This window comes from Neolamprologus brichardi, chromosome 17, assembly GCF_056152115.1.
Source record: "Neolamprologus brichardi isolate AB-2024 chromosome 17, ASM5615211v1, whole genome shotgun sequence".
Lineage (NCBI taxonomy): Eukaryota > Metazoa > Chordata > Actinopteri > Cichliformes > Cichlidae > Neolamprologus > Neolamprologus brichardi.
In genome coordinates this window covers 30,221,020-30,444,123 of record NC_142120.1, presented here as the reverse complement: position 1 = coordinate 30,444,123, position 223,104 = coordinate 30,221,020, and the positions used below count along the sequence as shown (strand labels likewise).

General features: G+C 39.6%; 2 protein-coding genes across 4 annotated transcripts; both read left to right on the top strand.

Annotated features, from left to right (window-relative positions):
- Positions 1–12,856: 12,856 nt before the first annotated feature.
- LOC148097980 (uncharacterized) lies at positions 12,857–14,655 on the top strand. The gene is made up of 3 exons (XM_087830699.1): positions 12,857–13,265; positions 13,520–13,688; positions 13,800–14,655. The coding sequence occupies exons 1-3, from the start codon at positions 13,049–13,051 to the stop codon at positions 13,921–13,923; spliced, it is 510 nt and encodes a 169-aa protein (XP_087686825.1). The 5' UTR covers positions 12,857–13,048; the 3' UTR covers positions 13,924–14,655.
- Positions 14,656–24,680: 10,025 nt separating this feature from the next.
- Positions 24,681–139,610, top strand: LOC102776796 (contactin-associated protein-like 4). Of its 3 annotated transcripts, XM_087831096.1 has the most exons (24): positions 24,681–25,090; positions 50,432–50,542; positions 69,946–70,139; positions 74,155–74,302; positions 75,586–75,792; positions 86,548–86,723; positions 87,124–87,270; positions 91,347–91,614; positions 92,714–92,863; positions 96,886–97,057; positions 106,843–106,949; positions 110,567–110,686; positions 110,835–111,035; positions 111,594–111,756; positions 112,771–112,898; positions 113,526–113,696; positions 115,557–115,775; positions 124,028–124,267; positions 128,375–128,599; positions 131,499–131,632; positions 132,338–132,425; positions 137,121–137,336; positions 137,777–137,848; positions 138,726–139,610. In XM_087831096.1, the coding sequence occupies exons 1-24, from the start codon at positions 25,009–25,011 to the stop codon at positions 138,920–138,922; spliced, it is 3,936 nt and encodes a 1,311-aa protein (XP_087687222.1). In that variant the 5' UTR covers positions 24,681–25,008; the 3' UTR covers positions 138,923–139,610. The 3 variants fall into 3 exon arrangements, with proteins under 3 accessions (XP_087687222.1, XP_006797839.2, XP_006797840.2); XM_006797776.3 differs by lacking the exon at positions 24,681–25,090 and having other exon boundaries at positions 49,838–50,542; XM_006797777.3 differs by lacking the exons at positions 24,681–25,090; positions 87,124–87,270 and having other exon boundaries at positions 49,838–50,542.
- Positions 139,611–223,104: the final 83,494 nt, after the last annotated feature.

The following is a 223,104-nucleotide window of genomic DNA, read 5'->3' as shown; positions in this document are numbered from 1 at the left end:
TGTAACCCTGAACAGGAAAAAGTAATATTGGAAAATGAATGAATAATACAACTAAGCTTATGGTGAGGTTCTTTCAGAAACTCACAGCCGTGGAGACGACTGAATACTTTTCCAGGCAAATGACCTGCCAAAAGATTCCACGAGCAGATGCTGTGGATAAAAAGTTAGAGGAAGAGTGCATTGATCCCTTGGCCGGCTCCGTTTGGTTTGCAGAATAAATAAGAGCATGCGAGGAAAATTGGGACAGGGGACTGTGGGGTGGCTTTGAAATTGGTGGCAAATTACAGCATCGCATCGGGACATGTAGCTAGAAAAGCCACAGAGCCTGGTAAATCTTAGCCCTTCATCACTTAGCACTGCCAAATAATTTTACTGGAGCAGACTATAAGCACATATTGTTGCAGGAAAGCTTGCTGAGTACACATGCTCCTTTTTAGCATAAGCTGCATATAGTTACACCTGGGAGAGTCCAACACAGCCGCACACACTCTCTCATTGTTTGCCCCCCTGAGTCCAATTATGATGACAGGCACGGTCACCATTATAAGCACCCATATGAAATTTCATCATCTCATATCAGCTGAACTCAACCATAAAGGACACTGAAGGGAAATAACCACTTCTATCAATATTCAGACAGTGAATCAGCTGACATGTAACTGTTGAAAATTCTCCAGTTAAATGTCCTGTGTTCAAATATTCAGCCATGAATATTCCCCTCTCACTTATTCCATATTAAAAAATGTAAAATGTAAATGAGGCAGCTAAAGCTATGCTCAAACTAAAGGTGATAATGATAAGGAAAGGTGATGTAAACTGTATGCATCAGCAAAATGTCCCTGTTATATCCCCACCCCAACCAGGCCATTACATTTACTCATTACATTGATTTATATAAACCAGCAGACCAGTGCTGGACAAACTAAAGGCCACAGACGCTACTAGACGAATGGATATTTTCTTTCTTTCTCTGTCTGTCTTCGTCTTGCCTCCATTTCTCCAGATTCCTCTCTGCAGCGGACAAAAAAACTATCCAAATCTACCTGTTACAATGTGAACCTAATAATTGGTTGTGCCACCCTTGGCAGCAAGAACTGCGATCAAATGCACATCTCTGCAGAGGAGTTTTGGCCAAGTCTTCTTTGGAGAATTACTTAAATGAAATTATTTAAAAACCACACTGGAGGGTTTTCAAACATGGACGGCCTGTTTAAGGTCATGCCAAAGCATCTCAATCTGATTTAAGTATGGACTTTGATCAGACCACACCAAGAACTCATGAACTCTGACCTTTGACCTGGTTTTGTTGTTTCTGCTTCCTGTCTACTATCAAATGTTTAGAATTGCTAATGAGTCCTTTTATGATTTTACAGCTGTTGGCACCATCGATTGTTTCGTATTTGTCTCCATCTGGTATAGCTAATATTGAAATTAAACATAACCCAAATTCCCCAGAAATTGGAATGTAAAATTAAAATAAAAACAGAATCCAGTGATTTGCCAATCATACCATGAGATATGCTTCCTTTTGAACTGAATGCTGAGAACAAGCCGGACGGTTTCTTTCCTCTTCAGTTTGGAGGATGTCACATCCATATTTTCCAAAGAGAAGTTCATATATTGATTTGTCTGACCCTAAAACAGTTTTCTCCCTCTGTCTCAATTCATTTTAAATAAGCTTCAGCCCAGAGAAGACGGCAGTCCTCCTGTATCATGATCAGCTATGGTTTCTTCTTTGCACGATAGAGTTTTAACTTGCGCTTGTGGATGGCACAGTGAACTGTGTTAACAGACTGATTTGTAGAAATGTTCCTGAGCCCATGCAATGATTTCCACGACTGAATCATGTGTGTGTTTAATACAATGCAGTCTGAGGGCCAAAAGATCACAGGCTTCCAGTACTGAGTTTCTCCAGATTGTGTGAATCTTATGATGATGGCATGTAGATATCATCGATATCATATCCAAAGTCTTGCAATTTTATGTGGCAGAACATTATTCTGAAATTGTTCAATGATTTATAGAAGCAATTTTCTGCAGATTTGTGAATCTCTGTCAATTTTTACTTCTGAGAATCTCTTCCTCTTTTCATATGTAGTCACGTTAGTGCCCTGATGCCAGTTAACGTAATTAGTTGCAAAATATTTCTCCAGCTGTTTCTTTTTATTACCACTTACATTTCCAGCTTTTTATTGTCCCTATACAACTTTTTTGAGACATGTTGCTGCCATCAAAATTCAAAATGAGTTTAAACTCGAGCTTTTCTTTATTATATTGTGAATAAAATATGGGTTTATGAGATTAGCAAAACATTGCATTCTCTTTTTATTTATATATTACACAGTATGCCAACCTTTTATAACTGGGCTGGCAAGATAGAGCTGAACGCTACACTACTCCAAAGGTTAAGGTAATGCTTGATCAAGTCTCCCAAAGTCTGTACAAAATGACCTCCCATTGGCCACTCATATGCATACACAGCATTTAAAGATGTCCAGTAACTTGAAAGTTATCCTGTTCTTTATGATGCTAAACTCACGTTTTTACAACAGCTTTGGTGATGCAACATCTCAAAAAGACGCAGCAAAAGTTGACAGAAGATGACGATAAAATAATTTGTAAAATAACATTTCTGAACGTCACACCATCATTTAAGTAAACATACTTTTATCAGTTATCTGACTATAAATAACTCCGTTACATGTAGCTAAAATTAGTAATTCCCCAGTGCAGATGGATTAATGCTTAGGAAACAAAAGAGAAAAAAAAAAACACTTTAGCATTCTATGTATGGAGGAAGCGTTCGTCTTTTTCGTGTGTGGATGTGTATTTGTTTGCCTGTCACTGTGAGAAAGCCTAAATATGCCAGCGTGCATCTGTTTACATTTTAATGGGCAAAAAGATTTCAATATCAAAGTGAAGCGGATGTCTGGATAAATGAGGCAATTATTTTCACAGATTCCACTGAGACTCATTTGCATTATATGCTAACTAGGGCTAACAGCAGGTAAGAGGGGAATGAGCACCAAGAGTAGATGTTATCTGACACAGCAACTTAATTCTGTCCCCAAGATAGATTTGGAGAGGAGGACTATATTTAAACATTGTCAAGAAACACAAGATGTGTTCTGCTGGGAATAAATAGGAGGTTTAACATAACAGATGGCAAAAAAGGTGCAAACTCAAAGTTCCAGAAATCAGTACTATATATCAGCAATATATTCAATTTGCAATGATAAAAGCATTACTGGTATTACCAGACTTTCTGTGCTGTAGCAAATCTAAGCAGTGATGTCCAATAAACATCGTAATATTATATATCTATAATATTATGTTCACCATTCTTGCTATTTTCTCTTTTCTTTATATTTGATTTGAATCTTCTTTGTGTTTATTATTTCACTGTTTGATTTTGTCATTTGCTTTGCCGTGGAGCACTTTTAGAGGAAATGGGCTGAATAAATATGATTTTTTCCATCTTGCATCAGGACTGCTGCTCTTTGATCTTTGATGCAAACTCATAACTTTCTAGTTAGTGAACCCTTCAATCTTAATAATGTTCAACACAGGCCTAGGAATGTCTCCTCTTGAACACAGGGACATACCAGTTAGCAACAGTGGGTTTAAGTGTTTTTCAGTCAGCACCACAGTTAGGTTTCATAATATGAACTGCTTGTTCTTTCTGCATTTTAGCAGGGCTTGTTAATAAATCAAGGGAGCCTTCTCTTCTTTGCCTGTGCTTGTCGATGTTTGACTCTCCCCCACAGAGTAGACAGAAACACCAATCTGCAGTACAGAAACCTGCACAGAGTAGTTATTTTAGAACAGAACTGGCCTTTGTATGCCCCTGGGCCACATCTGGCCCTTCTGTTGTCCCTGACAGACCTCATTAGGTCAATAGAAAATTAGGATAGTTAGTCATATAGTTAGCTCCATTTCATCCACCAAAGATTCAAAAAAGAGCGCTTGATAGTTTTTTTTTTTTTTTTTTTTAACAGGAAACAGATATAAAAGTATGTAATGAAGTCAGAGGTAAAGCTGTGTGAGGTGCGTGTGAGGAGCAGATTGCTGTTTGACTGCAGTTTGATTAATTTAAGAATGAGCCCCTCTCTGGGCAAATTGTAACAAGATGGATCAAATGCACTGCTGGAAATCTGGACATTTCTGACTTCGTCTTTAATAAGAGGTGTTGAAGTGATAAGTGATGTTAAAGACACAACCCAGTTCCTCATCTTTGGACATGGGATACACATTTTTTTTTGAGATTATAATGGAAGGTAGGCAGCACGGTGGCATGGTGGTTAGCACTGTTGCCGCACAGCAAGAAGGTCCTGAGTTCAATTCCACCATCAGGCCGGGGTCTTTCTGTGTGGAGTTTGCATGTTCTCCCCGTGTTTGCGTGGGTTCCCTCCGGGTACTCCGGCTTTCTCCCACCGTCCAAAGACATGCAGCTTGTGGGGATAGGTTAATTGATTAATCCAAATTGCCACTAGGTGTGAATGTGCAAGTGAATGTGAGTGCGAATGGTTGTCTGTCCCTGTGTGTTAGCCCTGCGACAGACTGGCGACCTGTCCAGGGTGTACCCCGCCTCTCGGCCTATGACAGCTGGGATAGGCTCCAGCGCCCCCCGCGACCCTGAAAAGGATAAGCGGAAGCGAATGGATGGATGGATTATAATGGAAGGTGTGAATGTGCGAGTGAATGTGAGTGTGAATGGTTGTCTGTCCCTGTGTGTTGGCCCTGCGACAGACTGGCGACCTGTTCAGGGTGTACCCTGCCTCTCGCTCTATGACAGCTGGGATAGTCTCCAGCGCCCCCCGTGACCCTGAAAAGGATAAGCGGAAGTGGATGGATTATAATGGAGCTGGCAGCAATGCACTGTATGAAAGGGACTATAACAGGGAGTGATCTGTTCACAGAGGTAACCTTTCAGCACCAGCTTTGATAGGCTGGAGCTGAAATCAGACAAACTGGCAGATTTTACAACCAAATCTGGCAGGAAATAAAGTCCAAGTTTTGAACTGGATGCAAGATAAAGTGACTTAAATGAACCCAGAACTGAAATGAGTATTTTTGCATTGTGTTATACACCAAGAAGTGTTGTGTACCTCAATACTAAAATTGAAATACATTGTTGATGTTTTAACTAGGGGTGGGAATTTAACGCGTTAATTGCGATTAATTCATTACAAAAAAATATCGCGTTAAAATGTGTGCTACAGTTAGCGTCAGGTGATCTAACTTTCGAACTCCTGTGCTGAAAGACTACATACAGGATGCTTCCACACAGTGGAAGTCAACCCTGGATATGGTTTCTTGGTTACCAAAGAATCAAGAGGCTATTTTTCCTGCTTTAGACAAACAAAAGCACAAGCTACTCATTCCATCAGAGCTGGTAAAACTCCCAAAGCTGTCGGCTGTCTTTAAGCCATGCAGGCAAATAAAACATTTTTATTGTTACGGTTTCTTCAATAAGCTTTAGTTGACAGTAATTATGTAGATTAATAATTACTTTCTTGAACTGTCTACTACAGATTTGTGACTGAGCTTCTTGGAGGGGAGACATATGTTCAGTGGTTTTACCTGCTTTCTGACGCCTGCATCACATCATGGAGGTCTCCTATGATGAATGAAACTACGTGGTGAAATTTACAAAGGACCCATCCCAAAGTGTAGCTATATTCAACCATCAGCGGCTCAAGATAGCTACTGTGCTTGACTCATGCTTTATAGATTTAAAATGTCTTGCAAAGGGAAAGTGAAAAGAGGTTGGGACCAGCAACGACCTGAGTTTATACAGAGCAGATTCCACCATCAGTGAGACAGACTGCCCACTGCGGTGGTGGTCCAGTTGAGCAGGGACCCACCCACAGCTGTCTGTCCTGGCCCACAAGTATCTGATTAGTCCTGCTACGTCTGTCCCATGTGAGAGACTTTTCTCACTTGCAGGTCACATAGTAACAAAAGAAGCTGCCTTGAGCTCTGAAAATGTGAACAGGCTAGTTTGTCTAAGTAACTGGCTGAAAAAGACGGACAGTAAATAAGCATGGAGGTACTGTGAGTCCAATGGGTTTGTTATTTTTGGCACTAAAATGTTCAGCGATCACACTGTTTTAGCCTAATGACTTAAAGTACTTAAAATAGCACTTTAGTTTTTCAAGTCTGCTCAATTTTGGCCAGTAATATTATTTTGTTTCTCTGTTTTGAATTGAAATACAGATTTTACTTTTTTTTCACCAGAAATGAAAAGAGCTCAAGTTTACAATATTCATGAATATTCATTAAAAAAATAAAATAAAATTGTGATTTGGGCAAATTTTCTTGTGCAATCAAATGCGATTGATCGAGATTAATAAATTACAAAGCCTCTAATTAATTAGATAATTTTTTAAATTCGAGTCCTATCCCTAGTTTCAATCTGAAATGGCTAGCATCACCATAGCAAGAACACTGAAGTACTAAGAATTTGTTGCACTTGTAGAGCAACATGAAACTGAACATATTGACATAGGCTACCACGCAGCTGTCAGGTAAGCTTGGGCAAAGTGCTAAACAGAAGAATCTCAAACACTGAATTCGACTTCAATGTATTTTTCAAGCCCAAAACCAACTAGATTCCTCTCACTGAACAAGAAAAAAAATAACAGAAAAAAATGCAGATTAAATCTTTAAACAACAAATAAAAATATCAATAGCACTTAAACCCAAACAAAAATAAAAAAGCCTCTGAAATTGTCACAGTTTGCCAGGGCAAGCCGTGGAGATGTGGGAAAGGAGGACCAAAAATGCAGGACTCTGCATGTGGTGAACAATGCATTTATTTACAGTAAGGTAAATAATAATCCAACAATAAATCCTCGTGCACTCCCCTGACTCCTGTGCCGTGTCTTCTTCCCACAAGTCTGTGCCTCGTGCTCTCCGCTACCGTGTGTGCACTCCCCGGCTGTGTCCCATTTCAGGGTCTGCACGCTTGAAGTACGCGCACTACGCGTACTACGTACGGTGCGTACTATAAGTACGAGAAGTGCGGAAGTGAGAGGCTTGTGAAATGGGACGGTATATGCTTCGTCGCGCTGTTCAGGTTGCCTAGCAACCATGATACTAACCGGGAGACACGTTACATACAGCTTTGTTTGACAGAAATGAAGGAGAAAATTGTTTTGTTGGTCAATCATTTTTGTCATGACATCACTTTGATTAGTTGAGTATCTGAGGCTGAGACCACAGGACTGTAAAACATGATTCAAGGGCTTCATTTCTGTACTGAACAGTCATTTAAGATTAGCTAGTAAATAATAATTAGTTAATGTTGTTCATGAGACTAAAGTCATCTCACTATGGTAATGTAAATATAATATGGCCAATATTATAGTATTGTCAGATTATTATGATATATATATATATATATATATACATATATATATATACATATATATATATATATATATATATATATATATATATATATATATATATATATATATCACTGACTTTCAGCTTGTTGTGTTTGTGGATATATGACGGACTTTAATTATCCATAAAATCATCAGATTCTCTGTAAGATTAAGGTCGACTATATGTATATTTAGAAGTAGAGGCTTTAAAACCAAGTTAATGCTGAAAGTACAAACATCACTAGTGTCACATAACTTTGCCGACATGTGGCCAACAGCAATGTTTTAATGTTCTTCATTATTAAACATTCGCACATGAATAAGTGACGTCATATTCAGTACTTACTTTCGACAGTTCACTTTTCGGCCGCTCCCTTCTGCCGTATTTTGCGGCAAAATTATCCACACCCACCGCCGCGCTATGAATTGTGGGATATATGGGACCACGAAGCGTACACCGTGTCGCTACCCGATCCGTACCGGAAACCCGATCGGTACCCCGCATGCGCAAATCTTACGTCACTTCCTCTCTTTGCCAACATTGCGACATTCAATATATTTGAATGACACGGTTAGCGCCCAGTTAGCTCCTAGCATTTCTCAACAGCTCTGCCTCCTTTTCGACTACCGGGACATTTAAACTATGGATAATCCATATACAAACAAATTCATGCTTTTCTCCTCAACAGAGAGCGTTTCCCGATTGAACAACAGCGCCGTAAAATAAGAAGAATGGCGCCTAATTACAGACTTAATCTGGCTGCTGAATCTTCACGTGACACATTGCTAAGTCAATATTATTAAGTGTTTACTGACAATTGACAGTGATAGCGGACATCATCATCACTATTCCAGTCAATCCTCTCCACACAGATAAGCATAAACACACTCGACTATCACGAAATCAAATTTAACACACGTTTGTAATGACGCCAATTCAGTTTACAATAGGGTTCATTCGCTCGGTCAGCAGGTGGCAGTATCCTCGTACACTGGGGAGTAAACTGCCATTAAACGAACAGAAGAAGAAGAAAACATCTGCACATGCGCAGTACGGATCGGGTAGTGTCACTACCCGATCCGTACCGGAAACCTGATCGGTACCCCGCATGCGCGAAACGTGTCTACTTCCGGTCGTAGCGTTTTACGATAGTTATGGGTCAGAGTATCTGTTAAAATGTTAAGAATAATGAGTAAATCTTAAAATGTTTGCAATAATGAAGCATTTAAATACAATGTAGACAAAAATGAAAAATAAAAAGATAGTTACGAATCGGGACTCCCCGATCCTTACTGCGCATATGCAAAGTCGGACCGTACAAATCGGGTCTATCCGATCCATACCGCACATGTGCAGATGTTTACTTCTGTTTTTCTTCTTCTTTGCACATGCGCAGTAAGGATCGGGGAGTCCCGATCCGTAACTATCTTTTTATTTTTCGTTTTTGTCTAGATGCTTTGTTTGATACTCTGACCCATAACTATCGTAAAACGCTACGACCGGAAGTAGACACCTTTCGCGCATGCGGGGTACCGATCGGGTTTCCGGTACGGATCGGGTAGCGACACACCGGACCACGCTTGATATTTGGGGAAATCGACGGCGCATTTGGAGTATGCATTTCAAGTACACTTCGAATTGGGACAGCCGTCGTCGCGTGGCGGTGACGTAACCGCACTTAAAATGCGTACTTCAAGCGTGCAGACCCTGAAATGGGACACAGCACCCGTGTTTGCTGCTCTGTGGCCTTCCACGAACCTCCTGCCGTAAACAATAGAAACAGCTGTCAAGACACTCTACTGCTGCAGGCATACACTGGACTTGTCTATCTAAGAGCACTGGCATGGAGTCTCACACATTGATCCTGCGCCAAGGTGCATTCAGCCACACTGCTAAGTAGCTCCCCGACGAGTCAGGTGTGGCCAGCCTCCAGACGGGACACACCCACCAGGCCTGCCTGAAACCCAGTGCTCAGCTACACATATACACACACCCACTGACCTATACACACAAGCATGGAGAACACAACAACAGCAGCACACAAACATACATAATATAAAATGAGACCACAACAGCTCATCGACCCTGGGTTGCTCAGACCAGGGTCCCTGACAGAAATCTTACAAAAATGAACATTTGTTCACTGCTGGTTTGTGGATTTTTTCTTTCATTTTTTTCACATTTTCATTACTAGTAGCAGTTTATAAAGAAAAAAAATATTATTGAGCAGAATTGCGTTCACCTTATTGATGAGGCCATCCAGAACAGTCGCTGTTAGGTTTTGTAATGTTGATTGTCATTTATGCTTAGAAATATTTAACCATATATGCTTAGAGGTGTTTAATTAATTGTGTAGTGATAGGATGTGTGATCTTTAATAGGCTGCAAAGGCTTGGTGTGGATTCAGAGTGTTCTGGAATCCACACCTACATCCTGGGAGCATGGGAAGAGGTCGTACCTTGTTTTATTGTTTTATGGTAGGATAAACGTGGCTATATCTGTTTTAGGCTAAGTGCCTTTTGTTTAGATGGACTGCTGGACTTTCCAGACCAGTAGGTTTAGGGAAGTCATTTATGGGGTCACACTCTGACCCCACACACACACACACACACACACACACACACACACACACACACACACACACACACACACACCGCACAGGCAAGGTACTCTTTGTTTGTATATAGGCGTCGTATGTTAATGAACCTATGCATATTCATGTAACCTCAATAAAAGAGCAGTGTTACGGGGGAGCGGACGAGAGCAACTGGGGTCAAGCGAAGGAACGGCGTTTGTCCAGTTCTCTCCCGTGCACGAGAAACATGAAGAACTTTGCCTACTTCGTGTCTTGCTTTGCTGTGTAATTATATTGTCTTCAACGTTCCAGCGAATAGGTTTAAGCTACAAACCTATCAGTCGCAGCTTTTCATGACACCCCTTGGAAAAATTAAATTGCCCACCCCTACTTTAGACAGGACTCATGTGAATCAAACTTTACTATCAGTGTAAGCCTGTTTCCTGCTATCATTAGGACCAAGGTCTGCACTCAGCCTAAAGACAGGCATGCAGAAAGTTTTACTACTTTTTTCATATGTTTGGTTTCCTTTTTTTTTTTTTTAAAGCACATTTGAAATGAAATTTATGCAGAACATGGTCATTATGATTAAGCTCAGAAGTAACAATAGGTGTATCAATAATAATACATGTTTGTATTCAAAGAAGAATCACAGTAATATTCAAAAGAAAGAGCTGGCAAAGATGAGAAGATGCATTTTCACAATATGCGACAAATTACTTTTCTCGCACCTCCAGTGCAGCATGGTTTTACATTCTGCAAGGCAATTTCATCAGATCTCACAGATACGGTAACAAATAATCACAAGAAGAAATAGCATCAATCCAATTTTCAATTTTGCTTTTCACAGGAGGGGAGGCTGGTGATGGCAGCGATATGTTCCCATTCATGACACCACGTCCTATTAAGGGTGTGTGTGTGTGTGTCTCTTTGCATTTTCTGAAGTGTCTTTCTACTCCACAAGTCTTATGGAGGGGGAGGAAGACCAGTTTCTCAGATACCAAAGTTAATAAGTGTAGCTGCTAAGGAAAGATATCCAAAGAAGTCAGAAACAGAGAAAAATTCATTTGTCACCTACCTATCTCTCTATACACTGTAAAAAAGATCCGTATATTTAACAGTGAAAGACAGTAAAAATACGACAGGAAAAACCTGTTAACTACAAAACAGTTTAAAACTGTTGATTTGATGTGAAATTGCCGTAAATAAAGAAATGTGGAAAAACCGTAATATGTACATTTTTTCTCTGAAAAAAATACATAAACCTACTGTAAATCACTCTTGCATAGTTTTTTTAACGGAAGATTCCAATAAAGTTTAGAACAGGCAAACACAATTTTTTTTACATTTAGTTATTGAAAAAAATACAGGTTTTAATTGATGATTGTAAGCATGGTTGTGCTGGTAATGGATACATGCTGTAATATGACTTTGTGATTTTTGCATTAATTTCACATAATAATAATAATAATAATGGATTAGATAGCGGTTTTCAAGAAGCCCAAAGCACTTTACATTAAATCCATTCTTGATTCATAGCACATTTAATACAGCATATTCTTCCTCAAATTGTAATATAACAGGTACATATGTCCCAAGATCTTTATACTAGAAATGTATTAGGGCAATTTTTGGATGTAGTTTTTGTAAAGAAAATGGGATGTAGCTGTTAAATCTATATTCTGTTGAACTCAATAAACCATGAGTTTAAAATGTAAAAGCTAACAACAACTTGAGAGACCTACAGCTAATGATAGACATACTATATTATTGAGTAAATTCATATAATCCCAAAAGTGTTAAAATAATAATCTGTTGTCTGTTCTATTTATTCATAGTTAATTATCATATGAAGAAAAAAGATTTTAAAAGCACCTCCTCCCAAAACTAGGCATTTTCCCCTGACGTTTAGAGCGCCGTTTCACATCAAGGCGCCTGATTTCAAATGGGCCAATCAGCGCACTGCATCAGGCTCCACCACAGATAACGTCTGTACAGCTCCACACAAGTTTTGCTTTGGACTATGACAGCAGGCTATCTTCATTTTCGTGGACTTGTTTCTCATTTTTTTAATTTAACGTCTGCCACAGCTCGTCTTCAGTTACTACGGTAAGAAAATAATCCAACTTGGTTTATTTATCGACAGCATTGTGTTGCAGGCAGTGAAGGCGCAAATGATAAATTTACGTTAGCTTTAGCTCGTTTCTAGCATTAGCGTTAGCTACATTAGGCTGAAAAGAGCCTTGCAAAACCAGCAGTGCGCGTTTTGAGACGTGTTTTGGAGACGGGTGTATTAATGGAAACTGTCTAATTAGTATAGCAATATTTGAATGCTTTGTCTAAATGCGGCCTGGATTTTCCCGCCTTGTTTGACATCCGGCTGAAGCTTTAAGTTAGCTAGCCTCGCAGCTGTGTCATATCGACTATGTATTTTTGCAGCATATGTGGAGAATCGGTTCAGTGTGTTCTCTGTAAAATCTACATTTACCTCCCATATGTCTAGAAAACACAAACGTTTGGAAAATGTGATTTGTGGTTTAAACAAAGATACTCAGTCAGAGAGTCCATCTACAAGTGCCACCATACAGGAAGGTGCCAGTGTATCAGATATAGAAGACCCTGGTATGGATGGGTCTAATTTCAGTGACCTGTATCTCAGAAATGTATGTATGTTTTACATTAAACTACAGGGACAGCATCTTCTGCCAGCATCTACCATTCAAACCATTGTTGAAGAAATACAAAATATACATGAATTGGGACAGATGTATACATTGAATAGACTAAGGTCACTTCTAAAAGATATGTCAGTTTCAGATGAAGACATTATAAAAATCTGTGACACAGTAAAACAATCTGACTTGTTCTCAGCTTGTCGCACGGGGCCCCTGAGAACTGCTTATTCAAGAGTTCAGTGCTTTAAAGATGTGTTCAAGTATGTTGAACCCAGAAAAGTGTTTTTGGGCAGGGACGAGAACAGGATGGAGAGATTTGCCTATTATATTCCTCTGCTAAATATTTTGAAGGGTATGCTGGAATCAAGTTTTTGGCAAGGTCTCATATCAGTGGATCCTAATAATGTCAAGACCAGATGTTCTCAGGGACTGTTGTGATGGTAACGTGTTTGTGTCAAACAAATTTTTTCAGGAAAATCCACATTGCCTCAAGCTGGTTCTATACCAGGATGCATTTGAAGTAGTGAACCCACTTGGTTCTGCCAAAAAGAAGCACAAGGTTTTGGCTGTGTACTTCTCTCTACTCAACATCCCACTAAGAACCTTCATCATTGTTTGCGGTAAGCCGAAAGAGCAAAATTCAACTTTTTTTTTTCTGTTGTAACTGCCACGTTTTTGTACTCTTGGCTTGTTTAGTTTCATGTTCTGTTGCTACCACACTAATACACTGGATAACACAACCATATAAGTTCAACTAGTACCATAACTCATCCTATGATCCATGTAACAAGTATCTCTGTATTTGTATATATGACTGACATTAAAGCTCTTGTTATTAAAGTTTTTAAATTGTTGTTGTTGTTTTAATTCTCAGGTTCCTCCTGCTTCGCTGCTGAAACATTCATGTTGAGCATTGACAAGAAGATTGTCAACGACCGCATCACAACCTTCACCTCTGCTATCTGCCTAATGTTTGGCAGTTACTACTGCTTTAACATACACTACCCTGTAGAACTACGATCAACACTCGAGTTCCTTCAAGGGTAAAATTTATTTTATTATGGATTTATTTTTGTGCTTTTCAAACTTGGCCATTTGATATCCCACCTCAGGTTGTTAATTTCCTCAATCTCTCTTGCCCTTTTTTCATGAAGGTGTTTCTTTTCCATAAATCCTGAGAGAGGCACCAAGGTGGAATCCAAGAAGAAAAAAGTGCTCTCAGTCAATTCCAGAGTCCTCACTCTCATCTCAGACATTGCTGACCATGAGTGGATCTAGTCCTACCCCTCTTGTTTGAGACTAAGTGATAAAGGTATACTATGTTACATACTCTACAGATGTTCTGTTTTTGAAACAATTATTACATTTCTGATTGTGAGTGGGGAAGTTTTTAACAATGTGAAGTTTTACTAGACACAATTTGTAAAAGTACATGCTCTACTTTTGATTCACTGTTTTATATCTGAAAAATGTATCTGGTAAAAATGTGGTAAACCTGCGATTTTGTTTCTTGGATTTTAATTTTCCCAGTTTTAAAGATATTTGTATTCCAATAGTGTAAAAGTATGCTGCATGTACATTGCTGGCATTTTGTAGTTATCCAAAAATTTGCAGTTGAAGCAAGTTGAAGTTGTTTGTTACCTGATGCAGTTTTAAGATGTACATTTTCAGCTTTACGTCTCAGTTCTGTGTGCAAAATATGTGGGTGTAAACTTGTTCCTGTAATTTCTTCAATTCAGATTTTCTTTCAATTATAGAAAAAATGTTTAATTCTCTATATTTGTATTTGGATAATTTGAAAAGTCAAGATTCTATGTGTACTGACATTTATGTAGTGAGAACAGCACCAAAACACTTAAAGGTGTCTGAATTGTCTGCTAAAGGTAATGTGAAGTATAATGTGTGCTCAACTTACAGCACTGGTTTTGCACAGTTTGAACAGAACTTGTAAGAATTCTGTGATTCCTCACTGTTACTGTCATGGAGATAACTAGTAACTATTTGTGATTTGTTGAGTAAAAATGTAAAGATGTTAAATAAAATACTTTTTTGGAAATTTAAGGTGGACATTTTTGTGTTACATTTAGTTAATTTGAATAAAATCATGGTTTGTGTATTAAGCTTACAGAGTAGAACACTTAAAAGCACTCTAGTCTAAAAACGGTTACAGAATAAAATTGTATTTTATTATTTTTTGATAGTTAATTTTACAGGGAAAAAATGTTGTGTTTTCTGGCACAAACTTTATTTTATGTTATTTTCATGTTAATTCTAGGGAAAAACATTATTTTTTCTTCAAGTTAAAACATTTTCTTCTACAGTAAAATATTGACCCTAGCACTATTTTTAACCGTAAAATCAACAATAACAATACCTTCTTACCGTTAAAGAAGAAAATGTTTCACCCGTAATTTTACGGTAGATTTCTGGCAACCACAGCTGCCAGCGTTTTACCGTAAAATCTACAGATTTTTTTTACAGTGTAGGGTTTTAACACATTTATATCACAAGGTATAATACATGCCAGGTAAAATAAGTTGTGGATTTGTCAGCCAAATACAACAATGACCAAAAAAATGGATTTACTGAGCTGCCTGACTTTGCTGTTACTATCAAGTACAAGTCACATGGCGAGCTGTTCAACACTAGGAACTTCAACTGTGGTTTTACGATTAGTAAACCAAAGACTCCTCCTGAACTGTGAAGACCCCCGTCATGACCATCACTTTAACTGGGTACACAGGGTTAGGTATCTAGGTGAGGTCATATTCACAGACAGATGCAGCTACTGGGATATCAGCCACTGGTTTGCAGATTCCCATTCTGAAGCCTTGACATGAACGTTTTAGCTTTTTGCTAATACCATCTTGGCATTTTCAAACAGCTTTCTTAAAGTCTGTTTAGCCCCCTGGTGGCCATTAAAACAAACTTTCATGTTGACTTCACTTTTTCACACTCTGCTTTTCTATGGTCATATCAATATCATATTCCCATGGCTCCTAAAAAGTTTTAATCCGCTCACAGTCACCCAAAATTTCTGACTGAAGACTCCACCCTCGCTGCTGTGATTCCAAAGTATACTCCAGAGTGTGTGAGAACAATGTGCCATCATTCGATGTGGTCCAGGGAAGTGTAGGCAAATAAATAAATAAATTACAAATAACCTAAATACAAACTTTAACTTATAACTATTTTGGTTAGACTTGGCATTTAGCACTTATGGTCAGAGAAATCTTGTCATTTAGTTCAACATATGATATAGGTGACTGCAGTTTTAATTCTGCTGCCTGTGTCTTTGTTGTAATTCTGTATGGAGCAGTTTATTAATATCCCACTTCATTAATTGGTTCATTTATTTTTTAAAAAAAGAAAGAGCAAAAACAAAACGCAAGGTGTCTATGGGACAGGTTTTTTTTAATGGCGTTTCATGATGACGTTGCTCCTGTTTACAGTGTTGTTTTGGATGCCTTATTATTGTGCTGTTTGAAAACGGAAAATGTAAACAAGTGAGTGGCTTGTTTACATTGTGAATAATTCACGCATGTGCAAGTCTTATGTAACTTTGGTGTCTTATGTGGGAATTCCTTAGCCACAATTCTGGTGAATGTTGATTGGCTCAAAGGTTTGCTTGAACAGAAAGGAAGCAACTGTGGAATTTATCAAAAGAGAAAAACAGGTATGAAAAGGTATGACACAGAGTGTCACGATCCTGGGTCTTATGACCCAGCATTTTGAGTTTTAGTTCATTTTGATGTTTATAGTTTATGTTTAAGCTCATTAGATTTCTATGTTCATTTGCTTATTATATTCCCCTTGTGTCTTCAACCCTTGTGTTAAGTCTCCTTTATCCTTCATGTGTTTCATGTCTGTTTCTTATGTTGTCAAGTTCATGTAGTCATGTCAGTGTTTCATTGTTTTCTATTTTATTTTGAAAGAGGTCCTGTGTTTCGGTGCTCTGTTTTGCTCTTTCCCTGTGGGCGTCGTTATGTTCATGTTGTGTCTACTTTGCCTTTCTGTCCCATGTTTCAGCTCCCTATGTTCTGTCTCAGTTGCTGTTAAGTTTACATGTTTTGAGTTCAGTCAGTGTGTTTCCTTTTTTACTTTGAAGGTCCACGTCTCATGTGAGTGTTTCTAGTTTTGCTTCCCTTGTCTCGTCCAGCCTGATTACTCCCAGCTGTGCTCTCCTTCTGTGTCTCATTCCCTCGTTATCCCTCTGTGTATTTAAGCCCTGTGTTTCTCTTTGTCAGGGTCGTAGTCTCCCTCATGGCTGTGTTTCCCTGTGTGTCAGTTATCCATGTCCCAGTTTAGTTTAGTTATATTTCTCGTCCCATTCTGCAATAAAGCAGCTTTTTGAGTTTAATTCCGGTGTGGTGAGTCTTGCGTTTGGGTCCTTCTCCTGCCTGGACACAGCCGAAACATGACACAGAGAGGTTTCTGTTCACTTGTACATTATGACTTCTGTCTTCTCCTTGGCAAGGGCTAAGGTGAAAGCCATATAGGAGGACACCACACTGCCTATTGTTCCAAACATTTTTGACACCACCCCCACATGACAGTACAACTCTACAATATGTTGGTGTAGATGTGTAAAGCCTTGTGTTGAACCTATGAACTACCGGTGTGCTACCCCACTGGCAATGTCACCCAAGACAACTCATGTGACAACCTGAATTTGACTTCTATGTTCACTTCCTGAGCTCCCTGACCTCTGGAAGCCTGCTGCATTAGTCGACACTGTAAAGTTCTCCCTAAGACAGTGAAAATAAAGAGTTCAAGCCACTTCTTATTTATAGCATGCACCTACTGTGGACATGCACACCTTTCTTTATTTTTGTTTGTAAATAGCTGATATTACCATTACATAGTTCACTGATTCCTCTATGTGCTGCCTGATAGTTGCTCCATTTGTGTGTGCAGTTACGTGTGTGTAAACCACTGTCACTCCCCACTTACTCCTCCCTTTGGATTGATGTTACCTGCTGTTTCTCGCCGCAGTTCTTCTCCTCGTGTATCACTTCAGAGTCATTGTTCCTCACCATCCCTCCTTTACCGCGTAAGAACAGGTGCCTCCTTTCATTTCTGCTGCCAGCTATCATTTCTTACCCAGCATGCTTTGTTGAATATGATCATGCAGCAGCTTCATCAGTGCTGGCAGTGCACCGAATCAGTGGGGAAATGAACTGGGCGGCGTGCAGCTCATTCTGGCTCAGCTCTAAGGTCTTGTTAGTGTTCATTTGAGAGGTACAGTAGAGCAGGAAAATGGAGCCGTGCAGATGGATTTCTGCCAAAATAAGCCTCTTTACACCTGTATAATCATGCATATGCAAATGATATGGAAATCACTTTACTTTGCATGCATTATGCTTGCATCTTAGGTGGGGTGAAACTGTGATGGAATCCTTAATGCTTCAGAATGGAAAGTCCCCACATTTATACGTGTCATGTTAAAGAGTTGGTTTAGTCATATTCATACATATATTTTTTCCAAGTGTGACTAGATTTTTCAACAAAGCACCGCATAGGCATGAATCACCTAAAAGTTACTTAAAATACTTAAAGTAATCTACAAATAGGTGCTCCTGACAGGCAACCTCATTCAGTCTTCTCTGTTATGGTTCAGTCACACAAGTAGAACAGCAAAGACATTGTGACCAGGAAAAATCAGTGGTTACCGGTGATTGCAATGAATTATTTATTTATTTTTTTGTATTTGATGACTGATTGCAACCGGCTGGTTGCCCATAGACTAACCTCTGGACAACTGCTTTCTATCACACGGTTATTGCACAGATCACCTGGGGGAACTAGGGCTCGATTTGCAGTGACTGCAGTCCCTTTCAGACAAATTGGCAAAGGTATTCAAATAACTGCCGTGTAGCTTATAGATGCAGACAAATTGACAAAGGATTGCAGTCAGTTTGAGTCAGTCTACAGTGCATCGCTGTGCAACAAGGGACTTAACTCAGCTTGTTTCCAAGTGGTTGTATTCTGGTAATATTCTTCTATACAAAACAGGGAAGCTGAGCGACTACGGCATTTTGCAGTTAACCCTTTAAAGCCTTGACCACAAAATAATTCCCAGAAAATTCTAATTATGTGAAAATTGAGAGTTTATTGAACCAATTGACAAACTTTAAATTTGAGTCGTATTTGCTACAGCTGCCTTTTTTAAAAAATTGCATAAAAATGTATCGTGCAATGACTTTTTCAGGGGGGAAAAAAATCACACCGATGCTTCTGTTCTTCAGCAGCAGAGTTTTTGCAGCCACTGAATCATTGGTTACAAATATAATTATTCAAACCATAAATGCAAATGCATTTTTCAAGTCATCAATCGTTAGAGCACAATTCAAATTTTATTGAACAAACCTCCCAATGATAGCTGTGCTTTTGCACAAACAACCCCTCCCCCCCCTAAGAATCCATTGATCCAAATTATTATGCACAACAGAGTTTCAAAACATTTTACTGGTTGTAAAGAGCTGAAAATGATCATTTGTTGAAAGTGCAACATTAGGAAATCATATTTACTGAAAGCTATTTCAATCATAAACATCTTAACAGGTCAAGTTACATATTAACCCCTTCTAACCTTCACGATTCTTGCAACCATCCATCATGGATCTCAGATGCTCCATCAGTTCTCAGTAAGGTTATGCCCATAGCAGCCAATGCCACAGAGGTATTTTTGCAGCATCAAATGGTACATTGTCCGTCATGGTTCTGGTGCTTTGACTCTGTGTTTTGTGTTTGTGGACCTTTGAATCTTAGTTAATCATTATTGCAGTATTGCTAGAGTGACTTATGTTTCCTAGTTTCGCTTTCTTACCTTTTATGAGTTTTCCTGCTCATTGTGTTTAACTCTTGTGGTTCTAGGTTAGTTCCTTTAATGTTTCCCTTTCCCTGTGTTTTGTCTTCAGTGTCTCCCGTGCACGCTCCCTCTCTCATCTTGTCCCTCGCTCTGTCTGTCTCCCTCTCTTCCTCTGTGTCCCTCTTTCTCTGGCTCTAGCAGTCCCAGTGCCTTAGTTTTACCTATTATTTCCAGGTTACCATGTTTCTTAATTGATGTTCATGCCAAAGATTTATTTTAGCCAACTTTGGGAGTGTCAGCAATAAAGTTGCTGTTTAAGCTCAGATTTTTTCCCCCCTGCTTTAAGGTTCTACCCTGACAGTGTGATGCTTGAAGATAATTTTGCTACTGAGGGCACGGTTCTTCTTTTTGGACCGTGGAAGGAAGTGATCAGTGAGAAACTCTACATACTTGTGGTCATTTTCACACGTTCAGAGATCCTAAAGGGACCTACCAACTCTCTCCCCATGACTCTGCCACCTCCTTGCTGATGTCGCAGCCCTGTTGGGACATGGTGGCAATACACCAACCACCGCCTACTCCATCCATCAGGACCATCCATAGTTGGGTGGCAATCATCAGTTAACAAGACTGTTTGAAAATTACTCGTGGCAGCTTTAACTACCTGCTTGCTGCTTTGTAATGGCATTTTAGCAGTTGTTCTCTTAATCTGATTAATCTGTCTGGCAGAAACCTTCATCTCTATGTCTTAGTCTCCACAAACCCTTCTGTGCTCTGACTCAGCCACAAGTTTCTTCACAGTACGATAATCATGCTTAAGCTTTTGTATAATATCTAATTTTCTAATAAAGGCATTGCTCTATTTACCACATTTCTGCAGCAGAGATGCTTTTTTCCCCCATATTACTTGAAACCTGTGGCATGCTTAATGATGTGGAACATCCTTCTTAAGTAGTTTTTATCTTATTGGGCTCATCCTGTTCCAAACTAATTATGACAGCTGTCTGAGATTGATATCAGTGATCCACAGAGCCCCGAGACACAATACCACCGATGAGTTTAACTGAAAACAAAAAATTGAATGTTTATGACACTAAAATCTTATTTGCATAACAATTTGCTACGCAGTGTAAAGATTTATCAGCTTGGTCAGCTTCAGCATAACGGCATCTCGTCTAACACCAAGCATTCAGGCTGTGGTGGAGATGGAGGAGGAGAAGAGGACTCTTATTAGAGCATTTTGTCACTCAAAAAGTCTCAAAGCCAGCCAAGTTAGGAGCCACTCTGTAATATTTTTCAAAGTGTTGTTTGCTCTTTGGCTTCCTTGTCTTATGCTACTATGACTTTGACAAATGTGAAATGTAGCCTACATGATTCTTGAGAATGATCCCACAACACAGATATGGTTGATATGATTTGAATATACAAAGCCATCTGAACATAAGCAGATGTTTTGTTATGAAAACCCCATTGGTTTATAAATGACTTTAGATTATTAAATAATTATGAGATACTCTAATAGAATACTGCTCTGAGTGTTTAAAAATAGAGTGGGAGACAGAGCCTTCAGCTTTCAGACCCCTCTTCTGTGGAACCAGCTCCCGGTTTGGATTCAGAAGATAGACAAACTCTACTTTTAAGATTAGCCTTAAACTTTCCTTTTTAATAAAGCTTATAGTTAGTACTGGATCAAGTGACCCTGAATTCTCGGTTTGTTATCTGGCTTCCCACAATGCACTTCTTCTTTTCAGCCACTATGCGTTTATACACCACTCTGCAGTTTATCATTAGTTAATCTTCATATTTGTCTCTCTCCCAAAAAGTTGATTCTGTTCATCTGGGTGTAGCGTGTTCAGTGGGAGAAACTCATCCAAGTGACTTCTTTACTCTCAGCTGACTGTAGGTTTCTGTAACCTTATAAAGAGCACATTTACATAATGACTAAGAGTCAAACCTTAAATACTGATCCGTATGTGTTGGTTTACAGTACACATCCACTGTTAAATGTCTGACATTACTGACGGACATCTCACAGTCTGAGACGGCTAACCTGCCACTTTTCATATCCTCCCTGGTGAATTTGACGTGTCGGTCCACCGAGTTAATGTGATCCGTGAAATGTGGTACGTCCTGAGATTTGATTTTCACTCCGGTGTCATCCACATACCTGAACCTGAACTTTGTGGTGTTCCAGGGTAGGATAACACAGCCCTCTTTTCCACTTCTTCCATGTACAGGTTACAATGGGTGAAACTGGGCACACCCATGTTTCTGCCTGTAGTACTGACCCTTGTATGTGAAACATGTAGATGAAGACACAGTTAAAGAGCAAACACATTTGGTTGGTGCTGAGTGTGGTACTGTTGCTTAGGTTGAGGTCATCCTGTAATCTCTTATGAACTACCTCCAACGCTTTAGTAACTGGAATGTAAGTGAAGAGAGATGTAACATCGTACGAGACCATGGTTTTATCTGCCTCCATAATGACCTCTCACTTTCTCAACAAAATCCAAGGTGTTCTGGATATGGAGTTCAGTACCATACCATAGACAAGTACCCTTGTCTGCTGGAAGAATAATAGTGTTGTTGTCATTCCTAAGCAATATGAGTGCCTTAATTTCCTCCATGCTGATGTTGGATGCTGGGGGCTGTGCATTGCCGAGTCAGGCCGAAACTTTCATTTGCAGTTGCTCTGCTTCAATGTCTGCAAGGTTGTTCTTTCAAATTTCTGTTTCTGTGGCTGTGATCAGTTCCAAAAGCGGGACTTGTCTTGGTGTCACAGCAAAGTTCAACCTTTTTGAATCTGACAAAAAACTCACTGTTCATCCTTTTTTCTTCTGGCTGCTGAGGACACTCTCCATACTTTTCTGTGGTTTCTGATGAAAAGTAAGAAAGTCAAACTTCTTTTGTTGCCTGGTCTTTTCATGCTCTGACTCTCTTCCACAACCATCGCCTTCAAATAGTCGTGGCAGATCACCGACCCTTCCTGAGCATGGTTCTGCCGTAGATGTCTTCCTGTTAAAAGAGAGTTTTTCATTCCCATTTGTTGCCAGAGTGCTTGCTCATAGGTCATCTAATGTCAGGGTTTTTAACTTACAATATAAATTGCCTTGAGATGATTGTTGCTGTGATTAAATAAATTGAAGTGACTGAACCCTATCCCAGCTCGCCCTAAGACAACTGGGATAGGCTCCAGCCCACCCATGACCCTGAATTGGATCAGCGGAAGAGAACGGATGGATGGATGAAGTGAACTAAATTGAGTCAATAGCTATATTTAAAGAAAAACCTTCACAGCAAACAAACTGCAGCATCAGCATGCATCCACTGTTTGATGCCCAAAATATCATCCAGGAGGCCCGGAGATTTCGCCTGCCCTCCCCCACTTCCACACCCGCCCATGTGTTCCCTCTAAAATGCAAACAAAACCTAGAGCCATGTCTATTATTTGCATTTTGTTTGAAGGTGTCCAATCACATTCAAGGCTAAACTATTACTGCACCCACCAGTGACCTTCATGAGGAACAGCAGAAGCTCCACTGCAGTTTTCACAACTGTGAAGGTCAGCAGTAAATACTGGACATATTTGTGGACCTTTACAATGAGTTTGTACAAGACTTCATGCTACCTTGGGGATTAAATGTAGTTTTGATTGATTATTATTTTGAAATTCAAACTCTTACTCACTGAATATATACTGAAAAAGTACATGCATAATTACCAAGTGTATTGGTGCTGTGCCAGAGAATCAAGTTGGCATTTCACCTCTCTCCAGCACATCAAAATGACTGATGAGGTGTGTCAGGCTAGAATAATCATTAAATTAAATATGTACTGAGTTAGAGAGCATCTAAAAGGTGTCTGTTTGGCTCAAGTGCTTCACAGCCACGAATGTCTCTGGGTCAAAGCCAGCCTTCACTCTTTGGTGTCCTTCAATTTTTTCTCTTTTCAACTCAGCCTCATTTTCATATCTAGCCAGAACAGACCTGAGGAAAAATATATTACACAGTACTTCCCCAGGAAACCCAAGGACGACAACATATCCTCTACCAGATTTTATTTGGAATAGTTTGTACTTTCTCAGGTTACCGTGAACTTTCAGGGGAGTTGTGTACTTGTAACATTGACCTCTTATTGAGAGAAGGAACATATTCATTCTATTTTTAATGCGCTTATAAAAACAAATTTCAATCATTTCTAAAAGATGAATGTTTGTGTGCTTGTAACATTCTCCAAGTATTTCTTGGTTACTGGACTCGATACACACAAAAACACCTGAAATACTTGTGTATTAAATTTCCACGAATATTCGAGATGCTTGTATTTTCTCTGTGGAGATTTTATTTGTTGCTGTAGGAGACTGAGTCGGAGTGCCTGAGTGACCTACTGTAAACTCCCCAGATTGTTGTGAAAAAACAAAACAAAAAAACAAGAATGTAGTGATCGCTGTGCTGACTATCTGTGCATAAAGTGCATTATTCAGATATGGCTGTGAAGGCCCAGGGCCCCTCTTTGTTGCTTTTAATTATACAAAACCTCGTTGTATAAACTGATTTGCATAAAAGGAACATCAAAAAACGAGACAAAAATGATGCAGTGATGTGTAACATTAGAGAACAGAAAAGCTATTGAAGTGACCCTATTAATAAAACTGCTGCTTAAGCTTTGATGCAGGGACAATTTTGAAGAACCTTAAGTTAAAAAAATGTGCTTTAGAAGAACAAGTTCACCTTAAATCTGAGTTTTGGATCAGTAGCTTTGGGCGTAATTTTGTGATGTTCACATGTATGTAGCCTGATATAGAATCATGCTAATAATGTTTTTTTTTATAAAGTGGAAAATATTTGATGTCCAGCGTAAAGCAAAGACATTTGAATACATTTTGTTTTTAAAAGAAGAAAGAGCGATTTTTAAAAAATCGTTACAAACACACTAAAATTGACCACAAAGTGATCAAAACTGCAAATTTAAAAAATAGCAGTTTTGTTCGGGTGTCTCAGAGTGAGCTCAAAACTGCCTCATAGTCTCCTTATGAATTATCCTTTCCTTTCCTGCTTCTGTTCAAATAAACGTGACAGTTGTGTTGCTTTTACGGGGAAAGCTTCCTAAAGAGTTAAACATCAAGTGCGCTCACTGCGCCGTGGTGGTGGCACTAAACCAGTCCTGGGACTCCCAGAAGGAACTCTTAAGATTCTTTCATCTCAGTGAGGGAGGCAGTGCGTTGGACTCGGACCTGCGACAGTATCGTAAAAAGAAAGAAAGAAAAATAAGGAGCCCTTCCTCCTCACGGCTCCATTCTTTTGCCTCCATCACTTGGCGGAGGACAAGCGGCGTGTGAGCATCCTCTTCCTCCCTCCGCTGGGCACCGGTCTGCCTCTGTACACTGTGACAGCGAGGCTACTCGGTGCGGCGCAGCGCACCGGAGCGCAGCTGGAGGAGAGCAGAGGGGAGAAGCGAACAGGAGAGCAGAAGAGGGGGAGGAGGTGGAGGACGGACGGACTGCTACCCTCAGACAGGCGGGATTATACCCCACAGTATCCTGTCCCTTCAACATGCCTCGAGGGAATAAAAGACTTGCTGGGATTATCGCGCTGATCGCCTCGTTGCTGCTCGGCTCTTGTGGGACAGGTGCAGGTGAGCGGCTCCGCGCGCCTCTGGCGCTGTTTAGGAGAGATGTAGAGTGGGGTGTTTTCTTGAAAGTCATCCCTGTGGTTTACTATTCCACCTGGACTCACTCAGCTGTAATGAATGAGAATAATATGTTTTGTAAACACCCCCGCTAATTAACCTGCAAGCTGGCAAAAAAGAAAGAAAAAGTCTTCTTCGTCTTTGTTCTCATATATTCAGCAGATTGTTAATTCACAAAAAAAAAAACCCTGAAAAGGCTATTATGAATAACTATAATAACTCATAAAACACATTACAGTTTGTTTATTTGGATTTAATTTCTTGATTATTTTTTCGAGTCATTATGGTACAAATGATTTTAAAAGGAAGAAATATTTCGTGTCTGCCCCGCGAAAGCTTTAACTGATCTGACCTGTTTTTCCGGGTTTGGCAAGGAGAAGCTCAGCGCAGTAAATTTAGTGAATTAAACAGTTGGCTGGATCTAATCCGACCACCACGGGGGCTTGTTGTTGAAAGGGAGCGCATATCCTCTGGGGATTTACGGCTGTCAAGTTTTAAGAGATAGGGAATTCCAGTTGCCTTCTTATTTTATCATTTTTCAGCATTTGATGTTTTCTCATGAGAACGAGAGTGGGAGAGACTGTGGGCTCGTCCTGGAGAGGCAGGGAAGCTGTATAGGATCCTGGAGCTTCTTTAAGGTTCAGAAAAAGATCCTTAAAAAGTGATTTCATGGTGTGAGGAGATTTCTTTAAAAGAAACCACTGAACATGTCTGTATAACAGATATAGAATTTTTGTCTGCAACAAGTGTGCTACATCTCCTATTCACTGCTGCTGTTCAGTCCATGAGTGCATATGAGCTGTTAGTTTTTGATGGGAGGAATTTAGTGAATGGTTTCAGGACCTCCACAGTTGATGTGGTTCAGTAAGATGTCATGGCCCCATGCTTCCCACTGTAATGACTGTAGTCTACTTCCACGATACTGTAAATAAGGGCAATCTTGTATGTGACATCTCAGATTAAAAAACAAAACAAAAGGATCAGATGGTTTTGTGCACACAGCTGGCCAAATAATAATAATAAAAAAACAATCAGGAGGACGACTGTAAAGATGGGCATCCACAGGCATAGCACTTTCTCAGCTGCATTGATTGTTTGGATAGATAGTGGACGTATTTATATTACTGCCTGAAAATGACCTAAATTTGAATGAAAAGACAGTGTTGGTGCAGACCCACTTTGTTCAGGTTCATGAAGCCTAACAATCGCAAAGCCAGCAATTTCACTTTGCTTCATATAGTTGATCTACAGAGTAATGTGTATTAGTGGGAGTCTTTAACATCCGTCTAACAATCTGTTGTCTGTCCATATTATGCTTCCTAAGCAATGAGCAGGTGTCAGCTCAGCAAAGAACTGCCATCTCATTCATCATGTTTCCTACAAGGAGGATGGGATGCTTCTGTCCATTCTGTAATAGTCTCTATCTGTCAATATACCCACTTTGTCACACAAGCACGCACACACTGAGCCAATTTCTCGAACGTTTCCAAAATGACAATATAACATACCCACCTGACAAACTAAACGAACAGCTGTGTGATGGTGAGGAAGTGAACCGCTGAACTCGTCACTTTCCAGAACAGCTATGAGTCAGTTCATTTCCCGATGTGGACAGACAACATGTTACACAAACGAATTCTTTCGTTGGCGACCCAGTCCTTACCCTAACTAACTCCCATAGCTCAAACAAAGACTTTAGCCTTGGACACAACAAGATGTTTCAGGCAATGTGTGTACTTAAAGTCAAGGTATCTGTAATGACATGGAAGGTGCTGAGGTAGAAGGTTTTAGATGCTGTTTAATGACCAAATGAGTTTGATTGAAATCGTCTTTGCTATTTGTGTGTAGCATCAATTTAGGCAGAACAGGTGATCTTAGTGCCAGCACACATAAGCCGGTGGCTGAGCTGCTATTCATCTTTAAATCCAATTAGCATAAGTCATATCAGGCATGGTATTTATGCTGCTTTAGCCTGCATACAGCTGCTGCACATCTGCTTTGCAACCCACCTCCACCACAGCTGCTTCATTCCACGGTGCTTCTGACCTCATCAGCGCCATTATCTGATGGCTGCTCTGTTCTCTTTGAGCTCGCTTTGCATGTATGCACAGAGAAGGACAGAGAGGTCCCAGAAAGAGCAAATGTGAACAAATGGAAATCGCTGAAGATGAAAATAAAAATCTTTTGACTGCTGTAGTTCTGACTGAAATACGTTTTTCATCCACTCACTCACAATCACAAGACTAACCCGAAAGATGGTGATAACTAAAGCGAAATTACAGTACAATACAGAGTCACTTTAAGGTGAGAATAATGCAGACAAATCCAATAATTTTTCATACGTAAGTTGGAAAGTAGGCCAAGGAAAGTGTTTTGTGTCGTGATTGTCAACAGCCACAGTGGAAATTAAAAGTTTTACTTTCTTGCCCAGCACTCATCCTCTGCTAATCAATTCATGAAGAGGAGAATTTATTTTCAAGGCTCTCTTACCATTAAACTTACATTTCTAACTGGGGGTTTAATGACCATTTAAGAACATTATGCAACTGCCGCTGCTGCTAGTAACAAAACAGAGGTCACCTGCTGGATAAATATGTCATTTTAAACATTTGAGTAAATGACCAAGGCTATTATTTTTTCCCCAGCAAAGACTCTTCACCCCTTAGATCATTAGCATCATCAGCAGCACCACCATTATCATCTGTGAGAAACAATCTGGATCTCCTTCCTCCCACACACACCCTCACTGTTTGCTTTGTTTCATTTCACAATACAGGTAGACACATTTCTTTTTGCATTTTTCTTTAACTTGAAAGAAAACACAATTTTTCTTTATCTTCTTTTTGATTATTGCACCGACAGGGGCACCAAGGTAGCACAGGATGCGTTTCATCTCTCAGATGGCTGAGGGTAGATGTTTGATTATTTAAATAGCCGAGGCTGGGACGACGACGACTTTAAGGTGTTGTTATTTTCTAAGAGTGCTGGAAATTCATCTCCACCAGTCACAGCCAGACAGAGAATAAAAAAATATGCTGGGGGAGAAGTTGATTTAAATTTGTGGCTGGCTCCTCGCTTCATATGGGAACAGCCCTGTCTCATCAGAATTTATTACTTTTCAATGAGCTGGTGGTTTGCACAGAGTGAACTAAAACCACGGAATAAAATCAATTTGATGCGAATGTGTCTCTGCAAACCATCCCTGTCCTTTATGCTTCATGAGGTTTAGAGAGCCAGTATGTGGCAAAAGAGCAAAGTAGTTAAGTATAAATTGCCCTTATTTTTATGTCATGTATTTAGCAGATGTGGAGTCGTGAAGAGGTTCTGATTAAACCAAGGTTGCACAAAGGTGGCAGTACCTGGTGGTGTGAGCCTGGAGCTGTCAGTCATGAATCTAGATTTATTAACCCAGGGACAAGTAGTTAAGCCATAAAAGTGACAGAGAACTGCAGTCCATCCATCTGCCTTTGTAACCTCTGGGATTTTGTATTTGCCCAAGGCCAGCTCCCCAGCGGACGTCTGCCTGCCTAAAAACAGACCCATTCATCAAATGGGCCTGTCATTATATCAGATGACTTGTTATCGGTTCAAGAAGTGGCCACATTCTGCTGAGGTCACTACTCACTGTCACTCTCTGGAGCAGGAAAGCAGAAACTGTAGTCATCAGCTATTAGCAAAACCACACCGTGATTACCGTCACATGACTGCCTGTGAGAAATACTCGACTCTCTACAAGCAAATCTGCAGAAAAAGCTGCTAAATGGAAGATGTGATGAGATTCTTAACTGCTGTTTCAAATGAGTGTAGTCTGAACCTTTTGATCAAACATATTTTTGAAATTAAACAATAATAAATAATTCATTAAACATCCTTCTTTTTTTTTACTCCAGTTTTTTTTCCTTACAGTCCTTCTTTTATATTACCGCACTGACCAGGAAGTTTCAACCATGGTTGCTGGAAATAAACTTATGTTTTTGGTAGGTTTCAAGATTTCAAACCTACATTACATTTTAGCCACCTGGGGGCAGTGCAACCCCCATAGACTGTATATAAAAGATGGCTTTACCATCAAAGTCTGAAAACTGAAGCCACTGCAAAAGCACCTTAGAGCTGCACTCTGTCCTTGTAACAGTGGAGCTTTCAGTCTGTTACAGATGCTTCTCTGCTGCCCACCCACTAAGTGTTGTGCAGGGTGGTCAGGATAATCCATGATAACAGTTTTCTGACTGATTCTTCATAGAAGACTCTGGGAGAACAGCCCTAATATTGCTTGTCTATCAGCTCAGAAGGACCATAATAAAGATCAAGTTGGTTGCAACCAAGCCCATAAACTCATCAGGTGTTTTCTTAGTGACAAGAAAGGCCCCAAAGTATTCTTGCCTTGCTGTTGACAAGTCGCTACTATATTAGCACGCCGTGTACCTTGATTTGTCAGTCAGATCCACCACTCTGCTACATCCCTCACTTACATACAATAAACTATGAAAGTTACTGTTATTGTGTTCTTGTCTTTCACATGAACTTCATGTAATGCGAGTAGTTTTAACGACATAAAGACTTTCCCTGTGTCACCTCACCAGCTGAGCCACCCATTAACACTGACACGGAAGTATGATTGGGTTCCTTCAGTTAGCAGGTAGCTCAAGAGACACAGAAACTGTGCAAAAATATTGGGATGTTCTCTGCTGTTCTCTGGTAATATAAATCAAAGGTAAACATGTTAGGATTTAAACGGTGACTAATTGTCAAAAAACAATTCGTGATTAACAGATTTGTTGACCTGGAACTTCCCAGAGAGAGCATGAACATGTATTTGGCCACTTTCCAAATGTAAACAAAATTTCTCTGGCTTGTACCTCAGCTTTGGCCGTCCCGAGGAAGCGGTTTTAACCACTTAATGCCTAATGAAGTGCACTGCAGGGTTTTTCTGCTTTGTTTTGCCGAAACACTTGTTAGTGACAAGCTAAGAAACCAAAACAGGGACTTAAAAGGTGCTAAAATAGTCCTTAGAGCTGAAGGAAACAGCTTTACATAACTCCCTGTGGGTTTTGTCGGCATACGCAACACCTTTGACATAACCATCTAAGTCATTGCCATCTTAACAATATCGATTATTATTATATATCAATATATATATATATATTATAATATATATATTATATTATCAATATTTTAGTGGAATCAATGTTTATGTGCTTGCTTTGAGCCCAAGATCTTTCCTACTGCCCTGCACAGTTTTAAGGTTTCCCAACTGCTTTTGACAATCTCATGTGGAGAATAATGTGTTCTTCCATCTAAATTAAATACATGATATGGCTACAAAGTCATTTATTATTAAAGGAAGGGTCATGCGAGCTGACCCTGAGAAGAATACACTGTATTTCTGTTAACGTAATGGAGGAGAAGCTGAGGAGATTAGCATATGGTGGTAGAAGGCCCAAGAAATCAACAAGAAAGTGGAGGAGATTGGTTCACTGCCCTGCATGGACATTCGTTGCCTGCGCCCTTCGTCTTTAATCCATTCAGTGACACTCCCAGGTCCTTCTCTCATTTCATCCATCAGTGGGTTTTCTTGTGTGTGTGTGTGTCTGTGTGTGTGTGTGTGTGTGTGTGTGTGTGTGTATTCAGATTCATTTGTCTCTCCTCATCTCACCTTCACACAGCTGCTGCTCTGTGGTGCACAACAACACAAGTCCCAGCAATGAAGTCCTGTTCAGTCCTGCATCACAATCTCACTCTGTGGTATTACTGTAACAAAGGCTGGGGGTGGAGTAGCAGGGTGGTAGGTGAATAGTAACCTGCTTAACTGCTTGTATTATTGTATAAATCCACTTTGAACTGCCTCGAGAAAAACAAACTGAAGTTTTTGGTGAAAAACAAAAAACAAAATTTGACTGTTAATCATGTTACCCTGTGTGCAGTATCGCATGTATCGCATTCTCCTTTGTTCCTCTCTCAACCAGTTAAACAGGAAATCATCGTCACATCGAACCTAATCATAGTCGGTGACCTTCTCTGTTTTCAGTTTAATGAATATGTAAGAACCTCTTAAAATATACTGAATACCCCAACCGGCTGCGGTAGATGGCTGCTGCTCCCTCCTGGAAGTTTTCTTCCTGTTAAAAGGGAGTTTTTCCTTCCCACTGTTGCCAAGTGCTTGGTCACAGGGACATCATCTAATTGTTGAGGTTTTCTCTGTATTATTGTGGGGTCTTCCTTTACAATAGAAAGCACCTCAAGGTGCCTGTTGTTGTAATTAGAATTATTTAGATTTAGATTAGAGTGATTAGAAACTGAATTGAATTGAACTGGACTGAGTCATCAACTGAAATGATTCATTTGTTGTTCTCAGTAGTGCCTTTTTTGTTGCGTTTGTTTGCATTGCTTTGTAGTAGTGTTTACTCATAGTTACAGTAATGTGTGTTTTTATCAGCATGTTCTGTTCTGTTAAGTTTTGTTAAAACTGATGGAAGGCTGTGTGAAAAAAAAAAAAAAGAGAAAAAAAGATTGTGAAAGGAACCCTCAATGTCACTTTGTATGAGAAGCAATATTGTTATTGTGGGTTATTATTTATCAGACAGGCCTTGAGAAACAGAAAGGTTTTTCAGTTGCAGGATGTCATCCAAGGAAACTCTGCTTCTCACAGATCAATATATACAATAAAATATAAGTCAAAGGCAAGTCGATACAACATTTTAGTGTGAAACATTACAATAAAACGTTATTTAGAAATGATTGCCTGTCACACAAATTATTGTGCCTGAATATAGAAGAATTCACCCCTCGCTTCTGGAAGTTCACATTTTATATGTGATTTAACAACATTTTTTTTTCTTCTTTAGGCTCCTCCTATTTGGGGTCACCACAGCAGCCCATCTGCCTTCATTTTGCTATATCCTTAGCAGCCTCCTCTTTCATACCAACCTGTCACTACACTAGACTCCATGACATTCGTGAATTTATTTCCACATTTTTTTCTCATGTCGGGCAGCTACCCATCCAACATCCTTTCTATTCATCTTTCAATGCATATACACCTAACCTTGCCTCTCTAACTGTGTCTCCAAACCACTCAATCTCAGCTGTCCCACTGATGTACTCTTTTCTAATCTTGTCCGTCCAATGAAAATCTCAACATCTCCAGCTCTGCCTCCTGTTATTTTTTAGTGCCACTGTCCTGAAGCCATACATTATAGCAGGTATCACAACAGACTTGTAAACCTTCTCTTTCACTCTATCCTTCTGTCACGAATCACCCATAGCACTCTCTACCTCTCGTATCAATCAATCAATCAATCAAGGCTTTATTGGATAGGACCCCCCCCCCCCCCCAACCTTACACACACAACACAAACATCACATGGGGATACAGGTCGGAGATCGGTACCATTATAGAAAAAAACCCTGAAATATACACTACAATGGGAAAGTACAAGAGGAAAAAAACAGACCTCTACTCATGGTGGGCTCCTGGGAGGACACCATGAGAACAGGAAACAAAAAAACTCCTCTGCACAAAAAAGCACATAAATGTCCACAGCACAACATTATGGAACACGTGACAAGCCACAGGGTCGGGTGAGGAGTAATCCGAAGCAAACACAGCAGCCATCCTGCCCACCGCTACCATTCCAGCGCGGGCTCAGACCCGCCGTGTTCCCCAGGAGGGAACAAGCATAGAAGGCGTTTGGAAAGGGAGGGGGGATGAGTGTGTGCATGTCAGTGTATATGTATGTGTGTGCGTGTCCATAGTTCAGCTGAGACAGTGTCCTTCGCCCTGCTAGGCTAAGTAGACAGTCTTCCAGCCAACCCAGGTGGCCTTGCATGGCTTGTGCACTGTCCATTGCATTGGATGTATTTACACTAATCTACCTTTTATACCTCTACTCCTTGCATTGTCTCTGTCACCCCCCTCTCTCTGTCATTTTCACATGTGCATACTGTCATGCTTTTACTAAGCTTCTCCGGAGCATACCTCCACCTCTCCAGGTTCTTCTGTACCTGATCCCTGCTCTCACTACAGATCACAATGTCATCTGCAAACATCATAGTACACAGATACTCCTGCCTGAACACATCTGCCAGTCTGTCCATCACCACTGCAAATAAGAAAAGACAGGTCCCTGATGTAATCCCACTCCCACCTTGAACCTATCAGTCAGTCCTCCCCCACACCTCACCACTCTCTCAATCTCCTCATGTATATCCTGCACCATACTCAGATGTTTCTCCGCCACTCCTGTATTCCTCATGCAGTACCACAGTTCCTCTCTCAGCACTCTATCATATGCTTTCTCTAAATCCACAAATACACAGTTGACTTTCTCTGCACTTCTCCATCAACACTCTCAAAGTAAACACCACATTGGTGGTTCTTTTTTTCTCAGCGTGAAGCTGAGAGCCACTACTGCTGCTCACTGATTGTCACCTTAACCTAGCTTCAACAACTCTTTCCCATATCTTCATGGTGTGGCATATCAGGTTTATCCCTCTGTAATTACCACAGCTTTGCACACTCACCCCTGTGCTTGAAAATCAGTATCAGTACACTTCTTCTCCATTCCTCAAACATTCTCTCATTCTATATTCTGCTCACTTTTTCTTTTCTAACTTTCGAATACTTTCTTATACTTCCTCATTCCACCACCAAGTCTCCTTGTCCTCTTTTCTTTATCCAGGGGTTACACTGAACACCTTCTTGGTTTACCTCACCACGTAAGCTGAACTTCCGCAGTCATGTGGCTCTTCCTTACCACCCAGAGCCTGTCTCATTTCCTCCCTAAACTCTGTGCAACATTCTTTTTATTTCAGCTTCCATCTTATAATTCTTGGCTTTAAGTTAACTCGCTTTCTCTCCTTAGTTTCCAATGTCATCCTACACACTGTCCTCTAATAAAATGTAGTCCTCCTGTGTGTACCCCCCTCCATCCATTCAACCTCTCTCTTCTTAAAGTGATTGTTCACTATAGCCATTTCCATTCTTTTCACAAAATTCAGTACCATCAGTCCTTTTACACATCTTTCTTTAACACCATACCTACCCAACATGTCCTCATCTACGCCTGTTCCCTTCACCTACATGTCCATTTAAATCTTCTCCAATTCCTCTTATTTTTCTGACGTCCAACCTGTGGGGCATGCATACTGACAACATTCAATATCAGCACTTTCCAGCTTCAAGCTCATGATCTTTTCTGTTGATCTATTCATGATCTATTCTATTTCAGTTCCTGTCTATACCATGGTAAGATGCACCACTGATGCTCCTGGCTTTGGTTCCCTTCCATCTGATCTCCTGCACACACAATATACAGGGTGGGCCATTTATATGGAAACACCGTAATAACATGGGAATCGTTGGTGATATTAAAGTCCTGTTTGTGGCACATTAGTATATGTGAGGGGGCAAACTCCTCAAGATGGGTGGTGACCATGGTGGCCATTTAGAAGTTGGCCATCTTGGATACAACTTTTGTTTTTTCAATAGGAAGAGGGCCATGTGACACATCAAACTTATTGGTAATGTCATAAGAAAAACAATGGTGTGCTTGGTTTCAACGTAACTTTATTCTTTCATGAGTTATTTACAAGTTTCTGACCACTTATAAAATGTGTTCAATGTGCTGCCCATTGTGTTGGATTGTCAATGCAACCCTCTTCTCCCACTCTTCACACACTGATAGCAACACCGCAGGAGAAATCCCAGCACAGGCATCCAGTATCCATAGTTTCAGGTGCTGCACATCTCGTATTTTCACACCATAGACAATTGCCTTCAGATGACCCCAAAGGCGACCAATCCACTTTCCAGGAAACTGTTCATCTAGGAATGCTCGGACTTGGCACCCATAATGTGGTGGTGCACCATCTTGCTGGAAAAACTCAGGGAACGTGCCAGCTTCAGTGCATAAAGAGGGAAACACATCATCATGTAGCAATTTCAAATATCCAGTGGCCTTGAGGTTTCCATTGATGAAGAATGGACCCACTATCGTTGTACCCCATATACCACACCAAACCATCACTTTTGTTGTTCCAACAGTCTTGAAGGGATCCATCCAATGTGGGTTATTGTCAGACCAATAGCGGTGGTTTTGTTTGTTAACTTCACCATTCACATAAAAGTTTGCCTCGTCACAGAACAAGATCTTCTGCGTGAACTGAGGGTCCTGTTCCAATTTTTGTTTTGCCCATTCTGCAAATTTTGTGTGCCGATCTGGGTCATCCTCGCTGAGATGCTGCAGTAGCTGGAGTTTGTAAGGGTGCCATTTGTGAGTAGCTAATATCCGCCGAAGGGATGTTCGACTAATGCCACTCTCCAGTGACATGCAGCGATTGCTACGCTGTGGGCTCTTGCTACGCTGTGGGCTCTTGCTACGCTGTGGGCTCTTGCTACGCTGTGGGCTCTTGCTACGCTGTGGGCTCTTGCTACGCTGTGGGCTCTTGCTGAATGAAGCTAGGACAGCCACTGATGTTTCTTCATTGGTGACAGTTTTCTTGCGTCCACATTTTGGCAAATCCAACACTGAACCGAAACTTAGCAAGCAGTTTGCTAACTGTAGCATGGGAGATGGGTGGTCTCGTAGGGTGTCTTGCATTGAAATCTGCTGCAATGACCCAGTTACTGCGTTCACCAGATATCAATGCAATTTCGATCCGCTCCTCACGTGTTAACCTCTTCGACATGTCAATGGCTGTGAACAAAGAGAAACTTGTAAATAACGCATGGAAGAATAAAGTTACGTTGAAACCAAGCACACCATTGTTTTTCTTGTGACATTGCCAATAAGTTTGATGTGTCACATGGCCCTCTTCCTATTGAAAAAACAAAAGTTGTATCCAAGATGGCCGACTTCTAAATGGCCACCATGGCCACCACCCATATTGAGGAGTTTGCCCCCTCACATATACTAATGTGCCACAAACAGGACTTTAATATCACCAACCATTCCCATGTTATTACGGTGTATCCATATAACTGGCCCACCCTGTATATACCTTTCTCCATTATAACAGACACCTCTGTCGCCTTACTAGTAATAGACCGTGCATTTAAAGTCCCTACTCTCACCTCAGCAAGCCTGCCTTTCCTTCTTTCTTACTACCTCCTAACACACTTTTCCTTCTCATCTCTTTTATTTTTGTCCAACAGTAGGAGATTTTCTGCCGACACCCTGTTGGCCAACAGCACCAGAGGCGGTCATTGTTAACCCGGGCCCTTAACGATCCTGCACAGACATTCTTTATTATCTGCATGTTTGACTTGGTAAAGATTTTATGATGAATGCCCTTCTGATGCAACCCTCCCCATTTATCCAGGCTTGGGACTGACACTATGAATACGCTGGCTTGTGGCTCCCTATTGCTGGATTGTGTGTAATTTGACACTGATCAGTAAAAATGACTGGTTGAAGTAGATGAACTTTTTCAGTGAAAAATAACTTTTCTGTGGTCAAGATATGTACTCTCTCTGGAGGGTAAATGTCCTGCAAGAACTGAGAAAACAGAGGAACATGTCAAGTAGCTCTTACGCTCCTAGTGTGGACAGTGATTAGCAGTGCTGCCTTGCACCAAGAAGGTTTGACCACACCAGTTGTGGAGTTTGCATATTCTCCTTGAGTGGAGTTTTGGGAGTAAAAAATATAATCAAATCAAGTATACCATCAGTAAATGTCTCTATATTTGCAGTTAATGTCAATGGAGAAGTTCCAACCCAATCGAAGGGACTGTGTTCTCAACAAAATAATAAGTCTTGTACAGCAGTGCTTCCCAACCTTTTGAATCCACGGCACATATTTCACATTAGAAAAATCACACGGCACACCACCAAACAAAACATCACAAAAAACATAATAATTTTTCCCTGTGCACCAGGTACTGGCTCCGTTTGTCCCCAGTATACCATTTCTGCTTTCTTCTGTCTACTACTCTAGTAGTAGACAGAAGGCTAGGGCCTTCATCTAGAATTTTCTCCAGGGCCCAGGTCAAATTGATTACTTTTTCTTTTCAAATATTTATCTATTGCTATTACATGCTGCATTGTCTCACTCACAGCACGACTATTATATAAGTTCTTCTTCATCTTCTTCTGTTTTACTGGCAGTTGGCAACCCATTTAATTAGAGCAGGTAGTTGTACTGCCCTCTACTGGAAGAGAATGTAATTGTTCTGCACGTTACGCTGATTGCTTAGAGCAGCGGTCTCCAACCCCTGGGCCTTGGACCGGTACCGGTCCGTGAGTCATTTGGTACCGGGCCGCGAGAGTTGAGGCTCAGGTGTGAAATGTATGGTTTTCAGGGTTTTTATCGGTTTTCAGTAGGGATGCAACGATACCAATTTTTTCAAACCGATACGATACTGATACTTGGATCTGAGTACTTGCCGATACACACACACACACACAAATGCAATGAATTGGAAGACAGGTTTTATTATATTCCCTGCCGATAAAAAATAAAATCTTAATAAAAATGACCACAAAAAAATTTCAAGTGAAAAATAAGCACTTCTGTTAAATTATTGCAGAGTCTCCACATTGTAATTTTACAAAATATCACTGAACTATTGGCACTGTCTCGAGCTTTCAGAATAATAAATAAACACTTCAGTTTGGAATAAAATAAATACAAATTAGGTTTGCGAATAAATTAAACTTTTAAATTATTGCAGAGTGTCCATATTGTAAACAAACAAACAAAATAATTATTATAAAATAAATAATAAATAAAATAATAATTGTTCCCCTAGTGGCCAATCTAAAAAACTACAACAGAAATGACAAGCCACCCCCTGATTAATGAAATACAGTGGGGCAAAAAAGTATTTAGTCAGCCACCGATTGTGCAAGTTCCCCCACTTAAAATGATGACAGAGGTCAGTAATTTGCACCAGAGGTACACTTCAACTGTGAGAGACAGAATGTGAAAAAAAAATCCATGAATTCACATGGTAGGATTTGTAAAGAATTTATTCATAAATCAGGGTGGAAAATAAGTATTTGGTCACCTCAAACAAGGAAAATCCCTGGCTCTCACGGACCTGTAACGTCTTCTGTAAGAAGCTTTTCTGTCCCCCACTCGTTACCTGTATGAATGGCACCTGTTTGACCTCATCATCTGTATAAAAGACACCTGTCCACAGCCTCAACCAGTCAGACTCCAAACTCCGCCATGGCCAAGACCAAAGAGCTTTCGAAGGACACCAGGAAAAGAATTGTAGACCTGCACCAGACTGGGAAGAGTGAATCTACAATAGGCAAGCAGCTTGGTGTGAAAAAATCAACTGTGGGAGCAATCATCAGAAAATGGAAGACATACAAGACCACTGATAATCTCCCTCGATCTGGGGCTCCACGCAAGATCTCATCCCGTGGGGTCAAAATGATCATGAGAACGGTGAGCAAAGAACCACACGGGGGGACCTGGTGAATGACCTGCAGAGAGCTGGGACCAAAGTAACAAAGGTCACCATCAGTAACACACTACAACGGCAGGGAATCAAATCCCGCAGTGCCAGACGTGTTCCGCTGCTGAAGCCAGTGCATATCCAGGCCCGTCTGAAGTTTGCCAGAGAGCACATGGATGATACAGCAGAGGATTGGGAGAATGTCATGTGGTCAGATGAAACCAAAGTAGAACTTTTTGGTATAAACTCAACTCGTCGTGTTTGCAGGAAGAAGAATACTGAGTTGCATCCCAAGAACACCATACCTACTGTGAAGCATGGGGGTGGAAACATCATGCTATGGGGCTGTTTTTCTGCCAAGGGGACAGGACGACTGATCCGTGTTAAGGACAGAATGAATGGGGCCAAGTATCGTGAGATTTTGAGCCAAAACCTCCTTCCATCAGTGAGAACTTTGAAGATGAAACGAGGCTGGGTCTTCCAACATGACAATGATCCAAAACACACCGCCCGGGCAACAAAGGAGTGGCTCCGTAAGAAGCATTTGAAAGTCCTGGAGTGGCCTAGCCAGTCTCCAGACCTCAACCCCATAGAAAATCTGTGGCGGGAGTTGAAAGTCCGTGTTGCTCGGCGACAGCCCCAAAACATCACTGCTCTTGAGAAGATCTGCATGGAGGAATGGGCCAAAATACCAGCTACTGTGTGTGCAAACCTGGTAAAGACCTATAGTAAACGTTTGACCTCTGTTATTGCCAACAAAGGTTATGTTACAAAGTATTGAGTTGTATTTTTGTTATTGACCAAATACTTATTTTCCACCCTGATTTACGAATAAATTCTTTACAAATCCTACCATGTGAATTCATGGATTTTTTTTTCACATTCTGTCTCTCACAGTTGAAGTGTACCTCTGGTGCAAATTACTGACCTCTGTCATCATTTTAAGTGGGGAAACTTGCACAATCGGTGGCTGACTAAATACTTTTTTGCCCCACTGTAAGTTGGTATCGGTTCATGGTATCGGTTAACTTTTACGAGTATGAGTACACACACATTTTACAGTATCGGCCCCGATACCCGATACCAGTATCGGTATCGGTGCATGCCTAGTTTTCAGCATTATTTTGTTATCGTTTTTATCGTTAACTCGGTTTTCCTGGGTCTTTTCACATGTGTTATGAATAAATCTTCTTTTTTTCGGTACCGGTACTAGTTTTATTTTGTTGACACCTTAAAGGCCGGTCCGTGAAAATATTGTCGGGCATAAACTGGTCCGTGGCGCAAAAAAGGTTGGGGACTGCTGGCTTAGAGTACTAATCAGATTGAACCAGATTATCTTCCACGGCACACCTGATCATTGGGGAACACTGTTGTGCACAGTGTAATCATCTTCTAAGGCCATGACCATATGTATTAGGAAAGCTCTTCAGGTCCACTTTAAATTTCTTTTGTTTTTTCTTTGTCCAAGTTCCACCATTTTTTTGTGAAATTCAGCTCTGGATTTTGCAAAATCTTTCCGACAGAGAAATGAACAAACACCACAGCAAACAAACTTGTGTTGAGGCTCCATCTTGGCTCTCCATCTTGGCAGAGGAACAACAGTCATTCTAGCAGATGCCCAGTAATGATGTTCATTAAAGTGACAAAGCCTTCTTGTGGCCAAAGGGACTGTGACTCTTGTCCACTGATAACTTCAGAGGGAGTGGTGAATCATTGCCACTATAGTTTATAAAGGAAATGTTTACTGTCATTAAAATGTTACAAACAATAGTTGTTTTTAGATCTGTATGAGTTGTTGTAATACATCCAAATTGTCTTACAGTATTTGTGAAACTTCAGGTTTAGATAATGTACCTTTAAAAGGAAAAAAAGAAAGAAAAAACAATGCTTTGCAAAAATCTTTAGGACTAACTTCTTACCCAACCCTGAATGCTGGAGGCAAAAAGGAAAGGAGGAAGCAGATGATAATTTGTAAGTCTGTTTGTTTTTTTAATATCACTTAATATTCTCTCAGGGAGAATGTCTAGAAAGAAAAGTATGCCATTCAGTGTATTTGTCCCTATTTTGAAATGCAAAAATGATCCATTAATGATATTTTCATCACATACTCCACATGTCTCCTTCTGGGTCCATTAGTAAGTGTGATGTAACCAGCAGCAATTCTTCCAATCTACATAAGACTGACATATTTCATATTGAATGGTCTTAAGTTTTCCTGCTTACTACCAATGTGTTCATTCATTTTTTCAAAAAAAATTACTAGTTTTAGCATGTGCTGTAATGTGGTAAGGGTTAAAGCTTACAGATACATGTTTTAATTGTGGCCTTGTTGCAGTACAGTTCCTTTTGATGATATAATTTACTGATTGGGTCTGCCTCCCATGAATCCTCATATCTCATATCAATGCAGTTAACACAGCAATGCCAAACAGCAGTGATGTTTTCATGCCGTGTCAAAAAAGAGCGGTTAATTATGTTGCATGGGAAGGTGAATTTATGAGTGTTTTATAGCTTAATGTGATTTTCTAACTTCGGAGGGCTTCGATCATGAGTCAGCAGAATTACTGGCCTAGTGTGTTGCTAATAGACAGATGAAGGGCTGGTATGGAGGAACTAACGTTTCTCTCATTGTTAGCAGTCAGCCCTGCAGCACAGCATCTCACTTGAGCTGTCAGACTGTCAGGCTGTGGTCTGCAGCCAAAGAAGGCACAGGATTCATATCGTTCTCAGCCAAACTGCATTACCACGCAAACTTTTCCTTTGACTTTCATGGCCACGAAATAGTAATGATTATGGATGACTCAACAGAATAGTCTTATTTCACAACTTCTACAGGGAAAAGAGAGATAGGAAGACACAACAGGAGAAGTGAGCTTGCTCCAAAAGGCTTTAGGAAAAGATCAATTGTAGCTCAGTTCCGTTCAATGACAGCATAAGTTGTTCTGGTATCAGTTTAGTAACTGGAGTTTAGCTTAGCAGTTACCTCGACTGTGCCAAAGAACACAGAGGGGACTTAAAGAGGTATGCTTTGGTTTGTCTGGGCAAGTTCATGATTTTGTGGATTATTTGGGGCCATCTTTAGGAATGGCGACATGCTGACCTCTCATATCACATGTAGTGATTAACTGTGCAGAGACACATATTTAACTGAACCAACTAAAGTCCACTGAATTTAAATTTCCAAATGAACTGAATACATAAAATTACAACTAAGTATGATGTACAAAAATGAGTAGTAGTAGGTTGGTTGGCAAACAAGCTTTTGGGCCTCTCTGTGTGGAGTTTGCATCTTCTCCCCATATCTGTGTCGCCTTTCTCCAGATACTCTGGCCTTCACACTGTCTCAAGAACATTCATGTTAGGTTAACTGGTGATTCTAAACAGGCTGTGAGGAAAGAATGTGATTGCAAATGTGATTGTTTTTCTGTCTCCATGTCACTAGTCCAGGGTGTACACTGCCCTCCCCAACTGGAACATATAGTGGATAAGTGAAAGAGAATTTTTGGATGCATGCAAGGAAAGTTGCCACTTGCTTCATAATGCAATGCATATTTTTTGTCAGTAAATACTCTTTTGTAATTTGTTTTTTTTTTTCAACTCTCTCACACACATACACACACCTGCAGTCTCTGCACCAAATGGCTCTCCACAGTTTATTCTCAGCATCCAAAAACTCTCTAATTTTGCTCAAATTAAATGTGGTAAAAACGTAACTTCTTGAATGTGATATCCCGTGGATATGTCTGGTGCTTCAGCGGGAATGTCTTCACTGCATGTGTTCAACCATGCAACATACTCTGAACCACAGAAAGTCAGAGAAAAACACTGGGGGTTACCAGTTTAGGGTACATCCTCTGGGCACCATGAATGTCCACACAAAATCATGGCAGTATTTTCTAACAGTTTTTGTGGTATTTATGTCTAATCAACGTGGTGTATCCACAAATCGGCATTGCCACTTCTAGAACTGAAAGGTTTTTTTCTCTTTTCCAGGAGAAATACTTCTAACCACTTTTATAGTTGACACAACAACAATTCTCAACATTGCTGACATATTTTGTCAGTCACTGTGACACAGAGATGACAAGACCCAAAAAAAATGGTGCAGTGTGACAGTGCGAGGTCATACATGTGACATGTCACTCAGAAATTTCAGCCTGTCGCTATTCTGTGCAGGAGATAAATTAATGTTCCTGAGTCTGAAACTCTTCACCTGCTAACACTGCAGCCTCAGAGAAACATTTTAAATATCATGCATGGCTTGTTTCTTATTGCAAGCAACATATGCAGCTTTTCTAAGTGTCTGCCTGCTGCTTCTTTATTTCTTTCTACACATACATGTGGGACCAGACAGAATCTTTACTTGGACACCTTTTCATGTTTTAATCCTCTTTGCTCAGATTGTGTCTCTGAGCATGTCAGAAACCTAAAAGGGTACAGATTTGAACGCAATGCCTGTCTTCCTATGAGATATCCAATAACAAATGCAACAATATCTATGTAAAAGCAGCGTGGATTTATGTTCATGCATTACAGCCAAAACAAACAAAAACAAACCTTTTCTGGGGTAATTTTTGCAGGTATCACAAAAATTATTATTACAAATTATGTATAATTTCATTTTCTTTAATTTAGCACTTTGATTAACCTTTTTGTTTTGATCACACACAGTTTCAACAGTCAAACAAAATGCAGTGTAAGGAAGATTTCTGGTAAAAGCTCTTTAGCAAAAGACTATATTTCCCTCCCTCCTGAAGTATCATGACATGTAGGTAGAAAGGACCCAAATGCAGACGACATAAACAAAAAATTGACCTTTACTGAGATGAAGCAAATAACTCCAGGAGGAAATACAGAAGGTGTAAAAACAAAAACTTAATGAGGAAGGAAGAGATAACGGTATGATTCGGCAAAGAGAGGCTTTAACACGTGAAGGAATTGAGAGAAGCTGAAACTAATAATAATAAAAAAAAAAACAGATAAGGAAGTGAAAGTAAATACAAATCACAAGAGACGAATGATGATCAAAAATAAAGAAGGAAGCAAATAACTGGAAAGATTGAGTATAGAGAACTTGACATATGAGGGGGAACAAGGGCTCATAAAAAAACAGATTGTAAGCAAGATTCAAAAACTAATGAAAACTTTAAAGAAAGAATACAAGAAAATATTAAATAATCAAAACCTGCAACGAAGAAATAAGAGACACTAATAAATATAAAGACATTAAACCTAGAAGCATAATGAATTCCAATACACATAACAACAGCAACTAAGCACTAGAGCTAAATACTAAGGAAAATACAAAGATACAAAAAATAAAACAAACAAATAGTGAACATGTTCAAGAACTCAAAAGCTCTGGGTCAGACCCAGGACCACGACAGAAAGTATTTAACTTGATCTTTCTTATCTGTCATTTATTAAAACGTTAGATACCACTCAGTATTCAATCCGGTCGTTAAGTGATGACGTGACGAATCCTACTTCCGGGCCTAAAGTAGTCTGCGTTTAATATGGCTTTTGTGTTGTTAACATGTTTAATGTTATGTATTTTCTTCTATTTAATCTCAAAAAGCTCCTAAAACAGTCAGTGATCACTGTTGACCTCCCTCGGCTTTTATTACCGCTAATCATTTATTTAAGCTCAGTTTTTAAAACCTTAGGATGTAACTACAACCCAGCCCATGCAGCAGTATATGAATGACTAACCTGTGGATGGATTATCTCAGTTGTTCTCCTGGCTGAAGTTTGGTCCTTTTACAGCATCCTGCCATGCGATTACATTTGTTCCTGACCACCAAGAACACTCACGTTAACTTTTATCGAGTGGAAAAAAAGTTAGCTTGTTTATATTATGCTAACATAGCTGTGTCGCTAGCGGTCACGTAGCACATCATTTTAAACCAGCTAGCCAAACTTCAGTAACCCTACAAACGTCACTGCTGTTTAGTTTTCTGTCTTCATTTATGTTGGAAGTGATAACAGAGCTGTACGTTTTAATTTGTTTCCAAAACCCCGCAGTCAGGACATGCTATATTGTATTTAGATAGAAGCTAGCGAGCTAACTTCCTGCTAACTTGTAACTCCGTTAAATGTCATAAATTCCGTTTTCATGGATGCCTGGATGTTAAACTCAATTGTTACACCTGGTAGAGCAGAACGCTGATCATTTTATTAAAGATGAAAGACTTTAGACAGTTTTTCAACTCTCAGTAATGCCATAGTGATCGTTTGATATATGAACCTGCAGCGGAGTTTAGGCCCAGACATGGCTAGTGACGTCAGAGTTAACGACCGGATATCTTGAACTGAAGTGCTTTGGATGCCTAAAACTAACTAGATAGGGAGCTGTACTCTGGATGAAAACACTGGTCTCTGATATTATAGTTGTATGTTTTACATACTTACCATCCACTCCAACCACTTTGTTATTTCTGATACAGTTTATAAATGCCAGACTTCCTTATTATTCACAAGGTAATCCGGCACAAAATAGAAGAAAAAGAATATTTAATTAAAGTGTGCAAAATGATTTACTAATGTTTTTGACACTCAGTCTACTACTAATTGCACCAATATTTAGTGCAGAAAAAAGCATGTCTTAGTTTTTGCACTTCATATTGAAATGGACTGATTGTGCTTGTGTTTAGAAAGTGGTGCAATTAATCACACCTATTAGCGCTATTCAGGGGTTGCGCTCATACTTAGATATGTAAATCTGGCAAAAGTACTGCATATAAAGATGCCAATTGTTGCGACACACAGTGAGTAAAAGTTGCCAACACTCAGCTCTCTGGTATTAACATTAGCACATAAACTATGCACTGGGAGCTTCATGGCAAAGGAGCAGGGTCTGTAGGTGTTATGTGTTTGATTTGTGGGTTTGCTGAGAGAAACAGTGTTCTTGAAACAGACTTATTCCACTTCTTTGTGGAAATTTACTAAGTGACAAAAACATACACTTAAACAATTAACGCTCAGAATTCAGGGACTCAAAATAATAAAGACTTATTTCAAGCATAGCTTTAGTTTACTTGTAATAGTGTTATATTAGGTTTCCGGTACTACAGGCTCTATCAGTGTTTGCATTATTATTCCACAATCAAATCCAGTTAGTCCTTCTGTCAGTTTAGTCCTAAGTTCTAAGCAAATCTTGAAGCAGTTTTTTAGTCTAACAAAGTTAGTTAGTGGCTGGGATTTCAAAGCATCTTATATATGATTGCTATATCACGTTATATCATGTTTGCCTGTGTTAATCAGTACTTTTCCCCCCTCACAGCCACCTTTCAAATGTCACAGCAACTCTAAAGCAAATCAGACTTGCTTATTCAGAAATCTGATGATATTACAGCACTCATGCCCTTTCGGCCATCATCTATATCTTGTTTAGTATCTCTGTCTGCTTTAGACTAAGCTAGACGCAGGTGAAGCAGCATCAGAATGATATGAAATGTGTTAGGTTGCATAGGTTATATGTTGTTTCCATAAATGAACTGAAATGAAAATTTGCAAAGATTCACTGCTTAAAAAACAGCTGAAATCCCCAGTTATTGATGATGACTGTGCACATTTAGTGAAACAGAATCAGAATCCAGTCGCTCGGGCTTGAGTCCATGCTCACCCACTGTAGGTTGGCTCGAGCAAGTATCTGCTGAAGCAGGCACACACGAGACAACTGTACTGTTTCCTTGAAGCCTCTGGAGTGTCACATGTATGCTTTTTGCCACAGTGGATGATGACACGAGGTTATTAGGCCAAGTCTCACTGCCAACTCATCACATATGGATGCTTGCAGAGGACCCCTGGGTGCTGCATTTAAATGCACTGAGTAAGCATAATTTTAAGCAGCAGGGTTAATGTTGTGCAGCATAGTTTAACTCTAGGGAGTAAAAACTGTAGATTATTTAGCAAGTGAAAACAAACTCAAAATGCTAAGATTCCAAACAGGACACAAACTGCAGTCTTCTGACTGACAGACTTGTGATTTACTGCGCATCTATTCTTCCAAACTACCAGTCTACTGTTTATGATGGGATTATTGACGTTTGTTGTCCAAGAGTTAATGCTGCCACATGAACAGCACAGTTTTATCCATTTGCTAGATTAGATTAGATTAGATTAGATTAGATTAGATGAAACTTTATTTATCCCTCGGGTGGGTTTCTCCGGGAAATTCAGCTTTCAGTAGCACAGCACCGACAGAAGTTGCAGAATGTGAGCAGAAATATACCATATATACACACATACAAATATATAAATAAAGATACATATATAAATACAGAGTATACAATAGGGATAAATAGAATAAGTAGGAATAAGAATATACAAGGGAATTGCACATGTCAACTATTGTGAGTCTATTGCACCGTTGGATATTAACACAAAAATATTGCACAGTGAAAAAGGCACTATAGATTAGTTGTTCCCGCCCTCCTTTGTATCCCTGTTTCCCCTCCCTCTCCCCTCCAGCAAGGAATTAAACATAGCCATGACAGTAGTCGCACGCCTTTCTTTGTACCTTTATATTACTTTGTTTTGTTAAAATAACGACCTGCATAAGAAATAAGTTTGTAATATAATGGGTCATAAAATTAGTCTGCTTTGCTAACCTAATTGACTAAGATATTCATTGATTATTTTGCTAGCTATACCTAGGCTAAAACTTTAGTCTGCTAACAAGCTAAAGCTAGCTAGCTACGTGTAACTTAGCTACACTACGTAATTGCTGTTCAAAATGAGAAGTTAGAAAAAGCTCTTTAGCATAACTAGCAAAATCCACATCCATAAGGTGGGAAACAACAGCTTTTTTAAATTCTTTATTCAGTATTTAGTGGTGAGTCAAAACAAAAGTCTATTGCAGACACAAATTCTGGTATCTGTTAAGTTATTTATGGATATGTGGGAGAAAAAGGCAGTTGGAGAATGTGGCTTACTTGCAGGGGGGTATAAATATATGATAAATATGAAAATCAAACAAGTTGGGATTTATAATAAATCTTTTTTTAAAACATAGATATTAATATTTGCTTTAGGTGTGACAATGTTGTGCAAAGGTTTGTTGAGATTTGGCTCACTTGTTAAGGAGGACACATAAACAAGATTACGCGTAATATTAGTAAACTACGGAAAACATCCTGGCATTTTATACTGCATAGCTTATAATCTTATAGTGAGATTATACATTTCCTGAACACCTGTCATTCCCACTGTCATTTAAAACTGCACAGCTTAATTATCTGTTCTTGAATCTTCATTTTTCTGTAGGTGAGAAAATGAGGGTGAGTTTACTGTTTCCTATGTTATGAAGGGCTTACAAGTCACTGCTGTCCATATGGGATCTGCATCAGTGCATCACGGCTTCAAAGAAAATGCCTTTTCCTGTTTTCCGTAGTTGACTAATATTACTTTATTACTTTGTGCAACTGTATTTTTTTTAAAGTATTTCTGTTGTTTTAAAACATGGACTACTGAAAGAAATGACAGTTGTGATTATCCAATTTCTTGCACAGGGCTACCCAAAGTAAAGAATATTCTTCAGATTTCCGACAATAAATTCACCTGAGCTTGAATAGAAATAGAAACAAACTCTCAAGTACTTGCAGGGAAGAGCGGTTTTAGATGGAAAAGGCTTAGGTGGATATGACAGGCTATTCAAAATTGTCAACAGTCTCTGGTTTATAGTCTCAGGTAATGAAAATCCGTCTGTGCTTGAAATGAAGTACAATAATGTTGACAAAGTAATCTCAGAGGAAGCCTTGTTGTCATGGTCGGGAGACAGGACCAGGCATCTCTGAAGGGATTGTGAATAATTTAGGCTGAATCTTCTTGCTGTTGGAAATCCATTAAAAAATGTTAGATTACACAGTAGTCATAGAAATGAGTGAACATTTGTAATGATCTAATAGTCAGGTGTTCTGGGGAAACGGCTTCCCTGTGAATAAATTACATATTAGTCACAGCCTCTGTCTTATAAGTACTTTAGTCATGAGGAGAACAGCAGCCCTCAGTTCTTCACTAAAGGGTTCTTCAGCATGACATATTCTGACAGACAGAAATATTGAGTCTGGGTCCTCCACCGAAGGGTAATCCTGTTCACTAATGTTCTTGCACTTCAAAAAAACAACAGCTGTGAAGTAGCATTGGTAGATATACTCTACACCAATTTAAACACAGGGAGCCACAACATTAAAATCACTGCACTGGTATTGTTTATATTTCTGACATATTTTAAAATTTGTCCTGGACCACTGAATCATGGAAAGAGGATCTCTGGTTTCTTTTGGCATCTTGCCTTTGGCAGTGAATCCTTTGGGTCTTAAAGGTTATCAGTTTAGAAGCCCAAGCATTTTGTGGCTGATTTGTTGCTAGAACTCGCTAGACGCACTTGTAGTGTACGTACATCGGACAAAATGTCATGGATACCGCTTATAACTGATGATGAGAAACAGCATTTACGATGCTGTTCGTCATAAATGTATACGATCAATTACAAATAAAAGTATGTGTTACATATGTTGCAATAACAAGACTTTTTTCTGATATGGTTATATCTAGTATTTCTACTGAAATACCTGTTGGCATTAGTGCTGACTGAATTTTTTAAATAAATTTACATCACTAAGGTTCAGTATGCCAGCATTTGACCTTGTTCAGTAACAGAGAAATTATTTATTTTTTGTGTTCATTGATTCAATATTTAAGATTCATCCTAGCAGCGTCAGTATTAAAGCAGAAAGCCAATGAAATTCTATAGTTCATATGCACACTTCACTGCTGCAAGTTGTAGTAATTGTGTACACGTTGTGTAATTGTGATCAATGTATCAAAATCAGATTTTTCCCCCTTTATTACTTTAAACCCTGTATTAATAGTCTGGTAAAATTTGTCCAGTGTTTCTTTAATAAGCATAACACTCATTATATTACAGACTGAATGAATATACTCAAACATTTGTCAGTATTTTATATACACTTTATATTACTACTGCAGAATTTACATATTCTAATAAAGTCCCGTGGACAAACTCTTGTCATAGTGTAGATCCTCTGATCATCAAAACCATTCATAACATCAAAATAAGCCCTTCACTTTATGATATAGTTTTTGCATTGTATCAATGACTCAACTGCAGGTACACGAGTCACTAATTCATATAAAATTTGAACTTTGATGTATTGCTTGTCCTTGATTTCCATAAACATTAGAGTGTATGAGGCGTGTAAACGTCTCTCTATGAAACCAAGCTGTCTTTATTGCCTGAAATAGCATTTTAATATCTATATCTATCCCCCAACCTAGGATTACATCTGTTTTGGGTATCGGGCAATCTAAGTTTAACCTTTCAGGTGGGATGACACTATCATATAAGCAAAACACACTGAGATATTAGCCTATGAGACTGATTGAAATGGGCTAGTATAGATCACTTTTTCTAGTCTTACTGACCATACAAAGCATTCTACATTATGTGCCTCACTTACACAGCTCTAAACTCTTAATCTCTAATCTGTACTTTCCTTTAGGCTAACTGTTTTGGAAGAGTGGATAGGGTCCCCCCTCCCCCATTGACAGTTATGATAGATCTGATCATTTTGTTGAGGGGATGTGACACCTTACCAAAGCCAGTTCCTGGGAAAGTGAGATACATACAGACTTTAAGTGCAGAATCTTTCCCACTTCCAAACCCACAGCGGATTCAGGATGAACATTTAGCCTAAATGTCTTTGGACTGCAAGAGGAAACCAGAGCACCTAGACAACACTAACATAGGCAAAGGGAGAACATGCAAACTCCTCACAGAAAGTCCTTATGAATGTCCAGTGAAACAGAAAGTGAGTGTAAACACTGATCTCTGTCTTTTCTGCTGTGGCTGGATAACAGATGTTTGTGACAACCCACTGATGTCCAGTCTTCTGCCATCATCCTTCAGAAGCTCCTCCCAGCTGTCCAGTAGTCATGGGCCGGTCTTTGCTAAGGTCAACAGGAGAGAAGGTGAGTAGTTATTCATTGTTATTGATAAACTTAGACATTTCACCTTCTGCTGTTAGTACCCTGGTAATTGTCAAAAATGCTAACAGAGACGATCCACGCTGGTTAGCTGTGCACCACTGCAAGCCCAAGTGAAACTGTGACTTTATAACCCAGAATTCATTACTCAAACTTAATCCCACACAGCAGTAAAAGTTCAAACATAAAACTGAACTCATTGGGGAGTGCTCTCTTATTGTAAAGGCAATTATTTTGTTTTTGTTTTATTTGCTACCTTGTGAAGAAATCCATTTGGCTGACCTTACAGAGCACTCACAGTAAAATTCAATTATCCTCATGGTGTAGTCATCGTACAGCCCACAACTGTGGATGTCGCAGAAAGATAATAGGTACACACACTGTGGGCTTCATATGTATTTTGCTATACTGTGCTTCACACACCTTTTGCCCAGTTCTTGTAAGATGCTGTTTTTGCTGGTTGATCTTTTTTGTGTTGGCTAACAAGAATAAACAAAGAACTGTTTCCTCTTCTGTCAGATTCTCATTATGTTTTGTGCATGTGGAAGGCATCTGCATACACAGAAACCAGATTTTAGTACTCCAGCAAACATTATGACGTTTGAATTACTGTCTTGACTGGCCGACTGTCTTTTCTTGGTCTTGATTGGATTGAGGTCTTGCTCTTGGTTTAAAAAAATAGTTCCAAAATTAAATTGCCACCTGGTAATACTAGCTTGTGTATGTGGAGCAGATGTCATCTGGCTGTCTACACTTGGTTGGTAACCAAATAAGTTGACAGTCGGATGAGACATGCATTTCCTGTTATTATTGCATTTTTTTTTTGCTGTATATGGAAACAATGTCAACATATGTCTGTCTGCAGTGTAGCTTGTGACATCATACTGGGACTTTGCTATGCTATGCTATGCTACTATGCTTCTTGAATCTCATCTGACCCAGATTGTGTGACACACTGAATTTACCTTCCAAACCGCACACGTTTTTCATGTTTTTAACAACCCCCCCCCGCCCCCCCTCCACACACACACACACACACACACACACACACACACACCTACAAAAACTATAGTCATGAAGTATTCGCTTGTAAAGGATCAATCAGTGGATTTAGTTCCTTTATTTTTTATTTTTTGTTAAAAACTTCTCTCAGTAATAAAACTTTATAAAGGTCAAAGTGCTATTGATGTCATGGTGAGCTATGTGGCAGGCTAGGTCAGGACCCAAACGCCAGTTTCGGAGACAGAAAGCTTAACTAAAGGCGGCAGCATTATTGCTTGAAAATGCAAACTAAAAACAAAATACATGAATACTAAAGAAACAAAACAAACACAAACTAGAACTAGGAAACTCCTGACTGGTCATTAGTCACTGGGCAAGACTTGACATGACTGAAGAAAATGGAACTACACATGACACACAGCTAACGTAGAGAACGTGACAACAAACGGAAAGGTGGAAACACAGCAGGGACTAATCAGACATACCAAGACAAAGGCAAAGCAAAACTGAACACACTAACATAGGACATAAGACTGTCAAAGTGAAACGTGAAGCGTGCACAGAGACACAGACTTGACACTGAGACGCAACTGACTGGACACGAAACTTGGAACACATAGACACAGTGGCTGAAACTAAAAGCTGGAACCACAAATATAACGTGAGCAGAAAACAATCAAGAGAACCAAAACTATGAATAACAATGTCAATAGAAAATTGTACTTAGTAGTCAGTATAATCTTTTAATAATATAAGTTTGCATATGGTAGTGATAGGATGTGCGATTTTTAATAGTCTGCAAAAGCTTTGCGTGCATTCCAGAGTGCTCTGGCATTCACACCCACATCCTGGGAGCATGGGAAAGGTCGTACCTTGTCTTATTGTTTTACGGTAGGATAAACGTAGCTATGTCAGTTTTAGTCTAAGTGCCCTTTTTTACATATAGATGAACTGTTGGATTTTCCAGACCAGCAGGTTAAGGGAAGTCATTTATGGGGTCACACTCTGACACACACAAGCACACACACATACATATACACCTCTACATTCCAATGTAAGGAACAAACACCTACTGATGTATAAATAAAGACCAGGGCAGTCTCAGGGCTGCGAGTATTTGAGCCCTCGCTCTCAGTGCGAGCGCTCTGGTGACTGACCTTGCTAGCAAGAAAACCTCTCTGATTCTCTGCTGAAGAAGTGTTTTAGAATACATCTCTTGACAAACAATCATTAAGAAATATAAATTAAGCAACACAAAACATTGGGCCACTGGTCAGTGCTGTGACAATTGAGGCTGAACGTGGATGGCTGACCCCAAAGCACCTATGAGAGGCCACAAAGCAACTTTCGCAAACTTTCTTAGAAGAAAGTGTATAAATAATAATATTGGGTTAAGACTGAGATAGTTCTTTTTATTTAAAAAAAACGTTTCATTATGTACTGACCCCCCCAACCCCCATTCAGTTAAATATCTCCTTTATATTCGTCCTGTACATCCAACTCAAACATGGTGGATACACAAAATTGAAAAGTCAAAGAACAGTAAGTTTACTCTGTGCTTTTGTTTCCACTAGTGTTGGGTCGTTCGCGAACGAAATGGCTCTTAGAGCCGACTCTTTGAAGTGAACGACGCGAGCCGTGAGGTTTTGTTTTTTTTTCTTTCTCTCACCCTCTCTCTCGCTCTTTTTTCCGCTGAACTCCGCACGCGCGGCCTGTACTTTGCGCTGGGCAGAGGGGGGAGGGGCGTTAGTTACACTCGCAGCAGCACAGGAACAGAGCCAGAGAGAAAGAGAGTGAGGGACAACAACGTCACATTAGAAAGGTATAGTAATCATCCACTATTTTCAGTTGCAGATGATAAAGGATTCAGAAATCATGCAGGCCCATATGACAGAGAATGTGCATCTTCTTTTTGTTTTAATATTTTAATTTATATTTAATTGTGTTGTGGTTTGCAGTGTTTTGTGTTGTTTCACGTTAAATTTGTTTAAAAGGAAAAAGCTGAAAATTTAAATAGTTAAAAGTTTAAAATGTAAATAGTTGTTTTTTGTATTATATGATTTATTTATTACATTTTATGTGGAGTGAATAAATAAAGTATATTTATGGTGGCCCTTAGAGACAAAGCACGTACAAACTCCAAAACGCATAAAAACTCCAAAATGCGTAAAAACTCAGACGCACTTACAAACTCAGAAGCACGTACAAACTCCAAAACACGTACAAACTCAGAATCACGTACAAAAGACAACAGAAGTGCTCCAGGATGCTAGGGCGCAGTGTTGAGCTTTTGTTACCTAGTGGTTACACAAGCCAGGAAGTATCAACGACCGGATTTGGTGTGTGGTAGTAACAGGTAAATGAACATTTTTTTTAATTATTTGAATAAATATGAGTGCTTGTCTATAAATACACAAACAATACACACATGCTTTCAATTGTGTAATTTAAGTGATCTGGGTAGCTCTGTTTTGGAAGTTCAGTTAATGCTAGAAATGTGTTTTGGAGTTTGTACGTGCTTTGTCTCTAGGGGCCATATATATAAACATATATAAATAAAACCACTTTTTTTACATTAGTAATTCCTTTTCTGCATAATTTTATATTATTGTTAATGATTAAATAATTAAAGCAACAAAACAACCTGAAGAGCTGGTTTGGAGCCGAAAGAGCTGGCTCTTTTTAGTGAGCCGAGCCGAAAGAGCCGGATCTCTAAAAAGAGCCGGAAATCCCATCACTAGTTTCCACTGCTTACCTCAAGTTCTTTAAAAAAACAAACTAAAAATATAACAAAGGTCATTGATCTAATCTGTTTGATCATCAGTTCTTTAAATGTTGTTGGTAAAAAAAAAACAGGAACGGTTTCGTATTTCCTGCAACTATTCAGTCGCAAAGGGCTAAATATAAGATTTGTGTTAGCTCAACCTGCATGGTTATCATTCTTCTCTACCCTTTTCCCTTACAGCAATGACCTTTTCCATTGTTCACATTTGTGTTTGAAAGTATTAACAGTGAGGGGTTTGAGGTGCAGGCTATCCATAAAAAAGTTTTTACCTTGTGCAGCTTTACGCTTCATACATTTGGTCAGCTGTTGACATCAACCGTCAAGAAGGTTCAGGCCAATGAAATGGTAGGAACAGACTGAGAATTAAAAAACAACAACAACAAAAAAAACAGTACTCCTTGACCGACTCTCTGTCTTTTTACTGAGATGTGTTCAGTTCTGTGGGTGTCAGTGGTGCAGTCAGTGGTGCAGGAGAGTCTTTGCCTCCCTACAGGGCACTGAGCACAAAACATCAAAGGCAAGCCTAAGCTGGATTCACAGAGTGTGAGAAATACATTCGCGTTGGCTGTAGGGATATCGAAACAAAGAGAAGAAGATGACATTTATCAATTTATCATTTGTATTATAAATGACTGTAACATGTGAGATAGATAGATAGATAGATGATAGATGATAGATAGATGATAGATAGATAGATAGATAAAGAACAGTTACTGCTAACGATTTGTACTGTACAACACACTGAAATTATATTACACTAGTACATCAAAAGTCTCTACCGGGCCACCTGCTCGCAATAGGGACATAAAACTGGGTTGTGATTCACAGAGCACAGTAAAAATTCTAGAGAGATGTCTCTACTGGATGCTGATGCTGGACTTGCAAAGGGCTACCATGCCATGTTTGGAGCTTTACAAAGCCCACTTGCAGACTGCAGAACCAGTGGACAACATTGTCAGTGGGAGCGGGAGACTTCTTCATCTTTTACTCAGACTGTAAGAATAATTTGATCAAGCTGGAGAAAAATGGAAGATGAGCCACCAGAATGTTGTTTTCTAAATAAGGTTGTTTGTAAACGATGTACACACATGATCGATATTAGACTGAGACAGAGGAATTATTGTTTTCGTTTTTCCACTGAAACACTAAAGCCAGGCACTTATTGGACCACTTCCAACTGCCTAGTGTAACATGCACTGTGTCTGCTCAGTTTGTAATTTCATTCAGGGCAGGTTCAGGATATGTCTTGGGAGCTAGAAAATATCTGCAAAATACACAATTCATCTGCCACATTAAAACCACTGATAAGTAATGTGAATAACACGTATCAAAGCATTATTACAGAATAAAACAGAATAGGCCTTTATTGTTATTGTACATGTACAATACATTTATGGGACAATGAAATGCTACATTGTGCTGGAAAACCTGGGCTCCTGCCATTTATGTGCATGTTATTTAGACACCAACATTTACCTGGCACATTGTTGCACACCTGGCACATTGCAGAAACTCCTCAGGAATGACTTGTGGGACGTAATGAACCTAATGAATTGATCCAGCCTCCAGCCTCCCCACATCCTAGTCTGATCAGACATCCGCAGGATTCACAAGATGATCAACAAATAACGTTAAGGGATCCAAAGGCAACATCCTAGTGCGAAATACCACAATTACCATCTCAGGTCCCGTGTACTTTTAGTGGCAGAAGTAGAACTCTGTTTGAGGTATGATTACAAAGTGGTCGGAATAACTCATGAAAACTAAAACCCTTCAAAGTCAACTGTTAGGCATATCTGGACAACACTTGGTGAGGCTATTTTTAGATTAATAACAGGAAGTCCTGTTCTGATGGCGTCCACTTGTGTCTCTATGATGTGTCTCTGAATCTCCTTCATGTGTGTCAAAACAGCAACCTTTCAGCTTTTTTGGGTCTCTCCTACTGAGTATGCTCCCTTTTTTAACTTTAAAATAGAATTCACAATGCACAATGTTGTAAATTTCAAAAAAATACATGCATACATCCTGAAACTGCTAAGTTGAGCCCCAAGCTACAATCTTGAACATGGAAGTCTGTCTGACAGAGAAATCCACTGCTCATTGCACACATTTGAGATCTGTGGTGAAATGGTCAGAACAGGATTTGTAAAGATCCATCTGAAAGTGGCCCAGAGCTATACAACCCAAATGTAAATAGTTTTGTTTTTTACAAGCAGATTCCAGGAAGTTCTTGATCCCACCCTCATTTGTTGTTTAAAGGAACAACAAAAACAGCGTCCTGTTATTTACTCAGGATTCTACAACAGTGATTGTTGGTTTCCACTAGTTCCCTCTTGTTGGTGAACAGGGGCAATAAAAAGTGAAGAGCAAAGCACAGTGAAGTGTCCTGTCCATCACAAAGTAGTTAGAAGTCTACTAGAAGCCAAGCAGCCAGATTAGATGAAGGTGACAGAACTCCCACGTGCTTCCTTCGGCTCCTTTGGCTCTCATTCCCACCTCTTGAGTTGCATCGTGGCTGCTCAGCCCATATGGGGACTGGTGCTGGATGGGCTGCTCACACATGGTGCCCTGTTAATCCCACTCAAGGATCACAGTACTGCCTCCACTCCCAGTACTGTGCCTCACTGTATGCACTGTTTGGCTGAACATTGAACGTGGCCAATTCATTAGGCTGGGAAATGGCCCTGGCACTGAGAGTTGCTCCTTCTGATGAAGCTATAAAAAAAGGCTCTTGGGAGAAGCCAGAGAGAGGCTTTGACACAGAATTCAGCAGAGGCCCTCAAGCAGAAGGCTTTAATTTAAAGGCCAAGGAGCAACAGTCCTCAATATGTTGAGCAAGTTTGGTTTTTTTGCCATCAGTTATGCAAGAAAGACACTTTTGTAGGACTAGGTTGAACTACTTTACTGGAGGAGTGAGACTAGTGCAAGTGGTGCAGCAGCTTATCAGAGCCTAAGTAAAAACAAAGCTTATATTGACCCATGTGAGTTCAGACGCCTAAAGCAATACAGAGGCACAGAGTTGGGGATAACATTTTTGAAATCTCTGTTCATAAATGAGGAGCAGTGTGGTGCCATCTGTCCAGATTCAGCCTGTTATTTAATGAAGAAATATTTTCACACCGTTGATAGCACCTGATGGAAAGTGAATCCAAGGCAGAACGGGGTACAAGGTACACCTTTCAAATCCAAAATAATGAGGTCAGTCACGCTCAAATCTTCTGTACAGTGGCAGTTTGGTTCTTGAGGTACATAAAGGTTAATAAATGCCAGGACTCTTTGTACAAGCTGATCAGTGCCTTGCTGTTACTGCCTTTAGGCTTGACTTTTTCCACCTCGTCACACACACACACACACACACATACACTGTGTGTGATGTATGCCTGGTAACCTGCGATTCTTCTTGAGTTAGTTAACAGTCTCATCTTAGTGTCAATGCTGTTACAGGACTAAAGAAAAGCACAGGGGAAATTTCCCACAGGGGTGATCAAGCTGATGTTAAATGGGTGCACTCAGGTGTTCATATTACAGATACTGAGCTGAAATCTGCCTCCATATAAAGGGAATGACAATAGAGTTCTTTAGCCCCTCCCTCCTCTCTTTTTCAGTCAAATCCAGCAGTTCCTCTCTCTTGCTGCTCTTCTTTGTACAGTGTGGTCAGCTGTAATTATAATTTAAAGTCAGTCTCATTTAGACTGCCAAGAAAACATTAAGATAACTCCATTTCATCTTAAAGCCAAATGTTAATGGCTGCATTTAACATTTATAGGCAAATGTTAATGGCAGTATTTAACATCTAAACAGTTTCTGTTTTTCAGTGGTCCATACTGATAATTGCACATTAGAGTCACTGTAATTATGCTGAAACAGGCTTGGAACACTCCATCACTCCCCAGTAATCATTTTCTGGAAGTGCTCATTTAGAGTTCAAGGAGGGGTGCAACAATAGCAGGGGGGGGGGGGGGGGGGGGGGGGGATTAAATGTAGAATCAGATATTGATTTAAGTGTGATATGTTTATGTGTCACCTTTGCCACCCCAGGTGCCCACTTACTGCTTACTGTTAAACACCCTATCTAGTTAAATTCCACAGCTCCTCCATTCGGTTCCTTCTAATCTGAGGTAGTCAGCCTCCCCATAAATCGTATTATATGGATAAATATATATAAATATTGCCTCATTCCTTGACAAAATGCAGCTAAAGAGCCTCTAATCTTAGCATTCTGTCTACATTGCTTCTACATCCTTCAGTCAATTTACTGAAAATAGCCAGAGTAACTAATCCATGACAGCTAATTAAAAATCACATTTTTATGCTGTGACTAACCCCCAATTTACTGCTGATAATAAACTATCTGGGACCCATAAGTCTTCTTTAACTGTGTTCACTCACATGAAATATCATATATTTAATAACACCCTGTATATTATTAATGGATATGCATGGCCATGGTTCACACGGTTCAGATGGCAAGTATCCGTGGATGAAGACTCCTAATGGAGTTGTCAAGAAGGTTAATTTCTGATATACACTGCTCATTGTTAATGCTCACTTCTCAACATCTGCAATATGGATGTGAGAAGTGTCAGTACCATCACTGCCAAGCTCAGTAACTGAGGGTCGTGCTATTAATGGGAAATACGACAGTTTGAAATGAACACAAATTACATTTTAAGCTAAAAGCTTCACATGCTTAAACTTAATCAAAACTTAAACCGCTCAGCAGCAATGAAACCAGGTCGCACATGAAAAATCGTCTTACGAAATATTTATTTTTATACATTCAGCACTTTTGGGTTGATGTTACCATTTATTTCACCCAACTTAGCAAATGTTGGTCAATAATAAAGGTCTTTTAGCTCAAATTCATCCTCATCCACTAGAGAAAATGCCCAGCTCTAAATTCTCGAATATATTCAGTGGTATGGAAATGATCATAAGCCCTGCATAAGCCCTTCATGCAGAAAAAATAAATCAAGAGACTTAAATATGTTTTAAAAGTGTTTGATGCATCTTGAAGCAGAATAAAGGCAACCAAGCATCGTAAGTTCTAAGCACGGTCCTTTCGCAGGGAGTATTCACTTAAAAAATAATATTCACAGGTTCTTTTTCTGGGAATAAGGGTCCTATTTTCTCATTTTGAAGATGAATTAAGACCCCCTTAGGATTCTGTATAACTCAAAGATCAGCTTTGTTACAAATTTAAAAAAATCTAATTGGTTTTTATGATTTTAAGCTCTTTTCTTTGCTGCATTTGGACACTAAAAGTGGTTTTGCTATACCTGTATTAAAGGCTTTCATAAAAGATTCCAGTGACCTGCCCTCTGTATCTTTCAGGTGCTTCTTTTTTCTTTCTTTCTTTCTTTTTTTTTTTTAACTTCCAAGACTGTTTATTTGCTCTGGTGCCCGGTCAGTTTTATATATAGCTGCATATTATCTCCCAGGTTGTCAGAAATACACCTCAAGCTCTGTCTCAAATTTGACTCTCCCACTCAAATCTGTTTAAAAACCAGACACAGACACATTTACAGATCTTGGCCTGCTAATACTGCCATGCGTCTCTGCTTAGTTATCTGTGACTTATTGCATCTTTGAGACCCGCTGACTTTGGGTGACTTTTTTCCCTTGTTGTAATGGCTCATATCCTTTCCCCTCTGCCACAGACCTGCTTTTGTCTTCTTGTTCCAACCTCCTGTTGACATGAACAACTGTGCACCAGTGCTAACCAAACAGTACATTTATCTGGCAGACACATCTATTCCTCCTTGTAAAGCCACTGCCCTGACAAGCGTTGTGTCACCATCTATTTCCCAATAGACACTAACATGGTGGAGATAGCAATTAGAACAGAGAGGATAGAAATAGCGTGCAGGATGTTGAGTTCTTTTACTGTCTTATTAGCAGAGACAAAAGCTGAAGTTAATTCTGCAAGTGGAGATGGCTCTGTCTAGCACCAGGGGCACTGCTCCATTATTTGTTGCAACAAAAGCTGTGTCACCGGCTTGATTGGTCTGTCTGTGGTCAAGCCACAGACTGTGGTCATGAACATATAGTAACTGCAGCAGCAGCAGCAGCAGGTATTTCTCAGTTACATTCCTAGTGGCTACTGCTAGTTTGAAACTAGAGATTTACTAACACGAGCTTCACCGTTAAAAGATAATAAATAGCATAGATAATAAAGATTTTATAGGGACATGTAATTGGGTTGCAGAGAAAATTTATAGCTCTCCAATCAAAAGCAGTCAGCTATATAAACAGGACGTGACTGCAGTATCATTAAGTCTAAGTGACAAAATGAAAGTTTTAGGAGGAAAACTGTAGTGCCCATCCTTTGTAAATATGGTTGTGCCATCAGAGATCATTGCTAGCACTCAAATGCACATAAAAAGAAGCAGGTTCTGATACATAAGCTCACATATGCATAGTTAGTTTTTCTTACATAAATTTGCAAAACCAGGCAGGTAAACAATCGCAAGCAGAGGGAAAAGCCTCTAAAAACACCCCTTTGATGCTTTCCTTCTCTTCACATACAGGGTCTTAAATAATCAGACCCCATGTTATCTTAAAAACATCATAGTACCATATCACCCCAACGGAGCCCTTTGCTCTCGAACTGCTGGCTTACGTGTGGTCAAAGGAGCATAGGAGGCATAGCCTTCAGCCTTCGGACTTCACTCCTGAGGAACAAGCTCCCAGTTTTGATTTGGGAGACAGATACCCTCTCTACTTTTAGGATTAGGTGACCCTGAACTCCCTTCTCAGTTACACAGCAACAGACTTAGGGGGCTTCCCATGATGCACTTAGTGTTTCTTCTTCAATTCACCTCTTTTCACTCAGTACGTATTTATACACCACTCTGCATTTAATCACTAGCTATTATTAATCTCTGGCTCTCTTTTGTCCTGTCTCCCTCGCCTCACCCCCACCAGGTCACGGCAGATAGCTGCCCCTACCTGAGCCTGGTTCTGCTGGAAGGTTCTTCCTATTTAAAGGGAGCTTTTCCTTCCCACTGTCGCCAAGTACTACTTTATTGGCGGTTGTCTGATCATTGGAGTTTTCTATAATAATTTTATGGCAAACAAATGTGTGTAGATGTGTTGGACTATTTCTGTTTTACTTCTTTATCCATATGAACTAAAATATGATCATTTTGACAATGTTTCATGTTTACTAATCACAGAGTGAGATACTGTACATGCATGGGTTTAAAGAGTGTAAAGATTTTGTTTCTTTTTTTTTTAACGTAACAAGTGTTTTGCAGTGATATAGCTTGTTAATTCATATGAGGCTTTTATCAAGAATCTGTTCCACATTTCCGATAATCCCAGTCATGTGTGGTTTCTCAGTAGTTTTTTTTCTTATTTTGATCTAAATCAATCTTAGGCGCTAAGATGGTGTCCTTATTTGGTGTGACTCAATGACACTTGTGAAACATTTGCAGTTTCTGATGGGCACAAACTTGGTGCTGTGGGAACTGAACTTCTTAGCTGTGAGTTTCTGTTCCATCACCCACCCCTGCCCACCATGAAAAAGTCATAATCCATAGCTGACACCACGTGTCCTTGGCCTGTATCCTAGCTCTGAGCCAGGAGGAAGCCTCTAAAATAACACCCCCTTTGATGTTTTCATGCTAGCCCAAATAAAACCATGCCCGATTTACTGCAATGACACATATTAACTTATATGAAAGGATGTGCTTGTTTATGGAAGAGTAGAACTTGAATCCCACCTAAACACTAGGTACTCTCAGTAGATTATCACACTCCTAAGACAAATAGGTGGCTTTTCAAAATCTACCAGATGCAGATGAATACATTTTAATAATAAAACATTGTGCAATCAATACTACAATTTATCCAGTTTTTTATTGACCAACCATGAAGAAATCAAAACTGCACAGTCTCCCAGTCTCACCTCAAATCTCATTTCCAAGCAGACTGTTTGGCATTAACTTACTCCTAAATTCTCAAAGAGCATTGCACCTGGGTACTGTTGTTGGTACAGATTTAAAGGTGTCTGCTTTGTTTTTAAATTGTGCAATGAAAATAAAAGCTAATTTGCTTTGTGACAAAAATTAAAAACTCTTGCTTTAATTTGTGGTTCTTATATAATTCTCCTGTGCGTGCATGTTTTAATTGGAAATTTGCTAATTACAATTGTTTCTTATTTGGCCAGTGTTCTACAGTAAAATCTAAATGTCTTAAATCAATATTTTAATGTAAACAAGGCAAACCATAAACTCAAAGGAATTACTTGTAGCAACAAAGTACAGCTGCTCTACAGTGCTTTTCAATCATGTCAGGATACGAGAATTTTAATAGTTGGCACCAGTACCAATAAAATAACATAATTTTCAATACCCAAATGCAATAACAAAAAATAATTATCTCATGTTCTTAAATAAAAACTTCTTTATTAAACAGTTTGTTCTATCACTCTTGGCAGACCATTTATTTATTTTGTTGATGGGACCCAGACTGAAATGTTAGGATGGCTGGTGTAAGCTGTGTATTTGTTTAACATTAGCCACTACATTTTCTCCTGGAACATAGCTGATTTTGCAAATAAAATACTAGCAGGTATTTAAAGATTGCATAAAAGAGGATAATGCTGTTGAGATGTTGTTGGACGTGGAACTCAAACTCATTCACCTTGAATTCTTTGAACAAATCGAGCTGCTGCTGTTTTTTTAGGTGCTTTTCTTTATTTGAAGTCTTTCCTTGTCTGAAAACTATGATAGGATTATTTGCATGTCTGTTTGTTGGTGTCCTTCTTCCTTCCTTTTACACTGTGAAGCACTTTGTGCAGCATAGACTGTTGGTAATGTGCTATATAAATAAACGTGACCTTGACCTTCCTTCAGTATAGGTGTATGGTGCCTCCTTTCAGTACTGGAAGAAATGCAGCCTTGGTACGTACCATAGTCTGTATAAAACAGGCTATACAGAGAAAACAAACAGATATGCTGGACAGAAATAATTATGCTGCTGATCAAACAGGTGATATGTGAGAAACATGGTCATTAGTTTTTTTCCCCAAACACTTTATACCCAGTTCTTCCCTCTTTTATTTAGACCCCTTCGGCGCTCCTCTCTTCCAGGTGTTTCTTCCTCTCTTCCTAAGTCTCCCTCCTCTGCAGTCCTATAGATGTCAAATGATCTGCCTTCTTCTGTCACTCTGTCAGTCTCTTCCTTTCCTTTGTTTGTGTTTGTCACTTCTTCCCTCTCCACTCCAGCTGTAATGAGTAAAGGTCAGCCTGTCTGCTCTCTCCTCTTGCGCTGTCAGTGTCCATGTCTGTTACTGAGGTACTTATTAGCTCTGGCCTTTAGCTGCTGCCCTAACAAGCAGGAAGCACAGCAAGAGAAAAGAAGATGACCTCAGACACGGTTAATTCAAGTGAAGTCACAAGTTTGTCAGCCAGGAGACTGCTGCTTTGTTTCTCAAGCTTTGCTTTTTTCCCCCACATTTGCTTTTAGCCTTGGCTTTCACTCACTGCTTACTTTTTAGGCACCAAAAACAGATTAAATCTAGGAAAAAATCATTTCTTGGGTTACAGTATACCCGTTCTAAAGCACACATTGATAAATAATGATTACTCACATGGGTTAAACGTGACGCCAAGGTGTTCATTTGCATGGCTCTACCCATGAATGTGGTTTTTAAGTGCAAAAAAAGTTTATTTTTATCGATACCTGGATACCTCTATCTTGCTGAAAACCAAAATGGGAATGACATCACACCCGAGTTCCGAGCTATCTGGATTGCAGCATTAGTTGTGGTTATACCACAGAGTTTCCTGCAACTTTCTACCAGGAGATTTTATTGCATGCTTTTTATTCATGCTTCCATCTGCTGACAAGCTTTACTGAGATGCTGATTTCCTTTTCCAGCAGGACTTGGCATCTGCCCATAGTGCCAAAACTACTGCCAAATGGTTTGCTGACCATATTATTACTGTGCTGGCCAACAGCTCACCTGACCTGAACTCCACAGAGAATCGATGAGTGATTGTCAAAAAGAACCCACCCTAAAAATACAGAGAAGCTGAAAGCTGTTTTTAAAGCAACCCGGCCTTCAATAACACTTCTGCAGAACCACGCACTAATGAACTCCACGCCACACTGCAGTGGGAATTTGCGGTACTAAGTACTAACGGTATAAACGAGTTGCTTTTCAGAGGTTTTCAACGCAGAACAGATTTCTGTGTTGAATTTTTTTTCTCTTTTGGCTGATTTTAGGAAATATTATGTAAGCTATAATCACCTAAATTAAAACAATAAGGGCTTGAAATATTTCCCTTGTAATATATTTACCTTTTAAGTTGTGATGAATATACATGTTTGCCTTTTTTTTGCCTGTTCTGCAGCGTGCTATGTTGAACAATTCAAATGAAGTTCATGGCGGGTTGTGTTAACACAGTAAACTGATATAAGGAGGATTAATAATAGATGGGATAAAAACACACTGTGTCCACTTTGGCAGTTTGAAAGAGTTTGTAGTATTGATTTACATTGTCCTAATAGCAGCATGACATCACTTTGACAACACAATCTCAAGTGCTCTTCAGGGTGGCTGCGTTATTGTGTGTGTGTGTGTGTTTGTGTGTGTGTGTATGTGTGCACCCTCAGTAGGGGAGAAATCCCTCCATCTGCTCCTTGGGCACCATGGGTTTGCTTTGCCCTGACTCAGCACTTTTTATTGAGCTTACACACATGTAGACTCACAAACCCAGACACAGCCACTCACACACACACACACACACACATTACACTACAATGCACTACAACCTGGTTTGCCTCTTATCTGTAGTTATTTTTATTTAATTTAATAACTGTACAGTACTGTTTATAGTAACCATTGTCCATATGTAAATATGTAAGAAAAATTGTGTATGTTTCTGTTCTGTGTCCTGTGTACTGTTTGTTTGTATATGTGTCTTTCTGGCTGCTGTTACAACCAAATTTCCCCCTGTGGGATAATTAAAGGATTATTCTATTCTATTCTATTCTATTCTATTCTATTCTATTCTATTCTACAGACACATGCACACACACATACTCCATTGAGTCAGGGATACCAGCAGTATCCAAAGTAAAAAAAAAATCAGATTGCAGCTGGGTTAGTTATGGCAATGTCTCTGCAAAGGTTAGCAACTGCATCAAGGCACCACTCTTTGTGTCTGTGCCTTTCAGTCCTTTTCTGCCTTTGTTTCGCTTTCTGGCCCAGTTCACTTCTTCACTCCCTTTCTCCAACCTACTCATCCTCTGCGACACGTTCCTAAATTTCCCAAATACAAACCCACTTGATTAACTGCAGTATTTTATATGACACAGTTCAGACTCCTGCTGTGTGTTCCTGCCATCTTTCCTGTTTTGATCTACACCATTCTTTTTTCAAATCCAGATATTTTAATCTTTTCCCAAAACATTTCATTTGAAACATGAGCTTGAGGTGATTAGAGGTGATTGGATGCAACTAACTGTGCTTATAGAAAAACAAATCATGGAGGCTATCAGACTCAAACATCCCTGATGGAGTCTGGTGCATAAATATTCAGCAGCTTATTTCAGATAAGATATATTTTGTTTATGCCAGAAATTTTGAGAAATTACTGTGTTACAGCAGCCAAAACATTAAAACACATACTAGCTCAATAAAATGGAGTACCACAAAACAAATATGTTGTTTCTCCTTATATGCTCTTATATTCAGTATTCTAATCCAGATTCATTTAGATTTTTGCTTACTATGCATGACAGTGAGTCTTTCTTCTTTGATTAAGATGCCAAAGGATATTATAATCTGTGTGAGAATACTCCACGTTATTCTTTGTGGAACATTTAGTGAAATCAACTTTCACCTACTTTACTTTTGATTTCACTTCAATAACGAAGCTTGATAACAACACTAAACAGTGATACATTGTCAAATATACCACAACATTTTGTGATACTTAATTGGAGGGTGTATTGCTATCTCTACTTAAACAGGTTTATTGCGTTATATATTTGTATTTGATCAATTTACTTGGATATTAAAGGTCCTTAGTTTTGAAAAATCCACCTTGATTTTTGTTTGTAGCTAAAAAAAAAATCAAAACTGGCAGGCAAAAAAAAAAAAAAAAAGTCAACACTAGAAGAAATCCAAAAACGGATTTTCATAGCTGTACTTTTTGCACAAAGAGCTGAGTTCAAAGGCTTCAAACTGAACAGTCATTTCTGTTCAGTTCAATTCAGCTTTGTTTATATAGCACCAATTCACCTCAAAGTGCTTTATATTGTAAGATAAAGACCCTACAGTAATAGAGAGAAAACCCCAATAATCAAATGACTCCCTGTGAGTAAGCACGTTGTTGTCAGTGGGAAGGAAAAACTCCCTTTTAACAGGAAGAAACCTGCAGGAGAACCATCCATCTGCTGCAACAGGTTGGAGTGACAAAAGACGCTCTATTGAAGAGAGCCAGATTAAAAATAAGTAATGATTAAATGTTGAGTGGTGTGTAAACACAAAGAGTGTGAAGGAAGAAGAAACATTCAGTGCATCATGGGAAGCCCCCAGCAACCTAGGCCGTTTGTAGTGCAGACAGGAGGTTAATCTGATCCAATCCTGAATATATATATTATAAAATAGGAAAGTTTAATCCTAATTACAGTAGAATCCAAACTCGGAGCTTGTTCCATAGACGAAGTTCCTGAAAGATGAAGGCTCTCCCTCCCATACTCCTTTTAAATATCCTAGTAACCACAGGTAAGCCAGCAGTCCAATAGTAAAATGCTATGTTGGAGTGATATGCTACTATTAGGTCTTTAAGATTAGATGGCGCCTGACTGTTCAAAATTTTTTGATTCTAAATTTTAGAACATGGCTCAATAACCTTAGTTTTATCTGAATTCCCTTTGAAACAAGCAAACGTGCAGATCTAACTATAGACTATCAGCCTTCATTCTAATGAGGATTTCTAAATGAGTGCATTTAGGTGCAGTATTATGACTCTGTCCTTCCAGTTTGCTGCTACCTCCACACTTGCATCTTCTTAAAAAAAATGGTATAGCAGTGTCAGACATACCACAGTGCTGATGGAAGTACCTATTTTAGACTACAGCATGAACACAGTGTGTGTTAGTCCCATACATCCCTGAGTGTCCTCTCCAGCTGTTGCAACAGATGTCGCCCAGACAAAAATGGAGCACGTTACCCCTGGAAAATATGATAGTACTTTGCATGTCACTGGAGAACAGACAAAAGTTTCAGCTCAGTGATTTGTCTCATGTCAGAGAAGACATTTTATGTGAAGTTGAATCACATTCACTTTCTCTCATATTGTCACCTTGGTGAGCTCATAAAAACCAGAACAGATCCATTAAATGGCAGGACAAATCTTGACACTTAGTTGTGGAGATTCATAAATACCATTCTGGTGCTGCATCATCTAATCCATTTTTCTTCAAAGGGTTTGTGGCCCAGATATATCCCACTTAATGTCTTGAGGATTTATTAGTTATCATCATGAAACCAGGCAAATGTTGACATATTCTAGGGTTTTATGTCTGTGAGCATCTATGTGGACTTCAATCAAATCCAGAAAAGGGATGCACTATAATTGTACTGTGATTTGTAACATTTAAAGTTCAAAGCAGGGTCTCCTTATTATGAAGAAAATATTTACAAATGGAACATTAACTAATATACCTTAAGTCGATTAAAGGGAGCCAATGGCTTCTTAGCATCTTTGACCATCGTGACATTTTGTGACATAAAAAACCTGAAGATTTCATACTGAAGTGGCCAGTGTTGTAACGGAATACATGTACCGCCGTTACGTATTTAAAATACAAAATATAAGTAACTGTATTCCGTTACAGTTACCGTTTAAAAAGGTGGTATTTAGAATACAGTTACTTTGTTGAAATAAATGCATTACACGGCGGTACTTCCCTGTTTCATATTGTGGCGGGTCAGGACTGTTTGGGTTTTGTTTGACAGCTACGTTCTGTTGTTCCAGGTGGCAGCGTTAAGGTTGCCATGGTTACAGGGTGACGCTCTCTCTCTCTGTGTTTCCTGGGTGAGAGAGGCCTTTTTGTTGTTGCTGTGCTAAGCTAATAGGCAGAATGCTACAGGTATAGCTCTAAAGAATGTAGCATCATAGGCAGTGTAGTCCGTGCTGCAGGGAGAATGGACTGCCATACACGTTATGTGTCTGTGAGCGAGGGAGGGAGAAAAAGGAAAAGTATGAGCTGTCATCGAGCAAAAACGGGAGCTGGAAGCATGTAAATATAATAATGACCACTGCAGCCAAGAAGAGTGCCTGACGAGCCCAGTTGTAAGTAAGCTATTAAGACTCGACTGTACACCGTGTTCGTGTTTTCCTCCAAAAACAATAAGTTCCATTGGAGCAGCCTTTCGACGCCTCTCTCTGTCTCTCGCTAGCAAAGTTGACCCAGACAACAAAGTAAAGCTAGTTTTCAGCTACGAGCCCAACACAGAACCCGCAGTATCAGCCAGAGGTCCCTTTACTACGGTTCGGAGCCGCGGACCTTCAGTAACAGTAATAAATCACAGCAATAGTACATTCATGTAGTTGTAAACAGCATGATAATATATTAAGTAATCCAAAGTATTCAGAATACGTTACTCTCATTGAGTAACGTAACGGAATACGTTACAGAATACATTTTGGGGCATGTATTCTGTATTCTGTAATGGAATACATTTTAAAAGTAACCTTCCCAACACTGGAAGTGGCTGCCATGCTTGGATCCAGATACTTGAGCTGTTGAAGTATGCAGATTAGAAAACACCCATTTACCATTTTATAATCAATCTGAAGACTTAAGAAAATGTATTGTACAAACCAAGAAATGCTTTGAAAGACAAAAACAGAATAAAATGGTGTGTTAATTCTTAATTTAGATACATGAAGGCATCAACAGGCATTAGCGGATTATTGGTAATTTATGTTGCTGTCTTTGATTTCTTGTTCTTTAATGATTTCTCCAAATTGGCTGTTTGAACTGTTATTACTTCCTTGCCATTCTTTTCATTTTTACTCACTACTCACACTCATACAAATGTCTCAAGCAAGGTCAAAAGTCACACAGCTCAGAGTTAATGAACGCTTAGGGTGGTTATAGGCCGCAAACACAGAATAACAAGTGAAATGATTTTGACACCATTTACAGAGCCGTGCCTAACCAAACAGTCAAATAACACATGCTTGGATGGAGTATTAGTAATACCGTTTTGCAAATGTGATCCACAATACTAACTTATGCATGTGAACAGTGGTCAGCTGGTCAGATTAGTTAATCTCCACCTGACTGGTCAAACCTTACACCAATGACTTCTTATGCTAATGTTTTCACACACAAACACAGAGCATTTCTTTCACTGTCGACTGTATCTGCTTTTTGCCTGAACTTCATCTTGATCTTAAACCAGGTCTTCTTGTTAAAATGTAATATTTTACTTATGATAACCATAGTGCCTGCAGTGTGACTGTGTAAGAGTCGTGGTCCCACAACAAGAATAATACTCACACTAAGTTTACACTAACCGCGTATACACATTATTATAATCCACTCTTTGTTTTTGTCCCCTGTGCAGGAGCTGGAGGTTGGTCTCCTCTGGTCTCAGACCGATACCAGTGGTTGGAGGTGGACCTGGGGAGGAGAACCCAAATCACTGCTGTTGCCACGCAGGGCCGCTACGGCAGCTCTGATTGGCTCACGGCCTATCTGTTGATGTTCAGTGACACAGGACACAACTGGAGACAACACCGGCAGGAAGACAGCTTAGGGGTAACTGTCACGGTTGTTAAAGAGTGGACTCAGGCGCGGAGCTCAGAAATAATGACAGTGCATTTATTTACAGTGCAGCAAGGTGACAACAGTTCAAAATGTGCAACGATGGTGATAGTGCGTCCCTCCTTCCGTGTAAGCCCGTGCGTGGTAGTGAGTGCCCGTCTCTCCTCCAAGTGCTTCCTTTGTGTCCGTGAATCCTCCGTCAATCCCTGGGTGAACACACACACGACAGCAAAATGAGTACGAAGATCAGACAGTACTTCAATAACGTTAGCGACTCGAAAACACTACCAGGCTTAGTGCAATACTCCAGCGCTGTCTGTCGCTCAGCCACACCATTAAGTAGCCCTGCTGAAGATGGTCGTTGATGGGCAGCAGCTGGTGGATTGACTACAGGTGTGGCAGCTCTGGGCGACAGCACTTCCGGGTCGGAGGTAGCCTGTTGCTAGGTTACCTCCTAACACACAGCGGAGCCGGAGGGGAAGACAGGGCGATAGGAGAGACACACATACACACGCACACAAATATACACACACTGGCAGGTCGACCGGTCAGGGCGCCGTCAGATCCTGACAGTAACTCTTCTTCCGGTGGCAGGATTACATAGTAGTGTTGGGTGTGCAACATATTTGTGCAGTCACCTGATGGGAGTATGGATGTTCATGTCAATCCATCATCTTGTTGTAGAAAAGTACATATTTTTTAACTGATCGTGAAAAGATCATAGATATTTAACAAAAAGTGCACACAAAAAGAAACCCCCACATGTGTTATATAATACAGATTTTAACAGCTAAAAATACAGTTTGTCCAGGCAGTGACACTCTACAATACAGTTGACCTAACTGTCATAGACATTATTTAACATTATCTGTGGGGACTGGTACTGCCTACAGCAACATGGCGTGCTCACCAGGAGCCTTTCACTATTTATTAATAATACATGGAACAATGAAAGGAACTTGGGCAGGAGTCTGTTGACGGTGTGGGTCTGCTGTCAGACAGTTTAGCCTGTGCTGACAGGAGGTTGGTGCTGTTATGAGAAAGACCGCCTGGCGTAGAAAAACTCCCAGCTTTGATGCCTGAAAGATGTCCATCACCAGTCTGCAAGCAGGTCGCTAAATGGGCGCTTCCGAGCTCAGCCGCTTTCGATAAGTGTGGCGGCTCTTAAAATGTAAATGTGCAGAAGAAATTGGTGAGAAAGCTCGCTGAGAAAAGCACGCGGTGACTTAAGTACCTAGTGCTGCGGTTGCTTTACGTCTAAATATATTCCCCATTTCTTTTTCTCTCTTTAATTTTTTATTTTTCCAGCGTTGTTTCAATAAAAAAGAGAATACTAGACTGGGAGAATGACTGATCACCAATGAGCAAAGTACAGATGTCAGAATGACAGGCAGCCATGCAAGCCTCGGCTGACTGAACAACATTTGATATGTCACGCGTCTCCTCCCTTCTGTGTGGAAGAAAGTGCAGCTTTCACTACAGCAGCAACCCAAAGGAAACTTTTTTTTCCCCTCACATTTGACTGGGTACAACTTTTTCACTGTGAAGGATACAAACTCTCCAAAGCCCTTTAAGTCATCACTAAAGAACAAACTCCTTGTAGCTTAAAAACATGTTGATTTGACAGTCAGCATGAAAGGCGCTGAATCCGCATCAGCTTTTAGAGCACTTTTAAAGCTTCGTATATTAGTCAGGCTTGCTTAGCGTGTCTGCATCAGTCACAGCTTCTCACTGACTTGTGAGGTAAAGGTAGAAACAAAGTCTCTACTCAGGTTACTTTCATTTATTTGATGGTTAGAGTCACTAACTACTTCATGGATTAAAAATAGCATAAAATTAGATCCCATCATCAAGCAAGTTGCATGTGGAGTCTTACTTTATGATGCCACATGTTTCAAATGTTTTAAAGTGTGATTCAAAAGGAGACTGTGCCCATAGAAAACAAACAGAAAAATGACATTAATTAACCTTTTATCATTCACTCTTACTTTTTTGGATGTTTTCTTGAAGTCCCAATCTGACCATTTGCATTTCACCATTTTTCTTCAAACTTGAGTATGCACTAACTTGTTGTGGGCGGGTCTTCCATCCATGATCATGACCTATCCTTCCTCATCATTCTGCAACAAAGGAGTGGCTAAAGGAGAAGCACATTAAGCTCACGGAGTGGCCCAGCCAGTCTTCAGACTTCAGTCAGCTAGAAAATCTGCAGAGAGAGATGACATTTTCGGTGACATAAAAATCAAATTAGAACTTTCATGTAATGTGTTTTATTTCTAGATTTTTTCACTGATATTCTGTCTCTCTCCATTATGAAACTACCAAAGAAATAAGAGACTGTTCATTTCTTTAGAAGTAAGCAAACTTACAAGTTCAGCAAGTGATCAAAGAATTGTTACCCCCACTGTACAGTATATCTCTGGCTTCAACCCAGATACCAAAAAGAAATCTCAAATCCTAAAGAAAGCACATCATGTCAGAAGCATGACCAAGACAATACTTGTCATTAAATTCGACCTTTAAGGAGTTATGCACTATGAAGGCATCCCTCAGCATCCCCAGGATTTCCTGTGCCACAAACATGCTTCTGGGATGCGATCCAAACATTGTCGGAAAACCAGACCACCATAAGAGGTATATCTGATTTTGGCCCATAGGGTGGCAGGCACAAGAGTCAGTGTGTCATTTAGAAGTTTTTTTTAAAGCCCACTTATGATAATTTACCTCCCTGATAAAGTAAAGAGGAGCAAATGAGGTTAACAAAGCTGGCAACTCTCCTCAGAACTTCCTAAGGAGCAAAAGCCATTAGCATGGCAACAAGTATATTTCAGCAAACACCCCATTTAATTTAAAGTGAATAATCTAGCTTCACTGTGGGCAGCTATGCAGTGAAATGCCTATGTTGACTGAAATGTCACTTGAATAACGTGTCTGCCAACATTATTTTACTGCTGATTCCAAACGTTCTTTTCTTGTAGCTCCTTTTAACGAAGGACTTTATTGCATAATTCAGTATTTTTATATTGTCTTGGTCGTACCAACTACGCCAGGCACAGTTCCTCTGCGATTCCTTTGTCATGCCCTCTCATCCTCTTCTTCGACTCATTCTCTGGCCATTCCTCTCTCCTTGACTGAAGGCTTGTCAGAGGCTACTCATATTTCAAAAGATGCTCGGGCAAGTAAATGAGATGCTGCTCTCCTCAGCAGGAAACAGAGCCATTTGTTGAGCTTAACGCTCTGCTGCCCAGCCTGCTCAGCCCTTCAAAGCACTGAAGACGGCACTGAGATCACAATTATGCAGTGCCAGAGAAGCCAATTTCTCTCACGCAGTTACATCGGTACACCCTCAGCTGAGTCTCTCACACAAACACACAGGCAGCATCACACAAGCGCTCCAGATAGGACATAAGCAAAGGACATGCACACGAACACATGGACACCTACTCTATACCGTATATGCAGCTTGCTCTTCTTGTTTTCTTCTTACACATATTATTGCAGGTGTTTCGCTGTGTGTGTGAGTCCTGCTGGATTCCCACAGGCAGCTGATTGGGAAAAATAGAAGCCATTAGTCTTTTAAAGAGAGGCTTGCTACGGAGACAGAATAGGTCCAAGTTATTGATCACTGGACAGAGATGAGGGAGAGGGAGAGACATTATCATTACTTAGGACCAATGGCTTCGGTGAGTTCAGAGTTTGAAAATGAAGACGGTCTCAGGGCAGAGGAGGTTTGGGAGACTTTTTCTTTCCACTGACAAGGAGATTTGCAGCCCTTGAATATGGAAAACTTTCAATGTATAATGGTGCTATCTAGCTTTTAGTCACCATTATGAACACTTGATGAGAAGCATATCTATCTGCTTTCCTGATAGAGGCATCACCCTTTAGTGTTTGTTATTGCTATTACATCATTATTACATTATTACATTGTTGTTGCAGCAATCAGCTGACTGACTGTAAGAATGAAGAAAACGGTAACTGTAACAAACATGTAACTGTATTGTTGCAGGCTTTTCCAGGTAACAGTAATGCTGACACTGTGGTCCAGTACAAACTGGAGCAGCCGGTCATAGCTCGCTTTCTTCGTTTAATCCCACTGGACTGGAACCCCAGTGGGAGGATTGGCCTCAGACTGGAAATATATGGATGTCGATATAGTAAGTAACTGTGAATTAAGTGTTATGTTATAGCAATTATAAATATATCCAATGTTTATTTTATCATAGAATATTTTGACCTTAAGTGACATATAATTATGTTATCAACAGTTAGTTGGTCTTGATTGCCTGTCTTGAAGTCTTTAATGCCCGACTGGCTTCAACTCATTTTGAACGCTAAAAATGTAAATGTGTTGTGGCATTAAAAGTGTCTTCTTTTAAAATATTACAAATGGCAGTTTTGGCTTGTTATTGTATTACAAGTATTTTGCTAGCAGCTAGTTTTGTATCTTAGAATGTAAAGTCAAACTTTAGTCAATTAATTTAAATCTTGATTTGTTGGATTAAATCTACACAGATTATCTCTATCAAATTTGGATTATGGTGTTTAAATGTGGTGCGGAAAAATAAGAAATGGTCCCTGGAACACCTTGAAAGTTATATTAATCCTGCAGCATTATATACAGAACAAGATTGTTCATTGTTTTTTTAGAAAAATAGATTTAAAATACTCCCACACACATAGGCAGAAACATGACTTTGGTTTGATTTTGCTCTGGTGTGTGATGTGAGTTATACAAACCTTTTGCAGTCAATTTAGAAACCATTAGTTCTGAGAAAAATTAGCAGTGCTATTCAAACACTAAGCCATGCACTAGAATTATTGGGTGTTGTGTGTGAGATGTACAGACACCACATGGTTTTAATACAGAGTTCAATAAGAATTGAAACAATAGAAATGTACATGCAAAATGCCTTCAAGCAATCCAAGCATTTCAAGGCAGCAGCAGCAAGCTTTGCTTCTTTGTAATTGACTTAACTAAATGCCAGTCTTGTTACTTGGTGTTGTACCCTACCTATAATAAAGCTATGGTTTGTAAAACTGTACTTCTCTCTGAGTGACAACAGGGCTTAAATTCAACTAGTGAAGCCCACTGATCAATCGCCATCGCCTCTTTATTTTAAAATATACTAAAGAAGTTTCACAAATTGAGCATAGCATTGAACATAGCACCAAAAGGAATGGTCAACTCTGGGCTAAATCATATGGAAAAGTGATGTTAATGGGGTTAAATGTGCTTGCTGAGTAAATAATTTCACCAAGAGATCCAAATCTGTCTAGAAATATTCTTACAATTCTGTGAAATTCATGATGTTAGAAAAATGGTGGCAAAGACAGAGTTTGCACAGTTGTGTTAGTATTTGGTGCTAGTGTGTTATTTAAAATGAATGAAATGTAAAGAATAAAACTTTTCCCTCTCCCACTTAATTTTGTTCTGTAGCTTCTAGCGTGGCAAGCTTTGATGGGAGCAGAAGTAGCTTGGTCTACAGACTGAGTGTGAGGGCAAGCTGGACTGTGATGGAGACTATTTCTTTGAAGTTTAAAACCCTGAAGAATTCTGGGACACTGCTCCATGCAGAGGGACAGCGTGATCACAGCCTCACGCTGGTGCTCGAGAAAGGAAAGCTGCTACTCTACCACCTACAGGGTAGGACACCGGTCTCCCAGATCTACAGACATAAATTAATGCTTTGTTGTGTTTTCTTACATGATAAACATAACCCCAATAATGCTGAATCATTCTGCGAAATTGCAGTTAATAGTGATATTGCCTAATTGGTTGTGCAAGATAAATATATTCACTCTGTTTAAATCAGGTCTTTTATGCATGTGTAGCTTGTCATGCTGAGACACACATTGTTGGAAAAGTTTGACAATGGCACTGCCAGCAGAGATGTAAAACATACATTTTCCATCATTTGAACAGGCAGCGGTACCATCACATACACAGAAAGTCTGTGGTCCCAAAGGATTAGCACTAGCATTAGCTGCCAAGCTCTCTAACAAGCCTCCTGTGACAACATTAGTTTAAACCCCAGCACGAGTCCATCTGTTGGCCTTTTCCCCGAGTCTGTGTTGTCCATCTGTCACTGCTGAATGTTTGTAATTTACATACATATATGTGTGTGTATATATAGTGTGACCCCTCAGCTTCCCACTGGATGTACTGATGGTATAAATTTGACCTCTAACCTGTAAGGGTCCTATTAGTGTCCAGAAAGACATAGAGGAGGGTACGCTTTAGGGCAGCCCAACTGATTTAACAAATTGCTTGTTAAGATTTACCCTTTTGGGAAAAACCGTACCTGTCAGAGGGATTTTGTCTGCTGTGATGACGTGTGTTTTGATCTTAATAGTGTGCCTGATTGTCATGTTGTCATACTATATAATCAGGGACTATTTTGCACACCTCAAACAGTTTGCAAGCAACATATTCACACCAACTGAACATGGTAATGTTTTTGGAAGGACCAAATCAGCAGTGATCGACTTCCTGAGGACAATGACTGAAACTTCAGATGTTTGAATTGAATATTTTGGAAGTTCCTTGAGCCAACTGCACTGGCAAACTCTGCAGCTCCACTCATCTGTTCATTCATTTTTCTTTCATTGTTTAGTTCTGCGAGTAAATGTCAGCTAAACACGCAAACTGTACAGCGTAATTATGCACTCACTCAGGGTCCAGAGCTTCCAAAATCCCTTCTGTGTATAGCAAATTTAATATCTTGCATGTTTCATCCCTATAATGAAATGGAACAAGCTTGAGGTCACTCTTAACCCATCTGCTGGTTCACTTGCATGTTTGTCAGAAACAATTTTGGGAAATACCTCTGATTCAATTTTGATGAAACTCAGGGGAATTATGCTTCTTTCTACATATGCCTTTTAGCTCACTACAGTGCTTGTTTGTTTATCCATATGTCTTAAGCTAATTAGAAAAAGTGCCATATATCCAACTCTGAAAAAGTTGGGATGCTTTGTAAAATGTAAATGAAAACAGAATGCAGTCATTTGAAAATCTCAAAACCCATATTTTATTCACTGTAGAACATAAAAACCATATTAATTGCTTTCCGATAAATATTAGCTTATTTTGAATTTCATAGCAACTAATTAGAATAACTGGCAACTGATCAGTAACATGACTGTGCATAAAAAGAGCATCTTAGTAAGGCAGAGTTTCTCATAAGGTAAGATGGGCAGAGGATCACCAATCTGTAAATTGTGTATTTCACTCATCAACATAAAATTGACTATGAATATGTCATCATGTACAGTACATAACATCATAAAAATATTCAAAAAATCTCTGTGTGCAAAGGAAAGGACACAAAACCAATATTGGATGCATGTGATCTTTGGGGCTTATAGGGCACCATATTAAAAACAGGCATGATATTGTTATGGAAATCACTGCACAGCTTGGGAAGACTTCCAAAATTCATTGTCTCTGAACACTGGTTGCTGTGCTGTCCACGGGTACAGGTTAAAGCTTTATCATTCAAAGAAGAAGCCACTGCCTGAACAGTATCCAGAAAAGCCCCTAATCTCTCTGGGCCAAAGCTGATTTAAAATGCACACATGCTACTATCCCATCCAGACAATACCTTTTCAGGGAAAATCTTGCACATTTCAGCAGGATTCCTAAACCTCACACTGCATCTATTACAGCAACATGGCTTCATAATGGAAGTCTGGGAGCTAACCTGACCTGTAGTCCAGACCTTTCACGAACTGAAAACATCTGATACATCACAAAACAAACAAACGAACAAACAAAAAAAATGCCACGAAGAACATCCAGGACTTTTGAGCAGCTTGAACCCTCTATCAGACAAGATTAGGACAACATTCCTCTCACAGGAATCCAGCAGTCAGTCTCCTCCGTTTCCAGATGTTGTTAGAAGAACACGGCATCCTACACAGTGGTAGACATGGTCCTTTCCCAACTTTTTTAACATGTTCAAAATGAAGAAATACTTTTTTAAAAAGGATACATCTGATATATCTTATATTTAATCTATTGTGATTAAAATATGGGTTTGTGACATTTGCAAATAAATTTTTTATTTACATTTGTTTACACAGCGTCCCTACTGTTGTTATCTGGATTTGTACATTTGACCGTATCTGGCAGATACAGTCAATCACAATGTTGGTGATTGACTGTCAAGAAGGAACTCGTGTTTAGCTTTGTTCTTTTCTTGTCTTGTTTGTCTCACTGATTCTTAGCTATTCCCAGACTCTTCGCCTCTATCTAGTGGGGGGTCTCACTTTCTGGCCGTTTCTCTCCCAGCTTGACATCCTCATCTCTCTCTTTTAATCTATAATATATGATGGATGCTAGAAACATGTGTCAAGGATGAACACTGTGGAGCACAGTGGGTTAGCATAACATAACCCACTGCCTGTGTGGAAGCTAATGAAGGTAAAATGTGATGACCATGAAGCTACAGACACAGGACTCAAAAGCACAACTTAGAGAGATAGAATTAAAAGTAAAAAAATGAAATTAAATAAACACTCTTCACTTTAACAAAAACGTTTGGTAATCACTCAGCCGCTGACAGGGACCAGGCCATGGCAGTACAGGGAATCTGGGAAGTCAAATTCCCTAAAAATGTACACTGGGAACTAGAGGCTGGAGCACACAATACAGTCTGGCACAAAAAGAGAGGTACAGCCATATTAAATAAACTCTGGGAATTGCACAATGAGGCACAGATGACACTCATGATGGAGGAGATGACACAACACTGAAGTGCCTAAAGCACGTGTATTAAAATAAAATAGGAAACCATGATGAATGACAGGAAAATAGAAAACATGACCCAAGGTGCAAGGCGAGACATCGTGTGTGTGTATCTGGCGTAAACAAGGTTAAACCTGAGGTGCTGTTGGACTGCCAGCCTGTCGTATTATCACCATATGGCAAAGCTCTCATCAACCGTGCCATCTGGCTGCTGGAGTACTCTGCCGCTCTGCTCATCAGCCAGGCCTTCCTTTCAGTTACAGCTGAAATGAAAAGTGCAGCTTCCTGAGAATATATCACTTTCCCTCAGAAAGCCATATTTTGTGGTCCTAAATGAAGTTATATTTCAAAAGTGAAACTGCAGATTATTAATCATAGAAATCAGTTTTATGTGTTTATTTATTTATTTCTGTGATGTAAGATTGTGTGGTTATATTTATAACAGAGCAATAATTTGATCTAAAGTTAAACTTTCTTTGATGTAGAAATAAATGAACAAATAAATAAATAAAAAGCACCACTTAGTCACTGTACTTTTCATTAATCACAGTATTCTCTTATCCCAAAACAGGGGACATGCAGTATAGTTGAAATTTTGCAGACTAGTTGTTTGGTTGCTGAAAAACTGAGTGAGACTCGGTACCTGCTCTTTGTGTGGGTGAAAGGAGAATTCAAAGAAAGATTAGGTTAGAGCATTGATGAACTAATGGTAGCACACCCCAGAAGGTCAAGTAGGAGTATGATGCAACAGAGAGCATCCAGCTGTTAGAACTAATAATTGATCAAAACCTTCTTAGATGCACTATAAGCACCGAATTTCCCACAATTCCTGCCATGTTTTGATTTGTGGAAAACTGAATATTTTGACCATCACTATAAGCAAAGCTGAGTTTTCTCCATGCATATATTGCTTGAAGATTGTCCACCAGATTGGCTGTGATACGAAATATGTGCTCTATGGAAAAATATGTCCTCCAAACTGGTTGGCAAGTGGTTCCTTGGGTTGCTGACAGTTGCTGGTGAAATCAGATGCAAAGAGGTTGCTGTGCAAAAAAACATCCTTACAGTTGCTTTGGCCATTAACAGGTTGCCATGGATGCCTGTACTTTGCATGGAAGACACAGACTTGTCTGCAAACACTCTACCTTCAAAGTAAAAGTGTGCTTCAATGGCACAGCAATGGCTCAACTCAACTTTTACTTTGAAGGCTAACAATTTCAGTTTTCTAGCTGCGTTGCATTTTTCACAGTTTCACTGTAACTTGGAAAATACATGTCAACTAGTCAGTTTCTTTCATGCATACTACAAGTGACACGTAGCAGTCTGCCAGCAACCAAAGCCAGGTATTTGCAGGTAGGAAATATATGTTTTGCTTTAGTGCACAGTAGCTGCCAGGAGGGGGCACTGAGTGTCACTAGGCCTGAGAGATGGGGCTTTATTAAACTTACCCTACAGGGGCACATATTCAAAATGACAGACAAGTCAACATCATATGTTTAGTGATCATATGACAACAAAACCTGAATACAGTACATGCTGTACCATTCAGTTCACGTTTCACAATTGTCAGACTTCCTGCATCATCCATTTACTTAACCATAATTAAAAGCATTTCAAGAGAAGACATAATTCAACTGCATTTTAGTGTTATATTAATGTTTGAAAAAGGGACCTTTCATTTACTATACGCAACATTATTCTTCAGCATTTACCATTCACACACACACACACACACACACACACACACACACACACACACACACACACACACACACACACACACACACACACACCCACACACACACACACACACACACACACACACACAGGCTGAAAATCCCAGATTCCCACAGCTATTTTTCTAAGATTTTGTGAAAGCCTAAATTTGTTGTTTCCAACTCCAGGCCTCTCTCTGCTTCTTTACATCCCCTCACCCTAGTCTCACCCTCCCCTTTCTGCATTCTTGAAATAAAAAGCAGAATATTGTCCATTAGTTATGACTGGGTGGAAGCAGTTTATTTCCCTGGTGGTATTGTCTAGTATATGTCAGCTGGAAAGAGGCGTCATCTGCAAAACTGTCAGTCTGACATCAGCTCCCTGAGTGACGCCTGTCACATCCCTGCTAGACTCAGTCCGATAGTCAGCAAAGTGCTCAAAGAACTTGGCTGGGAACGACAGTAAACACAGGATTGCTGTTGTAACGGTACAGAGATTATATTGAGCTAAGTTGCGATTATCCTAAAAATCGTACTTTGCCTCAGTCACAGCACTGACACTGCACACTCTCTTTATTGCCCTACCTCTCTATCAGTCCCTACCCTATCGTTTTTTTTTGCTATAGAAAAAAATCTTCATGTTTATTTATCAAAGCCTTTTTCATATGTGATCCAAATTCTGCCTCTGCTAGTTCTTTTTTCAGATTGAATTATTTACCTTTAACAATTGCATGGTATTCATCTTTTGTCTTCTTCCTCCCTCTGAATCTCCAAGGAGCTTGGAGTCTACAGACAGTGTAATTTAGATCAATAGCTTGGAGCATCCACCCTGAGCCACAGCATGCTCCTCCTCAGTCAGCTGTTGGAAGACAAGAGAAGATCAAACTAACAGAGCGAATGGATAATAGCAGAAGGTTTAGATGCATTATCTAAACACTGAAGAATGTGAGAGACTCTCTGAAGCTCTTCACAGTTATCTCTCCCTTTTTCCGGCCTGATCCTGTCAGTCCCGGTCCGGCCTGATCCTGTCAGTCCCGGTCCTCCCTTTAACGGTGATTCATGTCACTTCACGAGAACAGCAAGCTGGCTGAGACAGAGCGGTGGCTGTGAACACTGTGAACTGGGTAAATGTACAGCTTATAAGGGTGCAAGTGTTTTCATTAATTAGTGAGCAACATCCATTAGCATAAGTACACGTCTGAATGGAAACACAAAGACAGGAATAACAGACAGACCAATAGACAGTGACCGAGGAGACAGACAGTCAAACAAACACATGCAGTGAGACACTTAGACCCTCTCTGTGTGCCTGTGGCTGTCCAAGCAGTTGGAATAAATTGACTGGCTCATTAAGATTTATGTCCGCTATCCAAAACCATCTCATTTCCTCTATGCTTTACATTTATCAAAATGTCAGTTTGCTGTAATGTAGCCTGCTGCTTCATAATTCACTTCAATTCTGAACTGCCATTGGAAAGCTGTAATACACAGCAGTAAATGCGCTGAGGGCTCCAGTGCCTTTTGGACAAATGGTGTTAAGTATCACTGACGAAATTAGGATGGCATCAGAGATCCATGCAGGGCAGGCTGCATGTTAAGTGAAAGGCTTTCTTGTCTCCGTATTCTCAGCAGTGAGGACATGCTGTGTTCACTGTCTGGTTTCTGGCATACTAAATGGAATATTTCAGGGTTTACAGTAGCACGACTTTGCCACAATCAGCATTTTGCTCATTGTACAGAGCAGCAAAAGCTACAACTAGATCTTCCCCCCCAGGGATCTGAACAGCGCCGCTGAAATGAGATGAATGTCTTTGGACAAAGTGTGCCAGTTGGCAGAGAAAATAGAAGACAATGAACTGCGGTGATTGCTGTTGCATTGGCTTACTCAATTCCACTTTGTCTACAGCGATTTACTCGTTTTGTATGCTGCCTCCCAAGAGTTCCAGAGGAGCCAGAAAATGGAAAGAAACCTCTCACTGCACTCCCCTGCTGTATGATAGGTTACTTACTACTGAATTTTTCGGTGCGGTAAAAATAAAGAATGTGTCTTTAAAAAAGAATTTAAAACAAATTAAAAAAAAAAACCCTCATTGTTCATTGTTTAAAGGCTAATGTAAAAATGTAAATGACTGCCGTCTTGTTTGCCTTTGAAGACACTGGGAAGTGAAAGAGATTTGTGGCAGAAAAAAAGGAGAACAAATGGAGGACTCTTTCTAAATATTAATTGACTGTGGATGGTAAATATTGTTATAACTTCTTGCCTTTCACACTTACTATAGGACTGATTGGGTTCATTTAAATTTATGGTAAGCTAAAATGAATGTTTCCAAAGAAGACATACTTTGTCTAGAGAGACAAAGTATGTCTCTGACAAAGAATTCAAAAAAGAATAGGAATAGCATCTTTGGGGTATAAATGCCAACCTATGCTATAATTATTTACTACTCTGTGTCTACAAGGGACTATCTAGCACTTTGATCTTGATGTTGTTGCTTTCATGTTTTCTGTTTAGTAGGTTTTTAAAAAAACAGTCAAATACATTTTATCATAGAGTTTTACCTTTAGACTGTACATTAAAATGGACATAGCCACTTTGACATCATCTATACGTTTGATACTTAATTGTCTCTGACAGCAAATGGGACGCCAATTTGTGCTATTGAAAAAGATACTGTATTTACTGGAAAACTGAAGTATTTTGGTAAAACATCTTGATGCATTCTCAATCATCCAGGTAAGTAAATCTCCAAAAGTTGATTCTGTTCATCTGGACGTAGTGTTTTCAGTGCGAGAAACGTTTTGTCACTCATGTTTCTCGCACTGAAAACACTACGTCCAGATGAACAGAATCATATTTTGGTTAAAATAACACAAATTGTCATTCAAAACAGCCACAGCCATTAGTTACATATAATATAACCATATTATATAACCCTAATATAAATAGGTGGGTAATAACTTATAAAAATGTATCCCATCTTGTTTTCAAAACAAGAGAAAAGAACAGACCCAAAACATGTTGTATCTTGATATAACCAAGGCCGTTTATGCAATAAATGGGCCTTTTAACATGGGAGTCTTAGGGAACTGTCTTCCTTTTGGAGCCAGCACCAACCTGCCGTTTGATGGATTGTATTTTTTTTTTTTTTTATAAAACTTTAAAACTTCAGAGTCATTAAGATAGCTTTTTAATTACTAAACTACTCAATTCACTTTGGATTTTTCATTAATAGCATAGAGGGTACTGCATCTGCAATTTTGTTGTGCAACCTTGTGTAGGATAATGATAATTAAATTAATCTTGATCTTTTTCAAAGCCATTGATCTGTGAAATGGTTTGACACCATTGGTAAGACTGTGTGTCCTACCATCCTCATACACAAAGATGCAAATACATGAAATAAACAAATCTGAAACCCACTCATAGTCAAATTCTTGCCATGGATGTCTTGCTCCTTTTCCTTCTGTATGGTATGAAATTCCTCGTTGTAACTGTGACTAAAACTAAGAATTGGTTTTGAGAATGTGTGTTAGCTTTGCAGTGAAGTTGTATTTTAAATGCTGGCACCACGTGACGATACAATCCTGAAATAATCATAACAGTATATCTTGTGATAAGACTTGTCACTGTCATCCTTCATAAGCAGATTTAGAGCTTGAGTGAAGAAGCATAATGGAATAGCAGACAGAAAATCATCTGGCAATATTGCCTTGGGGACCTGTCTAGGGCAGTAGGCTCCAGCATAGTAGAGTGTTCAGTGCCAAAACATCAGCTTAAACACAAGAACATTCAATATTTGTGCATTCAGTCAAGTTAAATTAGGCTGTTATTGTAGTGTTACATAGCTCTGTTCCTTTGGATTGATTAGTTAAGCCAATGGCATGTGAGAACCGCAGCATGTTACAGTTCTCTTAAATTGAACCTTCTTTCTCTCAGCTTCCTATTAAACTTGCAGGCAAGGAGAAGGGGAATAAGGGAATCAAGACTGACAGAGAGTGAGAAAGAGATTCATTAATGGAAGTGAAGTGTTTCTATTATTGTTTTCTCTTAAACTACTTGTTTATCCTCAGGGTAAGTACTGGATTCAAGAGGAAGACAGGCTTCTGTCGATGGAACTAGGCTAGCTATTTCCCATGTTCCTATCTCTGTGCTAAACTAAGCTAAGGTAGTTATGTCCTGATCAAAGCTCCATTGTTGAAGCCCCTGAAAAGTTGGTTTCAGACTGGAAGTAAGTTTGGATACTATTTAACATTAATCACAATCTCAGTTAAACGTAGCCACTTATTTGTTTAGCATTGAATACTCACTTAAATCTGTTTCATCGGGAATGTTTGTGTAATCACAAACTGTGTTATAAAAGATAGAGACACTGATCACTTATTGGTTTGTGAATTTTAATACTGTTTTCCTCGATTTGGCTATTTTAGTCAGTCCTGCATTTTTAGGAGGTAGGGATCACCATATTTGGAGAAGCTGGAACGTTTACTCATCAGCTAACATTAGCTAGCTTCATTAGCAAGGTGCCTCTTTAGGCTACAGTATGAGCAGAACACACAGGCGACTTAGTGCTAACGTATTAATAAAGCAATACTAACATAACCAAACTGAATTACAATACATTTAACCATAGCACTGTAACATGAGATAGCTAACAGCCGGTGTGTACTTTTAATCCACTTTTTGTTCGTATAAAAAATACCGATGAGATTTATTTACATACATTTATTTATTTTTTGCTTATTTCCATTGCAAAATTGAGCATTTTAGCACAGGAAATAAATAGGAGCAACTAGCTTTGAGAAACTAGCCTCAAATTGCCTTCAGACTACCTGCAGTTTTTGTGACTTCCATGTTAGATATCTTTCAGATTTTAATTTTAATTTGATTGATAGTAGTGGGAAAACTGTCGTTGGACCTTCATAGCTAGAGCACAATACTAAAGACAATTTAGGATAAGTCTAATATATTTGTGTAACATTGCCAATTCAGAAAAAAAATGAAGTCACTGATGCAAACTTTGAATGCAGCGTACTCCCTTGTTGAAACCTGAAACTGATACGCACAGTTTGATCTATTCAGCAAGTTGATCACTGACAGTTATTTTAGATTGGAGAAACTAGTTGGTTTATGATAGTTAGTTAGATAGATATGATAGTGGTTAAAAGCCTCAAACTTGGGGAGCAGGCTTCAGATTTTTTGTAAGGTCCCTCCCAGCCACCAATTTTCCAGCATTTACCAGCCTTTTGCGTAGCTCTACCTCAGACCCCTAAACACACAATGAGGAGTTGGAACTCTGTAATTTGAACTGTCTTTCTATCTTGAAGAAAACACCTTTCATAATTAATGACTTGGCTTATATCTCTCCTTTTGTTGTAGCTCATTCTGTCAGCAGAACCTCGTTTCCTAACCAACACATTGGAGGACCCAGAGATAAATCCACCTATCAGACCTGCTGGTGTTGGGTCTGTCATTAATTATGTCCTGGTATCATTTTGTAGCATCATCATTTCTCGTGCTCTGTCCTCCTCCCTCTCAGCATACAGAAATGTGCTCTATAATGAAAGAGGGTGACCTCAGTGACCTGCTTCCTGTTTTGAAACAGAGATTAAAAAATATCCCACTGATGCAGCAATCTTTCCGTGGTGCTTTTTGTTTTGATAGATTGAACACAATCCCTTCCTATAGGTGTTTTGCTGGGAAAAAGCACTGACTATTTTCTTCACAGAAGTTTGTCCTTGTTAAAAATGTTTTATGGATGTTCTTCTTCAAGTGCGTTGGAGGTAATAAACTTCAGGAAAAAAAAAATCAAAGATCCTCAGCAGGAGATGCATAATGGGATTTCTGCGTTGGCCGGGGACGTTGCTCTTCTCTGAAATGCACCATGGCACCGACATGACAACTTTTCTCCCGCTCCTCTCTCCCTCTGTGTTGCAGGTGTGAGTTCATCCTCTGGTGGTCAGCTTCTCGTTTCCCTGGGCAGTCTGCTTGATGACCAGCACTGGCACCATGTAAAGCTGGAGCGGCTCAGCACTCACCTAAACCTGACCGTAGATAAAAATACACAGCAGGTTCAAATACCGGCTGATCTCAGCCACTGGCACATTCACACGGTGAGAGGAAACACACACACACACATTCTGAAGCAAACGTGTCAAAAGCGCATCCACTCCTGCAGAAATATTCATTTGTTCAGCAGCGTGAGTGAGTTACTCGTTGAATAAATCAGACAGGACGTTCAAGTCATATTAGTTCTTCTATCTTCTAGTGAATGAAAAGGCAGAAGGTGGGCAGCTTTCTGTGCCAAACCAGCTTGAGAGGGTTATTCAAAGGGGCTATTCGGTGCATAATTTCGCTGTGTGAGTGTAGTGAGGCAATGAAGAGGTGTTTTTGAGCTTATTTTTCTGCGTTAAAAGGCAGCGTACTCTGTGAATGAACCTCTTACAGCAACCTTGATGTCATTCAGAGGGAGAATGTAATATTATTATAGCGTGTTTTGGAATTACTGTGCAGCTGACGGTGGCGGCTGTCCAGAGCCACGGACTGCAGAAACCCATCCTGTCCAACAGGAACTTTCATGGCTGCCTTGAGAACCTGCTGTACAGCGACATCAACCTGATAGACCTGGCCAAACACGGCAGTTCACAGGTCGCGATAGTGGTGAGTCATTATATTTCAGCATTTTATGAAGTTTACCACAAGCACTAAAAGTAATAGTGTGGTACAATTTTGCCTACTAATCGCTTGTCACTCATGATGCCAAACTAAAGCTGTAATGATATTAATTTAAGTGTTGCATGTTTATATTAATAATTCTGAGGACAGCTCTTTGTATACACGCAGTTTTAAAAAGTTTAGTAGAAAAAAAGCAAAAGTTTTTGTGGAGTCTAGGATTGAGAACGACTGCTATATGTCACCATTTAGTGTAGTAACTCCTTTCTTTTACACAAAGCTTTCATTGTTAAATATGTAAAAAAACAACAAAAAAACATGGCCTCATCTTAGTGTGCGTAAAGGAGAAAAGCTGAGTCCAAGTCCAAAGCCAGCTCAAAGACATCTGTTCCTTCAGTACAATATTCATTGTTGTGTTGGGGTTCACTTGCCGGTTCATCTTCATGCATCTCTGCTTGTGTAGGGTGTATGGCACATTCATCTGTCGTTTAGCTGCAAGTGCCTTGACTGCCTCCACAATCCATTTGTAATATCTGTAAAGTATTCTAAATATTTTATTTCAGCTTTTTGCAAGAACTGCAATGCTGAATCCTATATGACATTTCAAACCTACGAGAAAAGAAGAGATTTTTGAGCATACATTGAAATTACTTCATTTTTTTGTACTAAAAAAATGCATCTTCAGAAATCACTTCTTTTCTAGCAGGTTTGTAATTGCATTGCAGTTCTTGCAAAAACTTAACATTCAATATTAGTCCTGAGTCCAGTGACTCCACCATCTAGTCCAGTGGTTCCCAAATTTTTTTTGCTGGGCCCCCCTTGTTTTACAAGAAAAATGTTTGCGCCCCCCTTCTCGCGCGTGCACGCGCGCACGCGCGCACGCACACGCACTAACACATCCTCCAACCACACACACCCATATTTTGCTCCATTACGGTTTATTTCACACCTCAAACATTTAGTAAACAATTAAGCAAATACAAGTAATCTGCAATAAATTACAGGTAGTAAGAAAATAAACTACGAACTCTTTTACACTAGGTCCACACCTACACCGGTATTTTTGAAAACGCAGCTGTTTTGTCCACACCTAAATGGTGTTTTGAATCACCGAAAACTCAGATTTTTTAAACTCCTTTTTTGCGTTTAAGGCAATGTCAAAGGTATGTGCCTTTTTCACGTCACGCTGTGCGCACGTTATTTTTTACATGAAATGAATTGCAGAATGGCAGATAGAGACGAAATACTGTTAATCTGACTATCTGCAGGTTTTACACGCTTACATATACACGCAGTTACTGTCGCTCCATTTACAAAGGCAGAGGCATCACAGTGTGATTATTTTACGTGTAGTTTTTTTTTCATGTGTAATAATATTCAACATTGCTATCAATACATTTTTCAAAAAAATGCCTCTCTCTGGTTTAAAAACATAAACAACTGTGGGATACTGTTTGCCAGTGATTTAAACAGCCCAGCGATTGCTCCTGACGAAGGGAAAACCAATTCTGCAGGGAGACCTACCTTGGCACTTGTGCAGGTGAAGCCAAAGGGAAGATATGCTTCACCATATTTTCTAGTCTTTGGCTTAGAATGAAGTTGGTTTGGAAACATATTCAGCGATGCTTCATCTCCCGCTTTGAGTTTCTGTGGGCGCCCCATGCTAGCAGTGTCCAAGCGTTTTGTCCCCCCCCCCCCCCCCCCCCCCCCTTTTCATTCCACGCCCCCCCTGCAATGTTTCTGCGCCCCCCCTAGGGGGCGGGCCCCACACTTTGGGAAGGTCTGATCTAGTCGAAGCCTTTCTGTGTGGAGTTTGCACGTTCTCCACATGACACTGTCGATTCTCTCCAGATACTCTGGCTTCTTCCCACAGTCCAAAGACATGCATTTAGTGGGATTCGATTATTAGCGATAGTAAATTTCGCACAGGTGTGAATGTGAGTGTGAGTGGTTGTCCATCTTTCTGTGTTAGCCCTGCATCATATTGGTGACCTGTCCAGGGTGTACCCAGCCTTCCACCCTGTGGTGCCCGGGATAGGCTCTAGCCGTCTCCTATGACCCTGAGGATAAGCAAAAGTGAATGGATGGATGGATAATTATTGTTGTATTGTTTTACACTTTCTTCTTACTCTAAATTGTGTTTGGTGATATGATCCACTTTGTGTGTTATTTGTAAGAATGCGTTAACATCTATCATTATTGCATCTCTAGTGAATAATTTACTGGGCCATTGCATCGATTGAACTAATGTGCAGAAGTTAAATGTACTTCATTAATTCACATAATTCACTTATCAGCTACACATTAGCAGTCAGCACTGGTTAGCTATTGGAACGGCTGCTGTGCTTTGCATGTACTGTTTTTGCAGCTAGTAATGGTCTTTATGTGGATTTTATGTGCACGCTCCCTGCCATTCTATGTTTTCTATTGGTCATGCAAATGTCACACCATGTCACCAGCGAGTGCTCACCAACCAGGAAAATAATACATTTCAGAGCACAGCGGTGCCATTGAAGCGTTGTATGTGAAGGGCACTTTAGCAAGGTAATCGGGCAAATTTAAGAGTTTATGTTTGATTTGTTTTTGGGAGGGGATTCCTAAAGAAGTTTTAAAAAGTATTTTACAAAAGTCAGCCCCAACCCTATATCTAGGGTTTAATATGGATATGAGAGGTAGCATCACTGCAACAGAGGTTTTTTTTCCACCACTCTGATTGTTTATAGGTCAGTCTGGCTGATCCTATTTTCATCCACCAGTAGACTGCACCTCTAGGAAATTAGGAAAACAAATCCATGCACATCATCTCCACCTTGTTGAGCTGTTACAGAGCCAAAAATGTGGCATAGACATCTTCCACATATCGCTTTGGTCTTCCAATGCAATGTGTTATTCATAAAAGATTTATTCATCAGTTGTTTGTCCTATGTAAGACGTGGATGTGATCGTATATTGTCAGTGGTCGTGGTCATGTGACCTAACACAGGTGATTAAAGATGGGAAGGTATGCTTGAAACATCACAAAGAACTAAATGCATTAAATAAAGAAATTGGAGTTCTGCAGTTTGCCAATCGTTCATTTTTTTCCCTTTGAAAATCAAACATTAGCTGCAAGTTCAAAGCAACTTTCAGTTTATGTATTTGTAGCTTAAGAACAAGTGACATTTTTATAGTAAATAAAAAGTCTTCTGTAAAAAAAAAATCATTTAATAGAAAAATGGTGTTTTATTATAGTGATGATAGCATTTTCTAGTAAAGCTGTGTTATCCTTCTGTCAAGGCTGTCAATTTATTATGATAGTAATTAATTATTTAGCATTTATCATTCCTCTGTTAGAGTACTTCCGTGATGAAAGTTTGAACAAGCTGCGAACTTTTATTCCCTACGACAGACTTTTAGTGACTTTTCCCCCAGCCTTCCTCTTTGCCTTTTCTGCATTGTGGTAATTATTATGCTAATGGTCACTGTCACGATTACTATTGTTATCATCATTATTTTCATCATTTGCATCATCATCCTCCCTATTTTTACACCCATCATCATCATCATCATCAGCGTCATTAGCATCATCATAATCTCCTTCATTATCATCACCAGTGTCATCACATCTACATTCTGATGTTACAAAGCCCAAAGCAAAAGAGCTGCATGAGACAAGTGGCAGTTTAAAAAAAGAAGAAGAAGAAAACTTGAACCATACTAGCTTATACGCGGTAAATTCCATCATGGAATATTTGGACACACTGCTGTTTATAAACTATATTTCTCGTGTTGTATTATTTCAGTTTCCCAGTGTAATTAAGAGATTTGATTATGCGGCACAAATAGGAAGTGTGTGCAAAGCCTTTCTGACTCTGATGTTTCAGGTTTCCAAAGAAAGCCTTCAGCGTTTTAGCTGCTCAGCTGATATCAATATGGAAATACAGGTGTCCTTTTTCAGAGAGGTGCTGATGAGACCTCTGTGACACCCAGTCAAACCAAGTCAGCCTCTGCAGTCAATGAATATTCATGTTTTATCTCTTTCACAATCATTTCTTTCTATCTCTCTTCCCTCCTCCTGTTCTCAGGGCAATGTGACCTTTTCTTGTGCTGAGCCAGTTTCAGTGGCTGTGACGTTCACTGACTCCCACAGCTTCCTCCAGTTGCCTGGCCTTACATCATGGTCAACAGGGCTAGTGTCTGTGACGCTGCAGTTCAGGACGTGGAACAAGGGAGGTCTGCTCTTGACCTTTGGTCTCCCGCAGCAGGATGGTACAGTTTTCCTATACCTGAGCCAGGCGAGGCTTCGACTACAGATCAGTAAAGCAGGCAGATCCTCGCTGGATCTCAGCGCAGGTGGGTTCAGTCACGATCTGGATGTTTTTCTATTCATTTGCGCATACATTAGAGTATGCTTAATGGTCACTTCATTAGGTACATCAGTTCAACGACACAACTATCTAATCAGCTAATCACTAAGGATTGTAGCATGGTTGTTGGTGCAAGACCAGCAAAACATGCACGATTTTCCCACATCTCTAGAGTTTACAGAGAATCGTCTGAAAAAGATATCCAGTGAGCAGCACTTCTCTGGCAGAAAATGCTTTGTTAATGCCACAAGTCAGAGGAGAACTCTGTGGATAGACTGCTTCGAGCTGACAAGAGCAGTAACTCATATACCCACTCATTACAAATGGGCAACAGCAACAGAAGAACACACTGGCTGCTTTCCTGTGACCTAAAAACAGGAAACCGAGGTTACAATCAGCACAGACTCACCAAAATAGGACAGAGAAGTTAAAATATTTGCGAATCTGATGAGTTTCTGTTTTTGCTGTAACATTAAGAGGAAGGAACAGACTTTATGTAAACCACATGAAAGCATGGATCCATCCTGCCTTGTATCAGTGTTTCAGACTGCTGCTGCTCGTGCATTGGTTTGGGGGATATTTTCTTGGCAAATTTAAAGCAGCTTTAAACACCATGGTCTACTTGAGTTTTGTTGGCCATGACCACCCTTTACGACCACAGTCATTCTTGAACGAGACGGTGATTTCAGTATACTCAAATGGCCTCCACAGTCACCAGATCTCAATCCAATAAAGCACCTTGGATGTAGTGGAACTGAAGATTTGCATCATGGATATTTAGTTGACAAATCCTCAGCAACTCTGATGCTGTCATGTCAATATGGACCAAAATTTCTAGGGAAACTTTTGAACCTTTTTGAATTTGTGGCACGAAGACTTAAGTTCTGAGAAACAAAGGAGGTCCAACCCAGTGCAGGCAAAGTGTACCTAACAAAGTGGCCAACAAGTGTATGCAAGTAAAAAATGGAAATGGAGTAATTTATATTTTTCTTATACTTGAAATTAAAATCAAACCAAGGTCACATCCTGATTTGAACTCAACCACACCCTGTTCTGGATTTTGTATGTGTGCATTTGTGTCTCAGGCTCAGGTCTGAATGACGGTCAGTGGCATTATGTGGAGCTGAGCTTCAAACATGATCATCTAAGCATCACAGTGGACAAAGATGAAGGAGCCACCGCTCACATCAGCATCTCGGTTCCTCTCACCTCAGATAGTCAACTCTTCTTTGGTGGTAAGAATACCTGCATCATGTACTACTTTTATATAGAGAGATTTTGGGGGGGATTTTCAGCATTTCTAAAAGCTCTCTATGGTCAAAGTCAACAGATTATACATACTGTAAGCATGTGCAAGTGCTTTGCTGCCAGAGAAACTGCTGATATCGACAGACAGGGGTAGTTAAAATTCATGCAGGTACTCTGGTAATAATTATCATCTCCAGATCTCCTTTGGAGGTTTAGTGCCACCCAGAGAGGGACAAAGTCATAAAGCTGCTCGGTGGCTCTCAATCCCCACCCCCCTCTTCTTTCATCTGTCTTCTGGCTGCTCCACCCATCTTTCTTCTTTTTTTTCCTCCTTTTTTGTCCTTACTGTATCCACTATTTTCTCTCTGTCATTCTGTCTCTCCAAATCACCGGTGCTTTTATTTTAAAATTGAGGTTTTCTTCTTTTCATTTCCCTCCCTCCTGTTACTGTAGCACATGTATACTTTCTCTCTTCCACCCCTGCACATGTACACACATGGAGCTAAAGACAAACTTGTTAAGAGATCAGCTGCAAAATTACATCCACCTGCCTAATATTGTGCAGGTCACTTCCATGCCACCACAGCATATATCAGAGTGGACAAAAGCCCTCTGGGGGTGTGCATTAGATTGTTTTCAGCAGATCCTCTGGGTCTCGTGGGTTGCAGTGCAGGGCCTCTGTGGATTGGGTTGTGGTGCTGGGTGGTTGTATACAACAATATTTAGGTGATTGTGTCAAAGAAACATTTACATGAATGCCAGGGCCCAAGGTTTCCCAGCAAAACCTGCCCGTGGTTTGAATGATGTGTCTGATTGGTGTATCTGCAGTACACTAGCCTACTGCACAAACCTAGTAATGAGGGTTGCTTTGGACACCCCCTTTCCATTGACATTGTCAGTAACACTGCACCTTAAATAACCCTGTTTGTCATTCACAGGATGTAGATTAAATTGATTAATATTTCTATAATATAATGAATATGTATCACTGTAAGCAGCTGTAAAAATACATCACATTTTTGTTAATGTAAAGGATATCTTTTGAAATGTTTTTTTTTAAACTTTTTTTTTACATGCATTATCCTTTCACACACCTTTGCCTGCAGCATAAATGTTTATATACTGCTTATGAATGGTATCATATTAAAGAAGTGCTCCAGTTTTTCTAAGAGACAGCAGCCTTAGTATAATGAGCAAAGGATGGCAGTGAGTTGAGCTGTAGTTACATTCTTAACCTCATTTCAGGTGAAACTCAATTGTTATGACATTGTGATCAACACTAAACTTCCTGCTGCGTCATCTTGACTGCCATAAGCAAAACAGATCCAACAAAATCTTCTTCTGAGCTTCTAAAATTTAAAGTGACAACGACCAGTGACTCATCTTTCCCCCTTCATGTGGTAAGAAGTGCCAAACTGTGTGTCTGACTGACTGTAATTAGAGCAATGCAGAGCCGCGAGCAGCAATGCTGTGTTGGGTCACCGAATGCTGCCATCCAGGATCAACCTGAAGCATGAATCACTGATGGATAAAACATGGGGCTCATTCACAGGATTGGGCAGAGAGGATTTATCTGACAGCCACCTCTGGACTGCTTGTGCTGAGGGCTTAAATCAGAGTTCATACACAGAATCCAAAGTCTGTGCAAAGGCTCATCACAAAGAGCAAGATAAGGGAGTGGTAAGCAAAAACATTTTGAGGGTAACTGCCTAAGTAGATATTAGACCATGATGATATTGTGAGTTGCTTTTTCAAATGAATGAATAAGATAAACATGAACTGGGACAGTAGGTGGGGTGGAGGGCCTCTGTTGGTCAGCTACTCTTTTGTGCATGAGGTGATCAGAAAAAGAAAGCTTACTGAACCTTTGTGTTAGTGCAACCAGCAGGTCAAAATAGGTTGACAAAATATCTCAACATCTAAGTATTTGTGTTCTGAAAAGGCTGAATACTTTTGATTTTAGCTCTCCTGTAGGTTTTCTCTGCTGCATTGGGGTTTCAACAAATTTTGTAAAAACTTTGATTGCCTGGATATATAAATGTGTCACATTTCTATCTGTTCAACATTTGTGCTTTCATGTGAAAAACTGAAAGTACAAAATGTGCTCACAGGATGCTATGGAGTCTTCTGAAAAACTACGTATACCCTTATTGCTTCTATAGGAATTAAAATGGGAAGGGGCAACCAGGTGCTGCTAATCAGTTCAGCTGGTCATTAGCAAGTGTGAACTCTATCAGAGCAGAAGACCTGGCAGTTTGCTGATCTGTAGTACAACAGTATGGTGCCACAGCAACACAATCTTTCCAGGAAGATACTACAGACCTCAGTCAGCATGTCAAATGTTAAAGTTCACAACAGTTGAATTACGAAAAACCGAAAGTAAGTATAGCTTGTTTGGAAGGCTTGGAACAATGTCTGCAGGCAGGCAAGACCAAAATCAAGATGTTTGACCATAATGCACAGCAATATATTTGGTAAAAACCAAACACATTATATCAGCACAAACACCTCTGTCAGCCGGTGATCAGCTGATCGCCAGCTGATCACGGGGCCGGGTTTAAAAGGGAGACGCCACCCACCTGTTCGCCGCTCAGACATCGTTCTCCTCATGTCAGAAGCTCCAACTCTTTGCCGACGTCAGTGTCCTTCTGATTCAGCAACCGTGAGTGTTTTTCCTCTCGATTCTTTTTCTGTAACGCCAGTCCGAAGCCACGCTTCGTGCACTGACCGTTACTAGATTAACTGCGTGTCTGTTCCTACCCATCGCTAGCCTTCCCCGCGTTTGGGTCTAACCAGCACGCCACACAGGCACGCCGAATTACCGTGCGTAGTCCGCCCGTTCGTGACAACCTCATACTAATGGTTAAGCACAGTGGTGGAAGTTTGATGATCTGGGCTTATTTTGTAAAAACGGGACTTGGGCCCCTTGAAGTTACTGAGATGTCCATTAAGTTTGGCTGATCTGGGTTGTGCAACAGTACAATGACCAGCAGTTATACTGCTGAAGGTAGTTCTTAAAGCTCGTGAATCTTGACATGTACTCAGTTTATCACAGAGTAGAGGTCTGTAAAAAAACGTAATCACAAATATTTGAAACCCCTACCATTTCCAAACAATCTATTAGTCTTTATAAAACCTAAAGGTGCAGTCTTCAGAGGTGTGATCCTTCTACAACTTTGAAGAGTGTAAAATCACTTGAGAGTGTTTATTTAAGCTTATGAATGATGATGAATAATAAAATATAATATAAACGTTTTTAATAATATTCAGAAGGAGCTGCTTTTTAGATGACAGCTGCAGTTGCAGTGCCTGTTTGTCCCAGCTGACTTTGTTTGCATTCATTCTCAGCTAGTCCCTGTAGTTCACTGCTAGGTTTTGGCTCTCCACATTCTGTATTCTAAAAGAGTCAGGGGTACAAAGTCGACCTAACTACAGTCACGACCTATCACCCATTGAAAATCTTTTGGAGCATCATGACAAAAAAATACAGCAAAGGAAGCACTGAGCTCTTAAACAGCTGACAGCCCAACAGGAATGAGAAAATATTTTGCTTTTAAAACCACGGAGGTTAGTCTCCTCAGTTCTTGCTTACAGGGTATTGTTCAAAACAGAAGTGATGTAGTATGATGGAAAACAACATCCTGTTCCAAAACAAAAAAACAAGGGATATTAAAAACATACCCCAAACTGTTTCTTTGTTTCCACAATGTTAATGTTTGTTTTTGTGAGCTGGTTTTTATGAGACGTCTGTGGGTTTTTTCCGAATGTCTTATAACGTGCAATTTTTTTTAATCAAAAACGTGAATTAAGATTTTTTGGGGGGTGTATTTTTGCACCTAAATAAGATGTGAAGAGATAATTCTCAGGAAGGATGGAAATAAATATTGTTGAGAAAAACTTTGGAGAAAATCTATCTCTGAATTTTTTATGTTAAAAATAATAATCGAGATCATGTGGAATCATTTGGATAATTTCAAAGTCCAACCATTAGATGTTTTTCCCTTCTCAGGTTGTCCCACTGAGGAGAGCGCTCAAAAGTGCAAGAACCCCTTCAACACATTTCAAGGATGTATGCGTCTCTTGACTCTGGATGACCAAACTGTTGACCTGATCAAAGTGCAGCAAAGGCTGCTGGGAAACTACAGCCACTTGCAGATTGACATGTGTGGCATCATTGACAGGTAAGTTCTAAAAGTGCCACCTTTCAAATGTAAGTGTGGTGCCAGGCTGAATGTAGACATAGTGAAGTGATTTGTTAGTAATTACAACTGACATCAATACAAGAATAACACCTAATATTAATTATAACCAGTGTTGGGTAAGTTACTTTAAATTAGTAACTTAGTTACATTACTAGTTACTTCTATCAAAAGTAACTCAGTTACTAGGGAAAGTAACTTTGGTTTTACTCAGAATTCTCTTATTAATGTGTTGCTTCCCTAACTGCAATACCAGCAAGGATGGCAGTCTTCTAGCTTGCTTACATGTTAGCACTATCCTGCAACAAGTGCACTGTGCCACCTACCAACAGAAAAGAAAAAATAATGTGCATATTTCCACGAGAGAAATCCCACGCCTGGACCGTCGTTGACCGCTGCCATGATTCTAGCCTACGTCACAGTGTCACGTGCACTTTTTACGTCCAACACGGAAACTGCAGTCGTGGTGCTTTCGATTATACTCGGAACTCGGAAATTCTGCCTTCTGAGTAGGAAGATGTAGGCAACACCAGACTGCAGATGAGCTGCATACAGGGCTGGACTGGGACAAAAAATCGGTCCTTGGCATTTTGGCTAGAGACCGACCCACCATTATAGGAAAAACCATAAAGCCTTTGAATGAAAACAAACGCTGTTGTGACAGTGATGTATACTGTCTTGTTGATATATATGTATCTATCTAATAAACTTAACCCTACACCACCCTCCCTATTCTGGTATTCTAAACAGTACTTAGCCAAAACCCCAAAACTGCTTGCTTGAGTTAACCTCCTGAACTATCTACAACACATGAGAATAAGAAAGAAAAGTATTTCTTTGTGCCCCCCTTTTCTCTTTTTCCTGTTAATGCCCTACCTGCCCCCTGGCAAAACTTTGCTAGACTCTGCACAGTTACCAGCTGTCAGTCTAAAAAAGGATCCTGGTGTTATTTGTCTCTCAGAAACAGTTCATAACTTCCCTTCAACTCATTCATGTCACGTAAAAGGTAAACCTGTTTCTCCATCACCTGTCCAGCTCTGTTGATTCAGTAAGGACATCTCCTGGTTTCATCTTCATGTTTCCCTCTCTCCACATATCCAAACCGACATGATGACCAGCAGCTTTTACAGCTGTGGCTCCAGCAAACATCACCTACTACTAGAAAGTAATATTAAATAAATCAAGCTCAAAGGTGCTGCTGTTGTTTAACGTGAACTCCGCTGGTTTCCTCTTTCTGGCACAAAGTGGGCGATAAACAAGAGAGACAGGACTTGCAACAGAAAAGCCGGTCAGCTGATCATTGATCAGTTTCATGATTGAAGTAGCAACAGGAGAGGGAGGGGGAGAGAATGAGAGAAGAAGAGGCAGCTGTGCAGCGTAAGGACAGAATAAATCCAGCTTTGTGTATTTTTTTTTCATTGTAGCCAAAGTATGGGACAAACTGTAAACGCGTAATATTTTCTCTGAATACGGGACGATTACATTTTTTAGGGGACGGTTGGCAACTCTAATAACTAACCTTATGGATAAAATAAAGTTCACTATCAGTAACATCATAGCACCCCCCCCCCCAGCAGTATATAAACTCCATCATGCTAGCTTGTATGCAGTATGAGTTATTATAACTGACTGTAAAATGTTAGCACAATGAAAATAAACTGCACATAAACTTGGTTTATATCTGACCCACATAGACTGCAGGTCATAACTTCTTACCTGAAGTTCACCTGACACTCAGACCGGTGGCCGCCTCGCGTCTCTTCTCCTCCTGCCTCACCTTTCCCTCATCCACCTGCTGGCCTCCACCGCTTGCTAATGTTACTGAATCTGTGGAAGCTCCGCGATAGCCACCACCAAACAATTGAGTTATTTTTACACATCTGCCAGCATCTGGCAAATCCACCACCTTTCATTGTTTATACCGTTTTGGAGGGAAAAAAAAGAAAAGAAAAAACAAAAAAATCACCATTGGCTCACTGAGTCCAGCTATGGCTGAATATGTGTTTAGTAGTAATTTGTTTTTGTAGAGGGCTAGCAAAACAACCGTTTTCGAGGGCATTGCCATATTGGAATCCCGACTTCTCTGACGAGGCTAACCAGAAAGCCGTTTACTCGAGTGTGACATCATTCCCAGGTCCGTGTTCCGATTTCCAAGGTAAGTCAAATGCAACACATGAAGTAATGAATAATGACCCTATCTAAAACCCAGTAACGATTAACGCGTTCCTGATTTTGTCATAATAACTACCACTCGTTACCACAATAATAACGTAGTTACTGTAACGTGTTACTTAATAACGCGCTAGTTCCTACACTGATTATAGTAGTACTGGGTAATAATTAGAGATGCACCATGAACGTGGACAGTAATTTTCTGAATTTCAGTGTTCTCCACCCAGTGTATATATCCGTAGACACTATAATGATGATGGACTTGGCTACCATGAAATTACCCATTGGTTTCTGAAGCTCCTTGAGATGTTTACAAGATGTCAGAGGTCTGATTGTGAAATTTGTAATTGGCAAGTCGTTAGCCAGTGAGTGTGCAGCAGTTTCATACCACAGATAATCCTTTAGAAACATAATATGACAGTGTATTTTTAAGGAATAGACTCGTCCCTTTCATGTGTTTGCAGCAAATGCACAGCGGCAAATATCCACTAGCACAACCACTAACACACAGTTAGCATGTGAAACTGAAATGGGAGAACCACTAACTACTTATGCAGAGCTCTTTTCCTTTGCTGCTTAACAACCCTTTAGGAGAGCCTAAAGCCTTGTTTGCTGTGCAATTAGGGAATTAGTTGGCACTGAAAGGCAAATAATAACAGGCCACCTTGTGTAGGCGATTATCAGATTAAAAAAAAAGAATGCATTTAAGTTCTTACCATGTTTCCTTGGAGAAAACAGACTTTGAAAGTAAGAAAAAAGCAACACTATACAATAAGGAATTGGCAGTGGATTTTGTGTGTGCTCAGACTGAGCATGGTTGCCTTGCACCATGCCTGAATACAATTGTCCCTCCTCCCCTCTCCCCTGCTGGCCGCTTAATGATCTGGGTCCACGTACGCATCATTTTCTCTCAGCATCTCAACTCTTCTCTCTTTCTTTGCCACTGCTGGGGAGCCTATATGTGGATTGTAGGGGTAGTGGAGGAGTGGAAACAGCAGGTAGTGATCCAGCAGCACCAAGAGGTACTGGCATGTTGGAGGGAGAGATGGAAAATTTTGCATCTCCAAAAGACCAAATTTGATTTGAGTGAGGACTGTAACATGTGCATGATGCAGTGCAGCTCAAGCTAGCTTGTAGGTTACTCCTCACCTTTGTAAAGAATGAAAGAAAAAAACCGAAGGAAAGTGCTGTTTGTTCGATTGTCAGCCTTTGGAAAATTGCAAAAGTTGTTGCAGCCCTAAATTTTGCCACAGCAAAAGCGTGGGAGGAGGCGGTTTCAAACAAACACTTTGATTGAAGCATACTGACAACTTTAGGACGCAGATGCTTTCCAAGGCTATAAAGCTCCTGAGCTTACCACCACCACCTCGACCTTTGTCCACAGTGACTGTGAGTGTGTGTGTGAGTGCATGTTTTGAAGCCAAATAGATGAAGCTGTCAGAAGGCAGTAATTCTGACCTCTTTGCTTCTGCCAGGTAGCTGACAACTTAATAATACACCATGTCAAAGCACACACACATTTTCAAATAAAAAGAAACACAGGTCACTAAGAGGTCCACTCTTCGTCTTCTTGTGTCTGACTGTCTCTGTGTCTGTCTGTCTGTCTGTCTGACAAACACACCAGTTTGTCAGCGTGAGCAGAGACTCACAAACATAGAATTTGCTATGCAAAGTCACTGTGTGTGTGTGTGATGTGAAAGCATATCTAGGAGCAAGTGCAGAGCAGGCAAAAAGAGTGAAAATACATACCTTTCCCTTCTCTTGCTCATGCAATACAGCACGCTACAGCTATTTGAAGTCTTTGTTGGACATCCCAGTCGGGCTGTCCAGTAATAATTTTCAGATCAGGGAAGTTTCTGTGCCGTGTTACTTTAGCCAGAGGCAGTAATGGAAACCAGGGAGATTGGATGCGAGTCTTGTGATCCAAGCTGTGTTACAGCACACTGTCATTGCATACTATAACGTTTCAGATAAGCTACAAAGTCTTGACTGAGTTAATCCAGGACTCCTGTGATGTGGACTGCGGCTCGTGCAGTACGTGACCAAGTTGCATTGCAAATCGTCAAGCTAGGAGCCCCCTTGAGACGTGTTTGTAAAACTCTGGATTTTCACTGGGTTTGGTGATAAAATGCTATAGGACATCTCACCATTCGCCCCAATCTGAAGTCTCGTTGTCTGTCTTCCTGTCTGAAGCTGCAAACAACTCCCCGAATGTTGAGACAGTTGACAGAAAACTAATTTTTCTGGAAAGGTTTACTCTCTGTGAATGTAAGCAGTTCTTGCCAAGAAAAGTTTAGTTTGCTCAACTTAATGAGGATAAAGTTATGCTGTTGATTTGATTTGTATGGAAGGGCCACGAAAGTCCATCCAAAAATTATGGTAAAAGGATCTCACCAAGTCAATCAAGTTGGGGAAAAAAACTAATTGGAGATTGGAGACAGATGTTTCCCTCATAACAGTCTACAGTCACCGAATCTGTTGTTTATCATTTAAACAGTTAGAAATCAGTTCTTCACCAAGTTTGCTTTACCTCTTTATTCCCCCTTGTTTGTTTTCCAGATGTTGTTGATATCCAGTCCCTGTTTTCTCTGTTTTCTCCTCCGTCCCACTCGTTAGTTTCACTGTGTCCTTCCCACCTTCTCTGATTTTCTCTCCCACCATCCCATCCCGCCCCACCTCTCACTCTTTTTCTTTGATCTTTTCGGATGCGTTGCACGGCCGAGGAAGATTTTTACACTACAGTACCCAGGAACTTTCGAGTAGAACAAGACATTTTTGAAATGTGGGGTTACCATCAGGACATTTGGCAAGTAGTGTTAGGGGTTCAAGTCTAGTATTATGTCAGTGAGGGTTCTCACAAGTATACAGACACGTGCTTGTGTGTGTTGACAGCTGATTAAAACTGATTTAGGGGTTAAATGCTGTTGTAGAACTCCTTTTCACACACAAGATTAAACAAATGTAACACAGCTCCTAGTCATCATTTCATAGTTAAAAAGAAAGTCTTTATAAGAGTCAAGAGATTAGGTTTTACTGTACCAAATGTAATTTCTCTTGTATGTACAAAGTTGATGTTGTTTGCTACTGGCAACTGTAACATTGGTACACATCATTCATCTCATTAATAACTACATACAAAGTTCCAAAAATATATAAATAATCCATTATTGCTGCCGGGGTGTTTAACAGCAGTAATGGAGTGATGGATGCAGCATTGTCTGTGTTTTAAATGGCTGCACTGAAAGGAGGTGAAGGGTGTGTTTTTCTCTTTCCTGATGCTGTTTTCCTCTTATGCAGTGAGGAGTTTGGTTGTTGTTTGACTCCCATGCTCTCCGTGGCCTTTGTGTGAGGCAGCCTTTTACTTCACTGACAGGCTGCCAAAACATGCTGAAATTCCACAGTGTAGAAAAGTCTGCTATTGTGTGGTAGATGAGAAGCACACTCTGGGCAATGAAAGAAAGAAAAAACTAAAGTCCACCATGCAGTACCATGGACACTTGAGCACACTTTTACTTCACAGACTTTCCACATTAGACCCCTGCTTTCTGTGTGAACCTCCAAGTACCCCAAGTTGACTTGTTAAACAGTGTATTCATGGGTAAGCGTTGTGGAGACGGAGTGTATTGTGTTATTTTTCGCCTGCTTGGTGTGATGAGTTAGAAATAACTGGAAACCACCTTTTTATGGGAAAAAAAAAATCCTGCTTAAAAAAATTAAAAGTTAAAGTGGGCTTGAGCAATAGTTGACCAGGCTGACTGAAGTTCTTTAAAGGTCTTTTGTTAAATATTGGCTGCTTTTTCACCTATTTTCAGCCCACTTTCCAGACCTGACCATTTTCAGAGAAATGTCTTTTTGTTTGCTAAGCCACTTAACACTGACCTATGAGTCATTCAAGCATGAAAAAAGGCACCTAACTCAAGGGATGAACCAGAGTTGTGTCCACACATCAGCAAAGAACCAATTTAAAATTGTACCTTTAGGCACTTTGTCACTAGCAACCTGTAATAAAAACAGATAACTTTTGTAGTAGAATCTACAAAAAGTGTTTGACAGATATAAAATAGTATTTTTGCACGTGTTTCCCAAAGAACTTAGCATATGTTGGCATTTTATGCAGCATATCCTTAAAAAAAGTTGAGGAAACTGGTAAGTTGATGATAGAAGATGTGGCAGATCTAAAAAAGCGTCCACAGCAGACGAACAGTTTCTGAAAGTCTTGTCCTTAAGATCTGAGAGATGGTCATTCTGTTAATTCTGTTGCTCTGTCATGGTTTGGGGCTACATTTCAGCCAATGGTGAAACAATGTTGGAACTATTAATGTAGTAAAATAACATCAGATCTTGATCCACCATGGTACCATCTAGAAAACGGGCCATGCCATTGGGTTTAGGTCAGGTGACTGTGGAGGCCAGGTCATCTGGCGCAGCACTCCATTACTCTCCATTACCCATTACTCCATTGTCCTGTTGAAAAATAAATGATAGTTCAACTTAAACACAAACTGGATGGGATGGCATGTTGCTGCAGGATGCTGTGGTAGCAGTGTTGGGGAGTAACGGAATACATGTACCGCCGTTACGTATTTAAAATACAAAATATGAGTAACTGTATTCCATTACAGTTACCTTTTAAAAAGGTGGTATTTAGAATACAGTTACTTTGTTGAAATAAATGGATTACACGGCGGTACTTCCCTGTTTCATATTGTGGCGGGTCAGGACTGTTTGGGTTTTGTTTGACAGCTACGTTCTGTTGTTCCAGGCGGCAGCGTTACGGTTGCCATGGTTACAGGGTGATGCTCTCTCTGCGTGTTTCCTGGGTGAGAGAGCGCCTTTTTGTTGTTGTTGTGCTAAGCTAATAGGCAGAATGCTACAGGTATAGCTCTAAAGAATGTAGCATCATAGGCAGTGTAGTCCGTGCTGCAGGGAGAATGGACTGCCATACATGTTATGTGTCTGTGAGCGAGGGAGGGAGAAAAAGGAAAAGTACGAGTTGTCATCGAGCAAAAACGGGAGCTGGAAGCATGTAAATATAATAATAACCACTGCAGCCAAGAAGAGTGCCTGACGAGCCCAGCTGTAAGTAAGCTATTAAGACTCGACAGTACACCGTGTTCGTGTTTTCCTCCAAAAACAATGAGTTCCGTTGGAGCAGCCTTTCAACGCCTCTCTCTGTCTCTCGCTAGCAAAGTTGACCCAGACAACAAAGTAAAGCTAGTTTTCGGCTACTAGCCCGACACAGAACCCACCGTATTAGCCAGAGGTCCCTTTACTACGGTTCGGAGCTGCAGACCTTCAGTAACAGTAATAAATCACAGCAATAGTACATTCATGTAGTTGTAAACAGCATGATAATATATTAAGTAATCCAAAGTATTCAGAATACGTTACTCTCATTGAGTAACGTGACGGATTACGTTACAGAATACATTTTGGGGCATGTATTCTGTATTCTGTAATGGAATACATTTTAAAAGTAACCTTCCCAACACTGTGTGGTAGCCATGATGCTTCATTGTGCCTTCAATTTTGAATAAATCCCCAACAAAGCAAAGCACCCCCACACCATCACACCACCTCCTCCATGTTTCACGGTGGGAACCATGCATGTAGAGACCATCCGTTCACCTTTTCTGCATAAAGACGCATAAAGACGTGACAGTCGTCACCAAAGACCTCAGATTTGGACTTATCAGAGCAAAACACAGATTTCTACTGGTCTAATGTCTGGTCCTTGGCTTTCTTGGCCCTAACAAATCTCTCTTCTGCGTGTTGCTTTTCCTTAGTAGTGATTTCTTAGCAGCTATTTGGCCTAAAGGGCTGATTCACTCAGTCTCCTCTGAACAGTTGTTCTAGAGATGTGTCTGCTACTGGTACTCTGTGTGGCTTTTATCTAGGCTCTAATCTGAGGTCCTGTTAACTTGTGATTTGTGAAGCTGGTGACTCGGGGGAATTTATCCTCAGAAGCACAGGTGAATCTTCCCAGGGCGGTCCTCGTGTGAGCCAGTTTCGACGTAGTGCTTGATGGTTTTCGCACCCACACTTGAAGACACAGAGTTTTAGCAGTTTTCCAGACTGACTGACCTTCAGTTCTTAAAGTAATGATGCACTGTCATTTCTCTTTACTGAGCTGATTGGTTATTGCCATATTATGAATTCTAACAATTGTCAAATAGGGCTGTCAGCTGTGTACAAACACGTCTTCTGCACAACACAACTGATGATCCCCAACCCCATTAAGAAGGTAAGAAATTCCACAAATTAACCCTGACCTGTGAAGTGAAAACCATTTCAGGTGAATACAGAATGAAGCTCATTGAGAGAAGGCCAAGGGTTTGCAGCACTGTCAACAAAGCAAAGGGTGGCTACTTTGTGCAACTCTAAAATATAAGACATACTTAGAGTTATTCATCAGCTTTTTCTTTGCTAAATAATTCCATATATCTTACTTCATATATTTAAAACAGATCTTAAAATGTCCTCAGAGCCAACGGAAGGAATTCTGACAGTGTGATGTCATCTGGTAAAAAACAATAAAAAGCAGCACTTCTAGAGTGTGACTTTTTTAATGTAGACAGGGAGGTGTTGGAGTAGTCAAGCCTTAAGAAAGTTAATGAATGACATTTTCCAGATGGGAATGCAAATTTTGCATTAATGTGCGATTTCACAGATTGCAAAAGAAAACTAAGGCCCATTACTGCAGTGTCCTTGTGTGTTGTGCCATGCCTGTGGAGTGCACATGCAAATTAGCTTATAAGCGCTTATAAATACAGTTTATGTAATTGCACTGGGTCCCAGCTAAATATACACAAAATTATTGTTTTGCAGCTCTCTTAATGTTTTAGGCTCACAGGAGGAAGTTGCTCATCTCACGTCTATTAGGAGCAGGATACATGCATTGTGATCCTGTGAGAAACATTATGCAGAGCACAGGCTGCACAGAATGGAAAGCTTTGCTGTTGTGGCTGTATGCTGTGTTGTGGGAGAATTAATTGAAAAAAAGAGAGGTATGAGTTTGATAAATAATGTAGCCATGGCGGATTGGTTGCCTAAGCCAACAGACGAAAAGACAAAGAATTCATGGAAAATCATTAATGTGTATTTATAGGGTATATATTTAGTCTGTGAGAGACAATAACCAGAAGGTGTTTGTATAAAGGGGTGCAAAAGAGGAGCAGCTATGGAGCACCACAGCAGACTGACAAGAGAAAAATGAGTGGGACAAAAGTGTTTCTTCTCTTTAAAAAAAAAATAGAAATGCAAACAATAAATTGTGTGTTTTTTTCTTTTTTTTGAGTGGCAGGTTGGGTGGGAGTTCAAGAGTTTTGTCTGTGGATCCTACAATGTTAGTTAACAATACTAACACAACAAAGGAAAGTTTCAAGCCACCTACATCTGAGAACACACACCTGTGCTCTCATTGACACTGAAATAAAGACTTTTTGAAAGACTCTGTATATTCCCCGTCTCTCCTACACACCTCATCAAAACAGTCAGGCATGCTGAAGGTCTGTTGTTCCGTGCATAAACTTTTTCAGATAACTTTAGAAAAAACACTAAACATCTCTCTCTCTGTGTCTGTCTCATTCTTCAAGGTGTTCCCCCAGTCACTGCGAACATGGAGGAATATGTACTCAGTTGTGGAGCACCTTTCACTGTAACTGCTCCAACAGTGGCTACAGGGGAGCCACCTGCCATAGCTGTAAGCAACCAGTTTCATCTGAAGCTCTTTAAAATGCCTGAAGCCTAAAATTTATCCAGGAAAAAGTAGTGACATTTTTTTCCCTTTAACTTTTCATTTATTATTACGTGACACAGATTTGTGTATTTACACATTGAGCAGAAATGTAAGTAAATGTAAGTCCAACCCTTACTCTCTTGTGTTGCTTCTCTATACTCATCAACTAGCCGCCAGCTCTCTCAGCATGGCTTTGGAGTGCAGACGATGTCTTTTTGTCTGTTTTTTGTTAATAACTTTACCAGCGAAAACAGTAGAAGGCTGCTCATACATGCGTGTTATGTTTTTTCCTACAAGAAAAGGTTAATATTTAGGACTTTGTACTATTTACTTAATAAAATAGAGGCCACATGCCCTCCAATAGTTATTTCACTTCCCTCTTTTTCTTCTCAGGCCATTGTTTCAGAACTTTAATTAGCCATGTTCAAATGGAAATAGATCAGTCGGATTGGTGGTACTTCATTATGCTGAGTAAATTGGACTTCTATTCAAAAGTCTTAAAAGGTCGCATTTTATACTTTTTGACACCTGCAGATATCCCACTATCTCTCATCTTCGCTTGGTGTATTTGTTCAGTTTGAATATATGTATGTATTAATGTCACGTGAAGGTGTGTGTTTGAAGTTTGACAGACTGGATTTCACTCCCAGTGGACACAATCATCCAAAGGTTCACGCTGAAATCAAACACCCATCCAGCATAAAAAAATACATAATATGTACATTTCATAATGAATAATGAATAAGATTCTCTTGCAGAGAAGTTATCGGATTAAAAAACGTGCCTGAACTGGTAAATTTTTTATATGTGATATCAGTTTATACCTAAACCGTATCCAGTGCAGAGAGGGATGAAAGGTGCTCTAAATAGCTTCTCCCGATTGCATTAGGTACTTTAGAATTAAGTTAAACATGCTTTTAGTGGAGAAAAAAAAAAGCCTAAAAAGCTGTGGTTGGTTTTCATTGAAAGTTACACTTTACCTGCAGGCCTGTGGAGACTTGTGAATAACTTTGCCCCAAATTTGATATGCTGCTTCTTAACAGAAATAGCCCGGTTGGTAATACATAATGCAGAAATAAAGTGTCATTTTATCCACCGAGGAAAAGCTGAACAAAGAACAAAGGGATGGCATCCTGCTGCAGATGAAAGCCACAGTTTTCTCCCACTTCTCACTTCAAAGAGCACGCATCAAGCGCAGCGTCAATATCCGACTGCGACTTCTTCCTGCTTCCTTAATAGTTTGATTTTTAAATGTATGAGTTTCTCCTCAAAAAGTTTTTAAAATTGTTATATGGGTCCCCCACATATGAACTGCAATCAAACATTCAGAATAAATCACTTAATGTAATCGTCGGCCTTAAATGCGTTAGAAAAAAATAAGGGCGAAATCAAGAAAGATACGACGATGATTGGAAAAAGAAATATAAAGAGGGGGTTAGAATAGGAGTAAATGGGAGGCACATAGCAAGCATGTCAAAGAAAAGGAGAGTAAGTCTCAAGGCAAACTGTTTTTTCCACATAAATATATTTCAACTGAGAGACTGCCTACAGTATTTTAGGTGAGTCAGATTAGAAATTAAACTGATTTTTTGCTTTGCTTGTACCGCGGAGCATTAATTGAATCCTTCTACACGCTGGTGGTGTGAACAGCTCTGAGCTGGATTAGGGCCAGGTCTCCCTCTCTCTCTCTCTCTCTCTCTCTCTCTCTCTCTCTCTCTCTCTCACACTCACACACACACACACACACACACACACACACACACGCACACACACACACATCAGGGCAGTGTCTTGGGGAAAAGTTAAACAAGCATTGACGTAGTTGTTGCTGCTCATAGATGGACTCAGACATATTCCCTTGTGGATGTGTGTGTGTGTATTCTACACAACAAGCATTATGTAATCGTAGGGCTTTATATAATTTGCTTTCATCTCATTTTTTTTTCCGCACAATTACCAGTTTTATTGTTACAATTTTAATTGATGGACACAAATTTTAATTGATGTTTTTAATTATTTGAAAATCACTAATCTTCTCATGTTTCCATGATTTTTTTTAATGCACATACTCTGGGTATACATGTACATATGTACTGGTGGGCGTGTAGTCTGCTTGACTTTTATACTGAAAACAGTCAGTGACTATCTGGTAGGGCTGGGCGATATATCGAGTTTTTTAAGAATATCGATGAGAGCAAGAAATGTGTAGCAGTGATAGTAGAACAGTAATGAGACTTGAAGAACTAGAACAAATATGACTGGAAATGGAGAACATTAGCTTTGAAAGTAAAAGCTCTGCCTCACTACTGAATTTTAAAAACTTGTCATATATCATTTGAAGGCGAACACTTTCTAGTTCCAGGTTGCGGTGCACCTTTCGCAGTTTCACTACTAGTCAGCAAGTAGTTGCTCAGTGTTTGCAGACAAATGAGCATCTTTCTTGCAAACTACTGCTAGCAATGAAATAACAGGGAAGTTATGACCACTTTTATCTTGCAACTGTTGGCAATCTTCAGCAAACAATTGCCTAGATGACTTGCCCATGTAACTGGTGCCTATGTAACTACAGTCACACTAGGGAAAATTATTGGGACTGTGTTTGATGAACTTTTAATTTCATTGCCTTTGAAATCTTTCTTTCAAAGTCAGATCTGCAACCATTTACAGTCAGTTGCTGTCTTTAAAGCAACTTTAGATGCTGAGATGTTGCTATCAATATGCAATTACATGGGGTCAATTTGACAATTACATCCAACCTATTTGTGATAAATCCGAAAGCCGCAAATCTGTTGCCATCTACATACACAGAATTTCAATTAAAAAGAACTACAACTATTTTAATGTCTCCATATTTAGAATCCTGCCAGAACCTCACAGGTTTGGAACAGAAATTTAAATTTAAAAAGTCCCCACAAATAGTGCAGTACTTCCTGCACAGAAAAGTACTGGCATAGGACTTTGACAACCTTGCTTTCTTATAGGAACATAACCAGAATGCATTGAATTGGTAACCAGTTGATTTAAGTTCTATTGCAAAGATATCAGTGGATATCAGAGTGACTCAGATTGATTGCAACATTTTGGCAATCAATATGGTTTTATAAATTTAATGTCTGTTGCAAATCTGTGCAATCGCCTTGCAGTAGAATGTTTTTAACAGAACATTTTGAAAATGGCTGTCGAATGCAAAAAAGTGAAAGCAATCCCCCGCAATAAAATATCTTTCATAAGTTGAAGTCTTATTTTTACTCTAGTGTGACTGAGCCATAAAGCAAGTGAGTTATTTATATGTGATGTGACACATAATGTATTAACTGGTAGTGTTGGCTCTTTATGTAGATACAACAAATAAACAAGAATGTATTTGTTGTTTGAAATTTGTATCATTCAATTGCCAATATTAGAAATAATAAAACGGTTACATCATGTGAATTCAGTTTGACTGTATCGTCATCCCACGTCTGACTGCCATTTATTAGGATGCATGTCACGGTTTAATGGTCCCAAGCATAGCTAAGAAATCAATAAGTGTTGATCCAGTTTATTAAAGTTTACGTTTTTTATTGTGTTCTTTTCCTCAGCAATATATGAACAGTCATGTGAGGCATACAAACACAAAGGCAACGTGTCAGGGCATTACTATATAGACGTGGATGGCAGCGGACCAATCAAACCCCAGCTGATTTATTGTAACATGACAGGTATGGTACACAAACGTATTCTGTTTCCTTTTAAAGAAAATGCGCATTGTTTTTGTTTGTTTCTTTAGTTTGAAAGATTGTTTGGCTGCCAGCGTAACTATGTGCACACCTTCTCTTGGTCTTTTCACCCTGCCTGTCTCTCCACCAGAGGATAAGACGTGGATGGTGATTCAGCACAATAACACAGAGCTGACCAGAGTTCAGTCCTCCGCTGAGAGAAACCAACATTTTGCCTACTTTGACTATTCCTCTGAAGAGGAGCAATTAGTGGCTGTCATCAGCCAATCAGAGCACTGCGAGCAGGAGCTGTCCTATCACTGCAGGAAGTCCCGCCTCTCCAACACACTTGGTAACATCTGGAGAAATGTGTTAAATTTATCAACTTTTAGATATTCAGAAGAAGGGAGGTGGTGTGAACTGCTGATGTATTTAATTTAGTAAGAAATTAGAAATCATATTACAATACTGCTGCACATTTGTTACTGTTTTTGCAACACAAATTAAGTGGATTTGTTTGGTTTTATAATAAAGATTTAACTATCCATCTATCCATCCATCGATTCTCTTCTAACATAGGGCGAGAGGCGTGGTACACCCTGGACACATTCACACCTATGGCCAATTTTAGAATCACCAGTAGAATCACCACTGACTGCACTGACTGACTGAGTGCTAATCACTGTGCCAAAGATAAAAATGAAATGATAAAAAATAAAAAGTAAACGAATTAAAACGGATGAATGATAAATTCTCTACTGGGGATGTTTCATCATTATCTTTATAGGAATCACCGTCTTCATACCATTTCAAAATGACTGTGAAATTGATTGCATTTGCAGTCTAACTCTTCCCTGTAGTGAAAAATAAATTAACGCTTAATCTGTGTGTGTGTGTGTGTGTGCTCAAGAGGGTGCTCCTTTCAGCTGGTGGGTGGGAGGCGCCGGACCAGGTCAGAGCCAGACATCTTGGGGTGGAGCCCTGACCGGTACCCAGCAGTGTGGTTGCAGTCTGCAGGACAGCTGTCTGGATCCAAGTCACGACTGCAACTGTGATGCCGACTACGACCAATGGTACTGTACTTTGGAACTAATGTGAACTATTATGGTATCACTCCAGGCTGTAAGTTCTATTTAAATCTGGGTTTTTGATGCTTTGTGTTTTAAAAGAGAATAGCTTTTGTTACCATATCATGGAAAGCGGGCAGAGTGTGTCACTGCAATTTGAAAACACATGCATGTCTCTGAGATTCTTTTACAAACTGATTTGGTTGCTTCCCATGACATCCTGCCACACTGAACAGCAAAGAGCCATAAAACAACAAATCCCAAGATATTTAAACGTCTCTCCCTTTTTGTTATCCACTCCTTTTTTATTCAAATCCTTTTATCCATCCTGTAAGCAATTCTGTATTTAGGTCACCTTCTCCAATCCTGTGACCAGTTCTGCAGTTAGACCCATGTTGTAACCAATCCTGCTGCTGCCTGCATAGCCAAAGGTCCTTCATTCTATTATCTCTTAGCCTAAATCTGTACTGGGGAACTCTATTTTTATAGACTCTTCTCCTGCCATCAATATCTCATCAGATGCACGGGCGCTGGATGCCGCCTAAAGTCCCAGATTTATTTTTTGACTACATTTCACAGCAACAAAGCAGACTGCTGGAATTTGAAGCACCACAGAGCCGAGCTCGTGTGGTGAATGTACAGATTAATCACTCGACCTGCGTTCGTTCAGAGACGGTTTTCACAAGACATTGTTTCAGACATGTTGTGTCTGCTTTTCTCAACATCCACCAGTGAGCCTCTGAGAGCAGACAAGCGCAGTCGAGAAATGAGGAGTTACTAATCTAAATACGGCCTGTCCTATTTTTTCAGACACAGTTTTGTTTGAGTTTTAATGGTGACAAGTTTTACTTTTGCATGCATGATTATTCAGCTTTCTAATACCGATGCTTTCTCACCTTCCACACTCTCGTCCTATTCTTTCTTGCATTTCTTTGCCTTTTATGCAACCCTCCTCCTCTGTCCCCTCTTGTTTTTCTCATCTTCCCTCTGCTGTCTCTTCTTTTCATCCTTGTACCTCAGGACTGAGGACTCAGGCCTGCTTACCCATAAGGAGACCCTCCCAGTAAGGTCTCTGGTGCTGGGAGACATCCATCGGCCTGGGTCAGAGGCTGCCTATAGGGTCGGACCGCTACGTTGTCATGGAGACAGTAAATCCATTTAAATTGGTTATGGTTTAGCACAATGGGGGATGATGTTAAATATTGAGACCTCAGTTTTCTCCTTGTGAATATCATACATATTGATGATGTTTTGATGGAGTACTCAAGAAGTAGGTTTTATTCAACCACAGCGTGAAGAGAATTCAAGTAATTAGTGTCCAATCACCCACCATTTAACTTGTTAATGGGAAAAGAGTCTGCGCAAGCTAATTAGTAGCTAAAATATGACTTTATTTTTGCTCTTTAATAACAACTAACACAAAGATATATAGCAAACTAATGTAAGTGATAGATTTTACCTTGTGTTAATTGCTTCTAATTTTACCACTTAGTTTAATGACTACATAAATAAATGGCTTGCTAGATAAATCAGCCTAAATGAGATAGCATAGCTGGAGTTATGCCTTTATTCTTAGTTAATTAGCTGAACAGTTGGTTCATTTGTTTACCATGCGATTTTCATTATATAGCCATCATAATGAGTTTTCTTTTAATAAGCTTTGTTCCAAAGTGATATATCAAGTTCTTATAAGAAAGTTTTACATCCCTTTTTTATGAGCAAACATAAAGATATGGTATGACACATTTAAGAAGTGATTTTCTTTTTCTTTGCAGAGAACTTCTGGAATGCTGCATTTTTTGATAAGGAGACATCCTACCTTCACTTCCCCACCTTTCAGGGAGAGTTGAATGCAGACATCTCTTTCCTGTTTAAAACGACATCGTCCTCTGGGGTTTTCCTGGAGAATTTGGGCATCAAGGACTTTATCAGGATAGAACTCAGCTGTAAGTGAGAACTTAATGTCCTGGATAATTGTTATCGAATGCTCAATGCTTTCTTGATTTATTCTAAATAACTGATAATGACAGTTTATGAGGGATTATTGCATTTCTGCTTCTATTTTGAGATTAACTGTGCAGTTTGTTTCACATTAACTTGGCAGAGGGGAAGAGTTTCTCAGTGTTTACAAATGTTTTTATTTGTTCAGACACTGCTAACTTCAGCCTCTAGCCACAGATGCCTAGAGACTGCTGAGTGACTCCCTGGCAACTGCCCCTCGCTAGAGAAAATAAGTCGACTAAAATCCTCCTTAAATTGTTTGCAAGAAGATTGCGACAGTCTCCTGTAGTTTCCAGTTTGTGTCAAAAGTTTTCAGGTCGTACTAATGCTCAGCTCTTAGTTTATAGAGCAAACGTGCATAGAAGTCAGTAGCCGCATGCAAACTACAGGCTGCCAATTATGATGATTACATTGTCCCATGTTTTTGTTGATCTTCTTGCAGTTGACAGTCCAGTCAAGGCAAATAACAAAAATCACAGCAGCAGTTCCTCAAAAGCCTACTACAGTACAGGAGCTGGCTAAAAAAATATCTGTTCGTATATATCAGGAAGTTCCAACTAATTGGCCTGTAATTGCAATATTTTTCCACCCAACTGAATAAAAAAAATCTGAAAATTAAAATTAGATTACAGAGTGATTCCCAGTGAGCCTAGAAATGTATTACTGAACATTAGAATTATCATTACTTTTGATTTCAAAATAGGCTTGGTTGTAACAGTCTCAGCACACATGCAATTTCCCACACACAGATACACACAGGAACAAACAGATGTGAGTCTTTTTTTTTCCTGCCCTCGGCTGGTCTCTAAATCATCTCAGATCTGCGTCCAGCTGTCTGTCCATGCTGCCAACAGATGGGCCGGTGGGAGGAAGTCACTTCACACTTCTGCCAACATATGATGATGGACGAACATGACTGACTAATGGGTTTGTTGAAAGACGGCGCAGTCTGCAGCCAGACTGCAGGGAGAAAAAAGTCTATTAAAAATATCACTGAAAAAAGCCACAAAAGAGTTTGATACACTTTAGTTGCTAATAGAAAAAACATGAGTAAAAAAAGAGATTTCTTGCAAGTCAAAGCTTGTTTTCTCAACTGTGTTTGGATTTTTCTTTCTTTCCTCTTTTTGAAAACAAAGCAAGAATCTGACTCCTTGCAGTCATTCTACTCTGCCCACATGCTTAACTAATACAGTTTGAAATTAGTGTAATTATTTGATTTGGCAATAATTTAATTAAAAAAAAAAAAACATAGCATGCATGTGCTCTTAAGTTCATTTTTCCAGTTACAGCAATATCAGACGACTCTGGCACCATCTGATCTACATTAGCTTTAGATTTGAATATACGTACACTATCATGTGCTTTATACTGATTTAAGCCAGAGCTTCATCCTCCCGCTCCAACTACTACCAGCTTTGCCTTTACTGGACAGCTAACAATGAGAAGATGACAGTAAGCATTGGGCGTATCAGACCGGAAATGAAGCATGGTCTTGCACTGCCACTTATCATACACTGGCTCTACATTTTGTGCAGTTTTTGTCATCCATAAATAAATGATCAATGATAAACCTCTTAACTTCTTAAGCCTTAACTTCAAGAGGGTCATCAGCTTTGGACACAGTGTGATTATGGACTGATTCTTTGGAGAATCGTGGTTTGCAGTGAAAATAAGCACCCTTTGATCATTTTCAATGAAGATTTCCGTGAATCAGATGTGGTCTGCTGATGTGAAGGCTTCTTCACCCAATCTTTGTTTTTAAGGCTTTTATATGATCTTTTTTATCTGTGAATAATCCTCTTCAGCTTCTACGGAGGTTGTCTTCTCCTTCGATGTGGGGAATGGGCCACTGGATGTACGAGTGAAGACGAGCCTCACGTTGAATGACAGCCGATGGCACAGAGTGCAAGCTGAGCGAAATGTGAAGGAAGCATCGCTGCGTGTCGATAATTTCCCCGCCGCCACGCACGAAGCTCCCACTGACGGACTCATGCATCTGCAGCTAAACAGCCAGTTATTTATAGGTGAGGAGCAAAAGTTGACTTTTTTTTCAAATATTTAGGGTTTAAGAAACCTGAGGAACATTTAAAGTGAGACCATGTCAAAGGGATTTTTAGAATTTAAGGTTATCAAGATTAGGCACTTTGTTAAGAAAAATATTGTCTCGATTTGAATTTGATGGCAGCAACGCATCTCAAAAGTCTCAAAAGGCCAGAAGGGGTTAAACTAAAAAGAAACAGCTGACAATAGCTCAGCAACAGGAGTGGAGATTTAAAAAAAGCAACTTAGAGAGGCAGAATTTCTCAGCAGCAAAGGTGGGCAGATGGAACAACTTTAGAATAATGCCTCAAACTGTAAAGTTGTGAATACTTCTCAACAACATCTGTAGTACATAATATCATCAAAACAGAATCTAGAGAAATGTGTGTGCAAGGGACAAGGCTGAAGAGGCTGAGTGCTGACTGGCTGCATGCAGTTGCAGTTAAAGATGTTTAGAGCACGACATAAAAAAACAGGACTGTTAGCTGCTAGAATACAATATCAGACAAAAACATGACACTGTTCCTTTCCCACAATTCCAGGAGCTGGTCTCCTCAGGCTGAATTTTAAAGAGGATGCTGCCATCAAATTCAAAATGAGCTCAAATGGGATTTTTCTTAAAATTATGTTTTTCACTTTAAACATTTGTTTAAAATGTTTTCTGTGTTATGTTTTGAATAAAATATGGGTTAATGAGATTTGCAAACCATCATTCTGTTTTTTATTTATATTTTACACAGTGTTACACAGAATTGGATATGTACAAACACGCATGCAAATGTGCCCACATGCAAAGACAACCTGATCAAAACAGAATTTAATTCTTGCAGTTTCTACCCAACCACATGAGTCCCACATGGACACCTGTTGGAGGGGGTCGTACTGATTATCTGCATAGTGTATGTAAAATAAGAGCAAACCTTACTGTTAGAGTCCAATCCAGTTGGTTTTTACGTATTTGGAAAGTTGTGAGGAGTGATTAGAAGAGCTGATGATTTTGACTTTACCAAGAAAGAATTCTGCTATACTGTATGCAGGATGTGCTGAATTCAGTTTTTCTAAACAGTAATTACTCTGGATAAGTAATGTCCGTTTGTGTGTGCTGAGAAAGTGTAATGTTTGGTGTGTGCGATTATAACCATCACAAACCAACTGTGCATTCTGCTAGGAAAATGGGAAGTAAGTGCTGCCAGTTATTAAAATTTGCAAAAAATACCTAGAAATATAGTAAATACACCAAAATTACTACATTTCTAATGAGCTTGAAACTCAATATTTGGCACGACCACTTTTATTCATCAGCATAGTCTGAACTACCCTAGACAAACTTTCTTGTAATTGTCTTCAAAGCTTGTCTTTAGATGTTGGCTGCTTTTTCTTCTGTTCATTGTCATGAGGTCCCACACTGCTTTTGTCAATTTTGACAAAATCTCAAACACCACTGTAGTAAAGTAAGTATCTAATTTAATTGAAATTGGTTCTTTGCTAAGTTGCAAAGAGATGACACTTACTCATTCTTTCTGTTAGTTGCATTTTTTATGGTTGAATAAGTCATGACTCAGTGTAAGTGGCTAAACGAAAAACAAACTGAAAAAATATTGATGTGAAAATGGTCATAAGCGAGGACTGGACTGAGAATGTGTGAAAAAGCAACCAATATACAAAGAAAAACTTTGGAACCCTTCAGATAGTCTATTCTATTGATCAAGACCACTTACAAAATTTCCATGAAAGCCTGGCTTATTTGAAACAATTTATCTATAGTACTGTAGAAGATCAATAATACTAGGTGTAAGAGTTTTACAAGCACAAAAGAAATGACATTTTTTTAACCTGGATATAGGAGTCTGTGAGGAGGTTGGCTTCTACAGACACCTCCATGATGCATCAGTGCAGGAAATTGGATACCAAAAGAGACAGGTGAAATACCTAAAAGATACAGCCTTCTGCAAAAGAGTGTGAAGTCTCTGAAATTTCAATCATTTCCTGTTTTCACTTTTTCACTTTCCTCTTATATTTTTTCTGAGCTGTGGCTCCAATAATTGAGATATATCATTATTATTCCCAGAGTTTAAGTTCACCACATCTGTTAGACAGCTGAAGATGTTTTAGACATCACTGACAAAAGCAGTGTTACATGGAAAGTAAAACGAAACAAAGAGCCAAAATGGAAACCTGTGCAGTAATGCTGACTAGTTAAGTTTAAAGGAATAAAGCAACTGTCATAGCCCTAGTGAGTTAAAAGCCATGGTATGGGGATACAGGGTTGTGAGTTCAACTTCACTATCTGAAAGCTGTCCGACAAACTGAAGATCTCAGAAAGCAACACACTGTGCTGCAATCTAAAGAAACAGCTAAGAAACAAAGTCATTGGCATCAATTATCATGGAGAGGGTTACTAAAACCATTTCTAGGCCTTTGGAGCTCCACAGTAAAAATCACAAAGATCTACAAATGAAAAAACCTGGAACAGTGGTGAACTTTCTCCAGACCCACCAAAATTACTACAAGTAATCGACAATTCATGTAGGAGGTCCCAAAAGAAGTCAGAATAACATCTACAGAACTGCAGGTCTCACTTGCCTCAGTTAAGGTCATCAGTAAGAAAGAGAATGAACAAAAATGGCATCCATAGGAGAGTTCCAAGGCAAAAACATCTGCTGACCAAAAAGAATCCAAACATTCAAAAAACACCTTGATCTCCAAGACTTTGGGGAAAATACTCTGTGGACTGACAACACAAAAGATTTGTGTCTTGTTACATCTGCCGTAAAACTAGTACAGCGTTTGATAAAAAGAACATCATAGCAACAATCAAACATTGTATAACAAAGTATACAATTACTCTGCCTAGTATACACTAAGCTAGCCCTAGACACTAGCCCACTAACAAGCTAGCCCTAGACACTAGCCCACTAACAAGCTAGCTCTAGATACTAGACCAGTGTCTAGGGCTGCTTTGCTTCTTCGGGGCCTGGACAACTTGCCCTAATTGATGAAATTATGAATCTTGATGGAAAATGTTTGACTATCAGTTCATCCCCTGATGCTTGAGCACACTCAGGTTATGTGCTGTTATGATCTGAAACATAGCAGCAAGTCCACCTCTGAATGGCTAATAAGAATGAAGGTTTTGAAAGCCCAGTCAAAGTTTGGACTAAAATCCAATTAAGATGCTTAGGCATGAATTTAAACACTTTAAACAGACTTTAAACAGGCCACTGATGCTGGAAAACACTCCAATGAGGCTGAATTAAAAACAATTCTGCAAAGAAGAGTGAGCCAAAATTCCTCCACAGGGAAGTGAAAGACTCATAGTCAGTTATCGCAAACACTTGACTGCTGTTCTGTACCTCATATACAGAAGCAAAGTTTGGGGGCTTTCATTGAAAATACCTTCCCTGTTCTTCAGCCTCCCTCTTGGGACAGCCAGAGGCAACTGGTAGGTGACCCATGGGACCTAAATGTTAAATTCGAATACATCCTGAGAAGAAACCAAAACCAAACAGATGTATTGTCTGACTTTCATCATTACCCACTCTGTGGCCGTGTAACCAAACGTCGGTTAGTTTCCACTGAAACACAAATGAAAATGGGTCACACTTTTAAAGTTACATTTAAATTCAAATGGCAAATGAAGCTATGTGATGTTGTTTTTAACGAACATTACCAAAACAACAGGAAACATTGACGCTGTCATTTGGTCTTCTAGTGAGTGTTTATACTACCAGGGGAGTGTTTGTGGGACTGAATCAAAATAAATCACTTGTGTTCAATGAAGGAGCATGTCGCCTGGTGTGACAATGCAGCTCTGTGTATTTTGAGGCATTAGCAGAGCTCAGCAGCACAGGGGAATGAGCGATATCAGACTTTGGCTACATGCGTATACTTATTACCGTTTTTTCTTTTCATGAGATTTGTAAGAAGCAGCTTTATCCTTTAGAGGAGATAAACCTAACTGTATGAGCGACACTTACTCTTTTAAAAAATGTAATATTGCCTCTTTATCATTACAGTTTATACTGACTGAGCTTTCTTTTATTAAATCAATAGCTTTTGGTCATTTTTAGGAGATGTTGCATACATTTTCCCACCATTTTACTCTTAAATTCACCACTTCCCTCCATCTGTTCCAAACACATCCAGATGCCTACACATTAATCTATCTGAACTGTGCTTGAAAATCAGTCTTGTTCTGTAAGGCTTCGGCTTTGTTCAAATAACATTGGTTCATTTATTTTTGTAGGTATTACATTTTTTGAAGAGAAACAAAATCACTGAACAAAGTGTGATGAGACTGAGAGGCTGCAGAGAGATTGAAGTGGGAATTGAGTTGCTGGTAGTGTTAAGCTAATAATCCGCTCTGAACAGCTAAAAAAGAAACGAACATCAGTCGTTTTCTTTACTTGGGCGGGATTTACCGGCAACACATGGGGACTCATTTGTTTGAACAGAAATGTGATTAAAAGGATTTTGAAGGACAATACTTTTAAGAAGGTGTTTTTGTCTGTCTTGACTCTGTTTTCAGTAAAACGTCAGTGTTTGGGTGCCTTTGCGCTCTTTCTGCAGCTTTATTGTTAATCCAGTGTTCACAGCACGCCCTCTGTGGAATCATAACTCACAGTACTGCAAAGACATCTGTATTATTATGAATAATGGATCTCATTTGTAATACATAAAATTGTGTAACAAGAAATTATGTTAAATAAATAAACCTTAATATTTCCTTGTTTTTCCGCTTGCAGTTTATAAACAATACAATACAGTCAATTCAGCAAAATTAAGCATGGGTTATGTTTTGCATTATTGTTACTTGGCCTAGGATGTAGCTACATTAATCAATGCTTTAATAAATCATAGGTGAGCGTACTGGTACACGGCACATCTGACTTTAATGGCGCATACTGCTTTGGTGAAGGAGTATCGGGCTATTAAATCCCTGTAGCTTGATAATGAAGTGTTCATAACCCTGTTGGCCATGGTTGTGTAATAGTTTTTTTGTTTTCTGGTTGATTCTTTTAAGGCTATACAGAGGAAGGCAGCTTTGTATTTATATGGCAGATAATCAGTAAATTCACAGGACTTAAAGCTCGAAATATTTCTGTGTCTGAATTATACAGATGAGAACATAATTATGAGCCCCCCCTACGTCTTTTTAAAAAAAAAAATCCCAAATGCTGTTAAACCAAGCAAAGGAAACTTCAAATCCACCATCTGGCATGGGCCTTTCTGCGTGGAGTTTATATGTTCTCCCCGTGCCTGTGTGGGTACTCATGACACAGTCCCTTATAGATGGATGGCTAAAAAATCACCAGGGTAAAAATGATCAGTCCCCCTTCCTTCCTGCCATTCCATTTAAAATTCACTGTGGTTACACTGTGCACACTTTTTTTGCGTTCCATATAATAATATTTCCACATATAGTAAAACCAACGTGTGCAGCAACCAGACAACATGAAATGTGCACAGTTTGGCACCAAGTGCAGGTGGAAGACTGGATGAAGTAGATAAATTCTCTTAATGCTCAGGACCTTAAGAAGGCCCTGATTGTGATTCCACCACCTGGCTGAGGCCTTTCTGTGTGGAGTTTGCATGCTCTCCCTGTGTCTGGGTGCTCCTGCTTCCTACCACAGTCCAAAGACGTGAATCTACATTTCCCAAAGATGTGATGGTTGTCTGTCTCTTTGTATTAGCCCTGCGACAGACTGGCGACCTGTCCAGCGTGTATCCTGCCTCTCGCCCTATGGTAGCTGGGATAGACTTCAGCCCCCCCTCAAACATGACAAGGATAAGCACCAGAAAATGGATATGCATTTATTGTGTAAAGCAGAAACTTCAGGAAATCAGTAGACTTTTCTTTTCCAAAGCTACAGTATATATATTGTGAGGCTTTTTTTCACATGCCCAGCCGTGCTGAATTAGGTCAAAACTCTGCAAAATGACCATCTTGCAAAGCCTCAGCAGCTCGCTTTAGTCAGCTCACAGCCAGTATTCTAGCGGAGTGTTGATATGGCAGTATGCTCCGGGGTCTTTCGCTCCATCTGCCAATCTTCTTCCAAGATGGGAAAGTCTGTCTGTGCTTTTAGCTGCGAGGCGCTTCTCTTCAGCCTTGATCAAAGCTGGTCTTCTTGGGATTATGTTTGTTGCTGTAACTAACTGCTGAGGTTGCTATCTCAGCATCTGCTTTGTGCACCTGCATGTGCTACCACCGGGAGCATCCTTTCTTTGGGCAGCTGCTGAAGATGGGTTTGAATCCTCCACCCAAAACATTGTACCCAAGGCGTGTTGCTCTTTCCCCCAAGAGTGAAAATTTGCAGGACTAGGCAAACCATCATAGGCTGCTTCGATCAGGAAGCTCACTTGGTAAAAATCAGCCTGCAATGCGTTTTGTGCTACATTAAAAACTTTCCCCTCCATTTATTAAATGTCTGCAGCCATTCAAAAGCAGTAGGACACAAAGGTGGAAAAATACACAGCCTCTGATTTTAGCAGTGCCGTTCCAAAGCATTAAGCATTGCAGCATTGAATATTAAGCATTGTAGTTCACTGTTCTTACTATTCTTTTAACAGCAGTACTGTGTGCCATTGCTTTAAACATATACTGCTTAACAAATTTATTAGAGAACCACCCAATGCATAGTTTGTATCACAACTACCCTAAATAAACAGTACTGGTAATTACCAAAATCATTTTTTCAATGTTATTATTTTGTTTGTTATCATCTGTTATGGTTAGTCCACCAGTATGTGCAAGCTCTTTAATCAAAATTATTATTTTTAATGCTACAATATAATCATTGTTGTCATTCATGAAAGAAAAGAGACAGAGGAAATATGTTCATTATTATTATTATTATTATGTTTATTATCTTCTGAAAAAGTTGCCAAATTGCAGTTATTCACTTGCATTAATAAACAGAACAATTAGTTTTAGTCCTTGATTAATTTCCGACTTCCAGGCTCAGATTGGAACCTGCAATTCAATTTTTCAATTAAAAAAATAAATAAATTTTTAGTTTTAAACAAGTTTTCTTTTGACAGATTTCTAAATTATTTGTGTTTCCTTGTTCTTCTCACAGATAGTCTAATACATTTGTTAAGCATTGCATAATTTCTCCAGAAGCAACCTCTCAGTTTTTGAGCTGTTGAAACCTGTGATTGTCTCAGCTGTACAGTGAGGAGACCGGTGATTGGATGAGAGTGAAATTATTAGTCACATCATTTCATCTGATTTATAATTCACTTCAGCCAGCCCTTTTACACTTACAGCACGTACGAATGACCTAACAAGACCACTCTGAGCTTGTTGTTACACTGGAGTTAAAACAGGGATCTGAATTATTCACCATAAAGTGGGAAAGTAAAACTGCTTAAATGGCTGAAATTCATGTTGTCATGCAAGGCTTTTCCTTTCACTCCTACAGGACTTCTTCCTCTGGCAGCGTGTGTCCTTTGTTTCTTCCCTTGGTCAGAGGTGGCATCCCTCAGGACCCCGTCCTTGTTCTTTTTGTGCACTGTGATCTCTTCCTTTCTTAACAGTCACAACCAGTACTTTCTAGAATCATGGTGTAGATTTGGCTTTTTAAATCATCATTAAGCAGGAGTTTTCCTTTCTCTGTATTTCATTCTTTGTAGTCAAGCTTATCTTCACAGAACATGTTAAAAGACGTTAATTAATTTTCCTGCCAAGTGTGCTCATAATGTGTAGGCGTTTTATAACTTTTGTTGCAGAAGGAAGCAAGAGCCACACAGAGGTTATCGATTTTGTGGTATGACAAGCCTCTTTGGCTGAACATTGACTGTGACAGTAATAACCTGCCAATAACTGTCTATGAAAACAATAATAACTGTCAGGAATGGATGCAGCCAGCTTGGAACTGTAATTTTGCCCAGACCCTGTGTGAACTGCCTATATTCGAATGTTAATAGGAAAATAAAAGGAAGCAGGGATTCGTCCGCACACACCAGATGGCTCAACAGCCAAGTAGTTAGTCCAACAGCGAGGACCAGTTTTTGGCTGTGTGACTGTGTCTGCCCTGCAGTGCAGACATGGTCTTGTGCCACAGTGGCAACTTATGGCTGTCAATCATAATTTACTGCTGAGAAGTATGAAAAACTATAGATCTGCAGTCTATAGGAACTAGATTGTACTGCATAGAACTTTCATTAAGAGGTTTGAGTCTGAGTAGGCAGAAAAAGAGCAATGGTGTATCAAGTGTTATTTCTTTCCTGGCAGGAGGCACTGCATCCAGACAGAAAGGCTTTTTGGGCTGTATCCGCTCTCTGCAGCTGAATGGCGTCACTTTGGACCTGGAGAAGAGAGCTAAGATCACGCCTGGAGTCCTACCTGGATGCCCAGGCCACTGCAGCAGCTATGGCTCGCTGTGCCAGAATGAGGGTCGCTGTGAGGAAAAAGCCAACGGTTTCTCCTGCGACTGTGGACAGTCGGCCTACACTGGAGCCTTCTGCCACAAAGGTACAGACACATAGACTCAATTCATTGATGTTCTTTGTACAGACTGTTTATAAAAGACTTCTTGGCCTGAAAACCTAATGGCCAACCTGCCTTCTTTCATCATTTTTATTTGTATGTACGCCTGTGAGAAAACTGTGCTATGGACAGTGTTGGTCAAGTTACTTGAAAAAAGTAATCAGTAACTAATTACTGATTACTTCCCCCAAAAAGTAATCTGGTTACTTTACTGATTACTTATTTTCAAAAGTAATTAATTACTTAGTTACTTAGTTACTTTTTAAAAACACAATTTACAACCTGAATAGGTGATAAAGTGATAGATCTTTCAGCCCAATTCTACTTTTTCTGCATAATCCATCATACAAAATGTAATCAAATGTAAAAGTCCCTTTTTAAAACTTGTTTTATTAGTTTTAATCTTTTAACTTTATGCATCAAGCAAAAATTATATGTAACATTCACTGACTGGAAGAAATTTGTTTAACATTTAAACCTATTTTCTTTTACATTCCAGCACTTAAAATAAAATATTTTTTGTGTTTACGCTCAGTCTTTCAAATAGATCCAAGTGAAACACAGCAGAAAATAAATAACATCAAAGACTAGCGGTCCTGTTGCTCTATTTTCACCTGTAAAGCAGGAGTGGGGTAGGCGGAGGTTTATCCTGGTGCAGGTGTGCCGCAGCGGTCAGTTGAAGAATCCGCGAGTTTCTCTGTGAGTTTCACATTGCGTGGTAGTGCACTCGGTGCTTGCTTGGAAGTTAATGGGTTTCCTTCCCACGCAGTGAACAGCGGACGCTAATGTTTTTGTCACTTTTTATGGAATCAAACTCAAAATAAGGTCAGTACTTCCACGCTTTAAACGCTGCACACTCATACTCTCTCCCGCACTCGATATATTATCCATTGTTGATCTGCACACAGCTGTTGTCACGAACGTCGCACTCGCTTACGTCATTGTCATGAGACACTCGCAAGAAAATAACGGTTTTAGTAACGCAGTAACGCAGTGTGCTTACGGGAAAATAACAGTAATCTAATTACCGTTTTTGGAATAGTAATCCCTTACTTTACTCGTTACTCGAAAAAAGTAATCAGATTACACACGTTACTGCCCATCTCTGGCTATGGATCACTTGATTTATGAGCTCAGTAAACACTGTATCACTTTATTGTCTTAATACCTTCTTTCAAGTCTTATAAAATACAGTATGATAATTATTTCATACATCATGGTATCCATTCGAGTCAAAAAAAGAAAAAGAAGAAGAGAGCAAGATCTGCTTTCGAGCTGGCCTACTTTTTGACTGATATAACACCTCTGTAGCAGTGCGTAGTGACCCTTGCACCAAGATGGCGACGGTCAAAGTCCTTGACAATTCAAGCTAGGATGTGCACATTCTCTGGCTCTGTGCCTTACTAAATATATTTAAAAACAAATGCAAGGCTTCCTTCTATATTTAACAGATTAAACAAAAAGTATTAATGTGAACTTTATTCATAACTGCAGACCCAGAAATCTCAATATCCAGCAGCCTCCAGACAAGAACGACTAATATTTTAAGATCACAAGCTGCAGCAGCAAACACCTCAGGGAGCCATGGTCTGATATCATAATGAAATTGAAAGGAAATCTCTAGAGTTGAAATTGGCTCCCTCCATATTTTTGTCCCTACTATTGCCTTGACAATTTCATTTTTTTGTGCATAAGAGATGAAAGACTAATTCAGCATAAAATTCATTATAGGTTTGTGTCTAAGAAAGGCAGAGTACACTTTTAGATGCAGGATCTTTCATGAGATAAGGAATGAAAAAGAAATATTAGGGTGGTATTTGATAGCTTGAAGATAGTTATTCTGAAACACAGTTTTGTATTTTACAACCCTGCATAATATTCCTGTAATATTGAGAGACCTAGAAAGTATCTGGTTCTGATCACAGTAAGCTGATTCTGTTCTTTTGGATGTAGTGTTGTCCAACATTTCATCACCTGTCCAAGTGTCGTCTCCTGACTCTCATATGTTTCTCCCACTGAAATGCTACGTCCAGAAAAATAGAATCAGCATTCTGGGATGATTGATATCTTGATTAAGGCTTTAATGGTAACATTTTATAAGTGCAAGAAAATATGTTTAGACACTTTTTCTTTTCTCTTTCTCTGTAATAAATGAACATCTTACATGTATATATTCCTGATGCTTTCATCACATTTTATAACACTTGTACCAACTTTTGAATGACTTTGAAAATCAAGAGTGATTTTCTTCTGTCCTAACAGCAGCTTATTATGTTTTTTTTATGACACTTTATTTTGACAGTTCAGTCTGTGCATCCTATAGAGCTGCTCTCCAAATAAAGGAAAAGAGATTTGCTGGCCAATTTCACACATCAGTCACAGGCATTACATTAGTGAAAGTCTCAGTTACACCAGAAAAGATCAGGATCATGTGTTGTCTTGTTACACTATTCAGGTTAATGAGTTTCACCTTTCCTAAAAGCAGTAGGGTAAGGGCAGCTAATATTAGCCTACAATCTGCTATGGCAGCGTTCAGGGCACGCAGTGGAGAAACACTATATGCAGTGGAAGAGCTAAATGAAAACACAAACTCTGGTATTGGTAATGCTACGTTGCAACTTCTACTAGAGGACACAAACACACTGTCATGGTGTACAAGGTGGACTCACGTGCTGGAATGATGCACACAAGAGAATTTAATATGAACAATGTCCAATGAGTGTATATACAAAGGTGCAGGGCAAAAGGTGAGAGGGGCAGGGCTCTGGTGGAAATCCAGGTGAACACTCTCGTCTCTCTCCAAACAATCCAAACACAAATCCACTCGAACACTCGTCGCTCAGGGAACACCAGGGAAAACAGTCCAGAGGGTCTGCACACAAAGAAACGCTCGTTAGATTCCAAACACACAACTACATGGAAAAATATTTGCTAGACGCTCGACTTTCACTGACGCGATTCTCACAATGATCCAGCGAAGAACAGCCGTTGCTTCCTGGCTTAAATGGCATCCACACTGATGAGGCACAGGTGTTTCCTCCTCTAAGGGCGCGGGCCAAGGGCGTGAACCCATTATGAGTTCCGCCCTGACGAGAGAGCGAGAGAGAGCGAACTAGAGAGATAGAGAGAGAAAAATCAGCTGATCAGTGACCAGCTGATTCTCCAGGCCGTGACACACACTGTCCATACATTTGGACTGCACTTAGTTGTTGTTATAGGGGGTAATTAAAGCGTGTCAGGTCTGACATGCCTGTTAGAGAGAAGGAGCAAACAAGAGAAACTAAATAAAAACTTTTGGAAATTTGATATTTTATTTCGTTTCTCAAGTTTTCCATACAAAAAAATAATAAAAAACTTCAAGAAGGGGAGTGGAATAGAGCAGGTGTTAATTTGTGTGAGGCAAAGCACCCATCTTAACAGTCTGCACCACCAAAGAGGCATTAATATACAATATTATGCAAACAATCTCAACCTGCATTTCTTTATATACTGCTCAAAACACAAACTTAAAGGAAGACTTGGGAAATACATCAAATCTTGGTGGGGGGCAAAAGAAATCATGCCGGATATCAAGCAATGCTTGCCTTGCTTGCCCTGATAAAATGCCACAGGTAAAGTATGTTTTGCTGTTTAAACTGCTGATTAACTCGCAAAGCAACTTGTTGAATTATTCATCAAAAAGTACTTACCTCCTTTGTTGTTCTCTACTTTGCTTTGTCTGGACTGTGTAGGCAGTTTGAGAAGATACTGCAGAATCAGGGAGATCACAGAGAAGACCTTAAGTCAGATATTAAATTACATTTTCAGATACTGCAAAACTCAAAATTTGCTCATTAACATTTAATCAAAGCCGCACTGTTTCTCTAATCTCAACCATTTGCTGCTTCGCTTTATCATATGAAGCTCAAGACGTCAACCATGAATTTTTGCATCCATTTCGTCCACCTGGAGTTTTAAAAAATATTTTCTACTTTCTTCAGTTGATGCTTATCATCAAAACAGAATTTGCAAAGAGCATTAGTTGAATTTAGTCTTTAAACCAGCACATTCAGCTCCGACAGTGACACTTCTCACTAACTTCTTAACTCCCAGAGCTTTCAGCCAGCTTTAAGTCAACAACATCCATCACCTACATCCTGAAGGAGCCCTTTGAACTAAGCAGGAACAGCAGTGGCTTGCCTTCATCCATCTACTCAGATATCACACTAAGAGGAGAAAACATCTCCCTGAGCTTCAGTACCAATCAGAGTCCTGCTCTTCTGCTCTATGTCAGCTCGTTCTACAGAGAGTACCTGATCCTGCTCATCAACAAAAATGGTGAGGACTCTTAAATGGCATTTTCTCTTGGCTGTCTTTTGTTGATAAATGATTGTGTCTTTTTAATTCTGCAACCTATTTTCTCATCGCATTGTTCCTGCAATTTGTTGAATTAAGCCTCTCCTCTCTCCTTTGCTTTCTCCTCCCTCTGTGTCTGTCCTATGCTGCTTTTTTCCAACAGAGCCTGACTAGTCGGGTTGGGTTTGAAAAAAATATTTGGTGCAGATATAATAAAATGATCATTTATTTTTGAGAGGGGGGTCTTTTTTTAATTATTTATTTTTATTTCTTTGTTTTGTTTGTCGTGGTTGTTTTGTCATTGTATTCAAAGTAAGTAAACTGGAATAATATGAAATACCAATCAGATTCAAAACTCCAAAGGGGCTGATTAAACTATTTGGATTTATCGTCTAAGCCACTGAAAATATCCTTTTTTGTCACTGTTATGAATAGAATTGTTGTTGCTTTGTAGACACAATATTGAAGCTTTTTAATGACACAAAGAAAGCAAGTTTAAATTAGCTGATCGAGCCAATATCAAGTATCTGAACTCTTGCAGAAGTATCCAATTAAATCCCAGGGAGAGTTTTATTTTGATTGTGCCAAAGCACAAATCAAAGCAATTTCCTTAAGGCCTCTTCTACTGCACAGAGAAAGAATTTCCCAGCTGACTCAGTTACTGAAATCCTGCAAGACACTGCTCCAGCTATAAGTCTTTTTATTATAAATATATGGCTTTATGATAAGGGAATTAATCACTAATAGCCCATACTGAAAAAAGAGTCAAAATGAGAGAAATAGCATAGAGTATCAAATTATATGTGTAGTACTAAAGACATATTATTTCTTATCATTTCTGTTCATCTTATAAGCCTGCAAGAATCTCAGAACATTCAAATTATATCCGCAGCCAAGGGATATAAATGTAACAGTGAAACATGATCAATTTTGTATCATGGAGTTTAATCTTAGATATAAAGTGTTAATTCTTACAGTATTACATGGTTTGTAGACGATCTATTAAAATATTCAGATATGTGGCTTGTTTTCTTCTTTGGTTTTATTAAACAATAGTTTCTTTCATCTACTACCCGAGTTTTTGGCCTAATAACCCCAACCATATAGCAAGCAGGTCTGGCCCGGATCTGGTATCAAGCCGGCACTGCAGGCTGACTTCTGGCATGATACGTATGTCTTTCAGATATGGGCAAGGCCTGGCATAGATGGCATGACATTTCTGGTCGATTGTGGTTTTGGTTTATGTGGCCCAGGCTCTTAGAAAACAGGTCTGGCCCGGATCTGGCATCAAGCTGGCACTTCTGACTGACCGGTGTCATGGCAGGGTGTATGTCAACCAGGTGTGGGCCATGTCTGGCAATGATGGCACTATTTATGTTGCTATTTTCCTATTTTACTTAGAAGACCCAAATGCCATGTTGCAATACTATACTGCTATGGTGGCCAACGTTTCAAATGCAGGTTTGACAGGTTTGTGAGTGTACACTTTATCCAAAACCTAGTGAGGGTTTACTCGCGTTTACTACTTGGTGGCTGTAGCTCAGGAGGTAGAGCAAGTCATCTACTGATCAGAAGGTTAGTGGTTTGATCCCTGGTTCCTCCAGTCTGCATGTCAAGAGTATGCAGTTAGGAAGCACTCAGTTTAGAGAAAGTGGGTGAATGTGGCATGTTGTATAAAACACTTTAAGTAATCCGGGAGACTAGAAAAGCGCTATATAAGAGTCAGTCCATTCACTGTCAGAACAGAGTTTTGTCATGTTATGTTCTGGCACATGTTGTTGTTACATGGCTTGATTAAGGTACATATTAGGCTGACATCTGGGGCCAGAGCGGAAACTGGTCTGGGCCAGCACAGGGCCAGCAGTGTGTCTGCAACTGGCCCGTGGCTGCACACAACTTACAAATGGTCCACATACTGCGAAGAATGACGGCCCTTTGGTGGCCCAGATCAGGTTTGCCAGACGTAGTCCACACATGGGCCAGCACAGGACCACCAGTGCATCTGCAACTGGCCTTGTGCTGGCCCGCGTGTGGGCCACATCTGGCAAACCTGATCTGGGCCATCAAGGGGCCATCATTCTCTGCGGTATGTGGGCCATGTGTAAGCACATTGTGTGGGCCAGATCTGGGCCATACCAATTTTGCTATGTGGATAACATCCTATTAACCATTCAGCATATTGTGAATCAGGTGACCGTAGAACTCGACTCCCGCACATCAACTTGTTTGTTTTCAGGTTTGAGAAAATTTGCAGTTGTTTTGTCTGGCCAGATTATGAGTAGTTAGAGGAGGTGATGCAATGAGAGACCATCAATTTAGTCAGACATCTAACATTTATTATAGCAGTAGAATACAGTCAGATTTAGCTTCTGAGCTCACCACTTCATGCGTTTAAAATAAGGGAAGTCACGAGAAAAAGATTTACAAGTGTGGGCGAGGTGCAGCACTGGCTGCTGTTTCAACCCTTCAACACGATACATAGTAGGAGGGACACTAGCATGTTAGGAGGGGGATTTTGCAGGGATAGGATATGAAGAGAGTGCGGCATGTTGTGCATGTCTGACACAGTGCAGTTAAACTAATTTACTTGAACTTTATCACAGGCTTTGCTCCATTTGTGCCAACTGCAACTGTAACTGCAGACATGTTGAGACCAAAGATCACCATTTAAAGAATAATACGGATTCATAATTTGCATTATTCCATGAATAGATCTACTTTGTTGTTTGTGGTCTTTAGTAACATTATATTTAACACATATCTAACACAGTTCTTGTCATCGTTTGAGAACACTTTGACCAAATGACCACTTTTGACTTTCTGACTGTTTTATTCTGTATCCATTCGACTACAATTGTACTGTTGCTTTGTGTTTGTGAAGACGAGCTGGAACTGAGGTACAAGCTGCACAGCGGCAGAGATCTGGAGACGCTGAGAAGCAGAGTCGTAAACGTGGCTGATGGGCGCCTGCACACAGTGATCGTTAGGAGACTGGCAGATATCGTCTCTGTGCAGGTGAATACAAACACACGGGAGATTTTTCTTACTCTCTCTTACAGGTTTCTGCTGCTTCTGCAGACATAAGCAAGCTGGGCTGTTACCACCAAATGGAATGACACACAGGTTTTTCTTCCCCCAGAACTCCACCAACATTTAAGTCTAAGAGCTAAAGAGTACATTGTTTAATTAATCTGCTGCTCACACTGGTTTAGCCGCTGGTGCTATAAGGAGTCCGCTGGCAGGCTCTGAGTGGAAGGGAAGTATTGTGGGCTGATGCTTGCAGCTATTTCTTTAATTTAAAAACCAACCCTGACCACAAGGATGCTTTCGGAAGTAAAATAAAAATATAATAAATGGCAGATTTCCTCTCTGTAGTCAAGCTATGACAGCCTCTCTGTTTTCTATCGCTCCACTTAAGTCTCAGCATTAGCAAATGTCTTATTGACAAATGAGACTAAAGCCCAAATGTCATTGTTTCCTAGCTTTTTTTTTAAATAGAGAGGATCTCTCTCAGACATGTTTACTTCCTCAGTATTTTCCTGCTCAGGTGCTGTGAATCGCACAGTCACATTTCAGACTGCCTCTCATTAGAATATGCAGATCAGGCTCCAGGATGAACATATAATCCTCACATGTTATGCTTTTTCCTTCACTGTGGCTCACATAGCCATCGTCATTTAAACACTTGACATAAGAGTCTTTGCTTAATGTTGTTTTCAGATTGACCACAATGCCAGAGAGGACTTGAACTTGACATCTGATGTGGAGTTCAACAGCATCAAATCACTCATACTGGGCAGAGTGGAGGGTGAGTGTGGCTCTTAGGACATGCACCAGTACCGGCTCATTTGAATAACAGTACTGAGATGTTTGGCCTCATGTGGCAAAGTGGTGTTCTGGATCCTTGTGCTGTTCTCGGGTCATCATGTTGTCTGGAACAGAGGGAAAGCTGCAGCCCAAGCAACAGCTGTGACTCTGTGAAGCAAATCGAGCTAACATCCATATTCAGTTGGTCACAAATAGAGCACTCTCTTGAAGAGATTAGAAAAGGACAGCACTCTGCGAAAGTCACTGCGATGTAGATGCATCTAAAAGTATGGTAGGTTAAGATAATTGTGTAAATGGCACTAGTGCAGAAGTTCAAAATATACCTGCGTGTTTGTGCAGTTTTATCTGTGGTATCAGGGCGGTGAGTAACACAGTCTTTATATCTGTCTAGCTGAGCCAGGCTTCAGACAGCTGTAATCATAACAACTTCAGAAAAAGGTCCTTCACTTTGTATGGTAATGAGGAGAGAATGAAAATAACAAATTACTTAGAAGATTGGAGTCAGCACCTTCAATTCAGCATAACAACCAAAAAAATCATAAATCTGATCTGCTGTGGGTAGGGTCAAACTAAACCAGGAAGTCAGGAGGTGCCGTTCCCCCTATTCCTCTATGACAGAATGTTGTATTTCAGCATTGCTGCAGTAGTTGCACAGCTGGTTTATCTGCAAGGAGTTCTCATTATGAAAGAAACACTTAAGTGAAATCCCTACGCTGTTTTTGAATAGCATCACTTGGGATTTTTCACTGCTGCTAGAACCTGTGGGCGTTAGAAAGGATTTTATATTGTTAAATTAGAAAATCAGTGTTTCTCAAAATGTAGAGGTAGCACAGGGTAAAAGTGCTGCAACACCTCTTAACCTTTGAATTCAAGTGTTTTCAGTTCAAAAGCTACAGGTGTAAAACATCAAGCTCCTAGTAATGCAGTGTCTTTACAAACATTTGTGAAAGGACTGGTTGTTATAAACAGCTCAATAAGTCTGAGTGCTCTTATAATATGATACCACCACCGAAACAAGTCAGTTTGTCAAAATTCTTCCCTCTACAATTAGCTGTAAGTGCTGTTATTGCAAACTGGAAGCATTTAGAAATCATAGCAACTCAGCCATACAGTGGCAGACCATCTAAAGTAGCAGAACAGGGTCACCCCGTAAATAGTGCGTATTGCTGACTTAATAACTGCAGGGTCCAAACCTCCCCTGGCATTAACATCAGCACAAACAGTGTGCGCCAGGAGCTTCAGGGCATGGGTTTCCATTGCCAAACAGCTTCTGTAGGTGTAATGTTTAGAAGGCTCCGAAACAACCCAGTATCACAGCAAAATGTGTAAATGGCACGACATCCACCATCTCCATTCCACAGTTTGAATCTCCAAAGTGTTAAATGGACATGCATGCAGGAATTGTATTGCTGCATGCAGAAGTTGCACACTAGCGGGGGTGAAAAAAATTTAAAGCCAAGAGGCTGGTAGTGAACAAAAAACATAAAGTGTATTCCAGGCTGCTTAGTCACCAGAAAGCTAGGCGGCTAATGTGTGTAAGAATGTCTATTTAAACACTTTCCCTTGCTTCTGCATCCGTGTCTATTTCATATCTATTTCATGCTTTAGACCGGTGTGTCTATTTTGCCATGATATTGAGTGGCCCAGTACTTTTATTCATTAGCCCTGGCCCTAAAGTACATGAGCCAAGGGATTAGCAACACTTTCTGAAACCAGTTTTGACTCGTACATTTTTTTTTTTTTTGGCAAGATCAGGCCTCTCATTTCACTATTCCCTTATATATCTACGTGTAGGTTTTTTTCTATACTTTTGATGAAATAAGACAATGAGTTGGAGAGGAGGATAAATGGAATGAACATAAAATACATTTGCTTTCTGTGTTGTGTTGTGAATAAAATGTGATTAAATTACATTTTGTTTTAATTGACAATTTGCACAGTGTCCAAATTTTATAAAGCAATTGGGGCTGTATTTTGTTTTTGTCCGGAAGATACTGAACTTCTTCCTGCGCTTGGTTCACAAGTAAGAAACAGATATAAATTGATGCTGTTGCTTTTTTTTTTAGGTCCTCCCTGTTATGTCTTTTTTTTAAATTATTCTTGACCCAGGCTGTGTTAATATGTAACCCCACTGCCCCCATGCTGAGCCAGAGGACTCAGGCAGTCATATCAGTATCAGAAAGGCAGCAAAATAGTTGATATACTGTCGCTCCCTGCCAGCCCTGTCATCCATCAGCCTAACTAATGGACCAAGAAAGAATGGAGAGATTCAGATGCTCACAGAAGGAGACAGAGACAGTGAAAGGAGGTGGAAGTAAAGTTTTTTTCAGTTCATATGCTGTCAGGGTTTGGCTACATAAACACCTTTTGACTCTTTTTAGCATTTTGCACCCAAGGATTATTCATTGTGTAAGATTAGTATCAAAACTTTTGCCACATCAGCTGTAATGTTACTAATACATGTTGAGTTTGAGATGTTCAATTCCACATATTTTAATTTTTTATATATATTTTTATATATATTCTTGTATATTTTTTCTCACAAGAGGAGATGTTGTCTTCTTAATACATTAGGTGGTTAGACTTGTGAGCCTGCATGCTGTGTCAAAGAAATTAGTTTTCTTTCAAATACATCCATCATTCTACCACCACAGCTTTTCCTTTTATTTTTTTCCTGTCCTCAGTCATACCTTGCTGACTCATGCATATATGCACATGACACAAGATACTTAAATCAAAGTCAATTTACGCTGAATTTAAAAACTCAACGCCTGATCAAATATGCAGCTGATAAACTGGCCTCTCCAACCAGGCCACTCTGCAGTGTCCCATTAATGTGGTGAAAAGTTGTTTCTCTCTGGTAATAACTTAGATGACTGCCAGTGATGTGCTGTGTAATCAAATTGCACTGCAGGAATAATTGTGGTTTGTACTGACATTTATAGCTGCTTAAGATGTTATTTAGCACCTGCTGCCACACATAGCGGGGATGTGACTGTATTAGAAAGTAAGACTCACTCCTTAAAGAGGTATGCACATGAGAAATAGGTACGCTTTTTTTATGCTGGGCTGGACCCTGCTTTTGTCTTGAGAACTGTTCATATTGCCATGAAAGAGTCTCACAGTTGCTGAAGATTGTTGACTACACATCCATGATGTGAATCTTTCATTAATCTTAAAGGTGGTCTATTGGATTGAGATCTGGTGACGGTGGAGGTCATTTGAGTGTAGTGAACTTACTGCCCAAGTTTAAGAAACCAGTTTGATGTGGTTTAAGCTTCGTGATATGGTGCATTATTATTTTGGAAGTAACCATTAAAAGGGCACACTGTGGTCACAAAGGGATGGAGACAGTTAGCAAAAGTACTCAGGTTTGCTGTGGTATTTAAATGATGCTCAGCTGCCCAAATATATGACAAGAAAATATTTGCCACACCATCACACCACCAGCAATCTGAACTGTTGATGTAAGGCATGTCGTTTCATGTTGTTACTCCAAACTACGACCCTACCATCTGAATATTGCAGCAGAAATCGAGAATCACACCAGGCAATCTTCTATTGTACAATTTTGGTGAGCCTGTGCAAATTGTAGCTTCTGTTTCCTGTTCTTAGGTGACTGGAGTGGCAGCTTGTGTGGTCTTCTGCTTTTGTAGCCAATTTGCTTCTAAGTTTGACCTGTTGTGCATTGACAGAGCTCTTCTGGATACCTTGCTTGTAACAAGTGGTTATTTGAGTTACCGTTGACTTCCTGTCAGCTTGCAAGAGTCTAGCCATTCTCTTCTCACCTCTGAGGCATTTTCACTCCAGCAAACCACCGCTCACTGGATATGTTCCCTCTTTTTCAGGCCATTCTCTGTAAACCCCAGAAGTGTTACAAATCCCTATAATACCATCAGATCAGCAGAAATACTGAAATACTTAGACCAGCTTCGTCAGGCACCAAGAACCGCGCCACATTCAAAGTCACTTAAATTGCCACTATTTTGTGCAGATGCAGCATGACAGACACAACATAATTTGTGTGGCTTTGATGCTGGATGCTATGATTTATGCCCCATCTCAAAAAACACAGTCACAACCCGCCTTTTGATGCCATGTCAAAAAAGAGAAACATGCAGGATAAAGGCTGGATGATCATTTAAGAAAAAACTAAACATGGAATTAAAACAAGCAGAAACAGACGAGGTGCTATTATTAAGAAAAGGAGTGAGGGTGCGTGAGTGGAGGAGTGAACAGTGCTGAGGTCGAATTATCATGAGACTCAAAACCATGAAACATGTTGAAGAACAGCACTCAAAGGTGTGAGGAAGAGTGGGGTTTATATAGGAAACGCTGGGCTCAGGTGTCTCCAACTAGCCTGATCTGCTATCCTGCCCCACTCATACACTATGCTGGAAGTAGAAAAGAAATAGAGCAGTGACAAAGGCAAGCAGACCATCACAGCCCTTGGACGTTTATTTTTTCTTTAAAGTTTGTTTCACTTTCCCAACCTTTTGATACTGTCATCATATTGCTGTTGATGTGTTCGAAAACTGTATAACTGTATAACTCTGTTAAAGCAATCAAACACTTTGAACATAATGAGTGGTTGTTCGTTGTCGTCAAAGTCGAGGTTTTATTTATCTGCCCCCTTTTCCCTCTCCTTGCTGTGTGTTTCTCCCTCTGGATTCAGAGCCTGATGGATTGGATGCCGAGATGGCCGAGCTGGCCTCGCTTGGGTTCACTGGCTGCCTGTCAGGTGTTCATTTTAACTCCATCAGTCCTCTGAAAGCTGCTCTGCTCCATCCTGACAGCCCTGTTATTGTCACCGGCCCATTGGTACAATCAAGCTGTGGTTCCTCTTCTCCAGCCAACACCTACGCAGCAGAAACAACACACTCCTTATCAGGTACAGGGACCAAAGTCAGCCTCTGTATGCTGTTTATGTATATATTATTGGCCAGCCCCCTCCCATCCACCCACTTTCTTCTGGTGTGGGAATCTGTCTGGTACGCCTTTAATATTATTCTTATGGCTGTTCATTAGACTTTCTTATTGGCTCATTAACCATCCTCCTCAGTAAACAGACAGAGTGATGGCACAGCGACAGATGAGATTAGTCAGACAACTGTAGTGAGGTCCTTTAAGGCTGTGCTGAGACTTACTGAGACGAAACAAGCGCTCTCAGTACTGACTGATGGCTTTCTCAGTAACTCTACCTTCTGTCGCTTTACTTCATATATATATGTATATATACATGTAGAGATATATAGAGATAGAGATAGATGTGTGTATGTTCTTGCCTTCTCATTTTTGCTATGTATTTTTCTCCTCTGCCTCTGTTTGCAGGCCAGCCTGGTTCAGTGGATCCAGGTCAGCCTTTAGTCAACACCATCAGAAGTGACTCCGCTCTAATTGGAGGTAATGCTATTCTTCTCAGCAGGAATAAGAACAAATCAATAGATTATAAAAGTTGAATCAAAACCTTTGGGAAGATGCAGTTCTGTAGAACTGAACACCTTTTTTTGGTTATTCATCAGTTTTTCATGTGACTGTGTTTATGTGGGCTTTCTTTTGCATGTGTGACTCACTGCTGCTTCATCGTACGTATGTGTGCTTGAAGGCAGTTTCTCTCTGTCCTGCACCATGGTTATAGAAACCAAGTTTCTCATTTGCGGGGCAGCTACGATGACAGGTTGTTGTGGACGGCAGACTTTAATCCATTACTTAAGTGCATCTAAACACAGTGTTTGCCTGCAGCCTTGTTTGGCTAGAGATTAAACAAATGTGACAAAGTTAGTTTTAGAGGTGCTGGTGGGCACATTCTTCAACTCTGCAGAAAGCTGCTCTTACCTCCGCCAAGGAGGCTTTGTTTTTGGTAACGCTTGCATGCATGGTGTCATTCTGTCTGTAAGCTTGAAAAGTTTCAAATAAATTGAATAAAACTTTGTCGGGGTGTAAAGTGGGGCCAACTTAACAATCCATTGAAATTTGCCTTACCCATGTTTAGCTATGTTTCCTATGTTTGTGTAATCAAAGTAAACATGTCATGCTACCCTTATGTGATTTTTAACATATGGTTAAAAATTAATTCAATTCAATTCAATTCAATTTTATTTATATAGCGCCAAATCACAACAAAAGTCGCCTCAAGGCAACTTGAGGCGACAAACAATCAATTGTTACACTCCAATTAGAGAGCGACAATTTTTTTTCCAGGTTTTTTAGCACAAGTACACAACATCTGAAACAATTTAACAATTATTTTTCTTTCTTTTTACCTTTCTGTTGTTTTTAGGGGTGATTGCTGTTGTGATTTTTGTCACCCTATCCGCATTGGCAGTGATGGCCAGATTCATATGCAGCAGGAAAGAAACATATCGGAACCAGGAAGTGAAAGCAGCTCAACCGGAAGACAGCAACGAGTTCCCCTTCAGTGGCCAGCCAGATTCTCCGAGCGCTCCCAGTGAAAACCAGAAGGAGTATTTTATTTAGCAGGACTGCTAAATAACCGCTCACTGACCTGACCCTGTACAGATCAGGAGGACTTACTCTCAATGCTTTATAAAATACCACTGAGCTTTTTTTCTTTGTTACCTTTTTTTTTTTTTGTAAATATTGTATAATTTGCTAGAAACACTAGCAAATGTGTTGGACTCCATTTCCCTGGAAGTAATCGATGGTGTCACTTTGATGTACATAATATTTAAAGATGCACAATAAATGGTGATTTGTGTGCTTATTACCCAAATTCTCTGCCATTGTGAAATGCTACGATTAATTTATTAAAAAGAAAAACAGACGATCAAAAGGCAATGGCACATTTATGCTTGATTTATAAAGAAAAAAGAAACACTTTTCTACGAGGATGATGACTTTTATGTAAAAACATCGAGATGTCAGAGCCATAGGATGTTTTAAAAGATGGGAAGATGGACTTTACTGAAAGGAGGATTGATATGTGTGGTTAACATGTGAAACCTCAGCCAAAGCACAGTGCAAGAATCAAACAAAATCCATCTGTTTTAACTTAACATAATTTCAACACCTGCTGTATATATAAATAATAAACTGTCAGTCAGACCAAAGCTTTACGTCAACCCTTTGTCACCGAGTTGGTCGGAAAGCTTTTATGCTACTCCGTGTACTTTTTCATGAACAAAATAAAAGCTTTACAATGAGACCAAGGTTTTTTTTTTTTTTAAAGTTGCCTACCTGTACCTCCTGCAGTGAGCAGCCAGCCCGAGAACTCAAGGCGACACGGACCATAAAACACCATCTCCCTGCTTTCACTCTGCAGACATTTCATCTGTTTTTGCCGTTTCCTCTGTCTTTGCCTGATAGGTGTCCTGAGGACATAACCACACTAGAACATTCTTACCACACCCGAGCATGTTTGACCCCCAAAGTCCAGTTTGTTTGACTAGTGAGACTGCTGTGTGCCCTCCAAAAATCACCCAAATAATCCACAAAGTTAAAGCTTTAATGCTCCATTCACTTCGGGATAAAGGAAAGGAAGCACGGGTACAAAATATGGGGAATATGAGAGGAAAAATGAAGAATACTCAGACTCTGAAAGTTAAGCGCAGTGTGAGGCAGGCTAGCAGGGGGTGGGGTGTAGGACAAATGTGCGAGATCAATGTACGAGGCAGCCGAGCCTGGCAGCGCCCCAGCCTGTAGATAAAAACATGTTCAAGTTTTGTGACATCTGGTGTACATTCATCGGCCCTTTTATGTTTACCCGGTGGTCCTTTTACAAACTTGTCTATCGCTGCAGAGCTATGCATCATCTCATCTTAGCCTTGCTGCAGGTGCACCCCGGTTTGAGAAAGGATCCCTTAAGGATAATCGGAAAAAGAATTAGGATGAACTCAAGGAGACAGCTGTGTAGAAATGATGCAATGAAAGCCAACCAACTCGGTATTGATGCTTGTTACATATATATATTTCACTCTTTATGCAAAACTCTGAATCATTGGAGGTTTTTTGACCAAAGAAGTGAAAAAGTAGTGCTTTTTTTTCCTTAATGGTTTCATGCATCACAATGTGAAGTCATTACTGCAGAATTTAGCTATTTGTTCTTTTTTGCTCATTTCTCTCAAAAGCTGTCATTGCTATTCAAATAAATGTCTTTGTTGATGCTCTTTAGCACAGAACATCCACGCAAATGCGATGATACATTTTTCATGAAAATGGTTACTTGCTCTTCTACACATCAGCTGACTGCTGGTGTTTTTGTCTTTCCCGTGGAGCAAATAAAGAGATGCATTGTCTTTTCCAATGTAGCTGAGAAACCACAAAGTGCTCCAAATGCAAACTTTAAAGGAAAGCAACAGTAAAGCGATGCCCAATGAGAGGAGAGGTAAACAGAGGAACGGTATGGATGATGTCAGAAAAAATAACTTAAAAAGAAAGTCATTTTTGTGGTTTCACACAGCTCCCATCAGAGGACTACTATGAATAAGTCTTCTACACAAAACAGCAGTCGTCTGCATTTTGATTGATGAAACAAAAATGAAAGTGTATAAAGTGAATCCCAAGAAAAGGACAAATGTTCTCCTGCAAAGTACCCGGTCTCAGTACGTCTAGATCTGCTGCATAGCCGAGTCTCTGCTCCTTCAGCCTGCAGTCAGTCTCTTAAAAGCAAAAGTTTTTCTTTAACAACATACCAATAATAAATCTAAAAGACACACACAAAAAAATGCTGTACTTCTTTTACAGTTTTCTTGTTCATGGAGAAAAGTGTGATTAATTCACTGCAGACTGTAGACAGTGGAGCATTTATAAATGCTGACACTATAAATAAAATTAGGACGACTCACCAACCGAACAGTCATAGCAACATCATTTATATGCATAAGTTAATCTATTCAGTCTGTACCAACCTTTATAGCTGCAGCTACTTTTTCGCTTCAGTTCAGTTCAGTTTTATTTATTTGGCACCAAATCACAACAACAGTTGCCTCGAGGTACATTATGTTTTAAGGGAAAGCTCATATAATAATAAAGAGAAAACTCCAACAATCAGACGACTCCCCATGAGCAAGCACATGGAAACAGCAGGAAAGAAAAACTTCCTTTTCAGAGGAAGAAACCTCCAACAGAACCAGACTCAGGGAGTGGAGGCCATCTGCTGTGACTCACAGACAGGACAACTGGGAGCAAGAGAAAGTTATAGTTGACTATTAATTATTAGTGTAGTAAAGCTCCCATCAGCCTAGGCCTATAGCAGCGTAGCTAAAGGAGGAGTCAGGGTCACCTGATCCAGCTCTAACTAAAAGGAAAGTTTTAAGCCTAATCTAAAAAGTAGAGAGGGTGTCAAACTGGGAGCTGGTTCCACAAAAGAGGGGCCTGAAGTCGCAAGGCTCTGCCTCCCACTCTACTTTTAAATATCTCAGGCATCATGTGTTGCGTGGTGCTACTATGATGTCTTAAAAATGTGATGGGGCCGAATTATTCACCAAGTATTTGAAAGAAAGGTTTTTTGAAAGCTGGAATATGTTTCCTGAACCCTCAAAACCTTAGGCAAACACACCCATAAAACGAGTAAGGTATTTACATCCACAAGGTATCCCATAATTTGATAGTATTCTGCATCTCTTAATGACATCAGTAGGGGTGTTTCCCTGCTTTGGATGGTAAATGGTAAATGGCCTGCATTTGTATAGCGCTTTTCTAGTCCTTAAGGACCCCAAAGCGCTTTACACTACATTCAGTCATTCACCCATTCACACTCACATTCACACACTGGCGATGGCAAGCTACATTGTAGCCACAGCTGCCCTGGGGCGCACTGACAGAGGCGAGGCTGCCGGACACAGGCGCCACCGGGCGGGATTATGGGAATAGACAGAACACAAATCACCTGTCAATCACACACCAGCACCGATGTGATGAGACCTGAAACAGAAAAAAAGAACCTGTAACCAGGGTGATGCAACAATGTTGTTATTCCAAATGATTGTGAATGACTGTATTTGACATTAATATCCAGAATGGCTTTAGAATACCAATGACAGAAAGCAAAGGATAAAAGCACAATAGCACTCCTTTAAAGAGAAACTTCACCCTGTCATCGACTTGTTTTTTTTTGTTGTTGTTGTTTTTTAAACTCAGTATCTATGTTGCTTTGTGTAAATCATGACCCTGTAAGTAGTTTCTCGTAAGAACTAATTTGTCTGCTGTATTAGACCGGCCAGCCTAATCACTGTGCAGAAGGGAACTGTGTTTACCTGTGACAAGATGTATGGATTTTATGTTGTTCCAACTGAGATTCAAACACACAAAAAATGCTTGAAAAATGTTCCCACTGTTGTTATCCTGAATTCCTATTTGTCCTCACAGAGAGAAATAGCAACTATTTAATGAAACTATATAGCTTGCATGTCCCGTAACAGCTGCTAGTTTGGGGTTCTGCAGCTTCTGCAGAAGCAGCCCAGGTGATTCAGACATCTGAGTGAGACCTTGGCTGAGAGCTTTAGTCTCTGGTGGTTAAAGAGGTTAAAGGGTAATAAATTTCCTCCTGGGACCAACTGGGGAAATTACACGATATGGGTTCTGCTAACCGTCCTTTTAAGTGGCGTAACTGCTTTTTAACGACTTCCTCTCCATCCCTCTGAGTGCTTGTTTAGTCTCTGTCCCCCAGTCATATAGAAGAGATGCAAAGCTTTTTATCTGCATTTGTGTCTGCTGTTGGAACGAAGCCATTGCTGTCTGGATGGGTGGTTAAAGCCACTTTTATGTGTTTCTTTTTTAACCAGAATCTTGCTGATTTTTACAGATCAGCTCTACTTTGGCTCATCTTTGTGTTGAATGTCCTTTTAATCATCACTTACGACCTTAAAGCAAACTTTTACATTGTATATAGGATTGTTTGTATGTTCAAATCTAGTTGAATGAAAAAAAAATTGTTGCTGTGGAGGAAATGCAGTGGAAAAACAGTGTTTAGAGGCAGCTGAGGTCTTTTGTTTCCCTGTTAAATGAAGCTGAAACACAGCAGCACTTTGCATCTCTGGAGCAAATTAAATTAACATAAATTTACATCATGTATTGTTGTTCCTAAACTTTTAAGGCAAGGTTTTCTTTATGCTCTATGTGACATTATTGATGGGTATTGATATGCTTCCGTCAGCCTAAACACAGATAAAAATCAAAGCTGACTAAACGGAAGTGTTTTTTATAATCACCAAATTCCTTCCAAATTACAACATTTGGAGAGCGAAGAGAAGTTACTTCTTGGTCCAAACTTTCACGACAGGAATTAATTCATCTTGTTTAAGGCTGCAAGTCCTGGAAAGATGACTCACATCGCTAACAGAAGTTTCGGAAACAAACTTCTAAGCAAAGTCAGCTCTGCTACAGCATTTTGAAGACTTTGACAAGGGAATTTCAGCTGCTGTCTTGACACAAGGTGTTGCTATAGCAGGTATAGAAGTGTTTCACACCAGATGCTCTTCCTTGTCTACGTCTGGCATTGAACCAGCAACCTTTCATTGCCTAAGCAATTGTGACAGAAGTACAAAAACAAAACACAGCAATAATACAATCATCCAACCCGGAATCTCAGTTTCTTCATTGAAACATATGGATTAGCTCATTATTACTTGATGTAAGATACACATTTTTCCAAACTGTGTTTTATGAGTGCAAATGACTTCGGTGTCTATATTCATTCATTACAACAAGATTGCATCAAATTTGGAATTTTGTGTGTTTCTCAGTCCATATCACAGAGAGGTAAATTAGAACTTCTGGTATCCACCACAATCACAATAAATGGCACAGGCATTCCCAGTGCTAAGTGGAATTTTCAAGTATCTGTACTCTATTTGAGTCTGGGTTTTTTTGACAACTTTTTACTTTTACGCTCTAAATTTTAAACAAACATCTGTACTTTCCACTCCTTGCGTTTTCAAAACAGGCTTGTGACATTATGTTTTTTTTATGTTATGAATTGTGCTGCAAAACAAACTGAGGTAGACTTTCTAATATTTAAAGGCTGCATGAAAATCCTCTGCAGGTTAGTTTGCTGTAATGTGAAGGATTTAAAGTAAAGAAGCATTTGTGACTGGTGTCAGAGTTAGGTTAGCAGAAGCTGATCATGCTGAGATTCATCCACTGAATTCCACCTTCATACCAACTTTATACCATCTAATATAATAACAGTGTAAACAGTGTACTGTCAGTGTAGAGGACGGAAATGAGGCGGGACATCTTATGAAACATCTTGTTAAATTCAGATGTGTAAATCCACAAAGAGCAGTAAACCTCAGAACAGCAGTAGCCCAGATGAGCTGATCACAGCCTGTACATAAAGAAAATCTACTGAAGCTCTCTATAGAAATTAGTGCGAGTTGTGAGTCTTTTCCGTACTCTGAACCACAACAACTGATTTTACAATTCCATACCTGCTCACCTATTTTCTGTGTTAAAGGCAAAGACACCCTCCACAATGCAGACATCATTTTACACGTTCCTCCTTTTTCTCTGCTCAAGAGTTATATGTTTACTTGAAAATTATGTAAGAATGCAGTCCCCTGAATAAACACTGGATTCTCTGTTCAAACTCAATCTCAGGCCTCATGAGGTGATGTCGCATGTTTCGATCGGGTGACTTTTGTTTACCCAGTGGGAGTAACCGGCAACTTCTTGGGCAGTGGACAGAAAAACAAAAACCTGAGCTGTAGTCCCTGCTTTTTTTCTTTTTGTTTTTCTAACTCTCCGAAGACAAAGAAACATAAAACAAATTAAGGATAATGTTCTCAGAAATAATTTATATAATTTCTGAGAAAAATCAACAGTTTATTATTTTTTCATTCAGTAACAATGAAATTATTTTACTGTGGATTGAATGCTAATAACGAACGAATAATATATCTGCTGCTGGGAGACTCTTCATTTGATAATCACCGTACAAATGAAACCTGTCTCCATGTCTACTTGACATTCTTTGGATTACTACTTATTATCTAAAAAGTGGGACTCCGTGTGTTTCATGTATGGTATTGCCCACTTTTGTTTCTGTCTGCATGCCTGTCAGATTATTTCACACTCCCGTGGAGCATCCTCTGTAACTGCAGGCATTTTTGAATAATCATTTTGTTTCAGTATCACTCCATGCTCACATGATTCTAAATTACCCAAATACCATTAGGATTTCCGCTCATCTCTAATGTAACATGTGGACTAAATTGAATTTAACACGCTGCTCACTCAAGGTTGGTGTCGAGTGTTATGAATAAACGTGCTCTCACCTGAATGAAGAGAGTTGATTAATGCGTTCCTGTGAAACAGCAGCAATCAGTGGTAAGAGAAGAGGCGGGTGGAGAGAAAGAGCGTTGACTCTCTGCTGCTGTTTTCTGCTGCACTTTGGAGATCTGATGGATAATTACCAGCAGCCTTCTCCCTGATTAGTGATCTGATGAGACTGCAGCACTACAGGCAGAAAACACATCGCCAACCGCCTGATTATATACGACATCGCAGACCTCTGTTGTCACTTTGTATCCATCATAATTGTTCTGGAAAATTGATCTGGAATTGCAGCGTGGCTTCTATGGTGGCAAAACACTGTCAAGTTTAAAAACATGATTAAGCAAGTGAATCTAACATGAGCAACAAACAAAGAGCACACAGGTAGATATGCGAACTCTGTTGTGCTATTTCAGCCATTTCTAGCAGTTTAGTTGCAGCATCGGGTAATGCAGGTGACATTAGCCCAATCCCCATTTTTCCACTGTTTTGCAGGATAAGGCTGGTGGTATTATATCATTTTCTTGTCACAATCCACATAAAACAAACATTTAATTGCTTCCAATACAACACATGTATGGTGTATAACCAAGGTGTCCAGTTAACAAGCTTATTTGTGTGCGATGGATCTCCATTGTTGTGCAATATAAAAATCACATGCAATACCATAGCACTTCCATAAACGTGCACATTGCAGTATGCTTTATGCCCATCCCATGTACACTGTAGTAAACACAAAGCAAAGGGTGAAAATAGAAATATTTACAGTCTGTTGATAGATTCATGTCTATTTTATTTATAGGCAATAGCAGTGCTATAGGCTCTAAAGTGCTTTATAGACAGGCACATTTACATTCCACTACCATTCTGGATCTCAGTTGGGTCCTCTCCCCTACATAAGCTGCCATTATAAGTTAAAAGTATCAGCATTGGTATCTGCAATACTGGCCCCGTATTTACTTTTTATCAGATCGATATCAAAATTTTGGGGTCATCAAGCATCTGGGAGGAAGTTGGAATACCAAGAGAGAACCTGCAGTGACATGGAGAGGACCTGCAAACTCCACACGGTTACAAAAGTATTATATTTGCCTGACCTGAACTACACATTATTTCCCTAACCAAAAACTTTTTATATACCCTGTGCAAATATCATACATACATTTAAATTTTTGCAAAAATTTAAAAGAATCAAGTTATTACAGGATCGTTTAAAAAATCTGGTTTCACTGAAGTATAAATGACTACTACCTCTTACCATGTAAAGCTTTTTCTCCATTGTCTTAGGCTACGTTCACACTGCAGACGAAAGCGCATCAAATCTAATTTTTTTGACCCTATGCGACCCATATCCGATCATGGTATGACAGTGTGAACGGCACAAATCCGATATTTTCAAATCCGATCTGGGTCACTTTTGTATGTGGTTCTGAATCCGATACATATCCGATGTTTTAGAAAGCAACTGCTGTTTGAATGGTCAGGTCGCATTAAATCTGTCTTTTACGTTGCTGACACAAGACAGACGCCAATTATCAGTTCCGGAGAAGCGCCCGAGAAGACATCCTGAACACTTCCTGGCCATCCAGCGTAGATGTCAGTGAAACTGTTGGGAAGACAACGTTGGAGAAACGTGAACATTTTATTTGTACTGTATAATCTGCAGATTCTGACAGAAATCTGCAACTATCCTTTGAAGCACGGCTCCTCTAAAACAGCAATAAGGATAATTATTAGGTTACCTACATTATTATGTAAACAAAATAATTTAAAGCAAAAATTGGGAAACGTAAAGTCCGAAGTCTTTATATTAAGGGCCATCAGTCAAACAATATTGTTTGCTCTGGGTCTAAACAGAGCGCGTTGTGTGTGACGTCTTCTTTCGCGCATGCGGGCCGCTTTGAGGGTTCACACTAGAGCGTGTTTGCTGTTGCATTTTATTTGTAGTGTAAATGAGTAGACAAAAAAATCAGATTTGATCAAAAAATCGGAATTAAGACTTGCAGTGTGAACCTAGCCTTAGTTACCAGGGTGACCAGACCTACCTCAGAAAGGTCACGAATCTTACATTAACAGCAAATGACCATTAACATTAAGGAGGCATTAACCTCCTTAAAAATCAACCACTATGGTTATTTTTCATTGATGTCCTACTGCTAAATTATTCATCTTTAATCAAGTCCAACCAACCAGTTCTCTCAAGTGTAAACCAAACAGTGATAGGAAAAAAGTAGTATAAAATAATAACGGTGTACAGGACATCACCACTATATCCTTTTGTCAAGTGAAGGCTGCGTGAAGGCGGGATAGGACTCAAAACAGCTTTATTCCTGAAAAGGACCAAAAAACTAAACAGGCTCGCAGACAGAACACACAGTACAGAATCACAGAGGTCATGACACAGACAGGAAAACACAGGGGTTAAATACACAGAAGGAGCAATCAGGAAATGGAAGACAGGAGGGAAACACAGCACACCTTTGTGATGCTACCCAACATGAACCAATTGTAAAACAACTGTTCATTCACCGTAATCAAATTCCCTATAAGCTTTCTTTTCTTTTTCTGTGTCTCCACACATGAGGAAGCAACACCCATTCACATATTTCCATGAAAAGGTTGAATATTCAAGTTTTTGTCTGACTATAGATGGCTTTTTGTTATCAACTATAATTCATTACCAACTTCAGAAATGAGGGAAAGTTTTCAAACTAGACGGACGTGTGGCATCGAGCAGGGTTTTGTGAGAGAATCAACAGCATATCACGTGAGAAGTGACAGTTTTAAAAGCATCCTTAGTAATGCTCATACTGGGCATAACTTAGCTGGTGGGAGCATTTATTCAGTGGTCTCCTTGAACTAAGGTCCTTCCCCAGCCTCATTTCCGCGACTCATAAATACCCTGTACATCATTTTGCAGTAATAAGCTAACTTGACACAATATGTTTTACCGCTAATGACTGTAAATGGGTTGGTACAAATTTTAAAAAATAAAAATAAAAATAACATTTTCTTGTAATTTCATCAAATATTTTATACAAGGTAAAAGTCCAAACTGTTATGAAGTTATTTTCTTATGCTGGAGAAATATTCGTATATTACACTAGGAGGGCACTGTGATAGTAAGGGACAGAGTTTCAAGATTAGCCATCTCTTCATGGTCTGCCCTGATTACCTCCATAAGAGGATTTAATATTTCTCCTGATACATATCAATTATCAACACCAAGCCACCTTGGGGACTCTAGTTTGATAATAAATTTTCTTGAACACTTTTCAACATCACCTTTGTCTCTTAGCACCACAGCAGATAATGATGTCGAAGGAGGTGAAGGGCTGAGGATGGTTTTTGACACCGCTACATCTACACAATGTCCACCATTAATTAGGAACACTGGTACATATCGTCCCCACCCGGCCAGCGTGCAACCTTTCAGTGATCCGATAAGAGTGCAGACATAGATCACTCGGCTTTGCTGTTCCACTGATTACATCTTCAGCCGCATTATGCAGAAGAAGCTCCATAAATAAAAGTGATCTGGTGAACACAGGCTCACTAAACACCTCATGTATTATTGATATTGTGCTTGCAAACAGCCAGAGTTCATCCCTCTGACCGCTCACTGCTAAAGCTCATCTCTCAGAATGTCAACAGGACCTCAGTCTCACCTTTTCAACCTCCAAGTGTCATGACAGATGAAGGAAGGTAGAAGTGGTAGCAACGTACAGAACGTGTGTGAATCTTGTTTTTGAGCTTGTGAGGCAAACAAAAAGGACAAAGATATTACACAAGAGGTTTAAAACGATGAAACAGTATGAAGGGTGTTAACAGAGTTTCTTCAAGCTGCTTATCACAGAACTTTAGTGGACAAGGACGAGACAAGGACAAGAGAATGGAAGCTGAGATAAGCTAAGAGTGTAAAAATTATTGTTTTATGATTCATGCAAACTTCTTGTCTCCTTTCACAAAAGAAAACATGATAGAAAAAAGAAAAAAGGAAAAAAGAAAACAATCAGGTGAATGAAGAGATCCAATTGTCTGAGATACAAAACTGACAGGTCATTTCATAAAGTCGTAATTTTTCACACAATAACTTTAGCATACTTAATAGAATTAGACTTTCATAATATGAATTTCAAAAGACCTTTTTGACCAACCTGTGTGTACTATTTACATAGTAGATAGAAGTGAGTCAGCACTTGATCCTTATTAATTACTCGATAATTCACCTTACTTTGAAAATTAGTAGGTAAGAGCTAGCTTCATGTTTTCAGGTGTAGAAATGTTTAGCTTATTTTAGAGTTTAGAAATGTGTTAACATAGAATGTAGAATTATTGTAGAGACACTGACACTGCCCTCAATGTAATAAAGGCCTGACTGTGTCATGAACTTAGGAGTAGATTGTAGAAGACCCCTCCCCCAGTTGAACTGTGAAAGGTCTCAACATTTGTAACTGGATAACTGTGGTCTGGAAGGGAGATGGGTTTTATGACCTCTAGGGAGTCACCCACACCCACAGTGTTTTAACTGTCACGCACACTCACTCACGTGCACACACATACACACAGGTATGCGTACACAGTCACACACGAGCACTCACATAGACACAGACACAGAGTTTGCAGCACACCGTGGGGGGTTTTATGATGGGGACGCCTCTATAAAGCTGGCTGTAACTAACAAAGGGGTGAAGATTTTGCAGAGGGATCCACCGGCCTCGTCTTCCCTTCTAGAAGTGCATGCTTAAATGAAGATGAATAAAGATGAATAAAAGTTTTGTGAAAATGACTACTGAGTTCCGCTGCCGTCTCTGGAAGTTTCGACGAATAAAAGAACCGGGGTGAAACTGATTTCGCAACACACGGTTAATAAATTAATCAATTAATGAGGTGACTGTTGTCGTGATTTGGTGCAATAAAACCAATGAAACTAAACTGAATTGAATAAATTAACGGGATGTTAATATCTGCAATAGAATCAACTGTACACCATTTCTATTACAAAGATATATTCCAAATTTAATACAAACAGTCCCAACAATACCCAAATCAAAACCAGCAATGAGGTAAATGGCCTGCATTTGTATAGCGCTTTACTCAGTCCCTAAGGACCCCAAAGCGCTTTACACTACATCCAGTCATCCACCCATTCACACACACACATTCAGACAGGAAACACAGGAAACACAGACGGTAGCTCAACAGGCACAACGACAAAGGACACAGGAAGGACTGGAGCGTATATACACAGAAGGCCTATTATGGAACAGGTACAGCAGAATACTAGAAAGCAAGTTACACTCAGCCAGTCAGGCTTTATTTGTGTTAACTGGCTTTAGAAAACCTAAAACCCCATTTGGATATAATTGGTATCCAACTGGTATCCAACTTACCATGTTAGACCAGGCTTTCTGCTTTGGATTCTGTGTTTCTTGGATTTCATACATCATCTGACCATAAAATTACCCCTATGATCAAACTAGAATCAAATATCAGATGATGATGATGATGGAAAAATGGGGATACAATGGGAATATAAAAAATATAAGAACAGAATGCAAGACTATTGTAAATAACACAAGACATTAAAGCTGCAGGAAACTGTTAGTAACAGGGTTATTATATTTTAACGCTGTTATTTATATGTACTGTAATGACTGCACATTAGATATGTTATATTTAATGTTTCATTTTGCTGTTGAATTTTTTATGTTCCTCGTAGATTTTTATCAATATATTATCATCATCATCTCAATAACGTCCCTGATTATTGAGGTGGCTCTCACAGGAATCATTTTGTGTTGAACAAAAGTCACATGACACACAAAGCATCCCTTTGTGTATGAGTATGCACAACATGCTATTTCCTTTTGTGTCAGTCAGTCTGTGCTTTTGAACATGTACTTCATGGACTTTTGTAGTTTTATGTTTTAATAATGTAGAACCTTTTCCAGCGAAAATATGTTTTTACTGGAAAAGCACTCCTCAGTGTCATTCATTGACAGCAGTCTCATACTACAGGAATGTTCTTTTACCTAAACTAAAACACCTGTCCTCTGTATTTGATATGTGTTTAATGAAAGTCCTATCCATACAATCTAGTTATTTAAAATTAATGTTTAAAATAAAAGATCCTGTCAGTCTTTACTGCCTCCCACTGTAGGCTCTGGCCTTGTTGGGTATGATTTGTTTTTGTCTCCAGTCTCAAGGATTTTAACCTCACTTGGCACCGTTCAGTGCTCGCCAAGGCTTTCTTGCTACTGAGGACAGTTTAATGTGAACAATCCTGCACTTCCAAGGGAACTTAGAAAGTTTCTTAGAAACTTTTTAGGGGGTAAGGTGTTTAAAGTTGAAAAACATTAGATTGAATAGCAAACAGGTACATTTAAATCAAATTAAAACAAGTAATTTCTGCAGGTTTATCTGTCTTTCTGACACAGAAATACAAGTTTGATCAATGTGGGTTTTTTTTTTAATGAATTGCATGAAGGATTGTAGACATAAAGGAGTTTTAAATTTATATCAAGCTATCCCAGGTCACATGAACAATAACACCATTGCATAAAAGGTTAAAGACTAGAGCAATAACTGTAAAATAGTAATGGTAACAAATAATAACAGAGCACAAATTATAGAGGAGAATACCCAGGGGTTAAAATGGGCCAAAACAATTAGGATTTACTGAGTAATTAAATCTGATAGGCAGATTAATGCATAATACTGTTGAATGATATCGTTTGAGATATTCGCTCCATAATCAGAAAATGACATACCACAGTCCTGATCACACCTTCAACACATCTCATGCTGTTGTTATGTTATGAGTTTTTGGTGCAGATGTCAAAGTTCAGCATCTCACCAGCACTATGGAAAAGAAATGAGTATAGATGAAGTAACATATTTTTAAGTGGCAGGTTATTTCAGATGTAATTTTCCAAATAGCTCAAAAAATAGTAGCAAACACATAAATCTCTGAGCATTTTGTCACACATTATGTCACCATAGCTAAATTTAAAATTGCTGTATTCACCAGGGAGAGAAGAAAATGATGTGCGACACTCTCAGTGATGGAGAAAGGTCTAAGAAACACAGGAAAGGAGAAGAAGATGATATATTTTCAAAGGTTATTTAAATGAATTTAAAGCTTACTTGTGATGCCCTAATTCAATCTCACTAGCGTTCTTTCTCTATTTTATATATATATACAGTGGGGCAAAAAAGTATTTAGTCAGCCACCGATTGTGCAAGTTCCCCCACTTAAAATGATGACAGAGGTCAGTAATTTGCACCAGAGGTACACTTCAACTGTGAGAGACAGAATGTGAAAAAAAAATCCATGAATTCACATGGTAGGATTTGTAAAGAATTTATTCGTAAATCAGGGTGGAAAATAAGTATTTGGTCACCTTAAACAAGGAAAATCCCTGGCTCTCACAGACCTGTAACGTCTTCTGTAAGAAGCTTTTCTGTCCCCCACTCGTTACCTGTATGAATGGCACCTGTTTGACCTCATCATCTGTATAAAAGACACCTGTCCACAGCCTCAACCAGTCAGACTCCAAACTCCGCCATGGCCAAGACCAAAGAGCTTTCGAAGGACACCAGGAAAAGAATTGTAGACCTGCACCAGACTGGGAAGAGTGAATCTATAATAGGCAAGCAGCTTGGTGTGAAAAAATCAACTGTGGGAGCAATCATCAGAAAATGGAAGACATACAAGACCACTGATAATCTCCCTCGATCTGGGGCTCCACGCAAGATCTCATCCCGTGGGGTCAAAATGATCATGAGAACGGTGAGCAAAGATCCCAGAACCACACGGGGGGACCTGGTGAATGACCTGCAGAGAGCTGGGACCAAAGTAACAAAGGTCACCATCAGTAACACACTACAACGGCAGGGAATCAAATCCCGCAGTGCCAGACGTGTTCCGCTGCTGAAGCCAGTGCATGTCCAGGCCCGTCTGAAGTTTGCCAGAGAGCACATGGATGATACAGCAGAGGATTGGGAGAATGTCATGTGGTCAGATGAAACCAAAGTAGAACTTTTTGGTATAAACTCAACTCGTCGTGTTTGGAGGAAGAAGAATACTGAGTTGCATCCCAAGAACACCATACCTACTGTGAAGCATGGGGGTGGAAACATCATGCTATGGGGCTGTTTTTCTGCCAAGGGGACAGGACGACTGATCCGTGTTAAGGACAGAATGAATGGGGCCAAGTATCGTGAGATTTTGAGCCAAAACCTCCTTCCATCAGTGAGAACTTTGAAGATGAAACGAGGCTGGGTCTTCCAACATGACAATGATCCAAAACACACCGCCCGGGCAACAAAGGAGTGGCTCCGTAAGAAGCATTTGAAAGTCCTGGAGTGGCCTAGCCAGTGTCCAGACCTCAACCCCATAGAAAATCTGTGGCGGGAGTTGAAAGTCCGTGTTGCTCGGCGACAGCCCCAAAACATCACTGCTCTTGAGAAGATCTGCATGGAGGAATGGGCCAAAATACCAGCTACTGTGTGTGCAAACCTGGTAAAGACCTATAGTAAACGTTTGACCTCTGTTATTGCCAACAAAGGTTATGTTACAAAGTATTGAGTTGTATTTTTGTTATTGACCAAATACTTATTTTCCACCCTGATTTACGAATAAATTCTTTACAAATCCTACCATGTGAATTCATGGATTTTTTTTTCACATTCTGTCTCTCACAGTTGAAGTGTACCTCTGGTGCAAATTACTGACCTCTGTCATCATTTTAAGTGGGGGAACTTGCACAATCGGTGGCTGACTAAATACTTTTTTGCCCCACTGTATATATATATATATTACAAGTCTTGCATTTCAAACCGGTCAAACTCATATGAGTTTGACCGGTTTGTTTTGTTGGGGGCGCAGCTGTAGAAGTAGGGTGACGCAGGTGGGGCAAAAGAATACACTTTAATTTCCTCGTCAGACACACTGAACTGCAGCACAATAGATGCTGCTCCAGCTCCTTTCATGAATGCATGAAACATGGTCACATTAGTATGTATCCAGAAACACACACACACAGAGGTAAAAACAGGTGAAAGTGAAAGATATAATGTGCACTTGACAAAAAATTTGTGCAAAACAAACATATGTCATCACAAGGAGGGGGAAGTGAGCTCCAAGCCGGCATGATATTGCACACGCTCACAGGACAGTTAGTTAGTACCAGGCTGGGCCCTCTTGTGCTTTCAGAACTGCCTTAATTCTTCATGGTGATTTGAGAGGATGCTTTTTTTCTCTCCATATTTTCATCAATGTTTATGTGTTTTGTGCTTTTTATAACTTGCAAATTTTATAACCTGCAACCTACAATTCTAAAATAGTCTAAACACTCAGTATATTTAGATGTCTAGATTTAGTATACACTGATGAACATTACTTCTTGAGCCTCCTAGCATGAATATGGAGCATTGCTGTTGGTTTTGACATCTGCTGTCGCCATCAGTGACAAATGAAAGAGACAAACAGAAACCACGCAGACACCCACTGGTGGACAAACACAGGATAAAGAGAGCAGGGGGTATTAATGACTCAGCAAGTATTGAAACGAGTGCTGACAATGGCAACTTAAGAGTGTAACAGAAACTTTGTGCAGACCAAATGCTGAATGTTGCAACAAGAGGAGATAAGGTGCTTGATTCTAAGATTTCTGTGTGAATGTCTGGTTTTAGTCCAAGTGTGAACATTTCTTGGCATTCCTACACGTTGCTCTACAGCTCTTTAAAATAGTCTCACTTGCAAAAAATAGAATTGAGAATTGAAATTTTGCTAGAAAACATACAGACCTGAACATCTGGTCAGTTGTACTTATAATATCCTTAAGCACTGTGAAACTCCTTGCATCCATAATCACTACCCACACTGATTTTACCCCACAATACAATCAGATCTGTAGGCGTTTTAAGGTTCCAATGACATCTACTATTTATACCCATCTGTGCTGGCAGCATCCAGCCTGTCATGTTGTGTATCAAATTCCCTCAACTCCTCCATGTAATTATTCAGTTTCTGCTCCTGTAATACATCAGTAATGCTGTTTATTGCCCAAGGTCAGAGCAGAGGGGCTAGGGAGCCAAGCCTGTGATGGATTAATAGTTACCAAGGCTTTGAACTCTCTGCGACACTGACACATTTCAGCAAATCAACAAAAAACAGACTTTTTGAGACTCTTTTTCTCTGACACTTGGGAGAAGCGGGCTGAAAATATGGCCTCGGTGTTTCCTAGTGTTGCACTGTGATGTGAGTCCTCATAAGCAGTAAACACGGGGCTAAATCACATACATCTCAAATGCTAAAGGAAACCTAAATGGATTTTGCTTTTTCGGGAATCACAATTACCTTATCAAATTGATGAAAATGGGTCCTTGAGCAGCTGTTAACAATAAATGAATTTGTGAAGACAGTGGCCTTTTTTCATTCACATTTCATTGTTGCAGTGTGCCTGTGAGGGCTAAGAACATTGATTCAATTCACCCCTGAGTAATTCTTCTTTGCACTTTTCATTTTTACCTAAACACCTAATCATTCAGCCTCGTTCCATCATCTCAGAATCCAGTGTGGTTCTGGTTTGTGCTGCTAAAGGACAATAGGCCATTCAGCTGCTTTTTTTTTAAAAAAAAAATAAAGATAATTTTCAGATCACCTTGAACTCAAAACACTGCATTTGCCTCAGGTTGTGTGTTCAGCCGCATTTCACTCAAACATCCATATAACATAAACACTCTTGTAAGCTCTGCCTCAAACACTTCCTTCTTTGGTTCATGGCCTTGTCACAGTTGATAAAAAAAGTTTGCAGTCTTCAGGGTTTTAGCCTGAGTTGCTCCTTGAGGCTTTCATAGCTCTGTAGTTGAGTTCAGTTCAGTAGTACCAAATCACAACAACAATCAAGGCCCTTTATATTGTAAGATCCCCCTATGAGTAAGCACTTGGCGACAGTGGGAAGGAAAAGCTTCCTCTTAACAGCAGTAGAAACAGGCTCTGCTGTGACCAGTTAGGGTGATGGGAGGGAGACAGAACCAAAATCACACCGAGGTGTCGTGGTTCTGAGTCATTTTGTATTATGATATATTATTTAAAGTTCATTTAGTAGCTCTGAGTTGATTCTGTTTAGATTTAGGCTCCACTTGTGTCTTTTTCCTGTGTCCCTCTCTGTGTGTCTGTGTTTGTGTGAGTCCTTATGTCTTGTTTCCCTCCCTATGATTCATGCAATGTTTCCCCTGAGTGCCATGTCTTCCATGTTATGTCACTGTTGTGTTGTGCTGTCACGTGTACAGGTTTTGTGTATTTGGTTCTTTGATTGGGTTTATTATATTTTTCTTTGTCTTATGGGTTATAGGGTTGTTCTGAGTTTAGGTTCTCTGTGTGGTTTATGTTAGAGTTTTACTCTTTTGGCTTTTGTCTGTGTTCATTACTTTATTTCTCCCCTGTCTGCTGTATCCCCTTGTCAAGTCCGCATCTCTGTGTTATGTTTCCTGTTTTACTTTCAAGTCCGTGTCTCAGGTTAATGTATCAGTTTTTGCTTCCCTTGTCTCGTTAGCCCTGATTTGCCCCAGCTGTGTTTCCCTCTGTCTCTCATTCACTGATTGCTCCCTTTGTTTTTTTAAGCCCTGTGTTTTCCTCTGTCTGTGTCATGATCTACTGTCTACCGTGCTGTGCGTTTTGCCTGTCAACTGTTTTGTTGATTAGTTTATGTTCTCAGTTACGTTAGGTTTCTGTTTTCTACTATCCCGCAATAAAGCTGAGTTTTTTTGAGTTTACGTTCCGGTCCTCTGTGAAGCTCACTTGTCAGTCTACATCTCAGTGTTTCCTGTTTTATTTTGACAGTCTCGTGTTCCATGTTCATTACGTCTAGTTTTGCTTCCCCTGTGGCGTCCTGTTCATTTGTGTCGGCTGTGCTCCCCGTGTGTTTCCACTTTCCTCTTTATCCTTCTGTGTATTTAAGTCCTCTGTCTCCCTCTGTTCACTGTTTGATCATCTGCTAATCTCCCCAGCGTTTCCGTGGTTCAGATATTCAACTATTTCCAAGTTTTGTGTATTTTAGGTTTTCCCACTTTAGATTTTATGTTAGTCTCTCCTGTAGTTGTTTCCCTCATTTGGTTTACGTTTGTGTATCTGCCACAATAAAGGTTCACCTTTTGCTAAGTCCAGTTTTAAGTCTTATCGTTTGCTTTTGGGTCCACACCTCATTCACTCCACACGATCTGCCATTGCAGATTGTGACATGAGGAAGGAAGCCAGAAATTAATGATAACTAATGATTAAATGCAGAGTGATGTAAAAACACATTGAGAGTGAAAAGAGGTGAGTGAAGAAGAAACAGTCAGTGTAACGTGGTTAAATAACCTGCTTGAAAGAAAGGAATTTGGACTGAATGTGAACTGCCACATTCTTTACTAAATAAGATTAGGAATTTGGGATGCTTAATTATAAAATTTAATCAAGAAGCTCTCTCTCTCTCTCTATATATATATATATACACATTTTATTTATTAATATAACAATCACTTCAAGGTGCCTTAAGAGTGCTGACTGCTAGTTTACAGAGATTCGTGCACACTCCTTCATTCAGTAACTGTGCATAGCAATAAGTGCCATGATGGGGATCAAGATAAATTTGTCAAACGTATCTTGCACTCAACGCTGCTACTTCTTTCCTGCTTTCCATCTTTCATGCAAAACAGTGCATTGTAGCACTATGTATAATGTATAATGAAAAGTGTAAAATGAAGACAAGTACAGGTGAATTTAAGGTCAGCTGCCAGCCTCAAATCTTTCCTTCCTGAGTAAATCCTCAAAATTAGAAGCTGAAAATTTTTTAACTGAATAAGTAAAATTTTTGAAATGTGAATACTAATATTTGTGAAGCTGTAGTCTATAAAAATAATTTAAAGCAGCAGTAAAATATATACTTTAAATTCTGACTCAACTTTTGTCAGTGATCTCTCCTTTCACATGTTACGACCCCCTCTGCTAGGCGTCAGGGAAGGAGTAACATACACAAGCCCCCAACACAAAACTGAGTAAAGAAAAAGGTTTTAATTTCAAACTTTGAACAGAAAACCGACAGGGCTGTTCAACAGACCACTGGGCAAACAATTATTACATGAAGAAAAAAAAAAAAAAGTCAAGAGTAAAAGCTAAAGGTTAACTAAGGCAAGCCAGCATCACAAAATTCTACTCACAGCCAGCTAGCAGCTCAAAACTCTAATCAGTCTAAGTTCAAACATGCACCAAGGCTTGACAAAGTTCAGCAATATGAACAAGTTCAACAAAGATCGAAGAGGGAAGCACGAAGGGCAAACTGCATGTTCAGTCCTAAGCAGCAGCCACTGAGTGAAGAACCTCCAGCCTTTTGTAGCCACAGGTGGGCACGATCAGCCACTGATTGCCTCTTGGAGCATCACGGGATCCCCGGGCAGCCAATCGTCCGTGTGGTCTGGCACACTTCATTCTGCATAAGAGAGGGTTGGCATGGGTCTCCCAGTAACCAATCACACACAAGTCATGGCACACATGGATTTGCATGAACACAAAAAGGCAGTCTCACTCCCTCCAAGGCCCAGGGCCGTAACACACATTTCACTTCCCTCTGTCATGTAGTAAGTGATAAAGGACCTACTTTATTAAATGCGAAAGTTCATCGTTCTTAACTGTTGAAGGTGCAAAAACACTGTCACGTGTCTGAGTGATGCATTTGAAGACCATCATCGTCATACTATATACACATCATCATATCAGGAGCTGCCATGTTTGCTGATAAACATGCTGAAAGTCATACCATATACCCACTACGGATGCATGACTACTGATTGTGGTTAAGATAAAAACACACACACATGCTGACAATGTTTATTCTGTATGAAATCAGCAGTTTTACTTACTTGCAACATCTTCCCAATCCCACATTTGGAAGCAAAACTGAGGCTCGGGAAGGGTAGTTGGTAGTTTTTTATCCATTTGTCAAAGCATCTGGCACGCCTCATAACATCTCAACAAAAACAACACACATGAGTGCATTTGACGGGCTTCTATTTGACGATAATCCAGAGAATCTGTGTGGAAAGCTAAAAGCATAGTGAAGCAAGGAGGAATGATGTTTTTATCTAATTTCCTATTTAACTGTCATCTTCACTTAATCTCATTGGAGTGATGTGCTCACCAACACACTCTCCTACCTTCTATGGTCTGGGAAGGGTAGGAGACAATAAAAAGGCTCCAGGTTTATATTGCTTTTCAAAACCATAATTGGATACGCTGACATGTGTCAGTGCGGTCAGGTAGAACAGTGCAGTCGGATCCTGGCACTTTAATCATCTAGTTGTGTGTACATCAAGCAAGTTATAAAGTATACTTGCATTAGGCTAGAATCCAGCATGGTCTCTATTGCAGCATATCTTGGGGAGGATTCACAGATACACAAAATTACAAATCTTATTGTGCCAACTGCACAGAGGCTTTAGGTTTCATACTGTCAACTGCGCGATCACTCAGCATGTTGTTAAAAAAAGTAAAACAAAAAACACATGACTTTTATTTTTGAAGTCAATAACTGACAACTTCTGACCATCTGCTAAAAAGCCTCCCAGGTATGTCTATGTCTGTGGAGCAAGAATCAAAGCGACACTTTGTGGTCCCTGTTCTCTGCCAGGTGAGAAAATGTGAACCTTTTTTGTTTTTAATGCAAATATATCTATTTATAAATACATTAAAATATATTAAATATGTTAAAATGCATATTAGATGACTGTATTCCATTTTAATGAGCACAATCTGCAATGGCAACTTGCTCATCTAAGTGGTGCTGTTAGTTCCACACATTAAACTGGACTATTCAAGTAGAATATTCTCTTTCCTGCCGTCTGTTAAATCCACATTAAATGAAGGCAGTAAATTAGAGAGTAAAGCCTGTTAGACTAAAGCTCAGGCGTCAGACGGCATTTTTTTCTACTCTTGATTCTGCATGGTGTAATGATAGTGGAAATATCAATATGGTGATCTCAGGCACACGGCCCCACCCACTTCCTGTTCAAACCCTCTGTTTGCAAGAGGCAGCCAATCTTAAGAAAGCTGGCTTGAGTAGAGGAGGAGGGAGCTAAAACAGCCTGTTTAAGACACAGGATGAACTGTGGGCCTGCAGCTGCAGCTTGACTTTGTGGTTTTGGAAATGAATAGCTATAGGGAAACCCAAGTAAACAGGAATCATATATATAGTCCCAGAACCAGTGTTTACTCTAAAGACAGACATCTACTATTTGTGCTCAAGTTCTCACTTCTTCGCTCTTTTGCTTCTACTCCTCCGAAAGGTGTTTTTTTTTTTGCACTAGGCCCGTTATACCCCATACTCCGCTCTTCCTGGGACGCTTTTATTCTCTTCTGCCCCCTCATCTTTCTTCTTCTCTCATCTATAATTTCTTGCCTACCACCTACACTGTTCTGTGAAGATACGTACTGATATTCAGCTACGCATAAAATCAGCACAGTTCATACCGCTACTGGTGCAAGTGTTACTAATGGTTTTTCAAAAGCCATTTTAATTGGCTTAATGTGAAGGCTCCTGACTGATGTGACAGTAATTTTGCCAGATCTAAAGCATTAACAAACTGAGGCCTTTGCTGTTCAGAAATCCCTCCCACTCCTTCCTACCAGCCCACTCACTGTAAGAAAGACCGTGAAAATAGACACAATGAAATTACAATCTCTTCTATTTATACAAAACCATTTAAATACTAATGGTTGCATAGTCTTTGTGCAGCACTCCAGATATTCTAATGAACATATGGCATAGATTACATTGCTGGCAGAGCAGTCAACAGCTGATTTTGGCAGAAACTGTTTCTTAATTTTTCTTTAAATTTTGGCTGTTATGATGATAGCAGTCATATAAGTCAACTTCAAGGTATGCAAAGAGGAAGCCCATACAAATGCTTTTGCTTCAAATATTAACCCTTTAAAGCCGGTCAGAGCGTTCACACTCCATTTTGTCTAACTATTTTTAAATCCCAGTAGCACTGCAACCACGTAAGCTACCGCAATAATTTTGTTTTGCATATGAAACTGGAGGAGTTGTACTTACATCTTATGCCATCAGCTTGTCCTCGGTCACAGTTTCCTTCCACATATAGCTTTGCAAAAACTGCATAAAAAGCACTTGCAGCAACAAAAACATAATATTCCAGAAACACGCTTTGCCGATCCGATCAGCTGTTTGTAACACTTCCTAGTCCATCAGCGAACTATCGCATGTCCGCCATGACCTGCCTGAAACCGGAAGTGACGTCATTTTGCGGAAATGTAGTTTTTTACCGTCAGGGCCTTATGAGCCTTTACTGGTGCTTTTAAAAGTTATGTTTGACTTTATGACTTTCTGTGTCGTTTCTGGGATGCTTAGGACTCATATTGCACTGCTGGAAATAGTTTATTTTGATGTATATGCTGTTTTTTTGCAAATTTGCACTATAATATTTATTTTCGTTTTTCCTGCAGTATATAAAAATTGGTGTATTTCAAAAATAAAACTATGAAGACACTTAAAATAAATTTCCTGTGGTGGGAAACTATTTTGTGCAACTTTTTTGTATTTACAGTTTTGAGGGATAAGCCTCTTAAATTTCTCTAAGTAGAAATGTTAAAAAAACAAAAACGATTTTCATTTTTTTTTGTAGTTTATTGCATTTTTTGCAATTTATGTAATTACTATGCACTTAATGCATACATATGATTAAAATTTGGGCTATAATGGTTGTATTGATGTATATCAACTTGAAATGCTCCCAAAAATGACACTACAGCATGTAAAAATATAACATAAGCTCTGGTGGACTTGGTTCTATGGTAGGTCTTAAAGGGTTAAACAACTTAAATGTAAACTAGCAAAACAGAACACACCAACAAAGGTTAGTGCCAGAATTGAAGTGAGAGCCCTGGGCAGCTCAGGGCCCGGCCCAGGGGAGCCAAATGAGGAACCTCAGTTTTAAGCTAATTATCACCAAGAGCTGCCAGCACTGCCTTCAGGATTGTGCAATTGGCATTAAAATAGGAAAATCTGTCATTTTCTCTGGTCCTCTACCAAGTGGACCAAATATTGACTTTGTGCAGACTGCATGTATTATATAAATCAAATACTGAATGGCACCTTTTGAATGAATTTTTTTGCCTACTCTGCCCACAGACCGCTTTTTCCTGCTTTATTAGGTCCATCTCTAGTTTATTCTTTGAACTTCCTTTTTTTGATTTCAGGTTGGTTCAAACAGCCTACTAAACATTTTTCAAGGTTGGGAGCACAGACTGAGAGGCTCTATGTCCTCACATCTCCATACTGGTTTAAAAGACAACATTCATTTAACATTAAATATCATTGTTTGATAATCTGACCTTCCACCAATTTAATTTTGCTGGAAAATTATAGTATAATAACTAATGTTTACCAGACTCCTGTGCAAGGAAGCGTCACTTTTCTTCTTTAAGCCCTGGCAGCCATTATCACTTGTGCATTATGTTGTAAAAACAGTCAGTGACAGAAATGTAGGGGCAAGTTAAGATCCCCTCTTTCCCCCCAAGAAAGCTGTGTCAGCTTATTTACCAGCACCCTTGTTGACAGATTACCTCTTTGTAGTTTACATCCAATGGGGAGAAAGTCAGGAAGTTCCACACATCCTCACCCAAGTAATTTTTCTACAGTATAAACGTTGATGGATGCTCTGGGCTACCATGGAATGGTCATCCTTACAACACGTGAGCACCCACTTCTGATGCGTCAGAGAGCGTCAGTAACCCTTTGTAGTGCACAAACCGTGGGCGCATTAAGTAAAACTGGACGCTTCTTTAGGTTTGCACTCTTCAACCACACCAAAACCACCACACAGTCCAACAGTGGTCCTGTGGGCTTCATATAAACATACATTCAAGATGTGTTTTTTTTTTACCCAGTGGTAGAGAACAAAACATTTCAGTGCCACAGGCCTGTGTACACTGTGTCTCTGGGGTTGGTTGTGGTGGGGCTTCCATTGATTAGACTTGCTTTTTTCCAGCAAGTGCTTGGTCAGGTTGAGACCTGGGGGATTTAAGAGACTGTGAATTCTTTGTCCTGTTTCTCGCATCATTCCAGAAATATTTTTTGTCTGTGTGGCAGAGCTCATTATCCTGTTAAAAGGGGTCACTGCCAGCATGTAATGCCTCTACCATGAAGGGTTGTAGGGTTATACTTAGCATAAAAACCTTATTTAGTTAGGTGGTACCTACAACATTCACATAAATCACAAGATTTCCCAGCAGACAACTGCCCAGAGCATCACACTACCTCTGCTACCTGGTTGCCATCCCATGATACATTCTGCTGCCACTTCTTCCCAGATGAGTCATAGTATAATGTAAAAGCATTTTTACAGCAAACTGAGTTTCTCAAGTTTCACAGTGATCACTGGACAAAACAAAAGCCCTACTGCTACATGCAGTTCTCACATATCACTCCATTGTTAAAGTCTTTGACATGTGTCCAGTTAGGTGCAGATTCTGGGACAGTGGGCTTTAGACAGGTACAAACGCAAACCAGAAAAATTTGTGACAGTATGGAAAACACAAACAAAAAAGTATTTTTCCATTGCAGACAATACGAACACAAAATGTTTCATATTTTTTCTGGTCAGCTTCATTTCATTTGTAAATATACATCCTTTCCTGTCATTCAGACCTGCAACACGTTCCAAAAAGGTTGGGACAGGAGCAATTTAGGGCTAGTAATCAGGTAAATTGGTTAAATAATGATGTGATTCAAATTATTGAAATGTGTAAAACCAATGTTCCTCAAAGAAAGACAGGAAGAGATTTGGATATTTCACCTTCAACGGTACACAACATAATTAAAAGATTCAAGGAATCTGGAGGAATTTCAGTGCGTAAAGGACAAAGGCACAAGCCAAAGCTGAACAACAGTGATCTCTGATCCCTCAGGTGGCACTGCATCACGAATCGTCATTCATCTATAAGCGATATCACTACATGGGCTCAGGACTACTTTGGCAAACCTTTGTCAAGTACCACAATATGTAGTTACATCCACAAATGCCAGTTAAAACCGTACTGTGCCATAAAGGAATCCCGATGTTAACAGTGTCCAGAAGCGCCATCGACTTTTCTGGGCTCGGAGGCATCTGGGATGGACAATCACACACTGGAAATGTGTACTGTGGTCAGATGAATCAGTATTTCAGGTATTTTTGGGGAGAAATGGACACCCTGGGCTCTGGACCAAAGACAAAAAGGATCATCCAGACTTTTACCAGCAACAAGTCCAAAAGCCAGGGTCTGTCATGGTATAGAGTTGTCACATTTTGCACTTCAAAATGCGACAACGAAGACCCCGTACTGTAAGACTTGTTTGCAGGAAGAATGGGCCAAGATTACACCTGAACCACTTCATCACTTGGTGTCTTCAGTCCTTAAATGTCTTTTAAGTGTTGTGAAAAGGAATGGTAACATTACAAAGTGGTAAATGCTTTACTGTTCAACCTTTTTTGAAATGTGTTGCAAGAACCAAAATTGGAATACATGTTTATTTTGAAAAAACAATAAAATTCATGAGCAACACATTAAATAATGTTGTGCTGTATTGTTTTCAATAAAATACGGGTCAAAGATAATTTAACAAAGCACTGGTTTCAGTTTGATCTTAATCCCAACTTTTTCTGATTTGCGGCTGCACATTTCAGGGTGATAATGCCAGCAGGATGAATTTGTGTGCTTTTAAAAAAAATCCATCTTCAATATACAGAACAATTTGCAAATGTAAAATCAATTTGTGGCTTGTTATATGAACACTGACAATTCAGATAAATGCTGAGAAAGGAAGTGCCCATCAAAATTATGTGTACATCCCTGAAGCTTGGGGTCAACTGCCAACTATGGTGATAATTAATATCATCAGCCTGCAGTTTGCCGCTTGCTATCGTTCAGCCTCGTCTCCACATAGTTTTTAAAGTAACCATTCTCCTGTGCATAAGGCCGAAGGCAAACCGTGAATTCATGCCTTTTACTGAGAGCACTAATGTGAGGCTTGCATTACTTCTTTTTAAAAATTACCATTTTCAATCTTTGATAAGTCAGTGTCAAACGCAGAGACAGGGTTTTTTTTTTTCCTTTGGTCAAAAATAAATTTGAACCTTTTTCAGTCTTCAGTGATTATGTGGACGATAAATAGTTCTGAAATTGGTTCTGAAATTAGTCTCAAGAGATGTATTGACGTACTGATTACTGATTGCTGTGATATCACTGCCGACCATTAATGATTCATCTCCAGACTCTGCAAAACTGGCTGAATAACAAAATGGGGGAAAATCTGCATAATGAAGTTAAAGTGAGTGCTGTGAGGCAGAACACCACCTGTGACCCTTTCTCCCTTACAGGCTGCACAAGGAAATGTACAAGAGAGGATAAGACAGCAGCAGTCAAGGTAAAAGACGGATTCCCTTGAGGGTTTACCTGATTTGTTTGTTCTGCCTAATGTGGCTGCAATGGTTAAAAAAAGGAAAAAGGAGGATAAAAGGGAGAAATAATAATAATAATAATAATAATAAACAGGTAAAATAGTAACCACAGTATTGATCATGAATTAGTGTGTGCATGACTCATTAGTTATTTTTGGAAACGTTTCCCTGTGTCAGTAGGAGTTCATGCACAAGCAGGTTTGGAGAGTGGAATGACAGGTTTTTTGTGTTGTGATCTTCGGGGAGCCCACACTCTGTCACTGCAAAGCCACCACAAGAAACAGACAGTGAACACATCTTAATCTCTTGAATTCTATTTTTAAATAAAATGTTGAGTTTCAGACTATGCTTAGCTTTAATAGTTATTAAAAGTATGATATTAAAATTAGTTTTAACAGCTTAAAAATGAACAGATAACAAAAACTATCAGCTGATGCGACTGGTTACAAGCTCTGATACTACACCAGAGATGCACAATGTTGTACTATTTACCCCAAAAATCTGGTGATGTCCGCTGATGTCTCAGGTAGGGCAAAATCCCAGGAAGAAAAAAAGATACATTTGCAGAAAGGCTCTTTCCAGACATTTTGCACTGAAAGTGAGCTGTTTGGGGATATGCAGTCATAAAGTTGTTTTCTTATACAGTGGGGCAAAAAAGTATTTAGTCAGCCACCGATTGTGCAAGTTCCCCCACTTAAAATGATGACAGAGGTCAGTAATTTGCACCAGAGGTATACTTCAACTGTGAGAGACAGAATGTGAAAAAAAAAAATCCATGAATTCACATGGTAGGATTTGTAAAGAATTTATTCGTAAATCAGGGTGGAAAATAAGTATTTGGTCAATAACAAAAATACAACTCAATACTTTGTAACATAACCTTTGTTGGCAATAACAGAGGTCAAACGTTTACTATAGGTCTTTACCAGGTTTGCACACACAGTAGCTGGTATTTTGGCCCATTCCTCCATGCAGATCTTCTCAAGAGCAGTGATGTTTTGGGGCTGTCGCCGAGCAACACGGACTTTCAACTCCCGCCACAGATTTTCTATGGGGTTGAGGTCTGGAGACTGGCTAGGCCACTCCAGGACTTTCAAATGCTTCTTACGGAGCCACTCCTTTGTTGCCCGGGCGGTGTGTTTTGGATCATTGTCATGTTGGAAGACCCAGCCTCGTTTCATCTTCAAAGTTCTCACTGATGGAAGGAGGTTTTGGCTCAAAATCTCACGATACTTGGCCCCATTCATTCTGTCCTTAACACGGATCAGTCGTCCTGTCCCCTTGGCAGAAAAACAGCCCCATAGCATGATGTTTCCACCCCCATGCTTCACAGTAGGTATGGTGTTCTTGGGATGCAACTCAGTATTCTTCTTCCTCCAAACACGACGAGTTGAGTTTATACCAAAAAGTTCTACTTTGGTTTCATCTGACCACATGACATTCTCCCAATCCTCTGCTGTATCATCCATGTGCTCTCTGGCAAACTTCAGACGGGCCTGGACATGCACTGGCTTCAGCAGCGGAACACGTCTGGCACTGCGGGATTTGATTCCCTGCCGTTGTAGTGTGTTACTGATGGTGACCTTTGTTACTTTGGTCCCAGCTCTCTGCAGGTCATTCACCAGGTCCCCCCGTGTGGTTCTGGGATCTTTGCTCACCGCTCTCATGATCATTTTGACCCCACGGGATGAGATCTTGCATGGAGCCCCAGATCGAGGGAGATTATCAGTGGTCTTGTATGTCTTCCATTTTCTGATGATTGCTCCCACAGTTGATTTCCCACAGAGGTCTACAATTCTTTTCCTGGTGTCCTTCGAAAGCTCTTTGGTCTTGGCCATGGCAGAGTTTGGAGTCTGACTGGTTGAGGCTGTGGACAGGTGTCTTTTATACAGATGATGAGGTCAAACAGGTGCCATTCATACAGGTAACGAGTGGGGGACAGAAAAGCTTCTTACAGAAGACGTTACAGGTCTGTGAGAGCCAGGGATTTTCCTTGTTTGAGGTGACCAAATACTTATTTTCCACCCTGATTTACGAATAAATTCTTTACAAATCCTACCATGTGAATTCATGGATTTTTTTTTTCACATTCTGTCTCTCACAGTTGAAGTGTACCTCTGGTGCAAATTACTGACCTCTGTCATCATTTTAAGTGGGGGAACTTGCACAATCGGTGGCTGACTAAATACTTTTTTGCCCCACTGTACATGTAGCATTTCATTTCTTAGAAAATATACTGGCTGCTGTAAAAGAGAAACGATTGTTTTTTTCAGTAATTGGTTGCTTCTCTACATCAGAGATGTTACTGGTACACAGTTATATGTGCGATTACACTGGTCAACAAACATTTTGCTTCTGACGTTCTTTCACCTGTACTTTAATAAATCCCACTTGCTGACTTCAAATGTAAAAAAAAAATAACATTTTCATCTAGCATGTGTAATTATTTAAAAGTTCTTTTCTAAGCATTGGACAGCTGGGATGTTTGGAGAGAAACAGCAATGTGTTTCAGTATTTAAGAAATACATTTGGGCTCGAGAAAAGTGAATCCAAAATTGAGCGTTTTTGTTGGTCCTGATGTCCATTTAAAGGGGTGCACTGATGGTTCATGTTCCATTCGGGAACTTTGTTTTTTGTATTTGGTTTCCTTTCTTTTATAATTCATTGTCTAGTCTTTACTCATTTGTTTTACTTTTGTCACATTTGTTAGCCTTCTGGAACAAAAACTACTTGTCTATCATTGGAAGAGATCATAGATTGGGGTAAGACAGGATTTGGAGTGAGAAATGTGTCACTATTGCCCAAGTTGTATTTTCAAAACACAACTTGGGCATAATGTCATTCAGTTTTGATATGCCAGTGTCTTTAGTTCTAGTAATATAAGTCAATATATTTACAGGCTGCTGTATCCCATTCACCAGCCACTTGAGGTTGATGGTTTGAAATACATTGCATAGCTATATACTGAAAAGTTTTCAGTTCATTTCTTTCTCTAAGACATGTTTCATCTTCTAATGTTTAATCTCATCAGAAATCCTGTATTAAATCTTGACTCTAATGAAAAGTCAATGGGGATTCTGGTATTTAATGTTTTTATACATTACAGTTGAGCCAGCACTCATTTTTAATCTGTTTCATCTACCAGTAAGATTCAATATTGTGTAACAAGAAAGTAACTGTGGCTAATGACACAAACAGACACAAACAAATCAAGCCTAGAAACAAGAATGCAACAAATCACAGTTCCATCGTGCCACAAAAAAAGTACAAACAGTTATAGGGTGCTGTACAATTCATGCTCTGGAGGCACAGCACAAATAAAAAAGAGTTTTTACACCAAAAATGTGGTTTAGTTATAATCAAGAGCACAAACAGAGAACACAACAAGTCCCAAGTGTTTTCCTGTCATTCATGAAGTCTTTACTTTTTTTTTTTTAAACAAAAATGGAATTTGATGGACAGAAGCAAGGATGCAGATGGAGTGAAGAAACACTATACTGTTTTTTAATCATTTCCTCATTGATGTCAACCTTATGACAGCTCAATGCATCTCTTGTACAATACACAACATCTTAAAAGCTATCTTCCTCTGCCCAACACTATCTGTCTCTTCTCTGGGCTTTGCTTTGGATTTTCTATAATTCCACACTGTCTGACAGAACTGTCAATCACAGCAATCCAAAAGGCTTTGCTTGCCCTTACCATGAACCTGTTATCAGACCACACTGCCCACCTGGTGTCATGTCTTATGTTCAGGTAATTCTGAATCACCTTCAATTGTCCTTATCGCTGCTACCAGAGACAGACAGTATGTCATCTTTCCAACTATCCTGTCGCAAAGAGATTTTGGTAAAAATTTAAATTAAACTGTGTCATTAATAATATTTTTAGACAAATGTTTACTGCCAACAATGTTTGTGTCAAGAAGGCCCGGAGGCCAGTAGGTGGGAGTGGACCCAAATGCAGACACAGACGGAAGAGTCATAAGGTTTTTCACAAGCTTTATAATAAACACAGAGAAAGGCAACAACACACAGTGGGTACTTGAATTTTTTGTTTTTCCAAAGAAATAAAATGTTGTCAAGATGTTGCTATATGCTAAAAAAAAACACAAAAAAACCCAAAACAGCATTATGGGAATAAGACATTTAAATTCCTCCTGGACATTCATATCATCTTTCAGAATCATTTTTGTCATGAGGAATTGCTAGTTTTCTCACCAGAACTTTTCTGAGGCCTGCCAAAAGTCCTTCCATGTGCCTGCTCGAACTCCTCCCACAGAAGTTTTACTTCTGAAACTATCGAAAGGACTTCTCACTTGGCTCTCCAATATCTGTCAAAAGCCTGGAAAGCTCTTTTTCTTCAACAAGACTGCCTCCCACCACTAGTGTCCACCAACCACTCCTCATGTTGCCACCATGACAGGCACTGATGTCCTTATAACCACAACTCTGCAGCCACCTCAGCAATGGAGGTCTTGGAAATACCCCATTCAGACTCTATGTCTCCACCTTTACCACTTTGCAAGAGAAATCCTTCCAGACATGACAGTTAAAGATCCTTCAAAAAAAAAAAAGGTCTCCACCACATTTTCACAGCTCTTTGGGTTTTTTTTAGGTCTGTCTGACAGACTTCCCTACCATCTGATGCAGTTTATCACAGTTCCAGATCAGATGATACAAAAACAACTTTAGGCCTACGATCCTCTTCTATCAAGTATATTTATGAGCCACCTTATGGGATAGAGTTTGTTGTGGCCAGTACATGAGTATAAAGAGTATAAAGTATAGACAGAATATAAAGGAAGAAACTGACATAGATCTAACTGAGTGTAGCTGGATTTAGGAAATAAGTGCCTAAGGTTTTTAGAACATGTCTGTCCATCTAGTGTTAGTACAGAACTTGGCTTCACAGGGTTGGTTGGTTGTCTGCAGCTAATAGACTATCTGCACTGAAATGGGAAAATCCATCTGTAGGGTGTAATGGTACTTTATAAATAAAAACAGTGTGGAGGACAGCCTGTGGGAGTCAAATATCCTAGTTGTTCATCGCACTAAAGAATGGAGTCGGAAACTCTGATTTTTGCTCCTCCTGTACTTGGTGGTGCAATCTGCTCCTTGTCATCTGTTGCGAAATCAGTTTTACCCCTGTTCTTTTATTCGTCGAGGCATCCAGAGACGGCACCGGAACTCAGTAGTTATTTCACAAAACCTTTATTCATCTTTAGTCATCTTCATTTAAGCATGCACTTCTAGAAGGGAAGACGAGGCCAGTGTGTCCCTCTGCAAAATCTTCACCCCTTTGATAGTTACAGCCAGCTTTTTCGAGGCGTCTCCATCATAAAACCCCCCTACGGTGTGCTGCAAACTCTGTGTCTGTGTCTATGTGAGTGCTCGTGTGTGACTGTGTACGCATACCTGTATGTATGTGTGTGCACGTGAGTGAGTGTGCGTGACAGTTAAAACACTGTGGGTGTAGGTGACTCCCTAGAGGTCATAAAACCCATCTCCCTTCCAGACCACAGTTATCCAGTTACAAATGTTGAGACATTTCACAGTTCAACTGGGGGAGGGGTCTTCTACAATCTACTCCTAAGTTCATGACACAGTCAGGCCTTTATTACATTGAGGGCAGTGTCAGTGTCTCTACAATAATTCTACATTCTATGTTAACACATTTCTAAACTCTAAAATAAGCTAAACATTTCTACACAACCAACACTATGTGTGGTTGGTCAGCAGCTGCTTGTCTGTCCGGAGCTTGAAGTCCCACAGTACTTTTGGTGGTGTCTCATTTCAGGACTTGAGGACTTTCAGTCTATATCTGTCACACCTATACTATTCCAGCCAGTTGGGTCATGTTGGGTGTGTTAAATTCCTTCCTGTCTTTATGGATCTGGTGCTTAGGGTCAGTTCTGCCTACAATGGTCAGAGTTCTTTTTGCCTTTTTCTAGCAACTGCCAGCATTTCTTGATGATGTTCATGATAGTTCTTCTTCCTGTTCCTTATCACCTTCTTTCTGCAGCATAATGAGGCATTCTTAGAGCAGCTCACCTTGGCCATTGTCTTGTATTCACTACTGTTCTATATTTCATCCTGAATTGTGGGTCTAACACTCACTAATCCTCCCTGTTTCCGTTGCTGGACTACGGTTGGAGACCTCCATGCATTATGATGAGTTTTCATGTCTTCACATCAGGGGCATCTATCTCCTCTTCTGACCAGCTTGTTATTCCAGCTGTTATGTGATGAACGGTAGGGAGTATAGATTGATGGTTTGGATCTTATCTCAGCAGTGAAATGGATGTTGTTAAAAACTGAGAGAATACAATCTCTTCATTTACCAGTTTGAGGACAAATAGAAAATGTTTCCAATGACATTTTGCTTTTGTTTGACTTGTGTCAAAAATATTTGGTGGGTGCAGAGAGAGAAAAATGAAAACCAAAAAGGTTGAGTCCCAGCAGAGTGGTTTGGTTTAGGGCTGGAGGTGATGACTTGGGTTCAAGATGAAACAGGGACTTGGGGAGAAACCTGTGTAAATTCACAGGTTGTCTGAGTAAAGAAAAGGCTGCTCAGGAGTGCCACACAGAGGAGTTGAAGGTGTGCAAAAGTTTAATGTGAAAATTTTGGGTGGAGAGAACAAATGCTGGATTCAGGCCAGGAGTTGAAGCACAGATTTGTGTGCTGTGGAACAAGACGTGAGATAAGCTGTCAGCCCTGTCAGGGAGCCCTCAAGGTTCAACAGTTTTATTCACAAATGTTGTTTTTTCATTAAAACAGATCCCTGTTTTGTGGATTTTGTTTGATCTTTTGTGATTTTAAGAATAACCTAGTAAACATAATTAGATTTCAACAGAAGAAAGCACAAATCAATTTCTACATTTCTTTGTATGTTTTATGGTCCTTTGACACATTGTTTGAATTTGACTCTCGCAGCTGCTTATGCCTTATTTTATTACTTTAATCCATCTCTACAAAATAAAACCTTCGTTGATGATTCGTATTCGGTGCTCTGTGAACACTAAGCGTGTTGCATTTTAATAAACAAAACACGGTTTGCCTTCAGTAGGAAAGAAAAGTGTGTTGTGGCTCACCACAAGCCTCCAGTTTCATGCCCTCAATCCCATCTTTCTCCTCTCTTGCTGAGGACAAAACAAAAAGAATACATGCATTTAGATTTCCCACAAATCCCACAAATATTGCAGTCTTATCATGCTGATATGACAGCAATTATTTTGGCACTCCTGCTGTGGTTAGTGTCTAATAAATTACTGTTTTCTTATGTATATAGTGATGTATGTGTATGTTTGTGTTTGGACTCATTAGCTATGAGCAACTAACACCTTAAAGTATCATGTTATATCTGCAGGTCATCTGTGTCTGAATTGTCCTTGGGGCAGTCAAATGTTTGAGTGGAAAAACAAAAACACAAAATATGATTATTTTTTAATAGATTTTAAATCTACACACTGGCATCAGCAAAAGTTACTTTAAATATATAATGTGTAAAAAAAACTTTTAATTATGAGCTTCTGAAGAAACTTCAGAATTCATGATGATTGCTGCATCTCCCTCATTAAAAATGAATAGGAGTTATTTGAGAGTGTTATGCATATTGTTTATAACAAAATGCAATTTGGAAAAAAAAATCAGTCAGAGTGAATCCACACATAAATTGTCGATGGGGGTTTATGTGGTTTGCTGTTGGAACACAGGTTAAGATTTTGTTCACCACAAAATAAACCACAGGCCACAGCCATTAGTCTATGCAGAGGTACTAAATGAGTACTGGGTGAATATATGCACAATGCAGACTGCATGCTGCGTACAGTCCTGTTAAAATTTTCTTTTCATATGACTGCAGATAGGAAAGAATACAACAGAAAAAAATACACACATTTTCTTCTTCAGTCTTCGGTGTAACGTGTTACAAAGTAACTTGTTACTGTAATCACATTACAAGTTTCTTCAGTAATCTGCATACCAGGCAGATAGAAAACTCCAGATTAGAAACAACTGTATTATAATGCTAACACAACATTATCCCTTGCAAGCACCTACACAGACAGTATGCTAACGCTAAGCTAGCCAAGAACCCAGAGTGACTTAAAGCTGAGTGAATGCTCACAACAGCCTGCGGTGTACATCAAAGCTTGAACTCAGGATCCTCCATAGCTGGTTATCAAGACTACATGAAGTAATCTCAGAAGATCTATTAGATGATGTGAATGCAACACTACGGACAATACCTACGGTGACCATTGCCGATCTACATTACAGCAGCATCAGTGAGATGCTTGGCTACAAGCTCAACAGCCACAAGTAGCAGTACCCTCCATATGGAAGGAGACTATAGGCCAAGATCAAGGTAGCACGGAGGGAGGTTAGTCAACTATCAGAGCTGCAGAAAGGTGCAATGAAAAAGGTGCCTAAGAAGTACAGCAAGCTGTCCATACCTCAGGCTGTGGAAGACATAGATGAGAGCTACAAGTAACTGGAAATCCCACAGGCAAATTGGAACCATGGAGAGGCTGCTAGGAAAGCTGCAACCACCAAGAACCTGCAGAGGGTCAGGCAAGTCCTGAGAAGTCAAACGAGGAAGCTCCTGACCAAGTATGGAGGGTTTCACCCCAAGTCCAGCACCATGAGGCTCTACGCTGTATGCTGGTGAATGTCAGTAACAGTGTCCAGGATGAGACAACAAACATCCACGAATACATCAGGAAGATGGCCCCAACCGACTGCGTGTTCACTGAATACCTCAGGCAGCAGAAACCCAAGAAAGAGGAGGAACCATCATGGAAGGACAGGCCCCTGCATGGTATGTATCACAGGCAGGTAGAGGAAGTGACCCTGAGACAATCCAGCACATAACAGCAGGGTGCAAGATGCTAGCAGACAGGGTATACATGGAACGGCATAAGCAAGTGGCCGGCATAGTGTACAGAAACATCTGTGCTGAGTATGGAGTTGAACCCCCTGGTCAAAATGGGAGATGCCCCCTAAGGGTGATCTTGTGGGACTTCCAGATACAGACAGACAGACAAAATTGTTGTGGCTAACCAACTGGACATAGTAGTGGTAGACAAGCAGAAGAAGACAGCCGTAGTGATGAACACTGCAATACTGAATGACAGCAACATCAGAAAGAAGGAACATGAGGAGCTGGAGAAGTACCAAGTGCTCAGAGAAGAGCTCGAGAAGGTGTGGAGGGTGAAAGTAACAGTGGTCCCAGTGGTAATCAGAGCACCAGGTGCAGTAACTCCCATGCTAGGGGAGTGGTTCCAGCAGATCCCAGTAACAACATCCGAGATCTCTGTCCAGAAGAGTGCAGTCCTAGGAACAGCTAAGATCCTGTACAGTACCCTCAAGCTCCCAGGCCTCTTGCAGAGGACCTGAGCTTGAAAGAAAGACTACCTGCAGGGGCGAGAGGGTAAATAAAATATTTATATCTTCTGTAGACGGTTCAACTCACTGCTGAAAATTCCAGGATTATTTCCTCTACAGAGAGTAAAGTAGCGTGTAAAGAAGAGAGGCAAGTTGGCTCTTGTGTTTGTTTTCTTTTTCTTTGTTTTTAAATACTCTGAACTATGCATCAAATTTAAATCTGCAAACAGATTTCTAATGAATAGAAATGGATAATTTATCTCCCTTACATCATTTCATTGGATGTGGAGCTGCACATGTTTCTACAGTTTGAACATTAAAGGCCACACTAATCACTAGAAACATAATCTAGCTAAACAAAATAACATGTATTTAGGCACTGGTCAAAAACAGAGCCCAAAATATCATATAAGGGACACCATTTAATGAAATACAAAATCCAAATCACACAGTCCAAACAAAAAAAACAAACAAAAAAACAACAAACTATTTTGTAGTATCTGATGTTAAGTACTTACAGCTTAAAGCTTCTGTTAGCTCTCAACCAGTAAATTGGATCCTACCAAACCTGATTTGATTGATCATAATTTAGAGCCTGCTTGGAGAAGGTCATAGGTCAGGAATTAGTTGGTGGGAGCTATTAGTCTATGGCAACTCTGACCTCCACTACTGTCATAAGAGAGAATTTTCTTTCCTGCTGGTCCATGCTGTCATATTTACCTTACCTTTAACCACAGCTGGATGCCATTATCAGCTATTTTTCTGCCTGCAAAGAATCATTCAGACAATATTCATGGCTATAAGGAGAAATGATCCAAGCTGACAACCCAGTTCAAGTAAGGATGCAACTGAGTATGAATAAACTTTGTATCATTTCTCTTAATAACAAATACAATTTTAAGAAAGGCAAGAATTAAGAAAACAAGTCAAGAATACATCTCCAGTTTGTTACTTAGTGTATACTGATCATAAAACTCAGCAGCCATTCACACACTGAAATAAGGCTGAAGGCAGCCTAAAGGCATATGAACGTGCAAAACAGAGACATAAGCTTATATTTTTAAAATTATGGGGTCTGCAGCACTTTTTTATATTCTTCATCATATATTTAGTGGTGACTCAAACCAAATTCCGTAAATTTTGGTGACCATTAAGTTATCTACAGTGTGACGATGTTCATGCAAAGTTTTGTTCAGATTGGCAGACCCGTTAAAGAGCAGATCAGGTGCATAGAGGCGTTCACACAAACACAAACACACGCTATGAACATTGTAAGAAATGCTCAGCACAACCATAACTTATACATATTGCAATGTGCTCTTATGTGCTGAGATTAAGAGCCTCACTTGGTCAAATTCATGTCATAGGGTGACCCACAGCACGTGCAAGTGCGACTGTTTCTAGATTGATACATGGAAACGAGGAGAGTAAGAGATGATTTAAAAATGAAGACAAAACTTTGCAATAGAGTTTTTTTTAGGTATGTAACAAAGGGCACACAACAGGGACTCAGTTTCCACCTCAGCGGTTGTTTTTAATGACAGCAAGAAACTCAATCTGTGGCATAGAATAAAACACAGGGATGTCCTCAGCAGGCATCTGCCTCAAATCCACCAGCAGTACTCCCTGTCGAGAAATAACTCAGCTCCTCAATTGTGAAATGTGCTTAAATCCACAGGTGAAGTGAGATGAAAGTAGCGTTCCTGGTGTGCAGCACAGTAGAGTATTCCTGTGTGCTATCCTTAAAAATTCTGCAGTGAGGAAAGAAAGAGAATTTACCAAGTATACGTCCTGACCTCTTATTGGTCTTATTGTTTAAATACAGAAAAAAACTGAGGGATCCATGAAAAATAACAAATAAGAGAGCACATTTTCTACGTGATTACTTTCTAATGGATCCTATTGACTTTGAATTCAGTTACAAAGTTACGAAGATATTTTGTTGGAATACTGTCAATATTTTATTATATTTGGATGAAAAAGGAGAAAAATGCAAAATAGATTGAAGTTATGTTTATAAGTATGGAGTGACAGACAAATAAGTAAACACACTACTTGCTGCCCATCTCATTGTTCCCTTGCTGCTTACAGCCTCTAAAGCATGAGGGTATTTCTCTTGGGAATAAATTATATACAGCTTAGTGAATATGTTCCACAGTGAGTACTGTCATGCTGTTTACAAAAAGGGTAATAATTTATGACAGTAACAAGGCTAACAGGTGGGTCTGTGTGAGTCCGCGCTGTGTGAGTCCTTTGAGGGCTGGTTGTCAGTTAGAAAGCAATTTTTGGCAAGAAGAGTGAAAGAGGTGGGTTTGGTGGATCTGGACGGTCCCTGTCTCCCAGAAGACGGCTTTTCGAACAGGTGCTTGCCGGGGTGAAAAAGGTTGGTGACAATCCTTGCTGCCCTTTTTTTCTTCCTGACTCGATGAGCGGCTGCTGCTGACAGCGTCTGACCCGCTCAGCAGTGCAGACAACACTCTGCAGCTTGCCATCGGGGCCAGAGGTGGCCTGCTGATTGATAGGTCTGGAGGGCATCTGAGCATCTCAACTAATTATGATTAATGCTTCCGTGTCTAGTGGATCACAAACTGCAGATGCGTGAAATTAACTTTAATTACCGGGTTTGTACAGTTCAGTTGTTTTTGTTTTGTTTTGCTCTGATAGAACAGTGAGCGGCTCTGCGGATGAGCTAAATACATCAACCGTTTCAAAATGGCTCATGGTGTGCATTCTAAATGTACTGTGTAAATGACATATAGATACATACTTTGGTGTTACATAGCCACAGAAAAATGCATTAAGACAAGGATAATTCCATATTTTATCATTTTTAACATGAATACATGATCGTCCTCTTTGCTTGTGTTCATATCTTTCTCTTCAATAAGCGTTTAATGTGAGCTCACAAAGCCTCACAAACACTGTTTTGTTAAGAGGCTCATACGGCCTTTGAACTTACCACCTATTACATTTGTAGAAATGTTACGCCCTTAGCTGGCTGATGTAAAAAGGTTGTCTACCTACCAACAGTTCTATCTTATAGACAGACTCCCTGATGTGAACATGATAAATACTCTTTTAAAGCCGCATTAAACTGCATCATTTCATGCTGACTGACTCAAAGTTGAATATATCACACTTAATGGAGTCATAAGATCCCATGCAATATTCATGAGCCAGCTCTCACATTCAGCCAGAGTTATGAAAACACGCTGAGCAACTTTTTAAAAAAATATCTTTCTTTCTCTCTGTGTCTGTCAGTTTTCTTTTTGGGTGATTACAAACCTGATTCATGATGTACCGATATAAGTTTACTAGCTGATGACTATATTGCAATGAGCAACCCTGTGTCCTAGAGCTATATTCATAATAAGAATTCATAAAGACACAGAGTAATTAGGTAAATTATGTGAATATATTTATCTAAACTTTCAGTGTTTTAGTTTTGTAGGCACTACTTTTTTTTGTTAATACACACAGCTGTGCTGACTTCACAAAGATGAAAGGTGATACAGGAAGATTTAAGACCAACTAAAACAGTAATCAGGAGACACAGTGCTGTGAAAGCTTTGATTACTCTTGATTTTGCCTTTTCTTTAGCCATTCAAATGTGGACTTGCTGGTGTGTTTTTCTGATCATTGTGCTGCTTGAACATGAACTGAAGGCAGACATCCCCCTTCAGGATTTCATGGTTTCAATTTTAGGACATTGTCCAGGTCCTGAAGTAGCCCCAGACCGTGATACCACCACCACTAGAGATGCAACGATACCAATTTTTTCAAACCGATACTTGGATCTGAGTACTTGCCGATACAGAGTACAAAAAACGATACTTCTACCACACACACACACACACACACACACAAATGCAATTAATTGGAAGACAGGTTTTATTATATTCCCTGTCGATAAAAAATAAAATCTTAATAAAAATAACCACAAAAAAATTTAAAGTGAAAAATAAGCACTTCTGTTAAATTATTGCAGAGTCTCCACATTGTAATTTTACAAAATATCACTGAACTATTGGCACTGTCTCGAGCTTTCAGAATAATAAATAAACACTTCTGTTTGGAATAAAATAAATACAAATTAGGTTTGCGAATAAAGTAAACTTTTAAATTATGCAGAGTGTCCATATTGTAAACAAACAAACAAAATAATTATTATTAAATAAATAATGAATAAAATAATAATTGTTCTCCTAGTGGCCAATCTAAAAAACTACAACAGAAATGACAAGCCACCCTCTGATTAATGAAATAAGTTGATATCGGTTCATGGTATCGGTTAACTTTTATGAGTATGAGTACACACACATTTTACAGTATCGGCCCCGATACCCGATACCAGTATCGGTATCGGTGCATCCCTAACCACCACTAATGTTTGAGTGTTGCCATGATGGTTTCTTTTTGGGTTTTTTAATATAATTACTTTTTCCTCACTGGGTCTGGGAGGTTTTGGTAGCTTTGTATGGAAGGAATCATAGCACTAATCAATATGAACTAGACTGGCCGTCCTTCCAGAGTATTGCAAGGTGTTCTGATCCCGGGACATCAGATGGCCTGTCACAGTGGCATATAAATGCATAAAACCCTGCATAGATTCGCAGCTGAGTGTATGCACTAAGCAAAAAAGCGTGGAAGCATTCATTTCATCAAAATTACAAGGTCATTTATACACATGGTCTTGTTCAGGTTTCCTCATGAGCACAAGCCTCATTGCCACTTCCTCCTCAGCCATGATCATACAAAGGTGCTCCCTTATTTCATCATTTGCATATAAGATGATTTACACTAAAATTATCACATATGGCAGTTAAAACAGCTTCAAAGAAGAAATACAATTTGTCTCACAGGAGAAGTGGAGAAAAGAAAATATAGGTTTGATGGACTCATTTGTGAAATTAGAAACAAAATAAACAATACTGAGGGCGAAAAATAAAGAAATCATGCAGAAATAGGAACGGGCCCCGATGGATGTAAAAACAAACCAAAACAGAGAAAATAATCCGATTACAATCGAGAACTAATACAATGCAATTCATCCAGGGAAGAAGAATATAATGTAGTTCACACTATGTTTGTGAATAGTGAGTTGTGTATATTGAAATATAATGTAATGTGCTAAGGCAATCAGGCTTGACTTGCTGCAACAAAACGTGGCTAGAAGAACATTTTTAATCATATTCCTCATCATCATAATCATAAACTTCATGCTAGCAGTCAAACTAATGTAAAAAGTGGTGGCACACCATGACATGACCCAAAATGATGTGACTGTGTACAATGAACTTGTGGTCTTGCTGCCTTTGAAATGCTTGCTTTAAAGACATGGACCAGGTCTGCAACCACTGACAGCCAGAGACAGCGATAAAATGTCAATAACACACTCAGTTTGTTATGAGTCTGTAGCTGGATGGGGTCAACCTTTTATCACCCAAATATCACACGGTGTGTTATAATAAGTGGACTTATTATAACCAGTGTTGGAAAGGTTACTTTTAAAATGTATTCCATTACAGAATACAGAATACATGCCCCAAAATGTATTCTGTAACGTATTCCGTTACGTTACTCAATGAGAGTAACGTATTCTGAATACTTTGGATTACTTAATATATTATCATGCTGTTTACAACTACGTGAATGTACTATTGCTGTGATTTATTACTGCTACTGAAGCTCCGCGGCTCCGAACCGTAGTAAAGGGACCTCTGACTAATACGGTGGATTCTGTGTCGGGCTCGTAGCAGAAAACTAGCTTTACTTTGTTGTCTGGGTCAAGTTTGCTAGCGAGAGACAGAGAGAGGCATTGAAAGGCTGCTCCAACAGAACTTATTGTTTTTGGAGGAAAACACGAACACGGTGTACAGTCGATACTTAATAGCGTACTTACAACTGGGCTCGTCAGGCACTCTTCTTGGCTGCAGTGGTTATTATTATATTTACATGCTTCCAGCTCCCGTTTTTGCTCGATGACAACTCGTACTTTTCCTTTTTCTCCCTCCCTCGCTCACAGACACATAACGTGTATGGCAGTCCATTCTCCCTGCAGCACGGACTACACTGCCCATGATGCTTCATTCTTTAGAGCTATACCGGTAGCATTCTGCCTATTAGCTTAGCACAACAACAACAGGCGCTCTCTCACCCAGGAAACACGCAGAGAGAGAGCGTCACCCTGTAACCATGGCAACCGTAACGCTGCTGCCTGGAACAACAGAACGTAGCTGTCAAACAAAACCCAAACAGGCCTGACCCACCACAATATGAAACAGGGAAGTACCACTGTGTAATCCATTTATTTCAACAAAGTAACTGTATTCTAAATACCACCTTTTTAAACGATAACTGTAACGGAATACAGTTACTCATATTTTGTATTTTAAATACGTAACGGCGGTACATGTATTCCGTTACTCCCCAACACTGATTATAACATACTGAAATTCTTTTGCTATTTTAGCTGAGAAGTTATGAAATAGTTCTCATATTTCAAGAACAATCTGAATATCTCTAAGCGAAGAAGTCGGTAGTGAGCAAAAACACATATAAAGTAAAATTCTGGGTCCTTAATTGCCAGAAATGATTAAGCTAGGTGGCTAATACGTATTTACATGTAAATGTGTCAAACTATTTATTTATTAAACTTATTTTCATGTTGGCTTGAAATATAATATCTCTGCTGCTGCTGTTACCGCAACTTCTGCATGCCTATCCATCCCAGAAACGGACATGATGGTCCGGCGTGTCTGTTACACGTTTTGCAGTGACATCGGGTTAGAATGCAAAGGTGTTCTTGAGAAGCTTTGCAGAAGAGGAGTATTTCAGCAAGACAATGACCCAAAGCTCACAACCAAAACACACAAGGGTTTGTAAAGAGGCAAAATATGAACACATATGACCCAGAGGTGAATATTTCACCACAGGTTAAAAGTAAAAGTAAAAAAGTAAAAAGTAAAAGATGGGAAACTCGGTTAATGTAAAGTATACTGACTTTGCTGCATTGAGATTCCCTCTGTGGTGGCTGTATTTTTATATAGCAAATCTAAAGTGTTCGTGTTTCATTTTACATAAAAGCAAATAAAATACTTAAATTATACTTAAATGCTTAAATTATTCAAAATTGCATCACCTATCCATAATTGGATAGGTTTTGATATCCATTAAACTCTTGACATTTAAAGGATATCGCCCATGGATGTACTCACCTCTGTTGTAGGTCTGGATATGCATAATCAGTTCACTTCATGCATTTCTTCTGATTCAAACAAAATGGATAAACTGAATAAATCCAATTCACGTGTCAAAGATGCATGTTAATGTCAAGCACAAAGTAGTTTCTTTCCTATCCAATATGACTGACTGTAAAGCTGGCTATGGTCCCTATTTATGACCATTCTATTTATTATTACCCACCAGGGTTTTACATAGCTCTGCATACTCTCAACTTTTGCCAACCATAATGCATTTTGGGCTCGAAAATTTATGTTCTTCTCTGCTTGACTTTATATAAACATATTTCAGGGAGTTATGGTCCACCACCTTATGAGAGGAGAGGTGCACTGTGGGGACGTGTGAACATTGTTTACTATTGTGCCTGATGTGCTCAAAGTGGAGTCCCATGGAAAAGACGCAGTGGTAACAAAAGTAATTTACAGTGATGAAAAATGCACTCTTGGTTAATGATTTGGAATAAATGCTTCAAGGCAACAGTGTGGAGCATTTGTGAGGTTAATCAGTGGATTTATGGACAGTTACTGAACTTGAAGGCCTTCCCTTTAAGGGTTATTGTTCTGCTACATCAGGTGAAGTTAGTGTCAGCCACCTGGGCATCGGAGCTTATTCAAATAGACTCCTGTGATTTTATGAACACTAACTGGGAGAGTGTGTTTTCCACATGATGCACTGCCTCTTTAAATATCAGTGTACACACAGTCAGGGAGGACAGTAATGTTGTGAAAGATTTTGTCTGCATGTTTTGAAAATCAATTTATCAATTACCCACATCTTAGCTGCTCACATTAAAATTATGTTCATATCTATTTATTACACTCTGCGCCTGAACGTGCTTCAACAACATGGCCTGTGGTGAATCCTACCGTAACCGGATAATGAACAAAGCGGTCTTACAAAAAACGGGCACTCGCCCTTTAGCTGATGTTGTTGCCGAAAAGCACTTACGATTTGCGGGCCATATTCTACGTCTACCCCCTCATCACCTGGCCAAGATCCCCATTATATGGTTCCCACGCTGTGGCAAGCAAAAGCAAGGCTGACCAAGTATCACGTGGCATCAAACGTTTATGGATGATAATAAAAACCGTCGACATCGCCTGGGATGAAGATGAAGCAGTTCCCGCTGACCGACGTCGACGGAGATCGTCAGCTGCCCGATGTGCCGCTCTGCATCGGAGGAACTAAGTGCTAAGTAAGTATTTATTACAGAATTTCAGCAAATATTAATGCCAGCAAACGGCCCTTTCCTGCTTTGAATCCAGTGCCTCACAAGCTTTTTAACCCTGGAGAACCCATGGGGTCTGCTCTGACCCCATGGGTTCTCCAGGGTTAAGAGTTATGCTTACCATTTTTATTCAAATTCTGATGTAGCTAAACTGTTTATAAAATATATTTTTAGCAGTGATGATTTAGTTTCGCCTTCTTCATTGCAACTACGCAGTAACTCAAATAACCCCTTGTTACAACCAAGGTACAGAAGTGCATCTCTGAACACATCGAACTTTGAAGTAGATGAGCTACACCAGCAGAAGACCACACTCAGTACCACTCCCGTCAGCTAAGAACAAGAAACTAAGACTACACTTTACAAAGGCTCAACAAAACTGAACAATAAAAACCTGGAAAAATGTTGTGTGGTCTGTTGAGTCTTGATTTGTACTGTGACATTAGGATGGTAAAGTCAGAATTTGGCATAAACAAGATGAAACTGTGGATCCATCCTGCCTTGTATCAAAGGTTCTGGGTGATGGTGGTGTAATGGTGCTACTCTTTGGGCCCCTTGTGTCACATCTGCAAATTATTTAAATGTCATGGCCTACCTGACCATGACCATTTCTTTACCACCATAGTGTACTTGTCCTTTGATGGCTAGCATGCCACAAAGCTCTTTATCTCAAACAGGTTGCTTTACCTTTAGAGTGAGTTCACTGTAATCAAATGTCCTTCACAGTCACAACATCTCAAAACAACAGAGCGCCTTCAAGACGTGACAGAACGGGATCATGCATCATAGCCAGTCAACATGTAAATCTGTGTGATGCTATCATGTCAAATGAAGGTCCAACCCAGTACTAGGAAAGTGTACCTGATAAAATGGCCAGTGACTAAATAAAGCAAAACAGATTTTTGTACTAAAAAGGTAGATTTATATACAAAAGCAAAACACATTATCAACTTGGTTTCTGTGTTACAACTGGACATGACTTATTGAGGTGTCCACCAGTCCTCTGTATGCGCTTGTAATTCAGAGCGCCATCATACAAGATAAGAAATAACCCCTAAAAACACAGATAAACTCTCACTGTGGGCAGACTAATCGGTTGCTTCTTCAGGAGGCTCTGATAAGTGTGAAAACAAGCACTCAAAAACAAAACTGTAGACTTTAAGGCGCGCCATTGTTATCATAATTGGACAACAAATCCTTTGAGTTTTTAACATGGATTCTGTCTGAATCTTTTGCTGTTTTACAAGCTTTTCATAGCCAATTAAGGCTTTATTTAATCTAAATTAGTCCCACTGAGATCAAAAATGCTCAATCAAGAAAGACCAGCACAATTCAGAGGCAGCAGCAGCAGCTAGATTAAGTATGCTTGTGATGAAGTGTGATTGCAGTCTTGTTCGTTAACACTTATTCTCTCCAACAGGAGGCTTCATTACTAACAAATCTGAGATCAGCTTAAAAGGTTATGAAAATGCCATGATGTGTTTCTGCTCAAATACCCCTTTAGATTTCAACTTCTGCTGCTGGCAGTAAGAAGTCGTGGTCATAAATGCTGCATTTCTGCTAATTGATAGTACTTGAATTCAGTTGTTCTATTTCACCCCTTTTCTTTATTTATGTTCAATTTTAATTGTTTTAGCACTTCCTTGGCCACCTGTAAGTAAGAAAATGAAAGGAAAAACATGACCACAGATACCTGCTGGACTATATTATTTTCATCTTTGTTCAACTATCCAGGAGAAAACTGCTGTTATGGTGGTGGGACATCCACCTGTATTGGAAAGGCAGAATACTTTGTACTGTTTAGGGAGTCTGCTCCCCAGACTCTCATTTAGTCTAACAGACACATGCACACACACACACACACATACACAGAGGGGTTTGGCTTCATCCCTCCTAGGGAGTAATTAGAGGTTAGCTTGGTCTATCTCGGAGCCCCTTTACTCTCCATCACACTCACACAAGTCAGCAGCCAGAGATGTTGCTGAATGAGCGGGTGAAATATTTTAAGGAGAACTTAGAGCTATAAGATCCAAACAGGAGAGCTCAGGATGAAAGGTCAGCTCATACTACAAGACAGCCCCATTTTTCCTAGTTCTCAAAAAAGGTCAAGCTTTCCTGCGGTCTCCATAGCAACACAGAGTAGAGAGTCTGGAAGGAAAAATTTTTTATTCGAGTGACAGGAAAGGTCCAAAAATCTGAAATTTCCGGAAGAAAGAGACCTTTAAATAAGACGTTATGTGCGTAACAAATGTGGCCAAACTTTCAAATGAAGTAAACATATGTTGAAGAAATTCCTGTGAGCCAAAAGCTTTGCTGTTTGGAATATTAGGTTTCCAGTGTTTTATTGTTTTGGGGGGCTTTTTACTTCTTGCTGACATCAACTCATTTGTTCAAGCCTCAGTCACACCAGCCCAGAGACTGCCTGGCAAATTAAAGTGTTAAGGCAAAATCTGTATTCCTCAACTAGGTAGCAAATGATTGCTGAAGGTTGTCAACAGTGGCTATATGGTATCAGAAAGAAAGTGCTGCACCAAAAGCCTTCTTGTGATTGATTTGTTGCTAGCAGATTGACACTTTCACATGTTTGCATTAAAAAAATGCACCAACTTGTTTGCAAACACTGGCCAACTATTTGCAGAGCAGTAGTCAAATGTAAAAAAGTCACTCAAACCAAAAATGGAGAACTGATTGGCAGCAACCTCCAGCATTTACTCGCCAACCAGTCCATGGAATATACAGTTCACTTTTTGTTGCCAGAGGGTCTGGAAGAAGCTGGAAGAAGACCAAATTTACTCTCCAACGTGACTGTCAAACGATTCCTAAAACAATCAAAACTATACAAAAGAAAACAGCTTAAAATGGCAGAAATAGTTTATTGAAAACATGAAGTGTACACAAAATATAGAAAAACCAGACAAAGTGTGCCTCAGAGAGGTTAGGACATAGACAAACAGATATGAACCCAACTAAAGATGAACACACGCACACACATGGACCTTCAGGGATTCTTACTTTTACAGACAGTAGTTTACCAAGCCCACTCTCTGTGTAAATTTCCATTCTTTAACCTACTGTCTAACAGGGATTCAGAAGATCTGGTATTTTCTAGTTTACTCCTGTTCGTTATCACTACCGGGTCACTCTGACCTGCAAACTCCAGTATCTCACTCCATGACAGCCATTGCAATCAGTAGGGTGCAGAGGGGCGCAGGTGTTGTCTGTCTTCCACTATGTTCAAATACCGCTAATAATATCCCAAACACAGCGCATAACACACACAGTACTTGACTTTAATAGATAAACTGTAATATAGTGCCATATGTTGTTCCAGCGTTTGCTGTGAGTTTCTTTTTTTCTTTTTTTTTTTTTGTGTGTGTCCCTTTTGGATCTTTAGCCATCAGAATTGTTGTCTTAAGGCCAAGAAAGATGTCAAGCGGATTTATTTTACCAAGTGGATCATCATGGCCTTGCCATATTGGTCCATTTGATTGACCTTTATTATAATTATGTATTTATTTTATTTTCGGTTGCAAGAAAACGGGACAGACATAACTGGGGGATAGGACAGGGAGAAAGAATGAAAGAAAGAGAGGGAGAGAAAGAAAACCACAGGGGAGAAGAGACGGTGAGAAAGGGAAGAAGAAAGAAAGAAAAACAAACAAAACACCTGGATCACCTGTATGGAGAAAAAAAAAACAGAAGAGAAAGCAAACAAAAAAAGAGCAACATAATAAATACAGCACCATCACAATAAACTAGCTAGCAGTAGATAACAGTAGATACTGAATATTAAACGATATTGTGCAGCACGCAAGATAGACAGCGCACAATGTGCTTTGAGGCAGCAACCAAGAAAGGTGTAGTCCACGTCTGTGAACACCCGTGTGTACACCTGTGTGCATACCTGTGTGGATCAGCATGCTTGTATTCCAAAGGTTTCTCCATGTAACGATCTGCTAGGGAGTGTGGGGAGCCATAGCCCCGTCCCCCAGGGCATGAAGCAGGTATGGAGGAGATCCAGGCCCCAGATATCCAGAGGCCCCAGAGTACGAGGACCCGAGGAGGACCACCAAAGGGGGGGAACCGTGCCACTCTCCTGGGAAGAGCTGAGTTTGCTGTGAGTTTCACTTGAGATAACATTTAACACTCTTGTTTTCCTTTAATATACATGCAGTGTTTTATAAACAAACTCACTAATTGATTAATTAGATTAGATTAGATTAGATTAGATTAGATTAGATTAGATTAGATTAGATTAGATTAGATTAGATTAGAGTAGATTAGATTAGATTAATTGAGTAAATAATGATGTGGTCATACCCATGAAATACCCAACAGGTCACTAACTGATTTCTAGGCCTACATGACTGGGGATTTAGCAGTTGATTTCACTGACAGCCAACAACCTCCGAGAGCCACTTACCAGCCACTTGAGGGGTTAACATTTTTTCCTTGGTAACAGTTGTTGCCAGGAGGTCTCTAACCCTCTATGACTGGGGCCTTATCTGTCTGCAGACAGAGGAGTTTGGTATTTATATTAGTAACTATCAAATATGTTCATCACACTTTCCGGTTCCTTTCTGTGGCAAAAAGAAAAGAGGAAACTGAAATATCTGCACCGTGTGACTGAATCCTGGAATCTATGAACAGCATCCGGGCCTCCTCATCAATCAGGTAAACTAATGCGATGGAAGACAGCATAGCCTTTACATTGTTGATGTATTCACATTATTATGGGTAATAACTGTCTGATGCTAAGGAGCAATAGCTGGTATTTTGCAGAAAAGTTATTTGTTATTCAATTATTAAAGATATATATTAATGTAACACCACATGTCAGCAACTTTCTCTAAAATTATAACTATGCCTATATATATCATCTTCTTCTATTATCTTCTGTGCCGCATGTACAATTATCATGACATTAATATAAATTGGTAATTGCCAATGAAAAACAAAGATGTAAATTCAAATGTGTGAAAAACACAATGTGAATTTAATAGACCACATCTGGAGGTGAACTGGGCTGCATGAACAGATCTCAGCCAGTTATAAATTCAAAAGCACTATTTTTTCTTCAAGGCCAAAGTGAGTCTGTTTAAAGAGCCATTTGTTTGTGTGTCAGTAAGATTGTGCAAAAGGTACCCAGCTGGATTTCAGCTGAGTACCTTGTGAGAGATGTGGAGCATAGCCATTGGAAAAACCCATTACATTTTGGTCTGGCTCTAGATTACTTTTTTAAATTTGCAAAGTGAAAACATTAGATTCTGTGAACACGTATCCAAATGCCCCATGGATAGATGTCACTGTCTATAGCAAGATGCAGATCCCTGTTTAATCCTGGAATGAAACAGCCCAACTATAACAGACCATAGGGAAACTCAGCAGTCCATCAAATAATCAGTACCATCAAATAATTACTCTGTATCCTTCAGATAACGTCTCTGACCATGCATGGTGTTTATAAAGAGACTGAAATTAAATGTCAGCTTCCGCCTGACCTGCTTCTACAGGGTCCTGTTTGTTTCTTTTGTCGTCGTATGATTCAGCTGGAATCTCGAAGAATGGATTTACAGGATTTTTTTTCTGCGTCTCTGTCAGCTTTTGCTCACAGTCAGAGCTCCCAGATCTAGCCTACAGGCATTGCTTTTGAACACTGTGCTAGTGTCTCTACTCTGACAGGAGCTTTCTTTACTGTGTTATATGGAAACTGGTTTCTGTGAGTAAGGATAAAAATAGAGTTTGCTAGAAGAAGATGAGGAGAAAAAGTTCAGCCACAAGCAGCGGAAGCATTTTCCACAACAGCTCAAAACTATTCCATGGAAAAAGCAACATTTAGGGCAATGTGTAGTGGGCTCAAGTTAAGTTGCAGCTACTGTGTGAAATTAAAAACACCATTTCTAGATATGTTTTATTATGATAGCAAAACCTGTCATGGTCCTGCGTGCTTGACCTGCTCTCAGGACATGTGACTTCCTGCGTCTCCCATTTTGACCTCGGGATTTCCAGGCCATTCTCGGCACAGATGTTTCTGTATATTATGGCAGCCGCTTGGTTATGGCGTTCCATGTATCCATGTGCTGGATTGTCTCAGGGGCATCTTTACACAGCCTGCACCTGGGGTCTTGCCTGGTGTAATAGACCCCTGCCTCTATGGATCTTGTGCTCAGATCTTGTTCCTGTGCTGACATGATTAGTGCCTCTGTGCTGTCTTTCAGTCCAGGTTTCAATCCACTAGTAGGATTACTGAATGTCAGCCACTTCTTCCATCTGTCGATGGTACATACTGTGCAGGGGCTTGTCCTTTCATGATGGCTCCTCCTCCTGCTCCTCTTCTTTCTTGGGTTTCTGCTGTCTGAGGTATTAACTAAGCACTTGGCTGCTTCCTGATGTACAAATGGATCTTCATTGTTTCATCCTGGATAGTAGTTCTGACACTCACTAGTCCCAAGCCTCCTTCCTTTCACTTACCACACACTCTCAGGCTGCAGGACTTGTGGTGGAACCACAAAAATGTAAACAATCATAAGTATTATTAGTGTGATTCTTTTTGTTTATTTGTTGTTTAAAAATTATATAATGTCATGCTAGATATGCTAATATTTTAATGCGTTCTACATGTTTGTACATGTACACACTGTGTATAGAATTGCACCGATATATCAGCCTACTAGAAACCATTTGTCCAGTAAGATCACATTTATGAATGTCAGTGAATGATATTGCTCTCAGAAATTTTGCTCTAGTTGATTAATTTTATTATTTTTAGTGATGATTTCTTTGTTTTCTTCACACAAAGCAGGCAGCAAATAATGTCACGATACTGGGTCGTGTGACCCAGTATGTGGTTTTTTTAAATGTATCATTTTGTATTCATTGGTGTTCTTGTTTCAGTTTGGCTCATCTAGCTAATTTTCAGGTTGCTGTTTAGTCCTTTGTTAAATTCCTTTTGTCATCTCCTCCTGTACTCAGTCTTCCTGGTTTGTGGCCTACCTGTCATGTATCATGTCTGTGTGGCTCTTGTTGTGAAGTTCGTTTCATGTCTATATCTCTGTTTCCTGTTTTATTTTGAAAGAGTCTGGTTTTCTTTGTTCACTGCATTTAGTTTTACTCTCCCCTGTGTTGTCATCATGTTTCATTCTCAGCTGTGTCCTCATGTGTCTCCACTTCCCCTGATGAGTTTTCAGCCCTAAATAAAGGCTCGCCTTTTGTTAAGTCCAGTTTTGTCTCCTCGCCTCTGTCTGCTCTTGGGTCCTCTACTCACTCCACACGGTCTGCCCCGGCAGTCCATGACAAATAATAACAAAATCCCTCGATGGGATCCTGGTTTTACTGATTCAAATGAGGTAAAAGTTCTGTCGGTAAAGGTGCAAATTGCCCAGACAGCATAGCTCCTAGAATAACTTGGGTAGACATGAAAATGTATTTGAGCTCTTCCTTAAAGATGGAATGAGGAGCTTAGTCATTTTAGAGGGACTCTGTATTCCTCCATGCCAAAAGCAATCAGTTGAATACGTTCAGACACCAGACCAGGATGTCTTCTGTTCACCTCCTACATGAGGTTTTTGGAAACCCAGGACATGCTGGAGAAACCATGTTTCTTAGGTACCTTGGGAATGCCTTGGTATCCCCTCAGAAGAGCTGAAGGAGGTGGCCATAGAGTGGGAGGTCTGGGTGATTCTGCTTAGATTATGGCCACTGTGACCAAGACACAGATAAGTGGTAGAAAAGAGATGGATGGATTTCAGATTTGCTTAAGACCGCACACAGTTCTTTTTTTTTTTTATATTTATTTTTTTCATAAATCATGGTCACAATACATAATGGAAACGTTGCCATTATACACAAAAAAAGAAACAAAACAAACAAACAAACAAACAAAAAAGAAACCCCCCCTCCCTCCCCACCCGAGGCTCATGTAAAGAGAAACAAAACAAAACAAACAAAAAATGTATGTCACACATCTGGAAAATACGTTTTTATATAGTCAATAAATGGGTTCCAAGTCGCAGAGAATTTTTGTTGTGATGGGAGAACTCTGTATCTAAGTTTTTCCAGTGGTAAAAAGAAAAGCACCTCCTTTAACCATTGTATGTATGAAGGAGCCCTATCAGACTTCCAGTGGAATAGAATAAGTCTACGGGCAAGCAATGTAGCAAATGCTATGGCATTTTCTTGAGATTTACTCGTTTTGTATTGAGATGGCATAACTCCAAAAATGCCAATGCGGAAATCAAGCACTAAGTTCTGCGCACTGATATGAGATAATGCTTTAAATATATTTCCCCAGTAATTATCCAGGTTCGGACAAGACCACATCATGTGACCCTCATTTGCTGGATTATGTCCGCACCTGGGACAGGCAGGATCGACTTCTGGGAAAAATTTTGAAAGCCTCTCTCTTGTATAATGAAGACGATGAAGAATTTTAAACTGAATTAAACCATGGCGAATGCAAAAGGAGGAAGTATGTATACGATTTAAACAAGATCTCCACTCATCATCAGATAAATCCACCCCAATGTCTTTTTCCCAATTATTTTTAGTTTTTTCCCAAGTAATAGGCCTTAAGCTCTGTATCAGTTTGTATATGACGGAGATTCTCCTTTTGCCAAAAGGATCTATTTCCAAAATGGTATCCACTTGATTTTTAGGAGGTAGGTACGGGAAGGAAGGAAACAATGTTTTTGCAAAACTTCGTATTTGCAAGTATCTAAACATATGTGAGGTTGGTATATTGTAATCTCTCATCAGAGCGTCAAAGGTGTTAAAAGTTTCTCCTGAAAATAAATTGTAAAAAAAACTTCAAACCATTATTATGCCAAATTTGGAATGCTTTATCTGAAATGGATGGCAGAAAAAAAGGGTTATAAGCAACAGGGAAAAAATTACTAACTTGTTGCAAACTGAATTGAAGCCATATTTTTAATAGATGTTCTTACAACTGGATTTGTTATTTTCTGTTTTTGATTTAGAGCTAGGGATGAGGTTAAGAGGGGAAGTGGATTAGACATCAGTTCCATTTTTACCCAAGCCTCACCCTCGTTGTTCTCATAAACATATTTCCAGTGCAATAATTTGGAGATATTAGCCGCCCAGTAGTAAAAGATAAAATTTGGCAACCCTAGCCCACCAGCCTCTTTTGGTACTTCCAAATATGTCTTTTCTATTCTGGGATTTGAATTTTTCCAAATAAATGTTGCTATTAATCTGTCTAAATCTTTGAAACTTGATTTGGTTATAAAAACAGGAACCATTTGGAAAACATAGAGAAATTTTGGTAAGACTGCCATTTTAACTATATTTATTCTGCCTGCCAATGAGATTGGAAGTGTTGCCCATTTTTTAAAATCTTGCAATGTTTGTTCTAACAACACAGTTCTTAACAAGTTTATGAATCTATCTGTCATAACAACAAGGACACACAAATATTTTAGAAATCTGTCAAAAACTTATTAAACTGTTCTTTATTAGGCAAAGAACAAACTGATTTCACATGTTTATATCCCAATTTGAGTCGGCACACTGGACTTCTCTGGGCAGTCGGAAATGAATGAGGCATAATATTCATCTGCTAAAACTAATCTTTCTTTTCAAAAATGTTGTAAGCTGACATCTTAATCAAATGTGTTTTATTCATTATATTTTAGCTTTAAAAATATCATTTCCACGTAAGAGGTTGTGCACATTGTTAGATTAAAAATTAGAGAAAAAACCGATTTGGGTAATCACATCAGTGCTGTTAATGTAGGACAGCTAAGGCACAAATCTTACATTGTTTGGTGATTATACACAGTAGTGTGGCTCTATTGTATATAAAATTATAATAGTTCCTGAAAAAATCTCTTCTAAAAGATTGCATATTCACTGATAGACAGCATAAAGCTCATGTGACAGAGTCATGGCATGAAGGGGGGAAAATGAAAAAACTCAAATATTCACACCTTGTTTCAAAGTTGGAATCTATCCTGATAGAAAATTACAAATCTTGCCTGGCACTCAAACTTGCGGCCTCTCACATCCTGCAGATTCTATTCCACATAATTCACACTGCATTTTTCAGCACCTGCCTTTTGACTTTTGGTGAAGTGCATATACCACCTTTTTCATTAGCCAGAAGTCATGAAAACCACACAGTTTCAGGCACCTTGGGCAATCAGAATGCCCTGGGGGTTTTCAAGTTTCAAATTTGAGCAGAGCACTTTAGAGGAGGAGGAATGTTGCTGTAGAAAGAGAAAGAGCTCATCAGTCCAAACATGCACCTGAGTTTAGAGTAAACTGAGATGTACCATACGGTTTTCAGACATCTATATTCCTGTAGGAAACTTAATGCTTGGTTCCCACACGGACAAAATAACAGTGTTTGAGTAGTTTTTTAAAAGCCACGTTGAATTCACCAGCTCATTGCTGTGAAACCATCAAGCAATAGTTTGCCACCTAAACGTTTCCAATGAATGTCAATGGGGAAGCGTTATGAAGTCATAGCTGGAAAAATGCTCAAGGCTGCAGAGGACAGCAGCGGGATAGCGAACTGTGTGTGCCTTCCTGATGTATAGAATATCATTAAACAGCGCCGAATCACTGATGCAGCATGATAATTCTGTAAGCTCTCTCCTGAGTTTCAGCCCTTACAGCAGTGTTCATTCTCATGCATCAGTACATCTGCCTGAAGTCAACTATAGAGTAAATGCTTTTTAACATGAACATGACTAAAATATGGATTTGGGTTGACAGTTAGCTCTGCTCATCTCTGTTATCTTGTGCTCTTCTAATGAGGAGGAGAGCGGCAGCGAATCAGAAGACGAGCAGACAGATTGACAGGTTTTCATTAGCCTGTTTTGTTAGAGGGTTTATAATTAATCCTTCTGAGACCACCGCTGACTATCCTCTTGACCAGTGGAGAAAAGAGAGAGCATATGGACTGAATGCAGATACGACATACATTGTGCTGCTGTAGAGCGTGTCTTTCCACTGAGAGTTGGGTGTGCATATTCACAGAATGAAGCTGTACTTGCGATTTAATAGTGGCTGCTTGTAAAAATGGTTTTTGCACCTTCAAAGTTCTTCCTGCTCACGCAGCACTGCACCACTGCACCACTGCACCACTGCAAGGTCTCACAAAAGCAAGGAAAATGTGATTTCAGTGTGAGAATCTCATAACAAATAACTGAGCAAGAGATAGGAAGTTCTTGGCTGTTTAATGACTCCTGGTCGTCTGAAAGCATTGGTCGTTTAAACACCTGGTAGACTTCAACATTTACATTTTTATGATCTCTGGGAAATATGAACCATATACTATATAATGATATGTAAATGCTGCGGTAATAATAACTTCCAAATCTACATTTCAAAACTCTCTGTCTCAAAGGAGAGGAATGGTTTAAAAAATGATGTGAATTCAGATGGGAATCCTTTCCCCAGCTACCCTCGCTTTTGTTTTCTTTTAAGCATAATGGGACACTGGGGATTATTTTACAGATGGTCAAGTTCATTAAACTGAAATCAATTAAGAACCCAAGTAAAAATGAGTGTAAAAATATAATAAAATGTAAACATATATTTTGTGTTTTTGGTATTACTAATAATATATAGTATGACAAATGATCAGGTGCCTTAACCTGGTTGAGCTGCAGCTCCAGTTCGGCGTCTAAGTTAAGCCAGCACGCTGGGCTTCTTACCCACTGAGAATAGATCATTTTGCCTCAAAAGCCCTAATCATATTTTCTTAGGGCAGTACAGTGATATTGTTAGCACTGACACCTCGTGATAAGAAGTCACAGTCACAGGAGTTATTGTGTGGAACACCTGTACAGATGAAATTAAGAAAAGTACATCAATACAAAAATTCACATGATTGTTTAAAAATAATAAATTCTATGAATACAGGAAATCTGTGATTGAGCTGTCTCATTGTGATCTATTGAAGCCTTGTCCTCATTATTATGGATCAAGGCAAGAGTAACCCACGCTTAAAGTGTTCATTAAAGTATTTGTCACATAGATATAAAATAAGCTCAGAGATTAAGTGGGTGTTAACCACAGGGCGCTTCGTTTATGTTTAAATGTAGTCTGTTGTTGTTTTGGTTTACAAGCAGAAATTGGTTTATGAGTGTATGTTTGTGTGTTGTATATGAGTGTAGCCTTTGTGCTCTCTAGCTTTATTCTATGAATAAACAAAACAGCAGCTTATTCTGATGCTTAAATGATAACAAAACATGATTTTAGTGTGATCATATATTACTTTGTTATGCTTAGTCTCCATTTGCAATGTTCAAATGTGTAAACTGCTCTGTTAAATTCATGTGCCTGGGGGCTATCAATGCTGCGTGCTAACTTTCTGTGTTGTATCACTGAGACAAAACAGTAACGTTTCTTCACCAAGCCAGTCTCACTCTTATGTTCCGAATCCTCTGGAGGATTTTTGGGATTTCAGAGACTTGATCAGTGTCACTGTTACACGGGGATTACGTCCTCTTTATTTCTGTTCAAAGAGCACATTGTTTTTCCTGTTAGCATATCTCCAAAAATAAAATGGTAATTTAAATTGGTAGTACTGACCTCTGGGCTTTTATGAGTGGGTCAGACTGTTTCTTAACTCACAACCATTTTGACAGCTGATATCCAGTTTACACATTATAAGTCTTATTTTTGTTTTACTATTCTGTCATTTCCATTTGAATTATTTGGAAATGTATTGCACTGCATTTTGAAACCATTTTTAATGTCAGCTACTCAACACAATATCACACGTATCAACATCAAGATGGTGTTGAAGTTTTTAACGTTTTTTTTTTTATAGTTTATAATCTATTTTGTGTTAAAAGCTAAGTAATTATATGTCTAGTTACAAAGACAGGCGAGGGCTTTTTGGATCTTTTTTTACTTTTTTCTGGCTCAGTGTTGACACAGTTCACAATCCCTGTATGAGAGATTAGTGGTACAGAAAAATTACACAATTTGTCTCATTTTGCTCACAGTCACAAAGACATTCAACTGAGAAACTCAGATTAGTTTTGAGGCTTAAAGTCGTTATGGGTACAGAGCGTAGGACAGCTGCGAGTCCTCCTTTTAAACAGCTCCGGCTGTGGGAGGCGAGCAAAATAAAACACTCAGAACAAATTAATCCGTGCAGAAAAATAGTCACTTGGTGCACTCAGCGGGAACTTGTGATGCTGGTTACATGGCATCCAGATGAAAAATCTCGAGGCATACATCCTCATTTACTTTGAGATTCTGTGTGAGCTGTTTACTCTCCGACAAAGACTAGCAGGACAAAGCCAAGGCATTAGGCTGAGATCCCCTCTGAGGTCAACTTAATCCCATGTCTTTGATTTTGAAGCTCGCCTCTCTCGGGCCTGCTTCTCTTTAATCAGCAGGAACCATGTTGTGAAGCACCTTTGTCTCAGATGTCTGTTCCTTCTTTCTGCCTTTTTTCTCTTCTTTCTAATGCGAGACCAAATGGGATGCTAGTTCAAAATGCTGCTCTGACAAAATAAATGCTGATACTGTCGATGTGAAAGGTCAGCGGGGGGAGAAGAGCAGAGGAAGGTTGCTAGGTTTTCAGCCATCCTCCTGTCAAAGTGATCTCCTTCGACGGGATATTATTCTGTTAGGAAACCAAGACAGTCGGATGTCTTAGCATGTGCAGAAACAGATGGATAAACTTTGTGCAAAACAAAACAAAACAGGAGAACAGCCCGCATGTTACATACCTGTAAACAGAGGCAGACAGTAGCTAAAGAGAAACTGATACGTAAGCAGAGCATCAAATAGGCTCATCCATCAAACAGACAGTGAAACCTGGGACAGTTTTTTGGATGACGTTGACAGTATTTCTTTCTTTCTCTCTACTTTTGTGCAGAGGGTACCAGATTATGATGAATGGGCTATCCGCTAGTGGAAAGAGAAATGTGTACTGAAAAACACATGCAGGTATGATTATTTTTTTATATTTTAAAACAATGTACAGTCTATTTTAATTGGAACAAATTTAATTGGAACAACTTGCTGAGAAAAAAAAGAGAGATGGATATCTTTAAAGGACATTAGTATTGGTATAGATTGTAACTCTAACCAAAATGACACTAGATGTTTCAACTCGCAGGCTGAGGTAGTCGGACATTGTTATTCTTACTCTGGGTGTCAAAAGAAAAAAAAGCAAACTCTGCAGATTCCTCTAAATCACTTGAGGTTGGCTGCAGAAGCGAGTCAGTGCCCAAACTATGCGAAAATACTTTAGAGCAAAAATAAACTGTAAAATGTTTACAGCCTGGTACAAAAATGGTTTACCTCTGTATTTCATTTCCCCTTCTGAATTTTTTTCATAACGTTTCAATTTTATCAAGACTTAAAAGTTGACTTGGCTAAGAAAACATCTAAAGCTTTGACATAAACATCAGCAACTTAAAACTTTGATAAAAACAATGTAAATATCTCAGCTTTTATCTGGAAATTCCTGTGGGTCATTATTAGTTATGCATTAGTCTGGGTGATGATGTCGAACTGTTGGAATAAATGTATTCTGTCCATTCTTTCTTTTCAATCAGCTAATGCTGCCTATCCTGATGATCACAGGAGGGTGCTGGCTACTCACTACTATAGCTAATTTAAGTTAGGGAGCAGTAGCGGTTTTAGATACGGGCGACACGGGCGGTTGCCCGGGGCAGCATCGTGGTGGGGGGCGGCATCACGGGTATCGGCAAAAAAAATGCTCATACTCATGCTGCTCCGACGTCATGCCAGCGCATATTGGGAATGGCATACGCACCGATCGTTTTTTTATCGCCCCTTTGCTGGGAGTGAGGGCGCCCTCCGTTTGCGAGGTGCGCCTGCTGCTTGCTGCACTGGGAGGAGAGGGCGGGGCGGCGGGGGATTCTCTGGCTGGCTGGAGCAGCATCTAATAACCAACTCGCCAAATAAAACAAAATAAAAACAAACCAACAAACACGAAAACACCAGACATTATGATACAGACTTATAATTTGCACCGATGTTTTTTCGAAATTCTATACACGAAAAGTGAGCGTGAGAGCCCTCGGTGCGCCTGCTCGCTGCTGAAGTCAAACTAAACTTTATTGTCATCTCCGCTACATACAGTCCAGTATATAGAGAGACGACGAGGCTCCAGTTACAGCAGTGCAAGTAAACAAACAACAAATATAAGAAGAATAAGAAAATAAATATACACTTTAGGACTCGGGGTAAAGGGATCAATAAGAATTTAAAATGTCTAATTTACAGTTTGATGATTTAAAGTCTCACACACAAGTCGTCGAAAGGGGAGGGGGACCCTGCTGCTTCCAAATAGAGCACATTTCATTTATAATGTTGTAAATCCAAGCTCATTATGTATTCATGATTTGAATCCTGGGTTGTGTGAAATCCCAGAAATAAACCCTAGAAAAAGTGAATCTGTGAACTAAGGTGTAGGTGTGTTAGATCATGTTGTGGTGATCCTCGAGTTGGGGGATGGTGTTCATACTGGAGTGCAAAATTAAAACCAATGGAAGATGGACAAGAAAAGTTCAAAGCCATCAGGTGCTAAGTTTTGAAAAAACACAACAACAACAGCTTTATGTTAATGTCCTTAATATGTTTTGTCTGTATGTGTGTGTGTGTGTGTGTCTGGGGGTGGGGCGCCAGAGGGAGTGTTCGCCCAGGGCGCCAAACAGGCTAGGACCGCCACTGTCAGGGAGAGTATTTTTCAATACAATTATGTGACTAATATTATTCTTAACTGTTTCAGTGGCCTCTGGAGGTGTTGTTGGAGTGGGGAGTCCTAGTAAAAGACTTCTGTCAAAGATATTTTGTGTTGATTTTGTATCCGTGTCACTTCTTCCTGGGGTGTATCGCCAGTATAGTTTTATCTTCCTTGTGGAATCAGCTGCTCCTATTTGTGGTTAGTCAGATGCTGCTAGTGCCAGTCCTTTCATTTGAATGTCCAAGGGAAAACATGGGTTAACTTAACAAATTGATCACTTATCCATTTACTCAAAATGAAAAAGTTGGCCTAACTTTGTCATCTTAATTAAGCTTCACTCAAATTTTTATGCAACGAGTTTACATAATTGTTTTTCTTTTTTTATTTCTGGGAACTAATTAGATTTTACAGTGCAGAGTGACACCCTGTGTATATTGAAGTTGCATCGTACTACGGGGGCCTGGTTTACACATTTTCCAAAGTTTCTTTTTCGACAAGTAGCTTGTATTATTAGAATTATTAAATAATATATTGAGTTCTCAATGAAAAGGCACACTTTATTTAGGTATGATGGTTACTGGAACTGGACTATAGAGTCATGACATTGAAAATACAGCTGTAAATGCCTAATGGGTGAGTCAAAAAGAACAAAAATACTGAATTTATCTGGCTGCTATTTTTCCCTATAGCTCATTTCCACCATAAAAAAAAAAATTTAACAGTGACTCATATCTTCAGTCAGAAATCAAACATTTCAGGGCACCTCTTTGTTCACCTCTTTGTGCTTCCCACTGATAAGAGTAGACTTATATCTACTAAACCCACCACCTGCAAGGTAGGTAATAAACACTATTCTCACCAAAGCGCTATCGGTGCTTTGCAAGCTGGAATCTAGCCATGAGTCCTTTGTTATTCTGCAGAAGATCCCTATTGAAGGTGAAGCTCAGTAATGGCAGAGCAATACAGTAGTTGTGTGATATACGAGGGAGCTGGTATGGTGGGGAAGCTGAAGAATAAAGGAGCAAAATAATGCATGGGACCTTGGGAGAAAATCACCACTGTCTGAGTCACTGCTGGGTCATTACTCATACTGTAATTACACTGATCTTCTGGATTCCCACCCTACCTTGGAAATGTGACCACAATCCACAGAAACATGAATAATGGAAAGGCTAAAGGAGACTCAATTAGTTTTTTGTATTTGGAGGAAATGAATGATTCACATCTTAATATCTTCAGTGCTAAAGAGGATATTTCTGACAGATATTGTGTTTTATTAGTAATAAGTTATTATGGCCCATTCAGCTGCAGCGGCTCACCCCACAAAACCGTCAGGATTCTCCGTCAGAGGCGAAGTCAGAGAGGCATGTTATTGTAACTCCACCGCATCCATTTATGTTTCATTAAACAGCTTTATAATATATAGTCTAAGCCAGCAATGGATGGATGGAGGGTTATGAGGAGCATTAATAATAGAGGAGGAGACATTGATAGTCAGATAATTGTGTGTGTGTATGTGTGTGTGTGTGTGTGTGTGTGTGTGGTCTACAGCCACCCCTGGAAAGCCTGACACATTCACATACGATATCTACAGTCAAACAAGGCGTCCCCTCTGACTCTTGCGATCAGCTTTGCATGATAATTACATCCTCTGCTGTGATTTATGTGATGCTCACCAGCACACCTCACTGCTCTAAACCCAGCGGGAATGCCAAAAGCCAGATGGGTTAAATGTGTTGACATGCAGTTAAGTCCACCAGAGGGTTGATCACACTGAGGAGACAAGCACGAAGCACAAACCATGGGTTACCTTCAGACAATACAGTGTTACTGGTCTAATGTCTACAAGGTTTCCAGATATATTCATGGTTAAAAGGTTTTTGCCTATCAGGGGATGTTACGTGCCAAGAGGTGTGGCTTTGCTTTTGTGTTCTATTTATCTTTCAGGTGTCAAGCCTCCACCTATTGGTCAGTTCGAAGTTGATTGGCATGTGTCTATTGGCTGGTCTGGGCCCAGTTGGCCAATCACACGCCGAGGATCACTACAAATGAGCAGCTCCCTGGCCAGCTGGTGGCTGCTGGCTTCTGCTATGACAAACATTTGCGAACAGGCTTCTTTGTATTATGTGAGGTGGGAGGCTGGACAGGTAAGCTGGGGTACCCTATACACTGATTGCAGGCGTTAAACTGTTAGACACACTAGGTTATGCGGTTGATGCCACTTTTGTATGTTTTCACTGACCTTTTGTCGAGCAGCTAGGTAGGCCTTTTGTTTTGCATTTCTGTTTTAGTTAGGCCCTGGGAGCTCTCGACCTCTTTTTGTTTTATTACTTTCTTTGATTTGGGTCAACCGCCCAGTCCTCCTCCCCCACCTTTTTTCTTATAGATTCCAATAAATCCTGCCTGATTCTTAACTGTCCTGTTGTCCTCCTCCTTCATTGATTGTGGTTGTCCGGTGTTGCTGTCTCCTTCCTGCCTTTGCCACCACCATGGTGGGGGGGACGTAACAGGGGATAATAGAAATAATCTGGTCCTCACAGGTTTTTAGATCAATCCAAACTGGCATATGTCTTAAAGTAAAGGGTAATATGTTATTTAATATAACATAGTATACCTTTTCATATCAAAACTTCTTTCAGGTATTTAATTGTCAATTATGATCATAATACATCAAAATATATTTTTAGCAGTGATTTTATATGTGTTTGGCATTAAATCATGACATAACATCATACATCAACATTAATATCATTTTAAAGTCAGCTATGCAGTAACATATTACATATTATTACAATTAGCACTGAAAGCACACACTGCAGGAAGGCAGCTGCTGATGAGCTAGGTAGTGTATATCCTACACAAGACAAACATAACATAGCATCTGCATGGCGCTCCGCACAGGTCACTCTTGAAATGGACAATTTTGATGTCAGTGACATTAACACCAGGATAAATAAATTATAATATAACGAAAAAGATACAAAACTGACTTGTACCTGTGCTAATCTGACAACAGTGACCTGATTTTGTTATAATAATCATGTCATAAATATACATTCTTTTACGAAAAGTATTCACTCAGCCATTCAAATCACTGAATTCAGCCGTTCTAATCACCTCCCCGGCCACATGTGTAAAAAAATTAAGATTAGGCACGGAGACTGCTTCTACAAACATTTGTGAAAGAATGGGTCACTCTCAGGTGCTCAGTGAACTTTAGGGTGGTACCGTGATAAGATGCCACCTGTGTAACCAGTCCAGTCATTGAGTTTGTGTGTACGGTGAGTGGATGCTGAGGCAACTGCAGAGTTGCTACACACCTCCAAACATCATGTGGCGTTCAGATTAGCTCAAGAACAGTGTGCAGAGAGCTTCATGGAAAGAGTTTTCATGGCTGAGCAGCTCCATCAAAGCCTTACATCACCAAGTGCAATGCAAAATGTTGGATGCAATGTGTAAAGCAAGACATTTTGGACAATTTCATACTCCCAACTTTGTGGGAACAGTTTGGGGATCGCCCCTTACTGTTCCAACATGACTGTACATCAGTGCACAAAGCACAGTCAATAAAGACCTCAACCAGAACACCTTTGTGATGAATTAGAGCAGAGACTGTGAGCCAGGCCTTCTCATCCAACATCAGTGTCTGACCTCACAAATGCACTTCTGAAAGAATGGTCCAAAATTCCCATGAACACACTCCTAAAGCTTGTGGAAAGCATCCCCAGAACAGGTCAAGCTGTTACAGCTGACATCATATTAAACCCTATGAATTAAGAATGGGACGTCACTCCAGTTCATATACATGTGAAGTAAATACTTTTGACAATATAATGCATGTTCTTAAAAATCTGTGTTTTTTTTTTAATTTTTTATTTCATACCAAAGTAGCGCAAGAAACTCTACATTACATAATTTAACAATGAGTACTGCTCTGGCCTCCCATTGTCTGGTGACATGTTTTAGAAACAGCTTAAGAGCCTTGAAAAACAGTTATTGTTGTAGCAGCTTTTAGCCTGCACAGACACCACTGAGAAAAAACTCACTCTTGTGCTCTAATCCTGAAAAAAGTCCTGTGCATGTCCATAGATCAGTAAATGCAGTCAGCTCTGCCTGTGTTTTAGACACAAAGAGAGGAACTAATCCCCTTTATCATGTACTTGAGTTAGATGAGGTAGAAAGATCAGTTGATGCACAGCCAAGGAAACTGGAAACATTGTTCTAAGAGCACTTAACAACTTCAGCTACCACTTAGACAGAAGGCTTTATTGTCTCACTGTCCTGTATGGTTTTAGATACAAAACAGTCCAAATTTAAAGTCTCCATTGCTGTAACATCATCTTCTTGGTTTTGCATTACCTGTTACATCAGTTGTAGCTGGTAGAGCTGTGTCACTAATTTAGATGTAACATTCAGTTTTACTGGAGATGCACTTTGAAGTAAATGATCAGCATGCTATAGCCCCATTAGGTTTGTCTGATGGTAACTGAAAACATCTTATGGTAGTGTGGTGAGATTTATTTTTTTTCCATTCTTCTCCTTCTTCTGGTATGCCAGCTTTTCTTTTTATTTCAAACCTTTTCTCTTAGATTCAGTGGCCTTGGGATCACAACCTTTGCTTTTTGGTGGTGTTCACATTGATGTCATCGACTTGCATTGGAGCAGTTTGCAGCAGACTGTGAAGTGGCTGAGATGAAAATGGCCACTTCCAAGACGGTGGCCATTGTTGTTAAAGGGTGGATTGCACAGTGTTTCTCTCCCCGGTTTTGTTCATAATTACACTGATCTTTGTGAGAACAGCTTCCAGATAAGGGAAGAGAATGGATGGATGGATGGATGGAAAGTTGGAAGTTCTACAATGAAAGCATCATCTAAAATCTACAATTTTGAATAAAATACATTCGCTATTCAAATTGTATCATTTAGGCATTAACATTTTTAAAAGGCATAAAATTCTGTCCCATGACTACTAATATCAATGTCAAATACAAACAGCAAAATGTTTTTTGGCAGCAAAACACAACACATCCTACAGATCCTGGGGACAATGACGAAAAGGTTAATGGCATGCAGTATTAGTATATAAACACACTGGGAGTGAAACAACAGAAGTGGAGAAGACGTGCTGGGCGCATCATGGCATATTCAGTCACCCAGAAACTTAAACCTATAACTACATAACTGCAAGTTAGTAGAGTTTCTTCTTCTACTCCCAGACGTGAGATAGAAAGAGAGGGAGGGAAGAAGACATGTAGGGAGGGGGATAGGGAGAGGAAAAATAGGTGTGAAGACAGGGGGGGGGCAAGGAGAGAGATTAAAGATGAAGATAAAGATGGAGAAGATAAGATAAGATACCTTTATTGGGAAATTTCATGTTAAGGCTGCCGACCAATTGCACGCAATGGCGGCACCATCTTACCCTCCGACCATACATACATTGCACAAAAACATCACATGGGGAAGACAGGTCAGAGAGGTATAACGATGGAAAATGCACAACATGAGGAAGGATAAGGAGAAAAAAAACTCCCCCCAGACTGAGCTCCAACAGGGAGATTGAGTAGTTTGAGAACAGAAAAAAAAGGAGGAAGATATTAAGAAAATCAGGTAGCAAGCAAGTGGCAGGAAAAAAGAAAGTAAAACCGGAAGCAATAGAGCAACAAATCTATTTGGGATTCTCCTTGATGAAGCAATGGCAGGTCGTCCCTGAAGCTGATGACCTGCTTACACCTTGCTGCTCTGAATTTCCATTGTTCTGAAAGAGGAGACCATCCACTTCCTCTTTCATTTCATTTTTTCTTTAAATTTTTATCATCTTTATCTCTTTGTGCTTCATCTTTTTCATTTTTCTGTTGTGAATATAGCAGAGACATAATTGAGTCTCGATGTACTGCTCCCCATTCACCACTGTTTATTCACAAAGTATAGTGCATATCTTAATCACATAAATAAGCTTAATTCTTAAGTTAATCATTTACATGGATTTTCAATTAACTATTAATAGAGCCTAAACTATTAGTTTGTACTTGATGTAGCATTTTTTAACTATTTATGTCTGTGTTCAGAAATTGCTTACTAATGTAAGTAATACAGGAGTATGGAGGATTACATATAAATACAAGACAGACACACACATACACACATCAATCAATCAATCACCAGTAGGCGGTAAGTGAAGTGTCTTGCCCAAGGACACAATGACCGAGACTTTCCGAGCCGGGGCTCGAACCAGCAACCTGCCGATTACAAGACGGACACCCAACTCTTGAGCCACGATCGTGGATGGAACATGTGACAAGCCACAGGGTCGGGTGGCTTGTCACGTGTTATCATGGTTCCGAATAGGTAGATATCTTCAGCACTCAGGCTCACCCGAGCCCAAAAAGGGGTGTCAATTGCATTTAGGGACCAGTTGATCAAATCCATAATTCCTCTTTTAGGTTTTAAAGAACAGACTGTGAGAGAGTGTTCCAGGGAAAAGTAATACAAAAAACACGAGACTAGACAAGGACATAAGAGGCTAAGCAGGGAAGCTAAGGGAGAGGAGGAGAGGAGAAAAGTGCGACCGCCTTCGTCAAGACCAAGAGCAAGTTTGATTTCCATTGATTTGTTATTGATTTTTACCTTTTCAATTTAGAAGCAGAAGACCAAACAAACACACGGATACCAAAACAAGCTAAATCCAGTGAATAATTTTGCATATTAGTTTTGTTTCTAATTCAGTTCCCACTATGTGGATACGATATATCTCTATAATCCACACTTTATTTTAATTAAAGATCTGCATGAATATGAGTCAAGTTACCACTGACATTTGTTTTAAATCATGACCATAATTTGCTTTCACAAATCGTCATAGAGACAAAACTATTTATTCAGCTGCTAACATGCATCTCTATTAAGATAGGGGGTTGGGAAGCGAATCTGTAACCGGAAGGTCGCCGGTTCGATCCCCGGGCTCTCTGTCCTGGTCGTTGTGTCCTTGGGCAAGACACTTCACCTACCGCCTACTGGTGTTGACCAGAGGAGCCGATGGCGCGATATGGCGGCCGATGGCGCGATATGGCGGCCGATGGCGCGATATGGCAGCCTCGCTTCTGTCAGTCTGCCCCAGGGCAGCTGTGGCTACAACTGTAACTTGCCTTCACCAGTGTGTGAATGTGAGAGTGAATGAATAATGGCATTGTAAAGCGCTTTGGGTGCCTTGAAAAGTGCTATATAAATCCAATCCATTATTATTATTATTGTTTGTGACTGCAAACAACTGAAGTGCAGAGCTCTGCTCTCTGCTAGTTTGATGTTGATGATGGGAGCTAGTGATGTGCGTATCGATCGTGAAATATCGATTCCTCCGATACCAGCCATTTATGTTCTAGAATCGATTCTCATATTAAAATATCGATATTTTAGTAATTTAGGGTAAATTTGTAGTTTATCATTAACAGGTACACAGTGGAAAGATCAGTATCGTCGATACCACCCCGAATTTTACTTGGTATCAGATCGGAAATGAAATCAGTGGTATCGCACATCACTAATGGGAGCCAATCTGAAGCAGCCTTGAACAAGTTCAGCATCTGAATAAATCCCCAAAGAGGTGAAGCAGCTTCTTTCGACTGCTGCTCTGTTCAGCAAATGTTCTGTGCTTCATATGCTGTCTCCAGCTGTGGTCCTCATTTCTGAAATACAGAATAGCACTAAATATGTTTGCTCATTTTTATTGGTGTAGCAGGTCTTAATTAAAATGTGGATGTTAATAACACTTTAAAATCAGTTTTACAATTAGCATCTGTTTGTTTAACTCAAATACCTTGTATAAGATTGATGTTTTGTTGGTTTTAATCCAGTTTCGTATTTACCAAATGGAGCAAAATCAATTTTATTGTTACTGCTTTTTTTCCAATTAGATTGGTGTCTAAATATCAGCGGCTGAATGTTAAAGGCAGCAGCAAAAAGCAAACTGTTCAAGTTGGAGCAAGTCAAAAAACGTTAAACTTTCAAACTTTTCTCCTAAATAAATCCTTATTTGGATACAAGCAGTGATTCACAGGAGGTCGCATACATTATCCTCATGTAGGGAACACATCCAAATGTGTTTTCCCAGACTGTGGGAAAAGCTAGCCCAATATGTCCAAAATATGTAGTTTGTTAAAAGTCTCTAATGCATATAAACTCCAAATAAAGAAATGAATCATTTTCTCTTGACTCCTCATCCAGTGAATCTCTTGACTGTGCAGGGAAAAGCCTCACTTATCGTAACGACACACGCCTAGTTTTACCTCATGATTATTTTGTGGTTTGGCCCCCTGAAGACAGTAAAAAGAAAAAAATCCAAAACAAACAAAAAGAAAGACATGAAAACTTTGCTAAAAGACCACTGGCACCATCATCAGTGAGGCACTCTTCTATGAGGAGAGCCAAAACAAATGGATACCTGAGATCATTTGTTCCCTCAGCTGTTGAGTATCTAGCTGAGTGCTTCTACAACTCATTTCAGCTTTTATTGTGACAGTATCTAATTTATGTTATGTAATATATTAGCATTTCTGGGGGTGGGGGTTTATTATTAATTTAGCATGTTGTGTTGACTGCTGTTTGCAAATTAAATTGCCCCTTCATTAAAATAAAGATTATCTGGTCCAATAATCTGTAAGGGATCTTCAGATCCTTGAAATGCTTCACCTAGTGCTTCTAATAGGAGCACATGAGCTGAATAGCAATGTCACATGTTTGTATTTTCTGTTTAAAAGTTAAAAAGTTTTTGAGGTTTGAGACGGGTCGAAGCAAAACATGCAGAGAATAGTAAAGTGGTTGCTCTGCATTACAAAGAACAAAAAGTGTCTGGTCTGTAAATGTTTGATCACTTCATTTTAATTCTCTCTGCATCCAGGGCAAAGGTGCCAATTTTCCCTGATATTCTGGCTGGGTGAGTGACAGCACATGGCTGTGCTGACTTAATGACAGTGATCCAGCAGAGTCGCCATGTTTAACATCAACAAAAACCAGCATCCATAGTGTTATGTAGTGTTATAGTAATAGTTTAGCGTTAGTGTTATGTTAAAGCAGAGCTTAAAAAACAAAAAGATGTATAATCGTCGATATACTCACGACCCGTTTCAATGCAGTATATTAAATAATGCATAGAGCAACCTTTGTCAATTATGTCCAACAGCCACTGTGTTCAGCAACATTAATGTCATGGCATTAATATGTTAATATGTTAACCTGTGGTTTAAGAAGCACTGCATGAGAGAAATGTTCGTTGCAGTGTTGTGTTTCAAAATGAAACTCTAATGACTGCCCAGATAAAAAAGAGAACAAAAGCAAATTGAGAGCTTCACAGATCAATTTAACTTCTCTATTATTCCCTGCGTTCCTCTACTATAGATTTTTTGTGACATGAGATCAGCTTTTTGTAAAAAGGATGAAAGCTTGTTAATGAAAGAAAAGCCACAAGGGATGAACCAAGGACAGCGGGGAAGGTTGTAATTTCCAAAAGGGGAGTTTTCTCTCACAGAATTGCTGCTTACCAACAAATCACAAAGGAAAGTTGCACATTTATATGGAGTCTGGGGAAAATACAATTCTAGCTGTCTGTCTCTGTCAAAGTAATGTTTACAGCTTAAAGGGTTTAAATGAATGGTTTCAACATAAAGTAAAATTATTTACTGTTTACTATTGTGTCATTGTTGCATGGATTAGGATTGAGTTGGGGACATTTAAACTTGAATCAAAGCCATTTCCATTGTACAGTGAAGCTTAGGTTGCTGTTTGCCTGTTGTAAATCTTTGGATGACACCAGTCTCCATTGTATTCTCTTGGCTTCAGATGAATGAAGCAACCTGGGAGTTTTTCCTAAGAAATACTGCAGGTTTGCTCTTTGTTTGTCACAAAGAGCTGAAGATGGAAATATAGAAATCCCATATATTTGAGGCATTTTTTCATACATGGTTTATTTCTGTGCTTTAATTTGATCTTTTTAGAAGCAATCATCACGTATTTCCACTGACTTTTACAGTTTATACCTAAGTGTACCAGCAGTGTCACTTGTATGTGCCCTTTTTATCTGAATATCTTGTGGCATTTTGCAGGGAGTGGTCATACACCAAAATGAGAGCTGTGTGTGGCTCATGAGACAGTCTAAAGCTTTGGAAAGGTTCAGTTCAGAACAAATGGAAACTTGGTGTAAACAGCTGATAGGGAACAAGTGAGGCAGAGTAAACACAAGTGCTATTGTATCATGGCTTACTGTACCACATACACTGAAAAAAAGCCATGTTGGATTTACTTGATTCAACAGTGGACACTGGTTGCACACAAATGTTTTGCTTTGGCAGAAACTTAAACAAATGAGTTAAATCAACACAACTTTTTCATAATCAGTAAACCTGTGCATTTTGTGTTCATAAAACGTGATTGAAACATGTTCAGATGAAGTAAGTTGAGCTCTTGGAATATTTTAATCCTTCACAATTTTGTCATTTTATTTCAACACTATTCAATAACTTTTACCCCAATACAACTTGGTCACTTAAATACTACATGTTGTCTTCATATTACATATGACATGTTCAACAAAGTCTAGATCCTGGTTATCATAAAAATTGAACAGGTCTACAACCACTACCATCCTCCTATCTTTATCCTGGTTGCAGGGGGGCTGGGAAATAACCCTGAAGTGATAGGTTACGAGGCAGGGTGCACCCTGGACAGCTCCCCAGTCTATCACATAGAAACAAACAACCATGCGCACTTACATTCACGGGTAATTTAGAATCACCAGTTAACCCTAACTCGAATAACTGCATGACTTTTAACTGTGGGAGGAAACCAGAATACCCAGAGAGAAAACTAGCTATAATGTGGATTTGAACCCAGGACCTTCTTACTGTGTAGCAACAGCACCACCAATCTAGGAAACACGGGAAAGCTATGATTTCCTGTATTTGTTTTTGTCCTTGACAGGTTAATCCACAATAAACAGCAATAGCGTCCATGTGGTGTGTGTGTAGTTCTCTGCCTCTTATAACTCCAGTGATTTTCCTGCAGTTTGAAATCTTGTGCGATCTTGTGAATTTCATGAGTTCACTAACCACGCTTACTAGACTGTATCATGTCATCTCAACAAGAACAAATTAAGTTGTTGAATTTCATACAGATCCTTCATGATTTAATTCCGTTCATAGAAACATGAAATTATTGTGTTCAAATTACAAGTTAGACTTTTTTAATGTAACAACCACCCAATTTACTTTTTTCGGTATACCAAAAAAAGTAGAGGTGGCTGCTCGACTTGACTGAGATGGATGCCTTCCTCAAACCACGATCCAAAGAGCGCGAGACTGAAACCCGTGCAGTGTCGCGGGATTTAACATTGCTATATTATTGACTTACTTCACTTGAACATGATATGAACAATTTAATCTAGCCTCTCTGCATATCATGTAGTTTCTACACTATATAGTTACACTTAAATTTAAAGCATGAGGCACTTGCGTTAAATACACGCAAGATGCTTACGTAAATCCAAGAGCTGGCCGATCCCTTTTTTTCAAGCAACAATATTAGTCATATAATCAATTTTTTTTTCTTTTTCTTTCTTTTTCTTTTCTTTTTTTTTCTTCTTTTTCTATCTCCTGGATCACCTGTTGAGAGAAAAAGAATAGAAAACAAGCAAAAAAACAAAACAAAGCAACATACTAAAGACAACACCATCGCATTAATCTAGCTAAGTGTAAACAGCAGTAAATACTAAATATTGAATGTTGTTGTGCAGCACGCATGATCAGACAGCGCACAATGTGCTTTGAAGTAGCAGCCAAGAAAGGTGTGATTTAAGTCTACGAACAGTGAACACCCGTGTGCACACTTGTGTGGATCGGCGCACTTGTATTCAAATGGTTTCCCCATGTAATGGACTGCAAGAGGATGTAGAGAGCCATAGCCCTGTCCCCCAGGGCATGAAGCAGGCATGGAGGAGATCCAGGCCCCAGACATCCAGAGGCCCCAGAGTGCAAGAGCCCAAGGAGGACCACCGGAGGGGCATCCGTGCCACCCTCATGGGAAGGGCTGAGGATCCCCAGACGAGGGGTCACCCAGTAGCCACCGGGCAGAAGCTAGAGGGGGCTGCACCGGCGTGCCCGCCGGCTCCGCCGGCAGCCAGCTGTGCCAGAGTGAACCGAGCCGCAGGCCCAGAGGCCGGAGGCCCGAGGGCCCCCCGCACCCCGGAAGAGGTCATATAATCAATTTAAAAGACCTCAGAGGCACGAACAGTGCACACACAGAGAAGAGGCCCAGTTTAATGACACATTTCGGTGGATGATGCCTAGTAGACTGTCAGTCGGTGGCCACTCTCCTTCAATTGGAAGAGTTATGAAAAAAATTTGCCCACAGCAGACAAAACTGTTCTATTCAAACCTCTAAGTTTGAAATACACAGACTATATTGCCAAAAGTATTCACTTACCCATCCAGATCATTGATCATTTTAGGTATTCCAATCACTTTTGTGCCTACAGTTGTATAAAACAAGCCTCTAGGCATGCAGACTACCTCTACAAACATTAGGAGGAGCTCAGTGAATCATCCCATGATAGGATGTCACCTGCGCAACAAGACCATTTGTGAGATGTTCTCACTACTAAATATTCCACAGTCAGCTGTTACTGGTAATAAAACAAAGTGGAAGAAACGTGGAACGACAGAAACTAAGCCACAAAGTGGCAGGGCACCTAAAATCGCAGAGCAGGGTCAGCGGATGCTGAGGGAGAGGTCACCAACTTTCTGCAGAGTCACTGCAGACCTCCAAACTTCAAGTGGCCTTCAAGAACAGTGTGTAGAGCACAGGAGAGAAGAATATTTTATCTTGCATGTGGTTGTCCTGCTGCGGCGAACCTTCCTACCGCTGTTACCAGCCAGACTAGTTCAACTACCATGTAAGCGTCACCTCCAGCAATATCAGCTCTCTGTGGTGCATTCTGCTAAACCCAGATGCTCCCAATTCATAAATAAGCCCGACTGAAATAACTCTTGCTTCTGACTCCAGGCTTGAGTCCTCATTTCTCAACATTATCACTGTATGTCATCACATCATCCACTTCTGCAGACAAATATGGAAATCTATATTCATGTACTGTATCTCATGTGAATTACAAAAAAAGGGAAAAATCATCTCAATAGTCTTATACTTAATTTGTACTGACACAGTTTAGGTTTAAGAGTAATGAAGCAGGGATTTTATGTCTACCTGAACTTAATACAATGTCGTCACTCTGCTGATATAAGGAGGTTGAGACACAAATGTACAATTTCTGATTGAAACGGGTCATTCGTGCACTCCCAAAGTCTTGATGTTCATTTTTTAAGCTTATTATTCATTAAATCCTTCTTTTAATACTTTCCATGTCATTCACTGGTTTGAAAGAATAAAACCTTCAGCACAGCTTGAAGAAAAGACTTTGTGACTTTACGCTCCCTGCAGCAATGAGTTCATAATTACTTTAAGGGAGGCTGAAAGGTCGTCACTGAATCAGAGTGACCATTGCTGGAGACATTGTCTGAAATTATTGGAGGGCTGAGTAGATACAAGGTAATGCTGAAGTTAATACCGAGATATTGAATATGCAATTACACGAAACTGATCGCCACAACGGAACCAAGTGTATTTAAAACTGTACGAGTGTGCTGCACGCGTACTATTTAAAAGGAAAACTGAAACATGAAACAGACAGCAGTCTGACAGCAGTAGATGCTTGTATCTCCAGGGGGTCTTAATCTGTGTTTTTATTGAATGTTGTCACTGAAAAATTTGAGTCTTGAGAATCAAAGTCCTCAGATACTCCAACACATTGTTTCAAGAGTTTGACAGCAGCAAACAAACCCAAGGTCGTTCAATCACAACAACACGAGGTAGGATTTTTTTTTCTTTGTCATCAAGAGGCTTGACTACAGAGAATAGACATGTCAGCACGCAAATATGTCCTTGGCTAAACTCCATTCAGACTGTCTTTTTTTTTTTTTTTTTTGACAGGATGGCCAGCTGGCACTAAAAACGAAAAGAAAGGAAAAAACAAGCTTTGAAATTCCAGCTGGACTTTCTTTCCCCAGACATTTCTTTGGCCCTTTCTTTTTATGCGGTGCTACTCTAACTGTGGATAACAAGGATTCAATTCTAAAGGGAAAACTGCTTTAATCAATATTTGTGTACCTTTAAGATGTGGTCTCTTGGTAACAATCTGGCACCGACTACAAAGGAAAAAAAAGCCTCATCTCTCCAATGTATGTATGTGTTGTTACAAGTACTGATCTTATCTTTATCTAAAATTAAATCTTTTAATTACCCTGTTTTGAGTATGTGTGCACCGATCTGCTTAATAATCCGAAACATTCCTTCTGGAGAGAGAAATTACAAAATAGATATTCTGCTTTCAGATAATTTTTAATCAGCTTTCAATGAATGCTCCTCAAGGCTCCACATGCACTCTACACTTTACCTGGGTTCATCATATGGCCAGAGTATTGAACGGCAACACAATACACTAAGTGTATACACTAAATGCAGAACCAAAAGACACTCAGAGAAGGTTTTGTAGTCTTTGTTGAAATTATTACAGCAGGGAACTGAGCGAAAGTTAAGTACAAGGAGGTTAGATTTGGCCTGTTACCACTTGAGAGAGGGAGACTATCTGGCAGAGGCTAGATGGATCACCTGGTCCTCATTTAGTGGCGTTAATGATGACAATCAGCAACAGTGTCAGCCTGAGGAGTGGGAAAAGAACTCCGCTCACTAGAGAGGAGAATAACTGCAGGAAGTTTAATTAGAAGAAAGGAGAAACTAGACCAACCATCACCCCAATGACATAACCCTCATTTCTTTATGTTCATCAAATTTATAGAAATAATTTATAAAAACGTGCAAACATACATGGAGATACAGTATATAAGACATTAACAGAGTTTCAGGGTTAGTATGGGTGCTTGAAAGCCTTGAAAATACTTGGATTTTAATATTGTTTTTTCAAGGTTTGAAAAGTGCTTGAGTTTCAGATGTGGTGCTTAAAACTGCTTGAAATTGTAATTGTACTTTATTCACAACAAATTACTATCTGATACTGCTGTGGAAGTTTTCTATTTAAATAAAGCATGCAGACGAGCGGTGAGCGGTAGCTAACATTCTTTCATCAAAACACACAAAGAACAGAAAACCAAGCTTGTGGAGAGCCTGCATGACCGCGGGGAAGACGGTCAGCAGAGTCTCCCTGAGCCTAGCATGGCTCTCAGTTAAATACCTTCTACAGGAACAAAAGGCAGTACACAGCTGTTTCACACCTTAAGGTTCACACTCCCTTGCTACTGCCCAGAGTCCTCGAAGAGACAAAAGATTCTTCCTGTGGAGCTGTCTGCTTCCCCCCCAACTTCCTTACTAGACCCCCACCATTTGTCTTACTGTATGAGTGTGAAACATGCTTAAAAATCCAGTGGCACCAAGGCATCATACAATAAAATAATGTGATTAATACATAAGTAAAAGAAATTCCTATACAATCCAAATAAAAATCATGGATAAGACAAGGACCAAATTCATGAGTAGACACCTGAAACGTCTGCAAAAAGGATTTGCACTTTTTCACAATAGTTTCCACTCTTGATTCATATGATGTTAGTGTTTATTATTATTTTGCTAGCTAGCAAACTCAGGGGATACATTATTGAAATGCACTGAGTGTGATGCAATACAGCAGCGCTAGTATAGCAGTTAGTTATGGCATGGTAATTTATAGCATATGCTCTGTACTTAGCTAACATACTTAGCAGTTGCAGTAATGTGAGTTACTTCCCTCAAGTGAAGGCTTTAAACGTCAGCTTGATACATACTTAGCCAACTTCAGGCTTTCTAAGTAAAGGGTAAAATCGAAGTTGTCACCAAGTAAAGAGAATACTGTTTATATTTTTGTGTATTGCTGCAGCTTTTTCGACTATTAACTTGGCACCTTTGGCAACACCTTAGGGGTAATATGACTGATCCATATGGTCACAAAGAAAAGCTAGGTTTCCTGGCTTTAATGCAAAATCTTTTTATTGTCAGGGCTTACACATTAAACAACTTAAAAATTATAAATTGCTTCAAGCTCACACTGAGGCCTGTGGGGCACTATCAGCCACTGAGACAACAGACAAATATCTATGCGTTTTCGTATATGAATGTTTCCTATTTTGAGGCTGCCTGTGTATTTAAGGGAGATGAACAATGCATTATAACTGTATATAATAATATCACAGATGATAGATTAAATAAACAGCTTTTAGACAGATGCTTTTGCATTCTTAAAGTTTTATGTGTTGAATTGAACTGGCTATGTCATCTGTTCAAAGCCTCCATTCCTCTATTCTCCATTCCTGTCTTACTGTACATGATGCATTTAGGACAAATACTTTAAAGGCCATAATTTAGGACTTAAACAATAATACAGACAGCAACACAGTTAAACATCTTACTGATGGTTTTATAGGGAATTAATTTTGCAGCATTTTGTGTCACGTTTTCTATGTTTTTAACCAAAGGTGAAAAGGTACATTTAAGTCAATCTAAGATTATTTTTTTTTTAAATTTTTACATTGTCTTATTGAGGTGATGCAAAGTGAAGCATACCCAGATAGCAAGGAAACATTGAAACAACGTGGAGTCAATATCAGGCGACGTCATTGAACCAACGTTGAAGTGTGACGTTGACCTAACGTCACTCTTGCACCCTTTTTTAATGTTGAAACAACGTCAGGTTTTGATGTTGAATCAATGTTGAAACCTGACATTGAAACAATGTCAGATTCTGATATTGAAACACTGTTGAGCTATGGTGTTGATTTTCCACCTCTTTCGCACAGTTGCTTTTTATTAAAACAACAGTTAAATCATGACTGGAAATCTACCTTTCTTTATAAGTATTTTAACCAATACTAAACTACTGCATGTTTCCATCAATACTTAAACCACCTAAACACATAATTGTACTTATTCCTCAAATTGGACACCCTTTATAAAAAAAAACAACAACAAATGTCTCACAATGTATCATGTCAATATTAATATCCTAAAATAAGAAAGCATTGCATGTGATGTAACAGAGAAAAAAAATAAACTAAAAAAGGTCAATAGGCATGTTTCGTTTGCTAAATACTTTATTAAAAGACAGTTTCCTATTTACATTTATATGTTTCACAGAAGTTTGTAATTTTTTACTCTGGGATGGGGATGCATGATGTGCGTCCTGCACCACCCATACCCATACGATCTGGGGCGTATCGGAGCCATTTCTGCACTGCTTGTGCAAAGACAAACTCGGACATAGAGTTTGCCCCTAACTGCTGCGTCAGGCCATCTAGGAAAAAAATACACACACACAAACAAAAAAAGTGAATTAGAGCACATGAATAAGCTCTTGTTAACTGTCTTCAGCGGGGAGAAAGTATGTAAACTCCTAGGCTGATAAACATGAAAGTCACCAGGCGTAAATCTGCAGACTGCCGCATTTGATTCCCAAAGAGCTATGAGCGGAAAAAGTGATAAGTCTTAGCATGGTGTGCCGTGTAGCCTTTAAAACAAAATAAACATGGGGTCCTCGGGCTGTACAACTACAACCCGAGGACTAAACAAGCCAAAGACCAAAGACTCCATCTCCAGATTAACCGGACATGAAAGTCTTGTTATTAAGAAAGACAAAGTAATATAGCAAAAAAACTGTAAAACTTACCACCATATATGCATTTGCAGAGCGCTGTATCTTTAAATGCCATTTTTTGCTTTGTCTGGTCCTTGGTTTTTTTCCCTGCCCAGTTGAGTACCGAGGCCAGCTCATTTGTAATGGCATAAGCCATTACACGGCGGACTCGCACCTCCAGTGTGGTCCCTCCAATCAATGCAAAGCGTCTCACCTATAGACACATTTTAAGAGATGGAATTAGCGTGTCTCATGTCTTAAATGTGTATGCAAGTGCTTGTGTGTTTAATCAACAGGCCGTTGTTATGTATTTAAATCACATCTGACAGCTATTACACTTTATAGTTACAAAGTGTACATAACCTTTATATACTTACCATTGCCTTATTTGCCTCTTATGATTGAAGAGCTGCCTCTGCATTGTTTAGCTCCTCAATGTTGTGCAAGGACAAATCCAGAGGCAGAACCCCAGCATCTACCGATTCATTTCAGCAGGGATGGCGGATGGCTCTGACCTCCTCACGGAGTTCGTTAACAGCTGTCGTCAGGTCTGACAGCATAGCTAATATCTTTTGTGAGGTCGCATTTGTTTAAAAAAAACAATTCCAGAAAGATTAATGGCTTAAGCAGTGAGAGGCGAAAAACTAATAAATAAATAATAAAACGCAGTTTACGTGTGGACAAAAGGTGCAAACGCAAGGTAGGTGAGCGTGCAACGGAAAGTTAGGTGAGCGTGCAACGTAAAGTTAGGTGAGCGTGCAACGTAAAGTTTGAATTGAGTGCGAATCGAAGCGGGTGCTCTCCAATCATTAAAAGTAACAAAGTCATTGAACACATTTATACAGTTACCTTTACGTTTATCAATCATATATCACAGATTTACAATTTTTTGTAGTACTATGCTAAAAAGCAACTACAGAGCGAAAGTCTGGGTCAAGCGCCGAGGCGACGGCAAGAACAAAGGAACCCTCGAAGCGAAGCTAGCTAGCTAGCTTTGTAAGGGAATATAACGGAAAAGTATGAAACGAAAATGTTTTCTTTGTTGACTTTGTTCGCAGTGCAATTTATTTGTTGCCGGATTGTAAGATGAAAGTAGACACAATTTCGGGCTCCCACATTTTGTCCGAAACTTTACATTAACAAGTTTGTTTGTTTTTTACTGTTATTCAAATGCAACCGTGGAAATAACGAACAGAACAAAAGTCATTCATTCTTACCTTATATTAATCGTGGTGCAGGCCAGTGCAGTGCATGAACTGATGCCTTCTCCGGTCAATTCCGCTGAGAGTAAATCTAATGTCCCGCTCTACTGTACAAGACAATGGTTACCTGAAGGGATGTACCACTGTGAGAGGGGGGGCTATGGAATAGTCCAAGTGGTAGCAGCTTTAATTTCCCGCGAAACCATAAATCAATGGTTTTTCAACGTGATATTGTCACCTTGTCAACTATAAATAGATCAACAATCAACGATGACAGAACAACAGTGAATCAATGTTATTTCAATGTCAGTGTCAGGTTTCATCAGTATTTCAATGTTGTTTCAACATTGGTTTTGTGTTGACATTTCAAGCATGACGATTCTGATTGTTCAGATGGAAAATCAACATCTGTTCAATGTCTCCTTGCTATCTGGGTATATTGTGTTTTTTGGCAATGTGCTGGAAAAGCTTGAAAATGGATCTTGAACGTGCTTAAAAAGTGCTTGAATTTGACCCTGAAAATGGTGTATGAACTGTTGAGTTTATAAAACTCTAATGAACTTGAAAGTCTATGTATGGCATTACTACATTTATCTATCACGACAGTCTGAACGCTCTTAGTCAAGCTTTCTTGTCATTTCTTTAAGTAGTCTTCAGGAATAGTTCTCCAGGTTTCTTGAAGGACAAATCTCTTTGGATGTTTGCTGCCGTTTATTGTCTTCTCCTTCAAGTTGATCCCACGTTGCTTCAATAATGTCCACATTCTGGGGAGCCCAGTCAGTGAGTGATAGTGTCCCACTGTGTCTTTTTCTAATCAGGTATGCTTTTGTTGCAAGTATGTTTAGCACCATTAATGAACCAGTCTTAATTTCATTGACCAATAATTATCACCATAGTTTTTGATTCTGATTAAAACAAGATGAAAACACACCAGGACAGAAAACATGATGAAAAGCATTTACCCTTTCATCAGCTAATAAAACAAGATGAAAATGTTCTGGAGACAAGATCCAATCAGAACTAGTTAAGTTGTGTAGAAAGGCGGAACGAGTTTGGAAGTAATCCAATCAAAAGTAATTGCCTTCTTGAGTAAGGTTAGATGTGCACATTTGATCTGCTGCTAACAAACAGTGTGGGAGGCAGGGGAGCTTCCATGCTCCCTCTTTCTCATGAAAACATGACAAAAAGTCAGGAAGAGAAGAGCAGACATATGGACACACTCCGCATTTGATGTGAAGGAAAATAAAGTGCTTTGTAAACTCAAAACTCGGTACAAACATAAGAAGCTTTTACACTTTATATCTATGACTGCTAAATCAACTTAAGGTGTAGTCTATGATAATCTTATTTAGTCAAGTAAAGCTAAACTTAGATGCCTAAATTATGACTAAAACTAAGGGAAATATTAGGCACAAGACCATGACTGAAACTGAATCTGAATTTTCTGCCAGATTTAACACTGCAGTGAGCAGCAGATGTGTTAACTGAAGATCCAGATTCATCTCAGGTCCTGTGTCACATCTCTTTTTCCTATTTTGTAAAGATTTTCAGACTTGTCTGTTTTTTAAGCCTGCGACTTCTTCTTTTGTCCTCCACTGCACACCATGTCAAGATTTGTCAGGTTTTCATCTAATACCTCTATTTGAGTCACCTTGCTGTTGAAAAAGACTATTTTATGCCTTTTAAACTGTGTTATGTTTGTTATTTTTTAAAGACTGAGTGAAATAAATTGGAAGAAATATTGTGATTTTGTTAAAGGCTAATAACAAAGTCTCTTAAGTTTCTTAAGGTCGTCTGTTTTGTGTAACACTGGTTCATCCTTTGAGTTGGATGCCTTTGTTGTGGTTGAATATTTCACAGGGCAGTGTTAAGTGGCTCAAGAAACAACTGTTCACTTGAGAAAATCTCAGTTTCTACTTGTGACTTTCCAATTTTCAAGTACTACACTAATGTAGTGTTTGAATTAATCTTTCTAAACCTGAAGCAGAAAGCAAAGGTCAGACTGCTTGTTGCCCAAAAAAGTATGATGATGAACTATCATGCTCTTTAGATCTGGAGTCAAAAAGTGAGTTTTACTCTCACCAATAACCAGATTAGCCAAGTAATAAAAAGACTTGCTGTTCCTGAATGTTTCTGAACACCAAAGCAGTCTTCAATGTTGTCATGAAATACCAGCAGGAGAGGTTCTGCAGGAAAGTTACCATTCACAATCTCACATCCTAGGAACACAAAAACAGAAAAAACGCCACTTTATCTGACCCATATGGTTGTTTTTGCTTTAGATAAAGTGGCATTTTTGTGTTACCTGCTATTACCAAACACTCCAGGACAAAATGTCTGGAAAACGTACACAAACTGGTATTACCAGAGCTATTTTTTTTTATTATTTTTACTATTTCATCATCAAATGTGTGTTAATTCTGCCTCTTTATTCACTTAATATGCATGTATCTCACGATGCATGAAATCTGCATTATAAATTAATCACTGTGTAGTTAACTTAATTTGTTGTAGGCTCTGGCCTTTAAATCTCTGGCCCTCTTCCACAGCATGTCTTTTATCCTGTCTTCTTTCTCTCTCCCCAACCATGGGAGATGGCCCCGCCCCTCCCTAAGCCTGGTTCTGCCGGAGGTTTCTTCCTGTTAAAAGGGAGTTTTTCCTTCCCACTGTCGCCAAAGTGTTTGCTCCTAGGGGGTCATATGATTGTTGGGTTTTTCTCTGATTGTTGGGTTTTTCTCTGTATTGTAGGGTCTCCCTTACAATATAATGCACCTTGATGCGACTGTCGTTGGAATTTGGCGCTGTATAAATAAAACTGAATTGAACTGAATTTGGAAACAGTGACCAGAACCTTTACTAATCAGTCTGAATCTGGTTTAAAATGGTGAATGGTCTTCTTTTAAAAGCCATTGTAAAACTTTCATCAATTAGCAACAAACTTGAGCCACGATGTGGGCGATCGTGGCTCAAGAGTTGGGAGTTCGCCTTGTAATCGGAAGGTTGCCGGTTCGAGCCCCGGCTTGGACAGTCTCGGTCGTTGTGTCCTTGGGCAAGACACTTCACCCGTTGCCTACTGGTGGTGGTCAGAGGGCCCGGTGGCGCCAGTGTCCGGCAGCCTCGCCTCTGTCAGTGCGCCCCAGGGTGGCTGTGGCTACAATGTAGCTTGCCATCACCAGTGTGTGAATGTGTGTGTGAATGGGTGGATGACTGGATATGTAAAGCGCTTTGGGGTCCTTAGGGACTAGTAAAGCGCTATATAAATACAGGCCATTTACCATTTACCAATTAATTAATGTTTCCACTGGGAGCTATTTCTTCTGATTTTAGGTTAAAAATATGTCTAAACAGTCCATCAGGCATCAAGATTAATATTAGGATTGAATTGTTTGGTTCAAATTATTTTTGGTTGATTTGATTGAGACATCATTGTTTAAATTATGCACATTTGTTTTTAAAAGCTTTTAGAAGCAAATTTTGACTTGCATTTTTTATTTGCTTGTGAAATGTTTGTGCTAAGACAACCACACAATTTACCCTCCAGCTACACAATCAAATCCCGACATTTAAATGTATACATTTATAAATTGAATCCAGGCAGATTGTATGATGATATACACTTACCAGCCACTTCATTAGAACCAGCTGCTCAACTGCTCATTGCTAGAAATGTCTAATTAGCCAGTCACTTTGCAGCATTTATGCACGTAGGCATAGTCAAGAAATCCCTTGTGAAACTGAGCGTCAGAATGGGAAAGAAAAGTGGTTTAAGTGACTTTGAATGTAGCATGGCTATAAATGCCAGACAGGCTGGTCTGAGTATTTCAGATACAGCAAATCTACTGGAATTTTGCCACAGGACCATCTCTAGGGTTTACAGAGAATGGTAAAATAAATAAATAAATAAATAAAAGGAAATATTTGGTGAGTGTCAGTTCTCTGGGCAAAAATGCCTTGTTAAGCCAGAGGTCGAAGGACCTGATGGGAACGGAACAGAAATAAAACAGATTCTTTGCAACCAACATTTGCAGAAGAGCATCTCTCAACACACAATGCAGAAAATTTCAAAGGAGAACTGCCACAGTAACAAAAGACCACACCAAGTGCAAATCCTGTTATTAAGAACAAGAAACTGAAACTATCTTTCAACTATACCACGATCTGTGTAGACTTGTAGTCAAGACCGCCTAAACCAAGACCAAGACAATACCAAGACCAGGGGGTATCGAGAACAAGACCAAGACAGACCGAGTCAAGACCAAGACAAAGTGGAGACGAGACCAAGACCGAGACCGAGACAAAAAAGTATTTAAACTGCAGCCAGATGCTGCTTTGTTTACGGGTGTCAGGCATATTTATGTGTTTTTGCGATGCACTTGCACAGCCCTCCTCACCGCTGTCTACTGTCTCACTCACTTACTGAGAGGACAGACTCACTCTCCACTTGACTGT

Excerpts from the sequence above, each read along its gene's own strand:
- LOC102776796 (XM_006797776.3), top strand. The coding sequence starts at position 50,269 with ATGTCTTTGGACTGCAAGAGGAAACCAGAGCACCTAGACAACACTAAC. Across the intron at positions 110,687-110,834 it reads GATTTATTGTAACATGACAG|AGGATAAGACGTGGATGGTG; the intron begins GTATGGTACACA and ends TCTCTCCACCAG. Across the intron at positions 128,600-131,498 it reads CCTGCTCATCAACAAAAATG|ACGAGCTGGAACTGAGGTAC; the intron begins GTGAGGACTCTT and ends GTGTTTGTGAAG.
- LOC148097980 (XM_087830699.1), top strand. The coding sequence starts at position 13,049 with ATGTCAAGACCAGATGTTCTCAGGGACTGTTGTGATGGTAACGTGTTT. Across the intron at positions 13,266-13,519 it reads AACCTTCATCATTGTTTGCG|GTTCCTCCTGCTTCGCTGCT; the intron begins GTAAGCCGAAAG and ends TTTAATTCTCAG. Across the intron at positions 13,689-13,799 it reads ACACTCGAGTTCCTTCAAGG|GTGTTTCTTTTCCATAAATC; the intron begins GTAAAATTTATT and ends TTTTTCATGAAG.